Raw genomic sequence first — 288,358 nt, 5'->3', positions numbered from 1 at the left:
TGATACCCAAAGAATGGGGTAGATCTAACTGAAATGCCACCGGATTGATAACCCTAGTGATCTTATAAGGACCGATGAACCGGGGGCCTAACTTATGAGATGGCTGTCTCAACTTCAAATTCTTGGTAGACAACCAGACGAAGTCTCCTAATTTGAAGCTGCAGGGTCTTTTCCGCTTATCAAAAACCCTTTTGGTCACTAATGACACAGACACAAGGGCTTTCTTCACTTTCCTCCAAATACCTCTAAGGACCGAAACCACAGAGGAACCACCAGGCGTGGAGTCCAGGGGGTCAAAAGAATTGGCCTTAGGATGATGCCCATACACACAAAGGAAGGGAGAGATCCCTGTAGCAGAGTGAGCCGCGTTGTTATAGGCAAACTCCGCCATGGACAGATGAGCCACCCAGTCAGTCTGACACTTGGAGACATAACACCTGAGGAACTGCTCCAAGGACTGGTTCACCCTTTCAGTCTGCCCATTAGACTGCGGATGGTAGCCTGACGACAAGCTGACAGAAATCTGGAGATCGGAACAAAATGCCCTCCAGAATTTGGCCACAAACTGGGATCCGCGGTCAGAGACCACATCAAGTGGCAACCCGTGGAGGCGCACAACATGCAGCATAAATAATTCAGACAGGCGTCTGGCCGATGGCAGCCCAACCAATGGAACGAAGTGCGCCATCTTCGAAAACCTGTCAACGACAACCCAGATGGCTGTCATCCCCGAGGATTTGGGCAAGTCCACCACAAAATCCATTGAAATGTGGGTCCATGGCTTAGATGGAATAGAGAGTGGATGTAATGGGCCAACAGGAACCCCTCTAGGAGTCTTATTTCGGGCACAGATGTCACATGCCCGAACCCACTGATCCACATCCCTAGCCACCGAGGGCCACCACACCGCCCTAGATAGCAACTCCCGAGTTCTGGCAATACCCGGGTGACCTGCCGACTTCTTGGCATGGAATTCCAGGAACACTCGCTGTCTTAACCTAGGAGGCACAAACAAAAGACCTACCGGAAGGTCTGGAGGAGCCTGCTCCTGTGCTCTAAGGACTAATGACAAGAGGTCCTGGGTAATGCCCACTTTAATACATGATGGGGACACAATGGGCAATGGCTCCTCGGTGGTCTCCTGGATTGGAGCAAAACTCCGCGAGAGCGCATCAGCCTTGATGTTTTTTGATCCAGGGCGATGTGTTATCAAAAAATTAAAGCGAGCAAAAAACAAAGCCCATCGTGCCTGCCTGGCATTGAGGCGCTTCGCTGACTCTAAATATGCCAAATTCTTATGGTCGGTGAGAATTGAGACCACAAACTTAGCCCCCTCAAGCCAGTGTCTCCACTCCTCGAGTGCATCCTTAATAGCCAACAATTCCCGGTTACCCACGTCATAATTCATCTCGGCAGGCGAAAATTTGCGGGAAAAGTAAGCACAGGGATGAAGGCGATTATCAGACACCCCCATCTGAGAGAGCACTGCCCCAATACCCATCTCAGAGGCATCCACCTCCACCACAAAAGGACGCTCTGGATCTGGGTGTCGCAGCACCTTGGCCGAGACAAATGCCCTTTTGAGACGGGCAAAAGCCGCTTTGGCCTCACAAGACCAGTGAGCAACATCCGCCCCTTTCTTAGTGAGTGCCACCAAGGGCGCCACTATAGACGAAAATCCAGCGATAAATCGTCTATAAAAATTCGCAAAGCCCAGAAAACGCTGAAGCGCCTTCAAACTAGTGGGCTGCACCCAATCCAGGACTGCCTGTACCTTGGAACCCTCCATTTGGAAACCTTCTGGGGAGATAATATATCCTAGAAATGCGATTTGCTGAACTTCAAATTCGCACTTCTCCAGCTTCGCCCCAAGCCGGTGGTCTCTGAGTTTCTGGAGGACTAAGCGTACATGCTTCCGATGTTCCTCCAGGGAATGGGAGAAAATTAGGATGTCATCTAAGTATACAACTAAGAATCTATCCAAATATTCCCTGAGCACATCATTCATGAAATCCTGGAAGACTGCCGGGGCATTACAGAGCCCAAAAGGCATCACCAAATATTCATAATGCCCTGAGTGGGTATTAAAGGCAGTCTTCCATTCATCCCCCTCTCTTATTCGGATTAGATTGTACGCACCGCGTAGGTCAATCTTAGAAAAAATGGTGGCAGTACGAAGCTGGTCAAACAAGACCGAAATGAGAGGCAGTGGGTATGAGTTTTTAATCGTGATACGGTTCAATTCCCTGAAGTCGATGCAGGGTCGCAACGAACCGTCCTTTTTACCCACAAAGAAGAACCCTGACCCAACTGGAGACTGTGAAGGTCTGATAAATCCCTTAGCCAAGTTCTCCTGAATGTACTCTGCCATAGCCTGAGTCTCAGGACGTGACAGGGAGTACAACCTGCTCTTGGGAAGCTTAGCATTCGGCAACAAATCAATGGCACAGTCATAGGGGCGATGGGGAGGTAGTACCTCTGCAACTCTTTTGGAGAACACGTCCGCAAAATCTGCATAACATCCTGGCAATCCTGGCAAACTTAGCTGTGAAAGCCTGACTGGAAGGCTCAAGCAACTCCAGAAACAATCAGTACCCCAACTAATTTGACCCAGTACCCCAACTAATTTGACACAGTCAAATTGAGGATTGTGGGCCCTTAACCAGGGTAACCCCAACACCAATGGGGCAAAAGTACAGACAGTCACATAAAAGGACAATTTTTCAGAGTGTGTGGCTCCAATAAACAAAGAAATCTGGCTAGTGCAAGAGGTAATTTTACCCTGGGATAATGGTTCCCCGTTTAACCCACAAATCTCAATTTCCGATGCCAAGGGTACTAAGGGAACAGAGTGTTTCAGGGCGAATTGGCGGTCCATAAAAACCCCGTCGGCCCCACTGTCCACAAAGGCCTCAGTCTTGACAGTTTGACCGAGGATCTTCAAGGTCACCGGAATGATAAAAGTCTTCTTGGGAAATTCCGACTTCTGACCTGACAGGATATTTCCCATCACCCTCAGGCCCTGAAGTTTTCCGGCTTTTCTGGGCATGATACTACCACATGACCTTTATTCCCACAGTACAAACATAACCCCTGCTGTCTCCTCCGCGTCTTCTCACGCGAGGAGAGGCGGGTAGCCCCAGTCTGCATAGGCTCCTCGGAAAATTCCTCAGAGTCTGAGGTTCCCTTGGGAAAGAAGGAAACCTCGGTCTCCCTTTCAAGCCTGCGCTCTCTCAGCCGTCTATCCACCCGAATGGATAACTGCATGAGCTGATCCAAGCTATCAGGCAAGGGATATTGTACCAGTTGGTCTTTTAACTGGTTAGAAAGACCTCTTCGGTACTGGTGTCTCAGGGCTGGGTCATTCCACTGGGTATCATGGGCCATCCTCCGAAACTCCGTACAATAAACCTCAACTGGCCTTCGCCCTTGCTTAAGGATCGAAATTTGAGCCTCGGCTGAGGCCGTCTTGTCAGGGTCATCATACAACATGCCCAGTGCCGTAAAAAAACATCAACACTTTTAAACGACGGACAGTCAGGCTGCAACCCATATGCCCAGACCTGTGGGTCTCCTTGTAGCAAGGAAATCACTATGCCCACCCGCTGAATCTCCGACCCAGAAGACTGAGGCCTAAGCTGGAAATATAGCTTGCAGCTCTCCTTGAAACAAAAGAACTGCGAGCGATCTCCAGAAAAACGATCCGGGAGATTTACTTTCGGCTCCTTAACCCCTGAAGGTACTGCTGCTGCGGGAGCTCCGCCAGCGGCCTGCGAGGTGTGCATTTTAATGGACAAATCATTAAATTGTCGAGTCAGGACCTGCACCTGATCGACCACCTGTTGCAAAGTATTTTGAGGGGTATGCTCCATATTCCCACAAAATTTCAACAGGACTATTGGGCTGCTGAATATGTTATGCACACCAGTGCCAGCAGGAATGTACTGGTGTCTGAGTGGTGAGGGATGCAAAACAAATGAACTCACAGACAGACTGGGGAATATGACATTACATACACAGAAGGTGATAGGGTAACAAAATAAACACAAAGTGAACAGAGAAGCCCAAAGGCTAAGAAACTGGGTGTCTCCCTAGTATTAGGAATGCTCAGATGGAAAGAAGCGAGATGTAGTGATTTAATACGTGGAGAACCCGAAATGCTGTTGCTAAGGGCAACAGCAAAACCCTAAAGGGTTACCAACGGGTGTGGCAGTAAACTCCTTGGTCAGAGATGGAATAATAGACACAAGGAGAGTCTCCACAATCCTAGTCCTCACTTGCAGTGCACTGGTTCAGCTTACTGCCACTAAACTGACACCTGAACACCTTGCACAGTGAGAAAGGATTTTGGCAGGCAAGTCTGAGAATACAGCCGCAAACTTGCTAGGTTCACAGAGTAGCAAAAGAACCCCAGCAGGTTAAACGACTGACTCCAGTCTTACTGCTAGGTCTGGATTGGCAGAGTGTAATACCAAATCCCAAGGCCTATTTGCAGTAAGCAACAAACAAATACAAAGTTTACACAGTACTAGCTAGCTTTCAGGAACTGACTAACCAACAAAGATTCAGCAGCATCTGCCTAACCTGAGAAGAGGGTTTATATAGCAGGTGCTGTCCATGCCCCACTCAGACCTCACAGACTGTGAGCACAAAAACCAGCACCGGATCCCCTGCCGTGCACAGAGCCTGTAACCACTGCACAGCAAAAGACCCGAACTGGAGTATCAGCTACGCTCAGGTTACTCCACTAGCACTTGTCTCCCGGTTGCCATGACGACGTGGCAGCACAGAGCAGGAGACCCTAACAGTAAGGCTTCTAATTACTTTTAAATTACCTGCTCGTTGCCAGGGGTTTCATGCTCTTGGTTCCATGCACGGTGCCAGGGGTTTTCATGCTCAGGGTATCATGCTCGTTGCCAGGTGTTTCATGCACTGGGTGTCATGCTCGTTGCCAGGGGTTTCATGCACTGGGTGTCATGCTCGTTGCTAGGGGGTAGTGCTTGTTGCTAATGCTGTGCTCCCAGTGCCACATATGTCCCCAGTGCCAGATATTCCCCCACAGTGCCAGGTACTCACATGCCCCCAGTGCCAAATATAGCCCCCCCCGTGTCAGGTACACATATACCCCCCCCCCCCAGTGCCACATATGCCCCCAGTGCCAGATATTCCCCCACAGTGCCAAATATACCCCCCCAGTGCCACATATGCCCCCAGTGCCAGATATAGCCCCCCTCCCCCCCATATGTGCCAGGTACACATACACGCCCCCTCAGTGCCACATATGCTCCCTCAGTGCCAGATATTCCCCCCCAGTGCCAAATATACCCCCCCAGTGCCACATATGCCCCCAGTGCCAGATATTCCCCCACAGTGCCAAATATAGCCCCCCTCCCCCCCATATGTGCCAGGTACACATATACCCCCCCAGTGCCACATATGCCCCCAGTGCCAGATATTCCCCCACAGTGCCAAATATAGCCCCCCTCCCCCCCATATGTGCCAGGTACACATACACCCCCCTCAGTACCACGTATGCTCCCTCCATGCCCCCTCCCCTGCTGTGTTGGAGGGACACGGAGGGCACAGCGCGCGCCTCTCCCATGTCCCTCCTGCGTCTCCGGCGGGTCTAATAAAGGAAGTGCCGGTTCGTGAGCCAATCAGAGCCCACGAACGGCACTTCCTTTATTAGACCCGCCGGAGACGCAGGAGGGACACGGGAGAGGCGCGCGCTGTGCCCTCTGTGTCCCTCCAACACAGCAGGGAGGGTTAGTGACAACAGATTGACATGCGGACGCTCGTCCGCATGTCAATCTGCTGGAAATCAGTGGTGGCGCCCCCGCAGCCCCTCGCCCCCAAGCCACCGCGAGGACTGCGGGGGCAGTAGTTACGCCAGTGGTGATGTCATGTGTACCCTGCATTCTTCTAATGTGTGCCGTATGTACGGCGCTGCAAACCACTTGTGCCCCTATAAATAAAATGTAATAGTACAAATAAATTAGTATTTTCTTTTACTCTCTGTCTTCTTCCGGATCAATCCACTGTCAAAGTCGAAAAATATAGAAGAACACACAGCACGTATAAACTGCACACACATGCCCACTGTGCGTGTACTTGTTCTGCTGTGCGTGCACATACTCGCAATTTGCGTATGGTCGCTCCAGCGGTCCTGCGCGTGGTATGGGTATTTACGGTAGAGTTTGTGAACGCATGGAGAGCTATCAAAACACATTACATATTTAATCCAAATAGTGCACAATGTACACATAGTCCCCCTGCACCACACCAGAAAATAACAACAGTTTAAATGATTCCAGAACAAAGGGATTCACCTTTACAGGATAAGAGGGGACAGACTAAGGTTATAAGGTGGTGTTTGGTATCCAGCTGTAGGGTATTTTAGGGGAACATTCCGGTGTTGGTTTGTGGAAGATCGCACGTTCCTGCGGATAGTTAGGTGCAGAAGCAGAATATAGATATAAACTGTATTTACTGTATATTATGTGTGCGGCGGGAATCCAGAGGAGACCACCCACAAGAGCAGTTGGGAAAGACATTGCCTACCTTTTCAAATCGACCTATAACCTCTCCTGTACTGTAAAAGTGCATTCCTGTGTCCAATGGACAAAGGGATTACAGTATCCATTGTATTGCTTTTGGAAGAATTGTATAAATAAAGCCTGTTTGCAGCCTGGCCGGGCACAACACTCTCAACGCTATCAACCTGATAGCGGAGGACCGGACCGGGAAGCGCACGCGAATATTCTCACGTATGTACATTGACTGTAGCCATTTACTCTGTTGTATTGTAGTGCATAATTTGTATTGTTAACCCCCTTTCAGAAATATTACTCTGTGGTGTCGGAACCCAGTGATTAACTACAAATCGGTGTTGTGTCCTCTTTTCCCTGCTAAGGTTTAAAGTGTATTGCATTGCCTAACTGTATAAGATTGAAAAGCGTATTAATTGAGTGTGTACGCGCTGCGAGTACTTTTTACCGTCAGCGCGGCGTTTGTACGCAGAGTCCGTACATGGTACGGGACTCATTTACGCAAATAGCATAAATGGTACGTAGAGTGCATATTAAGTCTAGCGGCCGCAGCGGCTCCATTGTAAAAGTGTGTTTAAAGGTATTGTTAGGGTCTCCTGCCCTGTGCTGCCACGTCGTCATGGCAACCGGGAGACAAGTGCTAGTGGAGTAACCTGAGCGCAGCTGATACTCCGGTTCGGGTCTTTTGCTGTGCAGTGGTTATAGGCTCTGTGCACGGCAGGGGATCCGGTGCTGGTTTTTGTGCTCACAGTCTGTGAGGTCTGAGTGGGGCGTGGACAGCACCTGCTTTATAAGGCCTCTTTCCAGGTTAAGCAGATGCTGCTGAATCTTTGTTGGTTAGTCAGTTCATGAAAGTTAGCCAGTACTGTGTAGCTTTGTATTTGTTTGTTGCTTACTGCAAATAGGCCTGGGGATTTGGTATTACACTCTGCCAATCCAGACCTAGCAGTAAGACTGGAGTCAGTCGTTTAGCTTGCTGGGGTTCTGTTACTACTCTGTGAACTTAGCAAGTTTGCGGCTGTATTCTAAGACTTGCCTGTCTAATCCTGTCTCACTGTGCTAGGTGTCAGGGGTCAGTTTAGTGGCAGTAAGCTAAAACCTGTGCACTGCAAGTGAGAAATAGGATTGTGGAGACTCTCCTTGTGTCTATCATTCCATCTCTGACCAAGGAGTTTACTGCCACACCCGTTGGTAACCCTTTAGGGTTTTGCTGTTGCCCTTAGCAACAGCATTTCGGGTTCTCTACGTATTAAAACACAACATCTTGCTTTTTACATCTGAGCAGTTCTAATACAAGGGAGATACCCAGTTCCTTAGCCTCTTGGCTTCTCTGTTCACTTTGTGTGTATTTTGTTACCCTATCACCTTCTGTGTACGTTATGTCATATTCCCCAGTTTTTCTGTGAGTCCATTTGTTTTGCATAACAGTTTAAACACCAGTACATTCCTGCAGACACTGGAGTGCATAACAGTTCTGACACCAGTACTTTCCTGCAGGCACTGGTGTGCATAACATATTCAGCAGCCCAATACTCCTGTTGAAATTTTGTGGGAATATGGAGCATACCCCTCAAAATACGTTGCAACAGGTGGTCGATCAGCTGCAGGTCCTGACTCGACAATTTAATGATTTGTCCATTAAAATGCACACCTCCCAGGTTGCTGGCGGAGCTCCCGCAGCAGCAGCACCTGCAGGGGTTAAGGAGCCGAAAGTAAATCTCCCGGATCGTTTTTCTGGAGATCGCTCGCAGTTCTTTTGTTTCAAGGAGAGCTGCAAGCTATACTTCCGGCTTAGGCCTCAGTCTTCTGGGTCGGAGATTCAGCGGGTGGGCATAGTGATTTCCTTGCTACAAGGAGACCCACAGGTCTGGGCATATGGGTTGCAGCCTGACTGTCCGTCGCTTAAAAGTGTTGATGCTTTTTTTACGGCACTGGGCATGTTGTATGATGACCCTGACAAGACGGCCTCAGCCGAGGCTCAGATTTCGATCCTTAAGCAAGGGCGAAGGCCAGTTGAGGTTTACTGTACGGAGTTTCGGAGGTTGGCCCATGATACCCAGTGGAATGACCCAGCCCTGAGACACCAGTACCGAAGAGGTCTTTCAAACCAGATAAAGGACCAACTGGTACAATATCCCTTGCCTGATAGCTTGGATCAGCTCATGCAGTTATCCATCCGGGTGGATAGACGGCTGAGAGAGCGTAGGCTTGAAAGGGAGACAGAGATTTCCTTCCTTCCCAAGGGAACCTCAGACTCTGAGGAATTTTCTGAGGAGCCTATGCAGATAGGGGCTACCCGCCTCTCCTCGCGTGAGAAGACGCGGAGGAGACAGCAGGGGTTGTGTTTGTACTGTGGGAATAAAGGTCATGTGGTAGTATCATGCCCAGAAAAGCCGGAAAACTTCAGGGCCTGAGGGTGATGGGAAATATCCTGTCAGGCCAGAAGTCAGAATTTCCCAAGATGTCTTTTATCATTCCGGTGACCTTGAAGATCCTCGGTCAAACTGTCAAGACTGAGGCCTTTGTGGACAGTGGGGCCGACGGGGTTTTTATGGACCGCCAATTCGCCCTGAAACACTCTGTTCCCTTAGTACCCTTGGCATCGGAAATTGAGATTTGTGGGTTAAACGGGGAACCATTATCCCAAGGTAAAATTACCTCTTGCACTAGCCAGATTTCTTTGTTTATTGGAGCCACACACTCTGAAAAATTGTCCTTTTATGTGACTGTCTGTACTTTTGCCCCATTGGTGTTGGGGTTACCCTGGTTAAGGGCCCACAATCCTCAATTTGACTGGGTCTCTGGGGAGATTCTTAGTTGGGGTACTGATTGTTTCAGGAGTTGCTTGAGCCTTCCAGCCAGGCTCTCGCAGCTAAGTTTGCCAGGATTGCCAGGGTGTTATGCAGATTTTGCGGACGTGTTCTCCAAAAAAGTTGCAGAGGTACTACCTCCCCATCGCCCCTATGACTGTGCAATTGATTTGTTGCCAAATGCTAAGCTTCCCAAGAGCAGGTTGTACTCCCTGTCACGTCCTGAGACTCAGGCTATGGCAGAGTACATTCAGGAGAACTTGGCTAAGGGATTTATCAGACCTTCACAGTCTCCAGTTGGGTCGGGGTTCTTCTTCGTGGGTAAAAAGGACGGTTCGTTGCGACCCTGCATCGACTTCAGGGAATTGAACCGTATCACGATTAAAAACTCATACCCACTGCCTCTCATTTCGGTCTTGTTTGACCAGCTTCGTACTGCTACCATTTTTTCTAAGATTGACCTACGCGGTGCGTACAATCTAATCCGAATAAGAGAGGGGGATGAATGGAAGACTGCCTTTAATACCCACTCAGGGCATTATGAATATTTGGTGATGCCTTTTGGGCTCTGTAATGCCCCGGCAGTCTTCCAGGATTTCATGAATGATGTGCTCAGGGAATATTTGGATAGATTCTTAGTTGTATACTTAGATGACATCCTAATCTTCTCCCATTCCCTGGAGGAACATCGGAAGCATGTACGCTTAGTCCTCCAGAAACTCAGAGACCACCGGCTTGGGGCGAAGCTGGAGAAGTGCGAATTTGAAGTTCAGCAAATCGCATTTCTAGGATATATTATCTCCCCAGAAGGTTTCCAAATGGAGGGTTCCAAGGTACAGGCAGTCCTGGATTGGGTGCAGCCCACTAGTTTGAAGGCACTTCAGCGTTTCCTGGGCTTTGCGAATTTTTATAGACGATTTATCGCTGGATTTTCGTCTATAGTGGCGCCCTTGGTGGCACTCACTAAGAAAGGGGCGGATGTTGCTCACTGGTCTTGTGAGGCTAAAGCGGCTTTTGCCCGTCTCAAAAGGGCATTTGTTTCGGCCAAGGTGCTGCGACACCCAGATCCAGAGCGTCCTTTTGTGGTGGAGGTGGATGCCTCTGAGATGGGTATTGGGGCAGTGCTTTCTCAGATGGGAGTGTCTGATAATCGCCTTCATCCCTGTGCTTACTTTTCCCGTAAATTTTCGCCTGCCGAGATGAATTATGACGTGGGTAACCGGGAATTGTTGGCTATTAAGGATGCACTCGAGGAGTGGAGACACTGGCTTGAGGGGGCTAAGTTTGTGGTCTCAATTCTCACTGACCATAAGAATCTGGCATATTTAGAGTCAGCGAAGCGTCTCAATGCCAGGCAGGCACGATGGGCTTTGTTTTTTGCTCGCTTTAATTTTTTGATAACATATCGCCCTGGGTCAAAAAACATCAAGGCTGATGCGCTCTCGCGGAGTTTTGCTCCAATCCAGGAGACCACCGAGGAGCCGTTGCCCATTGTTTCCCCATCATGTATTAAAGTGGGCATTACCCAGGACCTCTTATCATTAGTCCTTAGAGCACAGGAGCAGGCTCCTCCAGACCTTCCGGTAGGTCTTTTGTTTGTGCCTCCTAGGTTAAGACAGCGAGTGTTCCTGGAATTCCATGCCAAGAAGTCGGCAGGTCACCCGGGTATTGCCAGAACTCGGGAGTTGCTATCTAGGGCGGTGTGGTGGCCCTCGGTGGCTAAGGATGTGGATCAGTGGGTTCGGGCATGTGACATCTGTGCCCGAAATAAGACTCCTAGAGGGGTTCCTGTTGGCCCATTACATCCACTCTCTATCCCATCTAAGCCATGGACCCACATTTCAATGGATTTTGTGGTGGACTTGCCCAAATCCTCGGGGATGACAGCCATCTGGGTTGTCGTTGACAGGTTTTCGAAGATGGCGCACTTCGTTCCACTGGTTGGGCTGCCATCAGCCAGACGCCTGTCTGAATTATCTATGCTGCATGTTGTGCGTCTCCACGGGTTGCCACTTGATGTGGTCTCTGACCGCGGATCCCAGTTTGTGGCCAAATTCTGGAGGGCATTTTGTTCCGATCTCCAGATTTCTGTCAGCTTGTCGTCAGGCTACCATCCGCAGTCTAATGGGCAGACTGAAAGGGTGAACCAGTCCTTGGAGCAGTTCCTCAGGTGTTATGTCTCCAAGTGTCAGACTGACTGGGTTGCTCATCTGTCCATGGCGGAGTTTGCCTATAACAACGCGGCTCACTCTGCTACAGGGATCTCTCCCTTCCTTTGTGTGTATGGGCATCATCCTAAGGCCAATTCTTTTGACCCCCTGGACTCCACGCCTGGTGGTTCCTCTGTGGTTTCGGTCCTTAGAGGTATTTGGCGGAAAGTGAAGAAAGCCCTTGTGTCTGTGTCATTAGTGACCAAAAGGGTTTTTGATAAGCGGAAAAGACCCTGCAGCTTCAAATTAGGAGACTTCGTCTGGTTGTCTACCAAGAATTTGAAGTTGAGACAGCCATCTCATAAGTTAGGGCCCCGGTTCATCGGCCCTTATAAGATCACCAGGGTTATCAATCCGGTGGCATTTCAGTTAGATCTACCCCGTTCTTTGGGTATCAATAAAACATTTCATTGTTCCCTTTTAAAACGGGCGATTAGTAATCCTTCTTCCAGTGGAAGACCTTCCCCTCTTCTGATACGTGGCCAGAGGGAGTTTGTTGTTGAAAGGATTCTTGACTCCAAGGTGGTTCGGGGTCGGCTGTCATTTTTGGTGCACTGGAAGGGGTATGGCCCGGAGGAGCGGTCGTGGGTGCGCAGTTGTGATCTTCATGCCCCCAGACTGATACGCTCTTTCTTCTCGCAGTTCCCCGATAAACCCGGTGGTAGGGGTTCTTTGACCCCTCGTCAGAGGGGGGGTACTGTTAGGGTCTCCTGCCCTGTGCTGCCACGTCGTCATGGCAACCGGGAGACAAGTGCTAGTGGAGTAACCTGAGCGCAGCTGATACTCCGGTTCGGGTCTTTTGCTGTGCAGTGGTTATAGGCTCTGTGCACGGCAGGGGATCCGGTGCTGGTTTTTGTGCTCACAGTCTGTGAGGTCTGAGTGGGGCGTGGACAGCACCTGCTTTATAAGGCCTCTTTCCAGGTTAAGCAGATGCTGCTGAATCTTTGTTGGTTAGTCAGTTCATGAAAGTTAGCCAGTACTGTGTAGCTTTGTATTTGTTTGTTGCTTACTGCAAATAGGCCTGGGGATTTGGTATTACACTCTGCCAATCCAGACCTAGCAGTAAGACTGGAGTCAGTCGTTTAGCTTGCTGGGGTTCTGTTACTACTCTGTGAACTTAGCAAGTTTGCGGCTGTATTCTAAGACTTGCCTGTCTAATCCTGTCTCACTGTGCTAGGTGTCAGGGGTCAGTTTAGTGGCAGTAAGCTAAAACCTGTGCACTGCAAGTGAGAAATAGGATTGTGGAGACTCTCCTTGTGTCTATCATTCCATCTCTGACCAAGGAGTTTACTGCCACACCCGTTGGTAACCCTTTAGGGTTTTGCTGTTGCCCTTAGCAACAGCATTTCGGGTTCTCTACGTATTAAAACACAACATCTTGCTTTTTACATCTGAGCAGTTCTAATACAAGGGAGATACCCAGTTCCTTAGCCTCTTGGCTTCTCTGTTCACTTTGTGTGTATTTTGTTACCCTATCACCTTCTGTGTACGTTATGTCATATTCCCCAGTTTTTCTGTGAGTCCATTTGTTTTGCATAACAGTTTAAACACCAGTACATTCCTGCAGACACTGGAGTGCATAACAGTTCTGACACCAGTACTTTCCTGCAGGCACTGGTGTGCATAACAGGTATAGCTTTATGTTTTAATATAAAATCGACATTATCAATTGGGGGCATCGTCCGGTTTTTCCACATACCCGCAGCCTATAAGGTTAAAGCAGACTTTATCTATCAGCAAAGGGCGGACAGGTATCCTACGTAAACCTTTTTCTGGCCGGTGGATACACTGGAAACCCTATTTTATTGCTGATTAGATGGCGTCTGCTCTGCATGGTTTGTAGGGATGCTGGTGGGACCCGTAAAGTAAATACGCAAAGCTATTTAAAAAGTCTGTGAATTTTTGTTTTGGCGCCAAATGCGCACACAACACAAGCGTACACCTGTACTCTGTATACCCGCTCACATTGTTGCCATAAGTACTGATTACTAGATTCATTTAGACCTGTGTAAAAACCGGAGAAATTTGTTGCTATTTAGTTAAAATATAGAATAAATATTAAGGAAGTAAACGTAAAACACAAACACAGTCTGGCCTAGTTAAAAAGGTTTATACAGAAAGAAACTGTGTTGTGTTAAGTGAGCGATTATAGGTAATATCGCTTACATTTATAGAAGTGTGGGATTTGTACTATTGCGGACGTACGGTTTTTGTACACGTGTCTCGGACAAAGTACGGGACTGCGTACGCAACGTAAAGACGTACGCGCGGTCGCGTGTTTACGCAACGTGCGTAATGGTACGACCGCTAAGTACAAATTACACAATAGAATCGTTTAGTTTAGGGGCGGAACAGTAGTCACGCTACATTAGCACAAATTGCTCGGTTTCCAAGATTTAGTTTAAATAAAACCTTTTTTACTGTATTGCCTCTGGGAGTAAAGCTGTTTATCTGAATGAAAGATAATTTTCTGTACAGAAAAACCAAAGTGTATTTGAGTGAGCGAATGTGAGTGAGCGAATGTAACAGTGAACGTAGTGGACCCCAGGAATTCGGGATCCCGTCGAGTGGTACACCGAGTGAGTGGAGGCTTGGTGGCGTGAGGCAGCTGACTCATGTTAATATAGACTGAAGTACAAAGGAGCAAGGTTTAGAGTACCGCGGCCCAGGAGGTCAGCGAGGTTTAGAGTACCGCGGCCCAGGAGGTCAGCGAGGTTTAGAGTACCGCGGCCCAGGGGGTCAGCGAGGTTTACCCACATAGTTTCTCTAACGTCCTAGTGGATGCTGGGAACTCCGAAAGGACCATGGGGAATAGCGGCTCCGCAGGAGACTGGGCACAACTAAAAGAATGCTTTTAGACTACCTGGTGTGCACTGGCTCCTCCCTCTATGACCCTTCTCCAGACCTCAGTTAGATTTTTGTGCCCGGCCTAGCTGGATGCACACTAGGGGCTCTCCTGAGCTCCTAGAAAGAAAGTATATGTTAGGTTTTTTATTTTACAGTGAGATCTGCTGGCAACAGGCTCACTGCAGCGAGGGACTAAGGGGAGAAGAAGCGAACCTACCTGCTTGCAGCTAGCTTGGGCTTCTTAGGCTACTGGACACCATTAGCTCCAGAGGGATCGACCGCATGGAACTGGCCTTGGTGTTCGTTCCCGGAGCCGCGCCGACGTCCCCCTTACAGAGCCAGAAGCAAGAAGAAGTCCGGAAAATCGGCGGCATGAAGACTTCTGTCTTCACCAAGGTAGCGCACAGCACTGCAGCTGTGCGCCATTGCTCCTCATACACACTTCACACTCCGGTCACTGAGGGTGCAGGGCGCTGGGGGGGGGGGCGCCCTGAGCAGCAATAAAAACACCTTGGCTGGCAAAACAATCACAATATATAGCCCCAGAGGCTATATATGTGATAATTACCCCTGCCAGAATCCTTAAAAAAGCGGGAGAAAAGTCAGCAAAAAGGGGTGGAGCTATCTCCCTCAGCACACTGGCGCCATTTGTCCCTCACAGCTCCGCTGGAAGGAAGCTCCCTGGCTCTCCCCTGCAGTCTACACTACAGAAAGGGTAAAAAAGAGAGGGGGGGCACTATATTTAGGCGCAGTAAATATTATAGCAGCTATAGGGGACATAATTCAGTTAGTCCCTGCATTATATAGCGCTCTGGTGTGTGCTGGCATACTCTCTCTCTGTCTCCCCAAAGGGCTTCTGTGGGGTCCGGTCCTCTGTTAGAGCATTCCCGGTGTGTGTGCGGTGTGTCGGTACGGCTGTGTCGACATGTTTGATGAGGAAAATTATGTGGAGGCGGAGCAGATGCCTATAGAAGTGATGTCACCCCCTGCGGGGCAGACACCTGAGTGGATGGTTTTATGGAAGGAATTACGTGCAACTGTCGACTCCTTACACAAAAAATTTGACGACATGCCAAATGCGGGACAGCCGGCTTCTCAGCTCGTGCCTGCCCAGGTGTCTCAAAGGCCATCAGGGGCTCTAAAACGCCCGCTACCTCAGATGGCAGACGCAGATGTCGACACGGATACTGATACCAGTGTCGACGACGATGAGTCTAATCTAATGTCCACTAGGGCCATTCGTTGCATGATTGAGGCAATGAAAGAGGTGTTACACATTTCTGATCTAAACCCAGGTACCACTAAAAAGGGTATTATGTTTGGGGAGAAAAAACTACCCGTAGTTTTTCCCCCATCTGAAGAATTAAATGAAGTGTGTGAAGAAGCGTGGGCTTTCCCCGATAAAAGATTGGTAATCTCTAAAAAGTTACTAATGGCGTTCCCTTTCCCGCCAGAGGATAGGGCACGTTGGGAAACACCTCCTAGGGTGGATAAAGCGCTCACACGTTTGTCTAAAAAGGTGGCACTTCCGTCTCCGGATACGGCCGCCCTGAAGGAGCCTGCGGATAGAAAGCAGGAGGCGATCCTGAAGTCTGTATATACACACTCAGGCATTATACTTAGACCAGCTATTGCGTCAGCATGGATGTGCAGTGCTGCCGCTGCATGGTCAGATTCCCTGTCAGAAAATATTGACACCCTAGACAGGGACACTATTCTGCTAACCATAGAGCATATAAAAGACTCAGTCTTATACATGAGAGATGCACAGAGGGAGATCTGCCGGCTGGCATCTAAAATAAGTGCATTGTCCATTTCTGCTAGGAGAGGCTTATGGACTCGGCAGTGGACAGGGGATGCAGATTCCAAAAGGCACATGGAAGTTTTGCCTTATAAGGGTGAGGAGTTATTCGGGGATGGTCTCTCGGACCTAGTTTCCACAGCAACAGCTGGGAAGTCAGCATTTTTACCCCATGTTCCCTCACAGCCTAAGAAAGCGCCGTTTTATCAGGTACAGTCCTTTCGGACCCTGAAAAACAGGCGAGGAAAAGGCGGGTCTTTTCTGTCCAGAGGAAGAGGTAGGGGAAAAAGGCTGCAACAAACAGCAGGTTCCCAGGAGCAAAAGTCCTCCCCCGCTTCTTCCAAGTCCGCCGCATGACGGTGGGGCTCCACAGGCGGAGCCAGGTACGGTGGGGGGCCGCCTCAAAAATGTCAGCGATCAGTGGGCTCGCTCACAGGTGGATCCCTGGATCCTTCAAGTAGTATCTCAGGGGTACAAGCTGGAATTCGAGGCGTCTCCCCCCCGCCGTTTCCTCAAATCTGCCTTGCCAACAACTCCCTCGGGCAGGGAGGCTGTGCTAGAGGCAATTCACAAGCTGTATTCCCAGCAGGTGATAGTCACGGTGCCCCTACTTCAACAAGGACGGGGTTACTATTCCACACTGTTTGTGGTACCGAAACCGGACGGTTCGGTGAGACCCATTTTAAATTTGAAATCCTTGAACACATACATAAAAAAATTCAAGTTCAAGATGGAATCGCTCAGGGCGGTTATTGCAAACCTGGACGAGGGGGATTACATGGTATCCCTGGATATCAAGGATGCTTACCTGCATGTCCCCATTTATCATCCTCACCAGGAGTACCTCAGATTTGCGGTACAGAATTGCCATTACCAATTCCAGACGCTGCCGTTTGGACTGTCCACGGCACCGAGGGTGTTTACCAAGGTAATGGCGGAAATGATGATACTCCTTCGAAAAAAGGGAGTTTTAATTATCCCGTACTTGGACGATCTCCTATTAAAGGCGAGATCCAGGGAGCAGTTGTTGGTAGGAGTAGCACTATCTCAGGAGGTGCTACACCAGCACGGTTGGATTCTGAATATTCCAAAGTCACAGCTTGTTCCGACGACACGTCTACTGTTCCTGGGAATGATTCTGGACACAGTCCAGAAAAAAGTGTTTCTCCCGGAGGAGAAAGCCAAGGAGCTGTCATCTCTAGTCAGAGACCTCCTGAAACCAAAACAGGTGTCGGTGCATCATTGCACGCGAGTCCTGGGAAAGATGGTGGCTTCTTACGAAGCAATTCCTTTCGGCAGGTTCCATGCCAGAATCTTTCAGTGGGACCTGTTGGACCAATGGTCCGGATCGCATCTTCAGATGCATCGGCTAATAACCCTGTCTCCAAGACCAGGGTGTCTCTGCTGTGGTGGCTGCAGAGTGCTCATCTTCTAGAAGGCCGCAGATTCGGCATACAGGACTGGGTCCTGGTGACCACGGATGCCAGCCTTCGAGGCTGGGGAGCAGTCACACAGGGAAGAAACTTCCAAGGATTATGGTCGAGTCAGGAGACTTCCCTACACATAAATATTCTAGAACTAAGGGCCATTTACAATGCCCTAAGTCAGGCAAAACCCCTGCTTCTACACCAGCCGGTACTGATCCAGTCAGACAACATCACGGCGGTCGCCCATGTAAACCGACAGGGCGGCACAAGAAGCAGGACGGCAATGGCAGAAGCCACAAGGATTCTCCGATGGGCGGAAAATCACGTACTAGCACTGTCAGCAGTGTTCATTCCGGGAGTGGACAACTGGGAAGCAGACTTCCTCAGCAGGCACGACCTCCACCCGGGAGAGTGGGGACTTCATCCAGAAGTCTTCACACTGATTGTAAATCGTTGGGAACGGCCACAGGTGGACATGATGGTGTCCCGCCTAAACAAAAAACTAGAGAGATATTGCGCCAGGTCAAGGGACCCTCAGGCGATAGCGGTGGACGCTCTAGTGACACCGTGGGTGTACCAGTCAGTTTATGTGTTCCTTCCTCTGCCTCTCATACCAAAGGTACTGAGAATAATAAGAAAACGAGGAGTAAGGACAATACTCGTGGTTCCGGATTGGCCAAGAAGAGCGTGGTACCCGGAACTTCAAGAGATGATCTCAGAGGACCCATGGCCTCTGCCGCTCAGACAGGACCTGCTGCAGCAGGGGCCCTGTCTGTTCCAAGACTTACCGCGGCTGCGTTTGACGGCATGGCGGTTGAACGCCGGATCCTAAAGGAAAAGGGCATTCCGGAGGATGTCATTCCTACGCTGATTAAAGCCAGGAAAGATGTAACTGTAAAACATTATCACCGCATATGGCGGAAATATGTTGCTTGGTGTGAGGCCAGAAAGGCCCCAACAGAGGAATTTCAGCTGGGTCGATTTCTGCACTTCCTACAGGCAGGAGTGACTATGGGCCTGAAATTAGGCTCCATTAAGGTACAGATATCGGCTCTGTCGATTTTCTTCCAAAAAGAATTAGCTTCACTACCTGAAGTTCAGACATTTGTAAAAGGAGTGCTGCATATTCAGCCCCCTTTTGTGCCTCCAGTGGCACCTTGGGATCTCAACGTGGTGTTGAGTTTCCTAAAATCACATTGGTTTGAGCCACTAAAGACCGTGGATCTAAAATATCTCACGTGGAAAGTGGTCATGTTATTGGCCTTGGCTTCGGCCAGGCGTGTATCAGAATTGGCGGCTTTGTCATTTAAAAGCCCTTATCTGATTTTCCATATGGATAGGGCAGAATTGAGGACTCGTCCCCAGTTTCTCCCTAAGGTGGTATCTGCTTTTCACTTGAACCAGCCTATTGTAGTGCCTGCGGCTACTAGCGACTTGGAGGATTCCAAGTTACTGGACATAGTCAGGGCCTTGAAAATTTATGTTTCCAGGACGGCTGGAGTCAGGAAAACTGACTCGCTATTTATCCTGTATGCACCCAACAAACTGGGTGCTCCTGCTTCTAAGCAGACTATTGCTCGCTGGATTTGTAGCACAATTCAGCTGGCGCATTCTGCGGCTGGACTGCCGCATCCTAAATCAGTAAAAGCCCATTCTACAAGGAAGGTGGGCTCATCTTGGGCGGCTGCCCGAGGGGTCTCGGCTTTACAACTTTGCCGAGCTGCTACTTGGTCAGGGGCAAACACGTTTGCAAAATTCTACAAATTTGATACCCTGGCTGAGGAGGACCTTGAGTTCTCTCATTCGGTGCTGCAGAGTCATCCGCACTCTCCCGCCCGTTTGGCAGCTTTGGTATAATCCCCATGGTCCTTTCGGAGTTCCCAGCATCCACTAGGACGTTAGAGAAAATAAGATTTTACTCACCGGTAAATCTATTTCTCGTAGTCCGTAGTGGATGCTGGGCGCCCATCCCAAGTGCGGATTGTCTGCAATACTTGAACATAGTTATTGTTAACTAAAGGGTTATTGTTATGAGCCATCTGTTGAGAGGCTCAGTTATGTTTCATACTGTTAACTGGGTATGGTATCACGAGTTATACGGTGTGATTGGTGTGGCTGGTATGAGTCTTACCCGGGATTCATAATCCTTCCTTATTGTGTCAGCTCTTCCGGGCACAGTATCCTAACTGAGGCTTGGAGGAGGGTCATAGTGGGAGGAGCCAGTGCACACCAGCTAGTCTAAAAGCTTTCTTTTAGTTGTGCCCAGTCTCCTGCGGAGCCGCTATTCCCCATGGTCCTTTCGGAGTTCCCAGCATCCACTACGGACTACGAGAAATAGATTTACCGGTGAGTAAAATCTTATTTTTTAATACGCTCCGGCTGAGGTTTCGCAGCTTGTGATTCGATTCCAGTGGTCGTACGGCGGATAAGTAACAAGTACCTATACGCTGTGCGATTGGACCGCGCGTTCGTGGGTGCAATATTTAGCGCAACGTGATACCCTTTTTACGAGCTTTGGATAAAATCGCGGTATCATTAGCGCTGTATATAGCATACGCAAGCGTGATTTGTGTATAATAAAGGTTTAGGGAGTTTTCGCTGGTCTCTCTCAGGAAATCTCCAACGGCCTATATTTACTGGAAAGGGTAAGTTATTCACAGAAACTTCCAGTAAATAAAGGTTACATAGGGGCCCTAGGTTGGGTACATTGCCTTCGCTATCAACAGTGTATGGTAATACTGGCCAACGTGGGCGTGAGTGGGTGAAAGCACTCGGAGAACTTTCACCGTTGACTTATATTGAGTATTTTGGTTTTTTGTGGGATTAGCCGAAAGGTCAATACCTGCAAATTATGGGGGCCAGTTGCTCAAGTAAGGGACGTTCAACCAGGGTTCAGGTTGACATACCGCGGCCCAGGGGGTCAGCGAGGTTCATTATGTGTGAAAAGTATGGTTCACACACAGAAGTTTTATGCAATGAATGGGAACGTATGACTGCGGAAGATAGGGAACCATTCCCTAAAGTAGGCAGTTTTGAACCAGAGGTATTGCAGAATTTAAGGATTAGGATATGTCTAATAAAGTCCAGAAAACAAAGGATTAGACATACAGATTGCTTAAACTTATGGCAACAAGAAGGGGATATGCAAGGGAAATTAACATACGCAGCAGGTTCCAAACCTAGCGGGAATGAGAACACAAACACACCATTGTCGACACAGGTCGAAGGGGAACAGAAGGCTACAGTCAATGATACATCCGTAAATGATAGTAATATGAAAGAGCAATGTATTAACTAGAGATGTGCACCGGAAATTTTTCGGGTTTTGTGTTTTGGTTTTGGGTTCGGTTCCGCGGCCGTGTTTTGGGTTCGAACGCGTTTTGGCAAAACCTCACCGAATTTTTTTTGTCGGATTCGGGTGTGTTTTGGATTCGGGTGTTTTTTTCAAAAAACCCTAAAAAACAGCTTAAATCATAGAATTTGGGGGTCATTTTGATCCCAAAGTATTATTAACCTCAATAACCATAATTTCCACTCATTTTCAGTCTATTCTGAACACCTCACACCTCACAATATTATTTTTAGTCCTACAATTTGCACCGAGGTCGCTGGATGACTAAGCTCAGCGACCCAAGTGGCCGACACAAACACCTGGCCCATCTAGGAGTGGCACTGCAGTGTCACGCAGGATGGCCCTTCCAAAAAACACTCCCCAAACAGCACATGTCGCAAAGAAAAAAAGAGGCGCAATGAGGTAGCTGTGTGACTAAGCTCAGCGACCCAAGTGGCCGACACAAACACCTGGCCCATCTAGGAGTGGCACTGCAGTGTCAGGCAGGATGGCCCTTCCAAAAAACACTCCCCAAACAGCACATGACGCAAAGAAAAATGAAAGAAAAAAGAGGTGCAAGATGGAATTGTCCTTGGGCCCTCCCACCCACCCTTATGTTGTATAAACAGGACATGCACACTTTAACCAACCCATCATTTCAGTGACAGGGTCTGCCACACGACTGTGACTGAAATGACGGGTTGGTTTGGACCCCCACCAAAAAAGAAGCAATTAATCTCTCCTTGCACAAACTGGCTCTACAGAGGCAAGATGTCCACCTCATCATCATCCTCCGATTCATCACCGTGTACATCCCCCTCCTCACAGATTATCAATTCGTCCCCACTGGAATCCACCATCACAGCTCCCTGTGTACTTTGTGGAGGCAATTGCTGCTGGTGAATGTCTCCATGGAGGAATTGATTATAATTCATTTTAATGAACATCATCTTTTCCACATTTTCTGGAAGTAACCTCGTATGCCGATTGCTGACAAGGTGAGCGGCGGCACTAAACACTCTTTCTGAGTACACACTTGTGGGAGGGCAACTTAGGTAGAATAAAGCCAGTTTGTGCAAGGGCCTCCAAATTGCCTCTTTTTCCTGCCAGTATACGTACGGACTGTCTGACGTGCCTACTTGGATGCGGTCACTCATATAATCCTCCACCATTCTTTCAATGGTGAGAGAATCATATGCAGTGACAGTAGACGACATGTCCGTAATCGTTGTCAGGTCCTTCAGTCCGGACCAGATGTCAGCATCAGCAGTCGCTCCAGACTGCCCTGCATCACCGCCAGCGGGTGGGCTCGGAATTCTGAGCCTTTTCCTCGCACCCCCAGTTGCGGGAGAATGTGAAGTAGGAGATGTTGACAGGTCGCGTTCCGCTTGACTTGACAATTTTCTCACCAGCAGTTCTTTGAACCCCTGCAGACTTGTGTCTGCCGGAAAGAGAGATCCAAGGTAGGTTTTAAATCTAGGATCGAGCACGGTGGCCAAAATGTAGTGCTCTGATTTCAACAGATTGACCACCCGTGAATCCTTGCTAAGCGAATTAAGGGCTCCATCCACAAGTCCCACATGCCTAGCGGAATCGCTCAGTGTTAGCTCCTCCTTCAATGTCTCCAGCTTCTTCTGCAAAAGCCTGATGAGGGGAATGACCTGACTCAGGCTGGCAGTGTCTGAACTGACTTCACGTGTGGCAAGTTCAAAAGGTTGCAGAACCTTGCACAACGTTGAAATCATTCTCCACTGCGCTTGAGACAGGTGCATTCCACCTCCTATATCGTGGTCAGTTGTATAGGCTTGAATGGCCTTTTGATGCTCCTCCAACCTCTGAAGCATATAGAGGGTTGAATTCCACCTCGTTACCACTTCTTGCTTCAGATGATGGCAGGGCAGGTTCAGGCGTTTTTGGTGGTGCTCCAGTCTTCTGTACGTGGTGCCTGTACGCCGAAAGTGTCCCGCAATTCTTCTGGCCACCGACAGCATCTCTTGCACGCCCCTCTCGTTTTTTAAATAATTCTGCACCACCAAATTCAAGGTATGTGCAAAACATGGGACGTGCTGGAATTTGCCCATATTTAATGCACACACAATATTGCTGGCGTTGTCCGATGCCACAAATCCACAGGAGAGTCCAATTGGGGTAAGCCATTCTGCGATGATCTTCCTCAGTTGCCGTAAGAGGTTTTTAGCTGTGTGCGTATTCTGGAAAGCGGTGATACAAAGCGTAGCCTGCCTAGGAAAGAGTTGGCGTTTGCGAGATGCTGCTACTGGTGCCGCCGCTGCTGTTCTTGCGGCGGGAGTCAATACATCTACCCAGTGGGCTGTCACAGTCATATAGTCCTGAGTCTGCCCTGCTCCACTTGTCCACATGTCCGTGGTTAAGTGGACATTGGGTACAACTGCATTTTTTAGGACACTGGTGAGTCTTTTTCTGAGGTATGTGTACATTTTCGGTATCGCCTGCCTAGAGAAATGGAACCTAGATGGTATTTGGTACCGGGGACACAGTACCTCAATCAAGTCTATAGTTGGCTCTGCAGTAATGATGGATACCGGAACCACGTTTCTCACCGCCCAGGATGCCAAGGCCTCAGTTATCCGCTTTGCAGCAGGATGACTGCTGTGATATTTCATCTTCCTCGCAAAGGACTGTTGGACAGTCAATTGCTTGGTGGAAGTAGTAAAAGTCGTCTTACGACTTCCCCTCTGGGATGACCATCGACTCCCAGCAGCAACAACAGCAGCGCCAGCAGCAGTAGGCGTTACACGCAAGGATGCATCGGAGGAATCCCAGGCAGGAGAGGACTCGTCAGAATTGCCAGTGACATGGCCTGCAGGACTATTGGCATTCCTGGGGAAGGAGGAAATTGACACTGAGGGAGTTGGTGGGGTGGTTTGCGTGAGCTTGGTTACAAGAGGAAGGGATTTACTGGTCAGTGGACTGCTTCCGCTGTCGCCCAAAGTTTTTGAACTTGTCACTGACTTATGATGAATGCGCTGCAGGTGACGTATAAGGGAGGATGTTCCGAGGTGGTTAACGTCCTTACCCCTACTTATTACAGCTTGACAAAGGCAACACACGGCTTGACAAATGTTGTCCGCATTTCTGTTGAAATACTTCCACACCGAAGAGCTGATTTTTTGGGGTATTTTCACCAGGCATGTCAATGGCCATATTCCTCCCACGGACAACAGGTGTCTCCCCGGGTGCCTGACTTAAACAAACCACCTCACCATCAGAATCCTCCTGGTCAATTTCCTCCCCAGCGCCAGCAACACCCATATCCTCCTCATCCTGGTGTACTTCAACACTGACATCTTCAATCTGACTATCAGGAACTGGACTGCGGGTGCTCCTTCCAGCACTTGCAGGGGGCGTGCAAATGGTGGAAGGCGCATGCTCTTCACGTCCAGTGATGGGAAGGTCAGGCATCGCAACTGACACAATTGGACTCTCCTTGTGGATTTGTGATTTCGAAGAACGCACAGTTCTTTGCTGTGCTTTTGCCAGCTTAAGTCTTTTCATTTTTCTAGCGAGAGGCTGAGTGCTTCCATCCTCATGTGAAGCTGAACCACTAGCCATGAACATAGGCCAGGGCCTCAGCCGTTCCTTGCCACTCCGTGTGGTAAATGGCATATTGGCAAGTTTACGCTTCTCCTCCGACGATTTTATTTTAGATTTTTGAGTCCTTTTTTTACTGATATTTGGTGTTTTGGATTTTACATGCTCTGTACTATGACATTGGGCATCGGCCTTGGCAGACGACGTTGATGGCATTTCATCGTCTCGGCCATGACTAGTGGCAGCAGCTTCAGCACGAGGTGGAAGTCGATCTTGATCTTTCCCTATTTTTGGAACCTCAACATTTTTGTTCTCCATATTTTAATAGGCACAACTAAAAAGCACCTCAGGTAAACAATGGAGATGGATGGATACTAGTATACTTATGGATGACGAGTGACTGCCGACACAGAGGTAGCTACAGCCGTGGACTACCGTACTGCGTCTGCTAGTATAGACTGGATGATAATGATATAAAAAATATATATATATCACTACTGCAGGACAGGTATATATTATATAATAACGGACCTGCTGGACACTGTCAGCAGACTCCTAAACTACTAGTATGAAGAAGATAGAAAAAAAAAAACCCACCACAGGTAGGTATACAATTATGGACGAGTGACTGCCGACACAGAGGTAGCTACAGCCGTGGACTACCGTACTGCGTCTGCTAGTATAGACTGGATGATAATGATATAAAAAATATATATATATCACTACTGCAGGACAGGTATATATTATATAATGACGGACCTGCTGGACACTGTCAGCAGACTCCTAAACTACTAGTATGAAGAAGATAGGAAAAAAGAAACCCACCACAGGTAGGTATACAATTATGGACGAGCGACTGCCGACACAGAGGTAGCTACAGCCATGGACTACCGTACTGCGTCTGCTAGTATAGACTGGATGATGATATTAAAAATATATATATATCACTACTGCAGGACAGGTATATATTATATAATGACGGACCTGCTGGACACTGTCAGCAGACTCCTAAACTACTAGTATGAAGAAGATAGAAAAAAAAAACCCACCACAGGTAGGTATACAATTATGGACGAGCACTGCCGACACAGAGGTAGCTACAGCCGTGGACTACCGTACTGCGTCTGCTAGTATAGACTGGATGATGATATAAAAAAGATATATATATCACTACTGCAGGACAGGTATATATTATATAATGACGGACCTGCTGGACACTGTCAGCAGACTCCTAAACTACTAGTATGAAGAAGATAGAAAAAAAACCCCCACCACAGGTAGGTATACAATTATGGACGAGCACTGCCGACACAGAGGTAGCTACAGCCGTGGACTACCGTACTGCGTCTGCTAGTATAGACTGGATGATAATGATATAAAAAATATATATATATCACTACTGCAGGACAGGTATATATTATATAATGACGGACCTGCTGGACACTGTCAGCAGACTCCTAAACTACTAGTATGAAGAAGATAGAAAAAAAAAACCCACCACAGGTAGGTATACAATTATGGACGAGCACTGCCGACACAGAGGTAGCTACAGCCGTGGACTACCGTACTGCGTCTGCTAGTATAGACTGGATGATAATGATATAAAAAATATATATATATCACTACTGCAGTTATATATTATAATATAATGAATGACGGACCTGCTGGACACTGTCTGTCAGCAGAATGCGTTTATAGAATTAAAAAAAAAAACACCACACGAGTGTTTAACTTTTTCAGGCAGACAATATACTGGTGGTCACTGGTCAGTCACACTGGCAGCAAAAGTGTGCACTGTTATGTACTCCTGCTATAACTGCTCCCCAGTCTCCCCCACAATTAAGCTGTGTGAGCAGTGAGCACTCAGCACAGTCAGATATACATAGATGATATTATCATGCAGCACACTGAGGCTGAGCACAGATATGGTATGTGACTGTGTATCGTTTTTTTTCAGGCAGAGAACGGATTTTAAATAATAAATAAAACTGGTGGTCACTAGTATAACTATCAGCAAAACTCTGCACTCTCTGAGTACTCCAGTCCTAATGCTCCCCAAAATTACTAAAATTAAATTACTAGTAAATCAAGTGTCTCACTCTCTATCTAAACGGAGAGGACGCCAGCCACGTCCTCTCCCTATCAATCTCAATGCACGTGTGAAAATGGCGGCGACGCGCGGCTCCTTATATAGAATCCGAGTCTCGCGATAGAATACGAGCCTCGCGAGAATCCGACAGCGGGATGATGACGTTCGGGCGCGCTCGGGTTAACCGAGCAAGGCGGGAAGATCCGAGTCTGCCTCGGACCCGTGTAAAAAGGCTGAAGTTCGGGAGGGTTCGGATTCCGAGGAACCGAACCCGCTCATCTCTAGTATTAACCCTAACTTTTGCAAAATGTATCCTGTTTTGAAGTCTCTCCAAGGTTTTAGGTCACAGGGAGATGAAGGATTCAGCCAAATCGCAGCTCTCCTCCAAGCAGTCACCTTGCAGGAAACTCAGGTGGGGCCTGTCCAACCAGGTAGTGCAGTAAAAATATTCCCCAATAAAAGAACGGGTGAGGTCACAGCTACCGGTAAGTGTGAGACAGTTCATTGCACAAAGACAACAACACCTCACTGTAAACAGATTAGGAACGGAACGGTAGGATTACACCCTGTCTTGGAAATAGTAACTCCCAATGGGGGAACCGATAGTCAGGAAATAATCCTCACCAGGAATAATGCAATATATTGCTCGTGGCCCAGAGATGAGCTGCGGTCAATCATTTCAGCATTCCTCGACCCTCGGAAGCATTTAGCCAGATGTCAAAAGTTTATCAGAGATCTGGGTAATGCGTATGAACCAACAAACCAACATTGGTGTACATTTTTGAAAGCGTGCCTACCCCCTAATATTGACACCCAAAAATTCATCACTGATTGTAGATTAGAGTCGGATAGTCGTATGACTGACAAACTCAATCAGGAGAACTTAGAGCAAATTAACAGGCAACTAGAGTTGTATTTCCCCACAACTGTTAAGTGGAGAAGAATTTTCTCCATAAAGCAGAGGGAAAATGAAATGGCATCTGAATATTTCCATCGGGCCCTGCAAATAATGGATAGATACATAAGGGTATCGGATGCAGGGAACGATGAAAATTACAGAGAGGTGGCTGTCTCTGTGCTGATGGACGGACTCGATAAGACAGTGAGGGACAGAGTACAAACCTCTTTGCCTGGTTGGAGAGGGGTCACAGTAGCTTGCCTTAGAGAGTGCGCAATTGAACACCATAGGAATATTGCTAAGCGTAGGAAACTGCAAGAGGAGAGGCTGAGGATTGAAAGTATGCAGGCTCTTACACCAAAGTCTCATCAGCCCAAAACCCTAGTAACAAAAGACCGAGAATTAGAGATGAGCGGGTTCGGTTTCTCTGAATCCGAACCCGCCAGAACTTCATGTTTTTTTTCACGGGTCCGAGCGACTCGGATCTTCCCGCCTTGCTCGGTTCACCCGAGCGCGCCCGAACGTCATCATGACGCTGTCGGATTCTCGCGAGGCTCGGATTCTATATAAGGAGCCGCGCGTCGCCGCCATTTTCACACGTGCATTGAGATTGATAGGGAGAGGACGTGGCTGGCGTCCTCTCCGTTTAGAATTAGAATAGATTAGAGAGACACTTGATTTACTAATTTTGGGGAGCATTAGGAGTACTCAGTAGTGTACAGTGCAGAGTTTTGCTGATAGTGACCAGTGACCACCACTTTTATTTATAATCCGTTCTCTGCCTGAAAAAAGCGATACACAGCACACAGTGACTCAGTCACATACCATATCTGTGTGCACTGCTCAGGCTCAGGCCAGTGTGCTGCATCATCTATTATCTATATATAATATTATATATATCTGTCTGACTGCTCAGCTCACACAGCTTATAATTGTGGGGGAGACTGGGGAGCACTACTGCAGTGCCAGTTATAGGTTATAGCAGGAGCCAGGAGTACATAATATATTATATAGTGAGTGACCACCAGACACACAGTGCAGTTTATTTAATATATCCGTTCTCTGCCTGAAAAAAGCGATACACACAGTGACTCAGTCAGTCACATACCATATCTGTGTGCACTGCTCAGGCTCAGGCCAGTGTGCTGCATCATCTATATATATTATATATCTGTCTGACTGCTCAGCTCACACAGCTTATAATTGTCGGGGAGACTGGGGAGCACTACTGCAGTGCCAGTAATAGGTTATAGCAGGAGCCAGGAGTACATAATATTATATTAAAATTAAACAGTGCACACTTTTGCTGCAGGAGTGCCACTGCCAGTGTGACTAGTGACCAGTGACCTGACCACCAGTATATAATATTAGTAGTATACTATCTCTTTATCAACCAGTCTATATTAGCAGCAGACACAGTACAGTGCGGTAGTTCACGGCTGTGGCTACCTCTGTGTCGGCACTCGGCAGCCCGTCCATAATTGTATATACCACCTAACCGTGGTTTTTTTTTCTTTCTTTATACATACATACTAGTTACGAGTATACTATCTCTTTATCAACCAGTCTATATATTAGCAGCAGACACAGTACAGTGCGGTAGTTCACGGCTGTGGCTACCTCTGTGTCGGCACTCGGCAGCCCGTCCATAATTGTATATACCACCTAACCGTGGTTTTTTTTTCTTTCTTTATACATACATACTAGTTACGAGTATACTATCTCTTTATCAACCAGTCTATATATTAGCAGCAGACACAGTACAGTGCGGTAGTTCACGGCTGTGGCTACCTCTGGGTCGGCACTCGGCAGCCCGTCCATAATTGTATATACCACCTAACCGTGGTTTTTTTTTCTTTCTTTATACATACATACTAGTTACGAGTATACTATCTCTTTATCAACCAGTCTATATATTAGCAGCAGACACAGTACAGTGCGGTAGTTCACGGCTGTGGCTACCTCTGTGTCGGCACTCGGCAGCCCGTCCATAATTGTATATACCACCTAACCGTGGTTTTTTTTTCTTTCTTTATACATACATACTAGTTACGAGTATACTATCTCTTTATCAACCAGTCTATATTAGCAGCAGACACAGTACAGTGCGGTAGTTCACGGCTGTGGCTACCTCTGTGTCGGCACTCGGCAGCCCGTCCATAATTGTATATACCACCTAACCGTGGTTTTTTTTTCTTTCTTTATACATACATACTAGTTACGAGTATACTATCTCTTTATCAACCAGTCTATATATTAGCAGCAGACACAGTACAGTGCGGTAGTTCACGGCTGTGGCTACCTCTGTGTCGGCACTCGGCAGCCCGTCCATAATTGTATATACCACCTAACCGTGGTTTTTTTTTCTTTCTTTATACATACATACTAGTTACGAGTATACTATCTCTTTATCAACCAGTCTATATATTAGCAGCAGACACAGTACAGTGCGGTAGTTCACGGCTGTGGCTACCTCTGTGTCGGCACTCGGCAGCCCGTCCATAATTGTATATACCACCTAACCGTGGTTTTTTTTTCTTTCTTTATACATACATACTAGTTACGAGTATACTATCTCTTTATCAACCAGTCTATATATTAGCAGCAGACACAGTACAGTGCGGTAGTTCACGGCTGTGGCTACCTCTGTGTCGGCACTCGGCAGCCCGTCCATAATTGTATACTAGTATCCAATCCATCCATCTCCATTGTTTACCTGAGGTGCCTTTTAGTTGTGCCTATTAAAATATGGAGAACAAAAATGTTGAGGTTCCAAAATTAGGGAAAGATCAAGATCCACTTCCACCTCGTGCTGAAGCTGCTGCCACTAGTCATGGCCGAGACGATGAAATGCCAGCAACGTCGTCTGCCAAGGCCGATGCCCAATGGCATAGTACAGAGCATGTCAAAACCAAAACACCAAATATCAGTAAAAAAAGGACTCCAAAACCTAAAATAAAATTGTCGGAGGAGAAGCGTAAACTTGCCAATATGCCATTTACCACACGGAGTGGCAAGGAACGGCTGAGGCCCTGGCCTATGTTCATGGCTAGTGGTTCAGCTTCACATGAGGATGGAAGCACTCAGCCTCTCGCTAGAAAACTGAAAAGACTCAAGCTGGCAAAAGCACCGCAAAGAACTGTGCGTTCTTTGAAATCCCAAATCCACAAGGAGAGTCCAATTGTGTCGGTTGCGATGCCTGACCTTCCCAACACTGGACGTGAAGAGCATGCGCCTTCCACCATTTGCACGCCCCCTGCAAGTGCTGGAAGGAGCACCCGCAGTCCAGTTCCTGATAGTCAGATTGAAGATGTCAGTGTTGAAGTACACCAGGATGAGGAGGATATGGGTGTTGCTGGCGCTGGGGAGGAAATTGACCAGGAGGATTCTGATGGTGAGGTGGTTTGTTTAAGTCAGGCACCCGGGGAGACACCTGTTGTCCGTGGGAGGAATATGGCCGTTGACATGCCAGGTGAAAATACCAAAAAAATCAGCTCTTCGGTGTGGAGGTATTTCACCAGAAATGCGGACAACAGGTGTCAAGCCGTGTGTTCCCTTTGTCAAGCTGTAATAAGTAGGGGTAAGGACGTTAACCACCTCGGAACATCCTCCCTTATACGTCACCTGCAGCGCATTCATAATAAGTCAGTGACAAGTTCAAAAACTTTGGGTGACAGCGGAAGCAGTCCACTGACCAGTAAATCCCTTCCTCTTGTAACCAAGCTCACGCAAACCACCCCACCAACTCCCTCAGTGTCAATTTCCTCCTTCCCCAGGAATGCCAATAGTCCTGCAGGCCATGTCACTGGCAATTCTGACGAGTCCTCTCCTGCCTGGGATTCCTCCGATGCATCCTTGCGTGTAACGCCTACTGCTGCTGGCGCTGCTGTTGTTGCCGCTGGGAGTCGATGGTCATCCCAGAGGGGAAGTCGTAAGCCCACTTGTACTACTTCCAGTAAGCAATTGACTGTTCAACAGTCCTTTGCGAGGAAGATGAAATATCACAGCAGTCATCCTACTGAAAAGCGGATAACTGAGGCCTTGGCATCCTGGGTGGTGAGAAACGTGGTTCCGGTATCCATCATTACTGCAGAGCCAACTAGAGACTTGTTGGAGGTACTGTGTCCCCGGTACCAAATACCATCTAGGTTCCATTTCTCTAGGCAGGCGATACCGAAAATGTACACAGACCTCAGAAAAAGAGTCACCAGTGTCCTAAAAAATGCAGCTGTACCCAATGTCCACTTAACCACGGACATGTGGACAAGTGGAGCAGGGCAGGGTCAGGACTATATGACTGTGACAGCCCACTGGGTAGATGTATGGACTCCCGCCGCAAGAACAGCAGCGGCGGCACCAGTAGCAGCATCTCGCAAACGCCAACTCTTTCCTAGGCAGGCTACGCTTTGTATCACCGCTTTCCAGAATACGCACACAGCTGAAAACCTCTTACGGCAACTGAGGAAGATCATCGCGGAATGGCTTACCCCAATTGGACTCTCCTGTGGATTTGTGGCATCGGACAACGCCAGCAATATTGTGTGTGCATTAAATCTGGGCCAATTCCAGCACGTCCCATGTTTTGCACATACCTTGAATTTGGTGGTGCAGAATTTTTTGAAAAACGACAGGGGCGTGCAAGAGATGCTGTCGGTGGCCAGAAGAATTGCGGGACACTTTCGGCGTACAGGCACCACGTACAGAAAACTGGAGCACCACCAAAAACTACTGAACCTGCCCTGCCATCATCTGAAGCAAGAAGTGGTAACGAGGTGGAATTCAACCCTCTATATGCTTCAGAGGTTGGAGGAGCAGCAAAAGGCCATTCAAGCCTATACAATTGAGCACGATATAGTAGGTGGAATGCACCTGTCTCAAGTGCAGTGGAGAATGATTTCAACGTTGTGCAAGGTTCTGATGCCCTTTGAACTTGCCACACGTGAAGTCAGTTCAGACACTGCCAGCCTGAGTCAGGTCATTCCCCTCATCAGGCTTTTGCAGAAGAAGCTGGAGGCATTGAAGAAGGAGCTAAAAGGGAGCGATTCCGCTAGGCATGTGGGACTTGTGGATGCAGCCCTTAATTCGCTTAACAAGGATTCACGGGTGGTCAATCTGTTGAAATCAGAGCACTACATTTTGGCCACCGTGCTCGATCCTAGATTTAAAGCCTACCTTGGATCTCTCTTTCCGGCAGACACAGGTCTGCTGGGGTTGAAAGACCTGCTGGTGACAAAATTGTCAAGTCAAGCGGAACGCGACCTGTCAACATCTCCTCCTTCACATTCTCCCGCAACTGGGGGTGCGAGGAAAAGGCTCAGAATTCCGAGCCCACCCGCTGGCGGTGATGCAGGGCAGTCTGGAGCGACTGCTGATGCTGACATCTGGTCCGGACTGAAGGACCTGACAACGATTACGGACATGTCGTCTACTGTCACTGCATATGATTCTCTCAACATTGATAGAATGGTGGAGGATTATATGAGTGACCGCATCCAAGTAGGCACGTCACACAGTCCGTACTTATACTGGCAGGAAAAAGAGGCAATTTGGAGGCCCTTGCACAAACTGGCTTTATTCTACCTAAGTTGCCCTCCCACAAGTGTGTACTCCGAAAGAGTGTTTAGTGCCGCCGCTCACCTTGTCAGCAATCGGCGTACGAGGTTACATCCAGAAAATGTGGAGAAGATGATGTTCATTAAAATGAATTATAATCAATTCCTCCGCGGAGACATTGACCAGCAGCAATTGCCTCCACAAAGTACACAGGGAGCTGAGATGGTGGATTCCAGTGGGGACGAATTGATAATCTGTGAGGAGGGGGATGTACACGGTGATATATCGGAGGGTGAAGATGAGGTGGACATCTTGCCTCTGTAGAGCCAGTTTGTGCAAGGAGAGATTAATTGCTTCTTTTTTGGGGGGGGTCCAAACCAACCCGTCATATCAGTCACAGTCGTGTGGCAGACCCTGTCACTGAAATGATGGGTTGGTTAAAGTGTGCATGTCCTGTTTTGTTTATACAACATAAGGGTGGGTGGGAGGGCCCAAGGACAATTCCATCTTGCACCTCTTTTTTCTTTTCTTTTTCTTTGCATCATGTGCTGATTGGGGAGGGTTTTTTTGGAAGGGACATCCTGCGTGACACTGCAGTGCCACTCCTAGATGGGCCCGGTGTTTGTGTCGGCCACTAGGGTCGCTAATCTTACTCACACAGTCAGCTACCTCATTGCGCCTCTTTTTTTCTTTGCGTCATGTGCTGTTTGGGGAGGGTTTTTTGGAAGGGACATCCTGCGTGACACTGCAGTGCCACTCCTAGATGGGCCCGGTGTTTGTGTCGGCCACTAGGGTCGCTAATCTTACTCACACAGCTACCTCATTGCGCCTCTTTTTTTCTTTGCGTCATGTGCTGTTTGGGGAGGGTTTTTTGGAAGGGACATCCTGCGTGACACTGCAGTGCCACTCCTAGATGGGCCCGGTGTTTGTGTCGGCCACTAGGGTCGCTAATCTTACTCACACAGCTACCTCATTGCGCCTCTTTTTTTCTTTGCATCATGTGCTGTTTGGGGAGGGTTTTTTGGAAGGGACATCCTGCGTGACACTGCAGTGCCACTCCTAAATGGGCCCGGTGTTTGTGTCGGCCACTAGGGTCGCTAATCTTACTCACACAGCTACCTCATTGCGCCTCTTTTTTTCTTTGCGTCATGTGCTGTTTGGGGAGGGTTTTTTGGAAGGGCCATCCTGCGTGACACTGCAGTGCCACTCCTAGATGGGCCCGGTGTTTGTGTCGGCCACTAGGGTCGCTAATCTTACTCACACAGCTACCTCATTGCGCCTCTTTTTTTCTTTGCGTCATGTGCTGTTTGGGGAGGGTTTTTTGGAAGGGACATCCTGCAGTGACACTGCAGTGCCACTCCTAGATGGGCCCGGTGTTTGTGTCGGCCACTAGGGTCGCTTATCTTACTCACACAGCGACCTCGGTGCAAATTTTAGGACTAAAAATAATATTGTGAGGTGTGAGGTATTCAGAATAGACTGAAAATGAGTGTAAATTATGGTTTTTGAGGTTAATAATACTTTGGGATCAAAATGACCCCCAAATTCTATGATTTAAGCTGTTTTTTAGTGTTTTTTGAAAAAAACACCCGAATCCAAAACACACCCGAATCCGACAAAAAAAATTCGGTGAGGTTTTGCCAAAACGCGTTCGAACCCAAAACACGGCCGCGGAACCGAACCCAAAACCAAAACACAAAACCCGAAAAATTTCAGGCGCTCATCTCTACCGAGAATATGTTACATTTGTAAAAATAAAGGACATTTTGCTAGAGATTGTAAGAGTAGTACAGCACATAGCCAATATAGACCCCTAGACAGAGTAAACAAGCCACGTTATTAAACACATAGGGGTAAATTTACTAAGATTCGTATTTTCCCGTTTCAGGTCAAAGTTCAATCACGAATGACATCGACAGTGTAAAATTGCAACTTTTTGAATTGATTACGTCTAATTTACTAAGCTGCCGTATTTAGCCTTTTCGGGTTTTCCGATGTCGATGTCATTCGGTTTTTTTTTCTGTTTTTTACGGCAGTGATTAGCAAAACACTGCCGACTTTTTTACAATGAATCTCGGCCGGATCTGTGTGATCCGTGCTGGGGTTCATTTTTTTTATTTTTTTTAAATTAAACACTGTAAAATCCCAAAAAAAAATTGCGTGGGGTCCCCTCTCCTAAGCATAACCAGCCTCGGGCTCTTTGAGCCGATCCTGGTTGCAAAAATATGGGGGAAAAAATGACAGGGGTTCCCCCATATTTAAGCAACCAGCATCGGGCTCTGCGCCTGGTCCTGGTTCCAAAAATACGGGGGACAAAAAGAGTAGGGGTCCCCCGTATTTTTAAAACCAGCACCGGGCTCCACTAGCTGGACAGATAATGCCACAGCCGGGGGTCACTTTGATATAGTGCCCTGCGGCCGTGGCATCAAAAATCCAACTAGTCACCCCTGGCCGGGGTACCCTGGGGGAGTGGGGACCCCTTCAATCAAGGGGTCCCCCCCCCCAGCCACCCAAGGGCCAGGGGTGAAGCCCGAGGCTGTCCCCCCCCCATCCAATGGGCTGCGGATGGGGAGGCTGATAGCCTTTTGTGATAATGAAAAGATATTGTTTTTAGTAGCAGTACTACAAGGCCCAGCAAGCCTCCCCCGCATGCTGGTACTTGGAGAACCACAAGTACCAGCATGCGGCGGAAAAACGGGCCCGCTGGTACCTGTAGTACTACTACTAAAAAAATACCCCAAAAAAGACAAGACACACACACCGTGAAAGTAAAGATTTATTACATACATGCACACAAACATACATACATACTTACCTTATGTTCACACGAGGGTCTGTCCTCTTCTCCAGTAGAATCCAAGGGGTACCTGTTGAATAAATTCTACTCACCAGATCCCGGGTCCCAGGGTCCTCGGGGCAACCATTTGTAATCCAGGTACTTGAATAAAATAACAAAACGGAAAGCCGAGCCACGAACTGAAAGGGGCCCCATGTTTTCACATGGGACTCCTTTCCCCGAATGCCAGAAACCCACTCTGACTGATGTCTAAGTGGGTTTCTTCAGCCAATCAGGGAGCGCTACGTTGTAGCACCCTCCTGATCGGCTGTGTGCTCCTGTACTGACTGACAGGCGGCACACGGCAGTGTTACAATGTAGCGCCTATGCGCTCCATTGTAACCAATGGTGGGAACTTTCTGCTCAGCGGTGAGGTCACTTTCGGTCAACCGCAGGGCAGAAAGTTCCCACCATTGGTTACAATGGAGCGCATAGGCGCTACATTGTAACACTGCCGTGTGCCGCCTGTCAGACAGTACAGGAGCACACAGCCGATCAGGAGGGTGCTACAACCTAGCGCTCCCTGATTGGCTGAAGAAACCCACTTAGACATCAGTCAGAGTGGGTTTCTGGCATTCGGGGAAAGGAGTCCCATGTGAAAACATGGGGCCCCTTTCAGTTCGTGGCTCGGCTTTCCGTTTTGTTATTTTATTCAAGTACCTGGATTACAAATGGTTGCCCCGAGGACCCTGGGACCCGGGATCTGGTGAGTAGAATTTATTCAACAGGTACCCCTTGGATTCTACTGGAGAAGAGGACAGACCCTCGTGTGAACATAAGGTAAGTATGTATGTATGTTTGTGTGGATGTATGTAATAAATCTTTACTTTCACGGTGTGTGTGTCTTGTGTTTATTTGGGTATTTTTTTAGTAATAGTACTACAGGTACCAGCGGGCCCGTTTTTCCGCCGCATGCTGGTACTTGTGGTTCTCCAAGTACCAGCATGCGGGGGAGGCTTGCTGGGACTTGTAGTACTGCTACTAAAAACAATATCTTTTCATTTACAACAAAGGCTATCAGCCCCCCCATCCGCAGCCCATTGGATGGGGGGGGACAGCCTCGGGCTTCACCCCTGGCCCTTGGGTGGCTGGGGGGGGGGACCCCTTGATTGAAGGGGTCCCCACTCCCCCAGGGTACCCCGGCCAGGGGTGACTAGTTGGATTTTTGATGCCACGGCCGCAGGGCACTATATCAAAGTGACCCCCGGCTGTGGCATTATCTGTCCAGCTAGTGGAGCCCGGTGCTGGTTTTAAAAATACGGGGGACCCCTACTCTTTTTGTCCCCCGTATTTTTGGAACCAGGACCAGGCGCAGAGCCCGATGCTGGTTGCTTAAATATGGGGGAACCCCTGTCAATTTTTCCCCCATATTTCTGCAACCAGGATCGGCTCAAAGAGCCCGAGGCTGGTTATGCTTAGGAGGGGGGACCCCACGCAATTTTTTTAAAGAAAATAACCACTTTCCCACCCCTTCCCACTGATATACATGCACGGATCTCATGGATCCCTGCATGCCTATACAATCACGGATTAAAAAAGCAGGTCTGTTTTTTTTTTGCACTTATTTACGAGTTGTAATTTTTCACGGCAGTGTTTGTTTGTTTTTTGCTTTGCACTTCTTAGTAAATTACCGAGATTCATACTTAAACAGCCGCGTTTTGACCGATGGTGTATTCATTTGTATTTTTTTTGTTGGACTTCCAAAAAATTACGAATGCCCTCATCACTGCCGTGATTATTGCTTAGTAAATTACCGAGATGACACTTTGATGAAAAAACGGCATCTCGGTCAAAATCGGGACCTTAGTAAATATACCCCAATGACGGGATCAAGGGACATATAGTAAGGAGTCACGAGCCATATAGAAAACACAGATTTGGTTAATGGGAAGAACAGAATAAATGCAACTTTACCCTTTTGACAGAACTTACTGGGGTTAGGAGTAGTGATGAGCACCGGAAATTTTTCGGGTTTTGTGTTTTGGTTTTGGGTTCGGTTCCGCGGCCGTGTTTTGGGTTCGAACGCGTTTTGGCAAAACCTCACCGAATTTTTTTTGTCGGATTCGGGTGTGTTTTGGATTCGGGTGTTTTTTTCAAAAAACCCTAAAAAACAGCTTAAATCATAGAATTTGGGGGTCATTTTGATCCCAAAGTATTATTAACCTCAATAACCATAATTTCCACTCATTTTCAGTCTATTCTGAACACCTCACACCTCACAATATTATTTTTAGTCCTAAAATTTGCACCGAGGTCGCTGGATGGCTAAGCTAAGCGACCCAAGTGGCCGACACAAACACCTGGCCCATCTAGGAGTGGCACTGCAGTGTCACGCAGGATGGCCCTTCCAAAAAACACTCCCCAAACAGCACATGACGCAAAGAAAAAAAGAGGCGCAATGAGGTAGCTGTGTGAGTAAGCTAAGCGACCCTAGTGGCCGACACAAACACCTGGCCCATCTAGGAGTGTCACTGCAGTGTCACGCAGGATGGCCCTTCCAAAAAACACTCCCCAAACAGCACATGACGCAAAGAAAAAAAGAGGCGCAATGAGGTAGCTGTGTGAGTAAGCTAAGCGACCCTAGTGGCCGACACAAACACCTGGCCCATCTAGGAGTGGCACTGCAGTGTCACGCAGGATGGCCCTTCCAAAAAACACTCCCCAAACAGCACATGACGCAAAGAAAAAAAGAGGCGCAATGAGGTAGCTGTGTGAGTAAGCTAAGCGACCCTAGTGGCCGACACAAACACCTGGCCCATCTAGGAGTGGCACTGCAGTGTCACGCAGGATGGCCCTTCCAAAAAACACCCCCCAAACAGCACATGACGCAAAGAAAAATGAAAGAAAAAAGAGGTGCAAGATGGAATTGTCCTTGGGCCCTCCCACCCACCCTTATGTTGTATAAACAGGACATGCACACTTTAACCAACCCATCATTTCAGTGACAGGGTCTGCCACACGACTGTGACTGAAATGACGGGTTGGTTTGGACCCCCACCAAAAAAGAAGCAATTAATCTCTCCTTGCACAAACTGGCTCTACAGAGGCAAGATGTCCACCTCATCATCATCCTCCGATATATCACCGTGTACATCCCCCTCCTCACAGATTATCAATTCGTCCCCACTGGAATCCACCATCTCAGCTCCCTGTGTACTTTGTGGAGGCAATTGCTGCTGGTGAATGTCTCCACGCAGAGCCGGCCTTAAGCATAGGCAAACTAGGCAAATGCCTAGGGCATTTGGTATGCTTAGGGGCACCAGCAGGTTCTGATGATTAAAATGATATGCGGCATGCCTATATCCTGTGTGTGACTGCGGCTGTATCTGCATACGAAATGCTACGTTGCAGTGTATTCCTGGAAATCACTGTAATGTAGCATTTCATATGCAGATACAGCCGCAGTCACACACAGAATATAGGCATGCTGCATATCATTTTAATCAGCAGAAGTTGCTTTTGCATCCTAGCCACATAGTAATGCAAATAAGATGCATTTTCATAAACAAAAGGCGCCCGACATTAGCAGAGCTGCCAGCTGACTCATGCAAGGCATCTCCTGCAGAACTAGCGGCGGTGCTAGGGGGCACCAGCCAAAATCTTGCCTAGGGCATCATATTGGTTAGGGCCGGCTCTGTCTCCACGGAGGAATTGATTATAATTCATTTTAATGAACATCATCTTCTCCACATTTTCTGGATGTAACCTCGTACGCCGATTGCTGACAAGGTGAGCGGCGGCACTAAACACTCTTTCGGAGTACACACTTGTGGGAGGGCAACTTAGGTAGAATAAAGCCAGTTTGTGCAAGGGCCTCCAAATTGCCTCTTTTTCCTGCCAGTATAAGTACGGACTGTCTGACGTGCCTACTTGGATGCGGTCACTCAAATAATCCTCCACCATTCTTTCAATGGGGAGAGAATCATATGCAGTGACAGTAGACGACATGTCCGTAATCGTTGTCAGGTCCTTCAGTCCGGACCAGATGTCAGCATCAGCAGTCGCTCCAGACTGCCCTGCATCACCGCCAGCGGGTGGGCTCGGAATTCTGAGCCTTTTCCTCGCACCCCCAGTTGCGGGAGAATGTGAAGGAGGAGATGTTGACAGGTCGCGTTCCGCTTGACTTGACAATTTTGTCACCAGCAGTTCTTTGAACCCCAGCAGACTTGTGTCTGCCGGAAAGAGAGATCCAAGGTAGGTTTTAAATCTAGGATCGAGCACGGTGGCCAAAATGTAGTGCTCTGATTTCAACAGATTGACCACCCGTGAATCCTTGTTAAGCAAATTAAGGGCTCCATCCACAAGTCCCACATGCCTAGCGGAATCGCTCTGTGTTAGCTCCTCCTTCAATGTCTCCAGCTTCTTCTGCAAAAGCCTGATGAGGGGAATGACCTGACTCAGGCTGGCAGTGTCTGAACTGACTTCACGTGTGGCAAGTTCAAAAGGTTGCAGAACCTTGCACAATGTTGAAATCATTCCCCACTGCGCTTGAGACAGGTGCATTCCACCTCCTATATCGTGCTCAGTTGTATAGGCTTGAATGGCCTTTTGCTGCTCCTCCAACCTCTGAAGCATATAGAGGGTTGAATTCCACCTCGTTACCACTTCTTGCTTCAGATGATGGCAGGGCAGGTTCAGGCGTTTTTGGTGGTGCTCCAGTCTTCTGTACGTGGTGCCTGTACGCCGAAAGTGTCCCGCAATTCTTCTGGCCACCGACAGCATCTCTTGCACGCCCCTCTCGTTTTTTAAATAATTCTGCACCACCAAATTCAAGGTATGTGCAAAACATGGGACGTGCTGGAATTTGCCCAGATTTAATGCACACACAATATTGCTGGCGTTGTCCGATGCCACAAATCCACAGGAGAGTCCAATTGGGGTAAGCCATTCTGCGATGATCTTCCTCAGTTGCCGTAAGAGGTTTTTAGCTGTGTGCGTATTCTGGAAAGCGGTGATACAAAGCGTAGCCTGCCTAGGAAAGAGTTGGCGTTTGCGAGATGCTGCTACTGGTGCCGCCGCTGCTGTTCTTGCGGCGGGAGTCCATACATCTACCCAGTGGGCTGTCACAGTCATATAGTCCTGAGCCTGCCCTGCTCCACTTGTCCACATGTCCGTGGTTAAGTGGACATTGGGTACAACTGCATTTTTTAGGACACTGGTGAGTCTTTTTCTGAGGTCTGTGTACATTTTCGGTATCGCCTGCCTAGAGAAATGGAACCTAGATGGTATTTGGTACCGGGGACACAGTACCTCCAACAAGTCTCTAGTTGCCTCTGCAGTAATGATGGATACCGGAACCACGTTTCTCACCGCCCAGGATGCCAAGGCCTCAGTTATCCGCTTTGCAGCAGGATGACTGCTGTGATATTTCATCTTCCTCGCAAAGGACTGTTGGACAGTCAATTGCTTGGTGGAAGTAGTAAAAGTGGTCTTACGAGTACGACTTCCCCTCTGGGATGACCATCGACTCCCAGCAGCAACAACAGCAGCGCCAGCAGCAGTAGGCGTTACACGCAAGGATGCATCGGAGGAATCCCAGGCAGGAGAGGACTCGTCAGAATTGCCAGTGGCAGTGACATGGCCTGCAGGACTATTGGCATTCCTGGGGAAGGAGGATATTGACACTGAGGGAGTTGGTGGGGTGGTTTGCGTGAGCTTGGTTACAAGAGGAAGGGATTTACTGGTCAGTGGACTGCTTCCGCTGTCGCCCAAAGTTTTTGAACTTGTCACTGACTTATGATGAATGCGCTGCAGGTGACGTATAAGGGAGGATGTTCCGAGGTGGTTAACGTCCTTACCCCTACTTATTACAGCTTGACAAAGGCAACACACGGCTTGACAAATGTTGTCCGCATTTCTGTTGAAATACTTCCACACCGAAGAGCTGATTTTTTTGGTATTTTCACCAGGCATGTCAATGGCCCTATTCCTCCCACGGACAACAGGTGTCTCCCCGGGTGCCTGACTTAAACAAACCACCTCACCATCAGAATCCTCCTGGTCAATTTCCTCCCCAGCGCCAGCAACACCCATATCCTCCTCATCCTGGTGTACTTCAACACTGACATCTTCAATCTGACTATCAGGAACTGGACTGCGGGTGCTCCTTCCAGCACTTGCAGGGGGCGTGCAAATGGTGGAAGGCGCATGCTCTTCACGTCCAGTGTTGGGAAGGTCAGGCATCGCAAACGACACAATTGGACTCTACTTGTGGATTTGTGATTTCGAAGAACGCACAGTTCTTTGCTGTGCTTTTGCCAGCTTGAGTCTTTTCATTTTTCTAGCGAGAGGCTGAGTGCTTCCATCCTCATGTGAAGCTGAACCACTAGCCATGAACATAGGCCAGGGCCTCAGCCGTTCCTTGCCACTCCATGTGGTAAATGGCATATTGGCAAGTTTACGCTTCTCCTCCGACAATTTTATTTTAGATTTTTGAGTCCCTTTTTTACTGATATTTGGTGTTTTGGATTTTACATGCTCTGTACTATGACATTGGGCATCGCCTTGGCAGACGACGTTGCTGGCATTTCATCGTCTCGGCCATGACTAGTGGCAGCAGCTTCAGCACGAGGTGGAAGTCGATCTTGATCTTTCCCTATTATTGGAACCTCAACATTTTTGTTCTCCATATTTTAATAGGCACAACTAAAAGGCACCTCAGGTAAACAATGGAGATGGATGGATACTAGTATACTTATGGATGGACGAGCGACTGCCGACACAGAGGTAGCTACAGCCGTGGACTACCGTACTGCGTCTGCTGCTAATATAGACTGGATGATAATGATATAAAAAATATATATATATCACTACTGCAGCCGGACAGGTATATATTATATAATGACGGACCTGCTGGACACTGTCAGCACTGCAGACTCCTAAAGTAAGCTACTAGTATCAAGAAGATAGAAAAAAAAAAAACACCACAGGTAGGTGGTATACAATTATGGATGGACGAGCGACTGCCGACACAGAGGTAGCTACAGCCGTGGACTACCGTACTGCGTCTGCTGCTAATATAGACTGGATGATAATGATATAAAAAATATATATATATATCACTACTGCAGCCGGACAGGTATATATTATATAATGACGGACCTGCTGGACACTGTCAGCTCAGCACTGCAGACTCCTAAAGTAAGCTACTAGTATCAAGAAGATAGAAAAAAAAAAACACCACAGGTAGGTGGTATACAATTATGGATGGACGAGCGACTGCCGACACAGAGGTAGCTACAGCCGTGGACTACCGTACTGTGTCTGCTGCTAATATAGACTGGATGATAATGATATAAAAAATATATATATATATCACTACTGCAGCCGGACAGGTATATATTATATAATGACGGACCTGCTGGACACTGTCAGCTCAGCACTGCAGACTCCTAAAGTAAGCTACTAGTATCAAGAAGATAGAAGAAAAAAAAACACCACGGGTAGGTGGTATACAATTATGGATGGACGAGCGACTGCCGACACAGAGGTAGCTATAGCCGTGGACTACCGTACTGCGTCTGCTGCTAATATAGACTGGATGATAATGAGATATAAAATATATATATATCACTACTGCAGCCGGACAGGTATATATTATATAATGACGGACCTGCTGGACACTGTCAGCTCAGCACTGCAGACTCCTAAAGTAAGCTACTAGTAGTATCAAGAAGATAGAAAAAAAAAAAACACCACAGGTAGGTGGTATACAATTATGGATGGACGAGCGACTGCTGACACAGAGGTAGCTACAGCCGTGGACTACCGTACTGCATCTGCTGCTAATATAGACTGGATGATAATGAGATATAAAATATATATATATCACTACTGCAGCCGGACAGGTATATATTATATAATGACGGACCTGCTGGACACTGTCAGCTCAGCACTGCAGACTCCTAAAGTAAGCTACTAGTAGTATCAAGAAGATAGAAGAAAAAAAAACACCACAGGTAGGGGGTATACAATTATGGATGGACGAGCGACTGCCGACACAGAGGTAGCTACAGCCGTGGACTACCGTACTGCGTCTGCTGCTAATATAGACTGGATGATAATGATATAAAAAATATATATATATCACTACTGCAGCCGGACAGGTATATATTATATAATGACGGACCTGCTGGACACTGTCAGCTCAGCACTGCAGACTCCTAAAGTAAGCTACTAGTATCAAGAAGATAGAAAAAAAAAAAAACCACCACGGGTAGGTGGTATACAATTATGGATGGACGAGCGACTGCCGACACAGAGGTAGCTACAGCCGTGGACTACCGTACTGCGTCTGCTGCTAATATAGACTGGATGATAATGATATAAAAAATATATATATATATATCACTACTGCAGCCGGACAGGTATATATTATATAATGATGGACCTGCTGGACACTGTCAGCTCAGCACTGCAGACTCCTAAAGTAAGCTACTAGTATCAAGAAGATAGAAAAAAAAAAACACAACGGGTAGGTGGTATACAATTATGGATGGACAAGCGACTGCCGACACAGAGGTAGCTACAGCCGTGGACTACTGTACTGCGTCTGCTGCAGTGCTAATATAGACTGGATGATAATGATATAAAAAATATATATATATCACTACTGCAGCCGGACAGGTATATATTATATAATGACGGACCTGCTGGACACTGTCAGCAGAATGCGTTTATAGAATAAAAACACCACACGACGAGTGTTTAACTTTTTCAGGCAGACAATCACAATATACTGGTGGTCAGTGGTCACTGGTCAGTCACACTGGCAGTGGCACTCTGGCAGCAAAAGTGTGCACTGTTAAAATATGTACTCCTGCTATAACTGCTCCCCAGTCTCCCCCACAATTAAGCTGTGTGAGCAGTGAGCACTCAGCACAGTCAGATATACAGTATTACACAGATGATGCAGCACACTGAGGGCACACTGAGGCTGAGCACAGATATGGTATGTGACTGTGTCACACTGTGTATCGTTTTTTTTCAGGCAGAGAACGGATTAATTAAACTGGTGGTCACTGGTCACACTATCAGCAAGTAGTACTCCTAATATGCTCCCCAAAATTAGTAAATCAAGTGTCTCTACTACTCTCTAGTCTACTCTAAACGGAGAGGACGCCAGCCACGTCCTCTCCCTATCAATCTCAATGCACGTGTGAAAATGGCGGCGACGCGCGGCTCCTTATATAGAATCCGAGTCTCGCGATAGAATCCGAGCCTCGCGAGAATCCGACAGCGGGATGATGACGTTCGGGCGCGCTCGGGTTAACCGAGCAAGGCGGGAAGATCCGAGTCTGCCTCGGACCCGTGTAAAAAGCGTGAAGTTCGGGGGGGTTCGGTTTCCGAGAAACCGAACCCGCTCATCACTAGTTAGGAGGAGGCCTCTAAACTTCTGCTTCTCTCTCTAGCAGAAGTGACCTCTAAATAACTTAACAGGAGTTTTGTTAGAGATGGTATACATATAGAGTGCTCCCACCCAGGAAGCACAAAATATGTTAGATACCCACGAAGACTAATGTTGCGTTTCACTGTTTTAGATGCATGTCCATCACAGGTAGAGGAAATTATCTCAAGGATACCGGGTTCCCTATGAACTTAGAATGGACAAGACACTGGATTGATGGCTGGGATAGTCCCAGTAGAGATATAACACACATAGAATTTTTTTTAAGGGGAACAGACCGATTAGGGAATCATTTCCCGTAGTGCCCAATCCAGATGTCAAACTTTGTAAAATCTTCTTTGCCTTTACAAACTTACCTGTTACTAAACTCTGTGATTTGTCTTCAAAGTTTCCTCTTCATTTCTTACGTTCACTGACAGGATTACAGTTCAAACGTCACATGCCTACTCGGTCTTTACAGAGTTCTGCCCAACCCCAGAATATCTCACCAGCATAGGGACACCAGTATCAGTGTGCCTGGCCATGCACAAAGGGTGGAGAATGGGAATACTGGTGAAGGGAGACTGTGCATAGATACCGAATGTGGCCGGAGAGACTAGCCAGCCACACGTGTAATGGCGTCTGCGGCACTGAAGGGGTTAACCCTCGTGCCCAGCGCCATGTTGCGGACTGTTTAAAAGTTTGTTGAATCATGTGTTTTACTTTTAACATGTCATATGTAGTGCTCTGTGCACTATTGCAGGAATGCATGTTTAACTGTATCTATTTTATATTCAAGACAGGCTTGGTGTATATTTAAAGGAAAAATGCAGTTACTATAGATGTCTGAATACGCATCTCTTATCCTCTGGAAATAGGAAGTGGCATGCTAATGGCCCTGTTCTATCAGAGAGGTGTGAAGGACAATACCTTTTGATGTGTAAGTTCCTTAGGAGAGATGCTAATCATTGGGTTTATGGGCTTGGATTTGATATACGATCCCCGAATGGAAGATAAAGGAAGGAAGACTGTTTGTTTGTATTGTAGCCATTCCTGTTGTAATCTTAAACACTGGGATTGCCTGGAGATGTGAATGACCAGAAACATCTGTATTTTGAAGATATGTGATAAATTCATCAATAGTGAATGTTAATCTGATACCAAACGTTGTCTGGGTGACAGGAAGGAGGATATTGTTTTATTGCACTTATATCCTTGTAAAATGTAATTTATTGGTATTTTGTAAAATAACCTGATTGGTTGGAGAAGACAGGGAGGGCTTACCCCCCTGTGGTACTGTGTGGAAAACTGACATAAAAAGGAGACCTGCGTGCCTCCAGAGTTGTAGTTGTAACATCTTATTCTGCTGAAACATCTTGATTGTATGCTGTTGCCCCTAGCAATAGGGAGGAGCCTTTTTAAAGGTTATCATTGAGCAATAAACATCTTTGCCTCAAGAAGACTGCTTCATCTTGTGACCAACAGGGTTAGGCCAAACCTAGCCCCGTCCTCCGGCTGTCCAGGGAAGCACCTAGCGTCTCCAAGCTCCGCCTTCCGCCAGCTACCGGTAGAGGCCTAGCAAGTGGCTAGTGGGGATTCGTCGACACCACACAGCTGTGGTAAAGCAGTGCGTCGGCACATACAGAGCAGAACCGTGGTTCCAAACGCCATGGCAGGTTAGGAGTTTGGTGGTGGCAGCGAGAACCCGCCCACAGCGCAGTGGGTGGAGTCAGTAACAGGCGGTTACTGACGGTAAGCGGGAATCCCCTATGTGGTCAGGCCTCGTGCGGCTTGACCTTCCATTCTGTGCGCAGTCGACGGGACGCGGCAAGCGGCGAGTGCTTCCGTACGGTACCGTCCTGTCACAGAAATTGGTGGCATAGTGGTGGGATAATCCCAGGCGGCTTTTCATCACCCGATTGGAGAAGCCAAGTTACTCAGGAGAGGAGTAACTGCAGCGCAGGAGAACGCACAAGATGGCGGAATTCAGCGGAATGTCCAAGGAGGATCTGGAGATCGTATGCCAGGGGAAGGGTGTGGATATCCCTTTCAACGCGTCCAGAAGCGTCATGAAGGCGGCGCTCAGGAGCGTGGAGGAGTCTCATCGGGCGGAGGTGGAGAGCACTGACGGCGTCAGCATCGCAGAGGACGGCCCAACAGTGGACCTTCGTAAGGAACCGGTGAGAACCATAAGCCCCGCCCTCTCTCACAGCAGCAATGTTTCCCAGCAATCCCTAGCAGGGCCATGATCCCAACGTCCCAGGGGGGGCGACCCGGATACCCTAGCAGATCGGCTAGCGGAATTGGGGGAAAGGGCAACGGAGCAAGAACGCATGCTTGTCATCCGGATGTGGCATGCGGAGCGGGCACCACAGGCCGTGGTACCCCGGGAGCCGTTGTCAGCTGTTGTACACAGATCAGGACGAGTTCAGTTTGCCAAGTTTGCAGACAGTGACGGGGACATTGATGGACATTTGCAAGTCTTTGAGAGGACTTGTAAACTACATGATCTACCCAAGTCAGAGTGGGTGAGACACCTTGTGCCCACTCTGCATGGAGAGGCCTTGGAGGCCTATCGAGGAGTGGCGACGGAGGACTGTGGGAACTACGACGAAGTCGCGAAGGCCCTCCTCCAGCGATTCTTCATCACTCCAGAGTCTTACAGGAAGAAGTTCAGAGACTTGCCCAAGAATCCTAGCAGCACCCATGAGCATTTCGCCACCCAGCTGCGGCAGTACGTGGTGAAGTGGGTGAAGGATTCGGAAGCCACTACATGGGAAGCACTGATTGACCTGATCTGCAGGGAGCAGTTCTACCGCAGGTGCGCCCAAGAAGTGAAGGAGTGGGTGCTAGATCGGGAGCCACCCAGCTTAAAGATGGCTTCCCAGTTAGCAGACAAGTATGTGGCAATTCGGCCACGGGGGCAGAAGCGCCCCGCCAGCAGCCAACTCCAACAGACTGTACCACCAAGGGGACCCCCCTCTTCAGCTCATCACCCCCAAAGACAAGCATCTTCCAACCCGGGTGCTCTTAGCCAGCAACCGCACCGCAGCGTCCCTGCAACTGATCAGAGATCATCGGTGCCACGACTGGAGAAGAAGTGCTACGGCTGTGGGAAGATCGGACATCTGAGGATGAACTGTCCTGCATCCCAAGCACCCCAGACTCGTGCCCCAAATCCGAGTGCTGGAGCCCGGATCGCTTGTTTGACGAGAGGAGATGAGCCTACAGAGACTGTTCCCCCTCCAGTCAGTCCGATGGAGTGTGGCGAGAGACAGGTGCACTCTGCGGAGAGAGTCACCTGCATGGCCAAACAGCCCCTACACAACATGTGGAGGCACCTGCAGCCAGTCCACGTGGGACCCCTGCAGGGAGAAGGCCTAAGAGACTCTGGGGCCTCAATCACTGTGGTGAGCCCCCACCTTATAGATCCTGCTGCAGTATTGCAGGGTCGCACTGCCACGGTCACCCTGGCAGAAGTAACAGAAAAAGCGGTTCCCATGGCAAGAGTCTACCTGGACTGGGGAGCTGGACCAGAGTTGCGAGAAGTTGCCGTCATGGATGGTCTCCCAACTGATGTGGTCCTAGGAAATGATCTGGGTGGTGGGATCGTCACTATGTTTGTTGGCGCCATTCCCCGGAGTCAAGTTCCAAAACCACCGTTGACATCAGCTACTCCAGCACAGCCCAGCCCAGAGGAAAAGACTACAGCTGCTAGACAACTGCCAGCACAGCCAACCACAGCATCAACCAGCCCAGAGGAAAAGATTACAGCGGCTAGATCAGTACATCGACCCCGCATGCCTTTTGCCTCTGGTATGCCTACGTCCCCTAGCAACGCAGAGGATGTCGGTTCCAGCTCGTGTGATCCTGTGGGGGTGCCCAATGATGCTCCTGACCCAAGTGGTTTGCCAACTCCGGCGGTGAGTATGAGAAACCACACTGATTTTTCCATGACTGACCCCTACCAGACTGACCCTAGTAGTCCCCACCTAGATCCCCCTGTAGAGTGTCCCAATTTAGGAGAGATTGAGGGCCACAGGCAGGAGTTTAGGGAGGCTCAACTCTCTGACCCATCCCCAAAAGGCATGAGGCGCCACTCTGGCAGCGGCCTTGACAGGGTTGGGGCAGGAAGTTTGACCTGGCGGGAAGGGTTAAGGTACAGGGTAGCCAGGAAAGTGGGAGGGGATAGACCAGATAGGGAATGTGTCCAACTGGTCCCCTCAGGGAACGTTCCTGCGCAACCGGTGTCGGTTGCCAGCGAAACCCCTTTGGACAGTAACCCGGAGACAGACCGTACCCTGAAGTGCCTGACATAGAGCTTACCCTGGTCTGGAATGTCGGATGACGCCCAGACCAACTGTAAGGCTGGTGCCATGCGTTGGCAGCCGGGGCACTCCAGCGGTTGTGTTGTCTCTGGGCCTCTGCCCATAGGAGAACCCTTGCAGCAAGTTGCTGTGGACATAGCAGGTCCCCTGCCTGTGCGCAGTAGATCGGGGAAGACACGCAGCCTCCCTGTAGTGGATGCCGCACAGGATCCAGAGGCTGGTGGTCTGGCCGCCATCACTGTGGCACAGGTAGCGGATGAGGAGGAAGGAGTAGGCCTAGGTGACAGGGTAGGTTTCCCGAGTCATAGGTCGACAGAAGAGGATTGGAGGGCAGGTCTGACAGTTAGGGCAGACAGTTGCCAGATAGGTATGATGGAGGTGCAGTGCCTGGGGCACCATGTGGGAGGAGACAGGGGTAGGCCCAACCCAGAGGGGGTGGAGGCAACCAGAGGCTGTCCCCGGCCCACATCACCCAGACCGGTACTGACCTTAGAACCTGTAAGGCCCTACGGACATGTTGTCATTGACTTTAGTCCTGTAGTGAACCCCTTGACAGAGATGGCTAGGAAGGGCATTCCTAAGTCAGTGGACTTTGCACCCGCTTGCGAGTTGGCATTCCAGTCATTGAAGGAGGCTCGGGTACCCGCTCCAGTGCTGATGGCGCACATTCTTGACCAGGACTGTGTGTTACGAACTATTGCGCCACTGCACGGACTGGGAGCTGTACAGAGCCAGAAAGAGCCTTATGGGCAGGAGCACCCTGTGGCCTGGTTGAGCAGTATACTGCTATTGTGGGAGGTGGGGTATGCCACGATTGGGACACCTTGGGTGGCACTTGTTTGTAATCGGCCCCCCACCGTGGTGACTTACCACCTACCCGTTAGGTGGCGGCAACCTACCTTGGGGAAATTGGACAGACTTTTGTGGTGGAGCCTTGCACTTGGACTTCAGGTGGACTATTTGAACATTGTGCACCCACGAAGAGAGGCCCACTGCACTATGGATGAACTGTCTAGGCCGGAGCCTACACACCCTAGGTAGCGTCCCCTTCAACACAAGGGACTGCGGGACCAGGACCCAAATCGTTGGGACATGGGTCCCTGGTTGACCCGCTTGAATGGGGGGGAAGGAATGTGGCCGGAGAGACTAGCCAGCCACACGTGTAATGGCGTCTGCGGCACTGAAGGGGTTAACCCTCGTGCCCAGCGCCATGTTGCGGACTGTTTAAAAGTTTGTTGAATCATGTGTTTTACTTTTAACATGTCATATGTAGTGCTCTGTGCACTATTGCAGGAATGCATGTTTAACTGTATCTATTTTATATTCAAGACAGGCTTGGTGTATATTTAAAGGAAAAATGCAGTTACTATAGATGTCTGAATACGCATCTCTTATCCTCTGGAAATAGGAAGTGGCATGCTAATGGCCCTGTTCTATCAGAGAGGTGTGAAGGACAATACCTTTTGATGTGTAAGTTCCTTAGGAGAGATGCTAATCATTGGGTTTATGGGCTTGGATTTGATATACGATCCCCGAATGGAAGATAAAGGAAGGAAGACTGTTTGTTTGTATTGTAGCCATTCCTGTTGTAATCTTAAACACTGGGATTGCCTGGAGATGTGAATGACCAGAAACATCTGTATTTTGAAGATATGTGATAAATTTATCAATAGTGAATGTTAATCTGATACCAAACGTTGTCTGGGTGACAGGAAGGAGGATATTGTTTTATTGCACTTATATCCTTGTAAAATGTAATTTATTGGTATTTTGTAAAATAACCTGATTGGTTGGAGAAGACAGGGAGGGCTTACCCCCCTGTGGTACTGTGTGGAAAACTGACATAAAAAGGAGACCTGCGTGCCTCCAGAGTTGTAGTTGTAACATCTTATTCTGCTGAAACATCTTGATTGTATGCTGTTGCCCCTAGCAATAGGGAGGAGCCTTTTTAAAGGTTATCATTGAGCAATAAACATCTTTGCCTCAAGAAGACTGCTTCATCTTGTGACCAACAGGGTTAGGCCAAACCTAGCCCCGTCCTCCGGCTGTCCAGGGAAGCACCTAGCGTCTCCAAGCTCCGCCTTCCGCCAGCTACCGGTAGAGGCCTAGCAAGTGGCTAGTGGGGATTCGTCGACACCACACAGCTGTGGTAAAGCAGTGCGTCGGCACATACAGAGCAGAACCGTGGTTCCAAACGCCATGGCAGGTTAGGAGTTTGGTGGTGGCAGCGAGAACCCGCCCACAGCGCAGTGGGTGGAGTCAGTAACAGGCGGTTACTGACGGTAAGCGGGAATCCCCTATGTGGTCAGGCCTCGTGCGGCTTGACCTTCCATTCTGTGCGCAGTCGACGGGACGCGGCAAGCGGCGAGTGCTTCCGTACGGTACCGTCCTGTCACACCGATATACATGATGGTGTGACAGCCTGCAAATCTGACAAATTTTCTTTTTATTATTTCCCCTCTCTTTTCACTTTCCACAGATGGTTTACTTCACACAACTGATAATACACAACAGTTAAACACATTGAAATGCAAGATTTATGTTCCCTACAGAAAGGTCGCTGAGTCTGAGAGAACCCGTGACAAAGAGCAGAGTGTAGAGAACATCGTATCACTGGAGTGTCTGTTCCGGGAAGGTTGAGAGGCAGGACTGTTGAGATGGCACCTGAGCGCGGAGAACAACAAGACCAGAGGCGGTTGTCGCACCAGTTCTTTTTTTTATTATTTTCTCCATCTCCCACTACCCTCCTTCTCTTTCTCCCCCTTCTTGTTTCCCTTCTCTTCCCTTAACAAGTTGGACTTACCCCAAGAGACTGCGTTCCGGGTTTTCCTGTTAATCCTGTTGTTGACCAGGACAGTCTGTTTCGGTGAGGGTTCCAGAGAGGTCGAGAAAGGATCTGGAATGGGTTCTGATGGCGAGGATGGATTTGTAGAATCTCAAGAGCAACACACTAATCAAGCAAAGGCGAGTATCAGAAAGCGCTCTGGTAGTCAAGGAGCTTGGAGGCACTGTGAAGGGTTATTGAGGAAAACTGCATTGTGTAGGAATTGTGAGAACATAGTCGAGGATGGGTGCATCCAAAGATGCCAGTCCAGCCTTAATATCAACATGGACCGTCATCCGTTGAGTGATTACCACTCACTAGTGGGTAAGGTCTTAAACCAGACAGAATGCTGGGTGTGCTCACAAGTACCTCAAGGTCAGAGCAAGTCAGGATTAGTACCGTACCCTTTAGCAATAGATGAGTTACTCGAATTACGGGGTGGGAGACCGGTGGACAAAAAATTTAATATTTCTAGGCCCCCTAGCTTGAAGCTCCACCAGTATCATGTAGATAGATCCTTATTATGTTTCAATATTTCCAATTACCGAAAACCGGGAAATTGGGAAGTGACATGGAATAACCAGACAATGACCTTTTCACACAGAGCTGATAGGATACCCATAGACTCTGAACTTGTACGCCAAATAGCCAACAGTGGAAGGTATTTTCGGTATAGGTATACTCGAGGAAGCAAGACCATGTGGGTTGGAGAAGTATCACCAGGGTACTGTGCTCATATCATCCAGCCCGATACTTGTACTGAGCAGATGGGAGAACTAGGGATTGGGTTTTTCACTTGGAAAGTTTGTAATATGGTAATGTCATATTCTGTCCCCTATGTTCTCCCCGATGATGCCTGTTTCATATGTGGGAGGAAGGCATACAAGTGGCTTGCCCCGAGATCAGAAGGATTGTGTTATATTGGAAGAGTGTTGCCAGAGGTCATGACCATAACCCATGATAAGATGAAAGACGTTCACCGCAGTGCTCAGGCTCCTTATACTCATACTCACTATGAACACATCGTCAAGAGACACCTCATAGAGAGGACAGAGCACGTAGCCTCTGATTTGATCCACGAATCCACCGGGATTCAATTCCTTCTCGCATTAGACATCACCCGTACTGCCAGAGGAATTATAAATTATAGGTATATCCATGCGCTAGCAAACTTGATAGATAATATCACTGAGATGTATGACGACACCTTCAGGTATACGGGAAGGGAGTTACAAGCTTACAAGACGGAACTGATCCAGCACAGGATGGTCCTTAATTATATCACAGCCGTGACGGGTGGGTACTGTGTCACTTTGGCAACTCAATATGGTGTGAAGTGCTGCACGTATATAACAAACAGCACTGATGACCCAACCGAGATTCAGACACAAGATGTAGTGACCACACCCGGCGCTACTTATTTCACCCAAATGAACGATTCTCCTTAACAGCCTAATTTTTCAGTGACAATCATGAATTGATGTCATAGCGGTCTTATTTCAAAGAAGGCAAATGTCTGAAAAATTAAGACACACAAAACATTGTGCAACCAATTTTGGTGGTAAACAGAAAGAGTATTTATTTGTTCAACTCACATAAATATGAGTCAATATAGCATATCATCCACCAGATGGCATTGGTCCTTAGTTCTCACAGGAACTTCAATGTAATATGGCAAAAACCTCCACTAGATGGTATGGGACATCAATCCCCGCAGATATACTGGGAACTCAGAAAGATAGATATATGGTGCAATACGGCTACAGGAGGGGGGCAATTAAGATGGTATTTAAATGGCTCCCGGTGTGTAGAACCTTATGCTTCTGAGGAAGGTCTTTTGGACCGAAAGTGCGCTCAAGCACAAGGTTCTGGCTCTGTTTGGAATCTGGTCTCCGGTATTGATCCCAGATGGGTGATATATGCTTTTAATTATTTGTTTTATGTAAGTGTGTTTTTGTCAGAATAAAACTCTTTTATGGTTAAGCCGTATTGCACCATATATCTATCTTTCTGAGTTCCCAGTATATCTGCGGGGATTGATGTCCCATACCATCTAGTGGAGGTTTTTGCCATATTGCATTGAAGTTCCTGTGAGAACTAAGGACCAACGCCATCTGGTGGATGATATGCTATATTGACTCATATTTATGTGAGTTGAACAAATAAATACTCTTTCTGTTTACCACCAAAATTGGTTGCACTATGTTTTGTGTGTCTTAATTTATCAGACATTTGCCTTCTTTGAAATAAGACCGCTATGACATCAATTGTAAACATGATTGTCACTGAAAAAGTAAGCTGTTAAGGAGAATCGTTCATTTGGGTGAAATAAGTAGCGCCGGGTGTGGTCACTACATCTTGTGTCTGGTTCTTGTTTGGGGTCTTGGTGAAGGCTCATTTGTACCACATAGGCTGCCACTATACACATTTTAGCGCAGATCAAACCACACCATTTTCGTTTTGTTTTACCCAACCGAGATTATTGATCAAAAGATGGACGATATCTTGCAGTTGAAGTGGGAGTTCTGGAGGAGACACAACCTTACCCTGACTGCTGTGAGTAATGAACTGACCGGCTGGGTCTCATGGTTGAACCCACGCAATTGGTTCTCAGGTTTAGGAGAGTGGGCTCAAAATGTTATTATGAGTGTAGGGAAGTTTCTCCTTTGTATCCTGGGAGTCGTCATAATTATTGGCTTGATATTTAGGTGTGTTCGAATTCTAACGCGGCGCAAGCACGGCACAAAATTGATGAGTCTAAGGAGCGGCAGCAGATTTAATTTACAACCCATCCATAGAGACAGTGTTATGATAAGGATTGCAAATGAATTCCATGGCCTGTTTCTTTCACCCGTTTCTCTAACGTCCTAAGTGGATGCTGGGAACTCCGTAAGGACCATGGGGATAGCGGCTCCGCAGGAGACTGGGCACATCTAAAGAAAGCTTTAGGACTATCTGGTGTGCACTGGCTCCTCCCCCTATGACCCTCCTCCAAGCCTCAGTTAGATCTCTGTGCCCGAACGAGAAGGGTGCACACTAGGGGCTCTCCTGAGCTTCTTAGTGAAAGTTTTAGATTAGGTTTTTTATTTTCAGTGAGACCTGCTGGCAACAGGCTCACTGCATCGAGGGACTAAGGGGAGAAGAAGCGAACTCACCTGCGTGCAGAGTGGATTGGGCATCTTAGGCTACTGGACATTAGCTCCAGAGGGACGATCACAGGCCCAGCCATGGATGGGTCCCAGAGCCGCGCCGCCGGCCCCCTTACAGAGCCAGAAGGCAGAAGAGGTCCAGAAAATCGGCGGCAGAAGACGTCCTGTCTTCAACAAGGTAGCGCACAGCACTGCAGCTGTGCGCCATTGCTCTCAGCACACTTCACACTTCGGTCACTGAGGGTGCAGGGCGCTGGGGGGGGGCGCCCTGAGACGCAATAAAAACACCTTGGATGGCAAAAAAATGCATCACATATAGCTCCTGGGCTATATGGATGCATTTAACCCCTGCCAGAATCCATAAAAAAGCAGGAGAAAAGTCCGCGAAAAAGGGGCGGAGCCTATCTCCTCAGCACACTGGCGCCATTTTCCCTCACAGCTCCGTTGGAGGGAAGCTCCCTGTCTCTCCCCTGCAGTCACTACACTACAGAAAGGGTTAAAAAAAGAGAGGGGGGCACTAATTAGGCGCAGTATTAACTATACAGCAGCTATAAGGGGAAAAACACTTATATAAGGTTATCCCTGTATATATATAGCGCTCTGGTGTGTGCTGGCAAACTCTCCCTCTGTCTCCCCAAAGGGCTAGTGGGGTCCTGTCCTCTATCAGAGCATTCCCTGTGTGTGTGCTGTATGTCGGTACTTTTGTATCGACATGTATGAGGAGAAAAATGATGTGGAGACAGAGCAGATTGCCTGTAATAGTGATGTCACCCCCTAGGGGGTCGACACCTGAGTGGATGAACTGTTGGAAGGAATTACGTGACAGTGTCAGCTCTGTATAAAAGACAGTGGTTGACATGAGACAGCCAGCTACTCAGCTTGTGCCTGTCCAGACGTCTCATAGGCCGTCAGGGGCTCTAAAGCGCCCGTTACCTCAGATGGCAGATATAGACGCCGACACGGATACTGACTCCAGTGTCGACGGTGAAGAGACGAATGTGACTTCCAGTAGGGCCACACGTTACATGATTGAGGCAATGAAAAATGTTTTACACATTTCTGATAATACGAGTACCACCAAAAAAGGGGTATTATGTTCGGTGAGGAAAAACTACCTGTAGTTTTCCTGAATCTGAGAAATTAAATGAGGTGTGTGATGATGCGTGGGTTTCCCCCGATAACAACGGATAATTTCTAAAATGTTATTGGCATTATATCCTTTCCCGCCAGAGGTTAGGGTGCGTTGGGAAACACCCCCTAGGGGGGATAAAGCGCTCACACGCTTGTAAGGGCTCTACCTTCGCCTGAGATGGCCGCCCTTAAGGATCCTGCTGATAGAAAGCAGGAGGGTATCCTAAAAGGTATTTACACACATACTGGTGTTATACTGCGACCAGCAATCGCCTCAGCCTGGATGTGCAGTGCTGGGTTGGCGTGGTCGGATTCCCTGACTGAAAATATTGATACCCTAGATAGGGACAGTATATTTTTGCCTATAGAGCATTTAAAAGATGCATTTTTATATATGCACTGGCATCAAGTCTAAGCGCGTTGTCCATTTCTACCAGTAGAGGGTTATGGACACGTCAGTGGTCAGGTGATGCGTATTCCAAACGGCATTTGGAAGTATTGCTTTATTAAGGGAGGAGTTATTTGGGGTCGGTCTTTCAGACCTGGTGGCCACGGCAACAGCTGGGAATTCCACGTTTGTACCCCAGGTCGCCTCTCAACATGAGAAGACGCCGTATTATCAGGCGCAGTCTTTTCGTGGACAAGCGGGCAAAAGGTTCCTCATTTCTGCCCCGTGACAGAGGGAGAGGAAAAAGGCTGCAGAAATCAGCCAGTTCCCAGGAACAGAAACCCTCTCCCGCCTCTGCCAAGCCCTCAGTATACGCTGGGGCTTTACAAGCAGAATCAGGCACGGTGGGGGGCCCGTCTCGATGAATTTCAGCGCGCAGTGGGCTCACTCGCAAGTAGACCCCTGGATCCTTCAGGTGATATCTCAGGGGTACAAATTAGAATTCGAGACGTCTCCCCCTCGCCGTTTCCTAAAGTCGGCTTTACCGATGTCTCCTTCTGACAGGGAGACAGTTTTGGAAGCCATTCACAAGCTGTATTCCCAGCAGGTGATAATCAAGATACCCCTCCTGCAACAGGGAACGGGGTATTATTCCACACTGTTGTGGTACCGAAGCCGGACGGCTCGGTGAGACCGATTCTAAATCTAAAATCTTTGAACACTTACGTACAGAGGTTCAAATTCAAGATTGAGTCACTCAGAGCAGTGATTGCGAACCTGGAAGAAGGGGACTACATGATGTCTCGGGACATCAAGGATGCTTACCTTCATGTCAAAATTTACCCTTCTCACCAAGGGTACCTCAGGTTTATGGTACAGAACTGTCACTATCAGTTCAGACGCTGCCGTATGGATGGTACACGGCACCCCGGGTCTTTACCAAGGTAATGGCCGAAATGATGATATTCCTTCGAAGGAAGTGAATTTTAGTTATCCCTTCCTTGGACAATTCCCTGATAAGGGTAAGATCCAGGGAACAGTTGGAGGTCGGTGTAGCACTATCTCAGGTAGTGTTGCGGCAGCACGATTGGATTCTCAATATTCCAAAATCGCACCTGGTTCCGACGACGTGTCTTCTGTTCCTAGGGATGATCCTGGACACAGTCCAGAAAAAGGTGTTTCTCCTGGAGGAGAAAGCCAGGGAGTTATCCGAGCTAGTCAGGAACCTCCTAAAACCGAGCCAAGTCTCAGTGCATCAATGCACAAGGGTTCTGGGTAAAATGGTAGCTTCCTACGAAGCAATCCCATTCGGCAGATTCCACGCAAGAACTTTCCAGTGGGACCTGCTGGACAAATGGTCCGGATCGCATCTTCAGATGCATCAGCGGATAACCCTGTCACCAAGGACAAGGGTGTCCCTCCTGTGGTGGTTGCAGAGTGCTCATCTTCTAGAGGGCCGCAGATTAGGCATTCAGGACTGGGTCCTGGTGACCACGGATGCCAGCCTGCGAGGCTGGGGAGCAGTCACACAGGGAAGGAATATCCAGGGCTTATGGTCAAGCCTGGAGACATCACTTCACATAAATATCCTGAAGCTAAGGGACATTTACAATGCTCTAAGCTTAGCAAGACCTCTGCTTCAAGGTCAGCCGGTGTTGATCCAGTCGGACAACATCACGGCAGTCACCCACGTAAACAGACAGGGTGGCACAAGAAGCAGGAGGGCAATGGCAGAAGCTGCAAGGATTCTTCGCTGGGCGGAAAATCATGTGATAGCACTGTCAGCAGTATTCATTCCGGGAGTGGACAACTGGGAAGCAGACTTCCTCAGCACGACCTCCACCCGGGAGAGTGGGGACTTCACCCAGAAGTCTTCCACATGATTAAAAACTCGACAGGTATTGCGCCAGGTCCAGGGACCCTCAGGCAATAAGCTGTAGACGCTCTGGTAACACCGTGGGTGTACCAGTCAGGGTATGTGTTCCCTCCTCTGCCTCTCATACCCAAGGTACTGAGATTGATAAGATGGAGAGGAGTAAGCACTATATTCGTGGTTCCGGATTGGCCAAGAAGGACTTGGTAACCGGAACTTCAAGAGATGCTCACGGAGGATCCGTGGCCTCTACCTCTAAGAAGGGACCTGCTCCAGCAAGGACCCTGTCTGTTCCAAGACTTACCGCGGCTGCGTTTGACGGCATGGCGGTTGAACGCCGGATTCTGAAGGAAAAAAGGCATTCCGGATGAAGTCATCCCTATCCTGATCAAAGCCAGGAAGGATGTAACCGCAAAAACATTATCACCGCAATTGGCGAAAATATGTTGCGTGGTGCGAGGCCAGTAAGGCCCGACGGAGGAAATTCAACTGGGTCGATTCCTACATTTCCTGCAAACAGGAGTGTCTATGGGCCTGAAATTGGGGTCCATTAAGGTTCAAATTTCGGCCCTGTCAATTTTCTTCCAAAAAGAACTAGCTTCAGTCCCTGAAGTTCAGACGTTTGTAAAAGGGGTACTGCATATACAGCCTCCTTTTGTGCCTCCAGTGGCACTTTGGGATCTCAATGTAGTTTTGGGTTCCAAAAGTCACATTGGTTTGAACCACTTAAATCTGTGGAGTTAAAATATCTCACATGGAAAGTGGTCATGCTGTTGGCCCTGGCCTGGGCCAGGCGCGTGTCAGAATTGGCGGCTTTATCCTGAAAAAGCCCTTATCTGATTTTCCATTCGGACAGGGCGGAATTGAGGACTCGTCCTCAGTTTCTCCCCAAGGTGGTTTCAGCGTCTCACCTGAACCAACCTATTGGTGGTGCCTGCGGCTACTAGGGACTTGGAGGCCTCCAAGTTGCTAGACGTTGTCAGTGCCCTGAAAATATATGTTTCCAGGACGGCTGGAGTCAGGAAATCTGACTCGCTGTTTATCCTGTGTGCACCCAACAAGCTGGGTGCTCCTGCTTCTAAGCAGACTATTGCTCGTTGGATTTGTAGTACAATTCAGCTTGCACATTCTGTGGCAGGCCTGCCACAGCCAAAAATCTGTAAATGCCCACTCCACAAGGAAGGTGGGCTCATCTTGGGCGGCTGCCCGAGGGGTCTCGGCTTTACAACTTTGCCGAGCAGCTACTTGGTCAGGAGCAAATACGTTTGTAAAATTCTACAAAATTGATATCCTGGCTGAGGAGGACCTGGAGTTCTCTCATTTGGTGCTGCAGAGTCATCCGCACTCTCCCGCCCGTTTGGGAGCTTTGGTATAATCCCCATGGTCCTTACGGAGTCCCCAGCATCCACTTAGGACGTTAGAGAAAATAAGAATTTACTTACCGATAATTCTATTTCTCATAGTCCGTAGTGGATGCTGGGCGCCCATCCCAAGTGCGGATTGTCTGCAATACTTGTACATAGTTATTGTTACAAAAATCGGGTTATTATTGTTGTGAGCCATCTTTCAGAGGCTCCTCTGTTATCATGCTGTTAACTGGGTTCAGATCACAGGTTATACGGTGTGATTGGTGTGGCTGGTATGAGTCTTACCCGGGATTCAAAATCCTTCCTTATTGTGTACGCTCGTCCGGGCACAGTATCCTAACTGAGGCTTGGAGGAGGGTCATAGGGGGAGGAGCCAGTGCACACCAGATAGTCCTAAAGCTTTCTTTAGATGTGCCCAGTCTCCTGCGGAGCCGCTATCCCCATGGTCCTTACGGAGTCCCCAGCATCCACTACGGACTATGAGAAATAGAATTATCGGTAAGTAAATTCTTATTTTTTCCTCTGTCTCCCCCTCTGCCCAGATACACCCATCCGGAAAAGACATCGACCATACCCAAGAATGTTTATGAAAATGTTATGTGAATGTATTTTTGTCTTATCTTCATCTCTACAACCTTCAGTTAATGACACACATAGTCGACCGGTGATATCCACATGTACTAGCACTCACATATGTTCCCCCTCCATGTATCATCAACTAAATGTGCACCCCATTTGTTGGAACAAGAAGCTGAAAAGAGCTCGGTAGTGTTTGTTGGCCCACTTACAGACCCTTAATACGGGATAAGAAGGATTTAATGTATACTTCGCAATACCTCGAAGCTTATTTAGAACATATACGGCACGATGATATATGCCCCTCAGACATGGATTCATACATACATGCTTTTTACTATCCCACTAGTTCATACATTTCCCGCCTACAACTCTCCTCCGACCATCCAATCGTCTGTAGATATTGTATTGATATTTTTCTGTTTAGTGATTAGATAGTGGCAGTTATTGTTGACTGCCAAAGGGTGGACTGTCAAAGTCGAAAAATATAGAAGAACACACAGCACGTATAAACTGCACACACATGCCCACTGCGCATGTACTTGTTCTGCTGTGCGTGCACATACTCGCAATTTGCATATGGTCACTCCCGCGGTCCTGCGCGTGGTATGGGTATTTACTGTAGAGTTTGTGAACGCATGGAGAGCTATCAAAACACATTACATATTCTATCCAAATAGTGCACAATGTACACATAGTCCCCCTGCACCACACCAGAAAATAACAACAGTTTAAATTATTCCAGAACAAAGGGATTCACCTTTACAGGATAAGAGGGGACAGACTAAGGTTATAAAGTGGTGTTTGGTATCCAGCTGTAGGGTATTTTAAGGGTAACATTCCGGTGTTGGTTTGCGGAAGATCGTACGTTCCTGCGGATAGTTAGGTGCAGAAGCAGAATATAGATATAAACTGTATTTACTGTATATTATGTATGCAGCGGGAATCCAGAGTAGACCACCCACAAGAGCAGTTGGGAAAGACATCGCCTACCTTTTCAAATCGACCTATGACCTCTCCTGTACTGTAAAAGTGCATTCCTGTGTCCAATGGACAAAGGGATTACAGTATCCATTGTATTGCTTTTGGAAGAATTGTATAAATAAAGCCTGTTTGCAGCCTGGCCGGGCACAACACTCTCAACGCTATCAACCTGATAGCGGAGGACCAGACCGGGAAGCGCACGCGAATATTCTCACGTATGTACATTGACTGTAGCCATTTACTCTGTTGTATTGTAGTGCATAATTTGTATTGTTAACCCCCTTTCAGAAATTTTACTCTGTGGTGTCGGAACCCAGTGATTAACTACAAATCGGTGTTGTGTCCTCTTTTCCCTGCTAAGGTTTAAAGTGTATTGCATTGCCTAACTGTATAAGATTTAAAAGCGTATTAATTGGGTGTGTACGCGCTGCGAGTACTTTTTACCGTCAGCGCGGCGTTTGTACACAGAAACCGTACATGGTACGGGACTCATTTACGCAAATAGCGTAAAAGGTACGTAGAGTGCATATTAAGTCTAGCGGCCGCAGCGGCTCCATTGTAAAAGTGTGTTTAAAGGTATAGCTTTATGTTTTAATATAAAATCGACATTATCACCACAGTGATGCCTCAAAAAATTTAAAAGAAACAGACCATACTGTAGCAAGTTTTGGTGTACATAGCAGAGGTTCTCAAAAGCGTTCCTCAAGGCACCCCAACAGTCCAGGTTTTTAAGTTTATCCCTGCTTGGCCACTTATTAGGGCGACATTTACTAAACAGTGATAAGAGCGGAGAAGTGAGCCAGTGGAGAAGTGGCCCATCAACCAATCAGCAGCTCTGTATCATTTTACAGTATGCAAATTATAGATGTTACATCAGTGCTGATTGGTTGATGGGGCAACTTCTCCACTGACTCACTTCTCCGCTCTTATCACTGCTTAGTAAATGTCCCCCTTAATTAGCACCTCAGTCAATTTGATTTAACCATCTGTGCTCAGCCATGAATATAACTAAAACCTGGAACGTTGGGATGCCTTGAGGACCGTGGCCTATATTTACTAATAATCCGAGTTTGTCCGATTAGTGTTTTTTTCTCTAAGTCCCAACACGGGAATTCACTAAGCACAAATCTCGGCAGTGTTTGGGCTAGTCGTAATGGTTTGAATGACAAAGTTCAGAAATACGAATGAATAGACCGTCGGTCAAACGCAGCTGTTATTTCATACAACACGGGTATTCACTATTCATTCGTATTTGGGTGTTATTCTCTGAGTGATCAATTGCGGTCGTATTATTTTGCGAATCATAAAAAAAACAGCAAAAAAATAGACCTGCTTTTTTCAGGCGTGTTTACATGTGTTGGCACTTACAAATCATTCACACCTAAATTAGGATGCCTATAAAAGCTACACAAACTTGTCTCATCCAAAATAATTTATTGCCTTATGTTTGCTGGAGTAAACTTGGAGATTTGTAAGTCAATACACATTTTTCAACATATATCCATTATTATACACATTAGTGTTAAACTTTCAAATATTTCACATTTTGTTGGTTCTGCCTCATGTTTTTTAATATGATTACTCATTTTTTACACACACAAACATGCCACAACAATAATGTCATTCATTTTGGCCCTGCAATTTAAAATTTTTACCCCAACATATTAGGACACTTTTACCCAACTCTATTGTGTTTTTCTTGTAAAGTCGTCTACAGAAGAAACGTAAAACAGTTTTAATTAACATTCTAAGTTGCATTGGTCATGGGTGAATCTGGCTGCCTGCCAATTATTGTGTCTGCATGAGATGAGAATGATTGGAATCTAGAAAGAGTAATGATTAGAAAAAAATCAAGTGGTCTGGTTACTGCATGCTAAAGACATTCTGCTTGGCTGCCAATTATTGTGCCTGCAGGAGATGAGAATGATTGGAATCTAGAAAGAGTAATGATTAGAAAAAAATCAAGTGGTTTGGTTTCTTCATGCTAACATCTATGTGCAGCTCAAACAACATTTTCCTCCTCCAAAAAAATACAAAGATGGTAAAGAATTAATGTGCGTACAAATTTCCTGTTGTTGTTTGTACCAGTTATAATTAATGATGTTGTACAAATTGTCAAGGAGCTAAGTGTTATATCTATTCTGACAAACATACACTTACTAATTTTTTTATTTTACTTCTCTTTAAAGAAATCGTTGTGGTTTATATTTTAACTTTTTTTGGGTGGCTGCTTGTCCTGCCCTTTGCCTTTACCACTGTCTTGTTGGCGTGCTCTGGTGGAGCGCCTTGGTGGTGATGACACTGGCGTTATAATTGGAGTAGTCGAACCAGAACTGCTGCTTGCTTGCTGTTGGTGCAGGGATCTTAGTGTTTCATTGAGGTTAGTGAGGGTGGCATTAAGTTCACGTGTTGCAGCATTTTGATTGTCTACAATTCTGGAGATAGATTCATTGATCTTTTGATTGTTTTCTAAAATGTTCATATAGCTTTGCTGTTGTCTGTGCTGTTCTTCCATTATGCGCTGTAAGTTGCCCATGACATGTGTAATGTCTGCACGCATGATTTCCATGGTATTGGCAATTCTCGTGGTTTGTTCATTTTGTCTACTCATATTTCTGATGATTCTTCTGAGGTGAGATGGTAGGCTTGCAAACATTTGTGTCTGCCTACGCAGGCAATCTTCATTAGTGGCCTGCTGTCTAGCCCAAGTGTTCCAAAACACTTGATCAGGGCCTTGTGTTACTGGTGTTGTTGGGCTGTGTTGTGGTGGTGGTGTGCTTTGCTGTGGTGGTGTACTCACAGGTGCTGGGGGGCTGATTCCTTGGCTTAATGGCTGCATTTCTAACATGATTGTCTCATCCATGTCACTGTGTTGCTGGTATTGCGTAGGGATGCTGGAACCAGGACTAGATGCTGAAATTATAAACATTTATCCGTTAGTTATCCATATGTTTGAGAAATTATAACAAAGCACTAAACATGGAACACATGCCATTGACTGGTGCTTTCAGATATCCTGCCTAGCAACATCATCACTCATAACTTAAATACATACATATGCCTGTTTGTGGCAAATGTGTCTGGTTACTTCATTCTGAAAGCAAACACATGAGTTGTATGGTAGATCAGACATACTCCACCATAAAAACACATTGTAATCCATAATGTGTTGCCTTATAGTGTCTCAAACAAAAACATAGTAATGTTTTTGTATGTATTTGGCAATGTTAGGTCAAACACACATGTGAAAATGATGAAAACAACCTTACTATTTGCCAAGCTTACACATGAGTTTCTGTTGCAGCATCTTCCACACAATGTGCTACTCTATGGCTGAAGTGGACATACATATCTTTACTGGATGTGGACAAGGCCATTTTGCTAGGATTCCATTTCATGTTTTACTGACTTCGGTAAGTTTTGCAGATTTTGATGGGTTTTGACTTAATGCGTTTAATTAAATGGATTAGTAAGATCTGATATTTATTTAATTTATTTCAGTTTGTTACTCACAATCAAGATGAGGGGAGTGTGGTTGGCGTCTTGGAGGTGTGTACAAAATTTGGAGTGGGGGGACCGAACATACTGTCGATAATCTTCGTGGCGAGGTAGCCTGCTGTGGTTGGCCCTGGACATCAGACCTTGCTTTTTTTGCTGCAACATGTTTTATTTTGTGGTGTGTTACAGAAGTCCGCCTTCTGCTGCTCAAGACTTCTTTTGATGGACCTAGTATTGAAAGTGACATTTTGTTATGGTCATTCCTTTACAAACATAACCTATACTACAATGGACACTTTACCTGCTTCCGGTGCGTCATCATCATCAGATGTCATGGGAGTGACTGTAGGACGACCAGTACTGCTTTTTTCCAACACTGTAAATCAAGAAACAAATAACATAACTCATGTATTCATGCTATTGTTGATACATCCAACCACTATGCTTATAAACATTAAATCTTTTGAAAATGTTTTTTTTTTTAATGACTCAAAACATAAGGACCTTAAACCAAAAAACCACAACAGAAAACAAAAAACATTGTCCAATAGCCATATGCACTATGGAAAGTGCAACACAGGGAATCATGTACAGGACACAGATATAGGACACAATTACAAATACATACACTAACAAGCCAAAACACACACATCTTAATTTTGTAATGAAAGGAAAAAAATTACAGATGCAATACAGAAATTGCTCTGTGATGTGGCACTCCAAACACACATTACCACAATATGAGCCAACCAAAAAAAAAAAAACCCAAAAAACAAATAGTAAGGTAACTAAGGGGGTCATTCCGAGTTGTTCGCTCAGTATTTTTTTCTCGCAACGGAGCGATTAGTCGCTAATGCGCATGCGCAATGCCCGCAGTGCGACTGTGCCAAGTAAATTTGCTATGCAGTTAGGTATTTTACTCACGGCATTACAAGGTTTTTTCTTCGTTCTGGTGATCGTAATGTGATTGACAGGAAGTGGGTGTTTCTGGGCGGAAACAGGCCGTTTTATGGGTGTGTGCGAAAAAACGCTACCGTTTCTGGGAAAAACGCGGGAGTGGCTGGAGAAACGGAGGAGTGTCTGGGCGAACGCTGGGTGTGTTTGTGACGTCAAAGCTGGAACGAAACTGACTGAACTGATCGCAGATGCCGAGTAAGTCTGGAGCTACTCAGAAACTGCTAAGAAGTGTCTATTCGCAATTCTGCTAATCTTTCGTTCGCAATTTTGATAAGCTAAGATTCACTCCCAGTAGGCGGCAGCTTAGCGCGTGCAAAGCTGCTAAAAGCAGCTTGCGAGCGAACAACTCGGAATGACCCCCTAAGTCTGCAGTGTTGTGTCAGGGTACAAATACAGACTCAAACTGAACAAACAAATAGTGGGTTTGTGTAAAACAATATTACATTCAGTACTAATGAAATGACACATGTAACTAGCTTCAAAGCCACTTTGCACTACTCCAGCCTCTAACATGACAACCACTGTTTTGGCAACATTGCACATGGATAACTGAAATAAAAAACATACTCAAACTTTAAAACTGTAAAATGTGCAAAAGTAAAACATTATTGCTGGACAATTCAATGACACACCAAGTCCAAACTACACATGGAAAATGTACTGAAAAAAACCCACATGACAAACAATAAAGTAATATGTTACATTGCCTTTTGTAGAAAACATTACCCAAAACAATGTATTTGCTTACGCACACTTGAAGATGGGAGTAATATGTAACGTCACATGACACACATTTAAAAAAAAAAAGCCAGAAGTAATGTCATAGAATGTTAAGGCAAATACACATGCTCACCATTCTTCCTGGGCCGATCGGAATCCCGGACATGGGTTGCAGACACTACTTCTGGAGGTATTAAACTCCGCATGGGCTCCTCATAGTCCAGACATCTTGCAATAAAGGGCTGGCCTCCACCGGTTTTTCGAGCCGACTTCGCCTCCTTGGCCATTTTGGACTTGACACGTCGCTTTATGTCATAGTACCGTTTGCGGTCCGCTTGACCACCCCCTCACTATTGACAGCAGCAACAACTTTCGCCCACAACACCGTCTTCTTCCGTGTTGGCACCTTGGCGGACTCAGGCCCAAATAGCTGCCGCTGATACTTCATCAGCTCCCGCACCAATGCCACATTTTCTGCATAACTAAACTTGACATTCCGCCCAGTCTTAGTAGTGGTGCGTGGCTGCGGAGCTGTCTGACTGTCACTATCACTGTCACTTGAGGCTGCTGCAGCAACCTCACCCACCTCCTCCACCTCACTAACCTCACTCTCACTCACCTCCTCCACCTGACCAACCTCCTCCCCCTCACTCACACCCTCCACCTCACTCACCTCAGCCACCTCACCCACCTCTGAGTCACACATAATTGTGTCTAAGGACTTAACACAGAAAAAACAAACAACACACTCCTCCCCTACCACTGCACAACACACACACACACACACACACACACACACACACACACACACACACACACACACACACTGACAAGGGACTATAAAGAAAAAAAACTTGGACAAAAAATGAGACAAAACCAAAAAAAACAAGACTACAAGAATGACAAGACTACTTTCAAACAAAATACTACACTCAGAAATTGCAAACAACACTCCTCACCAAACCAAAAACTCACCAACCTCCACAGCACAACCTCCCTCCTCACCACTAACTAAACCCACGAGGTGCGGACGGTTTGGGGCGTATTTATATGGTTGCGCACAGACACTCCTACATCTGAAACACAACCAATTTCGAACGGGGATGAAAAACGAAACTAAAAGTCAAAATGCGGCCGTGGTTGAAAAATAACCCTGCCGCGTTTAACATAGAAAAAAACCCTGAAAATACTACAAAAACACGTACGCAAACGACAATGGGGTAAATTTACTAAGATGGGAGTTCTAATTCAGATGGGATGTTGCCCATAGCAACCAATCAGATCCTACTTCTCATTTATCTAGCACCTTCTAGAAGATAATACCTGGTATCTGATTGGTTGCTATGGGCAACATCCCATCTGAAATAGAACTCCCATCTTAGTAAATTTACCCCCATGACGGCCATAAATGTGCCAAAAAAAAACGTCTGGCATCGACATCGGAAAACACGAAAACCATAAAGTCGACTGCTTAGTAACTTGGCGTATATAGGCCCTCATTCCGAGTTGTTCGCTCGCAAGGCGATTTTAGCAGAGTTACACACGCTAAGCCGCCGCCTACTGGGAGTGAATCTTAGCTTCTTAAAATTGCGAACGATGTATTCGCAATATTGCGATTACAAACTACTTAGCAGTTTCAGAGTAGCTTCAGACTTACTCGGCATCTGCGATCAGTTCACTGCTTGTCGTTCCTGGTTTGACGTCATAAACACACCCAGCGTTCGCCCAGACACTCCTCCGTTTCTCCAGCCACTCCCGCGTTTTTTCCGGAAACGGTAGCGTTTTTATCCACACGCCCATAAAACGCCGTGTTTCCGCCCAGTAACACCCATTTCCTGTCAATCACACTACGATCGCCGGAGCGAAGAAAAAGCCGTGAGTAAAAAAACTATCTTCATAGCAAAATTACTTGGCGCAGTCGCAGTGCGAACATTGCGCATGCGCACTAAGCTGAAAAACGCTGCGATGCGAAGAAAATTACCGAGCGAACGACTCGGAATGAGGGCCATAGTTTCAAAAAGTTGCATGAAAATGCACCCAATACAAAACGAGTTTAAACACTACACAAATCGACTCAAACACGAATATTAGTAAATATAGGCCTGTGTTTGGGAACCTCTGGTATATAGGCAGAATCAGTACAAACAATATAATTTTGTTCTTTAAGAGATTATTTATGGCATATAAACATTATAATCTAATTGATAGCGTTAGGCTGAGGTTAGGTTACGGTGAGGGTTAGGGTTAGAATACTTAGTGGGATTCTGACCGCCACGATCCTGCCCGCACTGTTATTTTGTACCCAACTCATAGAAACAAATATCATGAATGCACAATTTTTAAGAAAACAAGCATTAAAGGCTTTTACGGGGTAATTTCCTATAGGTTTCATTATAAATATGCAATGTCTTAGAAGTCTAACATGGAACATACACAGCACCATTTTATCATGGATTTTCAGTGTAAATAGATGGTAGGCGCCATATTACTGTAGTCCCACAGATATTAATGGGGACTTGTACTAAGCAGTGATAAAAGTGGAGAAGTGACCCAGTGGAGAAGCTGCCCATGGCAACCAATCAGCATTGACGTAACATTTATAATTTGCATAGTATAAAAATATACAGAGCAGCTGATTGGTTGCTATGGGCAACTTCTCCACTGGCTCACTTCTCCACTTTTATCACTGCTTAATATATGTCCCCCAAAGTGTAGCACCATTTTAATAGAGATGGTATGGTAAATTCAGTGGTTTGATGCAACAATCTTCCGGCAATTGGCACGGGTTTCATAAGCCCAGGATAACCACTGCTTAGTAAATTTACCCCAAACTCTCAAAAACAGAATTACGTACAAAAAAGATACTGTAATCACGTGGACAAAAACAATGCTTGATTACGCCAAACATAAGAAATGTAACAAAAGTAATATCACAGTCTAGAGGAAGGAACCAATTTGTTGCATGAATTAGCAATATCCCGACTTCATCAGGGGTATTAGATATAGAGATCACATGGGGTTCCTCTCCTGTGAACCAAGAACCGAAAACAGACTACAGTGGAAACAAGCTAACAGAACTGGAGGTCTAAAGTAGAGATGAGCGGGTTCGGTTCCTCGGAAACCGAACCCGCCCGAACTTCAGTTTTTTTTACACGGGTCCGAGCGACTCGGATCTTCCCGCCTTGCTCGGTTAACCCGAGCGCGCCCGAACGTCATCATCCCGCTGTCGGATTCTCGCGAGGCTCGGATTCTATCGCGAGACTCGGATTCTATATAAGGAGCCGCGCGTCGCCGCCATTTTCACACGTGCATTGAGATTGATAGGGAGAGGACGTGGCTGGCGTCCTCTCCGTTTATAGAGAGTGAGACTACTAGAGTAGAGAGAGACACAGTATTATTTACTTTAGTAATTTTGGGGAGCATTAGGAGGAGTACTACTACTTGCTGAAGTGATAGTGTGACTGTATATCTGACTTGTGGGGGAGACAGTGGGGAGCAGTTAGAGTCTGAGAGCAGGAGTACATATTTTAACGTACAGTGCACACTTTTGCTGGCACTCTGCTGCCAGAGTGCCACACTGCCATTGTGACCACACTGACCACCAGTATATATTGTGATTGTCTGCTTAGGAGTACTACTTGCAAGTTGCTGATAGTGTGACCAGTGACCTGACCACCAGTTTAATTAATCACCACCAGTTTAATATATATATATATATATATATATATATATATATATATATATATAATTGTATATAATATATATATAATTGTATATGTATACCACCTACCCGTGGTTTTTTTTTTTTCTCTTTTTTCTTGATACATACTACTATAGTAGCTTACTGTAGCAGTCTGCGGTGCTGCTGAGCTGACAGTGTCCAGCAGGTCCGTCATCAGTCATTACATAATAAATATATATACCTGTCCGGCTGCAGTACTAGTGATATTATATATATATATATATATATATATATATAAATTTCATCTCATTATCATCCAGTCTATATTAGCAGCAGACACAGTACGGTAGTCCACGGCTGTAGCTACCTCTGTGTCGGCAGTCGCTGGTCCATCCATAATTGTATACCACATACCCGTGGTTTTTTTTTTTCTCTTTCTTCTTGATACATACTACTATAGTAGCTTACTGTAGCAGTCTGCGGTGCTGCTGAGCTGACAGTGTCCAGCAGGTCCGTCATTAGTCATTACATAATATAAATATATATACCTGTCCGGCTGCAGTACTAGTGATATTATATATATATATATATATATATATATATATATATTAATTTCATCTCATTATCATCCAGTCTATATTAGCAGCAGACACAGTACGGTAGTCCACGGCTGTAGCTACCTCTGTGTCGGCAGTCGCTGGTCCATCCATAATTGTATACCACCTACCCGTGGTTTTTTTTTTCTCTTTCTTCTTGATACATACTACTATAGTAGCTTACTGTAGCAGTCTGCGGTGCTGCTGAGCTGACAGTGTCCAGCAGGTCCGTCATCAGTCATTACATAATATAAATATATATACCTGTCCGGCTGCAGTACTAGTGATATTATATATATATATATTAATTTCATCTCATTATCATCCAGTCTATATTAGCAGCAGACACAGTACGGTAGTCCACGGCTGTAGCTACCTCTGTGTCGGCAGTCGCTGGTCCATCCATAATTGTATACCACCTACCCGTGTTTTTTTTTTCTCTTTCTTCTTGATACATACAACTACTATAGTAGCTTACTGTAGCAGTCTGCGGTGCTGCTGAGCTGACAGTGTCCAGCAGGTCCGTCATCAGTCATTACATAATATAAATATATATACCTGTCCGGCTGCAGTACTAGTGATATTATATATATATATATATATATATATTAATTTCATCTCATTATCATCCAGTCTATATTAGCAGCAGACACAGTACGGTAGTCCACGGCTGTAGCTACCTCTGTGTCGGCAGTCGCTGGTCCATCCATAATTGTATACCACCTACCCGTGGTTTTTTTTTTCTCTTTCTTCTTGATACATACTACTATAGTAGCTTACTGTAGCAGTCTGCGGTGCTGCTGAGCTGACAGTGTCCAGCAGGTCCGTCATCAGTCATTACATAATATAAATATATATACCTGTCCGGCTGCAGTACTAGTGATATTATATATATATATATATATATTAATTTCATCTCATTATCATCCAGTCTATATTAGCAGCAGACACAGTACGGTAGTCCACGGCTGTAGCTACCTCTGTGTCGGCAGTCGCTGGTCCATCCATAATTGTATACCACCTACCCGTGGTTTTTTTTTTTCTCTTTCTTCTTGATACGTACAACTACTATAGTAGCTTACTGTAGCAGTCTGCGGTGCTGCTGAGCTGACAGTGTCCAGCAGGTCCGTCATCAGTCATTACATAATATAAATATATATACCTGTCCGGCTGCAGTACTAGTGATATTATATATATATATATTAATTTCATCTCATTATCATCCAGTCTATATTAGCAGCAGACACAGTACGGTAGTCCACGGCTGTAGCTACCTCTGTGTCGGCAGTCGCTGGTCCATCCATAATTGTATACCACCTACCCGTGGTTTTTTTTTCTCTTTCTTCTTGATACATACTACTATAGTAGCTTACTGTAGCAGTCTGCGGTGCTGCTGAGCTGACAGTGTCCAGCAGGTCCGTCATCAGTCATTACATAATATAAATATATATACCTGTCCGGCTGCAGTACTAGTGATATTATATATATATATATATATATATTAATTTCATCTCATTATCATCCAGTCTATATTAGCAGCAGACACAGTACGGTAGTCCACGGCTGTAGCTACCTCTGTGTCGGCAGTCGCTGGTCCATCCATAATTGTATACCACCTACCCGTGGTTTTTTTTTTCTCTTTCTTCTTGATACATACTACTATAGTAGCTTACTGTAGCAGTCTGCGGTGCTGCTGAGCTGACAGTGTCCAGCAGGTCCGTCATCAGTCATTACATAATATAAATATATATACCTGTCCGGCTGCAGTACTAGTGATATTATATATATATATATATATATATATATATATTAATTTCATCTCATTATCATCCAGTCTATATTAGCAGCAGACACAGTACGGTAGTCCACGGCTGTAGCTACCTCTGTGTCGGCAGTCGCTGGTCCATCCATAATTGTATACCACCTACCCGTGTTTTTTTTTTCTCTTTCTTCTTGATACATACTACTATAGTAGCTTACTGTAGCAGTCTGCGGTGCTGCTGAGCTGACAGTGTCCAGCAGGTCCGTCATCAGTCATTACATAATATAAATATATATACCTGTCCGGCTGCAGTACTAGTGATATTATATATATATATATATATTAATTTCATCTCATTATCATCCAGTCTATATTAGCAGCAGACACAGTACGGTAGTCCACGGCTGTAGCTACCTCTGTGTCGGCAGTCGCTGGTCCATCCATAATTGTATACCACCTACCCGTGGTTTTTTTTTTCTCTTTCTTCTTGATACATACAACTACTATAGTAGCTTACTGTAGCAGTCTGCGGTGCTGCTGAGCTGACAGTGTCCAGCAGGTCCGTCATCAGTCATTACATAATATAAATATATATACCTGTCCGGCTGCAGTACTAGTGATATTATATATATATATTAATTTCATCTCATTATCATCCAGTCTATATTAGCAGCAGACACAGTACGGTAGTCCACGGCTGTAGCTACCTCTGTGTCGGCAGTCGCTCGTCCATCCATAAGTATACTAGTATCCATCCATCTCCATTGTTTACCTGAGGTGCCTTTTAGTTGTGCCTATTAAAATATGGAGAACAAAAATGTTGAGGTTCCAAAATTAGGGAAAGATCAAGATCCACTTCCACCTCGTGCTGAAGCTGCTGCCACTAGTCATGGCCGAGACGATGAAATGCCAGCAACGTCGTCTGCCAAGGCCGATGCCCAATGTCATAGTACAGAGCATGTAAAATCCAAAACACCAAATATCAGTAAAAAAAGGACTCCAAAATCTAAAATAAAATTGTCGGAGGAGAAGCGTAAACTTGCCAATATGCCATTTACCACACGGAGTGGCAAGGAACGGCTGAGGCCCTGGCCTATGTTCATGGCTAGTGGTTCAGCTTCACATGAGGATGGAAGCACTCAGCCTCTCGCTAGAAAAATGAAAAGACTCAAGCTGGCAAAAGCACCGCAAAGAACTGTGCGTTCTTCGAAATCCCAAATCCACAAGGAGAGTCCAATTGTGTCGGTTGCGATGCCTGACCTTCCCAACACTGGACGTGAAGAGCATGCGCCTTCCACCATTTGCACGCCCCCTGCAAGTGCTGGAAGGAGCACCCGCAGTCCAGTTCCTGATAGTCAGATTGAAGATGTCAGTGTTGAAGTACACCAGGATGAGGAGGATATGGGTGTTGCTGGCGCTGGGGAGGAAATTGACAAGGAGGATTCTGATGGTGAGGTGGTTTGTTTAAGTCAGGCACCCGGGGAGACACCTGTTGTCCGTGGGAGGAATAGGGCCGTTGACATGCCTGGTGAAAATACCAAAAAAATCAGCTCTTCGCTGTGGAAGTATTTCAACAGAAATGCGGACAACATTTGTCAAGCCGTGTGTTGCCTTTGTCAAGCTGTAATAAGTAGGGGTAAGGACGTTAACCACCTCGGAACATCCTCCCTTATACGTCACCTGCAGCGCATTCATAATAAGTCAGTGACAAGTTCAAAAACTTTGGGCGACAGCGGAAGCAGTCCACTGACCAGTAAATCCCTTCCTCTTGTAACCAAGCTCACGCAAACCACCCCACCAACTCCCTCAGTGTCAATTTCCTCCTTCCCCAGGAATGCCAATAGTCCTGCAGGCCATGTCACTGGCAATTCTGACGAGTCCTCTCCTGCCTGGGATTCCTCCGATGCATCCTTGCGTGTAACGCCTACTGCTTCTGGCGCTGCTGTTGTTGCTGCTGGGAGTCGATGGTCATCCCAGAGGGGAAGTCGTAAGCCCACTTTTACTACTTCCACCAAGCAATTGACTGTCCAACAGTCCTTTGCGAGGAAGATGAAATATCACAGCAGTCATCCTGTTGCAAAGCGGATAACTGAGGCCTTGACAACTATGTTGGTGTTAGACGTGCGTCCGGTATCCGCCGTTAGTTCACAGGGAACTAGACAATTTCTTGAGGTAGTGTGCCCCCGTTACCAAATACCATCTAGGTTCCACTTCTCTAGGCAGGCGATACCGAGAATGTACACGGACGTCAGAAAAAGACTCACCAGTGTCCTAAAAAATGCAGTTGTACCCAATGTCCACTTAACCACGGACATGTGGACAAGTGGAGCAGGGCAGGGTCAGGACTATATGACTGTGACAGCCCACTGGGTAGATGTATGGACTCCCGCCGCAAGAACAGCAGCGGCGGCACCAGTAGCAGCATCTCGCAAACGCCAACTCTTTCCTAGGCAGGCTACGCTTTGTATCACCGGTTTCCAGAATACGCACACAGCTGAAAACCTCTTACGGCAACTGAGGAAGATCATCGCGGAATGGCTTACCCCAATTGGACTCTCCTGTGGATTTGTGGCATCGGACAACGCCAGCAATATTGTGTGTGCATTAAATATGGGCAAATTCCAGCACGTCCCATGTTTTGCACATACCTTGAATTTGGTGGTGCAGAATTTTTAAAAAAACGACAGGGGCGTGCAAGAGATGCTGTCGGTGGCCAGAAGAATTGCGGGACACTTTCGGCGTACAGGCACCACGTACAGAAGACTGGAGCACCACCAAAAACGCCTGAACCTGCCCTGCCATCATCTGAAGCAAGAAGTGGTAACGAGGTGGAATTCAACCCTCTATATGCTTCAGAGGTTGGAGGAGCAGCAAAAGGCCATTCAAGCCTATACAATTGAGCACGATAAAGGAGGTGGAATGTACCTGTCTCAAGCGCAGTGGAGAATGATTTCAACGTTGTGCAAGGTTCTGCAACCTTTTGAACTTGCCACACGTGAAGTCAGTTCAGACACTGCCAGCCTGAGTCAGGTCATTCCCCTCATCAGGCTTTTGCAGAAGAAGCTGGAGGCATTGAAGGAGGAGCTAAAAGGGAGCGATTCCGCTAGGCATGTGGGACTTGTGGATGGAGCCCTTAATTCGCTTAACAAGGATTCACGGGTGGTCAATCTGTTGAAATCAGAGCACTACATTTTGGCCACCGTGCTCGATCCTAGATTTAAAACCTACCTTGGATCTCTCTTTCCGGCAGACACAAGTCTGCTGGGGTTCAAAGACCTGCTGGTGACAAAATTGTCAAGTCAAGCGGAACGCGACCTGTCAACATCTCCTCCTTCACATTCTCCCGCAACTGGGGGTGCGAGGAAAAGGCTCAGAATTCCGAGCCCACCCGCTGGCGGTGATGCAGGGCAGTCTGGAGCGACTGCTGATGCTGACATCTGGTCCGGACTGAAGGAACTGACAACGATTACGGACATGTCGTCTACTGTCACTGCATATGATTCTCTCACCATTGAAAGAATGGTGGAGGATTATATGAGTGACCGCATCCAAGTAGGCACGTCAGACAGTCCGTACTTATACTGGCAGGAAAAAGAGGCAATTTGAAGGCCCTTGCACAAACTGGCTTTATTCTACCTAAGTTGCCCTCCCACAAGTGTGTACACCGAAAGAGTGTTTAGTGCCGCCGCTCACCTTGTCAGCAATCGGCGTACGAGGTTACTTCCAGAAAATGTGGAGAAGATGATGTTCATTAAAATGAATTATAATCAATTCCTCCGTGGAGACATTGACCAGCAGCAATTGCCTCCACAAAGTACACAGGGAGCTGAGATGGTGGATTCCAGTGGGGACGAATTGATAATCTGTGAGGAGCGGGGTGTACACGGTGATATATCGGAGGATGATGATGAGGTGGACATCTTGCCTCTGTAGAGCCAGTTTGTGCAAGGAGAGATTAATTGCTTCTTTTTCGGTGGGGGTCCAAACCAACCCGTCATTTCAGTCACAGTCGTGTGGCAGACCCTGTCACTGAAATGATGGGTTGGTTAAAGTGTGCATGTCCTGTTTATACAACATAAGGGTGGGTGGGAGGGCCCAAGGACAATTCCATCTTGCACCTCTTTTTTCTTTCATTTTTATTTGCGTCATGTGCTGTTTGGGGAGTGTTTTTTGGAAGGGCCATCCTGCGTGACACTGCAGTGCCACTCCTAGATGGGCCAGGTGTTTGTGTCGGCCACTAGGGTCGCTTAGCTTACTCACACAGCTACCTCATTGCGCCTCTTTTTTTCTTCTTTGCGTCATGTGCTGTTTGGGGAGTGTTTTTTGGAAGGGCCATCCTGCGTGACACTGCAGTGCCACTCCTAGATGGGCCAGGTGTTTGTGTCGGCCACTAGGGTCGCTTAGCTTACTCACACAGCTACCTCATTGCGCCTCTTTTTTTCTTCTTTGCGTCATGTGCTGTTTGGGGAGTGTTTTTTGGAAGGGCCATCCTGCGTGACACTGCAGTGCCACTCCTTGATGGGCCAGGTGTTTGTGTCGGCCACTAGGGTCGCTTAGCTTAGTCATCCAGCGACCTCGGTGCAAATTTTAGGACTAAAAATAATATTGTGAGGTGTGAGGTATTCAGAATAGACTGAAAATGAGTGGAAATTATGGTTTTTGAGGTTAATAATACTTTGGGATCAAAATGACCCCCAAATTCTATGATTTAAGCTGTTTTTTAGTGTTTTTTGAAAAAAACACCCGAATCCAAAACACACCCGAATCCGACAAAAAAAATTCGGTGAGGTTTTGCCAAAACGCGGTCGAACCCAAAACACGGCCGCGGAACCGAACCCAAAACCAAAAATTTCAAGTGCACATCTCTAGTCTAAAGTTGAAAAAAACACTAGGCCTACTTCAGACCTCATCGGTGCTGTGTGTTTTCGCACAGCAGCCGATCAGGTCTGAACTGCGCCGGCGCCACAGTGCACCGGCGCATTCCAGACAGCCAACGGCCGTCTCAGCCCTGCGATCGCCTCTTGACAGGCGCTTGCTAGGTGGGAGGGGGTGGGCCAGCGGCGTTTGGCTGCCGTTTTAGGGTCGCGGTCCGGGCAATGCAGGTTTGCCCGGACCGTGCGGAGGGCGGGCCGCGGCGGCTGCGTGACATCACACGCAGTCGCTGTGACCCTTACAGCGCCGAGTAGCTCCCTGCCAGCGCGCAGGAGCTGCGTTGGTAGGGAGCTACTCTTCAAGTACAAAAGCACCGCCGCTGCTCAATGCTTTTGTACTTGTGCGGGGGGGGGGGTTGGACATGACATGCGGGGCGGACTGGCCCTGTGCTGGGTGTCCCACCACAAGTCTGTGTGACTGATCATAGATGTGCTAAATTTAGCACATCTACGATCAGGTCTGAATTAGTCCCATTGCCTGTCCTGACAATTCTATGTTTCTACTATGACATGCAGATGGTACAGTAGGAACTTGACGATAATAACATGAAAACATTGATCCATCCAGACTTGTGACAGAGATTTAGACTAGTGGAAGTGAAATGGCGTGGGGCAGGTTTTCTTGGCACACAACTGGCCCCTTTAACCAAATGAGCTTTGTATGAATCCACAGCTTAGCTGAGTTTTGTTCTTGACTATGTGCATCCCTTTATGGCCACAGGCTACCCATCTTCTATTGACTACTTCCAGTAGAATAACAGACTAGGGGGTATATTTACTAAAGTTCGATTTTGGAGTTTCAATGGATTTGGCATTCGATTTCCATTCAATTTGGATTGAAGATATTTACTAAAGACTAAATCGAATGTCAAATTAATTCTAAAGCCAAATTCAACTCCCAATTGTTACTATATTGTTCTAATTTCTTCCCCTTCCACCAAAAAAAGGTTGTTTAGGCTATGGCTGTTGCTCCTGGCTTCTGACTCCATTGTCAAATTCACAAACTCCTGCTGAGCACAAGTATAAAGAGCCACATATAGCCACCCAACGCATGACAGAATGCACCTTTGGTTTATTTAAAAAAAAAATATTTGGAAGACATATTATTATATAATTTGGAAAAAGTGTTCAATATTGTGCTTTGCTGCCGTCTAATGCATAATCACGCATTAAATAAACCATTCCCCCCAGATTATGTAATAAACAGGGAGCAGGCAGAGTTTTTTTTTTTTTTCCCTAACAACTGACTATGGGGGTCATTCTGAGTTGATCGCTCGCTAGCTGTTTTTAGCAGCTGTGCGAACACATAGTCGCTGCCCACGGGGGAGTGTATTTTAGCCTTGCAAGTGTGCGATCACATGTGCAGCCGAGCTGTGCAAAAACATTTAGTGCAGTTTCTGAATAGCTCTGAACTTTCTCAGCCTTTGCGATCAGTTCAGCCTGTCCGGGGCCGGAATTGACGTCAGACACCCGCCCTGCAAATGCTTGGACATGCTTGTGTTTTTCCAAACACTCCCAGAAAACGGTCAGTTGACACCCACAAACACCTCCTTCCTGTCAATCTCTTTGCGATCGTTCACACAAATGGATTATTCGTAAATCCCATCGCACAGCAACGATCCGCTTTGTGCCCGTGCGACATGCCTGCGCCTTGCGGTGCATACGCATGCGCAGTTCTGACCTGATCGCAGCGCAGCGAAAAAAACTAGCGTGCGATCAGGTCGGAATGACCCCCTATGTGTGCACAGAAAGTGGAAGGCAGCCATGAAGGCAAATTAGAGTGATTATTGGCAACTATTTCTGCTGTATGTATTAAAAAAAAAAAAAAGTAATCATCAGTTAGATTTTCATGCATGGACGGTATAATGATTAGCATTACTGCCTCACAGCACTGAGGTCATGAGTTCGATTCCAATCATGGCCCTAACTGTGTGGAGTTTGTATATTCTCCCCGTGCTTGCGTGGGTTTCCTCCAGGTACTCCGGTTTCCTCCCACAATCCAAAAATATACTGGCAGGCTAATTGGCTCCCAGTACAAATTAACCCTAACGTGAATGTGTGTACGTGTACATGTGATAGGGAATATAGACTGTACGCTCCACTGGGGCAGGGACTGATGGGAATGGCCAAATATTCTCTGTGAAAGCGCTGCGGAATATGTGTGCCCTATATAAATAACTGGTAATAAATCATACTTGCCTACTCTCCCGGAATGGCCGGGAGGCTCCCGAAAATCGGGTGACCCTCCCGGCCCCCCGGAAGAGCAGGCAAGTCTCCCGGAATCAGGGGTCCCCCTGCCCGTCCGCCCACTTAATGTGTAAAGTGGGCGGCCCGGGCAGTTGATGACGCGATTCTTGCTGAATCGCGTCATCATAGCCACGCCCCCTGCATTGTAATGCCGGGGATCGCGGCATTACAGAGTGGGGGCGTGGCTTAAAGGATGTGCCACCGAAACTCTGCCCCCATCCCGCCCCTGCTCCACCCCCGTCCCGCCTCCGGTCCACCTCCTCCCCACGCTACAGTCCTCCCCTGCCCCCTTGCTGAGCCGACCTGGCTGCTCTCTCCCGCAGAGAGCAGCCAGAATGTCGGCAAGTATGTGATAAATAAATTTAAAAAACAGTATAAAGAGAGAGCTTCCCCTTTAATTAGTGTGCAAGTGATACATTTGGACTGACAGGAAGCAATGAGGAAGTTCTGTTTGATTTTGCATTCGATTTTTCTGGGGAATATAATGGGGATTTGGGCTCGATTTTGGAAGGGTTTTTATAAATTCATATTACTTCCAAACATGAATCCACATCGATTTCGATTTGAAAATCGAATGCAAAATCGATTTTTGGTAAATGAGAGATTTTTGTAAGAATTCTAGAAGATCAAAACAAATTGATTTCAATCGATTTTGAAGACTCATAAAGATGATTCCAAAATCGAATTTTAGTAAATATACTCCCAGGTAGCATACTTAAAGGCATATTTATTATCATTATTTTTACTAGAAATTTTTTTTTAAAAAGTGTGTTTTCACACCCTTTTCACATTATTTTAGTATCACTCCAATGTATTAAAGGGCATTTGGAGCAGTTTTCATGAAAAAATGCTCCAAACCCTTTAATTGTAATTTTTTAAGTAACCCACATCGCATTTCCCATACTCAGAATGGGAAATGTGATGTGGCCAAATTTAGTAAAACATTTTTTTTTAAATACCGCAATGTGCCCTGTGATAATCTCCCCAGCTCAGGATAGCGAGTTCACAGGGCAGCACTGCGATCTGCACCCTTTTGCCCAGCTTTTTCTGCCCCTGAGCGGGGACCCGGCCAGTGTGATCAACTATGTGTGTACGATGGACCCACAAGCTGATCACGGTGTAAAAAAAAAAGTAAAAACAAAAACCACACTCACCTGTCCAGGGAGCCGGTGTCCGCTGCTCCGGTGAGCGCTGCCGGGCGTCGGGTCCCCCATGTGCTGCACTGTGACCCCGGTGCAGTAAAGTGATGCTGCAAAGTGGCAGCGCACTTTATAGCACCGGGGGTCACCGCAGCACACAGGATCCGGCGCCCAGCAGGAGCAATGTGGACCGGTTTGTTGGACTGGTAAGTATATTGACCTGCTGGAGGTGGGTCCGCAGTGCATGGCGGTTGTCGCGATGCACGGGGGTGGTCAACCAGGCGGCAGCAGTGATGTCGGCGGGGGACGGCGCATGCGCTGCAGGACATCGGAGTATTTCTTACGAAAAATACCCCCTATGATGCTGTGGCGTGTCATCGCAGGGACAGAGCTTGACCACAAGCTCTGTCCCTGCATGTGATAATTGATACATCCCTGTGATGTAATCTCTTATCGCAGTGCGAGTTTGGGCGATTTTTTCACCTGTTATCCGCATCCTGGATGCGGATGGTGATAAATAGGCCCCTTATAATGGGAAATGTGATGTGGCCAAATTTACTAAAAAAAAAAAGTAAAAAAACACTGCAGTGTGCCCTGTGATAATTTCGCCAGCTCAGTCTGGCGAAATCACATGGCAGCACTGCGATCTGCAGCCTATGCCCAGCTTTCTATGCCCCTGGCAGAGATAGCTTTGCGGGGACTGGCCTCCAGTGATCAGCTACGTGTGTCTGGTGGACACACAAGCTGATCACTGTTTAAATTTAAAAAAAAAACATACTTACCCGTCCAGGAGCCGGTGATCAGTGCTCCTGTGCGGGCCCCTCATGTGCTGCACCGTGACCCCGGTGCAGTAAAGTGATGCTGCAAAGCGGCAGCGCACTTTACAGCACTGAGGGACACCGCAGCGCATAGGATCTGGCGCCTGGCAGCCCGGCAAGAGCAGCGTGTACCGGTTCCCTGGACTGGTAAATATACTGCGGGGGAAGGGGGGGGGGTCCGCGGTGCGTGCGCGGGTAGTCACAATAGAGTGGGGTCTGCAGTATAGGCGTTTTAATAGTAGTCCAGCATGCTTTAGTAGTTAATTCCCACTCCACCCAATTATCTACTGTAATAACCAGGTCAAAGTGGGCTAGTGAGCCTCCATTCATGAACAAAACCTGTGTTCGGTTTGCTGTTTGCTCTGGAGCCACTGCTGTAATATGCAGCATTAATGTGTCCTAGAAGTGCTGCAAAATAAAGAGGTGATGTGAAAATAAGAATTTACTTACCGATAATTCTATTTCTCGTAGTCCGTAGTGGATGCTGGGAACTCCGTAAGGACCAGGGGGAATAGCGGCTCCGCAGGAGACTGGGCACATCTAAAGAAAGCTTTAGGACTATCTGGTGTGCACTGGCTCCTCCCCCTATGACCCTCCTCCAAGCCTCAGTTAGGATACTGTGCCCGGACGAGCGTACACAATAAGGAAGGATTTTGAATCCCGGGTAAGACTCATACCAGCCACACCAATCACACCGTACAACTTGTGATATGAAACCCAGTTAACAGCATGATAACAGAGGAGCCTCTGAATAGATGGCTCACAACAAGAACCCGATTAGTTAACAATAACTATGTACAAGTATTGCAGACAATCCGCACTTGGGATGGGCGCCCAGCATCCACTACGGACTACGAGAAATAGAATTATCGGTAAGTAAATTCTTATTTTCTCTGACGTCCTAGTGGATGCTGGGAACTCCGTAAGGACCATGGGGATTATACCAAAGCTCCCAAACGGGCGGGAGAGTGCGGATGACTCTGCAGCACCGAATGAGAGAACTCCAGGTCCTCCTCAGTCAGGGTATCAATTCGTAGAATTTTGCAAACGTGTTTGCCCCTGACCAAGTAGCTGCTCGGCAAAGTTGTAAAGCCGAGACCCCTCGGGCAGCCGCCCAAGATGAGCCCACCGTCCTTGTGGAATGGGCTTTTATTGATTTAGGCTGCGGTAATCCTACCGCAGAATGCGCCAGCTGAATAGTGCTACAAAACCAGCGCGCAATAGACTGCCTAGAAGCAGGAGCACCCAGCTTGTTGGGTGCCATCAGGATAAACAGCAAGTCAGTCTTCCTGACTCCAGCCGTCCTGGAAAAATAAAATTTACAGGGCTCTGACTACGTCCAGCAACTTGGAATCCTCCAAGTCCCCAGTAGCCGCAGGCACCACAAAAGGTTGGTTCAAGTGAAAACCTGAGACCACCTTCGGGAGAAACTGAGGACGAGTCCTCAACTCTGCCCTATCCATACAGAAAATCAGATAAGGCCTTTTACATGACAAAGCCGCCAATTCTGACACACGCCTGGCCAAGGCCAAGGCCAACAGCATGACCACTTTCCACGCGAGATACTTTAGCTCCATGGTTTTAAGTGGCTCAACCAATGTGACATTAGGAAATCCAACACCACGTTGAGATCCAAAAAGTGCCACAGGAGGCACAAAAGGAGGCTGAATATGTAGTACTCCTTTAACCAAAGTCTGAACTTCAGGCAGTGAAGCCAGTTTTTTCTGGAAGAAAATCGACAGAGCCGAAATCTGGACCTTGATGGACCCCAATTTGAGGCCCAAACGTCACCCCTGCTTGCAGGAAGTGCAGGAATCGACATAGTTGAAATTCCTCCGTCGGGGCCTTCATGGCCTCCCACCAAGCAACAAATTTTCGCCAAACGCGGCGATAATGTCTTGCGGTGACATCCTTCCTGGCTATGATCAGGGTAGGGATGACTTCCTTCGGAATACCCTTTTCCTTTAGGATCCGGTGTTCTACCGCCATGCCGTCCAACGCAGCCGCGGTAAGTCTTGGAACAGACAGGGTCCCTGCTGCAGCAGGTCTTGTCTGAGCGGCAGAGGCCAAGGGTCCTCTGCCAGCATCTCTTGAAGTTCCGGGTACCAAGCTCTTCATGGCCAATCCGGAACCCCTAGTATGGTTTTCACTCCTCGCCTTCTTATTATTCTCAGTACCTTGGGTATGAGAGGTAGAGGAGGAGACACATAAACCGACTGGTACACCCACGGTGTCACTAGAGCGTCCCCAGCGATCGCCTGAGGGTCCCTTGACCTGGCGCAATATCTTTTCAACTTCTTGTTGAGGCGGGACGCCATCATGTCCACCCGTGGTCATTCCCAACGGTTTACCCGCATTTGGAAAACTTCTGGATGAAGTCCCCATTCTCCTGGGTGTAGGTCGCCCATCGGAGAATCCTTGTGGCTTCTGCCATCGCCATCCTGCTTCTTGTGCCGCCCTGTCTGTGTACATGGGCGACCGCCGTGATGTCGTCTGATTGGATCAGTTCCGGCTGGTTCTGAAGCAGGGGCCTTGCTTGTCTTAGGGCATTGTAAATGGCCCCTAGCTGCAGAATATTTATGTGAAGCGAAATCTCCTTGGAAATTTCTTCCCTGTGTGACTGCACCCCAGCCCCGAAGGCTGGCATCCGTGGTCACCAGGACCCAGTCCTGTATTCCGAATCTGCGGCCCACTAGTAGATGAGCCCTCTGCAGCCACCACAGCAGCGACACCCTGTTTCTTGCTGACAGGGTTATCCGCTGTTGTATCTGTACATGGGACCCGGACCATTAGTCCCACAGGTCCCACTGGAACGTCCTTGCGTGGAGTCTTCCGAATGGAATTATGCTTCGTACGAAGCTACCATTTTTCCCAGGACTCGTGTGCATTGATGTACCGACACCTGTCCTGGTTTTAGGATGTCTCTGACTAGAGATGACAACTCCTCGGCTTTTTCCACTGGAAGAAACACTCTTTTCTGGTCTGCGTTCAGAAACATTCCCAGGAACAGAAGACGTGTCGTCGGGACCAGCTGTGACTTTGGAATATTGAGAATCCAGTCGTGCTGTTGTAGCACTTCCCGAGAGAGTGCTACCCCCACTACCAACTGTTCTTTGGACCTCGCCTTTATCAGAAGATCGTCCAAGTACGGGATAATAAAAACTTCCTTCTTGTGAAGGAGTATCATCACTTCGGCCATTACCTAGGTAAAGACCTTCGGTGCCGTGGACAACTCCAACGGCCGCGTCTGGAACTGATAGTGACAGTCCTGTACCACATATCTGAGGTACTCCTGGTGAGGGGGGGGGGGAATGGGGACATGCAGGTACGCATCCTTGATGTCCAGGGAGACCCTGTAATCCCCCTCGTCCAGGCTCGTAATAAGCGCCCTGAGCGATTCCATCTTGAACTTGAATCTTCTGATATAAAAGTTCAAGTATTTTAATTTCAAGATGGGTCTCACCGAACCGTTGCGGTACCACAACCACTGTGGAATAGTAACCCCTTCCTTGCTGAAGGAGGGGCACCTTGACAATCACTTGTTGTGATTATAGTGTTGAATATCCACCAACACCGTCTCCCTGGCAGAGGGAGGTGCCGGTAAGGCAGATTTTAGGAAACGGCGGGGGGAAGAACGTCTCGAACTCCAGCCTGTACCCCTGAGATACTACTTGAAGGACCCAGGGATCAATGTGAGAGAGCCCACTGTCCGCTGAAATATCTGAGACGGGCCCCCACCGTACCCGGGTCCGCCTGAGCAGCCCCAGCACCATGCTGTGGACCTACCGGACGCAGGGAGGACTTCTGCTCTTGGGAACTAGCTGTGTGTTGCAGCTTTTTCCCTCTACCTTTGCCTCTCGGCAGAAAGGATGAGCCTCTAGCCCACTTGTTTTTCTGGGGCCGAAAGGACTGTACTTGATGATACGGTGCTTTCTTTTGTTGTGGGGTAGCCTGTGGCAAAAAAATTAATTTCCCAGCAGTAGCTGTGGAAACGAGGTCTGAAAAACTATCCCCAAACAGTTTTACCCCCTTATAGGGCAACTTCCATGTGCCGATTCGAGTCGGCATCGCCTGACCATTGCCAAGTCCATAACCCCCGTCTGGCGGCAATGGACCTAGCGCTTATTTTTGATGCCAGCCGGCAAATATCCCTCTGTGCATCACGCATGTATAAGACCACGTCTTTTATATGCTCTATTTTCAGCAAAATATTGTCCCTATCCATAGTTATTTTCCGACAGGGAATCTGACCACGCAGCGGGAGCACTGCCCATCCATGCCGAAGCAACGGCTGGTCGCAATATAATGCCCTAGTGTGTGACCATATCTTATAGGGTAACCTCCTGCTTTCTATCAGCAGGTTCCTTCAGGGCGGCCGTACCCGAAGACGGTAGTGCCACCTTTTCTGATAAGCGTGTAAGCGCTGTATCTACCCTATGGGGTGTTTCCCCGCGTGACCTATCCTCTGGCGGGAAAGGGTACGCTGCCAATAACCGTTGTAGAAAATATAAATTTCTTACCGGGGGAAGGCCACTCTTCCTCACACACCTCATTTAGTTTCTCAGATGCAGGAAAAACTACTAATAGTTTTCTCTCACCAAACACAATACCCTTTTATGTGGTATAATCATAAATGTGTAATACATTTTTCATTGTCTCAATCCTGTAACGGGTGGACCTATTTGGAGGGTACACCAGTCTCATCGATGTCGACACTGGAGTCAGTATCCGTGTCGACATCTGTGTCTGTTATCTGAGGTAGCAGGCGATTTTAGAGCCCCCCATGACATTTGAGACGCTGGAACAGGCACAAGCTGAGTAGCCGGCTGTTCCGTGTCGTCGGCCTTTTATGTAAGGAGTTGACACTTTCACGTTGATCCTTCCATAAGTTCAACCACACAGGTGTCGACCCCGCAGGGGGTGACAACATATTTACAGGCATTCGCTCCGCCTCCACCTCATTATCCTCCACATACCTGTCGACACAGCCGTACCGACACACAGCACACACACAGGGAATGCTCTGATAGAGGACAGGACCCCACAAAGCCCTTTGGGGAGACAGAGGGAGAGTATGCCAGCACACACCAGGGCGCTATATATCACAGGGATAGCACCTATAAAAAAGTGTTTTCCCTTATAGCTGCCTATATGTTGTATACTGCGCCTAAATTGTGCCCCCCCCCCCTCTCTTTTTAACCGTTTCTGTAGTGTATTAACTGCAGGGGAGAGCCAGGGAGCTTCCCTCCAACGGAGCTGTGAGGGAAAAATGGCGCCAGTGTGCTGAGGAGATAGGCTCCGCCCCTTTTTCGCGGACTTTTCTCCCGCATTTTTATGGAATCTGGCAGGGGTTAATATACATCCATATAGCCCTGGGGGTTATATGTGATGTATTTTTGCCAGCCAAGGTATTTATATTGCTGCTCAGGGCGCCCCCCCCCAGCGCCCTGCACCCTCAGTGACCGGAGTGTGTGGTGTGCATGAGGAGCAATGGCGCACAGCTGCAGTGCTGTGCGCTACCTTGGTGAAGACTGATGTCTTCTGCCGCCGATTTTCCGGACCTCTTCTTGCTTCTGGCTCTGTAAGGGGGCCGGCGGCGCAGCTCTGGGACCGGACTCCGAGGCTGGGCCTGTGTTCGGTCCCTCTGGAGCTAATGGTGTCCAGTAGCCTAAGAAGCCCAAGCTGGCTGCAAGCAGGCAGGTTCGCTTCTTCTCCCCTTAGTCCCTCGATGCAGTGAGCCTGTTGCCAGCAGGTCTCACTGAAAATAAAAAACCTAAAACTAACTTTTTCTAAGAAGCTCAGGAGAGCTCCTAGATTGCACCCTGCTCGGCCGGGCACAAGAATCTAACTGAGGCTTGGAGGAGGGTCATAGGGGGAGGAGCCAGTGCACACCAGATAGTCCTAAAGCTTTCTTTAGATGTGCCCAGTCTCCTGCGGAGCCGCTATTCCCCCTGGTCCTTACGGAGTTCCCAGCATCCACTAGGACGTCAGAGAAATGGAGATTACATACGGTAGAAACCACTTAAATGTGTTTGTTTGTTTTTTTATAAGGAAATCCTTATAAACTAGGTAGGAATAGTATGACACATATTTTATATACATATTTGCTGTGTGCTCTCTCTCTCTCTATAACAAGTATTAATATGCTAATTAAGCATGCTGAATGCAGCTAACAAAAGAAGGATGGGATTGACTTACACATTTTCTTGTATACATTGTATTTATTGATAAATATACATGTCATGTATTAACATATTCATTAAACAGACTGAATGCAGCAAAACATCTATATGCGTGCTAATACCTTGCACTGTCCCTCCCAGTGGCTACAAACCTCCCTGTTTTTTTCAATGCAGAAAAACACTGCGCTTTTTCAGTAGTTTGTCAGACGTGAGAAGAATTGTACAGATACCAAGCAATTTCATGTCCTGTACAAAGCACACTGGCTGCTGTGTAGTGTAAAGTGGGAACCCACTGCCCCCTGCTGGATACCAGCAGCAAGTGAAACCTCTATCTTTTATGGATTGCATGTAAGTACCATTAAATTATTATACGTGTCCACAGTTTAGTAAATAAATAATACCCCTTTTCCACTAGCTAAATTTACCCGTGTTTTTGCACGGGGGCGCGCATCAAGACGGGTTTTTAGTAGTGATGAGCGGATTCGGTTTTACTCGGTTTTACTCAGTTCTCAAAACAGAATCTTATTGGCTCACTGATGTCACGTGTTTTGGATAGCCAATAAGATTCTGTTTTGAGAACCGAGTAAAACCGAATCCGCTCATCACTAGTTTTTAGTAAGTGGAAACGGCTCAACACGGGTTGAGTGACCCTGGAATCTTACCCGGGTAGCTACCTGGGTTGAACACGGTAACACGGTAATGACCCAGGTAATTGTGCAGTGGAAGCGGTCATTACCCGTGTTTTCAGACCCGAGTAACGAGTGACATCAATAGCTTTTACAGAGCTTACCCGGGTTAAGTGGAAACAGATCCGACCCGGGAATAACCCGTGTCGATGTGCAGTGGAAACGGTAGGGCCGACGCGGTTTGTAGCCGGGTTAAACATCCTGTATCGGACCCGGTACACAGGGGGAAAAGGGGTATAAGAAGACCCTAAAAAGCACCGTTCCCCCTCATAGAACTCCCAACAGCAGACATTGTTTTTCTTGATTGAGGCCTTGGTAAATTTAGCTGATCATAACGAGACTACAGATGTAGGAAGAAGTTTATGAAGATGCCTGGTGATAAAACTTGTGTTCCAGGATAAGGGCAACACACTGAATATACCCAGGTAATGCAGGGCTGGATTAAGGACCAACGTGGGCCTGGGGCTGAATGTTGAAGGGCCTATACTGAAAAGGGTGAGGAGCTGTGACTAGTGCTGTGTGCGTGTGGTGCAGTGCTGTGTGGGTGTGGCCAGTGCCATGTGGGCGTGTACACCCCTACACTATCAGTCCCACTGTCTCCCTAAACGCATAAAAGTAGAATAATTTTGAAAGAAACCTCCCCATAGAAATAGACTTATTTGATCTATGATTGTAACCAGCTGGGTCATCATCATGGCAGTCTGGAGTCAGTATCTTGTCCTCTCTGTGTGTCCCTGATCCCCTTTGTGTGTGTGTTTCTGTCACCCCCTTTGTGTTAGTTTCTCTGTGTTCTTCCCAGATATGTCTCTGTTCCCCTTTGTATTTGTGCCTCCCAGTGTCCCCCATCCCATCTGTTGTCCCTATTTTTCCTCAATCTCCCCCAACAACCAACTGTCCACTTGCACAACACCATGATGTCTCCTCCAATGTCCCTCACTTCTCCCCTCTTCATGCCTTTCTTTCCTCCTCCCCTTTTCAGTATGATAGGCAACCCAGGGCCGGTGGCAGCTGCCATTCGGAATCAGGGTTGGCAAACGGAAGCGCCTCTGTGTCACACAGCTAACCTAAGCATGGGAGGTAAGTGCACTCTTCTTACTGTAAATCTTGCTGAGCATCTAAATGAACAAATTGCGGAGACACTAGAGTCATCATGAACTGAGAAAGATTGTGATCCACTGTTCTATGTACAGTAATCTCCCCATTCCAGCTGTGACTCATGGGAAATGTGTTTCGGCAATAGAGAGAAGGTAGCCAATCCCTGCCTCTCACAGTCACGTTATTTTGCACTGCCTGGACCTCTGGCATTCGTATTCACTTTTCTTATATAATTAGGGATTAACTATTTTAATTGGAGGATATGCAACAGGTGCCCTATGTCAGCCCCGCCCCCAAATGCATGATTTCATGGGATGCAGTGGCCGTGGGGCAGTAATTGTGCTGCCCAGGGGTGGAACTACCATTGGTTCAGCAGGTGCACTGCACCAGAGTCCTGGGGACTAAGGGACCCACCGCTGCCCAGACCAGCAAGGAGTTTTCTCTGGCCTGCCACCCGACCATTGTGGGCAATGTCTGATGACTGGCCCAGCACTGTCACCCACTGCCTCTCTCTGTCACTCTCCACATCCCCCTGTTACCCTATACCTCTCTCTGTCATCCACTGGCTCTCTATGTCACTCTCTACCTCCCAATGTCTCTCTGTCATCTACTCGCCACCTCTACCTCTCCCTGTCACCCACTGTCACTCTCTGACTCTCCCTGTCACCCACTGCCTCTCTCTGTCACTTTCCACCTCCCCATGTCACCCTCTACCTCTCTCTGTCATCCACTGCCTCTCTATGTCACTCTCCACCTCCCCATGTCTCTCTGTCATCCACTCGCCACCTCTGCCTCTCCCTGTCACCCACTGCCTCTCCCTGTCACACTCTACCTCTCCATGTCACCCTCTGTCTCTGTCACTCTCTACCTCTCCATGTCACTCTCTGCCTCTCCATATCACCCGCTGCCTCCTCCTGCTACCTACTGCCGCGTGGCATGTTATGACCTTGAAGTGGGGTAGAGGAGGAGGCCCAAAGCATATTTTTTGCACCTGGGCCCACCACTCACAAGTTCCGCCACTGGTGCTGCCCCAGGGCCCTGTGCCCTGGTAGACGGCACCGCTCGCACACCCCTCTACCCACTGCCCTGTAAGGGAATAATTCTGTTCAAGAAAAGTAGACACTATGGGGTAAATTTACTAGGGTGGGAGTTTTTAGAACTGGTGATGTTGCCCATAGCAACCAATCAGATTCTATCTATTATCTTCTAGAAGCAGCTTGATAAATGTTAAGTAGAATCTGATTGGTTGTTGTGAGCAACATCACCAGTTCTAAAAAAAACTCCCATCTTAGTAAATTTACCCTTATGGGCCTGATGCAGCACTGAAAGCAAATACTCTATATTTTCTCCTGCTTTGTGTGCATGGGACTAAATGCATATATTGGCCCATATTTAGGATTGACTGCATCTCTGCAGTTGGATCACCCTACAATTGTCTTCATAGCTGTCATACATCACCAACACTATTCCCGGGGCAGCAGGTACATCTGGAAGCAGGCGTACGCAAAGCACTACATGTCCCAGCTCTCTAGCTGCGAGTGTAGATGTAGCTGAGATGCATATACTCCTGGGCATGTGCAGAGTGAAAACATGAAAGATAAACCTGCAAACAAAATATATATATTTATAACTATTATCGGTCAATACTGTATATAAATTTTTTTCTTAACTTGAAAGTTATTATCTTTCCAATAATAAATATATATATATATATATATATATACATATATATATCTAATTATATATATATTCAAAATTCAATTATAGTCCCTGAAGAGGACAAGCCAGAATCGTCCTGTATTGCTGACAGCAGGGGTGTAGTGAGGATGGTTCCAGTGGAGCACGAGCTCCAGGCGCTGGAAAAATTAGAGGGCGCGCTGCCGCCTCTAGCTGTACCACGAACCGCCGTACAGGAAGACGCAGGACAGGAGAAGGAGCAGAGGGTGCGCACACTGACTCGGACTCTGAGACTAGGCAGGCTGCAGAGCAGGTCAGAGACGACAGCAGGAGATACTGAAAGCCGGCACATGCTGGAGCTCTGCCCGTCCTCTTTATATTTATATGGCTCACTGTGTGCTTGTATCTATGCAGCAGGGTTACTTCTGCCCTGCAGCACCTCTCTCTGCCTCCGCTGCTGCAGTACCTCTCCCTGTCTAGCCCAGCTGCTGCACCTCTCTCTGCCCCAGCTGCTGCTGCAGCACCCCTCTCTGCCTTTCAGGCAGCTGCAGCACCTCTCTCTGCCCCTTAATTCTAGAATATTATTTTCATTAAGGCATAGTGGGATTATCAGGTCTGGGATGGCAGTCCTAGGGAATTATTCTCATTGAGGCATTGGGGTAATATCGAGTTGGGGGGGACAGTTTTAGTGCATTATTTTCATTAAAAGTTTGGGGGGAGGGTTCAGGTCTGTGGGGGGGGGGGTGTCAGATCAGTCAGGGCATATATAGTGTTTTTAATTTATTTTAATTAAACAAGTAAATAGTTAAATACAGCTACTTTCATTGCGGCTCTACCGTGGTGTAACGTGTATAAGGGGCTCTACCATGGCATAACATGTATAAGGGGCTCTACCATGGTGTAACATGTATAAGGAGCTCTACTGTGGCATAATGTGTGTAAGTGGCTCTACTGTGGTGTAACGTGTATAAGCGGCTCTACTGTGGTGTAACGTGTGTAAGCAGTTCTACTGTGGTGTAACGTGTATAAGCAGCTCTACTGTGGTGTAATGTGTATAAGTGGCTCTACTGTGGCGTAAAGTGTATAAGCAGCTCTAGTGTGTGGCGTAACATATATAAGGGGCTCTACTGTGGCATAATGTGTATAAGTGGCTTTACTGTGGCGTAATGTGTATAATCGGCTCTACTGTGGTGTAATGTGTATAAGGGACTCTACTGTGGTGTAACGTGTAAAAAACAGCTCTACTGTGGTATAATCTATATAAGCAGCTCTACTGTAGCGTAACATGTATAAGTAGCTCTACCTTGTGGCATTACATGTATAAGGGGTACTACTGTGTGGTGTAATGTGAATAACGGACACTACTGTGTGGTGTAATGTGAATTGGTACTATTCTGTGGCCAAGCCCCTCCCCCACGAAGCCATGCCCCTATATTTTAGTTGCATGCTTTTGATGTGCACTGTCCATACTTTAAACATAGGGGGCACCCAAAGGAAACTTTCGCCCTGAGCTCCACAAAGTCTAGAACTGGCCCTGTCACCAATTTAGTATTTTAAAATATTTTTTATTTTCAAATGTAATATGTCACCACATGTTAGCCAGGCCCCCAATTCAGTACAGGGGTGGGGGCGCCAAAACATACCCTTGCTCCGGCCACCATGGCACCTGGCTACACCTCTGGCTGACAGTAACATCTAAGCAGGTCCTCTCGAATAAAGTCTTAGCCAGTTTGTAATAGGAAAGTTTGGCATTTCTATTTGACCAGAATGTCAATATAGTAGATGTAGAGAGTCGGCATGTCAACAATTTGATTTGTTTTACACTTTTCCAGTAATACTAACCCTAAATCTAACTGTAATAACAATAGCCTAATCCTATTTGCAGCCTAACCCTAATCTGATCCAGAGGCGTCACCAGGTGTGGTGACACCTGGTGCACACCCTTGATCTCCCGCCGCGCTCGCAGCAAAAAGGGACGTGGTCGTATATAGATGGGGCGTGGCCTTGCGGAGATCCCGAGATCGTCACTCCGGAGGCGTGCCTAGCATCTATGACAGGAGCCGGGTGCTGTAGGAGACTGTCACACTGCAGCACCTGGCTCCTGTCACCGCGGAGGAGCCCACATTTTGGTGTCACACCTGGGTATGGGACGCACCCCCCGCACCCGCCTTGTGACGCCAATAATGTAATCCTAAAATCAGGTGCCGACATTCCGTCTGTCGACATTCCGGCTGCATTCCGTGTCCCACATACAAAGGATTCCATTATTATTCCATATTGCGATCCCATCCGCATCTCTGTCTTGCAATGTTTCTGCTTATATAATGATGACTTTAACATGCCACTGGCTCCCACAAGCTGGCAGTGACAGGCCATTCACATTCCCCTCCGCCCGCTTTATGCTTCCAGAAGGCAGGCAATGACGTCAGGACTTCTACTGACCTGTTTTACTGCACCCGCCGCTCGCTGGAACCTGCCAGCCTCATTCATCTTTTAAGGCACTGATTCATGTTTAATACCCTCTTTAGAATAACGATACAACTGCTCCGAGCCCAGCCAAGCTCACTGATAACATCTCTGGCACAGTTACCCATCAAGTGGAATATAGTCAGGAAACGGGATTCCCTAAATCTCTCATGCATGGTCTCTAGAGAGGCTGCAGCAATGGCAGGTGTCACTGAGGATGAGGCACACAAATCTATGAGTAACACAGGGTGTCTCTCTTGGGTTAAACAGCACAGTTCTCCTGTGTAAGCCGGGGTATGTACGTACGTTTACATAGTGCCAGGTTTAGTTGTGCCAAGACCTTGTGATGACAAGCATGAAAGACCCCAATGCAGCAGATACACTCCTGCGGGTATTCTTTATCATCACTATTATACTGTATTTAATTTTATATGGTGCTACACGGGTTCTGTAGTACGTTATGTAGAGACAGGACATACAGGGTGGGATGCGGTCAAGCACCTCTGAAAAAATCCCGGGTCTTTGCTTGAGACCCCCTTTTACACTACACCGGAGACCTGGGAAATTCCCGGGTTGACCCCTTTCAGACATAAACCTGGTCTGCCCTGACATTCTACAGGCTGCTCTCATGTCACACTCATACACACACACACGTCACATTCATACACACACACACACACACATGTCATACACATACATGTAATACACACATGTCGCACTCATACACACACATACCTGTCATACACACACACAGACGTCACATTCATACACACACACATGTCATACACATACATCTAATACACACATGTCACACTCATACACACACATACATGTTATACACACACACGTCACATTCATACACACACACATGGCATACACATACATCCAATACACACATGTCACACTCATACACACACATACATGTCATAGACACACACACACATCACATTCATACACACACACACGTCATACACATACATCTAATACACACATGTCACACTCATACACACACACATACATGTCATACACACACACGTCACATTCATACACACACATGTCATACACATACATCTAATACACACATGTCACACTCATACACACACATGCATGTCATACATACACACACACCTCACATTCATACACACAAACACATATCATACACATACATGTAATACACACATGTCACACTCATACACACATGCATGTCACACACATCACATTCATACACACATACATGTCATACACATACATGTAATGCACACATGTCACACTCATACACACATGTCACATTCATACACACATACATGTCATGCATACACACACACACACACACACACACACACACATCACATTCATACACATACATGTCTTACATAAATTATGTTATCACACTCATACATGTCATACACACATTTCACTCATATACACATACATATCATAGACACACATGTCACACTCACACACATGTCATATACACACGTCCCATTCATACACACATACATGTCTTACACATATGTCAGACTCATACACACACATACATGTCTTACACATATGTCAGACTCATACACACATACATGTCTTACATGTCACACTCATACACACACACATGTCACACTCATACACACACATATCACACTCATACACACACATGTCACACTCATACACACATATACATTTCACACTCATATACACATATACATATCATAGACACACATGTCACACTCATACACACATATACATTTCACACTCATATACACATATACATATCATAGACACATGTCACACTCATACACACATACATGTCTAACAAACACATGTCACATTCACACACGTCATATACACACATCACACTCATACACACGTACATGTCTTACACACGTCAGACTCATACACGCACATACATGTCTTACACACATTACACTCATACACATACACACACACACACACACACGTCTCACTCATACACTCGTACATGTCTTACACACATGTCACACTCATACACACATATCACACTCATACACACAGATGTCACACTCATACACATACATATCACACTCAAACACATACATGTCATGCACACGTCACACACATATACATTTCACACTCATATACACATTTACATATCATATACACACATCAGTCACACACACATACATGTCTTACACACATGTCACACTCATACACACATATACATATACACACACACATATCTCACTCATACACACATACATGTCTTACACACATGTCACATTCATACACACACATGTCACACTCATACACATACATGTTATGCACACGTCACACTCATACACATACATGTCATATACACACATCACACTCATACACACATACATGTCTTACACACACACACACACACACACACACACACACATACACACATCACACTCATACATGTCATACTTACACATATCACACTCATACATGTCATACATACACACACGTGATACTCCTGCGTGTTATACATCAGCCGCCAGATTTCACCACAATAAGCAGCGTCTCTGCCGCTAGGTTACGCCGGCTGCTTCTTGTTAGGTGCCGCGGTCCGCGGCGCCGCTCGGTCTGCTTCCGAGCGACGCTCACGGCCGCCGCACCTCCCTTGCTGCCCGCCCGGCGCCTAGCAACGCCAGGACGCTGTGCGTACTGTAGCCGCTGGGTCCCTGGCAACGCTAGGACGCCGGGCGTCCTCAGCCGCCGGGTCCATGGCAACGGGGACGCCATTGGCGGACCGCGTTCCCCGTTGCCAGATAAGACTGATTAGTTGTTCGTGCAGCAGGGCAGCTGCACGGCAACTATTAATTAGGGTCCGGGGGCTGGTCTTGCTGGCCCTCCTGTCATTGGCCAGCAGGGCCTTTTTATGGGAGCCAGCACACTGCAGCCTCGCCGGTGATAGCTTCCTGTATGCTGTTCCTGCCTTGCAACGTCTGTTCCTGGTCAGCTGTATCTGGTCGATCCTGCTCCCTGTGCTCCTGAGTTCTGGAGTTCTGAATCCGGTCCTGGGAATCCTTCCAGTCCAAGTGAACCTGTTGCAGCCATCTGGGGGTTCTTGCTTATTGGGGTTCTCTCCCGGTTTCGTGAGTAGCGGCTTCTGCCGCGTGTTGCGGCCTAGGCCGCTTAGTCCTTGTGTTTGTTTTGTACTGGTGTTTTTGCGGAGGTTTCCGCTTTTCACTGTCCTCCCCGGTACACGACGGTGCCATGTGGGGTGTGGACAGTGGTATCTTTTGTTGTTCTTTTCCTTTGGCGGCGTGCCGCACATATATTTAGTTTTAGGGTTGTTAGTAGCCCCTAGCCTTCTGTTTGCTTTAGATAGAGGTCCCCTTGTTATTATCCTGTCTCGGTTCACGCCTTGTCTCACTCTAAGACCTGGGGGCATCGGAGTTGGGCAGACCTAATCCGCCCTTCAAACGCGGCTGCCGTGGGCCCAAGAAACCATAGTCACGCAGGCGTGAACTGACCACACGGGTGAAACAATGGAGGTAGGGTGCTAGGGGCTATTTCCACACCACACCTTATTTCAGCGTCACGTCCTGGTGCTCTGGACTCACTACGCAACATCTCTCTTGTTCTGAGCACCAGGAACGTAACACTTCTACTACACAGTGCAGCACGGACTGCAGCAGTACGCCGCCCCCTCCAGGCAGCCCAGACGCCAATCAGAGGCTTCTAGGTGCGGCCTGGGAGTAAATTCCCGGGTCGCAGCATTCAGACTTAAGCCAGGTTGCCTACCTGGGACAAAAGTCCAGAGAGAAAACCCTGATCAATAGTAGGGGCACTGACCCAGAAACGTGTCCCAGGTTGGTGCCTTTCAGACATACGTGAGTCCCTTATAGTTTGCCCGAACCATGGGCCCAGTGTGGGGCACTGTGCTATATGTGAACTTGGGTCTCTGGGTGGCATAATGTGACCTGGCGGCACTAGAGTGTGTTTACACATTTGTGGTGCTGGGAGTATGTACACGTTACAATTTGTAATTACATCACCAGCATATCTTGTTTTATTGGTGGGGGCCCGCCGAGTTGAATGCCCTGGCCCTGCATGGAGGACGATCCAGCAATAAAACGGAAGCAGACATGTTTTCTGACAACGGTCATATCCTACACCTTACTTGTTTTAAACTGCACATCAGGTGGTCTCTTGTGTTAGTACGTCAGTCCAGTGGATCCCAAACACGGTCCTCAAGGCACCCTAACAATGTTTTAAGGCTATCCAGGCCTAGGACAAATGACTGAGGTACTAATTAATTCACTTGCGCTCAAGCATCGATATTCTGAAAACCTGGACTGTTAGGGTGCCTTGAGGATCGAATTAGGGAACCATTGTGTCAGTCCACAAAATGGCTGCCCCCACACTCACAAAAGTTATAATACAGGTTGAGCATCCCATATCCAAATATTCCGAAATACGGAATATTCCGAAATACGGACTTTTTTGAGTGAGATAGTGAAACCTTTGTTTTTTGATGGCTCAATGTACACAAACTTTGTTTAAGACACAAAGTTATTAAAAATATTGTATTAAATGACCTTCAGGCTGTGTGTATAAGGTGTATATGAAACATAAATGAATTGTGTGAATGCAGACACACTTTGTTTAATGCACAAAGTTATAAAAAATATTGGCTAAAATTACCTTCAGGCTGTGTGTATAAGGTGTATATGTAACATAAATGCATTCTGTGCTTAGATTTAGGTCCCATCACCATGATATCTCATTATGGTATGCAATCATTCCAAAATACGGAAAAATCCGATATCCAAAATACTTCTGGTCCCAAGCATTCTGGATAAGGGATACTCAACCTGTAATTAAAAAAAGAAACAGACGTCTATAATCTGGATCTCCTGACCTCTAGTTCAAGTCCCTATTGTACTAAATACCATGTGCTGCGAGCACTTGTTGCCTTATCATGTGTTACCTCAGAGGACGAATGGCAGGCGTTTCAGGAATGATGTGCCGACACTTGGGGATGCTGACACTGGATTAAACTAGCCTGCTGCATGATAGTAATTCATTTCCCCTCAGCCCTTACACCGGTCGTATGGCATCCCTTTCCCTGTGGCAGGAATATGGGATAAGACAACTCTGGGAATATAAATGAGGATCTGGATACGCAGCTTGTAGCTGAATTCCTTTTAGCTCTCCAGGTTTTTCCCACCTTCATTCATGATGCATGTGAGGGAATGTTTCATGTGGCCAGGAATCAGTCCTGGGGTTACTCAGCACAGACAGTGAGCTGCAGAGACATTTTTCAGCAATGTCCTTATAAGGATAGCCCCCTTTAAGGGAGATGGATGATGAAGGGGTGGGGAGCATGGATGATAGGGAGGGAGAAAGAGGGAGAGAGGGAGAGAGAGAAGCAGCTACAGTTTGCTGGCCTGGACTGTAGGGGATGAGAATGTTTTAAATAGCATGGAATATCTTCACATAGTCACACAGCACTGCATCACTTCAGAAGGGCAGCGTTCCTCCAGGCAGACAAGGTTAATGCACTATTGATCACAATCAGGTAAGTTCCTCTTGCTAGACCGGCTGCGGAATTAATAGGACAGCACTATATATTTTTATTTTTATATATTGACACAGGGATGAACTGATTGCTTAAAGGGAAACCCAAAACATTTTTTTCTTCCCGGTCTTGTTGCAGAAAGTAACCCTTTCAGTACCAAAGGGTGCAGTGCAATCTTTTGCAGATGCCCAGTGTTAATCTGGAGGAAAGCGGTACCTGCTGGGGTCATTATGTCAGCTGAGGAGGTAGTGTGTGGGGGTAGCAGTGTGTGCGGGTTGTTGCAGATTGCTTTGTGCCCCTGTGAAGTTGTGGAAGGGTGCATCATGCCAGGGATGAAGGGCTTGGTTTGTTACTAGCACACAGGATGCGCACCTGTGCTCCTGCACTTGTACTGTACATGCCATGCAGTGGAAATGCTGGCAGTGACTCCGTACAAAGTTGGTGCAGCGCTACATGTGAATTCTAAAGAGCTGGCTTATATATGTGCAACAATGTAAGCTGTTCTTAATGGTTAACGGTGTAAATCAGGGGTAGGAATCATTTATCCAGCTCCTGTCATCAGTCATTTGCATGCTCAGTGTGGATGTTGGAGGTTGTTGCTCCTGAACATTTGTGGTAATAGAGGATTCCTAGATGCTGACCAATAAATGACAGAGCTGGCGACATACTTTCCAGAACCCTTCTGCTTGCGATCAGTGGATTGGACCCTCTTTCTCCTTATACTACACCAAGGTACAGCATAGCGTTTATATAGAGTGAGTCTTTATCTCTTACTGGGATCTATATAGGTAACTATGGTAGGGATATAAAATAAGACCTCTCTACTGCAACTATACTGAAGGTTAGCATTGCATACCCAGATACTTGCCTTGAACTCAGATGTACTAAGTAGGAGAAAGAATGTGAGAATAGTCACTTTCACAATTCACAGTGGGAATATAAGAAACTTGGTCCTTTAAGTTAGTAGTGGGTTTTTTTTGTTGTTGTTTTTTTGTTGCTATGTCGACATTTTTACTGTGTCTATATTTTGTATGGTGACCGTGTGTAGACTTTATGTCCCTGACGACATTTTGATTGTTGCCATTTTGACTGTAAACATTTTGCCGACTTTTTGGTGTCTATGTTTTGACTGTGTAAGATTTGACGGCATCCTCTTAAAACGTGCTTGCCGACTTTCCTAATCTTCCCTCCAGGAGATTCAGCAGAGTGGCTTCGAGGGGTTACGGTCGTTAGGTTGACACAACTTAGGTCGACACTCAGGTCGACCACTGAAGGTCGAAAATTCCATTATGTCGACATGCCCGTTAGGTCGACATGTACTCGGTCGACCGGTCAAAAGGTTGACATGAGTTTTTCATACTTAACGATCCACGTGGACTATGATTGGAACGGTAATCTGTGCTGAGCGAAGCGAGCCATGCGAGGTAACACGGTGCACTAACTTGGGTTCCCTGTCACTGTACGGAGAAAACGACACCAGTAACAGTAAAAAAAACTCATTTCGACCTATTGACCTGTCGACCTTCTACATGTCGACCTAACGCACCCGTCGACCTAATGGCAATGTCGAACTAATGAGTGTCAACATAAGTTGGATCGACCCAGGGACCCATACCCGCTTCGAGATGGTAGAACAGGGGGGCATGGCACTACATTTGTCATTGCAACCCCGCCTCCACTGTGCATTGGCGCATTCCGCAGGGTGGGTGGGGCACAGCAAATTACTGTGGTAGTGGGCGGGATCTGAGAGTCTGGCATAACCTCCTGGGAGTCTGGGAGGGTTTCCCGTAACCCAGAAGTTTCTCAGACATTTTTGGTAAATAGGCAAGTTTGGTAAATCTGTGAAATAAGCTGCTCCCAAAAGCCTCTGCTTTTGCGATCGAAAATGGGGGATCCGTAGATACAGTTGGGGGAGGGTGTAGTATGTTATGCCGGCGGTCGGGCTCCCGGCGGCCAGCATACCGGCGCCGGAATCCCGACCGCCGGCATTCCGACAGCTGGCCGAGCGCAAATGAGCCCCTTGCGGGCTCACTGCGCTCGCTATGCCACGGGAATGGTGGCGCGCTACATGCGCCATGCTATCTATTCTCCCTTCAGAGGGGGCATGGACCCCCAAGAGGGAGAAAAGCTGTCGGTATGCCGGCGCCGGTATGCTGGTCGCCGGGAGCCGGCCGTCGGCAAACTGTAGACCACCCGTTGGGGGATACTTAGTATTTTCGGGTTCCCCCGGGATAGCCCGATAATATTAATTGTTAAATAAGCCAGTAAGAGAACATGTAATTGATGAACTTCTGTATCACTATCAAATCACATCTGTAAAATGCTCAGGAAAATGGCTAAAACACTGTAAAACTAGCAGGCATGTCACACACGTCTTTGATGCAAGCTTAGTACACTACGTTGCACATTTACCAATACAATCTATTGTACTTAGAGTATATATTAAGATATGAGAAATAAGTAAGTGCAGGTTGAGTCTCCCATATCCAAAGTACGACCAGAGGTATTTTGGATATCAGATTTTTATGTATTTTGGAATATTTGCATACCATAATGAGATATTTTGGGGATGGGACCCAGAATGCATTTATGTTTCATATACACCTTATATTACAGGTTGAGTATCCCATATCCAAATATTCCGAAATACGGACTTTTTTGAGTGAGAGTGAGATAGTGAAATCTTTGTTTTTTGATGGCTCAATGGGGGTAATTCTGAGTTGATCGCAGCAGGACATTTTTTAGCAGTTGGGCAAAACCATGTGCACTGCAGGGGAGGCAGATATAACATTTGCAGATAGAGTTAGATTTGGGTGGGTTATTTTATTTCTGTGCAGGGTAAATACTGGCTGCTTTATTTTTACACTGCAAATTAGATTGCAGATTGAACACACCACACCCAAATCTAACTCTCTCTGCACATGTTATATCTGCCTCCCCTGCAGTGCACATGGTTTTGCCCAATTGCTAACAGAATTCCTGCTGCGATCAACTTGGAATTACCCCCAATGTACACAAACTTTGTTTAATACACAAAGTTATTAATAATATTGTATTAAATGACCTTCAGGCTGTGTGTATAAGGTGTATATGAAACATAAATGAATTGTGTGAATGTAGACACACTTTGTTTAATGCACAAAGTTATAAAAAATATTGGCTAAAATTACCTTCAGGCTGGGTGTATAAGGTGTATATGTGACATAAATGCATTCTGTGCTTAGATTTAGGTCCCATCAACATGATATCTCATTATGGTATGCAATTATTCCAAAATACGGAAAAATCCCATATCCAAAATACCTCTGGTCCCAAGCATTTTGGATAAGGGATACTCAACCTGTATACACATGGGGCCTGATTCATATTTGTAACCAAAGCAAATTATCAAGCAACTGGGAAAAACTGTGTGTCACTGCAGGTTGGGCAGATGTAACATGTGCAGAGACATTTAGATTTGGGTGGGTTATTTTGTTTCTGTGCAGGGTAAATACTGGCTGCTTTATTTTTACACTGCAATTTAGATTTCAGATTTACACACCCCACCCAAATCTAACTCTCTCTGCACACGTTACATCTGCACCTCCTGCAGTGCTACATGGGTTTACCCAGTTGCTTGATAATGCGCCTAATTGAGTCCTGATCGTAGATGTGCTAAATTTAGCACATCTACAATAAGTTACACAGACATGCGGGGGGACGCCCAGCACAGGGCTAGTCCGCCCCGTATGTCAAGCCCCCCCCCCCCCCCCCCCCGCCCGCACAAGTACAAAAGCATCGCACAGCTTCACGAATAGATCCCTACCAGCGCAGCTCCTCCACGTTGGGAGGGAGCTACCCATCGCTGTTCGGGTCGCAGCGGCTGCGTTTGACATCACTCCTGCGTTGCCTGGACCGCACCCCTAAAACGGCGGCCAAAGCCGCCGGCCCGCCCCGCGACCGCCTCTGCCTGTCAATCAGGCAGAGGCGATTGCAGGGCTGAGATGGGCGTCGGCTGTCTGGCATGCGCCGGCGCATGCGCAGCTCATACCTGATCGGCTGCTGTGCGAATACGCACAGCACCGATCAGGTCTGAATTAGGCCCAATGTGCTTTGCTTACAAACATGAATCAGGCCCCTGGCCTGAAGATAATTTTATACAATATTTTGTGCCGTAAACAATGTTTGTGTACATAGAACCATCAGAAGGCAAATGTGTCACTAGCTCAGTCGTGTTAAAAAAAAAATCCGTATTTCAGAATATTCTGTATTGCAGAATTTTGGAAATGGGAGACTCAACCTGTACTGTAGTGGCACATAAAAGTTTAAAAACAGATTTTACTTAGTTAAAAAACAACAACGACATTTAGGGCGATTAGCCGGTGGGGTGGAACAGCTGTCTGCAAATCTGCCCGTTTTTCTTTTTTTAAAAGCAGCAATCATTTACAAAGCAAATCCAACCTGATTTTGCCTTGGAAATGATTGCTGCTTTAAAAAAAAAAATGGTCAGACTCGCAGAAAGTCCCGCACAGATTTCTAGAATACAATGATGAGAACAAGGCCATAAGAGACCATTCATCTAATGTTTTATGCGATGGCACCTGCAAACGACAAAGGTGGTCATTCCGAGTTGATCGCTAGCTGCATTCGTTCGCCGTACAGCGAAGAGGCAAAAAAGGCACTTCTGCGCATGTGTATGCGGCGCAATGCGCACGCGCGACGTACTATTTCAACGAACGATGTCGTTTCACACAGGGTCTAGCGAAGCTTTTCAATCACACTGGTGTCCGCAGAGTGATTGACATGAAGTGAGCATTTCTGGGTGGCAACTGACCGTTTTCAGGGAGTGTTTGAAAAAATGCAGGCGTGCCAGGAAAAACGCAGGCGTGGCTAGGCAAACGCTGGGCGGGTTTGTGACGTCAAAACAGGAACCGAACAGTCTGAAGTGATCGCAAGCGCTGAGTAGGTTTTGAGCTACTCAGAAACTGCACAAAAAAACTTTGTAGCCGCTCTGCGATCCTTTCATTCGCAGTTCTGCTAAGCTAAAATACACTCCCAGTGGGCGGCGGCATAGCGTTTGCACGACTGCTAAAAACTGCTAGCGAGCGATCAACTCGGAATGACCACCAATATGCATTAACAGCGTATAGATGTGGACGAGCATTCCGTCTTCTCCGGATGGCTTTCAGTTTTATTGTGATATAAGATCTGATTTGGTGGAACTGCTGACTTGCTCTAGAAGTAGCTGGTGGGGTTTTGGAGAATCTGTGCTTTTTAGTTATTGTTTTCTACTGTTTCCTTTTCTTATAAACCTATCAAATTGTAAGGGTCAGATTCAGTGAGGCTGGAAGTCCCGTAGGATGTGCATGGTGTGCTCCTTCGCACTTTACGCTATATTATGGTACTGTGTGTGAACATCATGAGACTTGAGGAAGTAAAGCAAAAAAAGAGCAAGTAAAGGCCCCCATACATCAGAGATATAAGAGGTTATTCAGAGTTTGCTAATTTAGCAAAAAGTGCTACTGATCAACTCTTATGCGGGGGAGGGGGGGGGGGGGGGGGGCCCGCCCAGCACAAGGCAAAACCGCTAGGCATGTATGGCGTCGCCCTGCGTTGAGATCGCAGTTAAATTGCGATTGCACTGCAGATTTAACATAGAGGTTGACACCGGCCTGCGGAGCCTGGCTGTATAGGCCGCCATGTTTCCAATCGCAGGAAACGCAGACAACGTCACCGGGCCACCCTGAAAACGGCCATGACACACCTGTGTTTGCTGCTCAACCCCCGTCCAACGCCGCGTCGCAGCCCCCGAACACCCACCGCCTGTCAATTATAATGAGATTGCATCCTTCCGGGATGCAGTAGCATAATGAAAGTTTGCGCATGCTGTGAGCGTACACAGATGGACGAAAAGCGCTCATTTGCATTTTTAGCAACACTGCGTCCATCTCTGAATCCAAGGAGTAGCTGGTGGGTGGCGATGAGGACAGGGCGGGGCTAATAGCATCATTAGGCCCTCCCCCCTCAATGGGAAAACGCTGTATTGGAGTTAATTTGAATAGGGATGAGGCTAAAATGTTGCATAGAATCGTATCATTAGGCCCCGCCCCCTCCACCGGGACGGCGGAGCAACTTAACTAGGAAGTGGTCAGAATGCGGGAGGGGTGCTCACTCTTCCAGCGGTGCAGGGGATTACCCGAAAAACCTGGTGTCTCCACTCTCCAGGTGGCAAAGTAGGCAAGTATGGAATACATTCCTTCTGACATTATGAAAGTCCGAAATGGGACTAAGGGGCATGGCCGTGGGATACTGGGGGCGTGGTTGCTTCATAATGGCCATGGCTACGTCCCTAGTGAATTGAGATTTTTCCGCTGTAGTTGCAATACTCAAATAGACTTCCCCATGCCCTTGAATGAAAAAGCCAATAGTAACCCCTCTTGTTTATATTATTGAAGCCCAAAGTGTATGTTCCAATCACTCAGTTCAGTGACTGGACTGTTCTGGGAACTTGGGTCTGTAGACTTTCTCCATCCCTTACCCTGGAGCCATGGGGAAACTCTAGGAGACAAGGCTCTCCAGTCCATCACCATGACACCATGGCCCTTTGATATACCCGACCCCTTGCACCATAAGGGTTTTTGGAGATCAGGGATATTCAGGTCAACTTTCGCCACAAGGCATGGATAGACTTCTTTTGCCCCAAGGTGGGCCAGTGCGTCACTTGAGGAACTAACTTAAGCTTTCCTCAGCCACTTAGCCAAGACTGTAAAAAAAATTGCCCTTACAGCAGCCAGGAGGTTAGGGGAAAAGGAAATACGGTACTGTCTGGAAAATAACCGTACTTAATGCAAAGTGCCTTACACAAGTGGCAAAAAAACGCCCACCCTAGGCTCAGGAAGCAGTAGGGGACATAGGCATGTGCGAGGGGTGCTGCAATGAGACCATTTTCACAGATGCATGGACTACTCCCCCTACAGGGACATAGACGACTCACCTGGCAGGTGAGAAATCTCTGGAAATGGGAGGTGGGGGGGAAGGGGGAAGGTAGGGGGGAAGGACTGGGTAGCCCATCACCCAGGGGGAAGGGGGGAGGTGAAGAGGGATTGATGGTCATTGCCTCCTGGGGGCTAAGATGAGATCAGCTGAGGATGGCGGATGCCAAATTGGGCATCTACAGCTAACCTTAGCCAAAATTGCAGCAGTAACCCCTTTCATGTACTAAGCCCCCTTAGTCGTCTTTTCTTGGTAAACAATGTCTCTTATGGAGACAGTGCCTGGTAATATTTATACATCCGTATTATTTCTTTATATTTACCGTAGATCACTTTGCTTCTTCTTCCCATCCCAAACTCCCACCTTCCTTTCACAAGGGTTTTTACTCTCTTCAAATATTTATACAAGCAAGAGTGCTATGAGCACACAAGACATTCCGCACAGTTACGAACTACATCTCCCATGATACTCAGTAGTCCAGCAGTACCTGAAGGCCCTACAATGGATCCCCCACCCCCACCGCCCACTTGTCTCTCTTTGCATTTTTTTTCCAGGGCCCAATGTCATATTGTGTTGAGACAGAAGCATACACTGTTTTTGTTCAGCCTCTGTGCAGCCTTAGAACGCAATCTGCCAGGCACAAGCTGTTGCACTGATGTTGATGTTCATTTAGTAACTGGAATGTGAGGCAGTCATATTTATCTTATTTATATACGGGGAGCCTGGCAATTATTTTTCCCAGGGCACGGGAGTACACTTACAGGCTGTGAATGCACACTGAAGGCACACAATGATGTCTTTGCTGCAAAGCAGAGATATAAGGATTCACTGACATCTCTTCAGCTGATTTAAATATTATTATATTAGCTTTTATGTGGCTTAAATTGTGTGCGTGTGTGTGTGTGTATATATATATATAGGTGTATATTCTACCATCAGACTGACATTCACTCATGCAGACAGTAATTGAATTATCAATCACAGCCATTGGCTTTCAGAGCTGCAGCTTCCACGTCCAGCCATGTTTGACGAAGAGCCTTATGAAAATCCTCCCCCTCACTAATAACCGTTTGACAAATCTTTTCCTATTAATTGAAATTACCAGTGCCTAATTATTCAGGTTAATCTGTGATTGTCTACCTCTTCTGCAGTGCTGACAGGAGGCCATTAGTACAGTGTATAGGGGCAGAGGATATTAACGCTAATTTAGTATTGTGTAAAATGTGTCTGCTAGGTTTATTCTTTGGAGCATCTGACAGCAAAAGCGGGGAAACGATGGGATCTGTGCATTTACAGTGCATCCGAAAAGTATTCACAGCGCTTCACTTTTTCCACATTTTGTTATGTTACAGCCTTATTCCAAAATGGAATAAAGTCATTTTTCCCCTCAAAATTCTACACACAATACCCCGAAATGACAACGTGAAAAAAGTTTTTTATTAGATTTTGAAATTTATAAAAACACAAAAAAAAATAAGAAATCACATGTACGTAAGTATTCACAGCCTTTGCTCAATACTTTGTTGATGCACCTTTGGCAGCAATTACAGCCTCTTTTTGAATATGATGCCACAAGCTTGGCACACCTATCTTTGGGCAGTTTCACCCATTCCTCTTTGCAGCACCTCTCAAGCTCCCTCAGGTTGGATGGCAAGCGTTGGGGCACTTCAGATCTCTCCAGAGATGTTCAGTTGGATTCAAGTCTGGGCTCTATCTCGGCTACTCAAGGATATTCACAGAGTTGTCCTGAAGCCACTCCTTTGATATCTTGGCTGTGTGCTTTAGTATTGTGTAAAATGTGTCTGCTAGGTTTATTCTTTGGAGCATGTGACAGCAAAAGCGGGGAAACGATGGGATCTGTGCATTTACAGTGCATCCGAAAAGTATTCACAGCGCTTCACTTTTTCCACATTTTGTTATGTTACAGCCTTATTCCAAAATGGAATAAAGTCATTTTTCCCCTCAAAATTCTACACACAATACCCCGAAATGACAACGTGAAAAAAGTTTTTTATTAGATTTTGAAATTTATAAAAACACAAAAAAAAATAAGAAATCACATGTACGTAAGTATTCACAGCCTTTGCTCAATACTTTGTTGATGCACCTTTGGCAGCAATTACAGCCTCTTTTTGAATATGATGCCACAAGCTTGGCACACCTATCTTTGGGCAGTTTCACCCATTCCTCTTTACAGCACCTCTCAAGCTCCCTCAGGTTGGATGGCAAGCGTTGGGGCACTTCAGATTTCTCCAGAGATGTTCAGTTGGATTCAAGTCTGGGCTCTATCTCGGCTACTCAAGGATATTCACAGAGTTGTCCTGAAGCCACTCCTTTGATATCTTGGCTGTGTGCTTTAGTATTGTGTAAAATGTGTCTGCTAGGTTTATTCTTTGGAGCATGTGACAGCAAAAGCGGGGAAACGATGGGATCTGTGCACTTACAGTGCATCCGAAAAGTATTCACAGCGCTTCACTTTTTCCACATTTTGTTATGTTACAGCCTTATTCCAAAATGGAATAAATTCATTTTTCCCCTCAAAATTCTACACACAATACCCCGAAATGACAACGTGAAAAAAGTTTTTTATTAGATTTTTAAATTTATAAAAACACAAAAAAACTAAGAAATCACATGTACGTAAGTATTCACAGCCTTTGCTCAATACTTTGTTGATGCACCTTTGGCAGCAATTACAGCCTCTTTTTGAATATGATGCCACAAGCTTGGCACACCTATCTTTGGGCAGTTTCACCCATTCCTCTTTGCAGCACCTCTCAAGCTCCCTCAGGTTGGATGGCAAGCGTTGGGGCACTTCAGATCTCTCCAGAGATGTTCAGTTGGATTCAAGTCTGGGCTCTATCTCGGCTACTCAAGGATATTCACAGAGTTGTCCTGAAGCCACTCCTTTGATATCTTGGCTGTGTGCTTAGGGTCGTTGTCCTGCTCAAAGATGAACCGTTGCTCCAGTATGAGGTCAAGAGCGCTCTGGAGCAGGTTTTCATCCAGGATGTCTCTGTACATTGCTGAATTCATCTTTCTCTCTATCCTGACTAGTCTCCCAGTTCCTGCTGCTGAAAAACATCCCCACAGCATGATGCTTCCACCACCATGCTTCACTGTAGGGATGGTATTGGCCTGGCATTCACGCCAAAGAGTGCAATCTTTATCTCATCAGACCAGAGAATTTTGTTTCTCATGGATGAGAGTCCTTCAGGTTCATTTTGGCAAACTCCAGGCGGGCTGCCATGTGCTTTTTACTAAGGAGTGGATTCCGTCTGGCCACTCTACCATACAGGCCTGATTGGTGGATTGCTGCAGAGATGGTTGTTCTTCTGGAAGGTTCTCCTCTCTCCACAGAGGAATGCTGTAGCTCTGACAGAGTGGCCATCGGGTTCTTGGTCACCTCCGTGACTAGGGCCCTTCTCGCCCGATCGCTCAGTTTAGACGGCCGTCCAGCTCTAGGAAAAGTTCTGGTGGTTCCGAACTTCTTCCACTTACGGATGATGGAGGCCACTGTGCTAATTGGGACCTTCAAAGCAGCAGATATTTTTCTGTACCCTTCCCCAGATTTGTGCCTCGAAACAATCCTGTCTGGGAGGTCTACAGACAATTCCTTTGACTTCATGCTTGGTTTGTGCTCAGACAGCCACTGTCAAGTGTGGGACCTTATATAGAGTTATAGACAGGCGTGTGCCTTTCCAAATCATGTCCAATCAACTGAATTTACCACAGGTGGACTCCAATTAAGCTGTAGGAAGGAACATCTCAAGGATGATCAGTGGAAACAGGATGCACCTGAGCTCAACTTTGAACTTCATGGCAAAGGCTGTGAATACTTATGTACACGTGATTTCTTAGTTTTTTATTTTTAATACATTTGCAAAGATCTCCCAAAAAACGTTATTTCACGTTGTCATTATGGGGTATTGTGTGAAGAATTTTGAGGGGAAAATGAATTTATTCAATTTTGGAATAAGGTTGTAACATAACAAAATGTGGAAAAAGTGAAGCACTGTAAATACTTTCCGGATGCACTGTATATTCTGGCATCTGCAGGGGGTGTAAAAGCTTGCAGCACCTTCTTAGGTCCTTCCTTGCTGACTATAGGCAAGGTGCATACATGTGGCTTACCGTGTACTGTACCTACATGCACCACAGAGATCTTACTTTGTGGCACAAGATATTACTGACATAGAAGGGGTGGTGAAGGTAAATTATATGGGGATGCTGCTTGGTTAGCTGTTGGCCACTGAGTATCCCTTTACACTCACATAACTCGTCTCTAGGGGCCACAACTCTCCCTGGGTGTGATGTACTAAAGGTGAAACTGCTGCCAAAACCTCTGAAAATCCCATTCCCATATGTACCAAGCTCTGGAATTCGATACATTCCGGAGATTCGACCCGGTGGGTAACGTCATCTTTAGATCTAACGCCATATCCAATTATATCCCTCACAGCACCACGACACCTGGGTCCTAAACTGGGAGGTCCTTCTATCGCAAAGGACAGCTCTTATTGGAAGAGCTGTCTTTTGCACATCTCTGGGTACATACAGCGGCGTCCATACCCAATGTGATAACCGGTGCAGGAACATTCATACGTCACAAAGGGGTGTGGCCTTGTGGACAGGGGGCGTGGCTTCAGCCAGATTCCCAGTTTTCGGCACCCTGGGGGTACGGAGGTGCTACACTGTGACAGAAGCCGGGTGCTGCACGTAATGTTACAGCGCAGCACCCGACTCCTGTCACTAAGGAGGAGACGGCACTTGGGTGTCACCCCTCGTCGAGATAGTTGAGGGCAGCCATGTAAATGACTATTTAGGAACTGCTGTCTGGGTTGCTAAAGATGTGTTTTGCGCGTTGCGGTTTGGGATAATGTTTCCTATGGACCAGGCTGCAGAGGACTGCAGTCATTACCAGTGTAGCTGGAGTGTCAGTTACAGAAACTGTGCCATTTCATACGTTTGCTGTGGGCGCTGACGTAAGCTGGGTTTCCTTTTGAATCACACTGGTCAGGACATAATGATCACACGCTCACAGCAATAAACATTTGGCAAATCAGGTCCAAAAACATCTGGTCTACTGTAAATTAACCACGTCCCTACTCTGCCCCAGTCTGATTTGCAGAAACGTATTCTCCACCCTCTAAGCCAGTGATTTTCAACCTTTTTTTAACGCGCGGCACACCGAACAATATTTTAAAATTGCCAAGGCACACCATCAGTTCCCCACAGAAAAAAACAAAACACACACATTGGCCCTCACAGTAAAAAATAAAATAAAAATCCACACATACATTGGCCTACACAGAAAAAAACAATCACATTGCTCCCCACATAAATCCTATTGCTTTCCACACGAATTATTCACATTCTTCCCCCCATAAATCCAGAAATTCTTATTCTCCCCACATAAATCCTATTGAAATCCTATTATTCCCCACAGGAGAAATAAAATAACAAATATTATCAGCTGTCCTCCTCCCTGTCCCTCAGTGGCGGGAGTGGTTCATAGTGGAGTGCTGCGAATACTGAGCAGCGGGCGGACGGGCAGGTGTGGATGTGGGTGGGCAAGGAAAGCTGTGTATGCAGGTGGGAACTGGAAGATGTGTATGCAGGCGGGTGGGCTGGCTGGGTGGTGAGACGCAGCGTCCGTGACCTATGATATCACATCGTTTTCAAGGCATAGGTCATGGCCAGAGCACGACTGATCCTCTAAGAAGAGCCCGGGCCAACAGTTCACTCTGAAGGTGCAGGAAGCTGCTCTGGCTCTGTGGCACACCTTGCAACTGGTCGCGGCATACTGGTTGAAAAAGCCTGCTCTAAGCCATGGGATCCGGTCTCTAGGTCGACAGTAACTAGGTCGACCACTATTGGTCGACAGGGCATATAGGTCGACATGTTCTAGGTCGACAGGTTGACATGAGTTTTTCACAATTTTTTTTCTTTTCTGAACTTTTTCATACTTAACAATCCGCGCGGACTATGATTGGGAATAGTAACCTTTTGCCCTGTCGACCTAGACCATGTCGACCTAGAGAGCCTGTCGACCTATTTACTGACGACCAATAGTGGCGGATCTAGTTACTGTCGACCTTGCATACCACACCCCTAAGCCATGCCCCAATGTACACAGAAAAATGTATGGGGCTAAGGGCATATTTATTAACAATTGCAATATGCTCCCCAAAATGAACATTGCCTACTGCTGCATAGTGTTACAGGAGAATGTGTCATGTTTAAAAGGGGCAGATGTACTAAAGCCTTTGAGAGCGATAACGTGGAGAGAGATGAAGTACCAGCCAATCAGCTCCTAACTGTCATTTTTCAAACACAGCCTGTAACATGGCAGCTAGGAGCTGAATTTAATTTAATTTAAAATCAAAAGTATATACCAACCCTTTATTTAAAGGGGCAGACTAGGTGGGCCCAGTGGTTCTTATCTGCCGTCACATTCTATCGGGCGTATTCAATTGCTGTCGGATCCTCTCCGACGGAGAGGATCCGACAGTTCACTATTCAATTAGCGGCCAAATCCGACTGGTTTTGCCCGTTACCGACAATGCCAGTCCGACTTTTTTTAAAGTTCGATTGACGTCAGAAATGGGCTAAAACCTGTCGGATTTGGCCGCTAAATCTGACAAAACACGTGGATCCGCGGCTAATCCACCGATCCGTGTGTTTTCCGACAAGTCGGAATTGCAGCTCTGTCGGAAAACCGGCAGCCCCATTGAATAGGTTGAATCATGATTCGACCTAAAAAAGTCGGAAACTGCCGTCTTTCCGACAAGATGGCAGTTCCGACTATAATTGAATACCCCCTGTTTTGTTCATATGTTTGTAAATCCAGTCATAAGGACACAGAGACATGTGAGTTCACTGCTGTGCTTTTTATTCCATCACCAACTCCAGGCACACTGCACACTGGACCACCCACTTCCCAGCATCCCCCTGGTCCCAGGGACCATCACTGAAGATCCAGGCTTACACACATTAGTAAGGGAGTGTCTACAAATATTAAGCATTCTAATACACTAACATCACATCCTCTTTTCTTTAAAGATAAGCCCTGTACGCTTCAATGCAACAATTAACAACGTCATATAAAGAACATCATCTAACATGTTTCAATGAGCGCCTGAAATTTTTCGGGTTTTGTGTTTTGGTTTTGGGTTCGGTTCCGCGGCCGTGTTTTGGGTTCGAACGCGTTTTGGCAAAACCTCACCGAATTTTTTTTGTCGGATTCGGGTGTGTTTTGGATTCGGGTGTTTTTTTCAAAAAACACTAAAAAACAGCTTAAATCATAGAATTTGGGGGTCATTTTGATCCCAAAGTATTATTAACCTCAAAAACCATAATTTACACTCATTTTCAGTCTATTCTGAATACCTCACACCTCACAATATTATTTTTAGTCCTAAAATTTGCACCGAGGTCGCTGTGTGAGTAAGATAAGCGACCCTAGTGGCCGACACAAACACCGGGCCCATCTAGGAGTGGCACTGCAGTGTCACGCAGGATGTCCCTTCCAAAAAACCCTCCCCAAACAGCACATGACGCAAAGAAAAAAAGAGGCGCAATGAGGTAGCTGTGTGAGTAAGATTAGCGACCCTAGTGGCCGACACAAACACCGGGCCCATCTAGGAGTGGCACTGCAGTGTCACGCAGGATGTCCCTTCCAAAAAACCCTCCCCAAACAGCACATGACGCAAAGAAAAAAAGAGGCGCAATGAGGTAGCTGTGTGAGTAAGATTAGCGACCCTAGTGGCCGACACAAACACCGGGCCCATCTAGGAGTGGCACTGCAGTGTCACGCAGGATGTCCCTTCCAAAAAACCCTCCCCAAACAGCACATGACGCAAAGAAAAAAAGAGGCGCAATGAGGTAGCTGACTGTGTGAGTAAGATTAGCGACCCTAGTGGCCGACACAAACACCGGGCCCATCTAGGAGTGGCACTGCAGTGTCACGCAGGATGTCCCTTCCAAAAAACCCTCCCCAATCAGCACATGATGCAAAGAAAAAGAAAAGAAAAAAGAGGTGCAAGATGGAATTGTCCTTGGGCCCTCCCACCCACCCTTATGTTGTATAAACAAAACAGGACATGCACACTTTAACCAACCCATCATTTCAGTGACAGGGTCTGCCACACGACTGTGACTGATATGACGGGTTGGTTTGGACCCCCCCCAAAAAAGAAGCAATTAATCTCTCCTTGCACAAACTGGCTCTACAGAGGCAAGATGTCCACCTCATCTTCACCCTCCGATATATCACCGTGTACATCCCCCTCCTCACAGATTATCAATTCGTCCCCACTGGAATCCACCATCTCAGCTCCCTGTGTACTTTGTGGAGGCAATTGCTGCTGGTCAATGTCTCCGCGGAGGAATTGATTATAATTCATTTTAATGAACATCATCTTCTCCACATTTTCTGGATGTAACCTCGTACGCTGATTGCTGACAAGGTGAGCGGCGGCACTAAACACTCTTTCGGAGTACACACTTGTGGGAGGGCAACTTAGGTAGAATAAAGCCAGTTTGTGCAAGGGCCTCCAAATTGCCTCTTTTTCCTGCCAGTATAAGTACGGACTGTGTGACGTGCCTACTTGGATGCGGTCACTCATATAATCCTCCACCATTCTATCAATGTTGAGAGAATCATATGCAGTGACAGTAGACGACATGTCCGTAATCGTTGTCAGGTACTTCAGTCCGGACCAGATGTCAGCATCAGCAGTCGCTCCAGACTGCCCTGCATCACCGCCAGCGGGTGGGCTCGGAATTCTGAGCCTTTTCCTTGCACCCCCAGTTGCGGGAGAATGTGAAGGAGGAGATGTTGACAGGTCGCGTTCCGCTTGACTTGACAATTTTGTCACCAGCAGGTCTTTCAACCCCAGCAGACTTGTGTCTGCCGGAAAGAGAGATCCAAGGTAGGCTTTAAATCTAGGATCGAGCACGGTGGCCAAAATGTAGTGCTCTGATTTCAACAGATTGACCACCCGTGAATCCTTGTTAAGCGAATTAAGGGCTGCATCCACAAGTCCCACATGCCTAGCGGAATCGCTCCCTTTTAGCTCCTTCTTCAATGCCTCCAGCTTCTTCTGCAAAAGCCTGATGAGGGGAATGACCTGACTCAGGCTGGCAGTGTCTGAACTGACTTCACGTGTGGCAAGTTCAAAGGGCATCAGAACCTTGCACAACGTTGAAATCATTCTCCACTGCACTTGAGACAGGTGCATTCCACCTCCTATATCGTGCTCAATTGTATAGGCTTGGATGGCCTTTTGCTGCTCCTCCAACCTCTGAAGCATATAGAGGGTTGAATTCCACCTCGTTACCACTTCTTGCTTCAGATGATGGCAGGGCAGGTTCAGTAGTTTTTGGTGGTGCTCCAGTCTTCTGTACGTGGTGCCTGTACGCCGAAAGTGTCCCGCAATTTTTCTGGCCACCGACAGCATCTCTTGCACGCCCCTGTCGTTTTTTAAAAAATTCTGCACCACCAAATTCAAGGTATGTGCAAAACATGGGACGTGCTGGAATTTGCCCATATTTAATGCACACACAATATTGCTGGCGTTGTCCGATGCCACAAATCCACAGGAGAGTCCAATTGGGGTAAGCCATTCCGCGATGATCTTCCTCAGTTGCCGTAAGAGGTTTTCAGCTGTGTGCGTATTCTGGAAAGCGGTGATACAAAGCGTAGCCTGCCTAGGAAAGAGTTGGCGTTTGCGAGATGCTGCTACTGGTGCCGCCGCTGCTGTTCTTGCGGCGGGAGTCCATACATCTACCCAGTGGGCTGTCACAGTCATATAGTCCTGACCCTGCCCTGCTCCACTTGTCCACATGTCCGTGGTTAAGTGGACATTGGGTACAACTGCATTTTTTAGGACACTGGTGAGTCTTTTTCTGACGTCCGTGTACATTCTCGGTATCGCCTGCCTAGAGAAGTGGAACCTAGATGGTATTTGGTAACGGGGGCACACTGCCTCAATAAATTGTCTAGTTCCCTGTGAACTAACGGCGGATACCGGACGCACGTCTAACACCAACATAGTTGTCAAGGCCTCAGTTATCCGCTTTGCAGTAGGATGACTGCTGTGATATTTCATCTTCCTCGCAAAGGACTGTTGAACAGTCAATTGCTTACTGGAAGTAGTACAAGTGGGCTTACGACTTCCCCTCTGGGATGACCATCGACTCCCAGCGGCAACAACAGCAGCGCCAGCAGCAGTAGGCGTTACACGCAAGGATGCATCGGAGGAATCCCAGGCAGGAGAGGACTCGTCAGAATTGCCAGTGACATGGCCTGCAGGACTATTGGCATTCCTGGGGAAGGAGGAAATTGACACTGAGGGAGTTGGTGGGGTGGTTTGCGTGAGCTTGGTTACAAGAGGAAGGGATTTACTGGTCAGTGGACTGCTTCCGCTGTCACCCAAAGTTTTTGAACTTGTCACTGACTTATTATGAATGCGCTGCAGGTGACGTATAAGGGAGGATGTTCCGAGGTGGTTAACGTCCTTACCCCTACTTATTACAGCTTGACAAAGGGAACACACGGCTTGACAAATGTTGTCCGCATTTCTGGTGAAATACCTCCACACCGAAGAGCTGATTTTTTTGGTATTTTCACCTGGCATGTCAACGGCCATATTCCTCCCACGGACAACAGGTGTCTCCCCGGGTGCCTGACTTAAACAAACCACCTCACCATCAGAATCCTCCTGGTCAATTTCCTCCCCAGCGCCAGCAACACCCATATCCTCCTCATCCTGGTGTACTTCAACACTGACATCTTCAATCTGACTATCAGGAACTGGACTGCGGGTGCTCCTTCCAGCACTTGCAGGGGGCGTGCAAATGGTGGAAGGCGCATGCTCTTCACGTCCAGTGTTGGGAAGGTCAGGCATCGCAACCGACACAATTGGACTCTCCTTGTGGATTTGGGATTTCGAAGAATGCACAGTTCTTTGCTGTGCTGCTTTTGCCAGCTTGAGTCTTTTCATTTTTCTAGCGAGAGGCTGAGTGCTTCCATCCTCATGTGAAGCTGAACCACTAGCCATGAACATAGGCCAGGGCCTCAGCCGTTCCTTGCCACTCCGTGTGGTAAATGGCATATTGGCAAGTTTACGCTTCTCCTCCGACAATTTTATTTTAGGTTTTGGAGTCCTTTTTTTTCTGATATTTGGTGTTTTGGATTTGACATGCTCTGTACTATGACATTGGGCATCGGCCTTGGCAGACGACGTTGCTGGCATTTCATCGTCTCGGCCATGACTAGTGGCAGCAGCTTCAGCACGAGGTGGAAGTGGATCTTGATCTTTCCCTAATTTTGGAACCTCAACATTTTTGTTCTCCATATTTTAATAGGCACAACTAAAAGGCACCTCAGGTAAACAATGGAGATGGATACTAGTATACAATTATGGACTGCCTGCCGAGTGCAGACACAGAGGTAGCCACAGCCGTGAACTACCGTACTGTACTGTGTCTGCAGCTAATATAGACTGGTTGATAAAGAGAAGATGTCTATGTAACTATGTATGTATAAAGAAGAATGAAAAAAAACCACGGTTAGGTGGTATACAATTATGGACGGACTGCCTGCCGAGTGCAGACACAGAGGTAGCCACAGCCGTGAACTACCGTACTGTACTGTGTCTGCAGCTAATATAGACTGGTTGATAAAGAGAAGATGTCTATGTAACTATGTATGTATAAAGAAGAATGAAAAAAATCCACGGTTAGGTGGTATTACAATTATGGACGGACTGCCTGCCGAGTGCAGAGACACAGAGGTAGCCACAGCCGTGAACTACCGTACTGTGTCTGCTGCGACTGGATGATAAATGATATAAAAAATATATATATATCACTACTGCAGCCGGACAGGTATATATTATATATTATATAATGACGGACCTGCTGGACACTGTCTGTCAGCAGAATGAGTTTTATTTTTATAGAATAAAAAAAAAAAAAACACACAAGTGAAGTCACTCGACGAGTGTTTAACTTTTTCAGGCAATCACAATATAAGTATACTACTAACTATACTGGTGGTCAGTGTGGTCAGGTCACTGGTCAGTCACACTGGCAGTGGCACTCCTGCAGCAAAAGTGTGCACTGTTTAATTTTAATATAATATGTACTCCTGGCTCCTGCTATAACCTATAACTGGCACTGCAGTAGTGCTCCCCAGTCTCCCCCACAATTATAAGCTGTGTGAGCTGAGCAGTCAGACAGATATATAATATATATAGATGATGCAGCACACTGGCCTGAGCCTGAGCAGTGCACACAGATATGGTATGTGACTGACTGAGTCACTGTGTGTATCGCTTTTTTCAGGCAGAGAACGGATATATTAAATAAACTGCACTGTGTGTCTGGTGGTCACTCACTATATAATATATTATGTACTCCTGGCTCCTGCTATAACCTATAACTGGCACTGCAGTAGTGCTCCCCAGTCTCCCCCACAATTATAAGCTGTGTGAGCTGAGCAGTCAGACAGATATATAATATATATAGATGATGCAGCACACTGGCCTGAGCCTGAGCAGTGCACACAGATATGGTATGTGACTGACTGAGTCACTGTGTGTATCGCTTTTTTCAGGCAGAGAACGGATATATTAAATAAACTGCACTGTGTGTCTGGTGGTCACTCACTATATAATATATTATGTACTCCTGGCTCCTGCTATAACCTATAACTGGCACTGCAGTAGTGCTCCCCAGTCTCCCCCACAATTATAAGCTGTGTGAGCTGAGCAGTCAGACAGATATATATAATATTATATATAGATAATAGATGATGCAGCACACTGGCCTGAGCCTGAGCAGTGCACACAGATATGGTATGTGACTGATTGAGTCACTGTGTGTATCGCTTTTTTCAGGCAGAGAACGGATATATTAAATAAACTGCACTGTGTGTCTGGTGGTCACTCACTATATAATATATTATGTACTCCTGGCTCCTGCTATAACCTATAACTGGCACTGCAGTAGTGCTCCCCAGTCTCCCCCACAATTATAAGCTGTGTGAGCTGAGCAGTCAGACAGATATATATAATATTATATATAGATAATAGATGATGCAGCACACTGGCCTGAGCCTGAGCAGTGCACACAGATATGGTATGTGACTGAGTCACTGTGTGCTGTGTATCGCTTTTTTCAGGCAGAGAACGGATTATAAAGTAAACTGCACTGTCCTCACTAGTAAACTCTCTCCAGTCTCTACACTTCTACAGTAACAGTACTCCTCCTAGTCAGCTCCAGTAAATCTCTCTCAGTCTCTTATAATCTAAATGGAGAGGACGCCAGCCACGTCCTCTCCCTATCAATCTCAATGCACGTGTGAAAATGGCGGCGACGCGCGGCTCCTTATATAGAATCCGAGTCTCGCGATAGAATCCGAGCCTCGCGAGAATCCGACAGCGTCATGATGACGTTCGGGTGCGCTCGGGTTAACCGAGCAAGGCGGGAAGATCCGAGTCGCTCGGACCCGTGAAAAAAAACATGAAGTTCTGGCGGGTTCGGATTCAGAGAAACCGAACCCGCTCATCTCTAGTTTCAATAAGTCTCTCAGGTCTGCGTTTTTCCCTTTTGGGTCTTTCATACACAGTCTGTGTTTCATCGACCATGTTGGACCTTTCTAGAATCGTGGTTTGTTCACCATTATCAGGATCATCATACATGTCAGATGAAGGGTATTCTTAAGTCATGCTGTCTTCATTATGGTTAGGTTGAGATCTTAAATCCACCCGATTTCTTCTTACTTCCGTTCCATGCTCTGTACGTATAGTATAAGATCTTGGTGCTACTTGTGCTTGCACAATACCTTTCTGCACCCAAATACCTTTCTCGTGATCTCTGAGACATACTTGGGCACCCAATTTTAGATCAGATAAGCTTTTTGCTCGCCTGTCATGGAACAGTTTCTGTTTTGCCTGTTGACGTTCCTTACTCAGTCTGACCAACGCTGAGTTATGTGTATTAAGCAGTTCATCATGTATCGGGAGATTTGCTCTAATCCTCCTTCCCATCAGCATTTGTGCAGGAGAAAGTCCATTCTGTAAAGGTGTACTGCGGTAGATTAAAAGACTTTTGTAGAAATCTTCTTTACCTTCTTGAGCTTTTTTCATGAGACTCTTTACAGTTTTTACTGAACTTTCCACCAACCCATTTGAGCATGGATAGTGGGGACTTGACGTAGTATGGACAAATTCCCACTCATCAGCAAATTGTCTAAATTCAGCACTGGAAAACTGAGGACCATTGTCGGTGAACACTTCCATAGGAACACCATGCCTTGCAAAGATTGACTTCATGCAATTGATTACGACTTTACTAGTAATTGTATGTAGTGTCTTCACCTCAGGGTAGTTAGAGTAATAATCAGTCACAACAATGTACGTTTTCCCATTACAATCAAACAAATCTGCGCCAACTTTCTGGTACGGTCTCTCTGGCACTGCGTGAGGACTCAGTGGCCCGACTTGTTGTTTCGGTCTATACATAAGACATAATTCACATGTAGCTGTAGTCTGTGCTATGTCTTGGTTCATTCTTGGCCAATACATAACTTCACGCGCCTCTTACATTTTTCTTCTCCTAAGTGGCCTTCATGTATCTTGCACAGCATAGTTTTTCTTAGTCGTGCAGGTATTACAAACCTATTGCCTTTGCCTATTGCATTTTGATTGGTTGGTGCTTTATCACCGTGCTTTTTTTTATCACTTTGATAAATGGGGGCCTATTATCTCCTGTGTTCTCCCTTGTTAAATTGCAGTGACACTCAGGGGGCAGATTTATCAATGGATTTTATTCTTGTTATCACTCTTTAGGAAAGATAAATGGAGTTTCAGCCAATCAGCTCCTGTCATTTTTCAAGCACATGACATATAGGAGCTGATTGGCTTGAGCACCATTTATCATTCATCAAGAGTGATAACAAGAATATCACTCGTCGTTAAATCTGCCTCTTTATTCTTTCCATATACGGCTGTTTTAAGGGCAGAATTCGCTTTGATCAACAAACCCCTAAATACACAAAACAACATTTATCACGAGTTCCATCTCTAAAAGTTACATCTATATATTTTGATCTGCAGAGAGTTGCACACGCTGTGCTCAGTAGTTACGGCCTCAGGCACCATTCAGGTATGGCTGACGACGCAGAGTACTGGGACGCCTCCCTGGACCGTGCCACAAGAAGCTTATATCTCACAAAGCATGCTGGGATACATTGGAGCACAAATAAATTTTGGGCCTGATTCAGGGCTGTCCGCTGCTGTCCGGTAATATGCAAATGCTAACTTCAGCCTCCTCTTTGTGAATTAGTGCACGCCAGGACGTGCACGCGCTGAAACGCACATTTTCTGTGCCCCTGTATGCAGTACCACCGTCGGTGACTGTAAGACAGGCCATCATCGTGTCCCGCATCGATAGTTGCACCTACCTATGGTAGGCGCAGTGTCTCCATCTGGACACGGCCACTGTGGCAGCGGCACTGCGTCTGAGAGCGCCACCCTCCTGTGAGCATCAGACTGAAGGCATCTGCTTATATGAGGCGCCTCCTGCTGCGGCCTTCTGCTGCATTACCATATCCGTGTATGCAGCAGCAGGGCTCCCTCCAACCGGGATCAGTATGAAATACCTACAATCAAATCCCGACGGTCAAAATACTGACAGTCGACACAGTCAAAATACCGACATTTAACACGTCGATGGGTCAAAAGGTCGACGCAAGCTTTACATTGTTTTTTTTGTTGTGTATGTCAACATAGGTCAACACAGACACCGTATAAGTGTACTGCACTCGCTCGCCATGCTTCGGGCACGGTGCCTCGCTGCACTCGGCGCACTATTATATTCCCCTTCCAGGTCCACTGGGATGGTGAAGTATGAACAAGTCAGTTTCAATGAAAAAATCATTAAAAACTCATGTCAACTTTTTTACCTGACGACATTTTAAATGTTGCCATTTTGACCTTGTTGATATTTTAAATGTCAGTGTTTTGACCTTGTCGGTATTTTGACCATCGGTCAATGGTTGTCGGTACTTTGACCATCGGGATTTTGATTGTAGGTAAATTGACTGCATCCCCTTCAACGGCATCTGAATCAGGCCCACTGTGTACAGTAGACCTGACCAAGGGCCTAATTCAGACCAGATCGCTAGCAGGCGATTTTTGCACAGCTGCAATCAGATAGTCGCCGCCTACAGGGAGAGTGTATTTTCACTGTGCAAGCGTACAAACTGATCTTGTGCAGTCTCTGCCCTGCCCAGGACTTACTCAGCCGCTGCGATCACTTCAGCCTGTCTGGGACCGGAATTGATGTCAGACACCCGCCCTGCAAACGCTTGGACACGCCTGCGTTTTTCCAGACACTCCCAGAAAACGGTCTATTGACACCCACAAACGCCTTCTTCCTGTCAATCTCCTTGCGATCGCCGTGCGAACGGATCCGTCGCAAAAACCCATCACTGAGCGGCGATCCGCTTTGTACCCTTGCAACGCGCCTGTGCATTGCGGTGCATACGCATACGCAGTTTAGACCTGATCGCCCACTGTTCGAAAACGCAGCCTAGCGATCAGGTGTGAATTACCCCCAAAGAAAGCTATTTATCATCAGTAACAGGCTGAACCGAAAAACGGTGGTAAGACAATCACCATTCAGGAGGTAGGTTGGCTGTGAAAGGAGAGCAATTATTACCTGTCGGCTTCTTCTGTACCGAGCTCTGCAGGCTGCAGGGAAACAAGATAGACAGCGCTTTTAATAAAATGCTTTCCCCGGGCGACCTGGAACCCCACTTTTATTTCACTTGGACTGGTGACAGGAGCTCTTTCATTTAATATCCTCACCACTGATTAGGAGAAGATGGTCTTTGTGGGGATAAGCACCAGAGCCAGCTCTGACTCTCGTAAACTGGAGTTTTACAGTATATCAAGCTGCTTAGCGGAACCGCATTATGTCATTTCCCATTGTGATACAAAGCTGATACATTCATACTAGCAATAAAAATATAATAACAACGAGAACTGTAGATAGCGTCGTTGTATAAACAGGAATCGGCATCTCTAAGTCGCACTATTTAAAGGACTATTGTGCTAAAAATACGTGTCTACGAGGAATAATGTTTTGTTAATCTTTTTGCTTAGTAAAATAGAACCAGGGAATTCTTAAAGACAAACTGAACCAAAAAGAAAAGCAAAACTATTTTTACGCGGAGCTGAAGGAATTTAATTTAAAATCAAAAGTATATACCAACCCTTTATTTAAAGGGGCAGACTAGGTGGGCCCAGTGGTTCTTATCTGCCGTCACATTCTATCGGGCGTATTCAATTGCTGTCGGATCCTCTCCGACGGAGAGGATCCGACAGTTCACTATTCAATTAGCGGCCAAATCCGACTGGTTTTGCCCGTTACCGACAATGCCAGTCCGACTTTTTTTAAAGTTGGATTGACGTCAGAAACGGGCCAAAACCTGTCGGATTTGGCTGCTAAATCCGACAAAACACGTGGATCCGCGGCTAATCCACCGATCCGTGTGTTTTCCGACAAGTCGGAATTGCAGCTCTGTCGGAAAACCGGCAGCCCCATTGAATAGGTTGAATCATGATTCGACCTAAAAAAGTCGGAAACTGCCGTCTTTCCGACAAGACGGCAGTTCCGACTATAATTGAATACCCCCTGTTTTGTTCATATGTTTGTAAATCCAGTCATAAGGACAGAGACATGTGAGTTCACTGCTGTGCTTTTTATTCCATCACCAACTCCAGGCACACTGCACACTGGACCACCCACTTCCCAGCATCCCCCTGGTCCCAGGGACCATCACTGAAGATTCAGGCTTACACACATTAGTAAGGGAGTGTCTACAAATATTAAGCATTCTAATACACTAACATCACATCCTCTTTTCTTTAATGATAAGCCCTGTACGCTTCAATGCAACAATTAACAACGTCATATAAAGAACATCATCTAACATGTTTCAATGAGTCTCTCAGGTCTGCGTATTTCCCTTTTGGGTCTTTCATACACAGTCTGTGTTTCATCGACCATGTTGGACCTTTCTAGAATCGTGGTTTGTTCACCATTATCAGGATCATCATACATGTCAGATGAAGGGTATTCTTCAGTCATGCTGTCTTCATTATGGTTAGGTTGAGATCTTAAATCCACCCGATTTCTTCTTACTTCCGTTCCACGCTCTGTACGTATAGTATAAGATCTTGGTGCTACTTGTGCTTGCACAATACCTTTCTGCACCCAAATACCTTTCTCGTGATCTCTGAGACATACTTGGGCACCCAATTTTAGATCAGATAAGCTTTTTGCTCGCCTGTCATGGAACAGTTCCTGTTTTGCCTGTTGACGTTCCTTACTCAGTCTGACCAACGCTGAGTTATGTGTATTAAGCAGTTCATCATGTATCGGGAGATTTGCTCTAATCCTGCTTCCCATCAGCATTTCTGCAGGAGAAAGTCCATTCTGTAAAGGTGTACTGCGGTAGATTAAAAGACTTTTGTAGAAATCTTCTTTACCTTCTTGAGCTTTTTTCATGAGACTCTTTACAGTTTTTACTGAACTTTCCACCAACCCATTTGAGCGTGGATAGTGGGGACTTGATGTAGTATGGACAAATTCCCACTCATCAGCAAATTGTCTAAATTCAGCACTGGAAAACTGAGGACCATTGTCGGTGAACACTTCCATAGGAACACCATGCCTTGCAAAGATTGACTTCATGCAATTGATTACGACTTTACTAGTAATTGTATGTAGTGTCTTCACCTCAGGGTAGTTAGAGTAATAATCAGTCACAACAATGTACGTTTTCCCATTACAATCAAACAAATCTGCGCCAACTTTCTGGTACGGTCTCTCTGGCACTGCGTGAGGACTCAGTGGCTTGACTTGTTGTTTCGGTCTATACGTAAGACATAATTCACATGTAGCTGTAGTCTGCGCTATGTCTTGGTTCATTCTTGGCCAATACATAACTTCACGCGCTCTACTCTTACATTTTTCTTCTCCTAAGTGGCCTTCATGTATCTTGCACAGCATAGTTTTTCTTAGTCGTGCAGGTATTATAAACCTATTGCCTTTGTAAATAATACCATCGACAACTGTAAGGTCACTGCGGTGCATCCAATAATCATGGATAGACAGCGGGCACCCATGTTTTTCTGCTGGCCAACCTTTCAGAATGATATCTTTCAACACTTTCATTGTGTCATCTGTCTCAGTTTCTTTCCTAATCTGTTCTTGTCTTGCAAGAGACACTGGTAGAGAAGCTACGATCAAATTAACATAGGCTTCTATCTCTTCATCCATCAGACTTTTGGAACCTTCACTTTTGTCCACAGCACGAGAAAGTGTATCAGCAATGTACATGTATTTGCCGGGACAGTACAGCAAGTGTACATCATATTTCTGTAATCTGATAAGCATTCGTTGAATTCTCATGGGACCGTCATGTAATGATTTAGTCATGATAGCTACCAATGGCTTGTGGTCAGTTTCCACTGTAAATGTTTGACCATACACAAACTGATGAAATCGCTCACATGCATATGTGATCGCTAGAAGTTCTTTTTCTATCTGAGCATACCTTGTTTCAGCACTTGTCAGTGCTCTTGATGCATAGATTACTGGTTGCCATGTATCCTCATGTTCTTGTAACAGCACTGAGCCTAGGCCAAATTGCGAAGCATCTGCTGAAATTCTTATTCTTTTCGCAGGATCAAAGAATTTTAGCACTGGTTGCTCTGTAATGATCTGTTTCAAGTTTTGCCAACTTTCTTCTTGTTCATGTGACCACATCCACTCGTTATCTTTGTCCAACAACCATCTAAGAGAAGCTGTTCGTTCAGAGAGTTGAGAAATAAACTTTCCTAAGTAAGTAATCATTCCTAGGAATCTTCTGACGTCGTCTTTGTTGTTAGGACGTTCAATGTTCACTATGGCTGATATTTTCCTTGGGTCTGGTTTTACACCTTGATCCGAGACCACGTCGCCCATAAAGGTAAGTGTATTCACGCCAAATTCACATTTGTCCTTGTTTAGCTTTAGATTCACTTTCTTAACAAGTTCCATAACTTGTCTCAATCTAGAATCATGTTCTTCCTTTGTAGATCCCCAGACAATAATGTCATCCATCAATATGTTCAAAAATCATGTGTATCTTTTTGTGATATACTTCTGGAGCAGACAATATTCCATAGGGTAGTCGAAGAAATCTGTATCGACCTTCTGGTGTATTAAATGTACAAAGCTTTGAGCTGGCCTCATCTAGCTTCATATGCCAGAATCCTGAAGATGCGTCCAATTTACTGAACTATTTTGCTCCCGCAAATTGCGACATGATTTCATCTCTGGTTGGTAGTTTGAAATGTTCTCGTTTAATAGCTTTGTTTAAATCTCTGGGGTCCAGACATATTCTGAGTTGTCCATTTTTCTTTTCAACAATTACTAAGGAGCTTACCCATTCAGTAGGCTCATCAACTTTCTGTATCACACCCAAGGCTTCCATGCGATTTAACTCTTGTTTCAGTTTTTCTCTCAGTGCAAACGGCACTTTTCTACAGGGGTGTATCACTGAAGAAACTTGCGTGTATATATTTATTGTATGCTCTCCAGGCACACAACCTAGACCTTCCAACAAGTCTCTGTATTCTGTAAACATTGATTTGCAGTTATCTTCTACTTGTGATGTCACCATAAAAACTTTCTTTAGCAAGCTTAGTTTCTCACAGGAACTTAATCCTAGAATCGGTTGCACATTTTTATCCACAATCAGTAGAGATGTTTTAAACTGTTGTCCCTTATATTTCAGTGTCACTAAGCATGTACCTTTCACAGGAATTTCCTCCCCAGTGTACCCTGTAACTTTCACTTTGGCTGGATGAATTTTAGGTTTTACTCTAAAAGTCTTATAGTCTTGAAACAATATTAAATTCACCTGCATGCCAGTATCAAGCTTAAAGGGAATGACAATCTCATTCACAGTTAAAGGGACAATCCATTCTTTCTTATCTGCACTGCAAAGTTCAATGCAATCCACAAAGAATTCCTCTGTTTGTTTAACAGCATGCACATTGGTTGTTTTACTTTTCATTTTACAGCATTTGGCAAAGTGATTAAGTCTACCACATTTCATGCAGGTTTTATCATAAGCCGGGCACATTTTAGGATTGTGAGCATTTCCACATCTACTACACATTTCCTTATTAGACTGTGGCTTAGACCGCTTCATTCTTGAGAATGGAGGTTTGCTTGGCTCTGTTGTCTGCACTACATGGACAGCAGCATCAACTTCCTTGTGTAACGTTTTGGCTTGAAATCTAGTTATTTCTGCAGATCTACACATAGTCACTGCCTTGTCTAGTGTTAGGTCTTGCTCTCTCAGCAGTCTCTCTCTGAGTCCATTATTAGGTATTCCACAGACAATACGATCTCTAATCAGTGAATCCTTTAAATCACCAAACTCACAGGTTTTACTGAGTGATTGCAGCTCTGTAACATACTGATCAAATCCATCTACAGACTTCTGATCACATGTGAAAAACTTATATCTTTCATATGTCACATTTTTCCTTGGCACAAAATAATCTTCAAACTTTTGCATTATAGAAGATAGCACCATATTCTGCCCCTCAGCAAACTGAAAACTATTATAAATGTCCAGCACATCCTCACCTATCACATGGAGGAAAATGGATGCCTTAGTTTTGTCAGCCTCTGTATCAGCTCCACATGCAGCAAGATATATATTAAAACTTTGCCTAAATCTATTCCAGTTTTCAGACAAGTTACCAGACATCAGCATGCCGGTTGGAGGAGCCAGTTTATCCATGGTTACTCACTGTTTGAAGAGAGGAGCACACGGCAGGCTTTGCAGACACTGAGTATCACAGCCTTGCAGACTTCTGCAAGATTCTTTCACACTCTGAGAGCACTAGCAGTCCAAGTTAAACTTCTTCTGACACCATGTTTTGTTAATATGTTTGTAAATCCAGTCATAAGGACACAGAGACATGTGAGTTCACTGCTGTGCTTTTTATTCCATCACCAACTCCAGGCACACTGCACACTGGACCACCCACTTCCCAGCATCCCCCTGGTCCCAGTGACCATCACTGAAGATTCAGGCTTACACACATTAGTAAGGGAGTGTCTACAAATATTAAGCATTCTAATACACTAACATCACCCCCCCCCCCCCCCCCCTTGTGTTTCTATATTTACCTTGGGTAATACTTACTAATAACATTATAAATGTATATTTTCAAAAGGCCTGTATCAGCCATCAGCTGTGCGTAGAGTAACATGGCGTCAGCATCGCTACTGCCGCAGCCAGTCTGCATGACCATTGGGCGTCCATTAATCTCAGATTTGTTTGCTAAGATTAGCAGGTCTGAACCCCAAAAAAATTATGAAAAATCAATGATTCAAGACCGATGGTTTCCCCAACAATGGTGGGGATCCGAAGTTTCTCCACCATCAATGGCTTTCATGCTATGGTCACAGAGATGTTTTCAGGCCAATGTTCTATGGCTACATACGTCTTAGTAACATAGAATGGGAGGGTAAAACAGTGTGTCACCACAGCAAGACTCCCCCATCATCAATCTTCTCGTGGGATCTCTTCCACCATATTTCGGCCATCCAGTATTTTGGTTTTGCCTCTTGCCTGGAAACATTGGAGTCATCTTGCCATAGCCAATACTGCTAGGAAAGAAGGGACCATTGATGTTTTTCAGCCAGTGGTCAGCCACCATTAATGAGCAAGTGATAATAGTGCCTTCAGTGGAACCACAGATTTGGACCACTTTGATGTACAACTCTACTCATTCCTTTGTTCTCTTTCCACCCCTTCTCCTGTCTTGTCCACTCGACTGTCACCTCCCACGCCCCTCACCCATTCTGAGAGAAATCCCAGCCATTATTTTTCTGTTATTAACGTAAAACAAATAGTTAAATAAACATTTTATTCATGGTTTCTATGGTAATTTCCTGATCTCCCGGATTGAGATTACATTTCCAGTAAACCTGGATGACAAACGGTATGTGGAAACCATGAGTGCGTGGTATGGTGGTTCTGGAGGGCACATAGCTGCAAATTCTCACTAGTGATGAACTTTTAACCCTTTTATTTCCTAGAAACACCGCTTGCAGGGAAAAGTGAGCGATACCTAGCAACTGTGCAGGGCTCGTACGTAAATTTATATAGATAGGATATATTGCAGAATTCTTACTACTAATCTATGTAAGGTAACATTAATAAAATACTGTATTTTTTATTCAGCATTTTTATATTGCTATCATTGATTACTATTTATTATGTAACTGCCCCTAATTTCTACACTAGAGAAATCACTTGTGGATGCAGAGTAATATTTTCCAGTATCGCAAGCTATAGCTGTAACAGCTGAATTCATGGCGATTTTGGGGGTAATTCTGAGTTGATCGCAGCAGCAAGTTTGTTAGCAATTGGGCAAAACCATGTGCACTGCAGGTGTGGCAGATATAACATTTGCAGAGAGAGTTAGATTTGGGTGGGTTATTTTGTTTCTGTGCAGGGTAAATACAGGCTGCTTTATTTTTACACTGCAATTTAGATTTCAGATTGAACACACCCCACCCAAATCTAACTCTCTCTGCACATGTTATATCTGCCCCCCCCCCTGCAGTGCACATGGTTTTGCCCAATTGCTAACAAAGGGGGTAATTCCAAGTTGATCGCAGCAGTATTTTTGTTAGCAATTGGGCAAAACCATGTGCACTGCAGGGGAGGCAGATATAACATGTGCAGAGAGAGTTAGATTTGGGTGGGGTGTGTTCAATCTGCAATCTAATTTGCAGTGTAAAAATAAAGCAGCCAGTATTTACCTTGCACAGAAATAAAATAACCCACCCAAATCTAACTCTCTCTGCACATGTTATATCTGCCTCCCCTGCAGTGCAAATGGTTTTGCCCAATTGCTATCAAATATCCTGCTGCGATCAACTTGGAATTACCCCCTTTATCTTTTATTCCCTGGGCTTCCCTGTATCTGTTAGAATATTGAAGGTATTCCCTAAGCCTGTCAGACTGTCTACTTGGAGCTGTTCCCTAGCACCGTCACGTACAGATAAAAGGTGAATTCCACAATAAATGTAAAAAAAAAAAAAATTCTAATTTTCCTGCATGTTTAGGGCACAGACAAACCCGTGCTGGTTCCTACAGCAAGGGAGCAACTGGAAATGTGACTCCTCAGGCATAAAATGAGTTTATAAGTAATTAAAAAGTAGGTTAAGGGATGTGCCATTGAGCATTGAAAAAAAAAAAAAATAATACTAGCTAATGTGTAGACACAGCCAGTGCCCAGAGAATTCTCAGTGTGCATTAATGTGTCATATACAGTAGTGTGGCTGTGTACTGACTGCGCATCCTAACAGAGCTCCGTCATATTGTACCAAGTGCTTATGCTCCGGAATGCTGCAGGCAACGTCTATAGTGATGTGAAGCTAGGCAACACTTGTCACAACGCGTGTGTGTTCAGGTCCATTCGCTTACTGTATTCTTTTGGAACGATCAGCGCCAAAGCATGTTTTAAATGGCTTTGTGCATGTACACCAAATGCCTTTAATTAAGGTCTGATTTAGAAGTAATAGTTGCTGACATGTCGTCGTCTCTGAAGTTTATACTGAATCTGTGGTAATAGTGTTGACAATAGGGGACGTATTCTCTGGCACATCAGGAGCTTTTTTTATAAAACAAAAATGGGGGAAACGCATGTTAAAACCAAAATCTGTGCTCATTTCTATGTCAGACCTTGAGTAATGTTTCTTCAGTATAACTAGCATATAAAGGGGGAGATGTATTAATCATTGAGAGAGACAAAATGAAGAAGGTGACCATAGCAACTAATCAGCTTTACCACATTTCTGAAACTACTTCAATCCCATCGCTGCTGAGGTTTTTCTCAGTGCTAGGGATGGCCATCGACCATCGATGATATTAAAATCATCGATGTACTATTGCTGATATAGAATAGTTTTTCCATCGTTGGGCGAGAACCAGATGGCTCCCTGCTATTGATGATACACAACCACCTGATATTTATTTTTTCTCTCAAGGTGCCCCGACACTCCCGCGAAGCTCCTCCCCATGACTCTCATTGGCCCACAGCCTAATGCAGTGTAAGGCATGGTTTATCAGTGGTGGGTGAAACCATTGATGGTTCCATTGCAGATGGTTTCACACCATAAAGGTTACCCATCAATGGTACCATCGATGAGTAACCCACTGTGGCCATCCCTACTCTGTGCTTTGTTGAGCCCATTTTTCTATATTTGTGTTTGCAATTGTTTGCAATCTGTATTATGCTGTACCGCCCAAATGATACCTTGTATTTCTCAGAAGGCATTGGATTTTACTTGCTCATTGCTAGGGGTTTCATGTGCAGGGTGTCACGCTTGTTGCCAGGGGTTTCATGTGCTGGGTGTCATGCTCGTTTCCATAGGTTTCATGCACTGGGTGTCATGCTTGTTGCCAGGGGTTTCATGTGCTGGGTGTCATGCTCGTTTCCATACGTTTCATGCACTGGGTGTCATGCTTGTTGCCAGGGGTTTCATGTGCTGGGTGTCATGTTCGTTTCCAGGGGTTTCATGCACTGGGGGTCATGCTCGTTGCCAGGGGTTTCATGTGTTGGGTGTCATGCTCATTGCCAGGGGTGTCATGCTCTGGGATCCATGCTCATTGCCAAGGGTAATGCTCGTTGCCAAGGGTAATGCTCGTTGTCAATTGTGTATAGGTAATGCTCGTTGCCCAAAGTAGTGCTCATTGTCAAGGGTATATAGGTCATGGTCATTGCCAAGGGTAATGCTTGTTATCAAGGGTGTATACGTGCCCGCCAGCGTTGATATTCTATTCCCCCTCTTCCCACCCATAGTACTCCGCTTGGGGGGGCTGGAGTTTCAGGAAATTACCCTGTTGCATCATGATGTCAGCATTGCAACTGGGCTTATCTATGTAGTGTGTGGCTGCAAGGGATTGGATGTGTGGCTGTACACTGCATGGATCTACTTGATTATGGTGCTGGTAATTTTTTTTTATGGGATACAGGTAGCTTCATATAGTTAGAAATCTCGTCGTTTTTATGCAGGATCAAGTGGTTCACTGGGTGGGGTGTTTGGCTGTAATGCAGCAGGTTGTGGGTTTGAGTCCTTGGTGTGGCAGTATACAGAGTTCTGATAGTCACCATCGCATCTTTCTGATGTGTGTTTTCCCAATGTTTGGTGATGTAATACCCCATACATCACAAGGAGAAACTTTTACAGTGGCAGTGCTCCTATGCGCATGCCCAAATTAGCGCTGACATTTGCACAAGTGCACCATCGATGACTGAAAATATTGAATGGTTTAGAAATCATGGTTACATACCATGGAACGATGGCGGCAAAAATAAAAACATTTGATGCCACCCTTCAAGTGGCCATCCTAATTTACATGCCTGCATACATCAGATATCTGCAGTCAGATGTCAGCTTCGTTTTAACATTTTTCCAGAGCAACTGTGGTCAAGGTTGGCTTCAGTGATTGGACACTGGCCTCTGCTCGAATATCTGTAAAGCAGAGGAATACCTACATTATAAACGCTGCTTGCGCTTGCTATGTTATTGTAGGTGATACAGGTGGAGCCCTCCTCATCTATCCCTTTAATAGGATTAACTGAGCCAGGGTAGTCGGACTTAATCCCCTGCTGTATAGTTCTCTCTGTATTGTATTGCATCTGAGAACAATAGTTGAAAGGATTATGCTAATAAGCCTTGGTGCACCTAGGCGCAGCAGAGAAGGCTAGATGAGCGGGGCTCCATCTGTAGTTATGTGACCGAACAATGACCACAATGACCAAATCTCTTGGATAAATTATCAGATTTGTTGGTAGTTGTGGCCATTAGATGATCACAGATATCTGCCAGCCAGCTGTGTGTGCCATCCTCCTCTGACCATGAAGAGGTCCAACTGGAGGTGCAAAATGACCAGTCCACATCCAGCACCAGAAGAGGTCCAACCGGAGGTGCAAAATGACCAGTACACATCCAGCACCAGAAGAGGTCCAACTGGAGGTGCAAAATGACCAGTACACATCCAGCACCAGAAGAGGTCCAACCGGAGGTGCAAAATGACCAGTCCACATCCAGCACCAGAAGAGGTCCAACTGGAGGTGCAAAATGACCAGTACACATCCAGCACCAGAAGAGGTCCAACCGGAGGTGCAAAATGACCAGTCCACATCCAGCACCAGAAGAGGTCCAACCGGAGGTGCAAAATGACCAGTCCACATCCAGCACCAGAAGAGGTCCAACCGGAGGTGCAAAATGACCAGTCCACATCCAGCACCAGAAGAGGTCCAACCGGAGGTGCAAAATGACCAGTCCACATCCAGCTGACACCTACATGTGTGTGTGCTATGCTTTTTCACCCTATATACAAGGGGGATCCGGTCTGAAGATCGACAGTATCTAGGTCGACAATGTTTAGGTCGACCACTATAGGTCGACAGTCACTAGGTCGACATGGATGGAAGGTCGACAGGGTTTCTAGGTCGACATGTGCTAGGTCGACAGGTCTAAAGGTCGACATGAGTTTTTCACATTTTTTTTCTTTTTTTGAATTTTTTCATACTTAACGATCCACGTGGACTACGATTGGAACGGTAAAGTGTGCCGAGCGAAGCGGTAGCGGAGCGAAGGCACCATGCCCGAAGCATGGCGAGCGAAGCGAGCCATGTGAGGGGACGCGGTGCACTAATTTGGGATCCCGGTCACTCTACAAAGAAAACGACACCAAAAATAAATAAATCCTCATGTCGACCTTTAGACCTGTCGACCTAGCACATGTCGACCTAGAAACCCTGTCGACCTTCCATCCATGTCGACCTAGTGACTGTCGACCTATAGTGGTCGACCTAAACATTGTCGACCTAGATACTGTCGATTTGATGAACCACACCCATACAAGGAGCTCAGATCCAATATAGCCATCCACCAGTTGTTGGTGCACGTGAGCCAATTCCGTTATAAATCCCTCGCTGTACACGAGATTATACACATACACTGTAAGCCTCATTGAAATAGTCAAGTGGAGCAAAACTCATTACCGAAAAATAAATGTTTTTTCCTTCATAGATAAATCTGGCATTCACATCTGTTATGGAGCCAGAAGACAATGATAAATGACTGAACTCAGCAGTGTCCTGTTAATTAAACACAGAACACAAGAACCAAGTCTCGTCAAACATAGATACGGAACACAATTCTTTGGACAAATAGATTAGCAGCGACTTTACGTTGATGACGTAGCCTGATAATTGTCTGTGACAAAGGTCCTTACAGGCTATTCAGATGAACGTTCAGTATCTGACATTGCCTTATAGGCCCTACACACTGGCCGATTTTCTGAAAGATATGAACGATCTCGTTCATAAATGAACGAGAACTCGTTCATATCTTTCAGTGTGGAGACTCCAGCGATGAACGATGCGCGTCCCCGCGCTCGTTCATCGCTGGTCTCCCGTCGGCTGTGCATGCAGGCCAATATGGACGATCTCGTCCATATTTGCCTGCACTTCAATGCAGCCGCGTGACGGGGGGAGTGAAGAAACTGCGTATCGGCCGTCGGGCACCTCGGCGGCGCATCGTGATATGTGTAGGGCCCCTTAGTGTGGCCTAAAAACCCTACAGTATATTGAATGCTAGTCATTTGGGTTCTGTTCTGCTGTGCTCAGCGGTATACAGTACCTGCACCTTTCTTTTTGGTATCATTTTTCATAATTAGAACTCTTTCCAGAAACAGTGAGAAATCAGTAGATTAATGTCTTCAATTAAATAGATATGTTTATGAAAAGTTATCTAGAGTATGAAATCTGTACACATCTTGCATGAACTTGTAACTGTAGGTGATTAGCGGTACCTTAGGGCCTAATTCAGCATGGGTGTAGTTACTACAACCCGTTACACTGACATGCGGGGGGACGCCCAGCAGAGGGCAAGTCCAGCCCCGCATGCCGGGTCCTCACCCCCCCCCCCCCACCCCACTAACATGCAAGCATTTCGCACGCATGATAAAGGTAGCCTAGTTGCGAAGGCAAGCGGATACCCGCCATCTTTTGGGTCGCAGTGGCTGCGCGTGATGTTACACAGCCGCCGCGGTCCGCCCCGCAAATAGTCCAGACATGCCTGCGTTGTCTGGACCATGCCCCACAAACGGTGTGTTGACACCCACAAAATGTGGCGTCGATGCCGCGCCCCTCCCCCCCCCCCCCTCCCCCACCGGCGTGCACGCATGCGCTGCAATCGCTCAATAGCAATTTCAGCACCATTGGGATTCATGCTGAATCACCTCCTTATTTCTGAGTTCCGGCAGTGGGGTAACTCGAGGCCGCAACGGAACTATTTTACACCTGGGTGACGAGGGGGGGGATGGGGAGGATTTGTGCCCAAGAGAGGGGAAGACACAAGGAATAGGGTGCTCAAAATATTTTGGGGTCTATTTACTAAGCCTTGGATGGAGATAAAGTGAACGGAGATAAACTACTAGCTAACCAGCTACTAACTGTAATTGTTCAAACCCAACCAGTTAGGAGCTGATTGGTTAGTACTTTGGGGTCTATTCATGAAGCAGTGAAAAGAGCGGAGAAGTGAGCCTGTGGAGAAGTTGCCCATGGCAACCAATCAGCTGCTCCGTACAATTGTATAGCATGCTAATTATAAATGTTACTTCAATGCTGATCGGTTGCCATGGGCAACTTGTCCACTGGCTCACTTCTCCACACTTTTTACTGCTTCATGAATTCATTATCTCCATCCACCTTTTCTCCATCCAAGGCTTTAGTAAATAGACCCCTTAGTTTGATCACACTGTTGACGTTCATTATGTTGATATAACAATGTCAAAATGGTTGTGATGTTGACGTATAACATGTTGACATATCCATGATGTCGACATTAACCATATTGACATTAATGTAATGTCAACATTGTTGAACTCTCGAGACTATGCTTTTAGTGTAATTCTACCTCTATCCCTAACCCTATAGGTAACTCTAACTGTATTAGGGTAGAACATTTCCAACGTCAGCATTCCGTCAATGTCGACATTTTTGTAAGTGTGGATGTTAATTATGTCAACACTTGAGCCATGTCAAAATTAATGTTGACCTACTGCTGTTGGGCTTGGGGGGTGTACACTTCACCTTCAAGGGAGGGCACCTCAGCTTCAATAAAAGGAGTCCTTGCCTCCAGGTGGTGACAGTGAGGTTCCGACAATGAGTGCCACCATCTTTGTAGTCATTTGATTCATAGTAGTTGATTTCTAGCAGATACAGTGGGGGGGGGGGGGGTATTCAATTGTTTGAAAAGTCAGTTGGGAGTCTGTTTTTCCCTATCTAATAGACAGACACCCAACCGACTTTTCAAACAATTGAATTCCACCCAGTATATGTAATATATTAGGGTTAGTCTGCAGGGGGAGGGTTAGTGTTGTGATTAGGGTTAGGGATAGGGGTTAGTGTACCTGACACTGCTGAACCCGGAAGACAACGCTGCAAAGGCGGAGATGAATGGCGATAACTGACCACTGCACCGCCTGGACCCACTGTTTTGTTGACATTCTTAGCATGTCGGCATTTCATTAGCGTCAACTTTCCGCTGTCCCTGCACGTACACTTTAATGTAATCTTAGGGCCAACGCAGGCTTGGGGGCAGGCTTCGCTGACGTAATCCGCAATAATAAAGATGAGGATCATGGTCACAATAAAATAAATGTAGTCAAATGAGCCAACTCAGTATAGTTAATAGTGATGCCTATACAAGTGAGATACAAATCATCTTTCTCATACCCTAGTAAAAGTGATGGAAGGGGGGGGGGATTCATCAAATAGTGAAAACAATGGAGAACTGGGCAGAGGGGGGTGATATATCTGAGCGATTCATGAAACAGTGAAAAGAATGGAGATACAGACAATGTACTTGATAAAGGCTTCCTTCAAAGCTGATTGGCTGATTGGTTGCTATGGGCAGCTTCTCCACTGGTCCTTTTCTCAACTCTATACTTGCCTACTCTCCTGAAAAGTTACGAGAGGCTCCTGATTTTTGGGGAAACCTCGTGCACCCCAGGAAGAGCAGCAAGATCTCCTGCTTCCTGCCCGCACCCTAGTAAAGCGGGCAGGATGGAGAGATAATTACAGGCATTCGCGTGTCCGTGGGGAGGGGCTAAAATGATGTGAATCACATCATTTTAGCCCGCCCATCCCTGCGGACTCATGAATCGCGGCATTTTCACAAGGTGGGGCTTGGTGATGTCAGGGTCAGGCCACGCCCCCCACCCAAAGTTCCCTGCAGCGCCTTGTCTCTCGGCTTCTCCCGGAGAGGGGAAATGCACAGTGGGTAAGTATGCTCCACTCTCTTCACTGCTTCATGAATAGACCCAACAGTGAAAAGAGTGGAAAATGTGAAGAATTTACTTATAGCAAGTGCCAAAACCTCTAGTCAGCTGCTAAACGCACATGCAGAAGGTGTGCAGACAGGTGGCAGTACTGGATGATCATGGGACACCCCTTGTTAAGCTTATGAGGGTTTTTAGAATTCAACATTTCATTAAAAAAGGAAAATGATCCTCAGGTACCATCAGCCAGTAACATTCTATAGTCCATCCAATCTACTTACAGACCAGGTTTTAAGGATATATATGCTTGACCACAGGTGACTTAGGGGTTGATGTCTCAAGCAGCGAAAAGAGTGGACAAGTGGTCAAATTGAGAAGTTGCCCATAGCATACCTCCCAACATGACCCTCTCCAGGAGGGACAGAATGCTCTGGTCTTGGACTTCCCTCTTAATTTATGATTACCAGCACCTGTGGTGAAACACCTTTCTTAGCCATTACCTGTTGAAACCAGGTGCCGGTAATCATAGATTAAGAGAAAAATCCAGAAGCAGAGCATTGTGTCCCTCCTGGAGAGGGTCATGTTGGGAGGTATGCCATAGTAACCAATCAGCTTTGAGGTAGCATTTATCAAGTACAGTCTATAAAATAAATAGGTACAAGCTGATTGGTTGTTTTGGGCAACTTCTCCACTGATTCACGCTATTCACTGCTTAATACATTAACCCATTAATTAGTACTTCAGTCAATATGATTTAACTATCTGGACTCAAGTTTGCATATCCTTAAAAGTAACCTGGACTGTACTGGCTGAGTTTTGGAAACTGTGGCCCAGATTTATCAAGCCTTGGAGAGTGATTAAATTGCACAGTGATAAAGTACAAACCAATCAGCTCCTAACTCCCATGTTACAGGCTGTGTTTGAAAAAAGACAGGAGCTGATTGGTTGGTAGTTTATCACCCTGCAATTTATCACTCTACAAGGTTTGATAAATTTGGGCTTATGTATTAAGTAAAGAATCAAGCAGTAGAATTTATTTTTAAACAAATTTTGTGGCTGATTTCCAATTCTTGATCACCCATGGACAATGAATTGGGAAGATTTGTAAGTTTTGCTGTTTTCCTTCATTTCCTATCTCAGTCTTTGTAAATGATGTTTAACAAATTCTCCCCTGGGATATCGATGTTTATAAGGAAGCATTTCCTGTGGAAAAGTCCATGAAAATGAATTTTTATTATATCTGTTGTGTATTGTGGGGGTCCGTATAGGGACTGTGTTGTCAGTGTAAGGTTACTGGAGCAGCGATGAGACAAACCAAAGTGGGTTTTAGAAAAGTCGGAGACTGCGGCAGGGCCGGATTAACCCTTGGGGGTGCCCGGGGCACTTTAGACAGGATGGTGTATATGAGATTGTGTATACCTCCCAACATGTCCCATTCCAGGAGGGACAAAATGCTCTCTATCTGGACTTCTCACTTAATATATGATTGGCGTCACCTGTGTTAAACTATTTAATTGATAAGAAAGGTGTTTCAGCACAGGTGATTGCAATCATAAATTAAGAAGGAAGTCGGGCTTGAGAGCATTTTGTCCCTCCTGGAATGGGTCATGGTGGGAGGTATAGATTGTGTATATTAAATTTAAACCAATGGTGTATATTAGTTTTAACTAATAATTTAATAATGGCTGGGTACTGTTTATAGCTACACCTTATTGAAAGACAACTATTTTATAAACTTTTCTTGTAGTGGAACAAAGACAACTTAACCTTAAAATACATATAGAAAAATAAAATAATTTATCTTGTCACATGCAAGAATAGCAGTAGCCTCTGTACTACTTACACACTGGGACAGGACTCAGGAGGACTCTGTGTGTCTCTCTATCTCTAGAACGAAATGGTTTAGTTGCATAACAGTTTACACAGGACTCAGACACCAAGGTGGGGAGTAGGAGGAGCTGGGATCCCTGTGTCACTTACAGCTCTCTCCACCCAACTATCTCTCCTCTGGTCAGAAAGCTCTATTGGTAGCTCATGAAACATAATATTCCTGTATCTCTGCCTGCACTGCATACTGTCCTACTCGCATTCTGGCTGCTGGTTCTGCTGCTGCTTAAGAGGTAAAGCTAATGATGTCAGTGTTCTCTGGCCGGGGGTCCCCCTGACAAAGGGGGGCCCGGGGTGCAGTATGCCCTGCATCCACTCCTTAATCTGGCTATTGACTGCGGCAGGCTAGATCTCCTCCATCATTAAGGCAGGTGGCAGCCTGTATTCTGATGGTTCTAGATTACAAACCTACCCCAATGTATTTGTCCATCATAGCCAGGCAAGACAGATATACATATATAAACAAATATTTGAATTTAAAATATTAAATTCTTGTTATGTAAAAATTCTTAATTTCTTCAAAACAAGCCCAGGGGGAGATTTATCAAAGCTTTGAGAGAGATAACGTACCATCCAATCAGCTCCTTTCATTTTACATGCTGTGTTTGACAAATGACAGAAGCTGATTGGTTGGTACTTTTTCTCTCTCCAAGGGGTATATTTACTAAGCTCCCGATTTTGACCGAGATGCCGTTTTTTCTTCAAAGTGTCATCTCGGTTAATCTCGGTCATTTACTAAACACTAATCACGGCAGTGATGAGGGCATTCGTAATTTTTTGCTAGTTCAGGTAAAAAATTACGAATGAATACACCATCGGTCAAATTATACGCCTGTTTAGATATGAATCTCGGTCATTTACTAAGAAGTGCAAAGCAAAAAAACACAAAACACTGCCGTGAAAAATTACAACTCGTAAAAAAGTCCTAAAAAAAACAGACCTGCTTTTTTTTTCCGTGATTTGAGATGCATGCAGGGATCCATGAGATCCGTGCATGTATATCAGTGGGAAGGGGTGGGAAAGTGCTTATTTTTGCCAAAAAAATTGCGTGGGGTCCCCCCTCCTAAGCATAACCAGCCTCGGGCTCTTTGAGCCGATCCTGGTTGCAGAAATATGGGGGAAAAAATGACAGGGGTTCCCCCATATTTAAGCAACCAGCATCGGGCTCTGCGCCTGGTCCTGGTCCCAAAAATACGGGGGACAAAAAGAGTAGGGGTCCCCCGTATTTTTAAAACCAGCACCGGGCTCCACTAGCTGGACAGATAATGCCACAGCCGGGGGTCACTTTTATACAGCGCCCTGCGGCTGTGGCATCAAAAATCCAACTAGTCACCCCTGGCCGGGGTACCCTGGGGGAGTGGGGACCCCTTCAATCAAGGGGTCCCCCCCCCCCCCCAGCCACCCAAGGGCCAGGGGTGAAGCCCGAGGCTGTCCCCCCCCATCCAATGGGCTGCGGATGGGGAGGCTGATAGCCATTTGTGATAATGAAAAGATATTGTTTTTAGTAGCAGTACTACAAGTCCCAGCAAGCCTCCCCCGCATGCTGGTACTTGGAGAACCACAAGTACCAGCATGCGGCGGAAAAACGGGCCCGCTGGTACCTGTAGTACTACCACTAAAAAAATACCCAAAAAAACACAAGACACACACACCGTGAAAGTATAATTTTCTTACATACATACACACATACATACATACTTACCTTATGTTCTCACGCAGGTCGGTCCTCTTCTCCAGTAGAATCCAAGGGCTACCTGTTGAAGAAATTCTACTCACCAGATCCATGGGTCCAGGCTCCTCGGCAAATCCAGGGTTAATCCACGTACTTGAATAAATAAAAAAAAACGGTGTCCCGACCACGAACTGAAAGGGGACCCATGTTTGCACATGGGTCACCTTCCCACGAATGCCAGAAACCCACTTTGACTTCTGTCTAAGTGGGTTTCTTCAGCCAATCAGGGAGTGCCACGTTGTAGCACTCTCCTGATCAGTTGTGTGCTGCTGTCCTCACTGACAGGCGGCACACGGCAGTGTTACAATGTAGCGCCTATGCGCTCCATTGTAACCAATGCTGGGAACTTTCTGCTCAGCGGTGACGTCACTTTAGGTCAACCGCAGGGCAGAAAGTTCCCATCATTGGTTACAATGTAGCGCATAGGCGCTACATTGTAACACTGCCGTGTGCTGCCTGTCAGTGAGGACAGGAGCACACAGCTGATCAGGAGAGTGCTACAACGTGGCACTCCCTGATTGGCTGAAGAAACCCACTTAGTCAGAAGGCAAAGTGGGTTTCTGGCATTCGTGGAAAGGTGACCCATGTGCAAACATGGGTCACCTTTCAGTTCGAGGTCGGGCAACCGTTTTTTTGTTTTATTCAAGTACGTGGATTATCCCTGGATTTGCCGAGGAGCCTGGACCACTGGATCTGGTGAGTAGAATTTCTTCAACAGGTAGCCCTTGGATTCTACTGGAAAAGAGGACCGACCTGCGTGAGAACATAAGGTAAGTATGTATGTATGTGTGTATGTATGTAATAAAATTATACTTTCACGGTGTGTGTGTCTTGTGTTTTTTTGGGTATTTTTTTAGTGGTAGTACTACAGGTACCAGCGGGCCCGTTTTTCCGCCGCATGCTGGTACTTGTGGTTCTCCAAGTACCAGCATGCGGGGGAGGCTTGCTGGGACTTGTAGTACTGCTACTAAAAACAATATCTTTTCATTATCACAAATGGCTATCAGCCTCCCCATCCGCAGCCCATTGGATGGGGGGGGACAGCCTCGGGCTTCACCCCTGGCCCTTGGGTGGCTGGGGGGGGGGACCCCTTGATTGAAGGGGTCCCCACTTCCCCAGGGTACCCCGGCCAGGGGTGACTAGTTGGATTTTTGATGCCACGGCCGCAGGGCACTGTATAAAAGTGACCCCCGGCTGTGGCATTATCTGTCCAGCTAGTGGAGCCCGGTGCTGGTTTTAAAAATACGGGGGACCCCTACTCTTTTTGTCCCCCGTATTTTTGGAACCAGGACCAGGCGCAGAGCCCGATGCTGGTTGCTTAAATATGGGGGAACCCCTGTCAATTTTGTCCCCATATTTCTGCAACCAGGATCGGCTCAAAGAGCCCGAGGCTGGTTATGCTTAGGAGGGGGGACCCCACGCATTTTTTGGGGGGGATTTTACATTGTTTAATTAAAAAAAAAAAAAATAAGAACCCCAGCACGGATCACACAGATCCGGCCGAGATTGATTGTAAAAAAAAACGGCAGTGTTTTGCTAATCACTGCCGTAAAAATAGGTAAAAAAAAACGAATGACATCGACATCGGAAGAAAAGAAAAACCCGAATACGACAGCTTAGTAAATCCATCGTAATCAATTCAAAAAGTTGCAGTTTTACACTGTCGATGTCATTCGTGATTGAACTTTGACCTTTTTTCGGAAATTACGAATCTTAGTAAATTTACCCCCAAGTCTTGATACATCTCCCTCATACTATAAATACTAGTATTTTTGTATTATTTCCATATCAATAGATATTTAATAGTGCACGGATATTGGTGGTCATTCCGAGTTGATCGCTCGCTAGCAGTTTTTAGCAGCGGTGCAAACGCTATGCCGCCTCCCACTGGGAGTGTATTTTAGCTTAGCAGAAGTGCGAACGAAAGGATCGCAGAACGGCTACAAAAAATAAATTGTGCAGTTTCAGAGTAGCTTCAGACCTACTCAGCGCTTGCGATCACTTCAGACTATTTAGTTCCGGATTCTACGTCACAAACACGCCCTGCGTTCGCCCAGCCACGCCTGCGTTTTTCCTGGCACGCCTGCGTTTTTCCGAACACTCCCTGAAAACTGTCAGTTGACACCCAGAAAAGCCCACTTCCTGACAATCACTCTACGGCGGACATTGCAAATGAAAAGCCTCACTAGATCTTGTGTAAAACTACATCGGCTGTTGTGAATGTACGTCGCGCGTGCGCATTGTGCCGCATACGCATGCGCAGAAGTGCCGCTTTTTCACTTAATCGCTACGCTGCGAACATTTTTATCTAGCCATCAACTCGGAAAGACCCCCTTAGACAGGAATTGAGCTCATGACTGCAGTAATGCTAACCACTACACTAACCGTGCTACGCCATTTATGCAGCTATATCGGACACTCGAGGGATAACAATTTAGTATCTGCACAAAAGAGAGGCTTTTAGAATGTGTGTATGTGGCAGTTCATCTTCAAGCTGTGTGGCAAGCAAAGGACAACAGTCTGAGGGGAACTGATTCCATGACATTTTTCTTACACAGGTTCCCAGTTACGCTGAGTTACGGCCATGCCTCTCGGGAAAAATGGAAAGAAGAAAATTGAAGACATTAATATGGTGTACAACATCAAGGAGAAGCTTGGAGCGTGAGTACCGGGGAGGGAGGGAGATTTCTTCTAGAACACTGGTGGCATTCAAACTTGTCCTTAGGCCTTAGTCGCAGAGCTCACATGGCCTCTCGGTAGTACAGGCGGATATATCAGGTTGTCGGGAAACTAATTATCTAAGTTGCGCTCCTGTCGTTGGATCCTATAATTGTGCTCAGGCCACAGGACAGGGCTGTAGAGCAGAGGTTCTCAGATTATTTCACTGGGGGCTCATATACAAATTACTATCGTCATCACCATGTGAGCACCAACGTTAGAGATATTGCTATTGCTGATATTCCAAAGCTGATATTAAATCTGTAGTAGTCTAAGATCATTCCAGTTTCAATTATGGTTTTTGCAGACACCCTGCCTTGCTCTGATTCTTAATTTTGGTTGCTACAGGCAACCTCTCCACTCTTCCACTTCTCCACGTTTTAAAAGGTTTGGTACATTTCTTCCCTGGCACATCCACTGCCACTTTGAATTTTCTGGTGTCCAGTGGTTGTCCATCTGTCTCAGGGACTAATTCAGACCCGATCGCTGCTGTGCGTTTTCGCAAAGCGGGCGATCAGGTCTGAACTGCGTTTGCACAGGCGCCGCAGTGCGTCGGCTCATGCCAAAGATGCGATCGGCATCTTAGCCCAGCGATCGCCTCTGCCTGATTGACAGGCAGAGGCGTTTGCTGGGCGTTCGGCCGCCATTTTGGGGGCACGGGCCGGGCAATGCAGGTGTGCCCGGACCGTGCGGGGGGCGGGCCGCGGCGGCTGCGTGATGTCACACGCAGCCACTGCGACGCGGAGGGTGACGGGTAGCTCCCCGCCAGTGCGCAGGAGCTGCGCTGGTAGGGAGCTACTCTTCAGGTACAAAAGCTTCGCCGCAGTGTGATGCTTTGGTACCTGTGCCGGGAAGGGACATTTTGGGGGCACGTGCTGGGCAACGTAGGTGTGCCAGGACCGCGTGGGGGGCGGGCCGCAGCGGCTGCATTATGTCACACGCAGCCGCTGGGACCCGGGCAGCCACGAGTAGCTCCCGGCCAGCATGCAAAAGCTGCGCTGGCCGGGAGCTACTCCTGAAGTGCAAAAGCATTGCCGCTGTGCGATGCTTTTGCACTTCAGTGACGGGGCAGGGACTGACATGCAGGTCGGACTAGCCCTGTCCTGGGCGTCCCCCCACATGTCTGTGAAAATGATCGTAGATGTGCTATATTTAGCACATCTACGATCAAGTCTGACCCCCTCAGTGGAGTGGAGCGGTGAGAATAATGGTCCATCCAGGCAGTTATATTCCCGGACTTGGGCAAGGGTAGTGCTGCTGGAAAGAGCTTCTTGTTGCTCATCTCTGGCAGGGCAGCCTCAGACAGCAGAAACCATGGTATTGGAAACCGTTATATTTTATGGACGCTGTTCGCAACATATCCGTGTCTGGCCTGCCAACCCGCAACTCCTCCCCCCCATTACCACCCAGAAACACCCACTGAAATTGCATCAGTTATCGGGATGCATGCGCAGTGAGATTTGGATGCATGCTCATTCAGAAAACATTGGCTGATTCCACCGGACATCTGCGACCGCCTCTGAATTAGCCCACTATATCGCTGTAAAGATGCGCGTTCTTTTTATGTAAATTGGTGACATCATAGACGATATACTGTATGTCAAATTGTGGCATGTAAAACAGAAAACCAGTAAGATTATTCCTTTGTTTTTCCATTCCAGTAATTAAATCTATTTATCATTGTCAAAATGCGCAGTCAGTAGTCTGTAGTACATCTTTGTCAGATATTCCTCCAGATTTTTTTTTTTTTACATACCTACGCATTAGAAAGATAAAGATATAAACATCCAGTAATAGATATAAAAATGTAAGTGTAAATATGGATTATATATTATTATTATTATTATCCTTTATTTAAATTACGCCACAAGGGTTCGCAGCGCCTAACAAAGTACTTGAACAAAGGAGCAAGGGAACAGTGACTTACAGTACAAGACATTGCATGACGAGGACATGGTATATAAACATTGCAGCATCAGCGGTCCGAACACTCAAGTAAGCAGAAGGGTTAGGTGTCGTTGTTGGGAGTATGGAGTAGGTGATAACATTACATTGTAAAAGGGAGGGGCAGACAGACAGGGGTGACACAGATGGGGTAGACAGTGAGCATATGGCAGTGGGTTAGTGCGAGAGCTGAATGGCTTTGATGAAGAAGTGGGTCTTAAGAGTCCGTTTGAAATTTTGTAGAGAGTCTGATAGGGAGAGAGTTCCAGAGGTAGGGAGCAGCAAGGGCAAAATCATGGAGGCGGGAGGGATTAATCAGTTGGTACTCTAGTAAAGGCTGCATTCATTTGTGGAGCGAAGAGGGTGGGGAGAGTGTGAAGAGAGATAAGGTCACAGATGGAAATGGTAGAGAATTGGGGGCTTTGCAAGTGATATATATATATATATATATATATACACAGTATATAGGGTCTAATTCAGAACCGATCGCAGCAGCAAAATTGTTCTCTAATGGGCAAAACCATGTGCACTGCAGGTGGGGCAGATATAACATGTGCAGAGAGAGTTAGATTTGGGTGGGGTGTGTTCAAACTGAAATATAAATTACGGTGTAAAAATAAAATAGCCAGTATTTACCCTGCACAGAAACAAAATAACCCACCCAAATCTAACTCTCTCTGCACATGTTACATCTGCCACACCTGCAGTGCACCCGGGGGTAATTCAGACCTGGTCGCTAGGCTACGTTTTCGTACAGCAGGCGATCAGGTCTAAACTGCGCATGCGTATGCACCACAATACGCAGACGCGTCGCACGGGTACAAAGCAGATCGCTGCTCAGCGATGGGTTTGTGCGAAGAATCCATTTGCACGGGCGATCGCAAAGAGATTGACAGGAAGAGAGCGTTTGTGGGGGGCAACTGACCGTTTTCTGAGAGTGTTTGGAAAAACACAGGCGTGTCCATGCGTTTGCAGGGCGGGTGTCTGACGTCAATTCCGTCCCCTGACAGGCTGAAGTGATCGCAGCGGCTGAGTAAGTCCTGGGCTGGGCAGAGACTGCACAAAATCTGTTTGTACAGCTCTGCTACACATGCGTTCGCACACTTGCAAAGCTAAAATACTCTCCCCCTGTAGGCGGCGACCATCTGATCGCAGCAGTGCAAAAATCGCCTGCTAGCGATCATGTCTAGCCCCAGAATTTTGTCCATTAGCTAACAAATTTTCTGCTGCGATCAGGTCTGAATTAGCCCCACTGTCAGTTTTCTGAGCACAGTGTGGGAATTCTCATCCTTCAGTTCTGAATATCTGTGCTTGATGTCAGGCTTAACATAGTTTATTAACCCTTGTGTGAGAGTAGAGGATGAAATAAATGAAATATCTCATGAAGACGAAGATTGCCCATGAAGACAAAGCCTGACATGCAAGCGTCCAGCCCAGGGAAGACATGTTAGTGGAGGAGGGGGCATGTGAGCATGGCCTGTCCTGTATGGAGAATGTGGCAGTTGGAACACGCTGTGAGGGACAGGAGCAGAGAGAGGTTCACACAGCTGTCACACACGCACTCTCCTGTTGTCTGTCACTTTATGGCTGCAGAACCTTTATCCTGCCCGTTGTTATTTTCATCTTTTCCCTGTGTCCCTCCAACTGCATTTACTGATTACCAGGATAGGCAGGACGCAACTGAATGGGAACTCTTGTGAATCCTTTGTAGAGTTATTTGAAGAGACAACCAGAGAGAGAAACCCTCCGGAATTTACAAAGGACATTATAAATACCTGTTTATTTAACTAGAAGAGGCAGTCTACACCAGGAGCATAACCAGAACTTTGTGAGCCCCATAGCAACATATTGGAGGGGCCCCTGTCCCAGTGCTTCTAGTGAGACCTCTTTCCGCAGCAGTTATGAATGTTATAGTGCCCTAGTTCATTTTCTTAACCAAAGTAGTGCCCTAGGTAATATGATGCCCCATGGTAGTGCCCTAGTTGATAGTATGCCCCATACTAGTGACCTAGTTGATAGTATGCCCCATAGTAGTCACCTAGCAGTTTCTTTAATGAACCTTCATAGTTTCCTAGTTTACATTATGCCACATTGTAGGGCTGCCAGTACACATTATGCCACAGCACCCCCAATTCACATTATGATATTCAGTGCCCCCAATTCATATTATGGCACATCACGGTGCCCCCCTGTTCTTATTATGCCAGATTACAGTGCCTTCTGCTCATGTTATGGTAGACTACATTGCCACTGTTCATACTGTACCACATTAGAATGCCCTCCAGTTCAAATTATGTTACATCACAGTGCCCCAGTTCTTATTATGCCACACTGTAGTGCCTCCATGCCACATTGTGCCACATAAAAGTGCCCCAGTTCTTATTATGTAACATTTTAGTGCCCTCCACTTTACAATGAGCAGATCAGATTATGACACATTACAGTGCCCGTTCATAGTCTGCCACATTACAGTGCCCTCCAGTTTGTATTCTGCCACATTACAGTGACCCCTTACCATTATAACATCCACTACACAATTCTGTCACTGAATATTGAATGTCACCCCATTCAGGCTGGGCAATGGTTCAGACCCAAGTGCTTAGCAGGCAAATTTGGGAAATGTAGGGGAGCCCCGGATGGCGATGTTAGGCAGTGGTTGGGGTGGCAGTTGGTGTGGCAGTGGTGTGGGTGGCAGTTGGTGTGGCAGTGGTGTGAGGTGGCAGTTGGTGTGGCACTGGTGTGGGTGGCAGTTGGTGTGGCAGTGGTGTGAGGTGGCAGTTGGTGTGGCAGTGGTGTGAGGTGGCAGTTGGTGTGGCAGTGGTGTGGGGTGGCAGTTGGTGTGGCAGTGGTGTGGGTGGCAGTTGGTGTGGCAGTGGTGTGGGGTGGCAGTTGGTGTGGGGTGGCAGTGGTTGGTGTGGCAGTTGGTGTGGCAGTGGTGTGGGTGGCAGTTGGTGTGGCAGTGGTGTGGGTGGCAGTTGGTGTGGCAGTGGTGTGGGTGGCAGTTGGTGTGGCAGTGGTGTGAGGTGGCAGTTGGTGTGGCAGTGGTGTGGGTGGCAGTTGGTGTGGCAGTGGTGTGGGGTGGCAGTTGGTGTGGCAGTGGTGCGGGGTGGCAGTGGTTGGTGTGGCAGTGGTGTGGGTGGCAGTTGGTGTGGCAGTGGTGTGAGGTGGCAGTTGGTGTGCCTCCCATTTGAATTCTGGACTGTGCTGCAGCCCAACCTCTGGAGCCACCACTGATTCCATCCTTCAACGGTAGTTACAGGCTGGTTTACCACTGGCTCATCCCTCCTTTTGTCTCTCCAGCCCCATCCCAGTATCTTATAGTTGGCAATATCAGATACAAATCAGTCTTTACAGTCTGTGGATCTGATTAAGAGATGAACACAGTATTGATGTTGGAGCGATTTTTTTTGCCACTGCGCACAAGTCTGAGTCGCACTGCACATCTGCCGCGTTGATCTTTCAACGGTGATCTTAGCTGCAGTGTAGTGGAAGGTGATTCTGCCCAAGGACTGTCTCTCAGAGCTGCAAGCTTCTTGGGGTGATCTGGTATGGTTAGTTACTCACTAGAAACATATCGTGCTTGTGTAATACATTTATGTAGATGAGGGGAGCAGGAACTCTTTACCTGGGCCTGTTGGAGGAGCCAAGCGGAGGCCTGTCCTCCCCTCCGTTCCCGTTACAAGCAGCAGAACGAAGCACGGGAGATAGCACTCTTCTTGTCTATCATTTTATATAAGCCCATCCCCAGAGACTGCTGTGGGCCAGTAAGAGTTGGGGGGCGGGCTTATAGAAGATGATAGACAAGCAGAGTGATGTTTCCCATGCTTCAGCAGCTGACAGGACAGTGATACACGCAGCGGCACCAGTAAGAGCCAGATAAATAGGACTTTAGGGTTCTATTTAATTAACCTAGGCTGGGTACACACCAGACAGACATGTCAGTGGACCTGGCGTTGTGCTGACAGAGCGGTCAATTCAGGTAACTATACACACTTACCGATCGGCCGCTCTATGGGGCTAATTCAGACTTAATCGCTAGGCTGCGTTTTCGTACAGCCTGCGATCAGGTCTGAACTGCAATGGTACGCAGTGACGGGGAGCGCCGGGCAGCGCCGGAATGGTGTGAGAAAAGCGTATGCACGGGCGATCGCAAGGTGACTGACAGGAAGAGGCCGTTTGTGGGTGGCAACTGACTGTTTTTAAGGAGTGTCCGGAGGAACGCAGGAGGGAGCAGGCGTTTGGAGGGAGGGTTTCTGACGTCAGCTCCGGCCCCGATCATCGCACTGAAAGAGTAAGTCCTGGGCTGTGCAGAGACGTAGCTCTCCTGCACATGCGATCGCACCCCTGCACATGCGATCGCACCCCTGCACAGCCATTTCCCCCTCCCCCTGTAGGCGGCGACTACCTGATCGCAGGGATGCAAAAAACGCAGCCTAGCGATCAGATCTGAATTAGGCCCTAGGTGTCGGTCAGGCCACTGAGTGGGGCATGCATTTGAATTTGCTGTGACGTCAGCCCCTGCAGCAAGTGTACGGGTGGTCGGCGGCCCCCCCGTACACAGAGCCATATGCACTGATATATATTTAGATATATCAGCCATCAGCTGTGCTGCACTGTCTTCGCGATATGTCTGTGAACGGCATCATTCACATACATATCGGGTGTACATACCCGCCAGCGGGCTCACAATATATCGGCCGTTTGCTCAAATGGCGGTATATCACCCAGCATAGGAATTGCGGTCATTCTCCCGAACATGTCTGAATATATGTGGGCTATATAGACATTCTGGAAGCGATGTATGAAACCTTGGAGAAAAATAAAGAGGAGAGAGATAAAGTACCAACCAATCAGCTCCTGGCTGTCATTTTTCAAACACAGCCTGTAACATAGCAGTTAGGAGCGGATTAGCGGTACTTTATCTCTCTCCACATTATCTCTCTCCAAACTTTACTACATCTCCCCATGTTTTTGAGAAATTACAATTAGGGGCTGATTGGGTTGATAAGTGATCTCTCAGCGCTTTATCTCTCTCCAAGTTTTCAACCCAATTAGACACGAGGGGGAGCGAGTTGCTGCTGTGACCCCATGCAAACACTCCCACTGGTCCAACAACTCTCCCCTTCGGCACAATCTAGCCCGACCTTGTAGATTTTTGTACGTGGGGCTGCAAACAAAAAAATCAGCGCGTCGGATGGTACTGTAAGTGCAGCATATAGCTGGCGCCAGTAAGAGCCCTATACACCTGTGCTGGCTTGTTCCAAGGAGAGAGAATAGCTGCAGCCGCAGCATCACTCTCCGACTTCTCATCAAAGGAAATGCAGTTTATTACTGGCTTGAACATATATTTTTTTGCTCTGTGTCGTCGTCGTCGTCGTCCCCCATTCTCCTGCTGTCTTAATTATCTTCTTCTGCCCACGATGTGTCAGGGGAGGGGAGGAAGGCCAGTCATCCGTGCTTAGGTGATGTACAAGGCATCTACAGTAAGCAGCGTGCGTCGTGAGGCAGCTCTGATCATAGGAATCAGCAGGATTCTGTGTAACGCAATGTCTTTCTTCCTCCACCGAAATACAGCTGATTAGTCCAATATCTATCCTCCTCCGCCTCATGTGCCTGCCATCATGTCAGCCCGGCTGGGTGCCGTTGTCACTGCCCTCCTCCACCCACGCAGTGCAGTCGTCCATGGGAGATGATGCCAGTCTACGCTGCTAACGAGGAGGACTGCTAGTTAGTGCGGGGAGCGTGGGCAGGTTGGGAGCATACAGTGAGGGGGCGGATGTCCCTTCAGAAGAGCAGGAAGTCACAAGCGGGTAGCTTGGAAAGACGCAGCCTGGAACAGTTACTAGGGAGCGAGAGTACGTGGATCCTTGGGGGTAATTCAGACCTGATCGCTAGGCTGCGTTTTCGGACAGCGGGCGATCAGGCCTAAACTGCGCATGCGTATGCGCCGCAATGCGCAGGCGCATCTTGCACGGGTACAAAGCGGATCGCCGCTCAGCGATGGGTTTGTGCGAAGGATCTGTTCGCACGGGCGTTCGCAAGGAGATTGACAGGAAGAGGGCGTTTGTGGGTGGCAACCGACCGTTTTCTGGGAGTGGTTGGAAAAAACGCAGGCGTGTCCATGCGTTTGCAGGGCGGGTGTCTGACGTTAGTTCCGGCCCCGGACAGGCTGAAGTGTTAGCAGCGGCTGAGTAAGTCCTGGGCTGCGCAGAGACTGCACAAGGGGGGTGATTCCCACCCGATCGCTCGCTGCAGTTTATCGCAGCTTAGCGATCGGGTCGGATCCGCCGGCGCATGCTGGGTGGCTGAAGGCCATTGTATTGCAGCGATCGCCTCTGCCTGACTGACAGGCAGAGGCGGTCGCTGGGCGGGAGTGGGCTGGGATGAACCATTGGGGGGGGGCAGGCCGCGGCGGCTGCGTGACGTCACACGCAGCCGCTGTGACCCAGGCAGCGAGGAGTTTCCTGCGCTGGCCAGGAGTTACTCCTGAAATGCAAAAGCATCGCCACTGTGCAATGCTTTTGCATTTTTGCGGGGGAGGGGGGCTGCACTGACATGCGGAGCGGACTAGCCCTGTGCTGGGCGTCCCCCCGCATGTCTGAGTGCCTGATCGTAGCTGTGCTAAATTGAGCACAGCTACGATCAGCTCGGAATGACCCCTAAGATCTATTGGTATAGCTCTGCTACACATGCGTTCGCACACTTGCAAAACATTAGCCCCCCCCCCCCCCCCCCCCCCCTTGCATTATCCCCCTTATCTTCCAGCTCTTCCTATGGCACTAGAACACAGTGTTTGCACATGCAAAATGTTCACTTCATGATATCACCAACCCAAGCAGAAGATTATGGTCACAGAGAAGACAATGGGTCTAATTCATACCCGTTCACACGCTAAGGGTTTTTTTCTTGCAGTCCTGCGTTCGCATTGTCACCGCCCATAGGGGAGTGTATTTTTGCTTTGCAAGTGTGAGAACGCATGTGTAGCAGAGCTGTACAAACAGATTTTGTGCAGTCTCTGAGTAGCCCAGGACTTACTCAGCCGCTGCGATCACATCAGCCTGTCCGGGACCAGAATTGACGTCAGGAACCCTCCCTACAAACGTTTGGAGACGCCTGCGTTTTTCCAAACACTCCCAGAAAATGGTCAGTTACCACCCACAAACGCCCTCTTGCTGTCAATCTTCTTGCGAACGCCCGTGCGAACGGATCCTTGCAGCCGCTGTAACCCTCGCAGCGACGGGTAGCTCCCTGTCAGTGTGCAGGAGCTGCGCTGGCTGGGAGCTACTCTTCAAGTACAAAAGCATCACCACTGTGTAATGCTTATGGGGCAGGGAGTGACATGCGGGGCGGACTAGCCCTGTGCTGGGCGTCCCCCCACGTGTCAGGGACACTGATCGTAGATGTGCTACATTTAGCACATCTACGGTCAGGTCAGAATTAGGCCCATGGTGTATATGAATTGGAGGTCCTTGTCAAGATGACGGGATTACTCTAAGAGGGCAAAACTTGACATCTCCCCGTGGGAAGAGCTGAAGCTGGATGGATCAGTGCTTTTCTTGCTAATTTTCATATTTACCAACAACCACATATAAAATGTCACCCCCAACTCGCAATGCAGTCAACCGCTTTCACTTTGCTTCCAGGTTTAGCGTCGACGCGCTTACTGCACGTGTAGCCATCAGTCTGCACATGTGTCAGCAGGGTCAGCGGAGGGGGATCATAAGAATCCCTCCCCTATAAAAACGAGTGATAGCCCCGATTTCTCCCATTCTCCACAGATAAAGGGATCTGAATTGTAGCAAGGATCTTTTTGCCAAGAAATCAGTTATTGGGTGATACCTACTTATCCCTCACCCTTACTTCCCCGTATTCCACTGTGGGCGATGCAATGCTGTAAATATTTACCAAACAGCGGTAACTCTCTTTGTCCTTGCTTTAGTTGAAATGATAGCACTATTTAGGGGGTAAAGTATGATTTACCGGCGGGTGGGATGCCGGCTGTCCATATCCCGACAGCGGCATCCCGTCCGCCAGAATGGCAGCAGCTGGGCGAGCGCAAAGAGTCCCCTTGCGGGCTTGGTGAGGGCACGTTGGCTTGCACAGGATCTATTCCCACTCTATGGGTTTTCGTGGACACCCACGAGTGGGACATGGGCCCTCATTCCGAGTTGTTCGCTCGTTATTTTTCTTCGCATCGGTGCGATTTTCCGCTAACTGCGCATGCGCAATGTTCGCACTGCGACTGCGCCAAGTAAATTTGCTATGCAGTTAGGTATTTTACTAACGGCATTACAAGGTTTTTTTTTCGTTCTGGTGATCGTAGTGTGATTGACAGGAAGTGGGTGTTTCTGGGCGGAAACTGGCCGTTTTATGGGTGTGTGTGAAAAAACGCTGCCGTTTCTGGGAAAAACTCGGGAGTGGCTGGAGAAACGGGTGAGTGTCTGAGCGAACGCTGGGTGTGTTTGTGACGTCAAACCAGGAACGAAACTGACTGAACTGATCGCAGTGTAGGAGTAAGTCTCGAGCTACTGAGAAACTGCTAAGAAATTTCTATTCGCAATTCTGCTAAGCTAAGATACACTCCCAGAGGGCGGCGGCTTAGTGTGTGCAATGCTGCTAAAAGCAGCTAGCGAGCGAACAACTCGGAATGAGGGCCATAGTCCTGTTTAGCCGGGATTCCGGCTGGCGACATTGTCGGCTGTTGGGATTTCGGCGTTGGTATCCTGACTTCCGGGATCAGACTTTTACGTTGCTGGTATGTTTTGTAGAGATGAGCGGGTTCGGTTTCTCTGAATCCGAACCCGCCAGAACTTCATGTTTTTTTTCACGGGTCCGAGCGACTCGGATCTTCCCGCCTTGCTCGGTTAACCCGAGCGCGCCCGAACGTCATCATGACGCTGTCGGATTCTCGCGAGGCTCGGATTCTATCGCGAGACTCGGATTCTATATAAGGAGCCGCGCGTCGCCGCCATTTTCACACGTGCATTGAGATTGATAGGGAGAGGACGTGGCTGGCGTCCTCTCCGTTTAGAATAGATTAGAGAGACACTTGATTTACTAATTTTGGGGAGCATTAGGAGTACTCAGTACAGTGCAGAGTTTTGCTGATAGTGACCACCAGTTTTATTTATAATCCGTTCTCTGCCTGAAAAAAGCGATACACAGCACACAGTGACTCAGTCACATACCATATCTGTGTGCACTGCTCAGGCTCAGGCCAGTGTGCTGCATCATCTATTATCTATATATAATATTATATATATCTGTCTGACTGCTCAGCTCACACAGCTTATAATTGTGGGGGAGACTGGGGAGCACTACTGCAGTGCCAGTTATAGGTTATAGCAGGAGCCAGGAGTACATAATATTATATTAAGATTAAACAGTGCACACTTTTGCTGCAGGAGTGCCACTGCCAGTGTGACTAGTGACCAGTGACCTGACCACCAGTATATATAATATTAGTAGTATACTATCTCTTTATCAACCAGTCTATATTAGCAGCAGACACAGTACAGTGCGGTAGTTCACGGCTGTGGCTACCTCTGTGTCGGCACTCGGCAGCCCGTCCATAATTGTATATACCACCTAACCGTGGTTTTTTTTTCTTTCTTTATACATACATACTAGTTACGAGTATACTATCTCTTTATCAACCAGTCTATATTAGCAGCAGACACAGTACAGTGCGGTAGTTCACGGCTGTGGCTACCTCTGTGTCGGCACTCGGCAGCCCGTCCATAATTGTATATACCACCTAACCGTGGTTTTTTTTTCTTTCTTTATACATACATACTAGTTACGAGTATACTATCTCTTTATCAACCAGTCTATATATTAGCAGCAGACACAGTACAGTGCGGTAGTTCACGGCTGTGGCTACCTCTGTGTCGGCACTCGGCAGCCCGTCCATAATTGTATATACCACCTAACCGTGGTTTTTTTTTCTTTCTTTATACATACATACTAGTTACGAGTATACTATCTCTTTATCAACCAGTCTATATATTAGCAGCAGACACAGTACAGTGCGGTAGTTCACGGCTGTGGCTACCTCTGTGTCGGCACTCGGCAGCCCGTCCATAATTGTATATACCACCTAACCGTGGTTTTTTTTTCTTTCTTTATACATACATACTAGTTACGAGTATACTATCTCTTTATCAACCAGTCTATATATTAGCAGCAGACACAGTACAGTGCGGTAGTTCACGGCTGTGGCTACCTCTGTGTCGGCACTCGGCAGCCCGTCCATAATTGTATATACCACCTAACCGTGGTTTTTTTTTCTTTCTTTATACATACATACTAGTTACGAGTATACTATCTCTTTATCAACCAGTCTATATATTAGCAGCAGACACAGTACAGTGCGGTAGTTCACGGCTGTGGCTACCTCTGTGTCGGCACTCGGCAGCCCGTCCATAATTGTATATACCACCTAACCGTGGTTTTTTTTTCTTTCTTTATACATACATACTAGTTACGAGTATACTATCTCTTTATCAACCAGTCTATATATTAGCAGCAGACACAGTACAGTGCGGTAGTTCACGGCTGTGGCTACCTCTGTGTCGGCACTCGGCAGCCCGTCCATAATTGTATATACCACCTAACCGTGGTTTTTTTTTCTTTCTTTATACATACATACTAGTTACGAGTATACTATCTCTTTATCAACCAGTCTATATATTAGCAGCAGACACAGTACAGTGCGGTAGTTCACGGCTGTGGCTACCTCTGTGTCGGCACTCGGCAGCCCGTCCATAATTGTATATACCACCTAACCGTGGTTTTTTTTTCTTTCTTTATACATACATACTAGTTACGAGTATACTATCTCTTTATCAACCAGTCTATATATTAGCAGCAGACACAGTACAGTGCGGTAGTTCACGGCTGTGGCTACCTCTGTGTCGGCACTCGGCAGCCCGTCCATAATTGTATACTAGTATCCAATCCATCCATCTCCATTGTTTACCTGAGGTGCCTTTTAGTTGTGCCTATTAAAATATGGAGAACAAAAATGTTGAGGTTCCAAAATTAGGGAAAGATCAAGATCCACTTCCACCTCGTGCTGAAGCTGCTGCCACTAGTCATGGCCGAGACGATGAAATGCCAGCAACGTCGTCTGCCAAGGCCGATGCCCAATGTCATAGTACAGAGCATGTCAAATCCAAAACACCAAATATCAGTAAAAAAAGGACTCCAAAACCTAAAATAAAATTGTCGGAGGAGAAGCGTAAACTTGCCAATATGCCATTTACCACACGGAGTGGCAAGGAATGGCTGAGGCCCTGGCCTATGTTCATGGCTAGTGGTTCAGCTTCACATGAGGATGGAAGCACTCAGCCTCTCGCTAGAAAAATGAAAAGACTCAAGCTGGCAAAAGCAGCACAGCAAAGAACTGTGCATTCTTCGAAATCCCAAATCCACAAGGAGAGTCCAATTGTGTCGGTTGCGATGCCTGACCTTCCCAACGCTGGACGTGAAGAGCATGCGCCTTCCACCATTTGCACGCCCCCTGCAAGTGCTGGAAGGAGCACCCGCAGTCCAGTTCCTGATAGTCAGATTGAAGATGTCAGTGTTGAAGTACACCAGGATGAGGAGGATATGGGTGTTGCTGGCGCTGGGGAGGAAATTGACCAGGAGGATTCTGATGGTGAGGTGGTTTGTTTAAGTCAGGCACCCGGGGAGACACCTGTTGTCCGTGGGAGGAATATGGCCGTTGACATGCCAGGTGAAAATACCAAAAAAATCAGCTCTTCGGTGTGGAGGTATTTCACCAGAAATGCGGACAACAGGTGTCAAGCCGTGTGTTCCCTTTGTCAAGCTGTAATAAGTAGGGGTAAGGACGTTAACCACCTCGGAACATCCTCCCTTATACGTCACCTGCAGCGCATTCATAATAAGTCAGTGACAAGTTCAAAAACTTTGGGTGACAGCGGAAGCAGTCCACTGACCAGTAAATCCCTTCCTCTTGTAACCAAGCTCACGCAAACCACCCCACCAACTCCCTCAGTGTCAATTTCCTCCTTCCCCAGGAATGCCAATAGTCCTGCAGGCCATGTCACTGGCAATTCTGACGAGTCCTCTCCTGCCTGGGATTCCTCCGATGCATCCTTGCGTGTAACGCCTACTGCTGCTGGCGCTGCTGTTGTTGCCGCTGGGAGTCGATGGTCATCCCAGAGGGGAAGTCGTAAGCCCACTTGTACTACTTCCAGTAAGCAATTGACTGTTCAACAGTCCTTTGCGAGGAAGATGAAATATCACAGCAGTCATCCTACTGCAAAGCGGATAACTGAGGCCTTGGCATCCTGGGTGGTGAGAAACGTGGTTCCGGTATCCATCATTACTGCAGAGCCAACTAGAGACTTGTTGGAGGTACTGTGTCCCCGGTACCAAATACCATCTAGGTTCCATTTCTCTAGGCAGGCGATACCGAAAATGTACACAGACCTCAGAAAAAGAGTCACCAGTGTCCTAAAAAATGCAGCTGTACCCAATGTCCACTTAACCACGGACATGTGGACAAGTGGAGCAGGGCAGGGTCAGGACTATATGACTGTGACAGCCCACTGGGTAGATGTATGGACTCCCGCCGCAAGAACAGCAGCGGCGGCACCAGTAGCAGCATCTCGCAAACGCCAACTCTTTCCTAGGCAGGCTACGCTTTGTATCACCGCTTTCCAGAATACGCACACAGCTGAAAACCTCTTACGGCAACTGAGGAAGATCATCGCGGAATGGCTTACCCCAATTGGACTCTCCTGTGGATTTGTGGCATCGGACAACGCCAGCAATATTGTGTGTGCATTAAATATGGGCAAATTCCAGCACGTCCCATGTTTTGCACATACCTTGAATTTGGTGGTGCAGAATTTTTTAAAAAACGACAGGGGCGTGCAAGAGATGCTGTCGGTGGCCAGAAAAATTGCGGGACACTTTCGGCGTACAGGCACCACGTACAGAAGACTGGAGCACCACCAAAAACTACTGAACCTGCCCTGCCATCATCTGAAGCAAGAAGTGGTAACGAGGTGGAATTCAACCCTCTATATGCTTCAGAGGTTGGAGGAGCAGCAAAAGGCCATTCAAGCCTATACAATTGAGCACGATATAGTAGGTGGAATGCACCTGTCTCAAGTGCAGTGGAGAATTATTTCAACGTTGTGCAAGGTTCTGATGCCCTTTGAACTTGCCACACGTGAAGTCAGTTCAGACACTGCCAGCCTGAGTCAGGTCATTCCCCTCATCAGGCTTTTGCAGAAGAAGCTGGAGGCATTGAAGAAGGAGCTAAAAGGGAGCGATTCCGCTAGGCATGTGGGACTTGTGGATGCAGCCCTTAATTCGCTTAACAAGGATTCACGGGTGGTCAATCTGTTGAAATCAGAGCACTACATTTTGGCCACCGTGCTCGATCCTAGATTTAAAGCCTACCTTGGATCTCTCTTTCCGGCAGACACAGGTCTGCTGGGGTTGAAAGACCTGCTGGTGACAAAATTGTCAAGTCAAGCGGAACGCGACCTGTCAACATCTCCTCCTTCACATTCTCCCGCAACTGGGGGTGCGAGGAAAAGGCTCAGAATTCCGAGCCCACCCGCTGGCGGTGATGCAGGGCAGTCTGGAGCGACTGCTGATGCTGACATCTGGTCCGGACTGAAGGACCTGACAACGATTACGGACATGTCGTCTACTGTCACTGCATATGATTCTCTCAACATTGATAGAATGGTGGAGGATTATATGAGTGACCGCATCCAAGTAGGCACGTCACACAGTCCGTACTTATACTGGCAGGAAAAAGAGGCAATTTGGAGGCCCTTGCACAAACTGGCTTTATTCTACCGTAGTTGCCCTCCCACAAGTGTGTACTCCGAAAGAGTGTTTAGTGCCGCCGCTCACCTTGTCAGCAATCGGCGTACGAGGTTACATCCAGAAAATGTGGAGAAGATGATGTTCATTAAAATGAATTATAATCAATTCCTCCGCGGAGACATTGACCAGCAGCAATTGCCTCCACAAAGTACACAGGGAGCTGAGATGGTGGATTCCAGTGGGGACGAATTGATAATCTGTGAGGAGGGGGATGTACACGGTGATATATCGGAGGGTGAAGATGAGGTGGACATCTTGCCTCTGTAGAGCCAGTTTGTGCAAGGAGAGATTAATTGCTTCTTTTTTGGGGGGGGTCCAAACCAACCCGTCATATCAGTCACAGTCGTGTGGCAGACCCTGTCACTGAAATGATGGGTTGGTTAAAGTGTGCATGTCCTGTTTTGTTTATACAACATAAGGGTGGGTGGGAGGGCCCAAGGACAATTCCATCTTGCACCTCTTTTTTCTTTTCTTTTTCTTTGCATCATGTGCTGATTGGGGAGGGTTTTTTGGAAGGGACATCCTGCGTGACACTGCAGTGCCACTCCTAGATGGGCCCGGTGTTTGTGTCGGCCACTAGGGTCGCTAATCTTACTCACACAGTCAGCTACCTCATTGCGCCTCTTTTTTTCTTTGCGTCATGTGCTGTTTGGGGAGGGTTTTTTGGAAGGGACATCCTGCGTGACACTGCAGTGCCACTCCTAGATGGGCCCGGTGTTTGTGTCGGCCACTAGGGTCGCTAATCTTACTCACACAGCTACCTCATTGCGCCTCTTTTTTTCTTTGCGTCATGTGCTGTTTGGGGAGGGTTTTTTGGAAGGGACATCCTGCGTGACACTGCAGTGCCACTCCTAGATGGGCCCGGTGTTTGTGTCGGCCACTAGTGTCGCTTATCTTACTCACACAGCGACCTCGGTGCAAATTTTAGGACTAAAAATAATATTGTGAGGTGTGAGGTATTCAGAATAGACTGAAAATGAGTGTAAATTATGGTTTTTGAGGTTAATAATACTTTGGGATCAAAATGACCCCCAAATTCTATGATTTAAGCTGTTTTTTAGTGTTTTTTGAAAAAAACACCCGAATCCAAAACACACCCGAATCCGACAAAAAAAATTCGGTGAGGTTTTGCCAAAACGCTGTTCGAACCCAAAACACGGCCGCGGAACCGAACCCAAAACCAAAACACAAAACCCGAAAAATTTCAGGCGCTCATCTCTAATGTTTTGTATGTAAGACATAAATAGGAAATGGTGAAGTTTAATTTGAGTAGAGGTGCTTGAAAAGGCCGCACTACACCGTGTATCCTTGTTCCCATCATAGGCAATTCCATTTGGGCTAATACTGTATATTCTGCTGTTAGTAATGCGTCCTTGGAATAATCTATGGCCCTCATTCCGAGTTGATCGCTCGCTAGCTGCTTTTAGCAGCAGTGTAAACGCTAGGCCGCCGCCCTCTGGGAGTGTATCTTAGGTTAGCAGAATAGCGAACGAAAGGTTAGCAGTTCTGCTACTAAAAAATTTCATGCAGTTTCAGAGTGGCTCGATACTTACTCTTACCTTGCGATTACTGCAGAATGTTTAGTTCCTGGTTTGACGTCACAAACGCGCCCTGCGTTCGGTCAGCCACTCCCCCGTTTCTCCAGCCACTACTGCGTTTTTCCCTGACACACCTGCGTTTTTTAGCACACTCCCGGAAAACACTCAGTTACCACCCAGAAACGCCCCTTTCCTGTCAATCACTCAACGATCAGCAGAGCAACTGAATAGCGTCACTGGCCCCTGTGTATAATTGCTTAGTTTTGTGTGAAAGTACTTGGCGCCTGCGCCCTGTGGCCCGTACGCATGCGCACAACAGCCGGTTTTTAGCCTGATCCCTATACTGCGAAAAACGGCAGCGAGCGATCAACTCGGAATGACCCCCAATGTACGGTTTAATCTGTTTATACGGTATCCGGTCTCTAGGTGTTATGCACACCAGTGCCTGCAGGAAAGTACTGGTGTCAGGACTGTTATGCACTCCAGTGCCTGCAGGAATGCACTGGTGTTTGAACTGTTATGCAAAACAAATGGACTTACAGACAGACTGGGGAATATGACATAATGTACACAGAAGGTGATAGGTTAACTAAATACACACAAAGTGAACAGAGAAGCCCAGAGGCTAAGGAACTGGGTATCTCCCTTGTATTAGAACTGCTCAGATGGGAAAAGCAAGATGTTGTGTTTTAATACGTAGAGAACCCGAAATGCTGTTGCTAAGGGCAACAGCAAAACCCTAAAGGGTTACCAACGGGTGTGGCAGTAAACTCCTTGGTCAGAGATGGAATGATAGACACAAGGAGAGTCTCCACAATCCTAATTCTCACTTGCAGTGCACAGGTTCAGCTTACTGCCACTAAACTGACCCCTGACACCTAGCACAGTGAGACAGGATTAGACAGGCAAGTCTTAGAATACAGCCGCAAACTTGCTAAGTTCACAGAGTAGTAACAGAACCCCAGCAAGCTAAACGACTGACTCCAGTCTTACTGCTAGGTCTGGATTGGCAGAGTGTAATACCAAATCCCCAGGCCTATTTGCAGTAAGCAACAAACAAATACAAAGCTACACAGTACTGGCTAACTTTCAGAAACTGACTAACCAACAAAGATTCAGCAGCATCTGCTTACCCTGAGAAGAGGCCTTATAAAGCAGGTGCTGTCCACGCCCCACTCAGACCTCACAGACTGTGAGCACAAAAACCAGCACCGGATCCCCTGCCATGCACAGAGCCTATAACCACTGCACAGCAAAAGACCCGAACCGGAGTATCAGCTGCGCTCAGGTCACTCCGCTAGCACTTGTCTCCCGGTTGCCATGACGACGTGGCAGCACAGGGCAGGAGACCCTAACACTAGGTTGACCACTATTGGTCGACAGTAAGTAAGTTGGCATGGTTTCTAGGTCAACAGGGATTCTAGGTCGACATGAGAAAAGGTCGGCATGAGTTGTTTTTTTTAATTCAATTTTCTCTGACGTCCTAGTGGATGCTGGGAACTCCGTAAGGACCATGACGGGCTCCGCAGGAGACTGGGCACTCTAAGAAAGAATTAGGACTACTGGTGTGCACTGGCTCCTCCCTCTATGCCCCTCCTCCAGACCTCAGTTAGAATCTGTGCCCGGCTCGAGCTGGTTGCACACTAGGGGCTCTCCTGAGCTCATAGTAAAGAAAGTATTTATTAGGTTTTTTATTTTCAGTGAGATCTGCTGGCAACAGACTCACTGCTACGAGGTGATAAAGCTAAATATTTATCTTATTTAAAACCCTTTAAGAGGCCTTTGAACACTGTACGCTATTGACGTATGGAGTACCGTAAGGGTACGCACGTTGCGTAACAATCGCTTAGCCGAGGTCGAGACGCTCAAGCGTCACGTTCGCTCACGGCCAAGAGATCACAGGCAGGCACGCTATTGGCTGCTGACTAACGTAATGGTTCGCTATAGCGTAGCGGACGCTCGGGACCACGAGGAGATCACCAGCGGCGCAGACGCTCACTATGTTAAACCTTTATATCTAAACCATAAACAATGTAATGTGCAGTAAAACCTTAGTGTAGAGATAGGGTGTAGATGCAACACAGTGTAACCTTATTAACTTAAAAGCTGTTTGAGCGTCACTGACGCTCTGTGAATACTTAACACTATAAGAAATACACAACTACCGGGCTTAGGGTCTAACGCCTTATATGAATGTTATACTTGCAAAAAGAATAATACAGTACAAGTCATACACTACAATATAACATAGACTACCTAACCAGAAAACTACACGTGAAATACAATACAATACTATTACGTTTAAGAGAATACGAGAGAAAAGAGGAGAAGAGAGAGAGAGAGAGATATGGCTCAGAACAACAAGAAAGACAATATGATTGCGGAGAAAACTTACGCACAAAGGGGAACGATCGCATGCGCCTCTGGACATCCAGCTCCCGATTATCAGCAATGAGAACCGTTGAAGAGTGAGCTGGATGTGATCGGCTTGTCTATTTATGCCCCACACACAATACAATTCAATGGTCCCTACAATCTCATTGTTCATTGGACACAGGAATTCCTCCTCGCATTATAACAAAAGGTCATAGGTTGATTCATACAGGTGGGCTGTGACAATTTCCAACTGCTCAGGTGGGTGGGAAACTAGGTTTCCCGCCGCATGGATAAGTAAGTGCAAATAATAGTAAATGGACATAAACTTCTTATGTCCATAACTATTCGCACAAGCGATTAATTCGCTTCAAACCAACACCGGAATATTGCTAATTAAATATTCTTCCGATGGATACTAAACACCACTGTATTACTCCTGTCTGACCCTTCGTATCAAACAAAGAGGGATTTCTCTGTCCATGAACATGCTACATTAACCAAACTTTCAGATTCTATCAAAGGGACCATAATCTACAAAATACATTATATGGTGAAAATATGTAACGATTGAGTCGCACGCTACGAACACATAAACTCTACCGTAAATGCACATACCGTGCGCCTGCGGGTGCCCGCAACAGCGAGTATGCGCACGCACGGGAGAGCGCACGCATGCGCAGTGCGGACCTGTATGAGGTGCAAATATGGCAGTGTGCATCGTGATATTTTTCTGACTTTGACAGTCCACCCTTTGGCAGTCAACAATAACTGCCACTTCCTAAAACATTTCAAAAAGAGAAAAATATATGTCAAGTGTAAATACATTTCCATGGTTGGGTAGGGGAGGAGAGGAGAAGGTAGGAAAAGGGTATGACCTAGTGAGATAGCAGAAGCATGTGTGTATGAATCCGTGTTTGGGGGTCATGTATCATCGTGCCGTACGTGTTTTAAATCAAGCTTCGAGGTATTGCGAAGTATACATTTGAATTCCTTCTTATCCCGTGGTACGGGTCTGTGGGTGGGCTGTCAAACTTTACCGAGCTCTTTTCGGCTGTGGTTGTAACAAAATGGGGAGCACATTTTAGTTGATGATACATGAATGGGGGAATATGTGATTGCTGATATCTGTGCCTGTATTCTCTATCGACTATGTGTGTAATTACCTGAAGGTTGTAGAGATGAAGAAAAGACATAATTACGGTAAATGCAGTGGTATTCTATGTCAGGTTAATGAACATTTGTCGGTTGAAGTCTTGTTCGGTGTCTGTTGAATGCAGTCTTCTTTGTGCTTTTGCCAAAAGGCGTGTGGGCAAAAAGCTTTGTCAATGTCCATAGACTTACAAAAGTGTTGGGCTAGCGTAATTTTAAAATTTCTAGGGAAACTGGGGGTCTATGGCATAGTTCATCAAATATCTGTGTATAAGGTTGTCAAAACTTCTTCTTTAATCCATCAGTTGTCTGTATACAGGCTCGTCAAATTCCTCGTCCAAGTGGGTCTTTTTACCTTGGAGAAAACGGAAAAACAGGTGAAAGAAACGGACCGTATAATCGCATTTTCATCACATCATTGTTTCTACCGTTGGGTCATAAATCAAATCCATTGGAATTACAGTTTCCTCACTCCTTAGACTCATTACCCTGGTACTACGTTTGCACTCCATTAAAGCCTGACCGCATCTAAATATCAAGCCAATCGTTATGACAACACCTAAGATACATAGAAGAAACTTCCCAACATCCATTATGACTCCTTGAGCCCATTCTCCTAAACCAGAGAACCAATTTCGCGGGTTCAACCATGACACCCAACTAGTCAGCTCATTACCTACAGCAGCAAGAGTGAGATTGTGTCTCCTGCGAAATTCCCATTTCAGTTGGAGAATATCGTCCATCTTTTGGTCTATGACCTCGACCGGGTCCTCGGTACTATTTGTTATATATGTGCAGCATTTCACGCCGTACTGCGTTGCCAGTGTGACACAATATCCACCTGTCACTGCCGTGAGATAATTGAGAACCATTCTATGCTGAACCAGTTCTGTTTTATAAGCTTGAAGTTCTCTTCCAGAATACCTAAACGTGTCATCATACATTTCTGTGATATTATCTAACAAATTTGCGAGCGCAGATATGTATTTATAATTCAACACTCCTCTGGCGGTGCGAGTGATGTCTAACGCGATTAGAAACTGAATCCCGGTGGATTCATGGATCATGTCAGAGGCCGGATGCTCTGTTCTTTCTATCAGGTGCCGTTTAACTACGTGCTCGTAATGAGTATGAGTATAAGGAGCTTGGGCAACACGGTGTATATCTTTCATTTTGGCATGTGATACAGTCATTACTTCAGGCAGTACTTTTCCAATATAACACAATCCTTCAGAGTTTGGGGCAAGCCACTTATACGCCTTCCTCCCGCATATGAAATATGCATCATCGGGGAGAACATATGGGACGGAGTAGGACATAACCATATTACACATCTTCCATGTGAAATTTCCTAACCCTAATTCTCCCATCTGTCTAGTACACGTATCAGCTTGTACGATATGTGCACAGTATCCTGGTGATACCTCTCCAACTCTCGTAATCCTACTTCCTAGGGTATACCTATATCGGAAAGATTTTCCTCTACTGGCTATGTGGCGTATAAGCTCTGTATCTGTAGGCATTCTATCTGCTCTATATGAAAAGGTCATGGTTTGGTTACTCCATGACACTTCCCAATTTCCCAGCTTTCGGGGATTGGAAATGTTAAAACATATTAGGGATCTATCCACATGATATTGGTGGAGCTTCAAACTAGGAGGACTGGAGATATTAAACCTCCTGTCCACCGGCCTCCCACCACTTAGCTCAAGTACCTCACCTATCGTTAAAGGAAATGGTACTAGTCCTGATTTGCTATGACCTTGAGGTACTTGAGAGCATACCCAATAATCTGTTTGATTTAACACACTACCCACTAAGGAGTGATAGTCACTCAAGGGATGCCGGTCCATGTGGATATTAAAACTGGATTGGCATTTCTTGATGCACCCATCCTCAACCACATTGTCACAGAGCCTACAGATACAGTTTTCTTCAGCTAACAATCCTTCACAATTCCTTCTATGGTCTATGTTATCGGATCGTTTTCTGATACTCGCCTTTGCTTGTTGATTATGTTGTTCTCGGAAAACTACGCCTCCATCTCTGTCATCAGAACCCATTCCAGAACCTCTCTCGACCTCCATGGTACTCTCGCCGGAACAGACTGCTCTGGTCAACATCATGGTCAACAGGAAAATCCGGATCACAGTCTCTTGAGGCAAGTCCATCTTAGGAGGAAACGAAGAAGAATGAGAAGGGGGAAAAAATAATTTGAGGGAGAGGGGATGGGAAGTGGAGAAAAACAATAAAAGGGATCAGGGAATCGACAACTGCTTTTGATCTTGTGATTCTCAATGCTCAGGTGCCGCCTCAGTCCTCCTGGAACAGACACTCCAGTGATACAACTTCCTCTACCGTCTGTTCCTTATCACGGGACCTCTCTGGATCAGCAACCTTCTTACAATGGGACGAATGAACCCAAGTCTCTCTCTCGGCAACTTTCAATGCTGTAGTGCTAGTCAATAAGACTTGGTATGGTCCTTCCCATCTGTCAATAAGGCAACCTGAGCGTAGAAAATTCCGTATCATTACATAATCCCCAGGTTCAATGTCATGACAATTACTATCTGGTAAATCAGGAATCACCAACTTCAAATTATCATTTTGATTCCTTAGCTGTTTACTCATGTTAATCAAGTACTTTACAGTCACTTCATTGTTACACTTCAAATCATCCTGAGGGTTAATCATAACATGCGGTTGTCGACCAAACAAGATTTCAAAGGGAGACAGATTAAGAGGGGACCTGGGAGTGGTTCTGATGCTGTACAGTACAATGGGTAAAGCTTCTGGCCATGTCAATCCTGTCTCTGCCATAACTTTGCTCAGTTTATTTTTAATAGTGCTGTTCACTCTTTCCACCTTCGCACTCGCCTGTGGACGGTATGGAGTGTGCAGCTTGCTATCAATTCCCATCAACTTACACATTCCTTGAAAGACATCACCTGTAAAATGGGTACCCCTATCACTTTCAATTATTCTAGGGATACCATATCTACATACAAATTCCTGCACAATTTTCTTAGCAGTAAACATAGCGGTATTTGTGGCCGCAGGAAATGCTTCGACCCAATTTGAGAACACATCTATACAAACAAGTACATATTTCAAATTTCGACAAGGGGGTAATTGAATAAAGTCAATCTGTATTACCTGAAAAGGACCGCCTGTAGGTGGGATATGAGATGGTTCTGTTGGTATTGCCTTTCCGATATTCTTTCTCAAGCATGTAAGGCATGACATTGCTCTCTTACTTGCATGAGATGAAAATCCTGGGGCGCACCAATATGCTCTTACCAACTTGCACATTCCTTCCTTGCCCAGATGAGTCAGCCCGTGAGCTGCCTCAGCTAAACATGGAAGATATGCTCTGGGGGCCACCGGTTTACCTTGTCCATCCGTCCAGAGTCCTGAGGACTCCTGGCCATATCCCTTCGCCTTCCAGACTGCCTTTTCCTGTGTGGAACACAAATTTTGCATTTCATACAACTTCTGTGTGTTGATGGTATTAAATACCATCAGTTGTGTGGTGTCTGTCTGTCTGGGGGTACCAGCTGCTAACTTAGCTGCTTCGTCTGCTCGGCTGTTACCAAGTGATACTGGGTCCTGGCTATATGTGTGTGCTTTACACTTGATAACAGCCACTCTGTCGGGTTCCTGTATCGCTGTTAGAAGCCTTTTGATGTGAGCTGCATGCGCTACCGGTGTACCAGCTGCCGTCATGAAATTTCTGAGGCGCCATAGGGCTCCGAAATCATGGACTACCCCGAATGCGTATCTAGAGTCGGTGTAGATATTGGCTGATTTGCCCTTAGCCAATTCACATGCTCTGGTTAGGGCGACCAGTTCAGCAACCTGGGCTGAGTGAGGTGGGCCTAGCGGTTCCGCTTCTATGGTGCCTTGGTCATCTACGACTGCGTATCCAGTACACAAGTCTCCAGAGTCTGACTGTCTGTGACAACTACCGTCCGTGTAGAAAGTTAGATCTACATCTTCCAGTGGGTTGTCACTGATGTCAGGCCTTGCGGTAAAATTTTGGGTCAAATATTCCATACAATCATGTGTGTCCTCCTTTGTATTAAATTCTCCTTCCCCACCACTCTCATCCTCCACCCTTTGTGCCTGTCCAGGCACACCTGGGAGATATGTTGCAGGATTTAATGCACTGCATCTCCTTATGGTGATGTTTACGGGGGCCATTAGTGCCAATTCCCATCTTGTAAACCGCGCTGATGAGACGTGCCTGGTTTGGGCAGAATTTAGCAAGGCTGACACTGCATGTGGTGTATGAATTGTGAGGTTGTGACCTAGCACTACATCTTCGCTTTTCGTTACTAGCAATGCTATTGCAGCAACGCTTCGCAAGCATGTGGGGAGGGATCGCGCTACCGTATCTAGCTGAGCGCTGTAGTATGCTACTGGCCTGCTGGCATCACCGTGCTTTTGGGTTAAGACGCCTGCCGCGCAACCAGCACTTTCTGTTCCGTACAGCTCAAAGGGTTTCCCATAGTCTGGCATACCTAATGCTGGTGCCTGCGTTAGGCACTGTTTAAGTCTCTCAAATGCCATCTCGGACTCGTCTGTATGCGAAATCCGATCAGGTTTGTTTGAGGAGACCATCTCCTGCAAAGGTAACGCTAGAATGGAAAACCCTGGGATCCAGTTACGGCAATACCCACACATTCCTAAAAATGTTCTGATCTGTTGCTGGGTTTGTGGCAGAGTCATGTCTCTAATTGCTTGAATTCTATCAGCGGTCAGGTGTCTCAGTCCTTGTGTTAGACAGTGTCCCAAATATTTTACCCTAGTTTGGCATAATTGTAACTTGTCTTTGGAAACCTTGTGTCCTGTGTCTGAAAGATGAAACAGGAGCTGTTTCGTATCCTTCAGGGATGCTTCCACTGAATCAGAACACAGTAGTAGATCATCCACGTACTGTATTAATACTGATCCACTCTCTGGTTGGAAAGACTGTAAACAATCATGCAAAGCCTGGGAAAATATACTTGGACTGTCTATGAAACCTTGTGGTAATCGAGTCCATGTGTATTGGACTCCTCTGTATGTAAATGCAAACAAATATTGGCTGTCAGGGTGCAGAGGTACCGAAAAGAAAGCGGAGCAGAGGTCAATAACAGTGAAAAATTTTGCAGTGGGAGGGATTTGCATAAGGATGACAGCTGGATTTGGCACTACGGGGAACTGACTCTCAACTATTTTGTTAATCCCCCTTAGATCCTGCACTAGCCGGTAACCCCTCCCCCCACTCTTTTTCACAGGGAAGATGGGACTATTGGCAGTGCTGGACGTTCTTACCAGAATGCCCTGTTGTAGCAAGCGCTCTATTACTGGGTAAACTCCTAACTCCACCTCTGGCTTCAGAGGGTACTGTGGGATTTTTGGAGCTATCCTACCATCTTTTACTTGCACAACTACTGGAGCTACGTTTGCCATCAATCCAGTGTCTTGTCCGTCTTTAGTCCATAGTGACTCTGGTATCTGGGATGTCATTTCTTCTACTTGGGATGGAGTCCTATTTGTCATAATGGTATGTGACATTAATTTTGATGGGGAGTCTAGCATGTCTCGCACTTCCTGAGCGTGATTCTCAGGTATGTCCAAGAATACACCTTCAGGAGTACAATAAATGACGCACCCCATTTTACACAATAAGTCTCTTCCCAGGAGATTAGTCGGTGCCGATGCAGCCAGCAAAAAGGAATGCTTGGTATGTAAAGGCCCTATTGTAATCTCGGCTGGTTTGCTAACAGGGTAATGCTGGACTACTCCCGTTACCCCTATGGCTGGAATTGTCTTACCAGTGGTTCTCATGCCCACTGTCGAATTTATCACTGATTTGGCCGCCCCCGTATCTACAAGAAAGTTTAATGATTTACCAGCTACATTTATTGCAATTTCGGGTTCACTTCCAAGATTTGCAATCAATTTTACTGGCTGCAGATTACAGGTATGGCCACACCCCTATTGGGTATGGTGACCTCCCTGAATCCCGCTGGCAGCAACTACTTGTGAAGGGGTTAAATGGGAACTGCCAGGAGTTTGCCAGTCTCCTTTTGGGGGATATCTTTTTGTTTCCCCTGTATGTGGCTCATAACTCCGTCTCTGTGGACCCTGATCCCAATTTCGTGTGTCATGTCGTTGTCTAGGGGGTTGGTATGATCTTTGTGAATTTTTCGCTCTACAGTCTCGTGCTATGTGTCCCTGTTTATGACAAAAATAACATGTTACCACATTTGACTTACCCACAGGGTTTGGTGATCTATACAAAGGCTGCCTTGTGGTCAGGGCCTGTATACTTACGGCCATTAATTTATCACCTTGTTGTTCCCTGTGTCTGGTGATATTCCGGTCGTGATCAATAGCAGCCTCTCTCAAAGTAGCCACCGACAGACCCCGCCAACATGGTTGCGTGGTCTGTACCCTGGTCTTTAATGCCTCTTTTAAACCATCCATCAGTACAGATACTGCTACTTCTCGATGGTTTATGTTTGTTTTAATGTCCTCTATGCCAGTGTATTTTGCCATTTCTAATAATGCCCGGTGAAAATAATCAGCAGCTGTTTCTGACTCTTTTTGTTTAATGGAAAAAATTCTATTCCATTTGGCTACAGCTGGGAAATACTCCTTTAACTGTAAATTTATCCTTTTTACATTGTCTTTGTTGTACACATCTGTAAGAGGTACATCCTGATCCAGTCCACAGTCAGCTAAAAATTGAGCTGCGTCGACATTGGAGGGTAAACATGCCCTCAGCAATACCTGCCAGTCTTTGTTATTGGGCTCTAAAGTGTTCCCTAGGTCTCTGATGTATTTCTGGCTAGCAACTAAGTCTTTTCTAGGATCAGGGAATTCAGACACTATGGTTCTTAATTCCATTCGGGAAAACGGGCTGTACATGGCAATGTTCCTGATAGGAGTGACTCCTGTAGTGTCCGTTTTCCCATTTGGAACTGCTATTACCCTCACGGGAGCAAGTTTAACAACATCATTCTGTGTAGATTCTACAGTCTGTGGTGAAATGGTTTCAGCATAGTGTATGGTGCCGTACTTACCCGTTGATACGACCTCACCTGTCCCTCCGCTAGGGGGCTTTGTTACTAATCTTATGGGTTGGGCCGTGCCTACTGTTGTTTCTGATATGGTGGCTGCTAGAGAGAGAGCCGATATTGTTGCCGATTCGTCCTCTTGATCACACTCCTGGGGAAAGTTCAAAACAGGGTACAACTTGCACGGGTTAATACTTGCATTGGTTAACTTATTAACATTATCCTTAACATTTATACAGTTGCTAAGTGCCTGTTTGTTACCCCCTGATGCGTCATTCTCCGCAACCAATTCCTCTCCTGATATGTATGGTGGCGGCGGGGCCGTGGCTACCAGTTTCCTGATAGGATTAGATCCCGCCGCCTGAGCCAATCCTCTCTGTATTTCACCCTCCTGTTGCCATAACTGCAAATAATCATAATGTTGGATTCGTCTCTTTGTTGATTTAATGAGACATATCCTCCTCCTTAAATTCATTAACACTTCTGGGCTGAAGCTACCTACTCTTGGGAATTTCTCCCCGTCATGCATTGTCATTCTTTCCCATTCATCACATAAAACCTCTGTGTGTGAACCATATTTTTCACACATTACGTACCTTGCCGACCCGACTGGTCGGTTCACTGAATCAACCCGAACCGAGGTTGATCGCCCCCTTCCTGAACAATTGGCCCCCATAATTTGCAGGTGTTGCTTGCTCTACCTCTGACCTTTATATCAGGGTCTTCAGCGAACCCTTACAAAAAAACAAAATGTTCACGATAGGCTGACGGTGGTGGTTTACCGAGTACCCCACTTACTCGCCCACGCCGACCAATACACCCACACACTGATATAGTGCTGGCGTACTCGACCCAGGGCCCCTATGAACCTTTGTTTACTGGAACATGTGGGTGTGATCCGCAGAGCATTAACCCTTTCCAGTAACTGTGGGGTTGTTGGATAATTCCTGAGTGACCAGCGAACTTCCCTTTTAAAAATAAAAAATTACACAAATCACGTCAGAATGTACAAATAGCGTTTATGACCGGGTTCGTACACAAATGGTACTGGTCAGACTAACTAATGCACACAATTACGTGCGGTACAATCGTTCAGTACATAAGCAACTAATCTTATGTACGGAGCGACCAGTGGAATCGACATTCAGCAGCTGCGAATTCCTTCAGCCTGAGCTTTATGGCCTATATGGGTTCCGCTCCAACCCTTCTTGGTGTTGGGCTACTTGACTCTATAGCGGACTTCCTTGTCTGCTGTACCTGGACCTCCTGGTCTGTTATGCGACCTCCTGTTCTGACCTCCTGGTCTGTTACAGTATGACCTCCTGGTCTGCTACACTCTAATGCTCTTTATATGTTTAACAAGGGATGCCTCCCTAGCCACCATGTATGTCACTTACACGTATGTACTTCACGAGAACTCGATGATTTCTGTGGTTCAATCCCCAAAATTGTAAAACTTATATAATTGCAAAACACTCACTCATCACATGTACACTTTTGTTTCTATTTCTATTTCTGCGCAGAAATTTTTTCTTTAGACCAGATGTGTTGTAAATTTGGAGAAGGATCTGTTAATTTAAATTTCGGATATTAAAATAGATTTGCGCTATTTATCGCGTTTTGCGCTATTTATCGCCTGTTGCGCTATTTATCGCCTGTTGCGCTATTTATCGCCTGTTGAAAATCAACACTATCGTGTGACTTGAGTTACGTGGGCGTACCCAGACGCTCCGTTGCGTAATTTACGCTGCGTGCGTCGGCCTTTGCGTACGCGAGTCTCAGCCCTTTGTTAGAGACATGTGTACACAAAACCAATGTCCACCGTAACACAATGTGCACGTTTATCAATGTAGATGATCCTCGATCCTCTACTGAACCCCACACCAATCTCTCCTTGTACCTTTAGGTAGAGCTGCGTGTGTGCTTTTTACTTTATCCCTTAATGCATTACTTTTACACTTTAACTATGAAATAGCGACAAATCTCTCTTAGCACGTTTATCAATTATAAAATGGCAAACAGGAGAGTGATATGAAAATACACGAATGAAAAAGAAATGCAGATATGTGCGTGTGCGTACGCAAGATAGAAATAAACAGTTTTAAAAGACACTAGCGTGTTGTTCTTACCTCCGGTTCCGGATTCCTTCAGCACCCTTTACTAAGCGAAGCAGACGCTTATCCCGTCAGCACTGCGAAGAATATGATCTCCCACCCTTTGCTGATGGATAATGTCTGCTGAAATTACATAGCAGAGATATGTGAAGGACGGACGAGCCGCCAATTGATAAAGCTAAATATTTATCTTATTTAAAACCCTTTAAGAGGCCTTTGAACACTGTACGCTATTGACGTATGGAGTACCGTAAGGGTACGCACGTTGCGTAACAATCGCTTAGCCGAGGTCGAGACGCTCAAGCGTCACGTTCGCTCACGGCCAAGAGATCACAGGCAGGCACGCTATTGGCTGCTGACTAACGTAATGGTTCGCTATAGCGTAGCGGACGCTCGGGACCACGAGGAGATCACCAGCGGCGCAGACGCTCACTATGTTAAACCTTTATATCTAAACCATAAACAATGTAATGTGCAGTAAAACCTTAGTGTAGAGATAGGGTGTAGATGCAACACAGTGTAACCTTATTAACTTAAAAGCTGTTTGAGCGTCACCGACGCTCTGTGAATACTTAACACTATAAGAAATACACAACTACCGGGCTTAGGGTCTAACGCCTTATATGAATGTTATACTTGCAAAAAGAATAATACAGTACAAGTCATACACTACAATATAACATAGACTACCTAACCAGAAAACTACACGTGAAATACAATACAATACTATTACGTTTAAGAGAATACGAGAGAAAAGAGGAGAAGAGAGAGAGAGAGAGATATGGCTCAGAACAACAAGAAAGACAATATGATTGCGGAGAAAACTTAAGCACAAAGGGGAACGATCGCATGCGCCTCTGGACATCCAGCTCCCGATTATCAGCAATGAGAACCGTTGAAGAGTGAGCTGGATGTGATCGGCTTGTCTATTTATGCCCCACACACAATACAATTCAATGGTCCCTACAATCTCATTGTTCATTGGACACAGGAATTCCTCCTCGCATTATAACAAAAGGTCATAGGTTGATTCATACAGGTGGGCTGTGACAATTTCCAACTGCTCAGGTGGGTGGGAAACTAGGTTTCCCGCCGCATGGATAAGTAAGTGCAAATAATAGTAAATGGACATAAACTTCTTATGTCCATAACTATTCGCACGAGCGATTAATTCGCTTCAAACCAACACCGGAATATTGCTAATTAAATATTCTTCCGATGGATACTAAACACCACTGTATTACTCCTGTCTGACCCTTCGTATCAAACAAAGAGGGATTTCTCTGTCCATGAACATGCTACATTAACCAAACTTTCAGATTCTATCAAAGGGACCATAATCTACAAAATACATTATATGGTGAAAATATGTAACGATTGAGTCGCACGCTACGAACACATAAACTCTACCGTAAATGCACATACCGTGCGCCTGCGGGTGCCCGCAACAGCGAGTATGCGCACGCACGGGAGAGCGCACGCATGCGCAGCGCGGACCTGTATGAGGTGCAAATATGGCAGTGTGCATCGTGATATTTTTCTGACTTTGACAGAGGGACTTAGGGGAGAGAAGCGAACCTACCTGCTTGCAGCTAGCTTGGGCTTCTAGGCTACTGGACACCATTAGCTCCAGAGGGATCGAACACAGGCCCAGCCTCGGTCGTCCGGTCCCGGAGCCACGCCGCCGTCCCCCTTGCAGAGCCAGAAGACGGAAGATTGCGAGGAGAAAATCGGCGGCTGAAGACTCCGGTCTTCATTAAGGTAGCGCACAGCACTGCAGCTGTGCGCCATTGCTCCCCATGCACACCACATACTCCGGTCACTGATGGGTGCAGGGCGCTGGGGGGGGCTGTTTGTGTAATGTTAATCTAACCTAGTGTTGCCATGTGAGTTATATAGATGTAGCTGCTTGTGATGGGGGGGTGACTTCCTGTCCAGGCTGCCTTGTTCAACATGACTACTTGGAACTAGCATGCAGTGTTTGTCTTCATTTAATACATCTGAAACATGGTGTCAGAAGTTCCTGAGCCCACAAATGATGCTGATTATTGGCAGAGCAGCAGCTCAAGCTTATGAGAAAACCTGCAGTGACAAGAAAAGGATAAGGATTGCATAGATATCAAGTGGATTGAATCACCATTGTGTTAAACTCATACTTGCCTACCTGACCCTCTCCATGAGGGAGAAAATGCTCTGTTCCTGGACTTTCCTGGTAATGTATGATTGCCATCACCTGTGGTGAGCTAGTTAATTGATAAGAAAGGTGTTTCACCACAGGTGATGGCAATCATACATTACCAGGAAAGTCCAGGAACAGAGCATTTTCTCCCTCATGGAGAGGGTCAGGTAGGCAAGTATGGTTAAACTTGTCTGCCTTCTCTGGAGTGGGAGTGCACCAACATGGCAACTAGCAACAATATTCCTCCACCTGATGGGATGCAGATGAGTGGCAATTTGTGCATTAACTGGGAGAACTTTAGAGCTGAGTTTGAAGATTTTTCTTTAGCTACAGGCCTGAATGATAAATCAGCTGAGGTGCAAGCAGCCACACTGAGGAGAGTCTTTCTGCGCAGCAACAAACAGATGTAACCGCAATCCTGGATGCATTGGAGGCATACTTTAAGCCTGCAAAAAACGTCATTTATGAAAGGTATATTTTTGGCTGCAGTAAACAAGAGGAAGGTGAATCCATTGATAAATTTATTACCCGGCTGAGAGAAAAGGCAGCAACCTGTGAGTATGGCACATTGAAAGATGAACTTATACGAGATAAATTAGTATTGGGCATAAATTGTGAAAACACACGCCGCCGTCTCCTAAGAGAGCGGAATTTAGATCTGTCAGCAGCTATTGAAATGTGTCGCACAGCAGAGCTCACTGACCAGAGAATCAGAGCAATAGACAGACAGATTGATAATGTCAATGTTACAGACAGACAACAGCACAGCAGGGGTGATTTGCTGGATAGCCCAAAGTGTGCAAATCGGCAGCAGAACTCACCAGCAGCCAAATATATGGCCTGTAAATACTGTGGTAATAGGCACAGGCTAGGGAAAGAGCAGTGCCCAGCATTTGGGAAAACCTGTAGATCATGTGGTATTACCAATCACTTTGCTAAAATGTGCTTATCAAACAAGAGCTGGAATAAAGCAGGGAAAGTACACATAGTAGATGAAACATCTGGAGCGGATACCCATAGCGCTGAGGTGATTTATTCAACAGAATGTATTGGTACTATAAGATCAGAAGGCCACAAGTGGTTTGCACATCTGACTTTGAATAATAAGAGGCAACCATGTCAATTAGACTCAGGGGCAACATGTGATGTTATGAGTCTGGAAGATAAGATGAAATTGGCTCCTAGAGTTCCATTACTGCCAAGTGACACTAAACTGAAGCTGTATTCTGGAGAGCTGATGAAATCATTGGGACGGTTCAAAACAGAATGCGTTGTTAGTGGACATACCCACATGCTTACTTTTGAAATTGTAGAGGCCCAGCAGAAACCATTATTGTCCGGTTCCACATGTGAGCGTTTGGGGTTGATGCAATTTACTATTCCTTCTGAGCTACATAAGATGGAACATGATTTGTCTGGACCATTGAGGAAAGAGCAAATAATAGAGGCCTATGATGATGTGTTCAAGTGGCCAGTGAAGTCTGTTCCTGGCGAAGTACATTTTGAACTTGATCCAAGTGTTCCGCCATTCCAGTGTGCTCCACGCAATGTGCCTATAGCCCTCAAGCCGAAAGTGAAAGCTTTGCTTGACCAGTATGAAGCAGATGGGCATATTGCACCTGTGACTGAACCAACTGACTGGATTAGCAATATGGTCATTGTGGCAAAGCCTGACAAGTTAAGAATCTGTATTGATCCTAAATTTTTAAATCAAGCACTGCGAAGATCTCATTATATTATGCCGACATTGGAGGATGTTTTATATAAGCTGCCCAAAGCAAAAGTCTTTACACTGGTTGATGCACGTGATGCATTTCTGCAATGTAAGCTGGATGAAAAAAGCAGCTATATGACAACCTTTTGGACCCCTTGGGGTAGGAAAAGATGGCTTAAACTTCCTTTTGGAGTTTCCGTAGCACCTGAGGTTTACCAGCGAAAACAACACGAATTGCTGATTGGACTTAGCGGCATTGAGCCGATAGCAGATGATATTCTTGTGGTTGGCTGTGGCGAGACAGTAAAGGAAGCGGAGGCTGATCATGACCGCAAGTTGCTAGCGCTATTGGATCGTTGCAGACAAGTGAAATTAAGACTTAGTGTGAAGAAACTGCAATTTAAGTTGAAAGAGGTTCATTTTCATGGTCATATCCTGTCCTCTGAAGGTTTGAAAGTTGACCCTGAAAAAGTTAGAGCTGTCTTGGAAATGCCAAAGCCCACTGATGTAAAGTCCGTGCAACATTTGATTGGGTTTGTGACATATTTGGCCAAATTTATGCCTCGCCTCTCAGAGGTATGTGAACCCCTGCGCAGGCTTCTGGACAGAGATTCGATATGGCACTGGCTTCCAAAGCATGATAAGGCTGTGGAGGAAATAAAGCATTTGGTCACAGTTACACCTGTGCTGAAGTATTATGATGTTACCAAGCCAGTCACTGTACAAAGTGATTCGAGTAAAACCGGACTGGGATGTTGCTTGATGCAAGAAGGACAACCAGTTGCATTTGCTTCAAGAGCATTGACTCCAACTGAGCAGAATTATGCACAAATTGAAAAGGAGTGCTTGAGCATTGTCTTTGCTTGTTCCCGTTTTCATTATTTTCTATACGGCCGGGACGTGATCACAGTGGAGACTGATCATAAACCGCTAATTGCCATCTTTAAAAAGCCTCTTCTGTGTGCACCTAAAAGACTTCAGAGTATGATGTTAACATTACAGCATTACAATCTCTGTGTCACCTACAAGCCAGGCCCTGAGATGTATATCAGTGACACTCTTAGTAGAGCAATAGCTATGGATGGGAGTTCTGGAGCAGCTCAGAGTTATCACACAGTGTGCACCATGCATCCGGTAATGACTGACTTTGCAAAGATTAACCAGGCAGATTATCTGAATGTCACTGATCAGCGACTGCAGCAGGTTCAGCAGCACACCATGACTGATGAGAGCCTGCAGATTTTGAAGTCTATTGTACTGGCTGGATGGCCGGACTCAAAAGAAGAGACACCAATCATAGTGAGGGACTATTGGTCATTTAGAGATGAGATAAGCGTACAGAATGGCATTTTGTACAAGGGGCCAAGAGTCATCATACCAAAATCTTTGAGATCCGAGATGCTGGCACGCATACATTCCAGCCATCTTGGAGGTGATGCATGCTACAGACAAGCAAGAGATACATTGTACTGGCCTAACATGCAAAGTGAGATTAAGAACTATGTTGGTAACTGCTCGGCTTGCAATGAATATGCTCATGCACAACAGAAAGAACCTATGATGTCACATGAGATACCAGTGCGTCCATGGCAGATTGTCAGCATGGATTTATTTACTTATGCAGGCAAAGACTTTCTGTTAATAGTGGACCATTATTCTGATTTTTGGGAAATTGAGCTTCTCCCAGACTAATCATCTGAGACTACAATAAAGCACTGCAAGGCACAATTTGCACGTTATGGCCAGCCTGAAAGAGTGATCTCGGACAATGGACCGCAGTTTGCATGTGAACAATTTAGACGATTTGCCTCTGAATGGGAGTTTGAGCATGTTACTTCATCCCCATGTTATCCAAAATCGAATGGTAAAGCTGAGTCTGAAGTTAAGATGGTAAAGAATTTGTGCAAAAAAGCTAGCAGTGATAATACAGACCAATGGAAGGCCATATTACATTGGAGAAATACACCCACCGAGGGCATGGGGACTAGTCCTGCACAGCGTCTGATGTCAAGGAGACTTAAGACATCTTTACCAGTAGCCAGCACTTTGCTCTATCCGAATGTAGTCCAAGGTGTGCCTAAATTGCTACAGCAGAGGAAGCAGATTTCTAAGCTGGGGTATGATAAATCTTCTAAGGAGTTGCCTGAATTTGCTATTGGTGAGCCAATTCGCATGAAGCCCCTTCCTGGAGATCGCACAGGCCGTTGGAGACTTGGTACCTGTGTGAGCAAGGTTGCACCACGCTCATATCTTGTGGATGTGGAAGGTAATTTGTACAGACGCAATCGTGTGGATTTGCGAGTAGCTGAAGGGACAATACTACATAAGAATGTTGGGCATTCCGTTCCTGGCTTGATTATGGAGCCGGTTGCGCCAATGGTGAATCAGGAATTTGAAAGGCCACAGACTGTTATACCTGAATATGGAGAAAATGAGAACATGGAACATGCAGACATTCCGGATGGCAGTCCATCATTATCACCCGCTAGAGTTATACAGACTCCTGCCCAACGAAATTCATCTCCGACTCAACTTCCTGTTTTTACTCGTAGTGGCCGTCATTCACGGCCACCTGACAGACTTGATTTATAGTTTCAAAATAAACAAAGTAATGGAGGACATTGTTAGCATTGTTAGTTATGTTATACCTGCAGCATACGAAAAAAAAAAAAAAAAAAGGAAGATGTTTGTGTAATGTTAATCTAACCCAGTGTTGCCATGTGAGTTATATAGATGTAGCTGCTTGTGATGGGGGTGTGACTTCCTGTCCAGGCTGCCTTGTTCAACATGACTACTTGGAACTAGCATGCAGTGTTTGTCTTCATTTAATACATCTGAAACAGGGGCGCCCTGGGCTGCAATTAGATTACCTTAAAAATGGCAAAAAACACATAATATAGTCTAATAAACTATATATGTGTAAAAATCCCCTGCCATAATATTAATAAAAGAGCGGGAGAAGTCCGCCGTGAAAGGGGCGGGGCTATCTCCCTCAGCACACTGGCGCCATTTTCTCTTCACAGTTCCGCTGGAAGACAGCTCCCCAGGCTCTCCCCTGCAGTTTCCAGGCTCAATAGGGTAAAAAAGAGAGGGGGGGCACTAAATTTAGGCACAATACTGTGTATTATAGCTGCTATAGGGAAAATCACTTTGTGTAGTGTAAATCCCTGTGTTATATAGCGCTGTGGTGTGTGCTGGCATACTCTCTCTCTGTCTCCCCAAAGGACTTTGTGGGGTCCTGTCCTCAGTCAGAGCATTCCCTGTGTGTGTCGGTACGGCTGTGTCGACATGTTTGATGAGGAGGCTTATGTGGAGGCGGAGCAGGTGCCGATAAATGTGATGTCACCCCCTGCGGGGTCGACATCAGAGTGGATGGATATGTGGAAGGTATTAACCGACAGTGTCAACTCCTTACATAAAAGGTTTGATGACATAACAGCTGTGGGACAGCCGGCTTCTCAGCCAGTGCCTGCCCAGGCGTCTCAAAGGCCATCAGGGGCTCAAAAACGCCCGCTACCTCAGATGGCAGACACAGATGTCGACACGGAGTCTGACTCCAGTGTCGACGACGACGAGACTAATGTACATTCCACTAAGGCTATCCGTTGCATGATTACGGCAATGAAAAATGTGTTGCACATTTCTGACATTAACCCAGGTACCACTAAAAAGGGTATTATGTTTGGGGAGAAAAAGCAACCAGTGGTTTTTCCCCCTTCAGATGAGTTAAATGAAGTGTGTGAAGAAGCGTGGGCATCCCCTGATAAAAAATTAGTGATTTCTAAAAAGTTACTAATGGCGTACCCTTTCCCGCCAGAGGACAGGGTACGTTGGGAGACATCCCCGAGGGTGGATAAAGCGCTCACACGCTTGTCAAAAAAGGTGGCACTACCGTCTCAGGATACGGCCGCCTTAAAGGAGCCTGCGGATAGAAAGCAGGAGGCTATCCTGAAGTCTGTATATACACACTCAGGTACTATACTGAGACCTGCTATTGCTTCAGCATGGATGTGCAGTGCTGCAGCAGCGTGGTCTGATTCCCTGTCTGATAATATTGATTCCCTTGACAGGGACAATATATTGCTAACCATAGAGCATATTAAAGACGTAGTCTTATACATGAGAGATGCACAGAGGGATATTTGCCGGCTGTGATCTAGAATAAATGCAATGTCCATTTCTGCCAGGAGAGTATTATGTACTCGGCAGTGGACAGGTGATGCGGATTCTAAAAGGCACATGGAGGTTTTGCCTTACAAGGGTGAGGAATTGTTTGGGGATGGTCTCTCGGACCTCGTTTCCACAGCGACAGCTGGGAAGTCGACATTTTTACCCCAGGTTCCCTCACAGCCAAAGAAAGCACCGTATTATCAGATACAGTCCTTTCGGCCCCAGAAAGGCAAGCGGGTTAAAGGCGCGTCCTTTCTGCCCAGAGGCAGGGGTAGAGGGAAAAAGCTGCACCATACAGCCAGTTCCCAAGAACAGAAATCCTCCCCTGCTTCCACTAAATCCACCGCATGACGCTGGGGCTCCACTGGTGGAGCCAGGTGCGGTGGGGGCCCTTCTCCGGAACTTCAGCGACCGGTGGGTTCGCTCACAGGTGGATCCCTGGGTTCTCCCAAGTGGTATCTCAGGGATACAAGCTGGAATTCGAGACGTCTCCCCCTTGCCGTTACCTCAAATCAGCCTTGCCAGCTACTCCCCCGGACAGGGAGGTGGTGCTGGCGGCAATTCACAAGCTGTTCCTCCAGCAGGTGATAATAAAAGTTCCCCTCCTTCAACAGGGACGGGGTTACTATTCCACAATGTTTGTGGTACCGAAACCAGACGGTTCGGTGAGACCCATTCTAAATTTAAAATCCTTGAACACTTATATAAGAAGGTTCAAGTTCAAAATGGAATCGCTCAGGGCGGTTATTGCAAGCCTGGAAGAAGGGGATTACATGGTATCACTGGACATCAAGGATGCGTACCTGCATGTCCCCATTTACCCACCTCACCAGGTGTACCTCCGATTTGTGGTACAAGACTGCCATTACCAATTCCAGACGTTGCCGTTTGGTCTGTCCACGGCACCGAGGGTATTTACCAAGGTAATGGCCGAAATGATGATACTCCTTCGAAAGAAGGGAGTTCTAATTATCCCATACTTGGACGATCTCCTTATAAAGGCGAGGTCCAGGGAGCAGTTGTTGGTCGGAGTAGCACTATCTCAGGAAGTGCTACAACAGCACGGCTGGATTCTGAATATTCCAAAGTCGCAGCTGGTTCCTACGACGCGTCTGCTGTTCCTAGGTATGATTCTGGACACAGAACAGAAGAAGGTGTTTCTCCCGGAGGAGAAGGCCAAGGAGTTGTCATCTCTGGTCAGAGACCTCCTGAAACCAAAACAGGTGTTGGTGCATCACTGCACGCGAGTCCTGGGAAAGATGGTAGCTTCTTACGAGGCAATTCCATTCGGCAGGTTCCATGCAAGGATCTTTCAGTGGGATCTGTTAGACAAGTGGTCCGGATCGCATCTTCAGATGCATCGGCTGATCACCCTGTCCCCGAGGGCCAGGGTGTCTCTGCTGTGGTGGCTGCAGAGTGCTCATCTTCTAGAGGGCCGCAGATTCGGCATACAGGACTGGGTCCTGGTGACCACGGATGCAAGCCTCCGAGGTTGGGGGGCAGTCACGCAGGGAAGAAACTTCCAAGGACAATGGTCGAGTCAGGAGGCTTCCCTACACATAAATATTCTGGAACTAAGGGCCATTTACAATGCCCTAAGTCAGGCAAGACCCCTGCTTCAAAACCAGCCGGTGCTGATTCAGTCAGACAACATCACGGCGGTCGCCCATGTAAACCGACAGGGCGGCACAAGAAGCAGGATGGCGATGGCAGAAGCCACAAGGATTCTCCGATGGGCGGAAAATCACGTGATAGCACTGTCAGCAGTGTTCATTCCGAGAGTGGACAACTGGGAAGCAGACTTCCTCAGCAGGCACGACCTCCACCCGGGAGAGTGGGGACTTCATCCAGAAGTCTTCCAACTGATTGTAAACCGTTGGGAAAGGCCACAGGTGGACATGATGGCGTCCCGCCTAAACAAAAAGCTAAAAAGATATTGCGCCAGGTCAAGGGACCCTCAGGCGATAGCTGTGGACGCTCTAGTGACACCGTGGGTGTACCAGTCGGTTTATGTGTTCCCTCCTCTTCCTCTCATACCAAAGGTGCTGAGGATAATAAGAAAGAGAGGAGTAAGAACTATACTCATCGTTCCGGATTGGCCAAGAAGGACTTGGTACCCGGAACTACAAGAAATGATCTCAGAGGACCCTTGGCCTCTGCCTCTCAGACTGGACCTGCTGCAGCAGGGGCCCTGTCTGTTCCAAGACTTACCGCGGCTGCGTTTGACGGCACGGCGGTTGAACGCCGGATCCTGATGGAAAAGGGCATTCCGGATGAAGTCATTCCTACGCTGATAAAAGCTAGGAAAGATGTGACAGCAAAGCATTATCACCGCATATGGCGAAAATATGTTGCTTGGTGTGAGGCTATGAAGGCCCCCACAGAAGAATTTCAGCTGGGTCGATTTCTGCACTTCCTACAGTCAGGAGTGACTATGGGCCTAAAATTGGGATCCATTAAAGTCCAGATTTCGGCCCTGTCTATTTTCTTTCAAAAAGAACTGGCTTCACTGCCTGAAGTTCAGACGTTTGTTACGGGAGTGCTGCATATTCAGCCCCCTTTTGTGCCCCCAGTGGCACCTTGGGATCTCAACGTTGTGTTGGATTTCCTAAAATCACATTGGTTTGAGCCACTTCAGACCGTGGAATTAAAATATCTCACGTGGAAAGTGGTCATGCTTTTGGCCTTGGCTTCGGCTAGGCGAGTGTCAGAATTGGCGGCTTTGTCCTGTAAAAGCCCCTGTCTGATTTTCCATATGGACAGAGCAGAATTGAGGACGCGTCCCCAATTCCTCCCTAAGGTGGTATCAGCGTTTCATTTGAACCAACCTATTGTGGTGCCTGCGGCTACTCGGGACTTGGAGGCCTCCAAGTTGCTGGACGTAGTCCGGGCCCTGAAAATATATGTTTCCAGGACGGCTAGAGTCAGAAAGACTGACTCGCTGTTTATCCTGCATGCACCCAACAAGCTGGGTGCTCCTGCTTCTAAGCAGACTATTGCTCGCTGGATCTGCTCCACGATTCAACTTGCACATTCTGCGGCTGGACTGCCGCATCCTAAATCAGTCAAAGCCCATTCCACGAGGAAGGTGGGCTCTTCTTGGGCGGCTGCCCGAGGGGTCTCGGCTTTACAACTTTGCCGAGCTGCTACCTGGTCGGGATCAAACACGTTTGCAAAATTCTACAAGTTTGATACCCTGGCTGAGGAGGACCTTGAGTTTGCTCATTCGGTGCTGCAGAGTCATCCGCACTCTCCCGCCCGTTTGGGAGCTTTGGTATAATCCCCATGGTCCTTACGGAGTTCCCAGCATCCACTAGGACGTCAGAGAAAATAAGAATTTACTCACCGGTAATTCTATTTCTCGTAGTCCGTAGTGGATGCTGGGCGCCCATCCCAAGTGCGGATTGTCTGCAATACTTGTATATAAGGCGTCTATTCAATTATTGCGCTAGACATTAACTATACACTTTAAGCTAGCTTATCAACTAAAAATAACGACACGGACACAACTGTGTTGGATTAAATGGTCATTGAATTTATTAATTGGAATGACCTCACTCGTAGTGGGTGGCCAGGAAAACGCTACCACTAACCAGCTCTAGTCACGATCTTACAAAATGGTGGCGACTAAATGCCCCAACTGTCATGGGTGCGACTGAATCGCCCCATCTATATATATCAGCATAACCTGTGTTGCGAAGGTCTCACCACCCCTTCCTATAGCAGAGTGAGGACGCTCCCCAAGGAAGCGCCCCTCGCCCCCCCCACAAGGGCAGGACACACTCGCCGTCCTTCAAAAGGGGTAAGTGCCCCACAACACCACTTATGCTACAAGTGACCGCTGGCCAGTAGCGCCTTCCCGCCCACTAAGTCTGAAAGAAAGATAATAGTAAGCCACATTGAAAAGGGCCAAATTAGTGAGCCAATAGGGCGGGTGGGTGGGCTTCCAGACGACAAGAGGAAGTAACTCTGGAAGTTTCTACCCTACATGTACTAAACACCTCCCCTACTCTCACCGATAGGTTGGCCCTACCCAATTATCACTCACTCAAAACTCTGATCTGCCTAGCAACAATTGACCTTCTTTAACCAATCACAAAATTGCCAGACTCTTATATAGATATCGTGCCCAGTCAGGCACTCTCCTTATCTAGTTATTGCCTAACTAAAGGGTTATTGTTATGAGCCATCTGTTCGTGAGGCTCAGTTATTATTCATACTGTTAACTGGGTATAGTATCACGAGTTGTACGGTGTGATTGGTGTGGCTGGTATGAGTCTTACCCGGGATTCCAAATCCTTTCCTTATTGTGTCAGTTCTTCCGGGCACAGTTTCCCTAACTGAGGTCTGGAGGAGGGGCATAGAGGGAGGAGCCAGTGCACACCAGTAGTCCTAATTCTTTCTTAGAGTGCCCAGTCTCCTGCGGAGCCCGTCTATTCCCCATGGTCCTTACGGAGTTCCTAGCATCCACTACGGACTACGAGAAATAGAATTACCGGTGAGTAAATTCTTTTTTTTTTTTTACTTTTTCATACTTTACGATCCACATGGACTACAATTGGGAGCGGTGACCTGTGCCGAGCAAAGCGAGCCATGCGAGGGGACACGGTGCACTAATTGGGGTTCCCGGTCACTTTACGAAGAAAACAACGCCAAAAAAAGTGAAAAAAATCATGTTGACCTTATGTAGTGTCGACCTAGTACATGTCGACCTAGAACCCACGTCGACCTACTTACTGTTGACCAATAGTAGTCGACCTAGACACTGTTGACCTAACTCTTGTCGACCCTCCATACCACACCCGTTTATACATGGACAGACTGTAAAAATGGTGATCCACTGTGGCAGCGCAAAAGTGAACAGTAGTTACCGCTGATATATGGCTAGCTCTGTGCGTAATTATCCCTCTGCACCTAGAGATTTCCCTGCACCCAGCGCATTATGTCGTGTCAAGGTATGAGAACCTCACTCTGCATTATTATCACAAGTACCAGCCAGTTAGGACATTCACCTACGGCCCACTCAGCAAGCTATACCTGAATAATGCCGATGGGCGGTATTACCGGCAGATAGACCGTCCCGGTGTAGGCCTCTGGATTCTGATCAGCCTGTTTACATTAGGGTGCTGAGCTGTTATAACGGGTTGGGTATTGTTTCCCGGTATTCACCTTCCGATGTCGGCATCCTGACCGCCCGGATGCCGACTGCATCCCGTAATAACTGTTGTTGACAAAATGCTTTTTAAATTAGCACAGTTAACTAAAAGTGTCGCCCTACACATGCGGCCAGAGACCTTGAAATGGCTTGGAAATGTATTCAGTGCTCCTGGGTTTCAATGGGGCGTCCAATGTTTTGGTCTAAAGATGCACGATTCAGTATTTGAGGGCGTAAAGACGCTGAAAGTAGGCGTCTCCTTCCTTGCACAGTCAGACGTATGGCTCTACACCAGGAATCGGCTTGTTACATTTGCCGTTCCTGGTTTGCTAAAGAAAATCACATTACAAAGTCGGATGTTGGAAATCGAAGAATGACTTAGGCAGTGTTCAGCTTGTCTTACTTGGATGAGCTCACTTACATAATTATGCAGATCCTTTCCAATCAATGAATCAGGTTACAATTTACATGTCTGAGTTGTTTTGCCTAGCAGTGCCGTGCCAACATTCATCTATGGCACACACCGTCCTCAGCCGACTAACGTCTGTAGACTATAGGGATCTGTTCCTATCACTACATTGATCTGCAACATCTAATAAGCCATCGGGAGCGGCTGTGTTTCACTATACATTTTGTACCTATATACAGGGCAGTCGAGAGCCAGGATGGGCCCAGGTACCTTTCAAGGGGCGTGGCCTAATCACAGGAGGTGTGGTCATGTACCCTTAGAAAAAAATCTGAAAAAATAGTATTTTAAGCAATGGATGCTACACTGCAGCCCAGTACACAGCAGCGTGCAGAGCTGCTGCTGCTATGTAAGGGGGAGGGGCCTGGGCTCCTACTGGACCCTCACTGGGCCCCTCCATCAGACCTGGGCCCAGGTCATTTGTACCCTCTCCCCCCCTCTCTCGGCACCACTGCCTATATATAATGTTAGTAAATGAGCGCTACATGTCGCACACACACTAATTACGTGTCTCTTGTTTCAGGGGAGCTTTCTCCGAGGTGGTTCTGGCTCAAGAAAAGGATTCCGAGCGGTTGGTAGCCCTGAAATGTATCCCAAAGAAGGCGCTCCGCGGGAAGGAGGCGGTGGTGGAGAATGAGATCATCGTTCTAAAAAAGTAAGAGTAGGATTGGGTAGAGCGGCTTATGGGGGTCTATTGAGCCACACCGTGAACGCGGTGGGAATGAAGGATGCTGGGTACACGTCATAGCACGTCGGGTGGGGACGAAGCGTCACTTAAGTTTACCATCTCCAAATTCTCTGACTGAATTATACTCTTGGTCTATTTTGCCAACTAGCTTGTATTGTTGGTTAGATACAACCAATATTAGGATGTATCTAACAATGGTGGTCATTCTGAGTTGATCGCAGCCAGCAACTTTTAGCTACTGCTGCGATCAATAGTCCACGCCTATGGGGGAGTGTATTTTAGCTTAGCAGGGCTGCGATCACTTGTGCAGCCCTGCTAAGCTAAAAACAATTCAAGCAGAAGAAGAGTAGCCCTGGACCATACTTACCCTGTGATGATGGACCCGGCTTTGACGTCACTCCTCCGCCCTCTGTTGTCCTGGACACGCCTGCGTTATACTCACCACTCCCCGAAAACGCTCTCCAACGGTACGGATCCACGCCTCCCTGCTGTCAATCTTCTTAGCGGTCGCCGCTGCGACCACTCCCGTCAGAAGCCGCGACGTAACCCGGCAACCTCTGTCGCTGGGCAACGTCGCTCACGCGCCCTGCGTCCGCCGCATATGCGCATTCCGCACCCATTCGCACAGCAGCGAAAAACCGCTGCGTGCGAACGGGTCGGAATGGCCCCCAATAACAGAGTATTTAGAATATTGAAGAACCTAATGTCTTCACAGTTAGGGCTCTGTTTGGAGACATGGGAGGTCATTCAGACCTGATCACTTGCTAGGGGTTTTTGCACTGCTGCGAGCAGATAGTCGCCGCCCATAGGGGAGTGTATTTTAGCGGTGCAAGTGTGCGAACGCATGTGCAGCCGGCCGGTCCCAAAAAGTTTTGTGCAGTTTCCGTGTAGCCCAGAACTTACTCAGCCGCTGCGATCACTTCAGCCTGTCCGGGGCAGGAATTGACGTCGGACACCCGCCCTGCAAACGCTTGGACACGCCTGTGTTTTCCCAAACACTCCCAGAAAACGGTCAGTTGACACCCACAAACGCCCTCTTCCTGTCAATCTCCTTGCAATCGGCTGTGCGAACGGATTCATCGTACAATCCATCACTTGGCAATGATCCGCTTTGTAGCCGTACAACGCGCCTGCGCATTGCGGTGCATATGCATGCGCAGTAGTGACCTGATCGCAGCACAGCGAAAAAACCTAGCGTGCAATCAGGTCGGAATGACCCCCCCATGAACATATGGCGTCTTCCACAACCTTGTCAACTGTCAATATCATCTGCTCGCTCTGGGACTTTTTAAAACCGTTTACTTTCTGCAGATGACATAGCCGTGGGGGTCAGCATGTCTACCTTCCTACATACAGTGTTCTCTTCTCTAAACACATGTTCAGCAGCAGTAGCGGATCTTGCTACGGGCACACAGTACTTTTGCCCGGGGCGGCGCCTTTCGGAGGGCGCTGCCGCCATGGCAAGATCCGCTAATGGTGGTTGGTGGTGCCCTCCCCCCCCCCCCTCCCGTGCCGGTATTGCCGTGCGGTGCACAATGAAGTAATCACACACCGCACAGCATTGAAGGAGCGGCACTTAGACACTAGGGGTCATGATTGACCTCTAGTGTCAATGCGCTTCTATGGGAGAGACGTCATGACGTCTCTCCCATAGATCAGAGGAGCGGCGCCAGCGGCCAGAGACGGAGGGCAGCAGCGGTCGGGAATCAGGAGCGGGGATGGTAAGTATTATTTTTTTTATTTTATTTTTTAAAAGTGGCACAAACGGGGGCATTACTACTGGGGCCACAAACGGGGGCAATACTACTGGGGGCACAAATAGGGGCAATACTACTGGGGGCACATTGACCACACCCCTTCATGAAGCCACGCCCCTATTTTTGCCCAGGGCGCCACAAGGGCAAGAACCGGCCCTGTTCAGCAGGTAGTGTACATTTGGACTGATTGGAAGTGGAAGCTAGTGGCACAGCTGCTGCACGTTTGTTCGGAGAGGCTGTGCGAAATTAAGCAAAAACTACAAGAGGCGTCTTAAGGTAAAAGAGGCGCCCACTGTCAGCTTCTCTGATCTGCAGTCATCGGAGGCTGCAAGTAAACATCTAGCATCTAAGTAACCCTCATGTTTCTTGGGATGTCTTTGTAAATCACACTGCCTGGGCCAATGAAACTGTGTACAAGGATGCAGCCACTGGCTTCAGCACTCCCAAAAAAGGGGACCAACGCACATCCGTATTCTGGAACGCCCCTTATCGCCACCAACAATATGTCACCCAGCGGCTTTTGGAGTACAGCGACTGACCTCGCAAGTCCAGATCTGCACGTGAGCACTGCGGCTCCTACACTCGCGCAGGCCACTAAACATCAGAGATTTGTGTAAATATTGGGCATAATTCAATAAAGATGGCAAGTTCTGCTAAGTAGCAGAATTTGCAATCCTTTTGATCGCATGCTGGGGGACGCCCATCGCAGTACAAGGCCGCCCAGCATGTTACCCACTATCTCCCACCGCCTCTTGACCACGCTGAAATTACAGTCGTACCGCAATTTCAGCGTGATCGTAAAAAATAAGGTAGCCTCCTGCTGGCTCTGATTGTGATTGGCTGGGCCTGCAGGGGGCCTGCCGCCATTTTTGTGAGCACAGCAGCTGCGTGTGATAACACGCAGCCGCCCTGACCACGCTCCCGTCACGCCCCCCCGTTTCTCAAAAAAACGGGTCCAAGTAACTAATATGGAGAATATTGTCTTATTCATTAGTTTGGAAGTCGATGATGTCACAGCATAGGCAAACACAGGGGGGTGTTCCCAGTTGCCCGGAAACGCCCCTCCTTTTCGCAAGTGGCTCAAATTATGACAACAATAGCAATGGTATATAATACGATTACTAGAGCTGAGAGTGCACTGGACCAGAGAGTGTGGTGAGTTTCATGACTCACGAGAGGCATCTACAGTCTGTCTGAGGTCTGTGTGATGTACAGTATGTAGGAGGAAGTAACTAGGATGATGGTAGTGGGAGCGCCAACTTCACACTTTAACAATACAAAGATGGGACTGTGCAGAAGATACAGTGTATATTGTAGGAATAATCAGTAGAGAACATCTGCATCTCTGCAAGCCACAGGTCTATTTATCACCATTCACATCTAATGATGCGGATGACAGGTGATAAACTCGACCAACCTCGCACTGCGATGAATGAGTACATTGCATGGATGTATCAATTATCGCATGCAGGGACAGAGCTTGCCTCTTTGCAGCATCATCGGGCTAAATACCCCGATGTCCTGCTGCGCATGCGCCGTAGCCAGTCGCTACCGCCACCACCGGGTTCCCCCTCCATCACGACTACCCCCGCACCAGATATAGCACCACCCCCCCCAGATTCACACTCGCTTGTCCAGGGAGCCTGTGTCCGCTGCTCCGGTGAGCACTGCTGGGCGCCGGGTCCTTCTTCTGCACTGTGACCCCCCCCGGTGATGTAAATTGCACTGCCGCTTTGCAGCGTCACTTTAACGCACAGGGCTCACAGCGCAGCATATGGGGGACCTGGCGCCCGGCAGCGCTCACCGGAGCAGTGGACACCGGCTCCCTGGACAGGTGAGTATGGGTTGTTGTTTTTTTGTTGTTTTTTTTTTACAAGTGATCAGCTTGTGTGTCCATCAGACACACAGAGCTGATCACACTACCGGGTCCCGCACAGCTTTCTCTGCCAGGGGCAGAGAAAGCTGGGCAAAAGGGTACAGATTGCAGTGCTGCCCTGAGATCTCGCCAGCCTGATCTGGTAAGATTATCACAGGGCACACTGCGGTATTTTTTTTAACTTTCTCTAGCATCCATAAGCGATATTGGGGAGACTTAATACGATGGGGTATAGACGGGGTCCAAAGGAGCACTTTAAATTTCTTCACTGGGTGTGCTGGCTCCTCCCCTCTATGACCCCTCCCACAGGCAGTTTAGAAAAAAGTGCCCTCAGGGGAGTTTTCTTCAGTTTCTTTTAAACTGCACTGTTTTCCCTATAACTGCCTGTGGGAGGGGCATAGAGGGGAGGAGCCAGCACACCCAGTGAAGAAATTTAAAGTGCACCGGCTCCTTTGGATCCCGTCTATACCCCATCGTACTAAGGGGTACATTTACTAAGCAGTGATAAGAGCGGAGAAGTGAGCCAGTGGAGAAGTTGCCCATGGCAACCAATCAGCACTGAAGTAACATCTATAATTTGCATACTATAAAATGATACAGAGCTGCTGATTGGTTGATGGGGAAATTTCTCCACTGGTTTACTTCTCCGCTCTTATCGCTGCTTAGTAAATGTTCCCCTAAGTCTCCCCAATATCCCTTTTGGACTATGAGAAAAGGATTTACCGGTAGGTAACTGAAATCCTATTTTTATTTTTAGTAAATTTGGCCACATCGCATTTCCAATTATAAGTATTTGGAATGCGATGTGGATTACTAAATAAAAATGTCAATTAAAGGGTTTTGAGCAGTTTTTCATGAAAACTGCTCCAAATGCCCTTTAATATATTCAGGTGATACTAAAATAATGTGAAAACAGAAAACAGAAAACACCCTTTTTCACATTATGTTAGTAAAAATAATGTTAATAAATAGTCCCATAGTGTAGCAGTTAAATAGGCACATCTGTCAATAAGAACCAATTGCACTGCAATACGCGTTTTTCAAGCTTCATGAATTTATTATCCCCCATGATAGCTGCACTATGGGGGTCATTCCAAGTTGATCGTAGCTGTGCTAAATTTAGCACAGCTACGATCATTCACACTGACATGCGGGACAGAGGCAGAACTCTGGGAGGCAACGGAGTCAGCTGCCGCGAGCTTCTGCTTTGAAGGGGGCACCTCTCCTCCTGTTCCATATGTTCAGCGACATTAATCAATTCAGTTAATTGACAGCAGCCGGTATCTCTTCCGTAGCCGACTTCCCCACTAGTAACTAACTCACTACACATTACTAATCACACCCTCTTTATTATAGATATACTGGAAGCAGACACCTTACTGATGAAGCTATTTGCTCCTATAAAGGAAGCATGAGCATTCTAACTATATGAAGATACTTCTCTGACAATTACAAGTAACCTTATATAGTTAGAATTCTCATACTTCCTATGCAACAGCAGATATCTCCATCAGTAAGGTGCATGCTTCAGTGTAATAGGTTGTGGGTTCCAATCCTGGATATGACACTTTGCAAATTAATTGTCATAGAAATATTCAGCATTGTGAGTGACAGAGCAGATCTATGTAGTGTGTGGCTGGACCCCTACATAGATCTGCCTAGTTGCAATGGTTTCGTAGTAGCTTCATATAGTTCGAATCTGCAGGATTGCTATGCAGGAGCAAATTATATATATATGGGGGGGGGGGGGACACCAATATTTTTCTTGCCTCTGAGCAACTAGGAGAAACTTACGCCACTGGCAGGGGGGCGCCCAGCTCAGGGCTAGTCTGCCCCGCATGTCAGTGCCCCCCGCCCTCCCCCCCGCAGAAGTGCAAAGGCATCGCACAGCGGCGATGCCTTTGCACTTCAAGAGTAGCTCCTAGCCAGCGCAGCTATAGCGTGCTGGCCGGGAGCTACTCGTCGTTCCCCGGCCCGCAGCGGCTGCGTATGACGTCACGCAGCCGCCGTGGCCCGCCCCCCCCCACAACGGTCCGGCCACACTTGCGTTGGCCGGACTGCTCCCGCTAAACGGTGGCTTAACGCCGCCGACCACCCCCCTCCCGTCCAGCAACCGCCTCTGCCTCAGAGGCGATCGCTAGGCAATGACAGCTGCCATGCGCCGGCGCACTGCAGCGCATGCGCAATTCCAACCCAATCGCAGCACTGCGACAAACTGCAGCGAGCGATCGGGTTGTAATGACCCCCTATATGAGAAATTGTAACGTTGTATCAGTTTCCTCAGTTGTGTGTGGAATGCATGGGAGGAAGGGATACGGTCATTAGGTCGATACCACTTAGGTCGACCACTATTGGTCGACATGCATTAAGTCGACATGGTCACTATATCGACATGGTCATTAGGTTGACCGGGTCACTAGATCGACATGGTCATTAGTTCGACGTACTAGGTCGACAGTTCAAAAGGTCGACATGAGTTTTTCACTTTTTTTTATTACACTTTTTCATACTTTACGATCCACGTGGACTACAATTGGGAATGAGTGAAGCGAGCCAACGCGAGTGGACACGGTGCACTAATTGGGGTTCCCCGTCACTTTACGAAGAAAACGACACCAAAAAAAGTAAAAAAAAACAACCTCATGTCGACCATTTGATCTGTCGCCCTAGTACATGTCGACCTAATGACTGTCGACCTAAGTTTTGTCAACCCAACGGCCCATTGCCGTGAGGAATGTGTGGCTTACAGGAAGGTGCGATACTTTCCAACTGTCACTCTTTTGAAAATCTTCTGCGGTCTATTTATCCGTGTGCGGCTGATTGTCTATCGTGGCAATATATCGTTTAAACAATTATCGCCGCAAAGTAGTGATAACATATCACCAGGACTGTCCTGGAATGGTAAGGGTTAATTTATCACCTTCTCTGGCCAGGCTATACGCATACGTAAACTGTATATTACGTTACTATAGATCCAAAAGTCACCCAGGCTGTGTGCGCAGCCTATGATGCAGTGCGTCTCTTTATAACAACCACTAAATCAAGCCTCTAATTAGGACTACATGATCTGAGAGCCAGTAGGAACCCTTTGAATCTCTCAGATGTAATATTTCTATTTAATTGCTTGCCGTGAATGGACCTTTTGCTTATCCCAGTGTGTTTGGATACAGGCAGGTGCACATAAAGGGATCTGTAATGCAGTACCTCCTCCTTGCACTGGTGCCATGTTATACAGACAGTCTATAATGATTCTCCTCACGTTTTCCTGCATGCGTAATTGTCTGAGCTGAGGGATGTGGCATCACCGCCGGCCTCAGAGTTGTGTGAGGTACATAGCACCCGCTCCTACGCCCTTGTGATGATACCACGGGCTCCTTCTGCTGTCCCAGTCTGGCTTCTATTTTTAAACCTAAAAGGATAATTTTGGAATCATTTCGTTTTTTTTATGAAGATTTATTTGGCTTACGTAAAGCATCCAAAAATACTTCTTGTTAGCCATCTTGCCATTGGATGACATTGTATCTTTGTGTGTAGGAAGGGTCAGTACACTGACTTTCAATTACCTCAGTGTTCAGTAGTGGAGTCTGGGCCTGATTCAGGTTAGTACGTAAACCCGAAGGACAATCCCTGTGAACACTCAAACATTTTTCACATCACACGATTCAATCCCTTCTCAATTTGGGCGGGATGTACTAAGGGAAAAATGCGGTAAAAACCCCTTTTTCGGGGGTTTTACCGCATTTTCAAATGTACTAAGACCCCACCGCCGGTTTTTCACCTCCCAGGGTATCGCCAGCTGTGGATGGTGATACCCTATAAAAGCCTATGGGCTTCTTATCGCCAGCTGTCTCAACCCTCCGCCGCAGACGCCGACTATCCCCCCCCCCCCCCCCGGCCTTCCTCCAGGCAGCCCTGGACCCGGAAGGTAATCTCCTCCTCCCCCTAGCAATGCGTCTGGAGGTCCTTCCGGTTGCAGGGGGGGGAGGAGGCACCGGGGGCAGCCTGCTGCTGCTTCCCGGCGTGCGGGCAGTGTGGAGACCCTTGGGAAGTGACGGAGACCGCCCGCACACCACCACACAGGTATCACGGGGGGCCTCCGTCACCGCATTGCGATGTTGATTGCATATATTAGTACATATGCGATCAACATCGCTGCGGTAGGTGGCGAGGGGCAGCGATGTATTTTCGCTTTGTGAGCGAATGAAAAGCAGTAAGATAATAATTTATGCTCCTTTCACGCATGAAACATTAGCGCACGTGAAAACATGGAATTCCTTACCCCCCATAGTGTGCTTTGTGACCTCTGCCAAAAGGTGACATGATAAAGCAGTGTTGTACTCTGAGGACTAATCCTATGAGTAACGTAGTATTCTATAGCTGTACTGGATACGTAAAAGTGGACTAAACTATTTGGATGTAAGACAGGCCCAATGGCTTTATACAGTTCTGAGGATATTAAACAGCTTTGTGCAGAGTTAACAGTCATTTTCTTCTAGTTTGTGTGTTTGTCAAACAAGATAATTTAATATTAGCTGGTATGATATAATTAGCCACATATTCCTGCTTAATAAACAAAATATATTTTTTGGTTTAGTTTCCCATAGTCTGCCTAAAACTGCATTATTATTCCATGAAATCCTATAAAACAGGACGTTCTTTTCTGTCAGAAATCTTCAATACTGTTGCCACCTCATATGCAGAGGTGTCTGGTATGCACATGGGGGTCATTCCGAGTTGACCGTAGCCCTGCAAAATTTTGTACAGGGCTATCCCGCCCCGCATGTCAGTACCCCCCCCCCCCCCCCCCACCCCCCGACAGAAGTGCAAAAGCTGTGCGATGCTTTTGCACTTTAGGAGTAGCTCCCGGCCAGCGCAGCTTTAGCATGCTGGCCGGGATCTACTCGTCGCTCCCCGGCCCGCACGGTCCGGCCACGCCTGCGTTGGCCAGACCGCGCCCACGAAACGGTGGACAAATGCTGCTGCTCCGCCCTTTGTATTCTGTAGTTCCTCTATTATGTGTCATCTCATCCAAGCATTCCTTATGTATGTGTAACATATTAAGTATGCCCAAGATGGCTGCCTCACCTGGTACTCTTGTGGGTATTATGAACAATTGGTGGTATCTCACTTTTGTGTTCTGTAGTTCCCCATTATGCGTCATTTGCTCCAGCCATTGCTTATGTATGTGTAACCCGTGTGCTCAAGATGGCTGCCATGCCAGATACCTTCATGAGAAATAATCCTTGGAGTTTATGACTCAAAATGGCTGCCAATGCTCTGTATTACATTCATGGTTTCATTTTATTTTCTCTAAGGTTAACCTGTGTTATGGTCAAAGCCCTGGAACAATGACCATAATACGGCCCAGAAAAGGGCTACATACAGTAGTTGCTATTGTTATTTCCGAACAGTGTTCTCCTGTAAGGGAAAGCGTTACGCCCTAGCTGTATTGCTGCCTTGGTTTTACACTTTGGACCGCAGTAGTGATAGTGGGTGGGGTTTGTACTGATAGCCAGCAGGGGGCGTGGCCATGCCTCCCGAATTTGTATCAAAACTCCCAATTCCCCCATCAGTACTCAGGCCCCACTCAGCTCACGGTAGCCCTGACTGTGAGAACGGTGAAACACACCAAGAAGAGACGTTCATTTTCCACACACACAGCGCATTACAGCTTCTTCACCAGTCAGGAAAATCACGCCATCCTTGTCCCTTTGGAATCCAACATAGACATAGGAGAAAAATAAGAATTTACTTACCGATAATTCTATTTCTCGGAGTCCGTAGTGGATGCTGGGGTTCCTGAAAGGACCATGGGGAATAGCGGCTCCGCAGGAGACAGGGCACAAAAAGTAAAGCTTTAGGATCAGGTGGTGTGCACTGGCTCCTCCCCCTATGACCCTCCTCCAAGCCTCAGTTAGGATACTGTGCCCGGACGAGCGTACACAATAAGGAAGGATTTTGAATCCCGGGTAAGACTCATACCAGCCACACCAATCACACTGTACAACCTGTGATCTGAACCCAGTTAACAGTATGATAACAGCGGAGCCTCTGAAAAGATGGCTCACAACAATAATAACCCGATTTTTGTAACTATGTACAAGTATTGCAGATAATCCGCACTTGGGATGGGCGCCCAGCATCCACTACGGACTCCGAGAAATAGAATTATCGGTAAGTAAATTCTTATTTTCTCTATCGTCCTAGTGGATGCTGGGGTTCCTGAAAGGACCATGGGGATAATACCAAAGCTCCCAAACGGGCGGGAGAGTGCGGATGACTCTGCAGCACCGAATGAGAGAACTCCAGGTCCTCCTTAGCCAGGGTATCAAATTTGTAGGATTTTACCAACGTGTTTGCCCCTGACTAAATAGCCGCTCGGCAAAGTTGTAAAGCCGAGACCCCTCGGGCAGCCGCCCAAGATGAGCCCACCTTCCTTGAGGAATGGGCATTTACATATTTTGGCTGTGGCAGGCCTGCCACAGAATGTGCAAGCTGAATTGTATTACACATCCAACTAGCAATAGTTTGCTTAGAAGCAAGAGCACCCAGTTTGTTGGGTGCATACAGGATAACAGCAAGTCAGTTTTCCTGACTCCAGCCGTCCTGGAACCTATATTTACAGGGCCCTGACAACATCTAGCAACCTGGAGTCCTCCAAGTCCCTAGTAGGCGCAAGGCACCAAAATAAGCTGGTTCAGGTGAAACACTGACACCACCTTAGGGAGAGAACTGGGGACGAGTCCGCAGCTCTGCCCTGTCCAAATGGACAAACAGATATGGGCTTTTTTGAGAAAAAAACCACCAATTTGACACTCGCCTGGTCCAGGCCAGGGCCAAGAGCATGGTCACTTTTCATGTGAGATGCTTCAAATCCACAGATTTGACTGGTTTTAAACCAATGTGATTTGAGGAATCCCAGAACTACGTTGAGATCCCACAGTGCCACTGGAGGCACAAAAGGGGGTTGTATATGCAACACTCCCTTGACAAACTTCTGGACTTCAGGAACTGAAACCACTTCTTTCTGGAAGAAAATCGACAGGGCCGAAATTTGAACCTTAATGGACCCCAATTTGAGGCCCATAGACACTCCTGTTTGCAGGAAATGCAGGAATCGACCGAGTTGAAATTTCTTCGTGGGGCCTTTCTGGCCTCACACCACGCAACATATTTTTGCCACATGTGGTGATAATGTTGTGCGGTCACCTCCTTTCTGGCTTTGACCAGGGTAGGAATGACCTCTTCCGGAATGCCTTTTTCCCTTAGGATCCGGCGTTCCACCGCCATGCCGTCAAAACGCAGCTGCGGTAAGTCTTGGAACAGACATGGTACTTGCTGAAACAAGTCCCTTCTTAGCGGCAGAGGCCATAAGTCCTCTGTGAGCATCTCTTGAATTTCCGGGTACCAAGTCCTTCTTGGCCAATCCGGAGCCCTGAGTATAGTTCTTACTCCTCTACGTCTTATAATTCTCAGTACCTTAGGTATGAGAAGCAGAGGATGGAACACATACACCGACTGGTACATCCACGGTGTTACCAGAACGTCCACAGCTATTGCCTGAGGGTCTCTTAACCTGGCGCAATACCTGTCCCGTTTTTTGTTCAGACGGGACGCCATCATGTCCTCCTTTGGTATTTCCCAACGGTTTACAATCATGTGGAAAACTTCCCGATGAAGTTTCCACTCTGCCGGGTGGAGGTCGTGCCTGCTGAGGAAGTCTGTTTCCCAGTTTCCATTCCCGGAATGAAACACTGCTGACAGTGCTATCACATGATTTTCCGCCCAGCGAAAAGTCCTTGCAGTTTTTGCCATTGCCCTCCTGCTTCTTGTGCCGCCCTGTCTATTTACGTGGGCGACTGCCGTGATGTTTTTCCCACTGGATCAATACCGGCTGACCTTGAAGCAGAGGTCTTGCTAAGCTTAGAGTATTATAAATTTACCCTTAGCTCCAGTATATTTATGTGGAGAAAAGTCTCCAGACTTGATCACACTCCCTGGAAATTTTTTCCTTGTGTGACTGCTCCCCAGCCTCTCGGGCTGGCCTCCGTGGTCACCAGCATCCAATCCTGAATGCCGAATCTGCGGCCCTCTAGAAGATGAGCACTCTGTAACCACCACAGGAGAGACACCCTTGTCCTTGGATATAGGGTTATCCGCTGATGCATCTGAAGATGCGATCCGGACCATTTGTCCAGCAGATCCCACTGAAAAATTCTTGCGTGAAATCTGCCGAATGGAATTGCTTCGTAGGAAGTCACCATTTTTACCAGGACCCTTGTGCAATGATGCACTGATTTTAGGAGGTTCCTGACTAGCTCGGATAACTCCCTGGCTTTCTCTTCCGGGAGAAACACCTTTTTCTGGACTGTGTCCAGAATCATCCCTAGGCACAGCAGACTTGTCGTCGGTATCAGCTGCGATTTTGGAATATTTAGAAACCACCCGTGCTGTTGTAGCAGTATCCGAGATAGTGCTACTCCGACCTCCAACTGTTCCCTGGACTTAGCCCTTATCAGGGGATTGTCCAAGTAAGGGATAATTAAGACGCCTTTTCTTCGAAGAAGAATCATCATTTCGGCCATTACCTTGGTAAAGACCCGGGGTGCCGTGGACAATCCAAACGGCAGCGTCTGAAACTGATAGTGACAGTTCTGTACCACGAACCTGAGGTACCCTTAGTGAGAAGGGCAAATTTGGGACATGGAGGTAAGCATCCCTGATGTCTCGGGACACTATATAGTCCCCTTCTTCCTGGTTCGTTATCACTGCTCTGAGTGACTCCATCTTGATTTGAACCTTTGTAAGTGTTCAAATTTTTTTAGATTTAGAATAGGTCTCACCTAGCCTTCTGGCTTCAGTACCTCAATATAGTGTGGAATAATACCCCTTTTCTTGTTGTAGGAGGGGTAATTTGATTATCACCTGCTGGGAATACAGCTTGTGAATTGTTTCCCATACTGCCTCCTTGTCGGAGGGAGACCTTGGTAAACCAGACTTCAGGAGCCTGCGAAGGGGAAACGTCTCGACATTCCAATCTGTACCCCTGGGATACTACTTGTAGGATCCAGGGGTCCTGTACGGTCCCAGCGTCATGCTGAGAGCTTGGCAGAAGCGGTGAAACGCTTCTGTTCCTGGGAATGGGCTGCCTGCTGCAGTCTTCTTCCCTTTCCTCTATCCCTGGGCAGATATGACTCTTATAGGGACGAAAGGACTGAGGCTGAAAAGACGGTGTCTTTTTCTGCAGATGTGTGACTTAGGGTAAAAACGGTGGATTTTCCAGCAGTTGCCGTGGCCACCAGGTCCGATGGACCGACCCCAAATAACTCCTCTTCCTTTATACGGCAATACACCTTTGTGCCGTTTGGAATCTGCATCACCTGACCACTGTCGTGTCCATAAACATCTTCTGGCAGATATGGACATCGCACTTACTCTTGATGCCAGAGTGCAAATATCCCTCTGTGCATCTCGCATATATAGAAAATGCATCCTTTAAATGCTCTATAGTCAATAAAATACTGTCCCTGTCAAGGGTATCAATATTTTTAGTCAGGGAATCCGACCAAGCCACCCCAGCTCTGCACATCCAGGCTGAGGCGATCGCTGGTCGCAGTATAACACCAGTATGTGTGTATATACTTTTTATGATATTTTCCAGCCTCCTGTCAGCTGGCTCCTTGAGGACGGCCCTATCTATAGACGGTACCGCCACTTGTTTTGATAAGCGTGTGAGCGCCTTATCCACCCTAAGGGGTGTTTCCCAACGCGCCCTAACTTCTGGCGGGAAAGGGTATACCGCCCATAATTTTCTATCGGGGGGAACCCACGCATCATCACACACTTCATTTAATTTATCTGATTCAGGAAAAACTACGGTAGTTTTTTCACATCCCACATAATACCCTCTTTTGTGGTACTTGTAGTATCAGAAATATGTAACACCTCCTTCATTGCCCTTAACGTGTGGCCCTAATAAGGAATACGTTTGTTTATTCACCGTCGACACTGGATTCAGTGTCCATGTCTGTGTCTGTGTCGACCGACTAAAGTAAACGGGCGTTTTAAAAACCCCTGACGGTGTTTTTGAGACGTCTGGACCGGTACTAATTGTTTGTCGGCCGTCTCATGTCGTCAACCGACCTTGCAGCGTGTTGACATTATCACGTAATTCCCTAAATAAGCCATCCATTCCGGTGTCGACTCCCTAGAGAGTGACATCACCATTACAGGCAATTGCTCCGCCTCCTCACCAACATCGTCCTCATACATGTCGACACACACGTACCGACACACAGCACACACACAGGGAATGCTCTGATAGAGGACAGGCCCCACTAGCCGTTTGGAGAGACAGAGGGAGAGTTTGCCAGCACACACCAAAAACGCTATAATTATATAGGGACAACCTTATATAAGTGTTTTCCCTTATAGCATCTTTTATATATTTCTAACGCCAAATTAGTGCCCCCCCTCTCTGTTTTAACCCTGTTTCTGTAGTGCAGTGCAGGGGAGAGCCTGGGAGCCTTCCCTCCAGCCTTTCTGTGAGGGAAAATGGCGCTGTGTGCTGAGGAGATAGGCCCCGCCCCTTTTTCGGCGGGCTCGTCTCCCGCTCTTTAATGGATTCTGGCAGGGGTTAAATATCTCCATATAGCCCCCGGAGGCTATATGTGAGGTATTTTTAGCCAAAAAAGGTTTTCATTTGCCTCCCAGGGCGCCCCCCTCCCAGCGCCCTGCACCCTCAGTGACTGCCGTGTGAAGTGTGCTGAGAGGAAATGGCGCACAGCTGCAGTGCTGTGCGCTACCTTAAGAAGACTGAGGAGTCTTCTGCCGCCGATTCTGGACCTCTTCTCGTTTCAGCATCTGCAAGGGGGCCGGCGGCGAGGCTCCGGTGACCATCCAGGCTGTACCTGTGATCGTCCCTCTGGAGCTAATGTCCAGTAGCCAAAGAAGCCAATCCATCCTGCACGCAGGTGAGTTCACTTCTTCTCCCCTAAGTCCCTCGTTGCAGTGATCCTGTTGCCAGCAGGACTCACTGTAAAATAAAAAACCTAAACTAAACTTTTCTAAGCAGCTCTTTAGGAGAGCCACCTAGATTGCACCCTTCTCGGCCGGGCACAAAAATCTAACTGAGGCTTGGAGGAGGGTCATAGGGGGAGGAGCCAGTGCACACCACCTGATCCTAAAGCTTTACTTTTTGTGCCCTGTCTCCTGCGGAGCCGCTATTCCCCATGGTCCTTTCAGGAACCCCAGCATCCACTAGGACGATAGAGAAATTGTGAACTCCATTTATACCCCTTTCACACCAGCAGCTTTGAACACGGGTTATTGGCACATGAGCGCGTACAACCCGTGTTCCTGTGCGGTGTGAAAGGTACCAGGGGCAATATACCGGGTTAAGCGATCCGGTATTTCAACCCTGCTAGCGAGCAGGGTCGAACTCGTGTTCAACCCGGCTCGCTGTGCAATGTGAACGGGAGCCGGGGCAGTGCGACCCGTTTCTCGCTCACAGTGTGTGGACAGGCGGCGCTTGGAGATCACGTGATCTCCCTGCATCGCTCACGCCGCGTCACCAACTTGGCAATATGCTGGGTTGCAGTCTGCGGTGTGAAAGGGGGTATTGAGGCGGGTCGCACACTGGGATCTCCCGTGTCAGGCTCCCGTGTGCGACCCGCCTTCAGACGGTGTGAAAGTGGTATTACAGACACCTTTCAGTTTCCATTCCCTGTTATCTGTAATGTAATAATACTGGTTAGTGTATTGCTACTGCACTCGGCACAATCATTTGGCCTGAAATAAGACGTTGATCCCAGTCAGTGTCCTCTGTAACACACATTAATGGTATGTTGTGTGACTGCGGCACAGCGGGAGGGCGGATGTCTCGCTGTACAGAGAGCGCTGCTGATAAGTGGCAGATTAAACATGTAATTTATATTCTTCATGGATATGAACCTTTAATATTCATAACAAGTCAAGATTATACATTGTGCAATATATTCTGGCCGGTCGCTGAGGTTGGTAAATTACAGTACAGTTCTGATTATGAACTGACATCTTATTACAAGCCTAGCTACAAAGCCTGTGCTAGAGGTTCAGCCTGCAGAGAGCCGCCTGGGGTTTGCTCAGATAATGCCGCTGTGATCTGTGTACAGCTGCAGCCTCTATATTGTCAGCGTTGGGGTTATTTATGGTTATAACCTCCTGTGTGTACAGGTTCCACATGCATCCGTCACCACAGAAACCAAAGCCTTCGTGGTTCTCCATACACAGACCAGCTCTGCCCTCTATGGGGGTCATTCCGACCCGTTCGCACGCTGCAGTTCATCGTTGTGGTGCGAACGGGTCAGAAATTCGCGTGCGCGGCACCCGCAATCCGCACGCGCGTCGTTGCCCAGCAACAACTGTCGCCGGGCAACGACAAGAAGAAAGTGATCGCTAGCGCGATCGCAAGAAGCTTGACAGCGGGGAGGCGTTCCGGGGTGGATACTCACCGTTTTCCAGGTGTGGAGATCCGAACACAGGCGTGTCCACTGTCCAGGCCTTTTGAGGGCGGATATCTGACGTAAATTCCGGGATCTTCAACGCTGGATCCAGCGCACAGGGTAAGTAACTGCAGGGCTAGTCTTGTTCTGCACAAAACTTTTTTAGCATAGCAGGGCTGCACAAGCGATCGCTGCTCTGCTATGCTAAGATACATTCCCCCATAGGCGGCATCTAGTTGATCGCACGAGCAGCAAAAAGTTGCTACATGCGAACAACTCGGAATGACTCCCTATGTCGTTCCAGCATACCTAAGAACTCTTAAGGCCCCATTGCGGCTTATTCCCCCTGACTTCGGTGGGTAACCGTAGATATTTACTATTATCAGCATGTATGACAGAGGGACTGATATCTGCTGTGATCTCTCCATTCCCGAACAGCAGCCCCATAGGTTTCTATGCAGGGGCATCTTAAGAGAGGAGGGGCCCCATGTGCAGCCTCCATCTGGGCTCCCTCCTTTCTAGCTGACAGTGCAGTAGTTTCTGAGCACTAGGGTCACTAGGAAACCCTAGCGCTGTACCATAAACTAGTGCACATGCGCAGGGCTCCAGGAAAATGGTGCGAAAGCCATTTTCCCAGTGATTTTCCTACTGTGCATGTGCAAAATGCAGAGAAAATGGCCACTGCAACATTTTCCAAGTGACTTGTGCAGTGCTGCTGCCATTGACGCGGGGCTCCGGAGGGGGTAAGTGTTCAAGAAATCACCTTGCACCCATTATAGATATGCCACTGCTTCTATAGAGGATGTGAGGCTGTGAGATTTACTAAGCTCCGGAATGTGAAGTATCACTGAGGTTGTCCCACGCAGCTAATGCCATTATTAACCATTATTGCCACTGCACAGTTCCACTGACCACGCATGTGCGTCGTGACTCGTGAGACCCGCTACCACTCTGAGCACATCGCAGGGACGATCGCACATCGCAGGGGCGGGCTCCGTGAAATGGAATGCCTCCAAATCATGAAGCCCCGCCTCCAAATCCTGAACTCCACCTCCAAAACATAAAGCCCTGCCTCCAAAGCATGAAGCCCCACCCCCACATCTTGAATTTAAACCTGTTGCTCCATATCTTCCTTCAGCAGAATCTGTGACTGTCCTATCAATGACAGGACATTAAACAGTATAACCAAGCTTGGAGAACGCGTCATTATGGATAGTGTAGTAGTGTAACAATTCCGTTAAGACAACAATGGACACTGGCACCTTTTTAATGCATCACAATATAATTTGCTTAATATACTGACCCTATTGCACAAGGGGGTCATTCCGAGTTGATCGCTCGCTAGCAGTTTTTAGCAGCCGTGCAAACGCTATGCCGCGGCCCACTGGGAGTGTATTTTAGCTTAGCAGAAGTGCGAACGGTTGTATCGCAGAGCGGATACAAAAAATGTTGTGTCGTTTCAGAGTAGCTCAAAACCTACTCAGCGCTTGCGATCACTTCAGACTATTCAGTTCCGGATTTGACGTCACACCCCCCCCAGCGTTCGCCCAGCCACGCCTGCGTTTTTACACTCCCTGAAAACGGTCAGTTGCCACCCAGAAATGCCCACTTCCTGTCAATCACTCTGCGTCAACCAGTGCGACTGAAATGCATCGCTAGACCCTGTGCAAAACTGCATCGTTTGTTGTGCCTGTACGTCGCGCGTGTGCATTGCGCCGCATACACATATGCAGAACTGCCGTTTTTTAGACTGATCGCTGCGCTGCGAACAAATGCAGCTAGCGATCAACTCGGAATGACCCCCAATATTTTTAGTGTCTCCCCCAATATCTTTATACATTTGAATATGATAAAAGCATCTACCGCTATCGGTTTTACAGAATGGTAATAATACGTCAGCCTTTGTGCTTTTTTTCTAAAAAGTAGTTTTGTAAGCTATCTGATCATAAAATGCCTCTTTTTTCAGTATTCTCTATAGCTTTTCCCTTATGCCCAAAAGCAGAACTTACATGGTTACCATAGCAACCGTTGCTCTCCCAGGAAAGATGAAATTACTCAACGTAAAGTCCATCTCTCCCCCCCCCTACCCTCCTACCCACCCACCGTATAATTATGTACGTGTGATTTCAGAGATCGGAAGACTAAAGATATCTCTTGAAATGTCATTATAAAAATCTGTGATATCAGTCTGTAACTTAACAGCAATTAATTATGTTTTATTCACAGCACAGGAGAAGCCTTCATACAGTGTTTCATGCTTCTCTTTTTTTGTGGCTACACTTTGCTGTGCCTGTTGGGGTCTATTAGGAGTACATACGTATGCTGTTTACAAATGAGAAGATATACACAGGGCCACGCCGGGCCCCGTTAAAGGAATGGGGGCGTGTCTTAATAAAGTGGGCATTACTATGTCCCCACAGGTGGTGCAATGATTTAACACAGGGCGGGGGCGGGGGGGGCAGGGCACCCGCTTCCTACCTTACTTGATCTGGAAGCGGTCCCTCCTCCCCGGCTAGCGCCATCTTCCAAGTGATATTTAGGAAGATGACGCTGGTCACTAGAGAGCAAAAACTCAAAGAGCAAAGGCTTCTATGTGCGGCGCCATCTTTCTTCTTTCTGAAGATATCACAGGGAGGATGGCACCGCCGCAGCACAGGTATACTTGGGGGCGGGGCACGCGTGTGTGTGTGTGTGGTAGCGGACTTGGGCTCCCCCCAAGCACCACCAGCAGCCCGGGCCCAGGGCTCCCCCCAAGCACCACCAGCAGCACGGGCCCAGGTAATTTGTATCCGCTCCCCCCCTGCCCTCTGGGCGCCACTGGGTATACATGCCTGGCCTCAATTAATTGTCTTTGTTCATTAATCCTTACATCTTCTTTCATCTTCATTTCATTTTTCAAACAATCTGTAGCCCAGTGGTAGGCAATGTCAAACTCTTTTTTACAAAGTATCACCACAAAGGCAACATGTACAAACATTTGCAATAATAATAGATGGGTTAGTGCACTGGCGTATTTATAACGGGTGCACTGTGTGTGCTGCACACGGGTCCCCGGGGGTCCATGCGGGCCCACACTGCACACTCTGCACCTATTTATTGAAATACTTACCCTCTGGAGTCCCGCGGCGCAGCAGCGCTGCTGCCGAAATCACTGGGAAAATGGCGCGGCGCCATTTTCCCGGGGATTTGCACATGCGCAGTAGGAAAATCACTGGGAAAATGGCCGCCGCACCATTTTTCCAGAAATCTGTGCATGCACTGTAGACTCAGGCACAGCGCTAGGGTCCCCTAGCCCCTTTTATAAAGTTAGGGGCCCATTTATTAATGAGTGGTAAAACCCGTTGTGAATGATAAAAACTAATTGCGTATGATATATGGTGCTCCAGCCAATCAGCTCCCATCTGCCGTTTTCTAACACTTAATGGAAGCTGAACACAGCTCCAGCCATCCACCAATTAGCATGCTGACAGCCATTCACTGTCTGGCTGCAGGCCACTATGATTATTAAGAGATTACTGCCTGGCCGCTATGATTATATAACCACCCCTGCTCGGAGGCCCTGGAATTGTGTGGCTCTGGGCAGCTGCCCATTGTTTCCTTTCCTGTATTGTGCTGATCTGAATTGTGTTTAGATTGGCCAGGAATTGCGCTCAATATTATTTGCCGTGAGCAGAATTTTCCTGCAACTGGGGAATTTCCATGTTCTAAAATCTGATCCTCCCAGACTTCAGCTTAAAACTCAAATGTCTGAATGAACCATTTCTTCTAAGTTACAATATTGCATAAATGGCAGCTAGAATAGTCTAGATCAGGGATGGGGAACCTTCGGCCCTACAGCTGTTGTTGAACTATACATCCCAGCAGGCCCTGCAACAGTTTTAGCATGGCCAAATAGCAAAACTGTAGCAAGGCATGCTGGTATGTGTAGTTCAACAACAGCTGGAGGGCCGAAGGTTCCCCATCCCTGGTCTAGATAGCTATTAGTACCAAATTAAAGAATGAACATGTTCCGTTCATGGGTGGTCATTCCGAGTTGTTCGCTCGCAAGCTGCTTTTAGCAGCTTTGCACACGCTAAGCCACCGCCTACTGGGAGTGAATCTTAGCTTATCGAAATTGCGAACGAAAGATTTGCAATATTGCGAAAAGACTTCTCTGTGCAGTTTCTGAGTAGCTCGAGACTTACTCTTCCAGTGCGATCAGTTCAGTGCTTGTCGTTCCTGGTTTGACGTCACAAACACACCCAGCGTTCGCCCAGACACTCCTCCGTTTCTCCAGCCACTCCCACGTTTTTCCCAGAAACGGTAGCGTTTTTTCAATCACTCCCATAAAACGGCCAGTTTCCGCCCAGAAACACCCACTTCCTGTCAATCACACTCCGATCTCCAGAACGAAGAAAAAACCTTGTAATGCCGTGAGTAAAATACCAATCTTTATAGCAAATTTACTTGGCGCAGTCGCAGTGCGAACATTGCGCATGCGCAAATAGTGGAAAATCGCTGCAATGCGAAGAAAATTACCGAGCAAACAACTCGGAATGACCACCATAGTTGCCTCTGATCTAACCTGTTTTCATATCAAAGGATGGAGAACGTCTACATAAAAATTGTCTATGGAAAGTGTGTTCTTTTGTGTAATAGAAATTAGCCATAAACCAGCTCTCAAAGCCCAAGTTATTTCTTCTCAATGTAATATGTGTTTTGTTTTTTTGTAATTTTTTTTTTAGGATTAATCATAAAAATATTGTGGCCCTACAGGACATCCACGAGAGCCCGACTCACCTGTACCTGTCCATGGAGCTGTAAGTACTTGTCTCACTTTTACAGCTCTACTAAGCATTAATTACAAGTTGATCCATGCAAAAAATAACCCTGGCAACCGACACACGGATACAGTTACCATAGTGTTTGGGTTTTTCACATAGTATTATCAATTACTCCACTGGTTGGTTTAAACCAGGGCTGGCCAAACCAGTCCTCAAGATCTACCAACAGTTCACATTTTCCAGACCACCTAGCTAGTGCACAGGTGTAGTCATTACCAATTAAGATGTGCTGCATTCATTCCTAACTGACAAGCCTACAGATCTCCAGGAGGTCTGGAAAACATGACCTGTTGGTAGATCTCGAGGACTGGTTTGGCCAGCCCTGGTGTAATCTGGTGTCATTCTCCACAACTGCTCATACTTCGGAGTCTATTCATGAAGCAGTGAAAAGTGTGGAGAAGTGAGCCAGCGGAGAAGTTGACCATGGCAACCAATCAGCACTGAAGTAACATTTATAATTTGCATTCTATACAATTGTACGGAGCAGCTGATTGGTTGCCATGGGCAACATCACCACAGGCTCACTTCTCCACTCTTCACTGCTTTATGAATAGACCCCCATATCAGCCATCCCATCAGCCATTGGCATTTATCGGTTTAGTGCAAGTTAGACTATGCAATAAAAAATGTCTAATTCGCTGCTATGGCCTGTTGCAAATTTGCACCCACGTATTCTTTATATTAGTAAATAAATACACCTAAATATATTAATATTTTCCTTTTACATTGTGCCTGATTCATAGCGGTAGGCAAACCTAAATCAGGGCTGTTGTCAGGTACAAACGTTTCCCATAAGTAATCTTAATCAAGAAATAAATCTGCCTTCCGTGCAGCAGGTTCTTATGAAAGGTCACTGGTGAAACGTGCTTAGAGGTTTTGAATTAGGTAGCAAAAGGTGGATTAGGTGACCGCATCAGGTTTTATTATCTGCTGCCTACAGGTCCTCAGATGAAATGAATGTAATCCACATACACACAGCGGCTACAGCCAGCGGCTCGCTAGCTCAGGAATTCCTACACCACTAATCCCCACAAGATTTCACTGCTAGTTTAATTCATTGCACGCTGTTGTGTCTCAAGACCGACTCACGGCATCTCTGCATCTCACAGTGTCACAGGCGGCGAGCTCTTCGATCGTATCATCGAGCGGGGATATTACACAGAGAAGGATGCCAGTCAGCTCATCCGGCAGGTCCTGGACGCTGTCCAATACTTGCATGATATGGGAATTGTGCACCGTGATCTGAAGGTATTGTATGAGCGCTGGGTACACACAGCAGTGACAGCGGGTACATATGTGATGCTGAAATACTGCTTTATACACAATATATAGGACTGATCTTAAAAGTGCTCCATAAGGGAATACATAAAGGTTAGTAAAGGGGAACTATACCTGGATAATTTGATTAATCAATACAAGCAATTTGTTGTGTAGCAAACTGACACTTGTGCGTTATTGGAAATAATATATACACTAGTGTAAGATAAAAAAGGATATAATCAGACCCCTCGGAGGTCCATGGCCTGTATACTTTTGGTTGTAAAGCTTGTAATAGCTTTACATTTTATATTATTACCATTATATATACAACTGGCTTTTAAAAGTTCTAGTACAATTCCCAAGTACGGCATGTAAGTATTTTAATAATGGAGGGCGCGGTTTAATATACCGACGTGGGTGTGGATCATTAAGTCAACCATAATTAGGTCAGGTCAGTAGGTCGACCCCATATGGTCCACATGGCGTAGGTCGGCTGGGTCAATAGGTCAACAGGTCATTATGTCAACATGGAAAAGGTCGTCAGGGACAAAAGTCGACACATGCAACGGGTCGACGTGGAAATGGTCGACACAGTGTTTTTTTTGGGGGGGGTATTTTGAATGTTTAACCACATGTGACCCCAATTAGTGTAACGCGTCCCCTCGAATGGCTTGCTTCACTCGCCATACCTCAGGCACGGTGCCTCGTGCAGGTTACTATTCCCAGTCGTAGTCCACGCGGATGGTAAAGGATGATAGAGTTGAAAAAGATGGGACCATTTTCACATTAACCTTTTGAAACTGTTGACTGATTGACTTTTGACCTATTATCCAGACACTACTGAAGTAACTTGCTTCTTGGCAGAGGTATAAGCCTGGGTCATCTCAGGCCAAGGGGGAGGTGTGTCAAGCCTTAAAGAGTGATAAAGTGGAGAACTTGAACATAACAACTGATCAGCTTTTGTCATTTATCTGCACAGTCTAACATGATCGGTTACTCTGGGCGACGTCTCCATTTCATCGCTCTCCACGTCTTCATACATCTCCCCCCCCCCCCCCCCCCAAAAGTGCAAGTTTATTGCTGTCTCTAAGCAGCTGGCGCGGAGCTGAACCTGCTCCGACTTGCGTAAAGTATAATATCTGCATGGATCCGCTCTGCTCATGGATCAGCGAGTCCGGGAAAATGCAGACCCAGGCGTAGTTCAGGCGCAACAAATCATTACGACCAAAGTGGCAGCAGTGGGGTGGGGAGAGACGTTCCCGTGAAGGCAAATCTCTCTGAGGGCATGTTCATGCAGATGCGTCCCAGGCAGCCCTGAAAACATTCGTCAATGCTCCATTTAGGAGCATATCTATTGCACCTAGAGTGCAAGTACGCAGTAATGATGACGATGATTACTCGTTAGAAAATAGCCATATTGTGTGTGTCTTATGTGCAGTACTATGCTTCTTTTGCTATCAGGTTTTGGAGTAATTTTCTCCCGTTTTACTTGCAACCATTTTTAGTCAACTCCGTGAACGTGCTGGTCTTATCACAAGTATTCAATACTAAGCCCTCTGCCGCGTGTACACCATTTTTCCTTATGTATGCACTATTTAGGTTAGAAGACCAACATATCTGGTTATACGCCCTCATCAATTACGTTAAGTGAGATGCCAATAAAGACAACGCTAAGCCCACCATATGGTATATATCCCGTCTCCAGATAGCCCCTTGAGGACCAGAATAAGACTATTGGTTAAATGAACTTATGAATTTAGGAAAGACGATAGGTTTATGATTACTGGTGTGGCAGATTTTTTTTATATATATATATATTTCAATGGCAATCAGTCCCTTATCCTTTCAGCCAGAGAACCTGCTCTATGCAACCCCCTTTGAAGACTCAAAAATCATGATCAGTGACTTTGGCCTGTCCAAGGTCGAGGATGGTGGAATGATGGCCACGGCTTGTGGGACACCAGGCTACGTGGGTAAGGGTTGTACTTGTCCTGCATTTGTCATTCAGTTGCGAGTGTTGTACAAGATAATGTTTTAATTACAAAAATAATTATCATAAATTTGTAAAACATATTATTTTCAGGCGTTATTGACCATTAGTTCCATTTAATGTGGCAGGGGCGCCATGGTGTTGTATTTGAGACACAAATGGCAGCTCTGTCTACATTTAGTATGGCAGAAATTTGGGTACAACTTGAGAGTAGCATCTTGCTGAGAAATATGGTGAAGCTGATATCGCCTGTTTACGCAGAGTGGTGGTTGTGACGAATGTGCGCCCCCAAATCTCGTCACGGTGCTCTTTGAAGCTGCAAAGTTCTAGAAGATTGCCCTTCTGCTCCACGGGAGGTTTCTGTCCTCCCTGAACTCGCCTTAGGACACCTGCGTAACAAAGGCAGATGAGCCACAGTTTTTGGAAATAACACTTGACTTCTGGATGTAATGTAATAGTAGAACCTTATAGTCCCCATTGTGTAATTATTTCTCTCTACTGTCCTCTCTGACGCTGGCAGCCCCGGAACTCCTGGAGCAGAAGCCATATGGAAAAGCTGTAGACGTGTGGGCCATTGGCGTCATCTCTTACATTCTGTAGGTATCTCCTTTACATCCCATTACCATTAACCCTGTGAGGTATATCTAAAAACGGACATCAAGAATATGGACAAAATGTCAGCAGATCCAGTCGTTTATTAGTTGAAGTGACCACATTTCATAGCATGTTCTGGAACAATAACGTTGAGGTTTTAACAATGAGATGGGAGATTTATCAAAGCTTGGAGAGAGATGAAATGCAAACATATAACGTACCAACCAATCAGCTCTTAATTGTCATTTTTCAAACACAACCTTTAAAATCACAGTTAAAAGGTGACTGGTTGGTACTTTGAGGTCTATGTACTTAATTAGTGATAAAGTGGATGGAGATGAAGTACCAACCAACCAGCTCCTGTCATTTTTCAAACACCCCTGTTAACATGGCAGTTAGGAGCTGATTGGCTGGTACTTTATCTCCGTCCACTTTATCTCTCTCCAAGGCTTGGTACATAGACCCCTTTATCTCACACTACTTTGGGCGGGATGTACTAAAGGAAAAATGCAGTAAAACCCGGTTTTACCGCATTTTCAAATATACTAAGTCCCTACCGCCGGTTTTTCGCCGTCCAGGGTATCGCCATCTCTGGATGGCGATACCCTATAGAAGCCTATGGGCTTCTTATCGCCGACCGCCGCAACCCGCCGCCCCCGGCGCAGACGCCGACCCCCCTCCCCCCGGCATACCTTCCTCCAGGCAGCCCTGGAACCGGAAGGTAATCTCCTCCTCCCCCTAGCAACGCAGCCGGAGGTCCTTCCGTCTGCAGGGGGGAGGAGGAGGCGCCGGGGGCAGCCTGCTGCTGCTTCCCAGTGTTGGAGGAGTCTGGAGAGCCGAGGGAGACGACGGAGACCCCCCGCACACCACCTCACAGGTATCGCGGGGGGCCACCGTCACTGCATTGCTATATTGACCGCATATGTTAGTACTAGAGATGAGCGCCTGAAATTTTTCGGGTTTTGTGTTTTGGTTTTGGGTTCGGTTCCGCGGCCGTGTTTTGGGTTCGACCGCGTTTTGGCAAAACCTCACCGAATTTTTTTTGTCGGATTCGGGTGTGTTTTGGATTCGGGTGTTTTTTTCAAAAAACCCTAAAAAACAGCTTAAATCATAGAATTTGGGGGTCATTTTGATCCCATATTATTATTAACCTCAAAAACCATAATTTCCACTCATTTTCAGTCTATTCTGAATACCTCACACCTCACAATATTATTTTTAGTCCTAAAATTTGCACCGAGGTCGCTGGATGACTAAGCTAAGCGACCCTAGTGGCCGACACAAACACCTGGCCCATCTAGGAGTGGCACTGCAGTGTCACGCAGGATGTCCCTTCCAAAAAACCCTCCCCAAACAGCACATGACGCAAAGAAAAAAAGAGGCGCAATGAGGTAGCTGACTGTGTGAGTAAGATAAGCGACCCTAGTGGCCGACACAAACACCGGGCCCATCTAGGAGTGGCACTGCAGTGTCACGCAGGATGGCCCTTCCAAAAAACCCTCCCCAAACAGCACATGACGCAAAGAAAAAAAGAGGCGCAATGAGGTAGCTGACTGTGTGAGTAAGATAAGCGACCCTAGTGGCCGACACAAACACCGGGCCCATTTAGGAGTGTCACTGCAGTGTCACGCAGGATGTCCCTTCCAAAAAACCCTCCCCAAACAGCACATGATGCAAAGAAAATAAGAGGCGCAATGAGGTAGCTGTGTGAGTAAGATTAGCGACCCTAGTGGCCGACACAAACACCGGGCCCATCTAGGAGTGGCACTGCAGTGTCACGCAGGATGTCCCTTCCAAAAAACCCTCCCCAAACAGCACATGACGCAAAGAAAAAAAGAGGCGCAATGAGGTAGCTGTGTGAGTAAGATTAGCGACCCTAGTGGCCGACACAAACACCGGGCCCATTTAGGAGTGTCACTGCAGTGTCACGCAGGATGTCCCTTCCAAAAAACCCTCCCCAAACAGCACATGACGCAAAGAAAATAAGAGGCGCAATGAGGTAGCTGTGTGAGTAAGATTAGCGACCCTAGTGGCCGACACAAACACCGGGCCCATTTAGGAGTGTCACTGCAGTGTCACGCAGGATGTCCCTTCCAAAAAACCCTCCCCAAACAGCACATGACGCAAAGAAAATAAGAGGCGCAATGAGGTAGCTGTGTGAGTAAGATTAGCGACCCTAGTGGCCGACACAAACACCGGGCCCATTTAGGAGTGGCACTGCAGTGTCACGCAGGATGTCCCTTCCAAAAAACCCTCCCCAAACAGCACATGACGCAAAGAAAATAAGAGGCGCAATGAGGTAGCTGTGTGAGTAAGATTAGCGACCCTAGTGGCCGACACAAACACCGGGCCCATTTAGGAGTGGCACTGCAGTGTCACGCAGGATGTCCCTTCCAAAAAACCCTCCCCAAACAGCACATGACGCAAAGAAAAAACGAGGGGCAATGAGGTAGCTGTGTGAGTAAGATTAGCGACCCTAGTGGCCAACACAAACACCGGGCCCATCTAGGAGTGGCACTGCAGTGTCACGCAGGATGGCCCTTCCAAAAAACACTCCCCAAACAGCACATGACGCAAAGAAAAAAAGAGGCGCAATGAGGTAGCTGTGTGAGTAAGATTAGCGACCCTAGTGGCCGACACAAACACCGGGCCCATCTAGGAGTGGCACTGCAGTGTCACGCAGGATGGCCCTTCCAAAAAACACTCCCCAAACAGCACATGACGCAAAGAAAAAAAGAGGCGCAATGAGGTAGCTGTGTGAGTAAGATTAGCGACCCTAGTGGCCGACACAAACACCGGGCCCATCTAGGAGTGGCACTGCAGTGTCACGCAGGATGGCCCTTCCAAAAAACACTCCCCAAACAGCACATGACGCAAAGAAAAAAAGAGGCGCAATGAGGTAGCTGACTGTGTGAGTAAGATAAGCGACCCTAGTGGCCGACACAAACACCGGGCCCATTTAGGAGTGGCACTGCAGTGTCACGCAGGATGTCCCTTCCAAAAAACCCTCCCCAAACAGCACATGACGCAAAGAAAAATAAAAGAAAAAAGAGGTGCAAGATGGAATTGTCCTCGGGCCCTCCCACCCACCCTTATGTTGTATAAACAAAACAGGACATGCACACTTTAACCAACCCATCATTTCAGTGACAGGGTCTGCCACACGACTGTGACTGATATGACGGGTTGGTTTGGACCCCCCCCCAAAAAAGAAGCAATTAATCTCTCCTTGCACAAACTGGCTCTACAGAGGCAAGATGTCCACCTCATCATCATCCTCCGATATATCACCGTGTACATCCCCCTCCTCACAGATTATCAATTCGTCCCCACTGGAATCCACCATCTCAGCTCCCTGTGTACTTTGTGGAGGCAATTGCTGCTGGTCAATGTCTCCGCGGAGGAATTGATTATAATTCATTTTAATGAACATCATCTTCTCCACATTTTCTGGATGTAACCTCGTACGCCGATTGCTGACAAGGTGAGCGGCGGCACTAAACACTCTTTCGGAGTACACACTTGTGGGAGGGCAACTTAGGTAGAATAAAGCCAGTTTGTGCAATGGCCTCCAAATTGCCTCTTTTTCCTGCCAGTATAAGTATGGACTGTGTGACGTGCCTACTTGGATGCGGTCACTCATATAATCCTCCACCATTCTTTCAATGTTGAGAGAATCATATGCAGTGACAGTAGACGACATGTCCGTAATCGTTGTCAGGTCCTTCAGTCCGGACCAGATGTCAGCATCAGCAGTCGCTCCAGACTGCCCTGCATCACCGCCAGCGGGTGGGCTCGGAATTCTGAGCCTTTTCCTCGCACCCCCAGTTGCGGGAGAATGTGAAGGAGGAGATGTTGACAGGTCGCGTTCCGCTTGACTTGACAATTTTCTCACCAGCAGGTCTTTCAATCCCAGCAGACTTGTGTCTGCCGGAAAGAGAGATCCAAGGTAGGCTTTAAATCTAGGATCGAGCACGGTGGCCAAAATGTAGTGCTCTGATTTCAACAGATTGACCACCCGTGAATCCTTGTTAAGCGAATTAAGGGCTCCATCCACAAGTCCCACATGCCTAGCGGAATCGCTCCGTGTTAGCTCCTCCTTCAATGTCTCCAGCTTCTTCTGCAAAAGCCTGATGAGGGGAATGACCTGACTCAGGCTGGCAGTGTCTGAACTGACTTCACGTGTGGCAAGTTCAAAGGGCAGCAGAACCTTGCACAACGTTGAAATCATTCTCCACTGCGCTTGAGACAGGTGCACTATATCGTGCTCAATTGTATAGGCTTGAATGGCCTTTTGCTGCTCCTCCAACCTCTGAAGCATATAGAGGGTTGAATTCCACCTCGTTACCACTTCTTGCTTCAGATGATGGCAGGGCAGGTTCAGTAGTTTTTGGTGGTGCTCCAGTCTTCTGTACGTGGTGCCTGTACGCCGAAAGTGTCCCGCAATTCTTCTGGCCACCGACAGCATCTCTTGCACGCCCCTGTCGTTTTTTAAATAATTCTGCACCACCAAATTCAAGGTATGTGCAAAACATGGGACGTGCTGGAATTTGCCCATATTTAATGCACACACAATATTGCTGGCGTTGTCCGATGCCACAAATCCACAGGAGAGTCCAATTGGGGTAAGCCATTCCGCGATAATCTTCCTCAGTTGCCGTAAGAGGTTTTCAGCTGTGTGCGTATTCTGGAAACCGGTGATACAAAGCGTAGCCTGCCTAGGAAAGAGTTGGCGTTTGCGAGATGCTGCTACTGGTGCCGCCGCTGCTGTTCTTGCGGCGGGAGTCCATACATCTACCCAGTGGGCTGTCACAGTCATATAGTCCTGACCCTGCCCTGCTCCACTTGTCCACATGTCCGTGGTTAAGTGGACATTGGGTACAGCTGCATTTTTTAGGACACTGGTGACTCTTTTTCTGAGGTCTGTGTAAATTTTCGGTATCGCCTGCCTAGAGAAATGGAACCTAGATGGTATTTGGTACCTGGGACACAGTACCTCCAACAAGTCTCTAGTTGGCTCTGCAGTAATGATGGATACCGGAACCACGGTTCTCACCACCCAGGATGCCAAGGCCTCAGTTATCCGCTTTGCAGTAGGATGACTGCTGTGATATTTCATCTTCCTCGCAAAGGACTGTTGGACAGTCAATTGCTTGGTGGAAGTAGTAAAAGTGGTCTTACGACTTCCCCTCTGGGATGACCATCGACTCCCAGCAGCAACAACAGCAGCGCCAGCAGCAGTAGGCGTTACACGCAAGGATGCATCGGAGGAATCCCAGGCAGGAGAGGAATCGTCAGAATTGCCAGTGACATGGCCTGCAGGACTATTGGCATTCCTGGGGAAGGAGGAAATTGACACTGAGGGAGTTGGTGGGGTGGTTTGCGTGAGCTTGGTTACAAGAGGAAGGGATTTACTGGTCAGTGGACTGCTTCCGCTGTCACCCAAAGTTTTTGAACTTGTCACTGACTTATTATGAATGCGCTGCAGGTGACGTATAAGGGAGGATGTTCCGAGGTGGTTAACGTCCTTACCCCTACTTATTACAGCTTGACAAAGGGAACACACGGCTTGACACCTGTTGTCCGCATTTCTGTTGAAATACCTCCACACCGAAGAGCTGATTTTTTTGGTATTTTCACCAGGCATGTCAACGGCCATATTCCTCCCACGGACAACAGGTGTCTCCCCGGGTGCCTGACTTAAACAAACCACCTCACCATCAGAATCCTCCTGGTCAATTTCCTCCCCAGCGCCAGCAACACCCATATCCTCCTCATCCTGGTGTACTTCAACACTGACATCTTCAATCTGACTATCAGGAACTGGACTGTGGGTGCTCCTTCCAGCACTTGCAGGGGGCGTGCAAATGGTGGAAGGCGCATGCTCTTCACGTCCAGTGTTGGGAAGGTCAGGCATCGCAACCGACACAATTGGACTCTCCTTGTGGAATTGGGATTTCGAAGAACGCACAGTTCTTTGCGGTGCTACTGCTTTTGCCAGCTTGAGTCTTTTCATTTTTCTAGCGAGAGGCTGAGTGCCTCCATCCTCATGTGAAGCTGAACCACTAGCCATGAACATAGGCCAGGGCCTCAGCCGTTCCTTGCCACTCCGTGTGGTAAATGGCATATTGGCAAGTTTACGCTTCTCCTCCAACAATTTTATTTTAGGTTTTGGAGTCCTTTTTTTACTGATATTTGGTGTTTTGGATTTGACATGCTCTGTACTATGACATTGGGCATCGGCCTTGGCAGACGACGTTGCTGGCATTTCATCGTCTCGGCCATGACTAGTGGCAGCAGCTTCAGCACGAGGTGGAAGTGGATCTTGATCTTTCCCTAATTTTGGAACCTCAACATTTTTGTTCTCCATATTTTAATAGGCACAACTAAAAGGCACCTCAGGTAAACAATGGAGATGGATGGATACTAGTATACAATTATGGACGGACTGCCGAGTGCCGACACAGAGGTAGCTACAGCCGTGAACTACCGTACTGTACTGTGTCTGCTGCTAATATAGACTGGTTGATAAAGAGATGTAGTAGTATGTATGTATGTATAAAGAAGAAAGAAAAAAAAACCACGGGTAGGTGGTATACAATTATGGACGGACTGCCGAGTGCCGACACAGAGGTAGCTACAGCCGTGAACTACCGTACTGTACTGTGTCTGCTGCTAATATAGACTGGTTGATAAAGAGATGTAGTAGTATGTATGTATAAAGAAGAAAGAAAAAAAAACCACGGGTAGGTGGTATACAATTATGGACGGACTGCCGAGTGCCGACACAGAGGTAGCTACAGCCGTGAACTACCGTACTGTACTGTGTCTGCTGCTAATATAGACTGGTTGATAAAGAGATGTAGTAGTATGTATGTATAAAGAAGAATGAAAAAAAAACCTCGGGTAGGTGGTATACAATTATGGACGGACTGCCGAGTGCCGACACAGAGGTAGCTACAGCCGTGGACTACCGTACTGTACTGTGTCTGCTGCTAATATAGACTGGTTGATAAAGAGATGTAGTAGTATGTATGTATAAAGAAGAAAGAAAAAAAAACCACGGGTAGGTGGTATACAATTATGGACGGACTGCCGAGTGCCGACACAGAGGTAGCTACAGCCGTGAACTACCGTACTGTGTCTGCTGCTAATATAGACTGGTTGATAAAGAGATGTAGTAGTATGTATGTATAAAGAAGAAAGAAAAAAAAACCACGGGTAGGTGGTATACAATTATGGACGGACTGCCGAGTGCCGACACAGAGGTAGCTACAGCCGTGAACTACCGTACTGTGTCTGCTGCTAATATAGACTGGTTGATAAAGAGATGTAGTAGTATGTATGTATAAAGAAGAAAGAAAAAAAAACCACGGGTAGGTGGTATACAATTATGGACGGACTGCCGAGTGCCGACACAGAGGTAGCTACAGCCGTGAACTACCGTACTGTACTGTGTCTGCTGCTAATATAGACTGGTTGATAAAGAGATGTAGTAGTATGTATGTATAAAGAAGAAAGAAAAAAAAACCACGGGTAGGTGGTATACAATTATGGACGGACTGCCGAGTGCCGACACAGAGGTAGCTACAGCCGTGAACTACCGTACTGTGTCTGCTGCTAATATAGACTGGTTGATAAAGAGATGTAGTAGTATGTATGTATAAAGAAGAAAGAAAAAAAAACCACGGGTAGGTGGTATACAATTATGGACGGACTGCCGAGTGCCGACACAGAGGTAGCTACAGCCGTGAACTACCGTACTGTACTGTGTCTGCTGCTAATATAGACTGGTTGATAAAGAGATGTAGTAGTATGTATGTATAAAGAAGAAAGAAAAAAAAACCACGGGTAGGTGGTATACAATTATGGACGGACTGCCGAGTGCCGACACAGAGGTAGCTACAGCCGTGAACTACCGTACTGTGTCTGCTGCTAATATAGACTGGTTGATAAAGAGATGTAGTAGTATGTATGTATAAAGAAGAAAGAAAAAAAAACCTCGGGTAGGTGGTATACAATTATGGACGGACTGCCGAGTGCCGACACAGAGGTAGCTACAGCCGTGAACTACCGTACTGTGTCTGCTGCGACTGGATGATAAATAATGATATAAAAAATATATATATATCACTACTGCAGCCGGACAGGTATATATTATATAATGACGGACCTGCTGGACACTGTCTGTCAGCAGAATGAGTTTTTTATAGAATAAAAAAAAAAACACCACACAAGTGAAGTCACACGACGAGTGTTTAACTTTTTCAGGCAATCACACAATATAGTATACTACTAACTATACTGGTGGTCAGTGTGGTCAGGTCATTGGTCAGTCACACTGGCAGTGGCACTCCTGCAGCAAAAGTGTGCACTGTTTAATTTTAATATAATATGTACTCCTGGCTCCTGCTATAACCTATAACTATTAACTGGCACTGCAGTGCTCCCCAGTCTCCCCCACAATTATAAGCTGTGTGAGCTGAGCACAGTCAGATATATATACATAGATGATGCAGCACACTGGGCTGAGCAGTGCACACAGATATGGTATGTGACTGAGTCACTGTGTGTATCGTTTTTTTCAGGCAGAGAACGGATATATTAAATAAAACTGCACTGTCTGGTGGTCACTGTGGTCAGTCACTAGTAAACTCTGCACTCTCTACACTTCTACAGTACTCCTAAGCTCCAGTAAATCAGGTCAATCTCTCTCTCTCTCTCTCTCTTCTAATCTAAATGGAGAGGACGCCAGCCACGTCCTCTCCCTATCAATCTCAATGCACGTGTGAAAATGGCGGCGACGCGCGGCTCCTTATATAGAATCCGAGTCTCGCGAGAATCCGACAGCGTCATGATGACGTTCGGGCGCGCTCGGGTTAACCGAGCAAGGCGGGAAGATCCGAGTCGCTCGGACCCGTGAAAAAAAACATGAAGTTCGTGCGGGTTCGGATTCAGAGAAACCGAACCCGCTCATCTCTAGTTAGTACATATGCGATCAACATCGCGGCGAGGGGCGGCGATGTATCTTAATACATCCCGCCCTTTATTTTTGTCCAAGCTTTGTTAAATCTCCCCCCACTGTTATTTAAATAAATAGGACGGCATGCAGGATAATGATAAAAGTATTGGTGTTTTTTTCTCATACCATTGAACACTGAACAAAGCCCATTTTGTTATTTACAAAGTAATCCCCAAAATCGAAGACACATAAATGGTCCATAAATGAATGAACACATCAATACAATACAGTATGCGGCATGAAAATGAAGACACAAGGAGTAACGTCATAGAAACAGAATAAAGAAAGCATTAGAAATCGTAGATATATAAATTATACATGGAGGACACTGGCTAGAGACACGAGTGTGCACTCAGTTGCTAGGAAACCGGGAACTTCAAACAAATGTGAAGGAAAAATAAAAATATGTGATCATGATCATCACAAGGAGAATGAAAAACACCAATTCCCATCGAGGAAATATACAGAAGTGTCACATCTCTTTCACAGAAATAAATGTGTGATTTATAAACACCGAGGGGCCTATTCATGAAGCAGTAAAAAGAGTGGAGAAGTGAGCCAGTTGGGTAGTTGCCCATGGCAACCAATCAGCTGCTACTGCATGTATAATTTTATAGAATGTATTTTATAAATGTTACCTCAACACTGATTGGTTGCCATGGGCAACTTCTCCACTGGCTCTCTTCTCCACACTTTTCACTGCTTCATGAATAGACCTCTAAAAACCTTGTTTTATTGCATGCCTCCCAATTTGAGGGATCTGTCCTACTGCACCACATTTCGGCACCTTTGGCCCAACTTGCAGAATGTTGATTGGTACTGTATGTCCTAACTCACCATGGGGTGCTCAGCAATTTAAAGTGTATTTTAGGGGGCAAAAGATGGAGGTTGTCTAGCAATTCATAAGAACAGGGCACGCTCCTGGGGGCCAGTCATCCCCACGAGGAAGCCAAAATTATATTATGAGTAGGAGGCTGAGGAACAATATTTTTCCCAGTGCTCTCCCAGCAATTTATAATCCATATCTAGTTCTAGAACCAGATTTTCCACATTGTAAGAAAATAGAACTGGTTTTTTTGGTACTTCATTAGATTCAGCCATCTTATTCTGTTTCCAGAAAACCGTTTTCTGCTAGATGCTTAGGCACACAGAACCTCAATTTACATTTATCTGCACCCGCTGATTTCTAAGGGGTTGGGGCTGGGAGACCGGCGCATCAGTGGTCAGCATTACCAACCCCTGTATCCCGGCAGCAGAATACCGGGGGAAGGGAGCGCAACAAAGCTCCTTGCCACACAGCGGGCTCGGTGGCTTGCTGCGGGTTCTATACCCACTCTGTGGGTATTGTGGACACCCATTGAGTGGGAATATCCCCTGTCAGTCTGCATGCCGATTGGCGGGCTGGTAAACGGGCGGGATCCCGGCATCGGCATGGCGACCACCAGGATCCCAAGCAAGGGTCACATGACCGGATCTCTTTCTAAGTACATGTAGTACAGGTGCTATACTGCAGTGACTAAAGATACAATCCACAATCCACACTTGACACTGGGATTATATAAAACTAGCTAGTAAACTCTCAAAATACATACATTTTTATAAACTGACTTTCAGAGTAGATATGAGGTTCTTAGCACATTTGGCACAAATTGTGATAACATACATATAGTCACATACTGTATTTTTTTTTTATTAAATGGGTAATAGTATATTTGCTTCACTATTAGATCACCTGTGCTATCAGAACAGAACTAGATTCCTCATGTGGCGCTGCCATATTTACTGACACACGGGGCCAGATGTAATAAAGTCCGAGTTGGCCAGAGGATCTGTTTCCAGGCCAAACTCGGATGTCTTTTTAAAGCAGCAATCGTGCAAAACCATTCCTTGTAAATAGTTGCTCTGTGTGTGTATTTACGACTGGCGATGCTGCTCATAGCAACCAAACAGATTCTACTTAACATTTATCTAGCTGCTTCTAGAAGGTAATAGATAGAATGTGATTGGTTGCTATGATCGGCATCACCAGTTCTAAAAAAACTCCCACCTCAGTAAATTTACCCCTATATTTCCAAATGATAATTGGCAAAATGATAAGCACTGATGTGTAAATCTGTTTATTTAAACATTCTCCAGGCTTTGCGGCTACCCCCCTTTTTACGATGAAAACGACTCTGAACTGTTCAGTCAAATCCTGAAAGCAGAATATGAATTTGACTCCCCATACTGGGATGATATTTCAGAATCAGGTACGGCATACAGTACATATATGTTTACAAAGCATGTCCTTCTGTCTTTGTTATGGTATATCATAACCTACTTCAACAGAAGTTAAGTGTCATCTCAGCACCTTCCAACATTAAGGGGTTTATTCATGAAGCAGTGAAAAAAGTGGAGAAATGAGCCAGTGGAGAAGTTGCCCATGGCAACCAATCAGCTGCTCTGTATCATTTTATAGTATGCAAATTATAAATGTTACTTCAGTGCTGATTGGTTCTTCTCCACTGGCTCACTTCTCCACAGTTTTCACTGCTTCATGAATAGACCCCTAGATGTATTGTTCCTCTGATCTGAGCCAAGCCTTTTATACTGACTTAATGGTTGTAAAGGGATAACCTCTCCGTATGCTACTAAAGCTAAGAAAAGGAAATAATAAGATCCACTGGGAATCGAGCTGCCCTACTGTAGCTCTCATTAGAGAAGACGCATGAACAACTGATCCCCAGGCTGTGATCATAGTAATAGAACAGGTGTTTTCCCAATATTTTACGCTCAGGAAATCATTTTGACTTTTTAGAAGTTGTTAGACAGAAGAAGGAGATTATGGGGTAGATGGATCAACCCCGAAGGGTGAAGAAGAGAACATATGGAGAAGTTGCCCATCTGTCTGTTTCTACCATTGTGTTATAGAATGTACTTGATAAATGCCAGCTTGATGGGTTGCTAAGGGCAACTTCTGCACTCTTTTGAAGTTTTGATACACTTCTCCCTTAGAGTGGTCTGCATTTGAAATTCACCAGAGTTTTTAGGGGTCTGCACTGTGACACCACATGGCATGTGAGGGCCATGCTTTGTAAAGTCATAAGATATTTTGGAGGACATGCATTGTGCTGCCCACTGAGTGGCTGGGACAAGTGTAGGGCGGCATATGCCATGAATGGACTGCGTGCTGCCTGCTACCATAGTGCAGCAGCGTGGCCATTTACAGTAGTTCACAGTCCCAGATTTTTTTTCCTGTGAACACGTGTGGCCCACCCCCCGGCTTTCTCTATTGGCTCTCATCTCCCGCTCCAGTGTGTCTGATTGGCTTCCTCCAATCTCAGCAGTACCACGATTCTATCTACTTGCCGCAGCAGTTAATTCTATATGTGATTACTTTAAAACCTGTTTCCGTGACATGACGTTATCGCCGTACGCCACGACAAGTTGGCGATGACTTTCAGCTGCTGATGTGCCCTTTAGATGCAGAAATCTGATCACACTACGCACCTCAATGTGTGACCATGTTTCTGCCAGCCCCGCCCTATTACACCTGATGCTGGGACAGTCTGACCGGGTGGTCTTCAGTATGCCAAATGTCGGGATCCCGGCGCACAGTATACCGGCGCCGGGATCCCGACACCCGGCATACCGACAGCTATTCTCCCTCGTGGGGGTCCACGACCCCTCTGGAGGGAGAATAAAATAGCGTGGCGTGCGTAGCGTGGTGTGGGTAGCGTGGCGTGCGTAGCGTGCCACCGTGCCCGCAAGGGGCTCCTTTGCACTCGCCACACTGTCGGTATGCCGGCATACCGTCGGTATGCCGGCATACCATACTACACCCGCCTGACCGATATGAGGCGCAGTCAACTGGCCCTGAGAAGAAGCAGTGGTCTACCTGCTCTGACCTGGCGGCAAGTAAGAACCATGGGGGTAATTCTGAGTTGATCGCAGCAGGAACTTTGTTAGCAGTTGGGCAAAACCATGTGCACTGCAGGGGTGGCAGATGTAACATGTGCAGAGAAAGTTACATTTGGGTGGGTTATTTTGTTTCTGTGCAGGGTAAATACTGGCTGCTTTATTTTTACACTGCAATTTAGATTGCAGATTGAACACACCCCACCCACATCTAACTCTCTCTGCACATGTTATATCTGCCTCCCCTGCAGTGCACATGGTTTTGCCCAACTGCTAACAAAAATCCTGCTGCGGTCAACTCAGAATTACCCCCCAAATGCAGAACATTACATGCGTGAGAGGTCATGTTACCTTACTTATTCATGAAGCAGTGATAAGAGTGGAGAAGTGAGCCAGTGGAATAGTTGCCCATGACAACCAATCAGCATTGAAGTAACATTTATAATTTGCATGCTTGTACGAAGCAGCTGATTGTTTGCCATGGGCAACTTCTCCACAGGCTCACTTCTCCACTCTTTTCACTGCTTCATGAATAGACCCCTATGTCATTACAGCAGGGGATTAAATCCGACTACCCTGGCTCAATTAATCCTATTAAAGGCCAAGATAAAGATGGCTGCATCTGTATATCAAAATAGATAGACTTCGGCGAAAGTGAAAAATAAATAAACTAGTACTATTAGTAGCATACACATAAAGCAACTTGAATTACCATATAGGGGGTTTATTCATGAAGCAGTGAAAAGAGTGGAGAAGTGAGCCACTGTAGAAGTTGCCCATGGCAACCAATCAGCTTCTCTGTATAATTTTATAGCATGCAAATTATAAATGTTACTTCAGTGCTGATTGGCGCTTCTCCACTGGCTCACTTCCCCACAGTTTTCACTGCTTCATGAATAGATCCCATAGTATAAGTTCATTTAACAGTTTGTTGTAGTAAATATTGTTATTTTGCAATACATTTTCCTAAAGTCCTTTACATGTGTTTTCCCAGCCAAAGATTTTATCCGACATCTCCTGGAAAGGGAACCGGAGAAGAGGCTGTCCTGCCAGCAAGCCCTACTGCATCCATGGTAAGGTGTCCACACTGAGCATTCATCTGCTCCTCTACCCAACCAGTTATCACCACAGGCTTGGGCCGCATGCCAGATATTACCAACAGCTACAAAAACAAACCTCAGCTGCCGCATTATGTTTCCTCAAGTATGTATTTAAGGCTTGCGCCAACATATACAGACTGAATGCCAGTGTCTCTGCGCCAAAGCTATGTATGAATGCACTAACATCTCTATACCCTGTGCAATATTTTCTGTAAAGACGGAGTGCTGCAATTTATTATTAAAATTACATTTCTGTATGTCAAATTTTAAAAAAATTACATCCATCCGAGGGGATTTCAATGCAACGCTATTCTTTCCTCACTATCGCTATCTGAGATGATGAAGATAGAAATTGGTGGGTATTTGTGCCAAAGCTTTTTGGGTCATATTAACTAAACCCCCAAGGTGTGTAAAACCGACCGATACTATGACCTTTTTTTTTAATAGATGTTAAAATAGCGTTAAAAAGGAAAGAAAATTAACAACTCCAAAAATAATATGCTAATTAGAAGGAAAGTGCTGCAGAGAGGAAATTGAAGGCCACAGCAGTGGCTTCTTGGTCATAGGAAGCTATTGGTCCATGCAGTCATGTGCCTTATCTCCTCCACACCTATAATATGGCCCCGCCCATACCATGGTGGATGAGGCAGTCGTCCCTTCCCCAGCCATTGTTATCTGTTACTGCAAGGCCTCCAAGGCAAAGTACCCCACCAACCCTCTCAACTGGTCATACTCTTTAGAAACAAACACAATCTACATGAAGTACTGTTCCAGGGTTATGCTTGACATTTGTGCATTTGCTCTAGCCCAATCCCTTCCGGACATAACCAAACCTATTTTCCCCATTTAAACTGTTCCGCGCCAGTAAACCCCACCCCCTCCTCGCGGACCAGGAAACCAAGGTGTAATCTCCCCATCCTGTCTGCTTCACTAGGAAGCGGGCAGGAAGCGGGAGATCTTGCCACTCTTCCGTGAGTGCGGCGGGCTGTCCGAAAAAATCGTCAGTGCAAGTATGATTCAGTCCTTGCACATTCGGACAAATGAATGTACACCAGCGAACGGCTTTGTAGCGGCAAAAGACTCAGACCCTATGTGGGAATGGTCACCATATACTGATGTTTTACGTTGTGCTTATTTACATAATATGCATTTTTCTGTATATGCGGAAGGGCTGCCAGTCTAGTTTCAGTTTTGCACTTTTAAACGCTTCTCCATTTTTATAGAAACTCAGAAACACGTTTCCTCTTTCTCTTCCAGCTCATTTACTAATTGGAGCACTTGAGTTTTGTTGTGTTTTCTACTGATATCCCGTCAGGTGCCTCCACCTATGTATCTTCACACTTAGAATTCTCTGAACATTAAAGCACCACTAACAAATCCTAATAATAATCTTCTTCCGCCACAATAAGCCAACATCCTCGGACCCTGTGGCTTTTGGCAAAACTCCCGGCATGCTTCTTATTGAATCCTGGCGGAGATTCAAGAGACACAGTAATCAAATGTATCATTTACGTGATGAATAAACAGCCAGGTATTTAGTAGAATAAACTACACTTAGTTTCTCTATCGTCCTAAGTGGATGCTGGGGTTCCTGAAAGGACCATGGGGAATAGCGGCTCCGCAGGAGACAGGGCACAAAAAAGTAAAGCTTTTACCAGATCAGGTGGTGTGCACTGGCTCCTCCCCCTATGACCCTCCTCCAGACTCCAGTTAGATTTTGTGCCCGAACGAGAAGGGTGCAATCTAGGTGGCTCTCCTAAAGAGCTGCTTAGAGAAAGTTTAGCTTAGGTTTTTTACTTTACAGTGAGTCCTGCTGGCAACAGGATCACTGCAACGAGGGACTTAGGGGAGAAGTAGTGAACTCACCTGCGTGCAGAGTGGATTTGCTGCTTGGCTACTGGACACTAGCTCCAGAGGGACGATCACAGGTACAGCCTGGATGGTCACCGGAGCCGCGCCGCCGGCCCCCTTGCAGACGCTGAAGAGAGAAGAGGTCCAAAATCGGCGGCTGAAGACTCCTGAGTCTTCATAAAGGTAGCGCACAGCACTGCAGCTGTGCGCCATTTTCCTCTCAGCACACTTCACACAACAGTCACTGAGGGTGCAGAGCGCTGGGGGGGGCGCTCTGAGAGGCAAATAAAAACCTTATTAGAGGCAAAAAATACCTCACATATAGCCCACAGAGGCTATATGGAGATATTTAACCCCTGCCTAACTTCAAAAATAGCGGGAGACGAGCCCGCCGAAAAAGGGGCGGGGCCTATCTCCTCAGCACACAGCGCCATTTTCTCTCACAGAAAAGCTGGAGAGAAGGCTCCCAGGCTCTCCCCTGCACTGCACTACAGAAACAGGGTTAAAACAGAGAGGGGGGGCACTGATTTTGGCGATATTGTATATATATAAAAGATGCTATAAGGGAGAAACACTTATATAAGGTTGTCCCTATATAATTATAGCGTTTTTGGTGTGTGCTGGCAGACTCTCCCTCTGTCTCCCCAAAGGGCTAGTGGGTCCTGTCCTCTGTCAGAGCATTCCCGGTGTGTGTGCTGTGTGTCGGTACGTGTGTGTCGACATGTATGAGGACGATGTTGGTGAGGAGGCGGAGAAATTGCCTGTAATGGTGATGTCACTCTCTAGGGAGTCGACACCGGAATGGATGGCTTATTTAGAGAATTACGTGAGAATGTCAACACGCTGCAAGGTCGGTTGACGACATGAGACGGCCGACAATCTATTAGGACCGGTCCAGGCGTCTCAGAAACACCGTCAGGGGTTTTAAAAACGCCCATTTACCTCAGTCGGTCGACACAGACACAGACACGGACACTGAATACAGTGTCGACGGTGAATAAACAAACGTATTTCTCATTAGGGCCACACGTTAAGGGCAATGAAGGAGGTGTTACGTGTTTCTGATACTACAAGTACCACAAGAAAGGGTATTATGTGGGAGTGAAAAAACTACCTGTAGTTTTTCCTGAATCAGATAAAATAAAATGAAGTGTGTGATGATGCGTAGGGTTACCCCGATAGCAAATATTGGCGTTATACCCTTTCCCGCCAGAAATTAGGGTACGTTGGGAAACACCCCTTAGGGTGATAAGGCGCTCACACGCTTATCAAGTGGCGTTACCGTCTCCAGATACGGCCGCCCTCAAGGAGCCAGCTGATAGGAAGCTGGAAAAATATCCTAAAAAGTATATACACACATACGGTGGTTATACTGCGACCAGCGATCGCCATCAGCCTGGAGATGCAGTGCTGGGTTGGCTTGGTCAGATTCCCTGACTGAAAATATTTTATTCATGTAGAGCATTTAATAGGATGCATTCTATATATATGTATGTGAGATGCACAGAGGGATATTTGCTCTCTGGCATCAAGATAAGTGCGTTGTCCATATCTCCCAGAAGATGTCAGGGACACGACAGTGGTCAGGTGATACAGATCCCATACGGCAGATGGTAGTATTGCTGTATAAAGGGAAGGAGTTATTTGGGGGTCGGTCCATCGGACCTGGGGACCACAGCAACAGCTGGGAAATCCAACCTTTTTTACCCCAAGTTACATCTCAGCTAAAAAAGACACCGTCTTTTCAGCCTCAATCTTTCCTTTCCCATGAGGGCATGCAGGCAAAAGGCCAGTCATATCTGCCCAGACATAGAGGTAAGGGTAGTAGACTGCAGCAGGCAGCCCTTTCCCAGGAAAAGAAGCCCTCCACCGCGTCTGCCAAGTCCTCAGCATGACGCTGGGGCCGTGCAAGCGGACTCAAGGTGGGGGGGTAGTCTCAAGAGTCTCAGGGCGCAGTGGGATCACTCGCAAGTTGACCCCTAGATCGTACGAGTATTATCCCAGGGGTAAAGATTGGAGAGTCGAGACATCTTCTCCTCGCAGGTTCCTGAAGTCTGCTTTACCAACGGCTCCCTCCGACAGGGAGGCAGCATTGGAAACAATTCACAAGCTGTATATCCAGCAGGTGATAATCAAAGTACCCCTCCTACGACAAGGAAAAGGGTATTATTTTTCCACACTATATTGTGGTACTGAAGCCAGACGGCTTGGTGACACATAGTCTAAATCTAAAATGTTTTGAACACTTACATAAAAGGTTCAAATCGAGATAAAGTCACTCAGAGCAGTGATAGCGAACCGGAAAAAAGGGGACTATATGGTGTCCCTGGACATCAAGGATTACCTCCATGTCCAAATTTTGTCCTTCTCATCAAGGGTACCTCTGGTTCGTGGTACAGAACTGTCAATATCAGTTTCAGACGATGCCGTTTGAATTATCCACGGCACCCCGGGCCTTTTTACCAAGGTAATGGCCGAAAAGATGTTTCTTCAAAGAAAAAAGGCATCTAAATTATCCCTTACTTGCACGACCTAAAAAAGGGCAAGTTCCAGAGAACAGTTGGAGGTCGGAAGAGCACTATCTAAAGTAGTTCTTCGACGGCACGACTGGATTCTAAATATTCCAAGAATCGCAGCTGTTTTCCGACGATACGTCTGCTGTTCCTAGGGATGATTCTGGACACGGTTCAGAAAAAGGTTTTTCTTCCCGAGGAAAAAGCCAAGGAGTTATCCGACCTGTCAGGAACCTCCTAAAACCAGGAAAGGTGTCTGTACATCAATGCACAAGAGTCCTGGGAAAAATGGTGGCTTTTTACGAAGCAATTCCATTCGGCAGATTCCATGCAAGAATTTTCCAAAGGGATCTGTTGGACAAATGGTCAGGGTCGCATCCTCAGATGCACCTGCGAATAACCCTGTCGCCAAGGACAAGGGTATATCTTCTGTGGTGGTTGCAAAAGGCTCATCTATTGGAGGGCCGCAGATTCGGCATACAGGATTTGATCCTGGTGACCACGGACGCCAGCCTGAGAGGTTGGGGAGCAGTCACACAAGGAAGAAACTTCCAGGGGGTATGGACGAACCTGGAAAAGTCTCTTCACATAAACATTCTGGTACTAAGAGCAATCTAAAATGCTCTAAGCCAGGCGGAACCACTCCTGCAAGGAAAACCGGTGTTGATTCAGTCGGACAACATCACGGCGGTCGCCCATGTAAACAGACAGGGCGGCACAAGAAGCAGGAGTGCAATGGCAGAAGCTGCCAAGATTCTTCGCTGGGCGGAGAATCACGTAATAGCACTGTCAGCAGTGTTCTTCCCGGGCGTGGACAACTGGGAAGCAGACTTCCTCAGCAGACACGATATTCACCCGGGAGAGGGGGGTCTTCATCCAGAAGTCTTCCACATGCTAATAAACTGTTGGGAAAGACCAATGGTAGACATGATGGAGTCTCGCCTCAACAAGAAACTGGACAAGTATTGCGCCAGGTCAAGAGATCCACAGGCAATAGCTGTGGACGCACTGGTAACACCTTGGGTGTACAAATCAGTATATGTGTTTCCTCCTCTGCCTCTCATACCAAAGGTATTGAAGATTATACGGTGAGGAGGAGTAAGAACAATACTAGTGGCTCCGGATTGGCCAAGAAGGACTTGGTACCCGGAACTTCAAGAGTTGGTCACGGACGACCCGTGCCCTCTACTTCTGAGAAGGGACCTGCTACAACAGGGTCCCTGTCTCTTTCAAGACTTACCGCGGCTGCGTTTGACGGCATGGCGGTTGAACGCCAGATCCTAAAAGGGAAAGGCATTCCAGAAGAAGTCATTCCTACCTTGATTAAGGCAAGGAAGGAAGTCACCGCGAAACATTATCACCGCATTTGGCGAAAATATGTCGCGTGGTGCGAGGATCGGAGTGTTCCGACGGAGGAATTTCAACTGGGTCGTTTCCTACATTTCCTACAATCAGGATTGTCTATGGGTCTCAAATTGAGATCTATTAAGGTTCAAATTTCGGCCCTGTCAATATTCTTTCAAAAAGAATTGGCCTCAGTTCCTGAGGTACAGACTTTTGTTAAAGGAGTACTGCATATACAGCCTCCTGTGGTGCCTCCGGTGGCACCGTGGGATCTAAATGTAATTTTAGATTTCCTCAAATCCCATTGGTTTGAACCATTGAAAAAGGTGGATTTTAAATATCTCACATGGAAAGTGACTATGTTACTGGCCCTGGCTTCCGCCAGGAGAGTATCTGAATTGGCGGCTTTATCTTATTAAAGCCCTTATCTAATCTTCCATTCGGATAGGGCAGAACTGAGGACTCGTCCGCATTTTCTCCCTAAGGTGGTATCAGCGTTTCACCTGAACCAACCTATTGTGGTGCCTGCGGCCACTGGCGACTTGGAGGACTCCAAGTTGTTGGACGTTGTCAGAGCCTTAAAAATATACATTTCAAGGACGGCTGAAGTCAGAAAATCTGACTCGCTGTTGATACTATATGCACCCAACAAGTTGGGTGCCCCTGCTTCTAAGCAGACGATTGCTCGTTGGATTTGTAACACAATTCAACTTGCTCATTCTGTGGCAGGCCTGCCACAGCCTAAATCTGTTAAGGCCCATTCCACAAGGAAGGTGGGCTCATCTTGGGCGGCTGCCCGAGGGGTCTCGGCATTACAATTCTGCCGAGCAGCTACGTGGTCGGGGGAAAACACGTTTGTAAAATTCTACAAATTTGATACCCTGGCAAAAGAGGATTTGGAATTCTCTCATTCGGTGCTGCAGAGTCATCCGCACTCTCCCGCCCGTTTGGGAGCTTTGGTATAATCCCCATGGTCCTTTCAGGAACCCCAGCATCCACTTAGGACGATAGAGAAAATAAGAATTTACTTACCGATAATTCTATTTCTCGGAGTCCGTAGTGGATGCTGGGCGCCCATCCCAAGTGCGGATTATCTGCAATACTGTACATAGTTATTGTTAACAAATTCGGGTTATATTGTTAAGGAGCCATCTTTAAGAGGCTCTTTCTGTTATCATACTGTTAACTGGGTTTAGATCACAAGTTGTACGGTGTGATTGGTGTGGCTGGTATGAGTCTTACCCGGGATTCAAATTGCCTCCCTTATTGTGTACGCTCGTCCGGGCACAGTACCTAACTGGAGTCTGGAGGAGGGTCATAGGGGGAGGAGCCAGTGCACACCACCTGATCTGGTAAAAGCTTTACTTTTTTGTGCCCTGTCTCCTGCGGAGCCGCTATTCCCCATGGTCCTTTCAGGAACCCCAGCATCCACTACGGACTCCGAGAAATAGAATTATCGGTAAGTAAATTCTTATTTTTTCTAGTTTTTCTATTTGCTGTAATAATGTAACCGTTCTGTTTGATGGACGCTTTAACATTTAAGTTATCAGCAAGTATAACGAGATCATGAAACAGAACATTTATCTGAAAGTCGCACAACAGTTCCAGAGCCAGAGGCCCGGGCTATTTATAGAGAAAATGGATTTGCCAGTTTAAATAAATGTATAATGAATCAGCAAGAGAATACTCGCTGCTAAATCATGTTGACTGGTAAAAGTATGGACAAAGTCCTCCGATCCACTATGTATAAATAATCTTGGTCGCTTGTCACCGTTAAAGACAAATCAAAGGATATTTATAAAACCTATTGTAAGATCGCTGTGAAAAAAGGGCTATAGCCTATGGTAACCAAGTATTTGTTTGCACGGTTGCACAGTGGTAAGTAATTCAGACTAAACTCCAGAGAGGTTGCGTGAAGTGATGTGTATTAGGGCGGTAATATAAAAAGTACTATTAATATATTTCAGCCCATCATAGTATTTTATAAGCTGTAATAGAATAAGTTGTATTAATTTTTCTTATAGAGCCATTCATGGTATATTTCATCTTCTCAAACCATTTTGGCAAGAGCCACAGGGTCACTGTTCTGTATTTAACATTTATATTACAGTAATCTAGCCCCTCCCACTGTGAAGTGGCCCCCATGTGGGTGTGCACAGTTGGCTGAGCTTAAACGCTATGTGCTGTGGTTAATTGTAATTCTCTGATTGGCTACTAAATGTTCTAGTCCCGCCTAGCTCATGTCTTGTCAGTTTGTGGGTAACCAGTTTTGAAGGGGTACGGGTCATTAGGTCGACCACACTTAGGTCGACAGTCATTAGGGCGACCACTATTGGTCGACATGTATTAGCATACCCTTCAACATTTTACACATAAAAATCGGTTCAAATTAGAAAAGGGGGCGTGGCCACGGGTAAAGGGGATGTGGCCATACCCCCTTTCCTATACTTTCAATGAAAGTTTGGAGAGCCTAAAATCGGTACAGACCATAAAAAAAAGGTACCGTACCTGCCAAAAAGGTGCAGCTGGAGGGTATGAATTAGGTCGACATGGTCACTAGGTCGACGTGAACAAGGTCAACATGGAAAAAAGTCGACATGAGGTTTTTACCTTTTTTGGTGTCGTTTTCTTCGTAAAGTGACGGGGAACCCCAATTAGGAGTGCACCGTGTTCCCTCGCATGTCCCCTCGCTTCGGGCAAGGTTACTATTCCCAATCGTAGTTCACGTGGATCGTAAAGTATGAAAAAGTTAAAAAAATGGAAAGAAAAAAAAGTGAAAATCACATTTCGACCTTTTTCCATGTCGACCCTAATGACCGTATCCCTTTTGAAGAATGGCTGCAGTAGTCAGTGTCGGACTGGGGCATGTAGGGCCCACCAGGGGAATGCAGTGGTAGGGGCCCATGTAGAGGGGTGTGGCCAGTCCGCAGAGGGGGTGTGGCCTGCCACCTCATTGATCTGACTAACCATTAAAGTGCAACGTCTGGGCCCCTTCATAAATATATGCAGTAAATTCAGCTGCTGCATGCATGATAATGTTCCAGATTAATAACAGATTAATAACACAATGCACTGTAGAAAATACACCATAGTCCAGTATAAGGTAACATAGGTATAATGTATAATTCAAGTGCACAGTCTGGAACCTGATCCTTAGAGCAGGAGGTGGGCCCCAGGCAGTGGGGCCGTAGGGATGAGAGATGATGCTGTAATGAATGAAGTTTCTTCCTCCTGCAGTTGCGGACCTGGGCATCCGTGGGTACATTTAAGGCTTTGGGGTTTCTAGGTTAATACCCAGCACTGGGCAGAATTACTTCCGTACATAAAACCAACATTGCTCTGCATTTGCAGTTACTGACATGAGTAGGATCTCAAGAAAAGGCTGGCTGGTCTAGGGAGGGTCATTCCGAGTTGATCGTAGCTGTGCTAAATTTAGCACAGCTAGGATCATTCACACTGCCATGCAGGAGGAAGCCAGGCACAGGGCTAGTACGCCCCGCATGTCAGTGCCACCCCCCCCCCCTCCTGCGCAGAAGTGCAAAGGCATCACACAGCGGCTCCCGACCAGCGCAGCTTTAGCGTGCTGGCAAAGAGCTACAAGTTGCTCCCCCCCCCCCCCCAACGGTCCGGCCATGCCTGCGTTGGCCGGGCCTTTCCCCCTCTGCCCTCTGCCGTCGTTGCCTAGCGATCGCTAGGCAACGACGGCTGCCATGCGCCGGCGCACTGCGGCGCTAGTGCATGTGCAGTTCCGACCCGATCGCTGCGACAAACTGCAGCGAGTGATCAGGTCGGAATGGCCCCCTATGAGCAGAAATTATGGTTCTGGTATGAACGGTCGACCATGTTAAGGTCTACACTCATTAAGTCGACCACAGTGGTTGACATGGACTAATAGTTGACGCATAAAAATGGTCGATGCGGGACAAGTCGGCACATGAAAAGGTCGACATGGATTTTTTAACTGTTTTTGGTGTCATTTTTTTCCCCGTAATATGACCAGGAACCCCCAACTAGTGTACCGTGTCTCCTTGCATGGCTCACTTCACTCACCATGCTGCGGGCAAGGTGCTTCGCTGCGCTCGGCAACAGGTTACCGTTCCCAATCATGGTAAAGTATGAAAAAGTTAAAAAACTAATTAAAAAAGAAAAAGCCATGTCGACCTTTTCATGTATCGACCTGTCCTGTGTCAACCATTTTCATGTGTCGACCATATGTGCATGTCGACCATGTCAATGTCGACCAATAGTGGTCGACCTAATGACTGTCAACCTTAACATGGTCAACCATCCTAACAGATACCAGAAATTACATAATGGAAGTTTACCAAATATTAAAGGGGACACTTTACTTCTTTAAAACATTAACACAGCCATCTTAAAGGATAGGCACACTGGGCAGCCGCCCAGGGCCCCACAATTCTAGAGGCCTTCAAGTAGGAATTGGCTGGACTGGGGAGCATTCATCCCCCCCTCCTCCTGAGCTGGTGCCTCCATAGCTTCTTGGAAGGCAGGTAGAAAATGCTGCCCCGTCACTCTGATTGCGAATTACACCCAATCAGAATTGCCAGGAAGCATTCTCTACCTGCCTTCTAGCCTGCAGCCAGTCAGTGAATGGCTGCCAGCATGCTAATTGGTGGATGGCTGGAGCTATCCACCAGTCAGAATGCAGAATTCCTGCCTCCTAACCTTCAGCCAGACAGTGAATGGCTGCCAGCATGCTGATTGGTGGATGGCTGGAGCTATCCACCAGTCAGAATGCTGCATTCTCTACCTGACTCCTAGCCTGCAGGGTTGTGTCTATGTTACCTTCGCCTGCAGCCAGACAGTGAATGGCTGCCAGCATGCTGATTGGTGGATGGCTGGAGCCATTGGCGTTTCTATAATGGGTGCGGTGCACACAGCCCCTGGGTCCAGGGGTCCCACACCGCACCCATTGCACCCATTTTAATACTTTCCTTTCCGGAATCCAGCGCCGGGAGCTGTGATTGCGCAAGCTGTGATTGCGCTAGTCCGCCCCGCGTGTCAGTGCCGGCCCCCCCTGCACAAGTGCAAAAGCACCGCACAGCGGCGATGCCTTTGCACTTCAAGAGTAGCTCTCGACCAGCGCAGCTGTAGCGTGCTGGCCGGGAGCTACTTGTCGCTCCCCGGGCACGCAGCTGCTGCGGCCCGCCCCCCGTTCGGTACGGCCACGCCTGCGTTGGCCGGACCGCGCCCATGAAACGGCGGCCAAACGCCCCCGTCCCGCCCAGCGACCACCTCTGCCTGTCAATCAGGCAGAGGCGATTGTAGCGGCCCAACGGCCTTCGGCCATCTGGCATGCGCCGGCGCACTGCGGTGCCGGTGCATGCGCAGTTCTGACCCGATCGCACTGCTGTGAAAAACTGCAGCGTGCGATCGGGTCAGAATGACCCCCTAAGTCCGACTGCCCTGGCTCAATTAATCCTATTAGAAGGGATAGATGAGGAGAGCTCCATCTGTATGGCTGATAATTCGCGTACACCTGCTGCGAGTTCCGCGTATAAGGATATTTGATTGGAGAATTCTCGAGAGCGCGCATTCGTCTGAATGTCTGCGAGCTTCATGAAACAACTCACAACTTGCATCTGATAGGATTGGACCTAATTGTATGGAACTGTTACTTTGTTACATGATATCAGTTCACACCTTGCTCTCTTCACCCTCCCATGTGCTAAGAAAGCTCTGTGACACCCACATGACACAAGACGGGGAAATTCAGTTGTATTCAGCGGCGTGCTAATTATTGGGTCCACAAATGGAGCAATTCAATTGTTGCGCTGTTCAGGCATGAATGCAGCAGGTGGATGCATTTGTTTTTGCAGCCTCTGAGGTGGCTAGCACAAATCTGCAAAAAGTCTATGGTTGGGTGGCCAAATGGTAGCACCCTAACCAGGATGCTAGACGAGTTTAGTAATTTTTTATGGCTAAAACCATTTATTTGGGCACGTCAAGCATGATAATGGGCACCCAGAAGCAATTGAATTGCCCCATGGGGCGCCCAGTAATTATAGTGCCACTGAAAACAGTTGAATTCCCCCTTCTACTCCGTTAAACACAAGCCTAGGGATGATCCCGGAAGTGATGTAGGTTATAGTGATGCTGGAGCTGAGGAGATGAACGTACTGTAAGCTCACACTCTGATCTGTTCCCCGCAGGATCTCAGGAGACACGGCTTTGGAAAGAGACATCCATGGCTCAGTCAGCGAGCAAATCCAGAAAAATTTTGCTCGAAGCCAATGGAAGGTGAGATATATGGTTACCGTGGTGATGCCAAAGAATATTAACGTGAACCAGGCTTATCCTCTGCAGTTACAATACATGGCAATTTCTGATGCCAACAATCACTGTTCACGGGAATGGCAGAGGTTACGGTATATAAACCTCATTCCATGTCATTGCTGCCAGTCATTCTTGGAAGGTGAAAGTATGTGATCAAGGGTTTGGTCCAAATTTTCATAGGTCAGCCTTAAGTTTTGGCTCCAGAAATGTAAGCCAGAACCATTACACAGAATGCAGAGGGAGAGGCTTTACATATAGCAGGGCCGGATCACGGATTGCGGGGGCCCTGGGCAAGAAACCTGTGGGGGCCCCTTTTAATATGATTATATTGCATGAAAAAAAATCATATATTTATATATATATATATGTGTGTGTGTATATATATATATGGAGATTAGGGAAACTCACTATTCATGGGACCTCTGCCCATCACGATACCATGGGAAGTTAGTGGTGGCTGTGGCCAGCCAGGAGCACAGAGACAGCCCGGGTCAGGTATGTGCCAAGCTTCTCTGCTTTCCGCTCACTGTCAACAGCCGCTGCAGCTGCTGCTGGGGAAGGGACGGGGGCTGTCACCACACACAGATGAGCCGCGGAGAAATGGAGGGCAGGTAGCGAAATGCTGTCCTGCTTTCCATTAATGTAATAGTTGTGCTCAATGTGTGGGGGCCCCGGGACGACCGCCCCTGTAGCCCACCCTATAATCTGGCTCTGATTTATAGACTCCTAGGGGAGAAATAGCCTGAAAGTTGCAGAAATCGTCAGGATCCATGCTTGTCTGCTGGATGTTTTAAAGGGGGAATTCACGCAGCAGCTGTGGCCCGTCCCCCGCACGGTCTGGCCACGCCTGCATTGTCCGGACGGCGCCCCGAAAACGGTGGCTAAACGCCGTTGTGCCGCCCAGCGAACGCCTCTGCCTGACAATCAGGCAGAGGCGATCGCTAGGTAATGATGTCTGGCATGCGCCGGCGCACTGCGGCACATGCGCAGTTCTGACCCGATCGCTGCGCTGCGAACAACTGCAGCGTGCGATTGGGTCGAAATTACCCCCCCCCCCCCCCCATGTGCAGTACAGGAGAGATCCGTGCTTAATTTCTAAGCAATCTAGTCAGATTGCTTAGAAATTAATAAAAATACTGTACATCTCTCCGTGTTAGGGCATAAGTTTCCAATGGCAGGTACGCTCCTACAGTTTTGGAAAAAGATTTGGGGGTACTAATAATAAACGTAATAACCGTATACAATATCAAAGCGCAGTAAAGAAGGCAAGTAAAGTGCTTGCGTGCATAAAACGGGGAATTGAGACAAGGGACTCGGATGTAATCCTACCGCTGTATAAAGCATTGGTACGTCCGCACCTGGAATATTGTGTTCAGTTTTGGGCACCACTGTATAAAAAAAAGATATTGTTGAATTCAAAAAGGTTCAAAGGCGAGGTACTAAATTTATTAAAGGGCTAGAGGGACTGGAGTACGAGGAAGGCTTACTAGGCTGAACATGTATACAATGGAAAAGAGGCGTCTAAGAGGAGACATTATTAATGTCTTCAAATATGTAAAGGGTCATTACAAAGAGTTATTTATTAAAATAACTCTGTTTAGGACACGTGGGCACTCGCTGAGGCTGGAGGAGAGAAAATTCCGTATGCAACGGCGGAAAGGGTTCTTCACTGTTAGGGCAATAAGGAATTGGAATTCCTTGCCAGGGAAGGTGGTAATGGTGGACTCTGTAAATGTATTTAAAAAAGGAATGGATGAATTTCTGATTGAAAATTATATCCATGGTTATAACATTTAAAATATTGACGTTGATAATCCGGTTGTAACATGATTTATAGTTGTTAACCAGTCATAAAACATTCTACGGCAGGTACATTATAATGAACTCAATTTAATAGAGAATACAGGTTGAACATTGGGCATTGTGCCTCTTTTCAACCTAAATTACTATGTTACTATGTTACAGCAGTACAGATGGGTCCAAGTTTATTTTGACTTCTTTGCTGCGCCTAGGTGCACCATGGTTTATTAACATAAGCCTTTCATCTATTGTTCTTAGCTGCAATACAATACAGAGAACAATACAGCAGGGGATTAAATCATTACAGCAGAGGATTAAGTCTGACTGACCTGGCTCAATTAATCCTATTAAAGGCCAAGATAAATGTGGACCCATCTGTAGTTCAACAATAAATTGCTTTTAATATTGTGATTGTGTGACAAATTGGAGACATCTTGGTATCTTAATCCCGAGGAGTGATTCATTACTGAGAGGTGTAGATCCAGCAATCCCTGTTCTCCTGATGAAGCTATCAGAACACGGAGGTGTCCCATGAGCTTTTGCAGAATTTAGCGGCTTAATGAGAACAAATAGTTTAGTAATGAGATAAGGACAGCGGAGTACGGGGAAGAACAGTTTATATGTATTTAGGAGCGAGGAATCTGTACTTCAAAGAACTGTCAGATCAATAAGCATTAGGTGCAGTGTTTGATAGCAGGTAATTGCAGCGGGTGATTAATACTGGATATAAAGTACACACAGCGGGGAGGTAGTCTGTGCGTTGCATTTATTCAGGATTATTTACAGACGTACGGCTGGACTGAGCGCAGGAGCAGCGCTCCCCTGTTGGATTGTGTTCGTCTGCGTCTGTCCTCTCTTTCACTTTGTGCCTACCCCTCCTTATGTTGCTTCTCAATGGTATAATGATAACATGGGTGAGGGTACAGGGGATTGTTCTCATTGACAGACAGATAAAAGCGTTCCATAGAGAGGGGCTTGTCAGTAACCAATACACCACATGTATCCCTTCCTATAACAGATTGTGGCCCAGATTTATCAAGCTTTGGAGAGTGATAAATTCCACGATGATAACGCACCAGCCAATCAGCTCCTAACTGTCATTTATCAGCCTGTAGCATGGCAGTTAGGTGCTGGTTGGTTGGTGCTTTATCTCCGTGCAATTAATCACTCTCCAATGCTTGATAAATCTGGGCTTCAGTATGATATCCTGATGGACGGGACCATCAGATTCCCGGCAGTCCCCCAGTAAGTACCCTAACCCTCCCCTGTTCCCTAATCCACCCTTGTGGGTGCCTAAACCTACCCCCCTTTGCCCACCCCGGTGGTGCCTAATCCTAACTCTCCCTTCCATGCTGCCTATCCCTAACCCTTCCTGCTTGGTGCCTAACCCTAACCCCCCCCCCCCCTCCCCGGTACCTAACACTACCCTTCCCATCCCTGCACCCTAACTCTAACCTCCCCTTCATAGTGCCTAACCCTAACCCCCCCCCATCCCCGGTACCTAACACTACCCTTCCCATCCCTGCACCCTAACTCTAACCTCCCCTTCTAAGTGCCTAACCCTAACACCCCCCCCCCCTCCCCGGTACCTAACTCTACCCTTCCCATCCCTGCACCCTAACTCTAACCTCCCCTTCATAGTGCCTAACCCTAACCCTCCTTCCCTCCCCGGTACCTAACCATAACCTTCCCGTCCCAACACCCTAAGCCTATCCCGTCCATCGGTATATTAACTGCATCCCTCTGTAACAGCTCACTTACTGTATATAGGTAAATAAGAGCTGTGTGTCACAATCCTGACTGTAGTTTTCATATTTGGTGACTTACCTCTGCCATCTCTGTCTTGGATCCTGCATCTTTCTGCTCACTAGGATAAACAGCTTGCCAATACTATGAGGTTCCTGAGTTCTCTGCCTGGAAGGTAATAGTTAACGAGCTCCACCTGTGGTGATCTTCTGTGTGAGTCTGGATTAAGCAATCTGAAGTTTAGGCCTAAAAGCCAGCATCCTCTGTTTGCAGAAGTTCAGGCTTCAGTGTTCTCTCGGCCTGCTAGGCCTCACTCCACATCACAGCCTAGTCTAGAGTACTCACATGACAGTGACTGTTCACCTGACCCAGAGTTGTCCAATCCTCTGCCAGCCTGAGACTCTCTGAATCACCTGACACTGCTCACCAGTCACCAAGGACCAGGAAGTATAAGTCGGGTGACTGAGTTGGAAACTGGGCCAGTTCCTCGTGTCACACACAGCTCTGTGTGAGCTTTGAAGCTGAGCTCCCTAAAGGTAACCCTTGTACTTTAGTTCCTGTAAAAACTCTGTTTCTTTGTTACCCAGTTTGGATTACATTTGTGTTGCCATTGATATCCAGTATTTCCACGAGTCTCAACTTAAAGGCACGGTACAGTATTCCACCATCTCCACTTAAAGGCACTGTTGCAGTGTTTCATCTTAAAGGCACAGTACAGTATTCCACCATCTCCACTTAAAGGCACAGTTGCAGTGTTTCATCTTAAAGGCACAGTACAGTGTTCCACAGTCTCCACTTAAATGCACAGTTGCAGTGTTTCATCTTAAAGGCACAGTACAGTATACCAAAGACTCCACTTAAAGGCACGGTTGCAGTGTTTCATCTTAAAGGCACGGTGCAGTGTTCCACAGTCTCAACTGGAAACCACAGCTGCAGTGTTCTACCTTCACAGCTGCAGGGTTCTTCAGCCTCGTACTATAGTTATAGCCACAGTCATCGTTCTACTTTCAGTTGCGTTTCCAGTTATATCCGGTACCAGCAAGCATTACAGTTGCATCCCAGTCTCACCAGTAACCAGTCCGTCTTACTATCTTGCCAGTAACCTCGAGTACATAAGCACCTACTCCTGTGACACTATATCCAGTACAGTCTCACCTATACATTCATCCTGCTATCAAAGTCCCTGGTGATCCAGTGGTCAGGATACGGCTTCCTCTGCCGAGGCCCGGGTTCGATCCCCGGTCAGGGATTGCTCTTTCTTCTCACTGATTCCTACAGACCAGCCTAATATTCACATAGTTCTCCAGTTGCCCGCACAGACTGCACTAACACCGGGTTCACAAAACCACAGTCATGACAGTAGGAACTGGCCACATGGACCCGGCCGAAAGTGTTTGTCTGACGCAGGACCTCCTAAGCAATATTGCAGGACACTTGGAGGTTTGGAGTCGACTCAGCATCAATTGGCACAGTGTCTGCAGCGGAATTCGTTCTCCAGAGATTCTCTGACCTTCAGCACTAAGACTCCTGCCCAACTGCAGATTTTCTACCAGATGTTATTACAGTTACAAGAACTTTTGTCTAGTATTCTTTCTGTGATGCCTGATCTCTTCAGGAATACTACCAACGTTGTTGATCCTGTTTTGTCCCATCCAGTTAATAGAGTCTCTTCCTCTGTGCAAGGAAAAGTTGTTCATCAGAGCTATCCACGGCCCAAGCTCTCTGAAGCTGAACGTCAGCGGCGTAGGGAGCTACACCTCTGTCTTTACTGTGGAAATTCTGGTCATTTTGTTAAAGACTGCATTCTTCGCAAGCCAAGGAATGGTGACAAATCTCAGTATCATAGTGCTCATGTCTACAAGTCATCCACAATAGCCGATCCTGCTACTGCTGACGGGGGTATCAAGAAGGTTACTCTGAAAGAGACTCAAATTTATGACTGGGGTCCGGTGATTAAAAGACCTTATCCCAAGTTGGGTGTCCAGAGAAGAATCTTCAAGCCATTTAGAGTCACAGAGGAGTCCGTGTCTACAGCCCAAGGGGGGGCGTCGGTGTCTACATGTCTACAGCCCAAGGAGGGGCGTCCATGTCTACAGCCCAAGGAGGGGCGTCCGTGTCTACAGCCCAAGGAGGGGCGTCCGTGTCTACAGCCCCAGGGAGGGGTTCAGAGCGTCCAGCCCCAGGGAGGTGTTCAGATTGTCCAGCCCCAGGGAGGGGTTCAGAGCGTCCAGCCCCAGGGAGGGGTTCAGAGCGTCCAGCCCCAGTGAGGGGTTCAGAGCGTCCAGCCCCAGTGAGGGGTTCAGAGCGTCCAGCCCCAGTGAGGGGTTCAGAGCGTCCAGCTCCAGTGAGGGGTTCAGAGCGTCTAGCCCCAGTGAGGGGTTCAGAGGGTCCAGCCCCAGGGAGTCTTCAGAGCGCTGCCCAGCCAGAGAGTCTTCAGAGCGCTGCCCAGCCAGAGAGTCTTCAGAGCGCTGCCCAGCCAGAGAGTCTTCAGAGCGCTGCCCAGCCAGAGAGTCTTCAGAGCGCTGCCCAGCCAGAGAGTCTACAGAGTGCTGCCTCAGCCCAGCCCCGTGAAGTGGGGGCTCTTGCCTCAGCCCAGCCCCGTGAAGTGGGGGCTCTTGCCTCAGCCCAGCCCCGTGAAGTGGGGGATCTTGCCTCAGCCCAGCCCCGTGAAGTGGGGGCTCTTGCCTCAGCCCAGCCCCGTGAAGTGGGGGCTCTTGCCTCAGCCCAGCCCCGTGAAGAGGGGGCTCTTGCCTCAGCCCAGCCCCGTGAAGAGGGGGCTCTTGCCTCAGCCCAGCCCCGTGAAGAGGGGGCTCCTGCCTCAGCCCAGCCCCGTGAAGAGGGGGCTCCTGCCTCAGCCCAGCCCCGTGAAGAGGGGGCTCCTGCCTCAGCCCAGCCCCGTGAAGAGGGGGCTTCTGCCTCAGCCCAGCCCCGTGAAGAGGGGGCTCCTGCCGGTCCAGCAATACTCCAGGCTCCACCTGGTCAGCCCGTCCCGGCTCCTGCCGGTCCAGCAATACTCCAGGCCCAGCCTGGTCAGTCCGTCCTGGTTCCAGCCGGTCCAACAATACTCCAGACTCCGCCTGGTCAGTCCGTCCCGGTTCCAGCCGGTCCAGCAATACTCCAGGCCCTGCTTGGTCAGTCCGTCCCGGTTCCAGCCGGTCCAGCGATACTCCAGGACCAGCCTGGTCAGTCTCCTTTGGCTCCAGCCAATTCAAGTATCCTCGGATCCAATCCAGTCCTACTCATCCAGCCAAAGATTTCTCCAGTTTCAGTCTGTTCAAGCTCATCTGGACTCAAACCAATTCCAAGCATTGATCCGAGTAAAGGACTTTCACCATCTAGTTCTAAAATTAGACTTCAGTCTGTCTCTGATTCTGTTTCCTTGTCTTCCAGCATTGAGTCCACAGCTTCTGCAAGGAAATCTAATACCTCTTCTCATCATTGTCAGAATAATTCTGCTGTAGCTGCTAAAGTCAAGAAAAATCCCAAGGCTACTCACTTAAAGTCTGAACGTGCTACAGAGCTGGATACCGATCTAAGTAGTTTTCTCAGCTTTGTCCCTAAGCTTGTCTGAGCAACCTAATGTTCCACCTGCTGATTTGGATACAGGACTTCAGGCTAATTTCGCTGAGAAGGACACCGAAGTTACTTCCTCCATCCAGTCACCAGAGTTGTTTACCTCAGTCGCAGATGCAAGTGGTGCAGCTTCGGGGAGAATTACTAGCATCTCCATCCAGAAGGAGATTTCAAGTGATTTCTCAGTCTTATTTGAGGATTTCAGCCAGACTACTTCAGAAGGGATAGTTTCTCATCAGCCTGACGTTCCACAAACTAACTCCAATCTAGCTTCTGAGAGTGCATCATCGGTTTCAGCCTCTAAGCTTTCGTCTGATGGTTTACCACCTATTTACTTTGATGGAGATTTATTGCAATATGCCGCACTGGTTGATCAATTTCTCTGATGGAGTCTGATCATTCGGGTGCAGTAACTCCTTCCAACGTTACTCAATATCTGTTCCTGGCATTCAGAGGAAGAGCTTTGGAGTGGGCCAACACGCTTTTTGAGAGTAATGATCCTGTGTTCCATGATTTACAGACTTTTAGTAATGCTGTGGTTAAAGAATTTAGTCCTAAACCTTTGGAATCTGACTCGGTAAAAGAATCATGCTCTAAAGGGAATGCAGAAGGAAGTTTGTGCTGTCCTCCCAGGGATAATCTAAGTATCTCCTTTGGTAAGAATCAGACCATTAAAATTGCTCATGTAGGAGTCTCTCCTAGCCCAGAGAATTTAAAACTCCAGTGCACTTCCTTTTCATCTGCAAACTGTGTATCTAAGGGAGATTCATATCTTCCATTAGACTTGGACTCAGACTCTGAATTTGATCCAGTTCATGATGCTACTCCTTTCATGGGAGGTCCCATGTTTTCTAAGGAAGTTTTTTCTTTACAGGAGATTCCGCTCTCCCTGGTCAAAACCAAATGATCCCGTAAGAAGAAGAGGCATCGACGAAGGTCCTAAGTTCTTCTGTATGAATTTATCAAGTTCCTCTAAGATTCAAGATGGGTGTCCGGACTCCACCCTTGAAGAGGGGGGTACTGTCACAATCCTGACTGTAGTTTTCATATTTGGTGACTTACCTCTGCCATCTCTGTCTTGGATCCTGCATCTTTCTGCTCACTAGGATAAACAGCTTGCCAATACTATGAGTTTCCTGAGTTCTCTGCCTGGAAGGTAATAGTTAACGAGCTCCACCTGTGGTGATCTTCGGTGTGAGTCTGAATTCAGCAATCTGAAGTTTAGGCCTAAAAGCCAGCATCCTCTGTTTGCAGAAGTTCAGGCTTCAGTGTTCTCTCGGCCTGCTAGGCCTCACTCCACATCACAGCCTAGTCTAGAGTACTCACATATCAGTGACTGTTCACCTGACCCAGAGCTGTCCAATCCTCTGCCAGCCTGAGACTCTCTGAATCACCTGACACTGCTCACCAATCACCAAGGACCAGGAAGTATAAGTCGGGAGACTGAGTTGGAAACTGGGCCAGTTCCTCGTATCACACACAGCTCTGTGTGAGCTTTAAAGCTGAGCTCCCTAAAGGTAACCCTTGTACTTTAGTTCCTGTAAAAACTCTGTTTCTTTGTTACCCAGTTTGGATTACATTTGTGTTGCCATTGATATCCAGTATTTCCACGAGTCTCAACTTAAAGGCACAGTACAGTATTCCACCATCTCCACTTAAAGGCACAGTTGTAGTGTTTCATCTTAAAGGCACAATACAGTATTCCACCATCTCCACTTAAAGGCACAGTTGCAGTGTTTCATCTTAAAGGCACAGTACAGTGTTCCACAGTCTCCACTTAAAGGCACGGTTGCAGTGTTTCATCTTAAAGGCACGGTGCAGTGTTCCACAGTCTCAACTGGAAACCACAGCTGCAGTGTTCTACCGTCACAGCCGCAGGGTTCTTCAGCCTCGTACTAGAGTTATAGCCACAGTCATCGTTCTACTTTCAGTTGCGTTTCCAGTTATATCCGGTACCAGCCCGCATTACAGTTGCATCCCAGTCTCACCAGTAACCAGTCCGTCTTACTATCTTGCCAGTAACCTCGAGTACATAAGCACCTACTCCTGTGACACTATATCCAGTACAGTCTCACCTATACATTCATCCTGCTCTCAAAGTCCCTGGTGATCCAGTGGTCAGGATACGGCTTCCTCTGCCGAGGCCCGGGTTCGATCCCCGGTCAGGGATTGCTCCTTCTTCTCACTGATTCCTACAGACCAGCCTAATATTCACATAGTTCTCCAGTTGCCTGCACAGACTGCACTAACACCGGATTCACAAAACCACAGTCATGACACTGTGCAGCGCTATTACTTCCTATTTTATGAATTAGCATATTTTATTTAGGCGCACAGATTTGCTGGGCATTGCTAATGAGATAAAAACAGCTTTTCCTCAAGATAAATGTTTTCAGCCACATACGTAAGTAGGCTTCCCATACTGTCCCTTTAAACCGGGACACTCATGAATTATACAGATTCTGTGGCTGGCTGACTTCAAGCCTGCATTTCCATGAGCGTCTCGGTTTTAAAGGGATAGTATGGTGCACATAGACATTAGGTATAAAAATGTTGATCGATGACAGCTGTATAATGATTTTAAAAAGTCTTAAAAAATGGCAGTGGCCATTGCTGACAATTGCAATGTGGGAACAGCTCAGCTAAAAGCCAGGAAAATCTGCAGCTGGGTGGAGAAGTCTTTTCATTTTAAATGACAGTAATAGAAAAAAACCTGATAGTTCCTTAATAAATTATATGGAACCTGTAGTGTTAGCACAGCACTTAGGGGCTTTGAGACAGAGCTTTCTCGCTCTTACCACAAGTCTTAGGGTATTTTTTGTGCAAAATATTCTGAGATTGTGTCGCTGGCTACCCCCCCTGCACACCCCTTCTCTGATTACACTTACCTCCAGCCATGATTCGTGATCAGGGATCCAGTGAGGGCAGCCCATTATCTGATCCTGTGCTCCGCTGTGACCTCTGATGCTGTAAAGTGAGATGCCACTTTGCAGCATCACTTTACTGCAGTAGAGTTCACAGCAGGAGCACAGCAATCCGATAACCGGCTGCTCTCACTGGAACACCAATCACCGGTCCCTGGTTGCAGGTAAGTATTTTTTTCAAATTTTTAAAGACACACGTGGCTAATCACAGGGGCTGAATACGAGCACAGCCTTCACTGCCAGCAGGCAGAGAAGACTGTGCAGGGGTAGGGGAACCAGAGGGAAGCCCTGATAATGCAATCTCAAGATAGCATTATTATCACAGGGCTCCCTCTGGTGTTTTTATACAATGCAAATTTAGGGACTTGGACGAGACTTTTGCTAATTCCCCTCCAATTGCCCTTTTGTGATACTAAAATAATGTGAAAATGATGTGAAAACACAATTTTTCACATTATTTTAGTAAAAATTATTTTGATAAAAATGCCCGTTGCTATATTTACAAAGTAATTTTATTGTTTTCGATCTCATAACATACAGAACCTGTTTTACCATTTTCAACTAATAATACTGAGAACTATTCCAAACTGTAACAGATACATTTTACCCTGCATAATATCACAGATGTTAAATGACATTTACGCAGGTGTGACTTTCCGTAATGCAGGGGCACACTGTAAGCACTGCAGACATACTAAGCACAATAACCAACATTTGTGCATTATACTGTATACTGTGCTATTGCAATATATCATCTGAAATACACATAACATTTTGAAGAAACTGTGATTCCCATCTGCAAGGTAAATATAACACTGGTAAATTGTGAATCATTTCTCCATTTCCCCATTCAGAGAGCCTTTAATGCAACGTCCTTTTTGCGCCACATCACCAAGATGGGTCAGAGTGCAGATGCGGAGACTGACGAAAACACAGAAGAGGCTGTCCCTAAGGGGAAGGATTAAGCGGTCATTTGAGGTGAGAGCCTGATAACAGTGACAGAAAATGCAAATGTTGCCTAAATACTGTATGGGACACTGGTTGCTACCTTTCTATAGCATACTCTATGGGACACTGGTTGCTACCTATCTATAGCATACTCTATGGGACACTGGTTGCTACCTTTCTATAGCATACTTTATTGGACACTGGTTGCTACCTTTCTATAGCATACTCTATGGGACACTGGTTGCTACCTTTCTATAGCATACTCTATGGGACACTGGTTGCTACCTGTCTATAGAATACTCTATGGGACACTGGTTGCTACCTATCTATAGCATACTCTATGGGACACTGGTTGCTACCTATCTATAGCATACTCTATGGGACACTGGTTGCTACCTATCTATAGCATACTTTATTGGACACTGGTTGCTACCTTTCTATAGCATACTCTATGGGACACTGGTTGCTACCTATCTATAGCATACTCTATGGGACACTGGTTGCTACCTATCTATAGCATACTCTATGGGACACTGGTTGCTACCTATCTATAGCATACTTTATGGGACACTGGTTGCTACCTGTCTATATAATACTCTATGGGACACTGGTTGCTACCTATCTATAGAATACTCTATGGGACACTGGTTGCTACCTATCTATAGCATACTCTATGGGACACTGGTTGCTACCTATCTATAGCATACTCTATGGGACACTGGTTGCTACCTATCTATAGCATACTCTATGGGACACTGGTTGCTACCTATCTATAGCATACTTTATTGGACACTGGTTGCTACCTTTCTATAGCATACTCTATGGGACACTGGTTGCTACCGGTGGCAGCTCCAGAGGAGGGGCTGCAGGTTAGTTTAAATTTCAAATAGGGGAGCCTCACCCACTGTCACCAACTGCCATTTCAAACCGACTCACTGGCAGTTGGTGTGTCTCCCCTATTTGAATTTTGAACTGAGCTGCAGCTCTCCTCTGGAGCCGCCCCTGGTTGCTACCGATCTATAGCATACTCGAAAACCCTCCCTGATTGTCAGGGAAGCTCCCTGAAATAGCAGCAATCTCCCTGACTCCCTGAAGTCTAGAAATCTCCCTGATTGTACCTTTCTCCCCCTAATGTAGCGGTTATATTCTTGGGGGGTGGGAAATAAATCAGAGATATATACATTCAAATGGGATCATCAGCGCTATTTCCCTGCATTGTTTATAAGGCAGAATGGGCCCAATTCATGTTTACATGGGATTGCACAGTGAAAGGAAGCCGCTGTGCAATTCCGTATAATTACAAATCTAATGCAGCAGGCAGTGTCTGTATGAGATTGACGCCTTCTGCTAACATTAGCGAGGATCCTAATGCTGAATCTGAGGATGCTGCCCCCCCGGATCACCATCGCAACCATCAGTCGCAGTTTGCGATTCTGAAGCCTACTCAGGCTGGCCGTTGGATCCGGATACCTGGGTCCAAGAAGTCTGTATCCAACGACGCAGACCCTGGACCCGTCACACCTTCAAAACAGGGCAGACACGCCAACGTTTTCAAGAACGGTTCCACCCCCCCCAAAAGTCATGCCAATCATTCTGCGGCTGACAGAGGGCTGCGAGCAACATCGCAAGACCCGTTCTGCATTTGCGCCTGCTCGGACCCCCTAAAATCATATTTGTATGCAAACCATTGGATTTGCATACAAATGTGAATCAGGCCCAGTGATCCCTATAGCTACAAGCATTTTTTTTTTTAAAAAGCTAGGAGCTGATTGGTTGGGACAAATCGTAAAAGCCTAAAAGTAAAGAAAAATATTTAATGGGCTCACTTCAATTATAAACTAGTTCATACACCACTTGCTTTTATATATCTTCACTGCTTGGGCACAAGAAAGTTATTAGTGACAAATACGCTATTATAATAATTGCGGAATAAACAGATTCTCGGAAAGGACCACTAAGCACGGTCGCACAGTGGTTGTTATTGCTGACGTGCAGTGCTGGTTCAGGTCTGCATGTAACATGTATGTTCCCATCTTCATATTGCTATACAGGTAGGTTAACTGGCTTCTTACTAAAGTGGCTGTCTTGTGCATATGCGATAAGCATTTAAAGCTGTAATAAGGAAATAACACCCTTATTTATCAATGAGTGATACATTTCACTGTGAGTGATAAATTTCACCAGCCAATCCGCTCCTAACTGTCATTTTTCAAATACAGCCTGTGACATGGCAAATAGGAGCTGATTGGCTGGTGCAATTTATCACTCACAGTGAAATTTATCACTCAATGATAAATAAGGGCATACAATTGTAAAGTCTGGTGTAAAAAAAAATCATTAAACAGTGCTGTATAATAAGTTGATTATGTAATAATACTAAATGATAAGTTAGCTTTTTTAAACGAGCCAGTAACATTGACAATTATATGTTTTGATAACCAGAAAAAAACCCACATGGAAAAAAGCCCACATGGAAATTGCATTATGACTGTGGTTGTTTTCCATGTGCAATTTTCCTGTGGCCTCTTTCATGTGCGTCCTTTTCTGGTTACCATTTGTGATATATGATGAACCTTTAGTTTATGACATTTATCACAGTGGTTTTTTTCTGTGTGGGTTTTTTTTTTGTTTTTTTTTCATAGAACCAAATTGTTTGGGTTTATTCACAACTTTATGTTTCGTAAGGTATGACAAAGGAAGTATGTTACTTGGTAACTACAACAGGCAGATATAGCAGTCTCAGGGGCAGATGTATTAACCTGAACGAGGCATAAACCAGTGATAAACGCACCAGCCAATCAACTCCTAACTGTTAATTTACATATTGGAGCCGATTGGCTGGTGCGTTTATCACCTTGGATTTACCACTTCCTTATGTCTTCTCCAGGTTAATACATCTGTCCCTCAGTTGTTTATGGGGCAGCGGTGAAACGCGTATCACAAAAGAAACTACGAAAAATCTACTCAAGCACAATTTCTATGTTGCAGGTCATAGTTTAGATTTAGCGGTCATTTAACAGAGAGGAAATTAAGTGCATTTCATACTGTCCATGATGTGTTATGTTCCTTAAGTTGTTTGATTCTTCTCTTTTTCACAGCTGGAAAGTGAAGACTTGACGTCTGGAGTACTCCCATACCAGGGATCTCCATGTCAGGCACTACACCCTTGCATGAGCTTGTGGTGACACCTGTCTGCATGATGCCTTCAGCGGCCAATGGCTGTTCTTCCTTAGCCCACCACGGCCCCCTTAAAATCACCATCCCTCCAGCTGGCCCCAGTTTACTGAGAGTTTAATGAGATGGAGTACAAAACACTGCTGCAGTATTATTGGTTCCCCATTGTATCCTCATCCAAAGGACCATAACAGAAAGAGACTTACAGGATTCGCTTGCTGGATGTCTTCTACTTCAGTCCTTCAATGCAGTGAACAGTGTTGAAGATGATCATGGACCAAGGGTAATGCACTGCCTCGCTGGAAATATACAGTGGTCTTTATCACATGTTTACATATGTAGTCCCCCTTCTGTTAAGATTTTAATGTATCCAGATTACAGAGGAGCTAAGTATCTTCCACAACGTTATAATGTTATGATGTTTATTTCAGTACTGACGACTTAATGATCTTTATTAAAGGGTTCTGATATAATTTGCAGCTCAAGGTAAAGGTACATACGAGCCATATCTGGCACTCAAGGACCTGACTTACTTGGGTTCACCACTAGTCCTATCAACGTCAAAACCATTTATGTGGTGTAGACCATGAAAACATTATTTTTAAAGTCACAAGTCAATTCACCAGTTACCTTATAACAGTTAGTTGCCAAACAAAATTCAGATCCCCATCAGCCAAAACAGTAGACCACCGGAAAGCTGGGATGATACACAAAACAGTGCATTGCACAACAAGACGTCTCAACGTCAAGGACAATCTACAGTTGAGATGCAAGACCAGACAAGGTGGAAGGTGAGACAAAAGATACCATAAGAACGGAGGATCGGGACCTGGGAGGCTGGGAAGATCATGAGCTGAATTTTATTTGGGTTTGGATGTCTTGGCTGTTTAACTTCTAGTGGAAATCTTTTTTACGTCTTTGTGAACCCCCGAGGCCTTTGTGCCAAATCTTTGACCTTGTGCTCCCTCCACCCTCTGATGCCACTATGCTTCTCCACCATGATGCTATATCTCCGTAGATGCACAGTTGAGGGATGTATTGTCATATGATATAAATCGCAGAATACTCTGTGGACTCACACACTTAAAAAAAACCCTACCCCCAGTGAAGATGTGCCAAACATGGTGAAAGTGTGCTTAGGCTTCTGGTGTCTCTTTGAAACAAAATAATTATTGGTGTATTAAGACTGTGGTTTAGTCTCTGGAAAAGTGTACTCTTGTGATTTGGTTGTCATACATTAAATACTGACCTGTAACTCATGTCTTGAGTTTCTCTGTGATTCCTGCTGGCCATGAGCTAATCTCTTTGGGGAAGATTTAATTAAGCCTGAGGTTCTGCACACATAGAACCTGATCAAGAGGTGGACGATATTTATGGATGCAGCGCCGCAGCACCTTTATGCTAATGTCGCAGTTGATGTTCTCCGTACTGAGACTTCCACCGGCTGCAGAGCTAATCCGTGCTGTGCGCGCTAAGCCACACCATCACTCAGTTCTGACAGAACCTCGCCGCGTATTGATCGATGGATGATGTAGAGGGCAGAATAGTCGCTGTATTTGTCTCTGTGTGTTTATATATAAAGTCAGGGATGAGCTCTAAAACAGCCCTGGCATATTACTCTGCGTGCGCACGACACGGGGGCATGGTCACAGGAGCGTGCCACGAGTCACGGGGCACGCCCCAGTCTCTCTGTATGTCAGTGGGCTGAGCAGAGCATCAACATGCGGAGCTGCTTGGCCAACCCCTGTCACCGTGTGACGGGCAGCTGAGCGGAGCGCCTGGAGGCTGAGCTGCTTGGCCAGTCACGGGCTTTCTGTGTGGCCAGACTGGATTTCCCGTCTCCATTCTAAGGGGGACATGTACTAAGCAGTAATAAAGGTGGAGAAGTGAGCCAGTGGAGACGTTGCCTATGGCAACCAATCAGCTGCTCTGTATACTTTTAAAGTATGCAAATTGGAAATGTTATGTCAATGCTGATTGGTTGCCATGGGCAACTTCTCCACTGGCTCACTCCTCCGCTTTTATCACGGCTTAGTACTTGTCCTCCACATTGGGGGTAATACAGACTTGATCATAGATGTGCTAAATTTAGCACATCTATGATCACTCTCACAGACATGCGGGGGGCCGCCCAGCACAAGGCACAGGGCTGGTCTGCCCCGCATGTCTGGCTCTATCCCCCCCCCCCTCCACACAGGTACAAAAGCATTGCACGGCGGCGATGCTTTTGTGCCTGAAGAGTAGCTCCAAACCAGCGCAGCTCCTGCGCTCTGACAGGGAGCTACCTGTCGCTCTCCGGGTCGCAATGGCTGCGTGTGACGTCACGCAGCCACGGAGGCCCGTTCCCCCCCGCACGGTCCGGGTATGCCTGCGTTGCCCGGACGGCGCCCCCCTCCCGCCCAGCGAACGCCTCTGCCTGTCAAACAGGCAGAGGTAAGATGCCGATCGCATCTTTGGCATGTGCCGGTGCCTGCGCATGCGCAGTTCAGACCTGATCGCCTGCTGTGTGAAAACGCACAGCAGCGATCAGGTCTGAATTAGGCCCCATTGTCTCTAATCTGCCGCTTTGCATATTAGGTTGCCCCACTGGTTGCTCATCCGTTGCACTATGGAACAATACAGCATCCCTATTAGAATGCCCGCCGGAACATGGACACCTGTGCCAATGCAACTGCGAAAAATTAGACCCGTGTCGGGCTATTCAACATCCGTTACCACACAAAAAACTCCCACTGACATACCTGGGCCAGTATTTACTAAAAATCCGAGTTTGGCCGATTTGTGTTTTTCTCTGACGTCCTAGTGGATGCTGGGGACTCCGTAAGGACCATGGGGAATAGACGGGCTCCGCAGGAGACTGGGCACTCTATAAGAAAGATTTAGTACTATCTGGTGTGCACTGGCTCCTCCCTCTATGCCCCTCCTCCAGACCTCAGTTAGATTTCTGTGCCCGGCCGAGCTGGATGCACACTAGGGGCTCTCCTGAGCTCCTAGAAAGAAAGTATATGTTAGGTTTTTTATTTTACAGTGAGACCTGCTGGCAACAGGCTCACTGCAACGAGGGACTAAGGGGAGAAGAAGCGAACCTACCTGCTTGCAGCTAGCTTGGGCTTCTTAGGCTACTGGACATTAGCTCCAGAGGGCTCGACCGCAGGACCCGTCCTTGGTGTTCGTTCCCGGAGCCGCGCCGCCGTCCCCCTTACAGAGCCAGAAGCATGAAGATGGTCCGGAAAATCGGCGGCAGAAGACTTCAGTCTTCACCAAGGTAGCGCACAGCACTGCAGCTGTGCGCCATTGCTCCTCATGCACACTTCACACTCCGGTCACTGAGGGTGCAGGGCGCTGGGGGGGGGGCGCCCTGAGCAGCAATAAAAACACCTTGGCTGGCAAAATAATCACAATATATATAGCCCCAGAGGCTATATATGTGATAATTACCCCTGCCAGAATCCATAAAAAAGCGGGAGAAAAGTCAGCGAAAAAGGGGCGGAGCTATCTCCCTCGGCACACTGGCGCCATTTTCTCTTCACAGTGTAGCTGGAAGACAGCTCCCCAGGCTCTCCTCTGTAGTTTTCAGGCTCAAAGGGTTAAAAAGAGAGGGGGGGGGCACTAAATTTAGGCGCAATATTGTTTATACAAGCAGCTATTGGGGAAAATTCACTCAGTGATAGTGTTTATCCCTACATTATATAGCGCTCTGGTGTGTGCTGGCATACTCTCTCTCTGTCTCCCCAAAGGGCTGTGTGGGGTCCTGTCCTCAGTCAGAGCATTCCCTGTGTGTGTGCGGTGTGTCGGTACGGCTGTGTCGACATGTTTGATGAGGAGGCTTATGTGGAGGCGGAGCAGATGCCGATAAATGGGATGTCGCCCCCAGTGGGCCGACACCAGAGTGGATGGATAGGTGGAAGGTATTAACCGACAGTGTCAACTCCTTACATAAAAGGCTGGATGACGTAACAGCTATGGGACAGCCGGCTTCTCAGCCCGCGCCTGCCCAGGCGTCTCAAAGGCCATCAGGGGCTCAAAAACGCCCGCTCCCTCAGATGGCAGACACAGATGTCGACACGGAGTCTGACTCCAGTGTCGACGAGGTTGAGACATATACACAATCCACTAGGAACATCCGTTACATGATCCCGGCAATAAAAAATGTGTTACACATTTCTGACATTAACCCAAGTACCACTAAAAAAGGGTTTTATGTTTGGGGAGAAAAAGCAGGCAGTGTTTTGTTCCCCCATCAAATGAGTGAATGAAGTGTGAAAAAGCGTGGGTTCCCCCGATAAGAAACTGGTAATTTCTAAAAAAGTTACTGATGGCGTACCTTTTCCCGCCAGAGGATAAGTTACGCTGGGAGATATCCCCTAGGGTGGATAAGGCGCTCACACGTTTGTCAAAAAAGGTGGCACTGCCGTCTTAGGATACGGCCACTTTGAAGGTACCTGCTGATAAAAAGCAGGAGGCTATCCTGAAGTCTGTATTTACACACTCAGGTACTAGACTGAGACCTGCAGATAGTGCTGCTGCAGCGTGGTCTGCAACCCTGTCAGACAGGGATACTAGTTTGCGAACATAAGACGTCGTCTTATATATGAGGGATGCACAGAGGGATATTTTGCCGGCTGGCATCCAGAATTAATGCAATGTCCATTCTGTCAGGAGGGTATTAGAGACCCGACACTGGACAGGTATTGCTGACTTTAAAAGGCACATAGAGCCTTATAAGGGTGAGGAATTGTTTGGGGATGGTCTCTGGGACCTCGTATCCACAGCAACAGCTGGGAAGAAAAAATTTTACCTCAGGTTTCCTCACAGCCTAAGAAAGCACTGTATTATCAGGTACAGTCCTTTCGGCTTCAGAAAAGCAAGCGGGTCAAAGGCGCTTCCTTTCTGCACAGTGACGAGGGAAGAGGGAAAAAGCTGCACCAGTCAGCCAGTTCCCAGAATCAAAATTCTTCCCCCGCTTCCTCTGAGTCCACCGCATGACGCGGGGGCTCCACAGGCGGAGCCAGGTACGGTGGGGGGCCGCCTCAAAAATGTCAGCGATCAGTGGGCTCGCTCACAGGTGGATCCCTGGATCCTTCAAGTAGTATCTCAGGGGTACAGGCTGGAATTCGAGGCGTCTCCCCCCCGCCGTTTCCTCAAATCTGCCTTGCCGACATCTCCCTCAGGCAGGGAGGCTGTGCTAGAGGCAATTCACAAGCTGTATTCCCAGCAGGTGATAGTCAAGGTACCCCTACTTCAACAAGGACGGGGTTACTATTCCACACTGTTTGTGGTACCGAAACCGGACGGTTCGGTGAGACCCATTTTAAATTTGAAGTCCTTGAACACATACATAAAAAAATTCAAGTTCAAGATGGAATCGCTCAGGGCGGTTATTGCAAGCCTGGAGGAGGGGGATTACATGGTATCCCTGGACATCAAGGATGCTTACCTACATGTCCCCATTTACCATCCTCACCAGGAGTACCTCAGATTTGTGGTACAGGATTGCCATTACCAATTCCAAACACTGCCGTTTGGACTGTCCACGGCACCGAGGGTCTTTACCAAGGTAATGGCAGAAATGATGATACTCCTTCGAAAAAAGGGAGTTTTTAATTATCCCGTACTTGGACGATCTCCTTATAAAGGCGAGGTCCATGGAGCAGTTGTTGGTCGGAGTAGCACTATCTCGGGAAGTGCTACAACAGCACGGATGGATGCTATACATTCCAAAGTCACAGCTGGTTCCTACCACACGCCTGCTGTTCCTGGGGATGGTTCTGGACACAGAACAGAAAAAAAGTGTTTCTCCCGCAGGAGAAACCCAAGGAGCTGTCATCTCTAGTCAGAGACCTCCTGAAACCAAAACAGGTATCAGTGCATCACTGCACACGAGTCCTGGGAAAAATGGTAGCTTCTTACGAAGCAAAATTCCATTCGGCAGGTTCCATGCAAGAACCTTTCAGTGGGACCTCTTGGACAAGTGGTCGGAATCGCATCTTCAGATGCATCGGCTGATAACCCTGTCTCCAAGGACCAGGGTATCTCTACTGTGGTGGCTGCAGAGTGCTCATCTTCAAGAGGGCCGCAGATTCGGCATACAGGACTGGGTCCTGGTAACCACGGATGCCAGCCTTCGAGGCTGGGGGGCAGTCACACAGGGAAGAAATTTCCAAGGACTTTGGTCAAGTCAGGAGTCGTCCCTACACATAAATATTCTGGAACTGAGGGCCATTTACAATGCCCTAAGTCTGGCAAGGCCTCTGCTTCAAAACCAGCCGGTACTGATCCAATCAGACAACATCACGGCAGTCGCCCATGTAAACCGACAGGGCGGCACAAGAAGCAGGATGGCGATGGCAGAAGCCACAAGGATTCTCCGATGGGCGGAAAATCACGTCTTAGCACTGTCAGCAGTGTTCATTCCGGGAGTGGACAACTGGGAAGCAGACTTCCTCAGCAGACACGACCGACACCCGGGAGAGTGGGGACTTCATCCAGAAGTCTTCCAACTGTTGGTAAACCGTTGGGAAAGGCCACAGGTGGACATGATGGCGTCCCGCCTAAACAAAAAACTAGATATTGCGCCAGGTCAAGGGACCCTCAGGCAATAGCTGTGGACGCTCTAGTGACACCGTGGGTGTACCAGTCGGTTTATGTGTTCCCTCCTCTGCCTCTCATACCAAAGGTACTGAGAATAATAAGAAGGCGAGGAGTAAGAACGATACTCGTGGTTCCGGATTGGCCAAGAAGAGCTTGGTACCCAGAACTTCAAGAAATGTTATCAGAGGACCCATGGCCTCTACCGCTCAGACAGGATCTGCTACAGCAGGGGCCCTGTCTGTTCCAAGACTTACCGCGGCTGCGTTTGACGGCATGGCGGTTGAATTCCAGATCCTAAAGGAAAAGGGCATTCCGGAGGAAGTCATTCCTACGCTGATAAAAGCCAGGAAAGAAGTAACCGCAAACCATTATCACCGCATTTGGCGAAAATATGTTGCGTGGTGTGAGGCCAGGAAGGCCCCTACAGAGGAATTTCAGCTGGGTCGTTTTCTGCACTTCCTACAGTTGGGAGTGACTATGGGCCTAAAATTGGGTTCCATTAAGGTCCAGATTTCGGCTCTGTCGATTTTCTTCCAGAAAGAACTGGCTTCACTGCCTGAAGTTCAGACTTTTGTAAAGGGAGTGCTTCATATTCAGCCCCCTTTTGTGCCTCCTGTGGCACCTTGGGATCTCAATGTGGTGTTGAGTTTCCTAAAATCACATTGGTTTGAACCACTTAAAACTGTGGATCTGAAATATCTCACGTGGAAAAGTGGTCATGTTATTGGCCTTGGCTTCGGCCAGGCGTGTGTCAGAATTGGCGGCTTTGTCATGTAAAAGCCCTTATCTGATTTTCCATATGGATAGGGCAGAATTGAGGACTCGTCCCCAGTTTCTCCCTAAGGTGGTATCAGCTTTTCACTTGAACCAACCTATTGTGGTGCCTGCGGCTACTAGGGACTTGGAGGATTCCAAGTTACTGGACGTAGTCAGGGCCTTGAAAATTTATGTTTCCAGGACGGCTGGAGTCAGGAAAACTGACTCGCTTTTTAGCCTGTATGCACCCAACAAAATAGGTGCTCCTGCTTCTAAGCAGACTATTGCTCGCTGGATTTGTAGCACAATTCAGCTGGCGCATTCTGCGGCTGGATTGCCGCATCCTAAATCAGTGAAAGTCCATTCCACGAGGAAGGTGGGCTCATCTTGGGCGGCAGCCCGAGGGGTCTCGGCTTTACAACTTTGCCGAGCTGCAACTTGGTCAGGGGCAAACACGTTTGCTAAATTCTACAAATTTAATACCCTGGCTGAGGAGGACCTTGAGTTCTCTCATTCGGTGCTGCAGAGTCATCCGCACTCTCCCGCCCGTTTGGGAGCTTTGGTATAATCCCCATGGTCCTTACGGAGTCCCCAGCATCCACTAGGACGTCAGAGAAAATAAGATTTTACTCACCGGTAAATCTATTTCTCGTAGTCCGTAGTGGATGCTGGGCGCCCATCCCAAGTGTGGATTGTCTGCAATACTTGTATATAGTTATTGCCTATCTAAAGGGTTATTGTTGAGCCATCTGTTGAGAGGCTCAGTTATATTTCATACTGTTAACTGGGTTTAATATCACGAGTTATACGGTGTGATTGGTGTGGCTGGTATGAGTCTTACCCGGGATTCAAAATCCTTCCTTATTGTGTCAGCTCTTCCGGGCACAGTATCCTAACTGAGGTCTGGAGGAGGGGCATAGAGGGAGGAGCCAGTGCACACCAGATAGTACTAAATCTTTCTTATAGAGTGCCCAGTCTCCTGCGGAGCCCATCTATTCCCCATGGTCCTTACGGAGTCCCCAGCATCCACTACGGACTATGAGAAATAGATTTACCGGTGAGTAAAATCTTATTTTTTTTCTAAGTCCCAACACGGGAATTCACTAAGCAGAAAACTCGGCAGTGTCTGGTCTACTCGTAATGGTTTGAACGGCAAAGTACACAAATACGAATGAATAGACCATCGGTCAAACGCGGCTGTTATTTCCTACAACACGTGTATTCACTATTCATTCGTATTTGGGTGTTAGTCTCTGAGTGCTCAATTGCGGGTCTGTTTTTTTTGCGAATCGTTAAAAAAAGCAGCAAAAAAATAGACCTGCTTTTTCCAGTCGAGTTTGGATAACCATGCACGTATCAGTGGGATCTGTGCATGGTTATCTATGGGAAAGGGTCTGTTTAATGTAAAAACTGGGGGGGAAATTTGCGTGGGGTCCCCCCTCCTAAGCATAACCAGCCTCGGGCTCTTTGAGCCGGTCTTGGATGCAAAAATATGGGGGGGAAATTGACAGGGGTTCCCCCATATTTTAACAACCAGCACCGGGCTCTGCGCCTGGTCCTGGTGCCAAAAATACGGGGGACAAAAAGCGTAGGGGTCCCCCGTATTTTTGGAACCAGCACCGGGCTCCACTAGTCAGAGAGATAATGCCACAGCCGGGGGACACTTTTATATAGGTCCCTGCGGCCCTGGCATTAAATCACTAACTAGTCGCCCCTGGCCGGGGTACCCTGGAGGAGTGGGAACCCCTTAAATCAAGGGGTCCCCCCCTCCAGCCACCCAAGGGCCAGGGGTGAAGCCCGAGGCTGTCCCGCCCATCCAAGGGCTGCGGATGGGGGGCTGATAGCCTTGTGAAAAAAATAGAATATTGTTTTTTGTAGCAGTACTACAAGTCCCAGCAAGCCTCCCCCGCAAGCTGGTACTTGGAGAACCACAAGTACCAGCATGCGGTGGAAAAACGGGCCCGCTGGTACCTGTAGTACTACTACAAAAAAAATACCCAAATAAAAACAGAACTCACACACCTTGAAAGTACAACTTTATTACATACATGCACACCTACATTCACACATACTTACCTATGTTCACACGAGGGTCGGTCCACTTCTCCAAGTAGAATTCTCGGGGTACCTGTGAATAAAATTATACTCACAAAAATCCAGTGTAGATCGGTCCTCTTCTGAGCTTGTAATCCACGTACTTGGCAAAAAAACAAACCGAAAAACCCGAAACACGCACTGAAAGGGGTCCCATGTTTATACATGGGACCCCTTTCCCCGACTGCCGGGACCCCCCGTGACTCCTGTCACAGAGAGTCCCTTCAGCCAATCAGGGAGCGCCACGTCGTAGCACTCTCCTGATTGGCTGTGTGCTCCTGAGCTGTCAGGCTGCGCACGGCAGAGATACAATGTTGTGCCTATGCGCTCCATTGTATCCAATGGTGGGAACTTTGCGGTCAGCGGTTGACCGAAAGTAACCTCACCGCTGACCGCAAAGTTCCCACAGGAGTCAGGGGGAGTCCTGGCAGTCGGGGAAAGTGGTCCCATGTGTAAACATAGGACCCCTTTCAGTGCGTGGTCGGGTTTCCGGTTTGTTTTTTTGCCAAGTACGTGGATTACAAGCTCAGAAGAGGACCGATCTACACTGGATTTTTGTGAGTATAATTTTATTCACAGGTATCCCGAGGATTCTACTTGGAGAAGTGGACCGACCCTCGTGTGAACATAGGTAAGTATGTGTGAATGTATGTGAATGTAGGTGTGCATGTGTTACGCACACCAGTGCTAACAGGAGTATACCGGTGTATGAACAGAGAGGGAAGCGAAGCAAACGAACTCACAGACAGTATAACATAACATACACAGGAGGTGATGGAATAACTAATAAAAACAAAGTGAACGGAGAAGCCCAAAGGCTCAGGAATTGGGTGTCTCCCTAGTGTCAGGAATGCTCAGATGGAATAGAGCGGACAATGAAGCGATGTGTAGTGATTTCACATGTGGAGCACCTGAAATGATGTTGCTAAGAGCAACAGAAAAAACCCCAAAGGGTTACCAACGGGTGTGGGAATAAACTCCTTGGTCAGAGATAGAAATATAGACACAAGGAGAGTATCCACAATCCTAACCCCCACTTGCAGGGCACAGGTTCAGCTTACTGCCACTAAACTGACACCTGGACGCCCTGCACAGTGAGGGAGGATTAAGCAAGCAGGTCTGAGAGTACAGCCGCAGACCTGCTGGGTTCACAGAATAGCAAAAGAACCCCAGCAGGTCAAACAACTGACTCCAGTCTTACTGCTAGGTCCGGATTGGCAGAATGAAGTACCGAATCCCAAGGCCTATTCGCAGTAAGCAACAAGTAAATACAAAGTCACACAGTACTAGCTAACTCTCTGGAACTGACTAACAAAGATTCAGCAGCATTTGCCTAGCCTGAGAGGATGGTTTATATAGCAGGTGCTGTCCACGCCCCACTCAGACCTCACAGACTGTGAGCACAAAACCAGCGCCGGATTCCCTGCCGTGCACAGAGCCTGTAACCACTACACAGTAAAAACCCGGACCGGAGTATCAGCTGCGCTCAGGTTACTTCGCTAACACTTGCCTCCCGGTTGCCATGGCGACGTGGCAGCACAGAGCAGGAGATCCTAACAGTACCCCCCCTCTGACGAGGGGTCAAAGAACCCCTACCACCGGGTTTATCGGGGAACTGCGAGAAGAAAGAGCGTATCAGTCTGGGGGCATGAAGAACACAACTGTGCACCCACGACCGCTCCTCCGGGCCATACCCCTTCCAGTGCACCAAAAATGACAGCCGACCCCGAACCATCTTGGAGTCAAGAACCCTTTCAACCACAAACTCCCTCTGACCCCGTATCAGAAGAGGAGAAGGTCTTCCACTGGAAGAAGGATTACTAACCGCCAGTTTTAAAAGGGAACAATGAAATGTTTTATTGATACCCAATGAACGGGGCAGATCTAACTGAAATGCCACCGGATTGATAACCCTGGTGATCTTATAAGGGCCGATGAACCGGGGGCCTAACTTATGAGATGGCTGTCTCAACTTCAAATTCTTGGTGGACAACCAGACGAAGTCTCCTAATTTGAAGCTGCAGGGTCTTCTCCGCTTATCAAAAACCCTTTTGGTCACTAATGACACATACACAAGGGCTTTCTTCACTTTCCTCCAAATACCCCTAAGGACCGAAACAACAGAGGAACCACCAGGCGTGGAATCCAGGGGGTCAAAAGAATTGGCCTTAGGATGATGCCCATACACACAAAGGAAGGGAGAGATCCCTGTAGCAGAGTGAGCCGCGTTGTTATAGGCAAACTCCGCCATGGACAGATGAGAAACCCAGTCTCAGTATGACACTTGGAGACATAACACCTGAGGAACTGCTCCAAGGACTGGTTCACCCTCTCAGTCTGCCCATTAGACTGTGGATGGTAGCCTGACGACAAGCTCACAGAAATCTGGAGATCAGAACAAAATGCCCTCCAGAATTTGGCCACAAACTGGGATCCACGGTCAGAGACCACATCAAGTGGCAACCCGTGGAGGCGCACAACATGCTGCATAAATAACTCAGACAGGCGTCTGGCCGATGGCAACCCAACCAGTGGAACGAAATGCGCCATCTTCGAAAACCTGTCAACGACAACCCAAATGGCTGTCATCCCCGAGGATTTGGGCAAGTCCACCACAAAATCCATGGAAATGTGGGTCCATGGCTTAGACGGAATAGAGAGTGGATGTAATGGGCCGACAGGAACCCCTCTAGGAGTTTTATTTCGGGCACAAACGTCACATGCCCGAACCCACTGATCCACATCCCTAGCCACCGAGGGCCACCACACCGCCCTAGACAGCAACTCCCGAGTTCTGGCAATACCCGGATGCCCTGCCGACCTCTTGGCATGGAATTCCAGGAACACTCGCTGTCTTAACCTAGGAGGCACAAACAAGAGACCTACCGGAAGGTCTGGAGGAGCCTGCTCCTGTGCTCTAAGGACTAATGACAAGAGGTCCTGGGTAATGCCCACTTTAAGACATGTTGGGGACACAATGGGCAATGGCTCCTCGGTGGTCTCTTGAACTGGAGCAAAACTCCGCGAGAGCGCATCAGCCTTGACGTTTTTTGACCCAGGGCGATATGTTATCAAAAAATTAAAGCGAGCAAAAAACAAAGCCCATCGTGCCTGCCTGGCATTGAGCCGCTTCGCTGACTCTAAATATGCCAGATTCTTATGGTCGGTGAGAATTGAGACCACAAACTTAGCCCCCTCAAGCCAGTGTCTCCACTCCCCGAGTGCATCCTTTATAGCCAACAATTCCCGGTTACCCACATCATAATTCATCTCGGCAGACGAAAATTTACGGGAAAAGTAAGCACAGGGATGAAGGCGATTATCAGACACCCCCATCTGAGAGAGCACTGCCCCAGTACCTATCTCAGAGGCATCCACTTCTACCACAAAAGGACGCTCTGGATCTGGGTGTCGCAGCACCTTGGCCGAGACAAATGCCCTTTTGAGACGGGCAAAGGCCGCTTTGGCCTCACAAGACCAGTGAGCAACATCCGCCCCTTTCTTAGTGAGTGCCACCAAGGGGGCCACTATAGACGAAAATCCAGCGATAAACCGTCTATAAAAATTTGCAAAGCCCAGAAAACGCTGAAGCGCCTTCAAACTAGTGGGCTGCACCCAATCCAGGACTGCCTGTACCTTAGAACCCTCCATTTGGAAACCTTCTGAGGAGATAATATACCCTAGAAATACGATTTGCTGGACTTCAAACTCGCACTTCTCCAGCTTCGCCCCAAGCTGGTGGTCTCTGAGTTTCCGGAGGACTAAGCGTACATGCTTCCGATGTTCCTCCAGGGAATGAGAGAAGATTAGGATGTCATCTAGATAAACAACTAAGAATCTATCCAAATATTCCCTGAGCACATCGTTCATGAATTCTTGGAAGACTGCCGGGGCATTAGAGAGCCCAAAAGGCATCACCAAATATTCATAATGCCCTGAGTGGGTATTAAAGGCAGTCTTCCATTCATCCCCCTCTCTTATTCGGATTAGATTGTAAGCACCGCGTAGGTCAATCTTAGAAAAAATGGTGGCAGTACGAAGCTGGTCAAAGAAAACCGAAATGAGAGGCAGTGGGTACGAGTTTTTAATCGTGATACGGTTCAATTCCCTGAAGTCGATGCAGGGTCGCAATGAACCGTCCTTTTTACCCACGAAAAAGAACCCCGACCCCACTGGGGACTGTGAGGGTCTGATAAAACCCTTAGCCAAGTTCTCCTGAATGTACTCTGCCATAGCCTGAGTCTCAGGACGTGACAGGGAGTACAACCTGCTCTTGGGAAGCTTAGCATCCGGCAACAAATCAATGGCACAGTCATAGGGGCGATGGGGAGGTAGTACCTCCGCAACTTTTTTGGAGAACACATCCGCAAAATCTGCATAACATCCTAGCAATCCTGGCAAACTTAGCTGCGAGAGCCTGACTGGAAGGCTCAAGCAACTCCTGAAACAATCACTACCCCAACTAAGAATCTCCCCAGAGACCCAGTCAAATTGAGAGTTATGGGCCCTTAACCAGGGTAACCCCAAAACCAATGGGGCAAAAGAACAGACAGTCACATAAAAAGACAATTTTTCAGAGTGTGTGGCTCCAATAAACAAAGGAATTTGGCTGGTGCAGGAGGTAATTTTACCCTGGGACAATGGTTCCCCGTTTAACCCACAGATCTCGATCTCTGATGCCAAAGGTACTGAGGGAACAGAGTGTTCCAGGGCGAATTGACGGTCCATGAAAACCCCATCGGCCCCACTGTCAACAAAGGCCTCAGTCTTGACAGTTTGACCGAGGATCTCCAAAGTCACAGGAATGAGAAAAGTCTTTTTGGGAAATTCTGACTTCTGGCCTGACAGGATATTTCCCATCACCCTCAGGCCCTGAAGTTTTCCGTTTTTTCTGGGCATGATACTACAACATGACCTTTATTCCCACAGTACAAACACAAACCCTGCTGTCTCCTCCGCGTCTTCTCACGCGAGGAGAGGCGGGTAGCCCCAATCTGCATAGGCTCCTCGGAATATTCCTCAGAGTCTGAGGTTCCCTTGGGAAAAAAGGAAACTGCGGTCTCCCTTTCAAGCCTACGCTCTCTCAGCCGTCTATCCACCCGGATGGATAACTGCATGAGCTGATCTAAGCTATCAGGCGAGGGATATTGTACCAGTTGGTCCTTTATCTGGTCAGAAAGGCCCCTTCGGTACTGGTTTCTCAGGGCTGGGTCATTCCACTGGGTATCATGAGCCAACCTCCGAAACTCCGTACTATAAACCTCAGCTGGCCGTCGCCCTTGCTTAAGAACCGTAATCTGAGCCTCGGCTGAAGCCATCTTGTCAGGGTCATCATACAAAATGCCCAGTGCCGTAAAAAAAGCATCAACACTTTTAAGCGACGGACAGTCAGGCTGTAACCCATATGCCCAGACCTGTGGGTCTCCTTGTAACAAGGAAATCACCATGCCCACCCGCTGAATCTCCGACCCAGAAGACTGGGGCCTAAGCCTGAAATATAGCTTACAGATCTCCTTGAAACAAAAGAACTGCGAGCGATCTCCAGAAAAACGATCCGGGAGATTTACTTTCGGCTCCTTAACCCCTGAACTTGCCGCTGCTGCTGCGGGAGCTCCGCTAGCGGCCTGCGGGGTGTTCATTTTAATGGACATCTCATTAAATTGTCGAGTCAGGACCTGCACCTGATCGACCACCTGTTGCAAAGTATTTTGAGGGGTATGCTTCATATTCCCACAAAATTTCAACAGGAGTAAGGCTGCTGAATATGTTACGCACACCAGTGCTAACAGGAGTATACCGGTGTATGAACAGAGAGGGAAGCGAAGCAAACGAACTCACAGACAGTATAACATAACATACACAGGAGGTGATGGAATAACTAATAAACACAAAGTGAACGGAGAAGCCCAAAGGCTCAGGAATTGGGTGTCTCCCTAGTGTCAGGAATGCTCAGATGGAATAGAGCGGACAATGAAGCGATGTGTAGTGATTTCACATGTGGAGCACCTGAAATGATGTTGCTAAGAGCAACAGAAAAAACCCCAAAGGGTTATCAATGGGTGTGGGAATAAACTCCTTGGTCAGGGATAGAAATATAGACACAAGGAGAGTATCCACAATCCTAACCCCCACTTGCAGGGCACAGGTTCAGCTTACTGCCACTAAACTGACACCTGGACGCCCTGCACAGTGAGGGAGGATTAAGCAAGCAGGTCTGAGAGTACAGCCGCAGACCTGCTGGGTTCACAGAATAGCAAAAGAACCCCAGCAGGTCAAACAACTGACTCCAGTCTTACTGCTAGGTCCGGATTGGCAGAATGAAGTACCGAATCCCAAGGCCTATTCGCAGTAAGCAACAAATAAATACAAAGTCACACAGTACTAGGTAACTCTCTGGAACTAACAAACAAAGATTCAGCAGCATTTGCCTAGCCTGAGAGGATGGTTTATATAGCAGGTGCTGTCCACGCCCCACTCAGACCTCACAGACTGTGAGCACAAAACCAGCGCCGGATTCCCTGCCGTGCACAGAGCCTGTAACCACTACACAGTAAAAACCCGGACCGGAGTATCAGCTGCGCTCAGGTTACTTCGCTAACACTTGCCTCCCGGTTGCCATGGCGACGTGGCAGCACAGAGCAGGAGATCCTAACAGCATGTATGTAATAAAGTTGTACTTTCAAGGTGTGTGAGTTCTGTTTTTATTTGGGTATTTTTTTTGTAGTAGTACTACAGGTACCAGCGGGCCCGTTTTTCCACTGCATGCTGGTACTTGTGGTTCTCCAAGTACCAGCTTGCGGGGGAGGCTTGCTGGGACTTGTAGTACTGCTACAAAAAACAATATTCTATTTTTTTCACAAGGCTATCAGCCCCCCATCCGCAGCCCTTGGATGGGGGGGGACAGCCTCGGGCTTCACCCCTGGCCCTTGGGTGGCTGGAGTGGGGGGACCCATTGATTTAAGGGGTTCCCACTCCTCCAGAGTACCCCGGCCAGGGGCGACTAGTTAGTGATTTAATGCCAGGGCCGCAGGGACCTATATAAAAGTGCCCCCCGGCTGTGGCATTATCTCTCTGACTAGTGGAGCCCGGTGCTGGTTCCAAAAATACGGGGGACCCCTACGCTTTTTGTCCCCCGTATTTTTGGCACCAGGACCAGGCGCAGAGCCCGGTGCTGGTTGTTAAAATATGGGGGAACCCCTATCAATTTCCCCCCGATATTTTTGCAACCAGGACCGGCTCAAAGAGCCCGAGGCTGGTTATGCTTAGGAGGAGGGACCCCACGCAATTTTTTTTCTTGATTTTTAACACTTTAATTTTTTTTTAAAAGGTACACAATGAAGCCCTGCACGGATCTCACAGATCCGGCCGGGATTTCTTGTGTTTTGTCAGGCAGTGTTTTACTCATCACTCCCATAAAACACTGCCTGACATTACGAATCACATCGACATCGGAAAAAACGAATGTGGAAAACTCGGCAGCCTAGTAACTGACCGTATCAGGATTCAAAAAGTTGCAGTAAAATGCACCCGATACCATTCGAGTTCAAACACCCTTAAAAACGGCTAAAACACGAATATTAGTAAATTTACCCCCTGGTGTCTGCATCCAAACTCGCACTGCATCCCCTAGCCGGAATCATCAGACGCTTGTGCGACTCAGATGCAACTGCGCGAACATTGGCATAGCGTCCACCTATGGAATCAGGCCCACAATTGCGTCCAGCTCTGCACGAGCTTATAAGTATACCACATTACACACATTATTAGGGAAACACTGCACTGCTCCCAGGACCAGACTGCATTTGCCTGTGGGGTGTCCTCACTTGATAATTATCTTGGCTTAGTACACAGCCAATCAGATCCTGTGAATGACGGGCGCAGCAGAAGATGAGTGGGCTGCGCTTGTGCAAAGCAGCAACTGGAGATTATTGAAAATTTAGATAAAATTCCATCGATTCCAAGGACCCAAATACGTTCGCCTCAAGAGACCCCAATTTGAGTCATGTGTTCCATATTTGTGGCTCACTTTCATCGATCATGTTAAAGTGGTTTTACATTTCTTATTAAAAAAAAGTGAAACAATATGTAAATATTTGACATTTAAAAGCTTGGGAAAAAAAAAATTCTAAACAGGGAACACTAAAGAAACCACCAAATATAGAAAATGTAGCGCAAAAGTGTTGAAGCAGGCGGACAGTCATGGAAACCGGCTCAGGTGCGCACAAACCGGCTCCTGCACAGTCACCTGTGTTGGAACATGAACGAACCGCCCTGAACATGGTTTAACCTGGTCGACTGTACTGATTTTTTTTTTTTTTCATGGCTGTAAAATTCAAGATATGCCGGCAAATTACGGATAAGCAAAGGAGCTAACTTAAAGCATAGATCAATCCCATAAACGAACAAAACACAATAAAGATTTCAAATAGAGAAAAAGAAACATACATTGACACATCATTATTTACAATATATTAATACAGGGGATGCGATCATGTGACCGCTGCTCTAGAACCGGGTGGTCACTTTTCCGACTCCGGAATCCCGAGCGCTCCCACTGCCAGCAGTCGGAATGCCGACCCACAGACTCTATTCCCCAACGAGCCCGCTGCTGCGAGCCACCGAGCTCGCAAGGGGCTTCATTGCGCTCGCTTCCCCCCTAGAATGAGTAATAATAAAGCATTTGTGTAATGACTCTTCTCTGGTGATACCATCCTGATATGCAGATAGGGGAACGCTGACAATGCGTAATACCATATTTCCTTGCTGCGTCACAGCTGTATTCATTTCTGACTGACACAGTATAAACAGGCATAGGTTGTGCTGATTATTTGACTTGTGATACGATCATAGGGGGTCATTCCGACCTGATAGTATGCTGCCGTTTTTCAGGTCACTATTGCGTATGCACCACAATGCGCAGGCGCGTCGTACGGGTACAAAGCGGATCGGTGCTGGGCGATGGATTGTACGAAGAATCCATTTGCACAGCCGATCGCAAGGAGATTGACAGGAAGAGGTCATTTGTGGGTGTCAACTGACCATTTCTGGGAGTGTTTGGAAAAACGCAGGCGTGTCCAAGCGTTTGCAGGGCGGGTGTCTGACGTCAATTCCGGGACCGGACAGGCTGAAGTGATCGCAGCGGCTGAGTAAGTCCTGGGCAACTCAGAAACTGCACAAACTATTTTTGAATCGCTCGGCTGCACATGCGATCGCACACTTGCCCAGCAAATATACACTCCCCAGTAGGCGGCGACTATGCGTTCGCACGGCTGCAAAAAGTAGCTAGCGAGCGATCAACTCAGAATGACCACCTTAAGCTCTTCGTTCTTTGATAAATAGAAGTCTCTTTCTGACATCCTACTAACATGCAGATCTGGCTCCAACAGAGGGCTACAATGAAGGGTGTGAATCATTAGATTGACATAAATTAGGTCGACATGCACTTGGCCGACAGGGTCAAATGATCAACACGTAAAAGGTAGATACCTTGAAAGGTCGACATGTACAAAGGTCGACGCAATGAGAAGGTTGACATGGGAATAGTTGACACAAAAATGGCCAACACTTTTTTTTTCCATTTTGGGTGTCATTTTGTATGTTAAACGATTTAAAAGCCAAATTGGGGGAAACGCGTGCCCTCATGGGCTCGCTTCGGGCAAGGTGCCTCACTCCGCGCTCGGCACAGGTTATTATTCCAGATCGTAGTCCATGTGGGGGGGTAAAGTATGAAAAAGTTAAAAATAAAAAGATGAAAATATGCGTCGGCCATATGTGAGTGGACTATTGTCATGTCAACCTTTTGAACCTGCCAACTTTAAGCACTGTCGACCTTTTACAATGTAGACCTTTTTACCTGTCGACCCAATACATGTTGGGTCGGCAGGTACAATCTAGGGTTCAATCTATTGACTGTCGACCTATCCTCTGGATACGGGGGCACTATGATACGCTGGCTGTCGGGATCCTGTCACCCAGCATACAAGCGCCGGGATCCCAACCGCCAGAATGCCGGTAGTGGGGCGAGTGCAAAAGAGCTCCTTGCGGGCACGGTGGCACGCTCAAGGGGTGTCGTAGACACCCCGAGATGGAGAATAGTTGTCAGTATCCCGGCGCCGGTATACTGAGTGCCGGAAATCCCAACAGCCGGGATATGGAATGCTTCCCGTGGATTCCAATATTAAAATAGCATTATAATATACAATAAGGATGGCCTAAGAATGTGGCAGGACACTCAATTGCAGTGGAAGCAAAGAAAAACTATTGCGCATCACCAGTGGATCTCTGCTATCAATGGCGGAGAAACACCTGACCTCCGCCATCGATGGCAAAACCATTAAACATCGGTGGCAAACCGCTAATGCCAACCATCATGGCAGTTGACCATCCGTAATTTTCTGCCACATGGCACAATGCCCTGGTTATATGGTCAGTTTGCCTACATAGGTGCTGGAGCAGGAGGGGCGGGCAAATATTTGAGAGGCGCCAGTCAAAGTACTGGGTTGTTGGGCACAGTGCGGTCTCCATCTACAGTTAATACGGGCAGTGTCAGGTTGATATAAAACCCTCCACCTCCTTCCTACCCATAACCCTTCTCCCCTGCCTCGTGGCCAGAGCCGGATTGAGGGGAGAGGGCAGGGGACACATTACCACGCCCCCCTCCATCCGTCTGGCTGGCGTCCTGCACCACAGTGCTTCTGTGAGGTGAAGGCAGGTCCTGGGTGAGAGACTGCTGAATACACTCTGCTCTCACTGATGGATTAGCTGCCGCCAGGACAGAGCAATCAGCAGCTTCCCTGGTATACCTGCCCACTCGCAGTCTCCTGTGTGCTCCCGTCAGGTCTGCATTGCGTCAGCACTGCAGCCGCTGGTGTAGTGGCTGCAATACACAGAGAAGAGGCTGATCCACCCAGATTTCTGGTCCCAGCTCTGGCTTCAGTTGACCCTGGTCCGTGCCTTCGGGTGATCTATTACCTTGCACTGCAGTTGCCTATGGTGTGCCCGCTGAGTCTCTCCTAAGTGACTGCAATACATCAATCAGCGACTCCTGGCAATACAATCAGTCTGCCAGCAACAGTTCAGCCTTCAGAGGCCCCCTTGTCTTCAGTGCCCCGGGCACCATGGAGCCCTAGTCTTGCTCTGCCCTACACCCTCCTGCACCCAGCTCCATCCCCTGGTTTATGTGTGCTAGCTGCTTCTCTGGGACCAGCCCTGTGCCCTTCTCATCACCCACTTCACATGTTCCTCACCTCTTCCCCACCGGCTGCCCTTTGTCCTCCCACCCCCTTCCCTCACAGCACCCCCTGACCTCCCACCATTTCCAACCAGGCTCAGCTGAAAATGTACTCATGGCAACCAATCAGCTGCTCCGTACAATTGTATAGTATGCAAATTATAAATGTTACTTCAATGCTGATTGGTTGCCATGGGCAACCTCTCCACTGGCTCACTATAACAGAGCGCTGGCCATGCCCACACTGTGACAACAATGGGAGGCGTGGCAGGCGGTAGCGCTATTGCCGTGAAGCCACGTCCCTTTACCGAGACCACACTACCTTTTCATACGGGCGCGGCTGGGCCACGCAAAAGTGTCCCTCTTCTGAAAAAAGTGGGCACTGCAGGTGCCCCATCACTGCCCCACCGCACCTACATGTGGCACTACTGCAGAGCTGTTGGGAAGGCACCCTGCATCCTATGGAGCAGCCCACACACCAGGCAGTGACATCATAAAACCACACCTTGTTACAGCTCTGCCTCGAATACTGTAGCTCAGTGCATCCTGCACTAACAATTATACATTGATTTCTAATAAAAATATGACTTTATGGGGGGGTATTCAGTTAGCCATGGGGGTTTACCCCACGACTGATTGCTGGAAAAAATCCCCATTATTCGATTAAATAGCCTTTTAACCCAGCTAAAAAAAATTGTGATTCAGGTGTGGATACCCACTGTTTCCATGTAAACTACGGAATCAATGGTTTTTTTTTTCCATGCGTGAACCTGATTTTGAGGTATTTCCACAGACTTTACGGTTCAGTTCGACTGCGGGGACTCGCATGTGGGCGATTCCCCGCTAATTGAATACCTCCAGCGCAGCAATTAGTTGTGGGGTAACACCGCAGCTAATTGAATACCCCCTTATGTGTGACTATAGATTACATAACAATGCCAAATTAAAGTTCTGTTTGACAAATAATCAGCATAAAGCTCATGAGGGTTCATTAAACAATAAGGGACAGATGTACTAAGCCGTGGGGAGAGATAAAGTACCAACCAATCAGCTTCTAGCTGTCATGTTTCAAACACAGCCTGTAACATGGCAGCCAGGAGCTGATTGGTCCGTACTTTATCTCTCTCCAAGGTTTGGTACATCTGCTCCTAACAATCTTCATTCAACTGGCACATACAGTAGCAGAGAAAACCTCCCCCAGTTCTGCTTATTGAGCGGCTGATACAGAGTGCAGAGCGGAATGATGGGGGATAGCTGAAGTATTGTCCAGGTTGGCTCATTTCTTAAGCCTTTCTCCTTCAGCTCATTGCTATTGTTAGCTATAACGTCACAGTGCGTGGCTTGGGCTCAGGAGAATCCCCCAGTTACTTTAGCACTTGACTTCCAGCCAAGCAGCATGACTAACATCACCAGGTCTCCAGGAATGGGGCTGGCAGCTATTTTTAAAATGAAAATCCATCTAAAAGCACAGCAGGTATCTGACAGTGGTTCTTTGTCATGTCTGCTAAGTTTATCTTAAGGAACCACAAGCTTAATGGTGATTTCTACGTACTCTAGTTAGTAAACAAATGAGTAGGTTTCTATGGCTACTCATCCGATGTTTGTTCTCATGAGGTATCTTTGTGGTGCATCTGTTGCATACCTGAGGCAGCCATTTTGTGGGCTGAAAAAATATTCATGTGAAAATGGTGCCTATATGATCTATACCCCTTTTACACCAAAGTCCTGGATCCGACTTGGGATTTAGAACACGGTTCCAAGCCGGGTCAAACCCGGGACATGACCACTTTTCCACTGTGGAGCGACCAGGGAATATCCAGGGTCGGCACCATTTACATAGCACCCGGGTGCAGTGTCTTCAGGCCGAAGCTTGGAGATGACGTCATCTTCAAGTGCCGGGAAAAACGGTAGAACTGGACCCTTGGGGTGTGAGCTTGGTCTTGTTAGGCCACGCCCCCACATCGGAAGCTATCCCACGTCACACTGGGGACTAGACCGGGACTCCGAAAGCTGCTGGGCTGCCCGCAGCCTCCAATACACACCTTACCCAGTCAGCGCTGCTGTCTGCATTGTGGGGTAGACAACAGGGCTAACAGCGTGCCGCATGTCTCCATCCTTCCGAGGGACACTGCAGTCAGAGAGGATTGGGCTGTAGGCACTGGCGTTTCTATAATGGGTGCAGTGTGTGCGATGCACACGGGCCCCTGAGTCCAGAGGGGGCCCCCACCGCACACACTGCACCCATTTTTAAAATACTCACCCTCCGAAGTCCAGCGCCGGCATCCGCAGCGCTATTAGAACTCCGTGAAAATGGCTCAGCGGCCATTTTCACGGAGTTCTGCGCATGCGCAGTAGAGAAATCTCAGGGAAGATGGCCGCCGCGCCATTTTCCCAGAGATCTACGCAAGCGTAGTAGAGTCTGAGCCCTCTAGTGCTCTGACTCTAAAGCGCTCCGGGCAGAGAGGAGGGGGCCCGAACGGAGGAGGCTGAACACGGGCCTCCTCCTCTCTTAAAACGCCCCTGGCTGTAGGCATGCTGTAAACAGGTCCCGAGTCAGATGACCCGGGTTTTCAATGCCCATTAACCCTTTTTTGGGGAGGACCGTTTTCCACTGCGCAAAAACCCAGGTTTATGTGCGTTCACGTTTTTTAAAGCAGTGTGAAAGGGGTATTACAAGGATTTTGTGACATCACGGAGTGACACATATTTATGCATTTCCACTCAATATCACTAGCCACCCTGGAAATAGGCACTATGGGGTATATTCAATAAGAGTCGGATCCATTCCGACATGCAGTTGTCGGAATGGATCCGACAACCCCTATTCAATGGACGGCCAAATCCGACTGTCGGATTTGGCCGTACATAGGGTCCTGTCCTGCCGCTGCTGAGCGGGACGGCAGCGGGGGTAAGCTGGGCGGCGGGTGGAGCAGAGATCGGCGGACGGCGGGAGGAGCTGGCTGCGGGGGGACATGTCTGCGGCGGCAGGGGGAGGCGCTGCAGGGAGAGAGGTGCCTGGCCGGGGGACGACCAGGCACCTCTCTCTCTGCAGTATCCCCCCCCGCGTCATCGCGCATCGCACAGCAAAGGTCCTCTACATGCAGGGAAACTAGACCGTAGCGTCTAGTTTCCCTTCATGGAGAGGACCTTTGCTGTGCGGTGCGCGATGACGTCATCGCGCACCACACAACTAAAGTCCTCTCAATGAAGGGAAACTAGACGCTACGCGTCTGGTTCCCTTCAAAGCGGGGGGGCACAGCAGGGCACTGCGGGGGGGCACAGTGGCGGATCTTGCCCTGGTGCGGCGCCCTCCGGATGGCGCCGGCGCCCTCCGGAAGGTGGCGCCCCGGGCAAAAGTACCGCTTGCCCGTGGCAAGAACCGCCACTGGGTTCATGCCACCAACTGAGTGGGAATAGATCTGTGGTGAGAGCAGCGGGCCCGCGAGGGGACTCACTGCCAGTATTCCGTCAGACAGGATGCCAATGTTGGTATACTGACAGCCTGCATCCCGTTTACCGGTATTAGGTACCGGATCCTCTGAATGTGTGACTGATTTTTTAGATTGAAACCAAGGAAGCCTCCTCCCGATCGCAGTGGTTGCGTGTGACATCATGCAGCCGCCGTGATCACGCCCCCAACATGCCCTCGTTTGGCTGCCTCCGCCCCCCATTTGCGCCGCAACGCTCCATCTCCTCCCTGGAAACGGAGCGTTGTCCACCCCCCATCCAGCGACCGCCTGTGCCTGACTGACAGGCAGAGGCGATCGCATTTTCTGCGGTCCCCCACAGAAAATGTGGGTGCATGTGCCCATGGGGCAATCATAAAAATTCCGGATGGACCGCGATTTGCGATCCAACCTGAATTAGCCCCTTTATTTTAATTTTATTTCTTTAAATCTAGTTCATAGCACATTTATTGCTTTTATATGTAGCAGTATCTAAATATTTTCTCTCAGAGCAAATTTATTTAATACAAATGTCTTTGCGAATGTTGGGGGTACAAATAAAGGTAGGCCGCCATGTCTGAGACCATAATAAATGCACAGTTTGCTATAAAGAACATGTTATGATAATAAAGAGGGGAGGGAAGAGTAACAGAAGGGTTGGTCATTGGAACTCTCACAGTTAGAGCCAGGCCGTCTCCCCGTCTTCCCATCTTTCCTTCTCTGTCTAAGGGTGTATACACACTAGCCGATGACGGGAGCGACGGTGCAATGAGGGCCGCCATTCTGCATTCGACAGCATGGCCCTCTTCTGCATGCATGTCCAACGGGCGACGTCGCAGACGACCCGCTGTAGTGTGCATCATGTGATATATCATCTGTAAACACTACACGATGATGTTCTGAACCGGCCGATGTCAGCCAGATCATTCGCGATATCGACCAGTGTGTACGCACCCTTAGACAGAGAAGGAAAGAGGGGGAGACGGGGAGCCTGGCTCTAACTGTGAGAGTCCCAATGACCAACCCTTCATGGAAGGACCATAAAAAGGAACCTGGGGCACGTAAGCCAAGCAAATAGAACCAGACAAAGACTAGTGATGCGTGTAAAATGTATTGCTCCGTACCTTTAAATCCCAGCCATTTTAGCCAAAGTGTGCTTTGGAAGATAATATACATATATTTCCATTTAGAATTCCAACCCTGAAAATCACCAGCCTTAGGTTCCTGAGCCCAGTGAAGCCATGTACTAGATCAGGGGTGGGGAACCTTTTTTCTACCAAGGCCATTTGGATATTTATAAAATCCTTCGGGGACCATACAAAAATTATCAACTTAAAAATTAGCCTGCCCCCAGTAGTTATTCCCCCAGTAGCTATGCCCCTTAGTGATACTGAGTGCGTGTGCCAAAAAATGGGTGTGGCTAATTAAAATGGGACATGAATGCCACCAATAGTGCAGTGCCAGATACACATATGCCAGTGCAGTGCCATATACACATATGCCCCCCAGTGCCAGATACACAAATGCCCCACAGTGCCAGATACACAAATGCCCCACAGTGCCAGATACACAAATGCCCCACAGTGCCAGATACACATTGCCCTACAGTTCCAGATACACATTGCCCCGCACATGCCCCCCACCCCACTGTGCTGCTCACCGCTGCTGCTGTGTTTCAGGGGTGGGGAGCAGAATGCAGCGTGCGCCTCTACTGCCCCTTAGTGCTCCGTTTGGCGGCGGCGTGTCTCAGCTGTCAGGGATCAGGGCAGGGAGGAGAGTGCAGCTATGTTGGGGCGGCGGCGGCGTGTAGGACCTTAAACCAGCTGCCGATTCGTGAGCCAATCAGAGCTCGTGGACCGGCAGCGGTGGCTCCTGATTGGCTGGCAGCCCGCAAGCTCTGATTGGCTAACGAACTGGCGTCTGGTTTGAGATCCTACCCGCCACTGCCGCAGGACATAGCTGCGCTCTCCTCCCTGCCCTGACAGATGAGAGACGCCGCCGCTGGACTGAGGGGCGGCGTGTCTCGCTGACACAGAGCAGCGGGTGGGCCGGAACAAACGGCTTTGTGGGCCTTATACAGCCCGTGGTCCGGGGGTTCCCCACCCCTGTCCTGGATGCTGGAGTGCTAGCGGACAGTTCTGCAGTAAGGCTATTAGGAGGCATTCCAGCTACACAGATGATCAGTGAGTAAGTGCAGGGAAAGATATTACAGCCTTAATAGGTTTACGTTGGTTGGCGTAGAGAAGACTTACATAAACTACATGGACACATTCTCTGCGGCATACCATCTAGTCTGAACATAAACACTTAGAATGTGAAGTGCTTCACTTGGAACAGAAAGTCACGCGTTGATCAACCTCTGGTCTGTGCTAAGCTCGGAGTTGTCATAACAGTATCCGGATCTAAATGCCATTCTCACCCAGAGTGCATTATCTGGAGCTATATATATACTCTGTACCATTCCCCTGGGACTCTATGTATCTGCCCTATAACTCTGCATTGTGTCACATTAAGCTCACCGAGAGCTTTGTCCCATTACAGACATCAGGGCTGTTTCTAGCCAATTTGGCTTTCAGGACAAACTAAAAAAAAAAAAGCACCCCCCACCCATAGTCATGAGGGGGGGAAGCGCACGGTCGTGGGCTTGCCAAAACAGATGTGGTCTTGCTAAATGGACATGGTCTTGCAGGAAAATACTACCTTAACCATATTATGCCCCAGCAGTAATGCCAATAGCACCATGTTATGCCCCCCACGTTAATGCCCCTTTCACTAAAATATGCCTCACACAGTAATTACCCTTGTTATGCCCCACACAGTTATGTCCCTTGCACCACAGTATGCGTCACACAGTAATGCTCCTTGTTATTCCCCAAACAGTAATGCCCATTGCACTATGCTTCACTTAGTAATATTCACAATGACCCTTAAATTTGGCACCGTACCTGGTCCTGCTCATTGTCAGGGGCTCTATGCAGCTGCGAGCCTGCTCCCTCCTCTGCCGCCCCCGCCACATTCTCAGCACTGCTGTGCTGTTGCCTGCCTCCTCCCTTCGGGCTCCGTCTAAATGTTCCTCCCAAAATGGCCACCACCTCCTCTTGTATCCATCAAAACTGTCCTCTCTCAGGCGACGGCCATTTTGGGAGGGACTTTTTCACAGTATTCTTTGCAGCCGGCCAGACCGTATAGAATACTGAACACAGTACACAAAGGGGCTTATTCTGAGCCGGAGGCATCTGCGACAGCCTACTTACTACTAGTGTCACGGTCCGGTGGGTCGGGTTCCGGGACCAGCGGTACTTACCTGTCCGGACGCTCTGGCGCGGTCCCTCCGGTGGGGGTGCGGGCTGCTGGCGAGGGGCACGACTTGCAGGCATGTCTGGGAGGAGAGGTCTCAGAGGCAGCAGCAAACGTTTGTGCAGCTTCCAGCTGCAGAGGTCTGGGATGGGCGTCGCCGCCTTGGAAGGGTCAGCTGATCTAAAACACTCAGTCACCTGCAAGGTTTGCAAAACCAATGGGAAACAGTCTGCAGGTATAAATTTAGGGATTTCTGGGTAAGCAATCGCCAGTGCAACGTCTCTCACACAGCCTTGTGTGTGCTAGTTCTCTGTGCTCCACAGCATTGCTTCTATAGCATCCTGTTTCCTGAGTTCTCGCCTGGATCGCTGGATCTACACCCGGTTATTTCTCCTCGCATGCTGACCTCACCGAGTCACCATCTCTCTCAGCGAGTCTCAGTTACCCCAGTCTACAGTCTTCCTATCCAGGTTTCCGCCAGACGTTCGTACACAGACGTACAGGTCCTGCCGACGCAACCGCTCTAACAAGTAAACAGCTAGAGCGCCCGTGAAACCTCCTTAGAAGATCTATGAAAAAGATTTTCATTCAGCCTGCTCGGCTAATCCTGCCTAAAGTCACCGATACCAAACCGCAAGCCGCAATTCCGGATTCACAAAACCCAGTCCCCGTGACAACTAGGTTATGCTAATGGCAGTGGTCGTCGGTCTATGGGGGTATCCATGCATCCGCATGCGTCTCAGTTGTGCTTCCCACTATCTTTCAGTCCCCATGTACTAATCAGAAATGTCCAGTGCTACTGATACTGAAAAGTACATGTGGAACAATGGTTTAGGGCAGTGATGGGGAACCTTTGGCACTCCAGCTGTTGTTGAACTACACATCCCAGCATGCCCTACTACAGTTTTAGCATGGCCAAATAGCAAAACTGTAGTAGGGATGTGTAGTTCAAGAACAGCTGGAGTGCCAAATCACTGGTTTAGGTCAATTATTGCAACATTTTGTATAGATGATAGATATGACTATTGATGAAAAGTTGGGTGACTTTTTGAAGTTATAGGGGGTAATTCCAAGTTGATCGCAGCAGGAATTTAGTTAGCAATTGGGCAAAACCATGTGCACTGCAGGGGAGGCAGATTTAACATGTGCAGAGAGAGTTAGAATTGGGTGGGTTATGTTATTTCTGTGCAGGGTAAATACTGGCTGCTTTATTTTTACACTGCAAATTAGATTGCAGATTGAACACACCCCACCCAAATCTAACTCTCTCTGCACATGTTATATCTGCCTCCCCTGCAGTGCACATGGTTTTGCCCAGTTGCTAACTAAATTCCTGCTGCGATCAACTTGGAATTACCCCCATAGTGTGCAGCTGTTCTTTGCTGCTTTGGGAGATTAGCTTGCTTTTCCAGAAGGCCGGGAGTTCCACCCCATTTGGGGAGGCTCCCGGAGATACGGCGAGGGTACACAAGGAATGTTAGAAGAAATGTGGTCTGAATCAGAGGTGGCTGCATTTGTGTGATGAGGGGTTTTCGCATTCGAGCTCATCTTCATGAACATCTGCATCGGGTGTAGTTCTGAATCAGATCCATAATGTCATTAGATTCTTGACTTCCAACCAAAAGTTTTGTATGATAGGGCAAGACCACCCTGTATGAAAGGAAGAAGCAGGAGGCTGACTGCCTCACCGACAAAGTAATAGTAAATAAATAATGTTTAGGTATCTTATATACTCTAGTATGAGTGGTGACACACCCAATACGGTTAGAACCAACCTGCAAAGAAACAAAACCCTTCGCACATTGGGGCTAATTCAGACCTGATCGCTTGCTAGGGGTTTTTTGCAGTCCAGCATTCGCATAGTCGCCGCCCATAGCGGAGTGTATTTTCGCTTTGCAAGTGTGCGGATGCACGTGCAGTCTCTGAGCAGCCCAGGACTTACTCAGCCGCTGCGAACACTTCAGCCTGTCCATGACCGGAATTAAAGTCAGGAACCCTCCCTGCAAGCGCATGGACACGTTCCAACCACTCCCATAAAACGGTCAGTTGCCACCCACAAACGCCCTCTTCCTATCAATCTCCTTGCGAACGCCCTTGTGAACGGATCCTTCGCACAAACCCATCGCTGAGAGGCAATCCGCTTTGTACCCGTGCGACGCGCCTGCGCATTGCGGTGCATACGCATGCGCAGTTTAGATCTGATTGCCCGCTGTATGAAAACGCAGCCTAGTGATCAGGTCTGACTTAGGCCCTCAACCCACACCAACCAGGATGCACGTCTGCAAAAGAAAACAAGGGGGGGTCAGGACCTGCCCACACCCAAAGGGGCTTGTGACAATTTGTTCTGCCCTATGGCAGGAGGACTGAGCTGTTCCCTCATGCACACCTTTATTGCAAAAAAGAACAAGAGAAAAAGGAATGGATCTATGGACCAACCTAGGAGCAAATACCTGGACAGATCTACACAAACAGGGCATTTTTGAGCCATACTTGCCGACTTTCTGGCTGCTCTCTCCGGGAGAGAGCAGCCAGGTTGGCTCAGCAGGGGGGCGGGCAGTGATGGGGTGTGCAGAGGGGGGGGGCCCAGAGGTGTGACGGAGGCGGAACAGGGGCGTGACTGCGGGATCGTATCACATAAGCCACGCCCCAATTGTGTAATGCCGCTATTACCGGCTTATACAGCAGGGGGCGTGGCTATGATGACGCGATTCAACAAGAATCGCGTCATCGCCTGCCCGGACCGCCCACTTTACTCGCTGCCTGTTCTTCCGGGGGGCCGGGAGGGTCAACCGGTTTTCGGGAGCCTCCCGGCCATTCCGGGAGAGTAGGCAAGTCTGTTTTGAGCCTTAGTGCCCAGTGGTAGCATTTTGAGCCCTAGTGCAACAAACTGGTGACCAATCATTATCCAGTTTCCAGTTATCTAGTAATCGGGCCTATCATACAATTATAGACTGATCAGCAAAATAATTGCATAATGTGCACCAGGCTTTATACAGTAGCTGTAAAATGACCACTTAGGACTTAAGATTAAAGCAGCAGATTTAACCATTCATCGTCTTACCAAAGGTGTCTATGTTTGTTAGTAAGCTGCATCATATTTTAAAATGTATACTTATTTTATACTACCGTCCTCACAATGACAAGTTTTGACCTTTGGCCTGATTCTGAGATGTACATAAATACATCTGCAGCTGTGAATGTGTACGCAGCGGCTGTGCAAGAGTATGAGAATGCCACAGCCTCCTGGATCTACAAAAAATCAGGTTTGCGTGTATTTTTGAATTAGTCCCTATGTTAGAGAAGCCATAGCTTCAGGTTTTTTTTTATATAGAAAGACACTTTCCATTTGTTCAAGTTGTTCTGTGTGAACACATAATTTTCCCTGTCACCAACATACTTTACCACAAGGTGGCGACATTGTACTGTTTCCTCTTTAAGGTCATGTTTGTTTTGCTCTTCCATTTTCCATTGAGGAAACATAAAGCCTTGTCATTTCCTTACACAGCATCTGCTGCAAATCAAAAACTCCACTGTACAAGGAAATGTAGTGGACTCAGACAGACAGGGGGGGGGGGGGGGGGGGGGGGGAGTAAAAACTCCCGATGTTTCTTCGGGTTTTGCGGTCAGCCTATTCTATTTGACCGGCCGTTAAAAAGTGCATTTTCACCCAAAAATACACAGGTTCAGTGAAACCTGTGTGTCTTTGGGTGAAATAGCCTCCGGCAGGCGAAACAAAATCCCCGATTAGCCGCGGCACGCGCCGGCTTATCGGAGCTAATTAGATAGCCCCACCCCCTCCCGGCGATACTTCTACACCCGCAGTCGGTGCGAGTAATTGAGTATCCCCCAGGGGCTGATGCACAGTAAGCACTACGTCAATCTGTGTAGCGTAAAATTGCGTGACTTTGTTTTGTACATGCTCAGAAATTGTTAGGAGATGTACTTTTGCGCTATAGGGCTTATGCAAATGAACACTGATTACGGCACCTCCCCCTCATATCACAGGTCTATCAAGATGGGGCAGGGCCAATTAGGTGCCATAGAACCATCGCTTACACCATTAAGGAAGGATAGAAAGCAGGAGGGCCACCAACTCTTTCAGGCAGAGCTGGAATAAGGGCCACATGGGCCTGATGCTGAAAATGCGCATGGTCCTATTATGAGATGAGGTATGACCGGTGCTGTGTGGGTGTGACCATTGCCATGTGGGTGTGGCCAGTGCTCTGTGGGCATGTACACGCCCTACACCATCAGCCCCAATGTTTCCCCAAATACGTAAAAGGAGAAAAACTGCATCATTCAGTGAAGGAAATAGAAACACAATTGTAATACTTATTATATATGGCCGACCGGATGTCCAACTGTTGGCTGGTGATCATTCTGCTGCCATGATGATGGGCCTATTTCTGTCTGGAGGCCTGGAGCTCCATCTGCCCCATTGTTAATCTGACCCTTCTTGCAGGAGTCTTCCAGACATTTCTGAAATGTAGGTAAATATGCAGCTTCTCATATAAAAATTATACTGTACCTGGGCCAATATCTAATAAAATCACCCCATCTTGTATATATAACATAAGCCTGAAATCCATTCATTACCAATGTCTGTGATAAAAACATCCCATAACACTTAATTAAACCGCCACTTTCTTATACACTTTTTAGAGACTGTTAACGCCTTACCAGTGGCCAGCCCAGGCGCTATATTATATAAGAACAAGCCGCCATACACCCATCAAACCTCTCAGCCGCCAGGACATGGTTCCTGTAAATACTGCAATGTCATTTTTCCTTTGTCATTGCTTCCCACGTGCAATATATTCACATCCATTGCATTGCTTTCACAGGTTACGGATTAATAGCTCTACCGTAAGAAGGTCTACAATCATTACTTCCACACCAAATGATCGACAGTGAAAAGGTCGACAAGGTCATTGTGTTGACCTGTGAAAGGCGACACAGGAAAAGGTGGACAGGTACAATGGTCGACATGGAAAATGGTCAACACATAAAAATGGTGGACACAGCATAAAAAAAAATTGGTGTTGTTTTCGACGTCTGCGCACATTGCCCCCCCCCCACCCAATTAGTTCACCAAATCCCCTCGCATGGCTCGCTTCGCTCACCGTCCTTCAGGCAAGGCGCCTCGCTCCGCTGCCGCACACGTTGGCACGACGAAGAACAGATCAAGGGAAACATTTACTAAGCAGTGATAAGAATGGAGAAGTGAGCCAATGGAGAAATTTCCCCATCAACAAATCAGCAGCTCTGTATCATTTTATAGTATGCAAATTATAGCTGTTACTTCAGTGCTGATTGGTTGATGGGGCAACTTCTCCACTGGCTCACTTATCTGCTATTATCACTGCTTAGTAAATGTACCCCTAAGTGAGATAAATGAGACCAGAGGATTTAGGGGAAAATTGAGTCAGAACATTAAAATCCCTTTAAATCAGAGGTTCTCAAACGCGATCCTCAAGGCACCCAACGCATACCTCCCAACTATCCAATGCCCAGGGTCGGGACATTCGCCCGTGCGCGACACAAAAGGGAGCGTGGCTTAGCGTGGGAATGCCATGTCACGGCCGAGTGGGGGTGGCCGAGCGTCACGGACCCATTTTCGGCATTTTGGGGGCATGCCCAGCGCTCCACGAGCAGCAGCCCCCTGCTCCCCTCCCAGCATTGTATAAATGTTGTGCGCGTGCGCACGACATCTACTCTGAGATCGCTAGCTGCTTTGCAGAGCAGAGCAGCAGGTGAGCAAAGCCTCCCCCACCACCCCCCTCCCCCCCCCCGCGCGACACTGCGACCCGCGGCAGGGACAGCGGGACAGTGTCCGAATAGCGGGACTGTCCCGCTGAAATTCGGGACAGTTGGGAGGTACTGTATGCCCAACGTTCAAGGATTTAGGTATATCCATAGCTCAGCAATGATGGTTTAATCAAATTGACCGTGGTGCTAATTAAGTCACCTGTGGCCAAGCATGGATAAACTTAAAACGTAGACCATTGGGGTGCTTTGAGTAACGCGTTTGAGAACCTCTGCTTTAAATGTCTCTTTTCTTGCTGTAGATGTGTAGACGTGCGGTGAGGTCAGTGGCTGGGGAGGCACTGGCAGCTAACCCCTCCCCCCCCCCCAGCCCACTGCTATGCCCCGCACCCCTGGTGGCGGTGGGTGCGGGGTTCATTGTATGTTAATATTGTTCTTTACAGGTGGCCTACAGGTCCCAGCAAGACTGCACCAGCATGCTGGCATCGGGAGAACCACAAGTGTCAGCATGCCCAGACATAAAGGGCCCGCTGGCAGCTGTAGCCCACCTGTAAAGAAAATATTAAAATAAAACACTGCACTGTCTTAAAAAAAAGCTTTATTAGTCAGGGTCCTCACCTGGGGGCGGCGGCCTTTAAGCTCTTTTGTATGGCCGCCGCCTTCCCAGGGCTTCCGGCGTCTTCACCTGGGGTGCCGCTGCCTCCCCAGGGCTTCCGGCATTTTCCTCCGGCGTCTTCACCTGGGAGGCGGCGGCATTTAAGATCTTTTGCATGGCCGCCACCTCCCCAGGGATTCCGGTGTCTTCTTTCTAATGGAGCTCTTCACTGCTCCTCCTCCGCCGTCGGACTGATGCCGCTGTTTCGTGCTAACTTATATAAGACACACGGAGGAGGCGGGGCGAAAACGCAGCGAGGCGTGATTGGCTCATGGCAGCCATCTTGAATTAAAAAAATTACACTGAGGCGCCATATTTGAAATTGGTACCGTTCCGCTGCCAAACACTGCAGAATGCTGCTAATACCTCCCTTGTATCACGCTGCCCGTACCATCGACGCCTGCACCTCCGCCACGGCCACACAGTAATGACAGTGGA

General features: G+C 47.2%; 1 protein-coding gene across 3 annotated transcripts; it reads left to right on the top strand.

The window, feature by feature from the left end:
• Nucleotides 1-99,453: 99,453 nt before the first annotated feature.
• PNCK (pregnancy up-regulated nonubiquitous CaM kinase) lies at nt 99,454-255,344 on the top strand. Of its 3 annotated transcripts, none has more exons than XM_063936332.1 (12): nt 99,454-99,543; nt 144,514-144,616; nt 188,950-189,081; nt 209,954-210,028; nt 211,162-211,300; nt 213,162-213,285; nt 213,823-213,898; nt 225,055-225,167; nt 227,810-227,888; nt 239,797-239,884; nt 250,818-250,941; nt 254,010-255,344. In XM_063936332.1, the coding sequence occupies exons 2-11, from the start codon at nt 144,540-144,542 to the stop codon at nt 250,926-250,928; spliced, it is 1,014 nt and encodes a 337-aa protein (XP_063792402.1). In that variant the 5' UTR covers nt 99,454-99,543; nt 144,514-144,539; the 3' UTR covers nt 250,929-250,941; nt 254,010-255,344. The 3 variants fall into 3 exon arrangements, with proteins under 3 accessions (XP_063792402.1, XP_063792403.1, XP_063792401.1); XM_063936331.1 differs by lacking the exon at nt 99,454-99,543 and adding an exon at nt 99,722-99,905; XM_063936333.1 differs by lacking the exons at nt 99,454-99,543; nt 188,950-189,081 and adding an exon at nt 99,721-99,905.
• The last annotated feature ends 33,014 nt before the right edge of the window (nt 255,345-288,358 follow it).

Source organism: Pseudophryne corroboree, chromosome 8 (assembly GCF_028390025.1).
Source record: "Pseudophryne corroboree isolate aPseCor3 chromosome 8, aPseCor3.hap2, whole genome shotgun sequence".
Lineage (NCBI taxonomy): Eukaryota > Metazoa > Chordata > Amphibia > Anura > Myobatrachidae > Pseudophryne > Pseudophryne corroboree.
The sequence above is the reverse complement of the archived record's forward strand: the minus strand, read 5'-3'. Positions and strand labels throughout refer to the sequence as shown.

Bases quoted from the DNA above. Each gene is read 5' to 3' on its own strand.
- PNCK (XM_063936332.1), top strand. From the start codon at position 144,540: ATGCCTCTCGGGAAAAATGGAAAGAAGAAAATTGAAGACATTAATATG. The intron at 210,029-211,161 runs GTAAGTACTTGT...TGCATCTCACAG, and splicing joins CTGTACCTGTCCATGGAGCT to TGTCACAGGCGGCGAGCTCT. The intron at 239,885-250,817 runs GTGAGATATATG...TTCCCCATTCAG, and splicing joins TTGCTCGAAGCCAATGGAAG to AGAGCCTTTAATGCAACGTC.